Source organism: Electrona antarctica, assembly GCF_951216825.1.
Source record: "Electrona antarctica genome assembly, chromosome: 12".
In the NCBI taxonomy this organism is placed as follows: domain Eukaryota; kingdom Metazoa; phylum Chordata; class Actinopteri; order Myctophiformes; family Myctophidae; genus Electrona; species Electrona antarctica.
This window is the reverse complement of record NC_136793.1, coordinates 19,236,248-19,524,605: the sequence shown is the minus strand read 5'-3', so window position 1 is coordinate 19,524,605 and position 288,358 is coordinate 19,236,248. Positions and strand designations below refer to the sequence as shown.

Sequence of the window (288,358 nt, the reverse complement as noted above, 5' to 3'; positions counted from 1 at the left end):
CTATGTCTAAAAGCGTCAAGTAAGACATTATTTAACAACAATACTTCCGTAAGCAAACGTCAAAGTAAAGGTAAGATCTTATGGGGATCATCCAGACTTAAAAAATAATAAATAATAGATTATTATAAATAATAGGGTCATCCCTGACCCTAAGGTTCCCCAGGTTCTTACTTAGGGTTTAGTTTAGGGTTATTGTAAGCAGGGAACAAAGACCCTTTTTGCGGGGTGGGGAACATAGAACCTTAGGAACATGTCCCTACTAAAAGGTCCCTTGGCGAAATGAGCAGCATCACAACTCACAAGCTTACAAGAAAGTAATTGACAACTTGTGATGACTGACATTGGTCAGCTGGTTCTGAAGCTGTTAAAAAAAAAGATAAAAAATTATGATGAAAAATTGATAAGATAAGTGCAGTGAGTGCTACCTTAGAGACTGTCGCCACGGAGCAAGGGTTGAGTGACCAGGATGTAGAGCAGAGACAGTGCATCGTCTCCACCATGCAAGAGCTCCTCCAGTCTGTCATGCCTGGTAAACTGCCTCAAAAGTATTTATGTGTCTGTTATATTCTTTCAATTCAAGAATATCAGACATAAGGTGGCCTTTTAAAAGATTACTTTATGAATTGTATTGGTCTTATATATTGTGTCAGACTCATGGACCAAGTTTTGGATTTCATGAAAATATAATGAATCCTAACTATTCTAGGAGCAGTGGTTGCTCATCCACTGTAGGTTAGGTATAGGGCCGGCTAGGCCGCCTACAGCCACTGCTTCTATTAAGTTGGGATAGATAAAGGGGTCAAATTCTACATTTGCAAACATACTGTAGCAAATACCCCAACAACAGGTGACACTGACACATTTATTTCTGTATTTATGTAGGCCTATTAATATGACATTGTTGGTTGATTAATTTACTTTAATATAGGACTTTTAAAAATATTTTTTTACCAGCTCCAGAACTTTGCCCATGACAATATGTTGACTTTGATGTTCAGGAATGTTTTAATTTTGGATTTGAATATAGGGAAGTCTGGAGCACTCTGGTGGAGCTGTTGCCCCCGTGACCCGACTACGGATAAGCGGTTGAAGATGGATGGATGGATGGATTTGAATATATTTAATATTGCAAGAGAACTAACCTACTTTATTCTGTTTGTTTTGAAGGTATCCCTCAAACGCTGCTCCTCAGAGAATCTTCATACAAAGGTTAATTTGCTTTATAGGCCTACTTCAACTATTAATTGTTATAGCCTATCCTATACGTTTAATAAAAACAAATCAGATAAAATCTAGCTTTTACTTTGAAAGTGGAATCAACCCATTTCCAGTGGAACTGTAGTTTTTTTCAGCTTATTCTACATGACTTGACACAGCTATCTGTCTGTCTGTCCCTGATTCCCCCTTGTTGGCTCCAAGTCTGTCTCTCTGTCCTCAATAATAACCCCTCCTTGTCCCCAATTCCCCCTAAACTGTTTGAGCAGTGAGCCCTTTTACTCATGTCGTGAATATGATCTGATAGTAGGCTACATTGAATTGATTTACTCAAGCACTAGTACAATTTTATGGTACCTGTAATTTACTTGAGCATTTCTATTTTTCAATTATTCTACACCACTACACCTCAGACTCAGAAGCATTGTACTTTTTACTCCACTACAATTAATAGCTGATTTAGAAAACCTTTCATGCGGTATGTATATGTATATTGTATATGTAGGCCAATGTATGTATGTGTAGGCCTACCGTATGTATAACAGCAAAGCAAATCCGGTGTCCCAGAAGTGTTCTATTTTGTTGAGGTCATGTCAGGACTGTTGGCAACTTAGCAGGCCATTCCAATCTATAAACTCTGGAGGTATAGTCTCTGATAAACCCTGCATGTTCTATTCCTGCTGAAAGACATCAATCCCACAAATGCATGTTCCAATCTGGGCACCATCTAAAAGGGAAATAAATAGGCTTTCCAAATATAAAAGTTATTGCCAATAGTATTGTTACAACAGAGACATAGTTGTCTAGCCTGCTGCCTATATCCTGTTTATAACCAACTAGGCCTATGTCTAACATAGCTGCATAGATTGCTGCAAGATTTATATGCATATTATTTTAAATAGGTAATGGGTTAATCATGACAGAATATCGGTATATCTTCTCATTTATGGGGACATGCCCATTATCAATGACTGATTGATAATCCTATGTTTTATTATTTAAAAGTCACAGAACAAAGAATGGTTTGGTCACCATGGCAGTCAATTAGGCATTTTACAACTTGGGTACTTAGGGACGCTATTGGGGGGCTAAGAGCGGGGAAGTCCCCGGGAAAACAGACCATGACTCACAACACGGAACTCCCATACCGTCCAATGACAAGTGAGTGTACGATGAGTGACTGCTACAGAACTGGTGTACTAGTGGTAGCCAACACAATCATAGGTCGAGCCAGCATGTATCTGAATGGTGTCATTCACGAAACAATGCCGGTGGCTCAGACAGGGTTTGCAAACGAAGACGAATGTTGAACAGCGCATCATGGAAGGAGACGCAGCGATGGAGGCGTTCACGTCTGCGGTTCCACAACTGCACACAGCGAGGTACAGAAAACAAAAAATCACGTCCATGCTGAGTGATTCCGGTTTCGAGGAGGATTTGTCCTCAACTCCGTCCCCAGTTCGGTGTGCCGTGTCTCCACTTCGTGCACACACGCCAGTGACTTGTATGAGAGACCTTGCAAACTGGCATCACCACTACGCGGATATAGGGTACAAGATACAGAAGGGAAAAGAGACGCACTTTCATTCTTTTAAGTGCTTAGCACGCCAGACACAGGTAAGGAAATCCACAGGGGAATCATATTGCCTATAATAAACTTTACAGGAATAATATTTCATATTCTAAACTTAACTTTATTCTGTTTTGTTCCAAAGTATAGACTACACACACACACACACACACACACACACACACACACACACACACACACACACACACACACACACACAACACAGTTATATGTTATTCATTGTTGTAGTTTTCTCATGCAGGTGACGCCAGAGGCACGCTGCAAGTTGGTCAGCTGGCTCATCCCTGTGCACAAATATTTTCACCTGTCCTTTGAGTGTTGCTGTCTCGCTGTAAACATCATGGACAGGTTCCTGGCATCTACACCTGTCGCCTCCGACTGCTTCCAGCTACTGGGTGTTACTGCACTTCTTCTCGCTAGTAAACAGGTGTGTGTGTGTGTGTGTGTGTGTGTGTGTGTGTGTGTGTGTGTGTGTGTGTGTGTGTGTGTGTGTGTGTGTGTGTGTGTGTGTGTGTGGGTGTGTGTGTGTGTGTGTGTGTGTGTGCATGTTCTGCCTTTGAATAATTATATAATACAGTTCTTCTCTCTTTGGCAGGTGGAGGTGTTTTCACCGGGTATCAGCCAGCTGCTGTCAATGTGCTGCAATGCTTTCACTAAGGAACAGCTCTGTAACCTGGAGTGCCTCGTCCTCCTCCGTCTCAACTACCGGCTAGCTGCCCCCACCCACGCCTTCTTCCTGGACTTCTACACCCACTGCAGCATGGCTGCCCACACCACCACCACCGAGGGGTCAGTGTGGGGGGAGCACCAGGATGCAAAGAAACCATGGCAATGCAGCAGCCTCGCGCAAATCATATGTGAGTTGACTCTAGCAGACTACGCGTTCAACAAGTACCCTCCCTCCCTCACCACCAGCTGTGCACTGAGCATGGCCGAAGAGCTACTGAGTCAACCACCAGAAACGACTGTACATTCAGAGAGAGTCCTGCGCTCTCAAGAAGATGAGGAAGGCCATAAGTGTATTGAACTCTCCAGCAATAAGCGGTCATTGCCGGCCAGTGCTTCGCCCCAAGTGGTTGATAGGCACAGACTGCAGATTGGTTCTGTGTCAGTGGAGCATCACTCCCTGCAGGCTGTGGTCCAGGATAGCCATAGCCACAGTCTGGCTCAGGAATGCAGGGAGAACTTGAAGCTGCTGGTGTCTCTCAACCAGGAGATGCTGCAAGTTACAGAAATGACGTGATTGCTATAATAGCAATTGAAATTGGGAACTGCAGTTAAAGTATTTAAATGTGATTGTGAATATCCAGCTCTGATGTTTGTTCTTTGGTTGTTTTCAGAGGTGCATGGTGGGAGTAGATCTACCTCTGGGACATCTTATATCTGAGATGTATGTGTCCCTCTGGAGAGCAATTTGATATTGTTCGATTCAATATAGTCTAGAAGTGCAATTATTTACCTCATAAAACAAGGATTTCAAATGCTGATTGCGGAATTGTGTTTTAGCGTTATTTTGTGTTTCACAACGAGATTTCATTGGATATGCATGTACTGTAGCCTATTAGCATTCTCTTGTATCTCATCAATGTGATCTGTAAAAGCTTTGTTCTATAAATAATCAAATGCATCCACTGAATGCACTGGCTTGAGACTTCTCTGACATTTCTGATGATGGTAGTTACTGTTGTAACATGTTTACAATATAAAGGTCATGAAAAATATGCAATGAATAAAAAAAGTAAAGGAACATGAATGGTCTGATGCTCCTCTTTGAATGAGTGATGAATGATGAACTCTTTCATTCTATAAACTTGCCCATAATTATGGCAGATAAAATGATTTATGTAAGGCTTCAATAACATTTTGACATTTATTCCATGAAAATGTTTCTGTTTTTTCATTGCAATTAGGAAACTGATTGGTTTGTAATTGTGCTACAGAGCTTTCTTTCACTGTTGCTTATAGCACTGTGTTTGTTTTCCTTAAACAGCTATAGTGAGAAGTAAAACATGCTGCAATAAACAATTAGACAACAAAGAAACCCCAAGCCGTATAGTTCGTTTTAATGCAGGGGCTTAAAATATCATAAGAATTTTAAACTGAAATAATAATAATAAATGTAGGCTTTCAGGCCTAAATGTCTTTAAACTAAAGTAAACACTTGTTTTCACGCCCCTATGCGTGCTGATAATCCATCGCGCGTGGCAGTTTGACCTGCTGACACGCTGCAGACCACACAGGTGCATTCAGCGTTAAGGGCCAAGCATACACACTCGTGTTTGTTTACAAATAGAGACATTTGTTATGGGTGTTTGCAGTGCTGTCTCCTTTAATTGCCCTTTTCCTATTCCATTTCCTTTTAAATGGGGACACGATCGAGCCTTGACCTTTTAGACATTTTACGCACGGTGTTGCGCTTTACTGGAACGAATCACATAAATAAATATCGGGGAAATGCAACTGCATGATTCTATATCTATCTAATTATAATAAAACAATAAATATTATATCAGTCATACTCAGAACGCATCATATAGAATTTCATTCATAAAAGTGTGCACAGAACGCGACAATTTGGCACGGGGACTCTGCTGGTCCCTTGGTGACGAATTCAGTTTGGCGCAAAGCACCTGCTGTATGGCGCCGTTATGCGCGGTACCACTTGATCCACTTCGGACCAGAAAACCGTTAAGGCTACACCAATTTAATCTCCGAGGACGCCGGCACTCCCTGGAGACCAATAATGCATGCATGCTTTTGATTGGGCCAAAAGCACGGGACCGCGGCATGGAGTGACATAAACCGGGAGAATGTTTTCTATATCAACCTTAAAAGCCAACTATGGCTTCCTTGATTGCATTTCACATTTCGTCAGACAGACCTCAGCTGGTAAAGATGCAGAAGGATAGAAGAGTATTTGGTGCAATCTGTCCCAACAAAATGGGCCAACAGTGCATAAGACTGAGAGCTGCAAACAAAAAGGTAACATTGCATTTTACACTCATATGGGCTATTATTAGTATACGTTCGGCTTCGTTTACGTTTCCGATTAAAAAATAAAATGTTTTGCAGGGCAAAGTGATGATGCCAAGGAGCAGCAGTCCAATCACGGAATATGTCGACAAGATGCCCTGCATCGTTGAACAGGGTATATGCATGGATTGTCATCGTGATGGCATTTAGAATTTATTAAATAGGCTACTATATAGAAACTGTTATGGCTGAGAAACTCAAACAGTTGCCAACACAATGTGTTTCTTATTATTACAGCCTTTGCAACAATTGCATGGGATGATTTGGACGACTGCGCATCCGTGATGAGAAGGGAGAGTGACTCCCTTGACTCGCAGGTGAGACAACTCTGACACACGCCGTTCCCATGGAACGCCAAAAAATGTATAGTATTGACATTTTATACAGCATGCGACTTTTCTGCATACTTTACAGCGAACAATGTTTGAAAGAGAAAGTAGGCTAAGTCATTGTTCTTTTCTTCGATGGAGTGACAGAGCGCTACATCACTCCTATAGGACAGTTAATGTTTTACAGGGTGGAGTGTGTGTTGGAATTCTGCACGAATGGCAATGCAGTTTGCTCTTGCCACGTGAGCTACCTATAGTCTATAAAGCCTTTCCATAATTGGTTCGACCTCAGCTGAAGTCATGCCAGACTGCCTTTTAGACGCAACTAAAGCACATCTGCACTCGTGCGCCTTTACGCGACCACACACCGAACCTGCAAAAATGACCACACTTTTCTCAATGGACCCACCCCACTGTACTTGGTTAAGTTGGGATTTACAGGTAGAGCTGACCCATTTTTTTTGGAAAATATGCATCTCCTGGACCATATATTATCTTTTACAATCTTATTTAATCTAACAGTTTATTCTTTTATAACAGGTAAATGATTCTGATGGAGATGACCAAGACTTTGGGGAATATGCATTGGACTTCATTGCAGGTGATAAAGGCTTTTATATTGTGATGATGAATGATTATGATTATGATTATGATTATGGTTATGGTTATGGTTATGGTTATGATTATTGTTATTATTATTATGGTTGTTGTTGTTATCGTATAGTCATTGTTGTCAACGTAATTCTTTGAGCTTATCACTAAACTGCATGATCATTCCATTTCCAGATTCCCCTGCCACATTAGAGAGCAGTCTGTCTCCTACTGGACTGGTGCCATTTCAGGGCTGCATCATACCTCCCCTCACCCCTCACCCTGACATCTCTTCAGAACACAGTCTCAACAATCCACCAGTGGCAGATAAACCCCATGTCCAAGATGCCACTCTCTGGAAGGACATAGCCCAACATCAAGGAAGGATGCTGGAAGGTACCATGGAAACCAACAACCAGGTATAACATTGTGACCAATGACCAGACCCGAAAAACAATACATTTCCCCATGGCCTTTGATGAGGCAACGATTATTTTAGTATGTTTTTTTTGTTTTTAACTGGAACCTCCATATTGGAAGCCCTATTTTACTGAGCTGTGTCAGCGTGATGTGACAGATGTGCTTCTGTGTTGTTCTGTAGCTTTGTGAGGCTGTGTGCAGAAGGAATCAAGAGATCAACTCACTGCAGGAGAGGAATGTTCACCTCAGGGAACTGGCCAGCCGGGCCAAGGACTTGGCTTCAGTACTTGATGTAAGTACAGTATAATAACGTGAGTCATAGTTGATGGCGGTGTCAAGCAAGGAAATGATCTGATCTACCAGCTCACAACGCAGATCAGTTCCATTCTGCATTCAGCTTCAATGCCATGATCTATAAGCTCCATACCCTGGCTATGCCCTATGTATGCATTGCCTAAGCTTTTCTCTGCAATTCCCTCTTAGAAGCTGATGAGAACTGTCAAAGAGCCATATGTAACAGAACCAGTGTTACTGTCAAGTGATACCACCTGCAATCCAACAAGCCCTTGTAAGAGGCAGCGACTGGATGAGGAATGTGAGTCAGTGACCTCTGGCTGCTCCGTGGAGGACATTCTGAGGGACATCAGCACACGCTGCAATGCTGTCCTGCAGGGTCCAAGACCGCAGCAGGAGTGCGACAGCATACGCATGTATGGCGCATTCTCAGGCCTACAGACTTCTATCTCCAAAGGCAGTAGTGTAAGCGCGGTTGGAGCAGAGGCAGGGGAATATGCATCTTTCAGGACTTCTATCAGAGAGCACTGCACCATAAGGACCCAGGTGTTTCCTCAGGGACATTCCTTTACCTCAAGGACTCAACATGGAGGGTACAGATTCCGCTGGGTGCCCAACCACAGCTGAAACAGCCCAGATGAAATAGCCTGCAGTGATTTTAAGCTATCATTCCAACCTGCCAAGAATTAACGTGTGCCACCTCGGAAGAAAGCCTGGTCTGTGTTCCAAAATCGCAATGTGATCTGGTCTGGAGCGGATGGTAATTTACCCTATTCATAATACTGATTCCGCCTTGTGGTTCCCTGGCAGATGACTACAAATCATTGACTACATACAACATGACGAAAGTTACCATCCGCTCCCGACCGAATCATAAACCCGAAATGGAATGCTGCCCAGGCTAGCCAAGAATAGCTCTGGCAGCTATTTGAATATGTCCAATGGCCCATTTGGAGGCACTGGAGTAGCCTACACATAGGTTTGAGTGTGGGTGGGCAACTACTATTGATGCTTCGCTGATACCCTGTAGTGGTGTCTGTAAATTATTACAGTATCTTCCTCAGGTAGCATGCTAAGCTAATCAGCCAGAGCTGATTGCTCAGCAAAGTAAATAATACTGCCTATGATTTTGTTTACATTGTGTCCCTGTTTACATGGCCCGAATCCAGTGATCCCTCAACCAATGACACATGCAGCAATGTCATGTTTACTTTCACACCTCACAATGGTTCCCATGTTTTTCTAAAACATTTTCATATAATAAAAAGTGATTATCTATTAAGTTGCCTGAATGACTGACAGTGATTTGATGCCTTGATGGTGTTTTAAGTGATATGATATCTATTCCAATGTAGAGTAACAGATTTTATTGATAGCTTCCCTTGTTTGAACAGCAAAACAAATGTAACCCAATGACCTTCTGAAGTAATGCTTTCACATTATTTTGTCACAGTCTGAGTGGCTATGCAGATTGCAGAGTGTCAGACTGAGAGGGGAGTTGAAGTCATTATGGATCTCATTCAGCATCTTTGTTATCTTTCATGTATTTCCTAATATTGTTGTCTAAATTTCTCAATGGGGAAACCACCTTTACCAGTTATGGTATTAACATAAAAAAAGGTTTTATTTATCAAATAAAAATAAATAAATACATCTGGATTGCCACTTACAATTTGGTTTGATTCAGATGCATTAAATGAAAGTTTTGAGGCAACTTACATTGGGAATGAATACATCTGCAATTCCCAATTTTGTTAACAAAATTATTCAGCTTCGGTAAGAGGAAAAATATTTGAGGCAACTTACTTTGAGAACACTGACGGGCTTAATAATAATCAAGATGAGATGAATATGTCAGGCTGTGACCCTCTGACCTTTGATATGACCCTAACCTCCCCCTTCCCTCACTGCTTTAGGCTTTAGCTGTAAAGAATGGGTTCATGTGAGGCAGACTGAGCCAAAGGTGAACATCAAATCTCTGCCGAGACACCTGTTCAAACTCCCCAGTCTTGGTCTGTTTGCCTCCACTGTATCCTGAATGTTCATTTAACTCTGAGACTGCATGTGCAAATGGACCCTTACAGGTCCATTTGGTTACTTACGGCAACGCACCAGTCCAATATAATTTTACAGAGCTGCTGTCATGATTGATGAATCTGTTAGTTTGAGGAGGATTTAACAACCGTAATAGAGATAAGATCACACTGATAATGAGTGCATTCACACAGGACTGTATCATGGAAACAACTCACAAGAAAAGAGGCACATTGTATTGCCTTAATAACAATAATAATAATAATGCATTTTATTTATAAAGCGCTTTACATTCTTGCGAATCTCAAAGTGCTACAAGGTTAAAAGCATGGCAATAAAATAAAAAAACAATAAAAGCGTAAGCAACATCATAATCAGGAAGGAAAAGCTTTCTTAAAAAGGTGGGTCTTAAGTCCATTTTTAAAAGAGTCGGTGGACTATGTGGTGCTCTCAGGTGAATGGGGAGAGAGTTCCACAGACATGGGGCTGTGTGGCAGAGATTCTAGATTATAAACCTGCATAGAAATATGAATGCATATCAATTCCCCATTCCCTATCACTATTATAACTCTAACTGCAATTTTAAGAGCTTGCACTTGCAAAGAATTTCACCCACTCTTTTACACCTGCATGTTCATGTGATGACATAAAGTTGTTGTTGTTGTTGTGGATGTATAGGCCAATAAAATTTTAATTCAGGCAGAACACCAGCTATTTCCATTTTTCTACTTTTTAGAAATCAGTGCTATTGAACACCCTTTATGTCAGTGTGTGGGTTGTACAAAATATCGAACCAATGAAAAGTATAAAACACGCTATATAAACTGCCTAACTCCATTAGATCCTCAAAACTGTCGGTCAACTCCAACTTTGGAGTTGTTTTTTCCATCATTGATTAGAATGATGAAGTCATTCATTCATTCTGTGTGTGTGTGTGTGTGTGTGTGTGTGTGTGTGTGTGTGTGTGTGTGTGTGTGTGTGTGTGTGTGTGTGTGTGTGTGTGTGTGTGTGTGTGTGTGTGTGAGAGAGAGAGAGAGAGAGAGAGAGAGAGAGAGGAAGTTCATGCAGTTATGTGACAGATGTAGTATAGCCTATATTATAGTATTAATGTTATTAATCTTCAAACTTCTTCAAACTTCAATAGATGTGTGATAACATTGAGAAAGTAGTAGCCTAATCCCCTTTTGTTTTCCATTCTTGAGAGAAATTATGTGTAAAATCTTTTGCATAACATCTGTTTTCAGCCCATAAGCTCATTAAATCATATGGATCGACCTATAGGCATATCGCATTTCTGTTCCAGCACATTCATTTGGAATCACAATTCAATAAAGATCATTATAATGTTATATGCACGTCTGTGCATATTGAAATAATACAAAAACATATACGAATATTAAAATATTGTCAATCAATTATCAATAAGAGGTATATAGGCCCAATATTGGCATGCAAAAAATGTGATAGCCTAATTAATTCCAGACTATATCGGTATAGGCCTATTCCATATGGCTCCGACCGTTTGACAACCGTTTAGATTTTGTTGCCAACCTATTAAGTAAACACAAGTTACACAACCCGCCATAATGGAACGTCAGCCTGCCCTCTTGGCTCGCCTTCAGCGACTTTTGCTGCAAACAAATCCGTTTGTCATTGACCAGCATTGACTAATAAGAGCATGAGGCATGATGGGGTAACGCTTTGTTCAAGCATCTTGTGTGCTCCTGCCACATTTGACCGGTTAAGCTACCGCCAAACCGCAGGGGAGAATGCGGGAAGGAAAGGAAAACATTGAAACAATACGTTTCTAAGGTAACTAAAATAAAACCGAGTTTCCACTTGCGGTAAAGACAACAGTGCGCACGTCTAGGGACATTTTATTATTTGGATATAGCTTTGCTGCCCTGCATGTTGACAAGTCTTTATTAGGCTATAGCCTATAATGACATTTTGAAGATAAAGCCAAGGTGACACTTGTGGTTTCTCAATGTATCTTCCGGCCAGGGGCCACAGTCAGAACTCAGAAGAAGATTATTATTGGGTCACCACAAAATGTTCATCCCTCGTCCAAGATGTGTGTAAATTTGCGACAGACGCACCTATGCCTTAATGCCTAATCTATATGGGCCTGCCTGCCCTATAATATTTTCAGATGGGAGTCCGTGGCCAAATATACGGGGGTCCTTGACGATTGAACAGTTTACTTTGAACAACCACTGACCTACAGGCCTACAACCTACTCGTAGGCCTACTCCATTGCGAGCGAGCATCTGTTGAGTCATTGTCATTGAGAGCAGTCAGAGCACCTGTCATGGAGGGCCGGGGCCGGGCTCATGGCTCAGGGTGTGTGGAGCGCATATGGAAGTGGCAGGTGGTGAGAGCAGCTCCGTCCTCTCCCTCTCGCGCCCTTCAGCTCTATTAGCGCCATGCAGCTCATTAGATGGCTGAGCAGCCCGCGTTAATATTAGGCTATAGCCTACATGGTGCATGTGCATATAAGCCACAAACTATTATTTGTTGTGTTGTCGTCGTGACTTGTCGAAAGGGGAAAATAAGGACGCTGTCAGTGTCAATTAAAATTAATTTAATTGCAATAATGATAATATCATGCAGGCCTAATACTACTAATAATAATAGTCTAATAAAAGGCCTAATTTTTTATAATGGGCCTATATGATTATTGAAATAAGTTAGTTTTCTTTTCTTTTTTTAATATTTACGCCACATTTTGGGGTCCATGCACATTACAGACAATGTAGCCTAATGTAGAACCTATACAATATAAACGCAACATCATGCACCAAATAGGCCTACCATCGAAATTGTTTTTCCATGTGCAATTTAGTAGGCTATAGGCCTAGCCTATACAGTTAACATGATCCTCGTAATGTTTAATGTACGTGCACTTTTATAAATGTATGTGCAATCTCAGATTTTCTATATTTAATCACTAATCAGATATAGCCTAGGCCTATACAGTTTAGAATCTATGCCTAAATTGTTCATTCCTTTATGCCATCAATGAATGACGCAGCCAAATGTCCTTTCCATGACAATGCCTGATGTGACGTGCCCTTGGTTGGTTCTCAACTGATAAGAAGGTGCTGCCGCCACATTGCCGCGTCGTCACTTTTACAGCAGTCAGTTTGTTTTCATGTGTTTCTAGGGGAACCCACAACGCGAAGGGAATCCCAAACCACCCGCAGAAGCTTCCCGCCCCAGCATCCGCCATGGGAGTATATTTAGGACCATGGGTTCCTCGAGTAGCCTAGAGAGGAGTCAGGACAGCAGGTGCGCTGCGCAAGGCATATGGGTTCAGGCCCAGGGTTTCATCAGCATTTGCGCTAGGAAAGATTTTGTTACCTTTTTGTATGAAACTGAAGAAAATATTGGAGATGAATTCATTTGGGTCAATGGGGTTTAGGCGAAAAACAGCAGTAGGCGGCAGGCCTATATGTTTTCAGTGAGAATTGGAAAGCCTGTTCGGTGACCAGGATAATGCTGAGAGGACGCAACCCATTAACATCTTCAGGGCAGAAGGTAAGGAACTAATCAAATATGCGACTGTCAAGTGGCCCATATAGCAGTTGTTCTGGGATCTGTTCGGGAACCCCCAGGCCTGGGGTCCTTGGGGTTCCAGGGGGATAGGAATGACAGCATAAAAATCAGTTTAACCATTTTAACCCCGGTTATTTTAAAATAGCCAATCTACAGCTCAAACAATTTTACAACCCAAATCTTGTATGGGATTTTTTTTTTAAATCACACTTGTGTGAAGTGAGGGGTGCCTGGTAATGTTTGTTTAAAGTGCTTCAACAGTCCAGACCTGGCTGCCATATGACGTCACATTTAGTGCTCTAAACAAACGTTAAAAGTCCATAGACTTGACTACCATTCTATGTTCGTAAAAGTGCTCTAAACAAACATTAAAAGCCCATAGACATGGTTGCCATATGACGTAATTCCGAAAGCGGGCTGGTGCCCCTCAAAAATATATTCAAATGGGGGTGGCCTTGCATGAAAATGTTTGGGAATCACTGTTTTATTCCAAGTTGATGGTGACAGTGTGGCAGTGTACCGCCGCTGGCTGTGTGATCTGATTGACAGCTGTCAGCTACACTCCTCACTGCTGCTATCTGTTTGCTTCAGGCACCAATGTTGCTGCCAGTACATTTTTTTATTCCACGTTACATCACATACAGCAAAACTGTCAATATCACATTTGAAAGTGAGGTAAGTGCATTGTGTCAATAAATTAATATTTAATACATAAACACCTAAGCTTGTGACTGTTTGGGAGGCAGTGTAATGTTAGCTGACGTCACCACTTGCCAGCTCGCATTGCTCTGCAGCCTAACTAGTTGCCTATCTGAAGTCTTCACCCTTCGTACGTATACTCGCAAGCTATTCTCACGGCCAGAACTCACACCCACGCAACAACAAAGTAGCCTATATATGAAGAAGATCATATGGTTCAGATTTGTCACTTATAGCACAATTCACAGTGGCTCTGGTTAGTGTCTGCCCTGAGACTGCATGGGAGGTCTGGGTTCATGCCTGAGACTTACCAAAGTTTAAAAATGGTACCCAACACCTCCATTCTTGGCAATGAGCATGCATGGCTGAAGGTCATACAAGCATCATGTCCAAGGGGTGAGCTGCCTCACGCTATATGGAAACAGGACCACATGGCTATAGCAAACCATTGGTACCCAATGCTACTTAATGTGCAATGCAACCTGTATGTTTCAGACCCAGCTTCAAAATCTTTGAGAAGAGGCTTCCTTTCTGATGCTCCTAACGCTGGTGATGTCCAAACAGAAGGCTGTTATCTTGAAGCAGCCCACCATGAAATGGTTAGTTTTAACAATAAATAGTTTCCTTCATTTAAATACCTGTAATGTAACATTTCAGGCTTGTAACATACCTGGCCTAATATCAGCCTTTCCTCTTGGGTGGCTGGAAGGCAGTGTCTCGTTAGCTGGTGGTTTGTGTTTACCAGCTTACCTGCTGCTGCTCCTCCAGCTGTTCATAATAAGTCCACCTCAACAATTTGATTGATTTCAAACGAAAGTTTTAAACTTTGGCTATCCTCAGTAATAGTATCTTGTCATGATGAGGCAGTAATATGTTAGCTGGCTGTTATTACTAGTTCAGCAGCTAGCTACATACTTCCATATCAAGGCATCTGATCTGACATTTTGCTAATATTCTGAAGATTCATTCACATTTGAACAGAGTAACTGTGATTATAATAATAATAATATTTGAAAATACTTTTATTACAGAATAGTTGTTCAAAACTCTGAGATCAAATCAACTATTCTATAGTGATTCACCTCATGAGGGTTACTGTGTCAAAATGCATGGTATACGACATGTAATTAAATGTAAACAGTGGTTGTAGAAACACAGGTTTTGGCAGTGTATAAAACTTCGTAAGGACCACTTCACAGTGGTCACCATCTTTATCCTTTTGGTCATTTTTTCTTCATCTGGTCCATTTTATACACCTTACAACTAAGGGTAGGGTCACTTTGATTCTTGTCGTTTGTTGCCGCACATCTTTCTGTGTATTGTGCACCCCTTGCGTTTGTGTTCTATCTATGCGACAGGGTGCCTCCAATAAAAAAGTCTGTTTGAAGCAGATAAATGCTCGAGACAGTTGCTGCTTTCCCCCTCTGTCCAAACGGATGAGTCGAAGACGGACCGGCCTGGCAATGCCAAGACAGAAAACACTGCAAGCTGCTCCTTTTTTTTGGCTGCTCTGGCTGCACAAAACAGGCGGCCGCACACAACCTGCATTTATCAACCTGCGGCCATAGTTCGGTGTGAGCGTACCCTAAGCACGCATATCCAAAAGATAAAATCTTTAGAGATCTTTAGATAAAATAGAAAATTAAGAGTCTGCACACTGACTCATGCTTCCATATTTCATTTATTCTTTTACGTTTAAGTGTCTTTACTCTTCCTCAGCTCAGTGCTAAAACGCTCAAAATGTCACTAGTAAATCAATAAATAATTAATTAATGAGCATGAATTAATGAGCATGATCCAGAGCCAGTGTGCAGACTCTAGTCTACTGTAACCTTTCTATTTCCATCTTATACATAGGACAGACAGTCAGACAGCCAGACACACACACACACACACACGCGCGCGCGCGTACACACACACACACACACACACACACACACACACACACACACACACACACACACACACACACACACACACACACACACACACACACACACTTCTTTTTTTCTCTTCCTGGTCATAAGCCAACTGAAGTCTTTACCACGCAATCCACTGAGCAGGAAACATCTCACTGTAATAGCCCAGTTCAAATTCTATAGTGTCCGTACTGTAAATGGAGGTGAGTCCAATCCTTCCAAATAGCTCCACATCAGGGAGGAGATGCATCAAAACTCCTCCCCTCTTCTCTTTAAAATTATTTCACGGACGAGCATCGAGGCTTCTTGACGCACACTCTCAATTGGCTCGTCAGCTCGCCAGAACCGTACCACATTACCCTCCGGATTAACTAGAAACTTCCAGAAGTTCCACTTCGGGATTTTCCGCACGGAATCTGCAAAACAATGGCAACACAGGACATTCATTCATTACACTCCACTTCACCTCTTAAAACCTCATTCAAAATAGTTGATATATTTTACAAACTTGTAGACCTTCACCAAATCTTTGCCTATTTTCTGATGAATTGGAGGACCCTGATGTAAACAAGTCTTAGTGCTTTTCAAGGTTTCGTCCTCGAAGTAGCAGTTTTTGTATTGACATGTGCTTTTGTTTGAAATGTACCCATTCTACATATTGTGAAATAAAAATTTCAATCAATCAATCAATCAATCAATTCACCTATTATGACCAAATAGGGACGCTAGGGTGCATGTGGTTAAAGTTGGCTGGTGCTTTGTGATTGTAGTGTGGTTTGGCCCAAATATTCACATATTCATATCTGGGATCAATAACTCAAACAAAACAAGTGTAAATAAAAAAGACATGCACCTCCGGAAACCAAAATGGATGTGACCTAGTGACATAACAATAGAAGGATCGACAGTACACACACCAAAAAGCTCCAGTTAAAATCAATGCCCCTCGCTCTATACTTCCTTTCCCACATTCTCTTTGCCGAAAATAGCTGATTTACAAGCTCACAATCTGTTTTCACCCAAAGATTGGGTGTATTATGTCTGAAGACTTTTTTTTATTAGACAAAATATTCAAAAACGTCACAACTAAAAGGTGGAGGGCTATCAAACTTATTCCAGACATCAAGGGTCTCCTTAATTTTGGTGAATCTTTATTAGACAAAATATTCAATAATATTACAATTGATGTTGGTGGAGACGTGCTACTACCCTGGTGTTTGGTGCAAATGTAACACCCAGGAATCAAACCTGGGTCTCCCGCATGGAAAGCCAACATCTTAATCACAAGCCGAAGCCCGAAGGGATATCTCTGACTTGGAGGAGATATTAGACTTTTAGGCCATCAGGCTGAGGTTGTGACCCGATCCGGGTCACAACCACTAACATCTTAACCACTAATCCAAAGGGATAGCCCTATGATTTAGGGGAGATATTTGACTTTTAGGCCATCAGGCTGAGTTTGTTAGCCACTCTGCTACACAGTCTTTGACATATCCACTGCACCTTAGTGATCTTATTGAATTTGTTCCAATGCCCCCCACCACAATTTTACCAAAATGCTAATGGTAAGCTGTAGTAGGAATCTGGAATGTGGTAACCAGACAACCTGCCTGGGGCAATTTGCATTGCAAAGGCAGTAGGCAGATAAATCTGGCTAAGCAAGGCTAGGAATTTGGTGTGACAGTTTTAATTGTAACTATTAACTAATAACTTAACTATTTGCAAATTTCACTTAAAGTGACATTTGCAAATAGTTGTTGTTATAAACTTGTGTTGTGACTCGTGACAATACTGAATATGAAATATTAGGCCTAACTGTGATGGTCAAGTCTCACATTCTGGCCTGTAGATTCATCTTCAGTTAAACAACCTATGGCTACACAAAATTTACAAATCTATGTTTTTTTAATAATCCATAAACTGTGTACAAATAGTACCTTTTCATAGTTAAATTAACACTCATGTGAGATAGATAGGCCTACTCATGTCAGTGAGACTAATGTGAGATAAGAAGAACTTAAGGATGAATGACAACTGACCTGTGAGGAATTTAAAGGCAGGGTCAGCTTCAGAGCCCATTATTTTGATCTTGCTGAAGAAGGGGAACGTGATGCCATACGTGGACTTGGCGAACGCTTCGATGTGAGGACTGCTCCCTGGTTCGGTTTCTCCAAACTGGCCGCAGGGAAACGCCAGGACGTTGAAGTGAGACGTTCCCAACTCCCTGTGCAGCTCCTGCAGAGAGCGGTAGTTCATCTCTGAGTGCTCGCTGTAACTCGCCACGTTTACAACCAAAGACGCCTGTGTGAGAGGAAAAACACAGGAACTTTATTTATAGCAAATACAAGTAATCAGACTATTGCATCTGCGCAGATAAACGTGGCTGCCTGTCAGTAGGCCTATTCATGATTTTTAAAAAGATACGTTTGGGCTAAGCCTCCTCCTACGAAGTTGCTGATGATGTGGACTTACTTTACCGCGATACCTCTCCAAGGAAACCGTTCTCCCCTTTGCGTCTTTCACCTCAAAGGAATAAAAATCCTTTTGCTTTGTTGGCTTAAAGAGCTGGGTATGCAGAATAAATAAACAACCCATGCCTACTGTCATACTCAAAAGAACCGTGAACACTTTTTCTTTTCGTTTCGAGGGCTTGGTGGGATAACCCCCTAAAGACTCCATCTTGGAGGGGGAAGAATGAAGGTTTACTTGGCACTTTGGGGGACGGAGCTGCTCAAGTGATGGGCGGATCAGACTGCTCCGGCCCATCAGGGTCAAATTTCACAACAGACAAAATCTAAATGATGTACTGTACTGTATAAGTTATACAATTCACCTACACCTACAAAACCTATAGTGTTGTTTCCCCATTTATTTTTCTCCTCATCTTTCTCAGGCATATTATATTGACACGCCTCAGACATCATACAGGCGCTTCAAGAGTCGGATCGTGCGCAGGGGGCTCAGCAGCAGACAGTGGCCCGTTGCAAGTACCCCATTGGCCACTGAGCGGCAGCATTTCCCCTGCCGTGAATATGACGCTGTATGTCAGAGGCTGGCGTTAGATTCACCACCAGAGGGCGCTCCAACGTCGAATGCACTGCAAGGTGTAACCCTAACAGAAGGAAGTATTCAAGGTATCTTCACATCATTGATTCACTCACACACCCGTTCTTAAAAGAGACTGAACTGAACTGTTTTTTTGTCCTTCTCTCTCTCTCTCTCTCTCTCTCTCTCTCTCTTTCTCTCTCTCTCTCTCTCTCTCTCTCTCTCGCTCGCTCTCTCTCTCTCGTCACCCTTCCTTTCCCCCTTAAACACAAAAAACAAGCATAGCCTATATTGAAAGTGGTGTAGCCTAAGTGATTATTATTTTGTGTTAATTGCTTTTATTCATCACATAAACAATACAATCACAATTAACAATATATTGTAGTATGGCATTATGAATACAAATAAAATAATAAACATTTTTATTATTATTAATTTTTTCGTATATTCTCCAGCTCGTTAACACATTGTGTAATAACTAACAATTTGCAAAACTATTTGAAAACTGTACACTTTGATAGAGTTCATGTGTTCAGATTATAACAGGCTTCGTGTCATTCTGGCATATCAGAAACACCGCTAGAGGCTGGAGACACTGTCGCACGAACAAACATTTCATCCTGCATCACCAGAAGCCTACCTGAAACAGGGACTTCCCGAGAACAGGTTGGTAAAGCTCCCATATGAAAGTGACTGCAAACCGGCCACTGTAGTTACATTTAGTTCACATGTATAAGTATTTTATTTTAATTTTATTTACAACATATTTTCATCTGCCGACTGCCGTCCATTTGTCAGGACGACAGCTAATGATAAATGTAAAGGGAGGGACTACTAACACAAATTCATGGGGTCAGGTAAGGTCTTTCTCTCTTTCACAGAGAAAGCTTATTGCTTGAACGCAATGCGATGAAAAGGTGCAGTACAAACAGAAACAGAGATAATCCGCAGAGGATTCATTTTAGCACTTTCATAGAATAAGGAAAACTAAGATTAAGACTAATTTGTATTGTAGTCTACATCAGAACGTATTCGTCATTTAGATCTGAATAATCAGTCCATGTGTGTTTGACACCACACACGTTGTGCTGTTTTAGTAGCTCATGTGGTGTAACACCCTGTACCCCACCTTTCCAGATCTGAAGAAATATGAACATTTAGAAAAAAGACAGAAATCTCATGCTGAACAGAATGATATGTTGCAGGAATGGGTGTGGACAGCTGCAGAGCAGCAAAACAGAACTTCATCAAGCACTGGTACAATAATTTATGACGTTTCTCTCTGCTCTTCAGCCCAAATGATGATGATATTTTTGTATACATGAACACAAACAAAAACATTACATGCAGGCACGCATGCACACATATATAGATATACAATATTGACCTGATGGCAGATGAATAAAACACAGATTAATAAAACAAACTGATTTATGCAGTTACGGTCATATCCAATGTATCACCTGATTCTGACCCAGTTAGAAGATTGAGTTTGTAATGGTGTGTGCGTGTGTGTGTGTGTGTGTGTGTGTGTGTGTGTGTGTGCGTGCGTGCGTTCGTGCGCGTGTGGATGTGCACGTGTGCTTGCATGTGTATGTGTTCATGATGTTTAACTGCAGGCTGTGATGACATTGAAAGTAACGATGTGCGACCATTTGATGTGCTGAGTCGCGATGGTGTGAACCCACGGCAGACAGTGATGAAGATGGCTGCACCAACATTGCTGAATGACTATTGTATGAGAACAAGTGCAATAGCATACAAAGATCTTAATTTGAAACTGATTTTACTGTGTATATGCATACAGTACACACATGTCTAGTTTACAAGTTTACACATCACGTATTAATACCGTTGGTTAATTTCATGCACAACATGATACAGCATTATTAGATAACCAGCTAAATTAATCAGGGCCTTTCAGTTAAGTCAGACATAGTGTTTTAGTGTATGATGTCATTCAAACAAACTGTGAACAAAAACTAGATTGAATAGAAATCCTAGCTATAGTTTTAATGTCTGACACTACCGCATATTATGCATGTATTCGTTTCTTTACTGGCCATCTAAGCAAGGGTTTCATGCTGATACCCTCTAGTCTCACTGCATGTGCAGCAGGAACTCCCTCTAAATTCCCTCTCAAATTAAGGTGACAGAAACACTCCTCTATATGGATACTGATTTCTTGGTCTCATTTTCCCATCTCTTCCATTACAGACACTAACCTATTAAGCTGCAGTGCTAATGGTATGATAGCATTAGCTCTGGGGTCCTCTGTTTACCTTTGGAATTCAGAAGCCTGCTCCCTGGAGGGATATTTGCATCCAAGACCACCACTGCTCACCTTGGCACAACCAGGCCGCTCATGTCATCAGAGGCAACTCATCTCATCTCTTTGCTGGAGTGGAGATGGGAGAGTTCTCAGCATTGGAACCAGGCAAGGGGAGATTCAGGTAATGGATTATGGGGGTTTAACCATTTACGCTATAGTTCATGTTTAAATTAAAAAAATTGGTGGTATCTTAGTCATATCAAAGATGCAACATGAATATACTTTTGTAGTTTATGGTTCTCACAAGCATAAAAGGTTATGGTAAATGTGTTTGAATCTATCGAACAATGGTCTGTGGTTTGTGTCTTTCCTTTTGACCTTTCAGTTATGGGACGTGGAACAAAAGAGCAAAGTGAGATGTCTGCAGTCACATGTGGCTGTGGTCGGCTCTCTTTCCTGGAAACAACACTTACTGAGCAGGTGTGTGTGTGTGTGTGTGTGTGTGTGTTTGCGTGCATGCGTGTGTGTGTGTGTGTCTGTGTTTGCGTGCATGCGTGTGTGTGTGTGTGTGTGTGTGTGTGTGTGTGTGTGTGTGTGTGTGTGTGTGTGTGTGTGTGTGTGCGTGCGTGCGTGCGTGTGTGTGTGTGATATCAAGAATTAAAGAGATCAATTTTTAAATGAAGATGATGGGCCTGGTCGGGCCTGGCAGCATGTTGCTGGGCCTGGCAGTGTGTCGTGGGTTCGAGTCCCAATCCCGACGACCTTGCTGCGTGTCTTCCCCCCATCATCCCCCCATCTCTCTCCCCGTTTCCTGTCAACCTGTCATCTATCAATAAAGCAAAAAGCCCCAAAAATATCAAGATGCAATTATTAATTGGCTCAATTTGGGAGGTGTTTATTTAACTCTGGGAGTGATGTTGATTAATTCCTATTGTTAAATGGAGTTGGTACAACATAATGTTCAGGAGGATGACTATGTCTTCAAATATAAAGATTGTTTTACCCTGCTTCCCCTCCCTCTATCCCCGTGCTCCATTCTTGGTTAACTCCTTGGGAAACACGCCTTGATCAATCACCATATGGTAACCTAAATCAAGTCCTCAAAAAAAGAAGTGACAATATAGTTTTGAAAATGTTTGAAAATGTTATAATCTTTGTTTCCCAATGTGATAGTGGCTCTGTTCTTGGACATATCCACCACCACGACTCCCGGGCCCCTAAAGCTTTGGTAGGTATGGCTGTTCAGGAGGGGGGGGGTGTGCAGTCTGGAGTGGTCACCAGGAGACCAGTGGCTGGCCAGTGGCTCCACAGATGGCCTCCTCAGCATATGGGACAGCGACATCGCAGGACACACAAGGAAACCTCAGCCAGTCGCCACAATGAAACAACCCAGTGCTGTTAAGGTCAGTTATTATAGTGTTTCATAATGGAATGTGATGATGAAATGAGTCTTTTGCACACCTACAAAGGGACAGGAGAAGACCAAGCGTTGATCCAAACTTCAAATCTCATTAAATACTTTAATGGGAATATAACAACGTTTCGGTCCATTAAGACCTTCATCAGGTTATCTCTCTCTGTGTGTGTAGGCAATGGGATGGTGTCCATGGCAGAGAGAGCTGGTTGCTACAGGAGGCGGATGGAGAGATGGAGACCTGAGGATCTGGGACATCCAATCAGGGACCTGCATGACATCAGCCCACACAAATTCACAGGTGCCTAAATACCATATTACTAGGAAAATTAAATGATGATGATAATTATAAGGATTTGTCTTTCTTCACCTAGCTCATACATGGGCAACTGGCGGCCCCCCCTGGCCGCCAGTTGCCCCCACCTTCACTTAATGTGGCCCGCAGGTTAATATCCAAATATTGATATAGTATTTATTTTATTATAGAATATTTATAGAATTTTATTGTCTTATTTATGTCCATTGTATTTGTATTTAGTTCATAAAGTTAACATAACTAGGCCTATAATTAAAGGCATTAGAAAAGCGTTTGGAAATTATAAAAAAATGTAACTTTTCAAAAATAGCAAAAATAGCCGATCTACACGCTCAAAACGTGTCGCAATGCGGCGCGTTTTGAGCTCGTAGATCGGCTATTTTTGCTATATGTAATGTGGTCCTCTGGAGTGAGTGTGGAAATATAGTGGCCCTCTACATCGTCAAAGTTGCCCACCCCTGATATAGCTCATTATAATACACATAGTCTGACCCAACTGACCAACTTATTTGCAAGAACTGATAATAAACATGAGCACATTGAGAAAATACAAGTAACTAACATACTATTATTATTACACGGCTGGGTTGAATGCTTGATTCTGATTGGTCAATCGCCAAATTCAGCGGTGTGTTATTTCTGGATAATGACGGACCACTGCCTAATCAAAGGCTCAGAGCACCTGGCTGCAGCCGCTGAGCTGCTTGGATTTTATGCTGTACCCAACATGACACAGCCATGTAAACTAACACACAATGTCATTTAACAAAACAACATGCTTTAAAGGTATATTCAGTGATTTGACTTAATTCAAATATCACTTATTTTTTCTTTTTTTCTGGATAATCCTCCCTACTATAGAGTGTGTTGACCATATAAGGAGTTCCTCCCTGTCCCCAGTGAGCCCCTGGGGTCAAAAAACCCTAGTTTCAGTTTTGGTAGCGGGTGGCAAAACCTTCATCCAATCAGGATGAGAGGGGCCTTCCTCCAATCATGATCGAGTGGGGGCGGGCCTTGGTGCACATGCTGTTGGCCTGTTGCACTTCCCCCCCACTGTAGCATGTGCACATTTTACCGGGGTGGTTTTCCAAATCACCCAAATCACTGAATGTTCCTTTAAAGAATGTTTTTTGCTCTACCCGAAAATTGATTCCATTTGATCAACACTCACTTAATTGTTTCCGAGGCGACTCGTTGCCTCTGCGGGGCCAACTTGGAATACTTTCATTACCGTAAGCAAGGCAATACTTTGTTTTGTTGTCACTTTTGGGTCAATTTATTAATTTGTGTTAAGTAGCCATGTAATAAGCAGGATAATGTCTGGCTAGGTGGTCATTGTTGGGAGATAATTCACCTTCAGGGTGATCAACCACCTCCGCTTCACGTCGGTGGTTAATCACCCTGAATTATCTCCCAAATCTAGCCAGACATTATCCCTTATGTAATTGCAGATCTGTTCCCTACTGTGGGCTGAGAAGAAGAGGGCCCTGTTTACAGGCCATGGTATACCCCATCATGATATCACCTGCTGGACCTGGGACTTCCCTTCCCTCAGCCAGAGCTACCAGTTGTCAGGTTAGAGACAGAAATACCTACCAACTGACACTTTTCTTGCCTACATATTATGTCATAAACACACAAGTTCTCATTTTCAAACCACTGTAACAGCGCTCACAGAAGTAGGACAATAAACATAGTAGGGAATCTCAATAAGTCTCAGTTCTTATCTTATCTTATCTCTTATCTTCTTATGGGGGGTTTTATTGTATATCTATCTCCCTGCTCTTAATGTTTTATGATGGTGTTTAATCGTGCCGAGCAGGGAGAAAATGCAGCAGAGCCGAACGCCAAGATAAATATCAAATACACACTTGTATTCTCATTCAATACATATTGGTTAAATCTATTCGTGAGTTGTCTGACTGAACCCCTTTTAACTTCTTTCACTGGGAAATACAACATCTGAATGTCACCTAACCAAAACTATATTGTTGTGGTTTTGCAGGTCACTCACAGCGTGTGCTGCACTTGGCCTTGAGTCCCTGTGGAACTAAGATCATCTCTGCAGGAGCTGACTGCTGTGTCCACATATGGGACTTTCTCCACTGGGCCCCTGAATACAAATACTGAATAATTTTATCGAGTCAAACCTTTGTTATTAAACTGTTGTCTGTGCACCCTCCCGCAACTGGAGGGTGTTTATTTATTGAACACATGCTGCTCTCCAGTCCACTGCCCATACACACACATCTCAACTCCTCTCTCACCTGATCTCAGTGATTTGAACTGGCAGCAGCCTTTTATACCCAGGTGACCCATTGGAATGGGGGTGTTTCTACAAACGACAACCATAAGCAACACTAAAACACACCACAAGACTCCCCTCTGCCATTCTGACTTGGTCCAGCCCAATTATACTGGACAGAATAGCACCACTTGAACAGTAACTGTTAAGATTCCAATATACTCACTCAACATTAACAATACCTACAGTATCTTACACTTCTATACAGTCTCTGTTTTGCACTCATTCCTATTATACACATTGCACTATATAGCTCTGCCCAGAGCCAAGGCTCTGGCTCTGCCTATCCTGATTACCACCAAACATTTCTGTCCCCAGGTGGAACTAATTAGCTGTTGAGTGAGGAAACAATTAAAAATGTTTAGTAGTTATGTATGCAATCAACAATAAAATACAACTGTGCAAATTATTAAAGTGCCAATACTTAAAGTGCCCATATGCTCTGCAAATATTGTTCAATTGAAAAAGGTTACATTTCATTTGCAAGCATAGTAAGTCTTCTCTGTTACAGTATATAGGCTATGTACTGTATGTGGTTACACTTCTCACGGTCTTAACACAGATGACTTGAATTGCATGTGGTCATGACAGGAACCCCCCCCCCCCCCCCAACTCTACAGGAAAGGTTAACTATGACAACTTCATTCTGTCTATAATAATGCCGGTGCCTTGATGAATGTCTGGCGCTTTGGCATGGGGCGTCAGATGGGGGGGTCAGATCAGAATCAGAATCAGAATCAGAATCAGTTTTATTGTCACATCACAGGTTTACAAGGTAAAGAAGTGGGTGAAATTCGTTTTTGTACATCGTTCCCATCGCAACGTTAATTTCCATAGAAAGAAGAGGGGGGGGGGGGAGAAGAGGGGTGGGGGGCAGGTGGGAAGGAGATCAAAACAAGAGAGCAACAGAATCTACATATTTACAAAAACCTGAGATAATAATAAAAAAAACTAACTAAGGTGCCTGAGCATAGCAGCAATGTATGTATACTGTGCATGTTATACTTATACTGTGCATATACATATGGACGTTAAGGTGCTTAGAGAAAAAAAAGCAATAACAACACAACAAGAGCAACAATAGAAAAACAAAAAGTCAGTGCGTTGTACATGGGATTAAGGTGCAAAAGGTCAGTGCGTGTCCACCTAGGGTGGACTGACCCTAGTATAATCCGCAGGTAGCTCCATGAGGGAGTGCAACAAAAAGTTTGGTGTGTCCGAGGGGGAGCTAAGTCCAAGTCCAAGTCCAAGTCATTGTCCCTGGTATAATCCACAGGTGTGTTCAGGAAGAGCCAGAAAAGTTTTTGCACTGCCTGCTGTCAGGCTGCTGAACAAGGCTTATGCCTCATTCAGCATCCTGACAGCAGCCGGATTAAAACTGCACCAGAGCCTGGTGGTGGAACTCTTGATACTGCGGTAGAGCCCCTTGCCCGGTCGCGGTCGTTGTAGGGGTTTGAACAGTCTGTGACTTGGGTGGTGCTTGTCCTTGATGATGCGCTTGGCTTTGACCACGCACCGCCTTTTGTACAGTTCCTGGAGCGCTGGGAGCTCGATTCCCATTATCCGCTCTGCCGATCGCACTACTCGTTGTAGGCTGATCTTTTCTCGGGCAGTGCAGTTCCCGTACCAGGCCGTGACACAGCCTGTTAGGATGCCTTCAACAGAACTGTTGTAGTACAGCCTGAGGATGCGGTTTCCTACTCCGAGCTTCTTCAGGCGGCGGAGCCAGTACAGTCGCTGCTGAGCCTTTTTCCTCACGTGTGTGGAGTGCGTCTCCCATTTGAGGTCTTCCTCGATGTGTACTCCGAGGAACTTTAACTCGCTGACCCTTTCCACTGCAGCACCGTCGATGAGGATGGGCGCATGGTCTCTCCGCGGCCTCCTGAAGTCCACGATCAGTTCTTTGGTCTTGTCGACATTAAGAGAGAGGTTGTTCTCCCGGCACCAGAGTGCCAGTGATTTGATCTCCTCTCTGTAGTCAGACTCGTCGTTGTTGACGATTCGGCCTATCACTGTCGTGTCGTCCGCGTACTTTATGATGGTGTTGGAGACATGTGTGGCTATGCAGTCATACGTGTACAGGGAGTAGAGGAGAGGGCTCAGCACGCATCCCTGGGGTGCTCCGGTGTTGAGGGTCAGGGGGTCGGATGTGATGCTGCCCATTCTCACCACCTGATGTCGGTTGGACAAGAAGTCCTGTATCCAGTCGCACATGCTTGGGTGTAGCCCTAGGTCTCTGAGCTTTTTGTCAAGTATTGCTGGGACAATTGTGTTGAATGCTGAGCTGTAGTCCACGAACAGCATACGTACATATTTGTCCTTCAGCAGCTTGTTGTCCATGTGCGAGAGGACGGTGTGGAGAGCCATGGCAATAGCGTCGTCGGTGGATCTGTTTTTGCGGTATGCATACTGCCACGGATCCAGCGAGGCAGGTAGCGTGGAGCTGATGTATTCCCTCACCAGTTTCTCGAAGCACTTGCTGACGATCGGGGTGAGAGCGACAGGTCTCCAGTCGTTCAGGCATGTCACTTTGGCCTTTTTGGGAATGGGCACAATGGTTGACATTTTGAACCCTGCAGGGACCACAGCCTGGGAGAGGGAGAGGTTAAAAATGTCAGCGAAGACACCCGCCAGCTGGTCTGCACATGCCTTAAGGACCCGGCCTGGAATCCCATCAGGTCCGGCTGCCTTGTGGATGTTGACCCGTGCGAAGGCTGTACGCACTTCTCTCTCCGAGATGGTTAGAGGGTTCTCCTCTGCTGGTGCTGCTGATGGCCCCGCTTGGCTGCCGCGGTTGGGGCTGATCTCAAACCGGCCGTAGAAAGTGTTCAGTTCGTTGGGGAGGGAGGCAGGCGGGTTCACCTCGCTTCTGGTTCTTGTTTTGCAGTCTGTCAAGGTGTGTACCGCCTGCCATGTGCTCCTGATGTCGCCATTGCTGAGTTTGTCCTGCATCTTTTTTGTGTAGGCCTTTTTCGCCTTCCTGATGGCGCTGTTTAGGGCCGCGCGCGTCGTGTTGCGCGTTTCCACGTCGCCAGATTTGAAACCAGCATCCCGTTCATGCAGATGTGCACGTACTCCGCTGTCCATCCATGGTTTCTGATTGGGATAGATCCGAACTGTCTTTTTTGGGACTATGTCATCTATGCACTTACTGATAAAGCCAGTGACTGAGTCTGAGAGTTCGTTGATGTTATTCCCAGCGGCGTTCTTAAACATCCCCCAGTCAGTCTGGTAGAAGCAGGATTGTAGCATAGCGTCTGTGTCCTCAGACCAGATTCGGATTTCCTTCTCAACGACCGGCTCCCTTTTTAGCCTCTGTTTGTAGGCATATGGAATGAATTCTGTACTGGCCATATATGGAGCGTGTCTTGAGTGTACAGGGTTTGATGAGGTCAGATCAACATATGGAATGTCAGAACAGGTCAGCTCCATATATGGAGATGGTGGCAGCGGGGGCAGTGTCTTGAGTGTACAGGGTTTGATGAGGGCCCAGGTGGGGCCGAGCCTTAATCTTGGGCCTGTTGAATGGACAGGTATCAGTCAAAAGGGAGACATCGAAGAGGAAGGACAGGTGGGGGAGGATCAACAAAATGATAAACATTTTGTTTGATAGTAGCAATTGGCATTGCCCTCTGGGATTTTCCATGTTAATTCCTTCCTTTTTTAGTGATTTAATTTCTCACCTTTATTTATACTCGGAAATACAGTTGAGGGCAAGCCCTCATTTTCAACGTAGACAAGGTATACAATACACAATACAGTCACAAAACAATACATCAAACACAACATTATAAATCAGGGTAATCAGAAAAAGCTGTCTTGCCCAACTCTGTCTGGGTCTGAGGAACCTTGAGCCTTAAGAAATCACTAGAGCGGGTCTGATAGGTGCTATTGTTCAGTTCCATCATGGAGCAAATATAGTCAGGGAGCATCCCAGCAATGGCTTTATATAAAAATAGGTGCCAATCTCGCCTTTCAGTCAGAGAGGAAAAACCTGAGTTCTCATAAAGTGCACAGTGGTGGGTACCATAACTATCACCTATAGTCCACCGCAAGGCAGAGTGGTAGACAGTGTCTAGCCGCTTTAAAAGTGAAGGAGCAGCAGACCTATAAATAATGTCCCCGTAGTCCAGGACCGAGAGGAAAGTGGACTCAATAATAGCTTTTTTACTGGAATCAGGGCGGCACAATGTTTTCTCTCATCTAAGGCGGAGATGATATTGTTAGTTACAAGAGTGACAGCGGTAACTGTACTGTGATTGGATCGAAAGCCGGACTGATAGACAGTTAGATTTAAAACAGAGAAATTGGAAAGAAATACTTTTAACTTGGGAGTTTATGAGTGTTTCCAGGATTTTATTTTGTACCTTCTCCTCTGTCTCCACTTTAAACTCAATAATTAAAGTTTAATGAATAATCATAATGCAATGATATTGGCACTTGCCCAGGGGAGCAGGTGTAAAGAGAAGTTACTGTACACTGTTCTTTTTCTATCGCTGCATATAAAAGCTCAACATGTTGTAAACGCTTATTCACAGCTTCAAATGTTGACATGTGTGTCATTAATGCACAAATGTGTCACCACACGTGCTCAGACTGAGACCACATCCTGTGAACTCAAGATATAAAGAAGCGTGTGTGCATCAAAGCATCTTTCAGTCTGTCCAACACGTTGACGTGGTTTCACTTCACAGAGGGAGATATGACCTACACAGTTATCAGTGCCATGACCTATTTTATGGTCCTTCTCTACCTCCAATCCTGTAAATATTGAAGTTATTTATTGTGTGATTTATTTGCTTTATTTGCTTTGTCCATGTTACTGCTCTTTTTCAGCCATGCTTTTGCAAAAATGAATAAGCAGCTGGCAACTTCAAATTCAGTTGTGATTGATTAGTAGTTGATCTGTATATTTTATTGTTCAACAGATAATCACAATATTTTGTCCTAGGTTATTGTGCAGAGATAATTAGGGGCAGAGAGGTAAAGCCTCACTCCTTGCCTCACCTGGCCCTTCTGGAGGACAGCAACGGACCTGTTTGTGGAGGAACCTTGATCAATTCAAAATGGGTCTTGACTGCTGCTCACTGTAGTAATAAGTAAGTCTCTTATGTCATTTGCTAAGATTACTGATGCCCCAAATTTACTTTTTGTATTTTGTTAAAAAGTGAGCACATATAGACAAGGTATTTGTGTGATGATATGTGTGGTGTTGGTAATGTTTGACGTGAGTAGTTGTAGAACTTCTGCATGTTGTTCGTTTGTTGCAATGTAGCCTATCTTATAAAATGCTGTGCGGCATAACTTTACAGAACTGAAAAAATAAGAATTGAGAAGGTGATTCTGGGGGTGCATTCCATCAAAAATCAGGAAAAGGATTCCAGGCAAACACGAAAGGTCAAACTCCATGTTCCTCACCCCCGCTTTGATATCACAACAATGGAAAATGACCTCTTGCTGCTGAAGGTAAAGTGATGATAAATTGCTGAGATGACTTAAAATGAAAATCTACAAACAGATGGAGACCTTCATCAGTCTATCTTGGTAATAACCTGATGAAGGTCTCTGGACAATAATGTGTCCCCTATCAAGACGTATAAGTTATGTTGGGGCGGTGGTGGCTCAGGGGTAGAGTGCCTGGATGGCAACTGCAAGTTCGAACCCGGGCTCCTCCAGAGTTACTGTCGAAGTGTCCTTGAGCAAGACACTGAACCCCTAATTGCTCCCGATGTGCTAGTTGGTGCCTTGCATGGTTTCCGCTGCCATCGGTGTATGAATCATTTGAATGTGTGTGTGAATGGGTGAATGTAATGCACAATCTATGTAAAGCGCCTTGGATAAAGGCGCTATATAAATTTACCATTTATGTTCATGCAGTAAAGAATCCAGAATTCCAAGTACTTTTCTTTTTCAGCTTGATAAACCGGTAAAGAAGACGAAGACAGTCAAATATCTAGCAGTATCTAAAAAATCTGCCCCGGACCCTTCAGCGGGCTCCACCTGTCTGGTGGCTGGATGGGGGAGGACAATCGGATACACAAAGAAACAATCCAAGATGTCTGATGTTTTGATGTCTGTCAATGTGACTGTCATTGACAGAGTGAAGTGTAACTCACCTGCATATTACAACTCTAAGCCTATCATCACGCACAACATGATATGTGCTGGTGGCGACAGTGGCGACACATGTGAGGTATATATCACTGAGAATTATTATTATTTATTTATAGGATGCAAATGTGATGAGGGTTCAACATAGGGATGGGTGTCGTTTGGACTTTTGCGAGTCCGGTACCGATTCCGGTTCTGCTTATCGATTCCGGTTCTTAACGGTTCCCTATTTCGGTTCCAAAATGGTATAAAATAACTTAAATAAGAGGTCAAATGTTTATTTAACAAAAAAACTCAATGTATAGTATAACAACATGTATATTCGTTGCTGTCGGGAAGAAACCACCTAACTCCATTGGACCCTGGACTGTCTGCTAAAACAGCTAACTCCACCACCTCTCCCCCTCTCATGCAAGTAATTGACAAATGACAATATATAGTCACAACACCAACTTTGATGAGGCAGTATTGCTTTTGTTTTTTGAAAAATGTATACAGATTTTTTTCATTTTCTGAAAAATGAACATTTTGGAGTTAGGTGGTTTCTTCCCGACAGCAGAGATATAGATATTCTCTTTCTCCGAGCGTCACAGTTAAGTTAAATCAAGGTGAATTTGAATTTGACTTATTACTGGTCTGGCACTACTCTGCTCAGCACCTATTATTTAACGTTTGGATGTTATTTAATAATTGCGCTGTCTTCTTCCCTATAGGGTGATTCTGGTGGTCCGCTGCAGTGCAATGGTGTGTTAGTAGCAGTTACTTCTTTTGGCCCCCCAAAATGTGGTCAGAAGAACAAACCAGGAGTGTATTCCTTTCTTTCAAAAAAACACATCAACTGGATCAAAACAACTATAAAAAAATGATTGACTCATGATTGAGCAGTTAAGAATTTCACTAGGGTATGCACGTGACATCATCATACCCAGAAGTTATGCGGGAACGCCTACTGAGTGGCAAAAAAATACTTTCTGGCCTTGACAGCCCATACAGTACATCCAAACAGAAAAGTCATGATTGCATTAAACAACGTTAAACGACGTTAAACTCACTTTGCGACTCACTTTATGCATGCGCATACCCTCTATTCTGCAATGTTGAGAGTAAAATTCACAGTATTCATTTTATTTTGTAAATATAAACAAATGTACCCATGTTTACACTCTCAGAGATAGAAATGTCTAAATAAACAATTTTACTGTGAGCCACTGCGACAGCTCTAAGTGCATGATGATATATATTTAAGTTATTCTGAAAACACAGTTTTACATTCCACGTACTACTTCAAATGGTTAAATAAATATATTGTGGTATAATTTACTAATAAAGAAAATCTTCCTGGATTGTAAGGCAACAGCTTTATTGTACATGAGTCATGAGTTTGACTCACAGGTTAAAAAGTGGGTGAAATTCGAAAAAAAAAATTGTGTGCATTCTGTGATTTTAGAGTTTATTTCGAACATTATTTGAAATCAAATACATTAAAACAAAACTGAAACAAAAAGAAAGAAGAAGAAAGGGGTAAGGAGATCAAGGAGGAAAATAAATTAAGTTTTAAAGCACTTTTACCACAAAAAGTACAGGTAAAGGGTTTTCTTCTTTGTGGGTCTATTCACAAGCTTTTGCTTGAAATAAATACATAATAAAAATAAAATAAAACATATTTATACATAGTACCTGAGAGATACTGTAAGATGATATAAACCACTTCACTTGGTACACTATTGTGTCAGACACCAAGAACTGATGGTGAGCCCACTCTGATGCTGCATGTGGGAGCCAACCCTATAGGCACAGCTAGGAGGGGAAGGGGGCACATCAGCTATGTGGAGTCTGTGGACACAGACTCCACAGCGTGACAGCAGAGCCGACAACACTGATCTACATCAGCTTCGGAAAGAAATGCTCGATAAAGTGGTCTGCTAATGATTAATTGGCTTGCTGTGGAATCGTTTTGTGGGATTGGCTGAGCCGCAAATGCGGCATCCTGCCTGAAAAACTTTGGTTGTTAGGCCTACAGTATGTCTTGGAAAGCATCTTTGTGATGGAGCTGTCAACTAAGTGTATTGAGGGTCAAGCTATTGTTAATGTTTACCTTGACTGCATCACCTACTGTACGTAGGTGTCGGTGATACTGTATGTGTTTGATGGCTGTTGGGCTGATCTATGCGGCCTCGCCTTTTCCACATTCACTAGCCACATAACACCACACTCCTTTAACCACACTCATACGTCTATCTACCAACAATTGCAGCAATGTTTATTGAAGAACTAAAAATAGCTGTAGCATAACAGCTTAAAGGTTAAAATAAGTATCAGCTTTATTTACAAGATACATGCACATGTACCAATAATGAACACACCTTCTTCATGGTGCAGCCATCTCACTTGCTAGTGAGCTAAATGTGATACTTGAAGATATCTGTCACACCAATGCCAACGCTTTGAGTTCAAAGCTGTTGTAAAATTAGGGCAAATGATTATAGATATTAACAGATCAGAACTAAATAGAAATGTATGCTATTTTAACTAAAAAAACAAACAAATAGCCTAACAATCTAAGTGGAATGGCAGTAGCAAGGTGACTTAGAGAAGACCATACAGAATTAAGCAATGAATGTACAAATTGTCTATGTTAACTTATAATATAGCCAAAGCTGGGACTATGTTTAAATCGATATGGTCCTGCATTTTCTGAATGCAGAATAGATTTTCCCTGAGTGAGTCTGTGCCAGCGCACTAGTGCTCTCACAAGTAGAGTCAACTGGTAGACTTTGAGGTCTGTGGAGGTATAGGATATAGGATTGGCAAAGATAGAAAGGAACCGTACCGGTAATCTAGAATTGTATTGTCTTTACAGTACGTGTCAACTTTAATTATAATATAACTTTTTACATCATTAGAGTAGTGGCTCGTTAGAATAGAGTTATTTTTGAAGATCAAATGATGGCACATCACTATTCCAAGCTGTTTGCTACTCATTCATTAATGTGAAGGTCATATACTGTACATTCAAAATAGTTCAATTCAAAATGTGTGATTATGCCTTTATGTAAATTAATGACATCTCCTAAAAATAAGTTAGTATTCTGTAGCTTTTTTGAAGGAGTCAGTCACATTATCCTAGAGGCCGACCATTTTCTTTGAATTATTTTCATTTGTTAAAACCGGCTAAGTTAGCATTTATCAGGCGAATATAAAGCCACTTTCATGTGAACCACAACCACGTATGCAACTGGATCTTTTGTGTCGAACTATGCAGTGATATAATGGAGGTAATATTTGTTTGCTTGCATTCCTCTGTGCCTTTTATGTGTTCTATTCCACACTGTTGGCATGAGCTTTCTAATTATGAGTAGGTGTGTGTGCGTGCGTGCGCGCGTGCGTGCGTGCGCGCGCGCGTGCGTGCGTGTGTGTGTGCGTGTGTGTGTGTGTGTGTGTGTGTGTGTGTGTGTGTGTGTGTGTGTGTGTGTGTGTGTGTGTGTGTGTGTGTGTGTGTGTGTGTGTGTGTGCGTGCGTGTGTGTGTGTGTGTGTGTGCGTGTGCGTGTGTGTGTGTGTGAGAAAGAGAGAGAGAATCCACCTTTCTCCCAGTTCAAATACCTCTCTATTTGTAGTATTACCCATTCATACAGACTAGGTAGGATGTCACTCCTCCATTCAAAACACTTCAGCACCATGGCAACACATAACTACACTAGATGTCTGTGTTTACATATACAGCAGACAGAAGATAAGAACTGAGAGATTATAATGTTCTAAATGTCATGTTTTGTTTTATTTTAATTGCATGTACTGTATCTAGACAGTCCTAATGTTAGCAATAATCAAGAGATATCTTTCCCGATAATTTATGGTGTAACTGTAACACTAAATATGAACAAATCATTATTCCATTGATTTGATTGACGTCAATAGCCTCTGTACCCATGTTTGGGAAGTGCCATATCCGTATCCTGTTCCAGTTAATTTTCCCGTATCTTTCCTATATGAACCAGAAATACATGATATGTCTCCTTCATGTGTTTCCAGTTTAAATCGGCTGTCGAGCATGAGACAATTAACTGGAACAGGAAACGAGTATGACACCTTCTGGAAATCCGGGACTATACGGTTATACACAGACTATTCTGCCCTACAAAGCCAAAGTGCAGTAACTACGTTTTTGAACCCACCAAATTATTTGTGTATCCCAAAGGTCAATTTAGTGTTGGTGATTTTGATTTTGTTGGGCACTGGCCTACTTGGAACGATGCAAGTTGGAAATGCATGCCCCACTCAGATATTATGTCTGTGTCCCATTTCTGCTCATATATGGAGTTCTTTGTCAGGCATGCCCGGCATGCCCAAATATGGAGTCTATGCAGATATCAGAATGACGTCAGAACAATCCAGCTCCATATATGGACACTAGGCAGGGGCCCTGTCCAGAGCCCGAGCAGAGAGAGGCCTTACTGGACAACTGTTTGAAGTCGGTGGGGCGAACGGTTCTCGAGTTACGTGGATTACAGACGTATACGTACATTTATAGTTAGACTAGAGCGGAGTTCTGTGTCAGGCATGCCCACATATGGAGCCTGGCCCGGGCAGAGGCCTTTTGTGGCCTGGTAGAGGCCTTTTGTGGCAGTTCGGCAGTTCTGGACAACCGTAGGTCCGATCAACTCGACACCGGGCACTGCACTCCCTGTGGGGGTGTGGTGGAACGCGTGTGTCGAATTTGAAGTCGGTGGGGCGAACGGTTCTCGAGTTACGTGGATTACAGACGTACAGAGACTTGGTGCATTTATAGTTAGATATCACTTATTTGTCAATATCTCATTTGGCTGACCGGTTGAAACACTTTTAAACCCAATATCAGCCACCCCCCCACAACCACCCCCCCCCCCCCCCCCCCCCCCCCCCTCGTAATTACTTCACTTTGGCTTTATAGGGCAAGTATTATTGTCTGCACTTTCTATTTGAGTCTTTATCAGTGAGAAAGATCTTATCAGATCTTATTTGTCTTTGGCTATTAGAACATTTCTCTCGATACTGTATTTATTAGTTTAAGAGGGTGCAGTTCTTAGTTTAGACTCGTCATTGGTTAGACCATGCAGTCATTAGTCCTACAACCTATCTCAAACCCTCACCCTAACCCTAACCTCCCACGGGGCAGCACACCTAAAACTAACCTTAACCCTCTCCCAACCCTTAACGCAACCTCACCAACCTTAATCCGGTCGTTTTAACGCACCCCTCACCAACCTTAATCCGGTCGTTTTAACGCACCCCTCACCAACCTTATGTCTACAAACAGCACTCAGTTGCTGCAATGGAAATCTTTGCAGATAATAAAGTTAAAAAAAAAGTTCCATACACCAATAGCATGTTTCGATGTTTACATCTGCAATTTGGGACGTGCGATAGATACACCATTTGGTGTCTAAAGAGCTTCATTCCATTGTGTCAATGTGTTACATTTCTTGCGTAATGTCACCAAGAGTTCTGTGAAGTTATCTCACTGCAAAGTTATTCTTGGCCTCTACACAGTAAAAGTCAGAGTAGTCATTTAACTCTACATAAGGAAGTGTCGATTTGGTTGTATTTGGACTGTCTCACTCAGGGTTAGGGTAATGCTCAGGATTGCACAGTGTACTCTGCATTTTACATCTGTGTTTGGCCACAATGCTGCTGTGTTTGTATGAGCATCCAACAGTGGTATAAGATGCGTCTACAGAAAAGAATGTAAACACATAACCCATGAGGTGGCAGCATGACACACAAACACACACACACACACACACACACACACACACACACACACACACACACACACACACACACACACACACACACACACACACACACACACACACACACACACACACACACACACACACACACACACACACACACACACACACACACACACACACACACACACACACACACATTCAAAGTACAAAAGACACCGACGGCAATCACATGCTTTATCTAACACTGAGAGACTTTAATGATGATCAAATTCCATCGTCCTCCTTTTCCAGCGTGACATAATGAGAGTAAAACTCTGACCTATAACAACGACAACAGCAGTGAAATAAATAAAACCTAGCCATAATAGAGACGTATAAAGGAGACGCTCAACGTCTCCACTGAAATCTTCACAAACATGACAATGGTCCGACATGCATACAGTACATACACTATATCATACACACATTACTCCGCAATAAATAATATGGCACTCAAATAAATTACATTCTATGCGAGTTCTGGGCAGCGTTTCTGCACAGCGTCTAGAGCAGTGGCGAGTGGGCTGGTCATTCTTCTTGCAGGGCTGGACTTCATCCCATCTTTAGGCCTGGGTGAGGAGAGACAGGGAAGCGTGTCATTTAAGCACTTAAACCCCCTATTCTAACCTGAGTTACAACTGTACTTGGACCGCTTTTCTTTTGTCAACACCAAATTTCTTTGCCCAAAATAGCCGCGCTACAAGCTCACAACTCGTCCCACTCCCAAGTCCCAACACAACAGTTTTTTTCCTTCAAATGTTCCCCCCAGAATAGGCAAGTGGTTAAGCAATTAAGCCACATGTAGTTTTTCACAAGTAATGAAAAAAGCCGTTTTACAATCTCACACTATGTTGCAGTTGTGAACTTGTAGATATGCTATTTTTGTATAAAAATAAACTTTACAACGGTTAATGTTTTACAAAATTGCGTGCTAAATAAGCATAAGGAAACATACAGTCACATCATAGATATAATAAAAGTATTATAGATAGGTCATAAGCACTTTGTTTATAGGTGCCTTGGTGTTGCTATGGACCTACCATAAAACAAAAATATCATGGAGGTCTCCATGGATTGATTATCGCAATAAGCTTCTGGTAAGAAGTAAAGGTAAAGGATACATTTGCTTTGTGATTGAATGGAGTGAAAAACATACTATGCTCAGGTAACAGAGCTGAATAAGGCTGACCCCAAGATACTTGACAAAAGTAAAAGTATACAATTAAAGTACTTAGAGCTTTAGAGGACTTCAGTTACTTTACTTAATTTTATCACAGAGATTTTGAAGAAATCCTGAAATCCAGCCAATATTGTTGACTAAAGTGCTGCCTTCATTCAGGCTTTGTTTTATAGCCAGCGGAAAAACAAGTGGAAAAAGTTGAAAAGTTGTTTTTGAGTAAATTACTCACAATGATGAAATATTGTCTATATTTTTTCACATTCAAGTGTTGTAATATTTACGTGGGTAACCAGACAGGCTTTCTTAAGGGCGGAACCTATAATTTAGTGACAGGTATGCTATGAAGAGAATGTTGAGTAGCCACATTGTTTTGCTTAAGCCTTAAGGCTATAGGTTTTTGTCTGTGGGCTACATTGACTGGAGTGTATACACGTGATGTCTGAGCGTACGCCTGTTTGTGTGTATGCCTGTTTGTGTGTGTGTGTGTGTGTGTGTGTGTGTGTGTGTGTGTGTGTGTGTGTGTGTGTGTGTGTGTGTGTGTGTGTGTGTGTGTGTGTGTGTGTGTGTGTGTGTGTGTGAGTGTGTGTGTGAGTGTGTGTGTGTGTTGCGTGCAAGAGAGAGTGTGAGGCCTGACCACATACTGTATGTTCAGCTCCTTACTATAAGTGGAATAATTGGGTGCCTGAGGGTGCACACGTTAGTATTTAAGAGCTGTTATTGTGCAGCATTATGTCCGTAGATACATGGGTGAATCACCCTGAATGTTCAGTGTGCACCAGCATGGTGTAGATGAGACTAATTCAGTCTAATCCATCTTGAAGGGACTTCCTCTTCATGTGGCGCAATCCTGTCCATTCAATAACAAAAACACAACGTGCGCTTTTACTCTAGTGCCCCCCCTTCCCCCTCGCTCCTGTCTGGCTGGCATCACACTCATGTCTAGTGACTGACACCCAACATCTATTTGTAGGAGATTGTAATGACCTAATTTGAATTGTTTCATCATGTACAGTGTTTAAAAACAGATTACCCGTCTATTTTTACCCAGCCGTCTAACAGCATCCTGTGCGTGTTCCGTGAGCACATGTACAGTCTTTGTACAGTTTAAAGAGGCTAAAGAGCGTAACTACTGTATGACACGCACCGTTCACACCATGACATCACTGACGGCTTTCTGGAGCTTCTCCTCTTCCGTTCCTGTTCCCAGGTAGGCTGCCATGAAGTTCTTATGTGTCCTGTAACTGAAAGCAGAGACAATAACCATCATTCAAATTTCAAATGAACATGTATCTTGATCATGTTTACAGATGGTGTGTGTGTGTGTGTGTGTGTGTGTGTGTGTGTGTGTGTGTGTGTGTGTGTGTGTGTGTGTGTGTGTGTGTGTGTGTGTGTGTGTGTGTATGTATATATATATATATATATATATATATATATATATATCATAAATATCATAAATTGTGTGACTGAAAGTACAAATATTACAAGCTGTGTGCTGTTTCACTGTTGCAATACCTTGAAACAATACTTACACTGTCCAAGCCCCAGATTTTTTTACTGATCATTCCATATCTCTTGATTATATTTGCTTCCACCTGGACTATTGACTTTGTTCGGTATTCAGACATTACTTATGATGCAATGTGGTTACTGATTGATTTAGAATTGAGAATATGACCTGTATCTACGTTAAGCCCTTTCCAGTTAACATAGAATACAGACTGTTGTTAGAAAGGTAACATTTAAGTAAACATGATAAAATACACACATACTAGACTAAATAGAGTATTATTATTTTACATTTATATTAAACCTACTGAGTTTTCTAAGCCACTAATAACAACATCAGCAGGGCAAAATAAACATTGATCAGAGATTGATCATTCCGATGAGATATATTTGAGGTATTTGTGTTAAAGAAGTATTTGTGTACTGTTAAGCACATCAAAGTACCGAATGTTCGGTCAACCACTGGGAAATGTAAAGCTTTAACAGTTCATTAACTCTTCCCAGTGAAGTCAGTGAGCAATCGTGGAGTACAGGGTGTGTTTGGGTGTGTTATATGCTTTAGGATGTGTCAGTGTGTCCGGATGCCAAGAAGTGTTTGAGGGCAGGATGTTGGCTTTTCATGTGGAGCGTGTGTTGGGGGGAGTGGAGGGTATCACCGTCATGCACACACATCCATAACCACATGAACCCTGTCATCCCAGTTCTGGGCACGTTATATACTGTAGACGCGGCAAATAGGCAAAACGTTTGGTGAAAATAGGTGAACATCCGATGAAAATGCGTCAAGTTCATGCACACAGGTACTTACTTTTATGCACCTGGCACGAGTAGTCACCTCAAAGTTGCAATTGTCTGTTTCGACCAAAAATAGACCTAAATAAACGATAGGTAATTCTTTATACCAAGCCAAGCTCTAAATCTGGTCTCAGCATACCACCATGTGCTGTGTGGTTTGGTTTGGTTTGGTTTGGTTTGGTTTGGTTTGGTGCGTGCGTGCGTGCGTGCGTGCGTGCGTGCGTGCGTGCGTGCGTGCGTGCGTGCGTGCGTGCGTGCATGCGTGTTAAACACTCACTGTGCACATGTCATGAGTAGGATGGCAGTGCAGCTGATAATCGACAGGACTACAGCAATGACCACCAAGATTGTCTGCACCACCTCGGATCCGCCTCCTTCCTCTTCATCGTTCTTCGTCTCCAACAGCTGGATCCCACAGCGCTCGCCGTCATAACCCTTCATGCAGCTGGAGTGGAAACAGGTAGATAAGACCAATAAGTTGATCATAGTTAATTACTTTATCATATTTATCACGAAGGAAGGGTCAATCTGAAAAACAAACATCTACCACTTATCCAAAGTAGATTTCTCCCCTGGTCAATGGAGATATTAGGCTTCTGTACTTCAGGCAGTGCTACTCTGCTACAGTATATTCACTCACCCCTCTGACCTGCACCCCTAACTATGATCCCAGACAGTCGAGCACCCAATGTTGGGTCGCCCGCATGAGAACCCAAATACGTACCGCTCATCCAAGGCGAACCCTCCCTGGCATGGCTAATGTACAGTACAATTTCAGGTTGAGAAAGCAATGGACAATAGCATACTCTATGAAAAACAAAAGTTACTATAAATGAAAATAAAATCCACTGATAATATTAACACTGAATACGACTCATGCTGTGGCCCGTACTCACACACACACTGGTTCCTGCAGGCCTTCCATGTATTTACAGAAGCCATGGATACAGTAGCTCAGATGGGTGGTGCCACAAGGATCCTCTGTGGTGGTGTGGACCGACGTGAGGCCAGTGGTGTGGCCGCTGGTGTGTCCGCCGGTGTAGTATGTGTGCTCCGGGTTGAAGGCAGTGGTGGCTTGGCTCCCGAGTCTGTGCCTCCTCTTGCCCTTGCCTTTTCCCTGCCTCCTCTTCTTCTTCTCATCTCTACTGTGGTGCGTCCCTGTCAAAGGAGAAGCGGTTAGTGGAGGTGTTCGCAGCTAAATCTGGACTACCACTCGATTTATAACAACATTGATTTTATTATAGGAGGTTGTTGGGAGGGTTTACATAATTATGTTACTGTTGGGTTCCTTCAATGATAAAAGAGATGTTGAGTATAGTCGATTAATAAGGCAGAATAGGGAAATACCAAACTCCCATGAGAGAGTGGAGCTGTTTGAGTTGAAATTGTCAGTGACAATTAGGGTTGGGTTAACTGCCCACAATGACGAGTCCGCCAAAATACAGAAATTGTTTGATGGATCGTTTTAATTTGGCATTTAATTTAGTTTTGTTCTGATTACTTTTGTGCATATGATCTCCCAGAATAAAAAGATGGAAGGAATGGAAGATTCAAAGAAATATGAAAAAGTTGAAGTGGAAAAGAGTTTGCTTCAGTGCTATTTACCGTGAGATGAGGAGATGTCGGCTCCTCCTGAAAGGTCGTCGTCCACTTCCAGCTCCTCATCGTCACTCAGAGAACTCTGGAGGCCCTCTCCAGAGGCCGGACCTCCAGTCACACGGCTCAGTCCGTTGGAGAATGTGACCTCAGATCCCAAGACTCCTACAGCACTGAAAGCTAAAACCACACCAACCACAAATCACACATAGTACATACATGTCTAATACGAAATGAACTATAGAATCAGAAAATCCGAGAAGATAAAGAATCTAATCTTTCTCCGTGGCCATGCATACGATATCACCAAAACACAGAAACCTGAAGCATGGCCCGAGGACCTCATCAAGGAGTCAAATCCTGAGCTTTAACGGGAACAGAGCATTTTGTTGCCATTGCGTGGCTTTCTGTGTGAAAACGCTTCGTTCCCATTGAAAAACATTGCAAAAAGGCACAGAAATTAGGTGTGACCATAGCCTAAGCCCCAAGGCATGAATTTGCTGGCAATTACCGGTAATTCAGATACTTGTACAGACCTACAAACCCTTTTACAGCTGTAGGACAGTATATTGTTTTAAACAGTAATTGTCTGCCTTTTATTTGCAAGTCAAATGCTATTCATTTTATCAGGTTGAACTGTATAATATCTATAAATCAGACATAGGATAATGTAGAATTTGTCCCCCAGGCCTTCTATGCTAGTATTTTGCCTTACACCAAATCTCTTCACCGAAAATAGCCGATGTACAAGCTCACAACAACGTGTTGTGGGCTTGTACATTGGCTATTCTCAGTGAATGTTCGCCCCTCTCCGGATCAATTTCAAGTGGTTATTGTAGAAACCAGTAACAGCTCGGCTACTATATTGATTATCCAGTCACATGTGTGTGACAATAGATTTGGCACATAATTCAAAACAATTGGCACCATTTAGTTGGTGAAAACCACCAATATTTTCTTTGAAATGCCTCAATAGTCTGTTTGTTTGACATGCCCTTGTGGTAAAACTTCTTTCTCCACCTTCATCCGGTGCCCTATCATTTTACTATCGCTGTATTTGCCCGGTTCATCCCTGCCACACAAACACACACGCACACGCGCACACACACACACACACACACACGCACACACACACACACACACACACACACACACACACACACACACACACACACACACACACACACACACACACACACACACACACACACACACACACACACACACACTCAGCATCTACATGTCCAGACTTACCAAAACACAGGAGACAGGCAAGGACGAGAGTGTTCATATCCCAGGAGAGTGTTCTGTGTACGAGAGAGCTCACAGCTGATCTGTTTCCACGGGTGCCTGTGTGTGTGATGTGGGAGATTGTGCTATGCTGTGTCTATACCTCCACTGGGGTTGACTGCAGCTTTTATAGACAACGCCTGCTTGACAGTTCTCCGGGGACGGAAGGGCGTGTAGGTGTGCGTGTGTGCCTGTATGCCTGTGTGTGTGTGTGTGTGTGTGTGTGTGTGTGTGTGTGTGTGTGTGTGTGTGTGTGTGTGTGTGTGTGTGTGTGTGTGTGTGTGTGTGTGTTCTACATGTAGGTGTGTGCAAGAGGGATGCAGTGTGTGTGTGTGTGTGTGTGTGTGTGTGTGTGTGTGTGTGTGTGTGTGTGTGTGTGTGTGTGTGTGTGTGTGTGTGACAGGGAGAGAGTGAGAAATAGTGGTTTAGTATTTGACCAAGCATGTCTGTGTGTGTGTGTGTGTGTGTGTGTGTGTGTGTGTGTGTGTGTGTGTGTGTGTGTGTGTGTGTGTGTGTGTGTGTGTGTGTGTGTGTGTGTGTGTGTGTGTGTGTGTGTGTGTGTGTGTGTAATGATTAATCTGCCTCAAGGCGATACTTTTTGCATTTGACTTCTGGCGGGGAATGACAATAAAAGTCACCAACACGGGTTCACAGTAGTAACTAATATATTCTTCCTTTGTTACCACATATTAAGATGCCAGGAACGATCCCACTTATCCCCTTATTGCTTCCGGTTGGTCACATATTAGGCTGTATCACAGCTTTAAAGCCATGACTAAGGGACAGCTGCCCAGATTTGTATCACAAACACAAACACAGGTACTCATGCACACACACACACACACACACACACACACACACACCCACACATGTATGACAGTACATCTCAAGATTATTCTAGCCTGGTTGTAAAATAATGTTCACATAAATCTAGATGTGAAATCTTTTTGGGGTTAAATGAAATAAAAATTAAGAACTGGTCTGGAAGAACTAACTGAAACGATATTGTGTGCTTACAAAAGTAAAAGAAAGTGTTTCTTTTGGTCAAACACCTGTGGATGCGCCGCATTGGTGCATGATAATTGAGACTCATGGGATGTCAAACAGTCAAAGAATCAAAGTCAAAAATTCAAATTGAATTCTGTGAATATGTGATTACAAAACACAGGATAAGATAAGCAAGCACTTGTCTTAGCCCTTTTTGAGTGAAGTAAGATGCTGTTACTTTGTATCTCAAGGCACTATGGATACTAACATCTAATGAGTCATGAACATACCTGTTCAAGACATTTAGATATAATGATTTTAACCACCTGACGTTTGACAGTGGGTGATCCAAGGAGGAAGCCGGGTTCTTCCCATGTTAGAAAAACTCCCTTTTCATATTGTGCACTCACAACAGGAAACACCTTACAAGAGGTTCCCCATGAGTTGAAGTGCTGGTACCACTAGACCAAGACCCTGTTTGCCAATTATGTCCTTAAGGTGGAATGTAGACATTTCCCATAGACTGCAGGCTTCTTTACCACTTAAAAAACGTAGCCTATAGCATCTCTCTTCTGGGGGAACATTCACAGAATTCTACAAATTCACAACGCATAGCGTTGACCCCAGTCAAGAGATTATACACACCCCCCCCGGGGCCCCCCCCCCCCCCTTCCAATCCGGTTAAATAAAGCCTACCAATATATTAAGTTGAAAAACGAAAATTGCAGGACACATGTTTTGTTCGCATATTGTATTAAACAATATAAGAAAACTCTAACATAAATGTCCTTGTATTTGTGTTCCGCAGTTAAATTTACAATTCTAGTGTTTTGATTTGGTGAGGATCAGGATGACTTCAACCGTAGAAATTGTGCCTTGTTTGATTGATGACGCCCAGTGTTACAGTGCATCAATAGACCGTAACCAAGCGGAAACCTTGGGGCATGGGTTGGGGTGCGCTTCGCTGTGACATAGCAGCTGCTGTGACCTGCAGAGAGAGAGAGGGTGTGTTTGTTTGTTATTTTGTTGTGTCTTCAGGTTTTTTGGCATCCCATTGGAAAGCTGCTCGGAATGCCACAGATATCTCTGTGGCAGTTGCCCCTGACACATTTTGTTTATAGATACCTGAAATGAAATGTTTAGAATATGCGGAATGGCGTTGGGGAATGCGTCCAAAGATGCCACACTGTGGAAACTCTGACAGGAGCCTGGACAGAACACATCATAACAGAAACGCATTTGTAAACACAGTGAAGGTAGCTGCAGACGTATGTGCATCCAATAAAGACCCATTTTTATTGCAGTTGGCGTTTAAAAGTTACTTCAAGATAGAATTAGGCACACCACACACACACACACACACACACACACACACACACACACACACACACACACACACACACACACACACACACACACACACACACACACACACACACACGTCACACACACACACACACACACACACACACACACACACACACACACACACACACACACACACACACACACGCACACACACACACACACACACACACACACACACACACACACACACACACACACAAGAAGGGAGAGAGGCTCATCCTTAAATACACTGTAAAGGTGACCCATATATGGACACAATATATAGTTTGTTGTGTATGAAGACAAATACATGTATATTCACATGAAAGCACAAGGCTGAAGGCTGTGGCATTCTACAGCTAACAGGCTGCTCGTCTAACCTGTTGCACTTATTAATTTAGGAGATTTCTGTGGTTCAGCTAGCTTTGTGCTCAATGTAAGCCAAAACGGCTAATTGTTTCCAACCGCACCCACAGGACTGAACTGCTTTAACCACTTAAACGTGGCCTATACAGTATACTTTGTTGATCGGTGTCCCCCACAGCTCTATACTTGGCCCCCTCATTTTCCCTCTACATCAAATCTCCCTGCATCAAATAGCCGATCTACCAGCTCACACGATAAGAGCTTTATTGATCCCGCGGGGTACACTCAGGAAATTACATGCCCAGAAAATTGACGCTTGGGTTCAAGTGAACAATGCTGAATGCAGAACACATACGGTATCCAAGATGAAGATACGCACGCTTGACCTGCATACATATTACTCAAGCACTGATTCAAACTAGAAAAAGTGCTCCTTGGAGCACAGGTCTGCCAGGTCAGGTAGGTTATTGTGGGCCAGAAATGTTGGGAATTCTCCAATCACGATGGAATAGAAAAAAATCGGATGGATCCGTCTTGATTACTTGACTATAGAGATCATGTGTATCGATTTTTAGGAGAAGGGCCTAATGTAAAAAAAGGTGACAAAATCGGCCTCCTGGTGGTGTTAAAATAGGGCAATGTTAAAACCACTCCTATACAAACTTTATTTGTGAATCTTAGCCAATCATGATGGAATATTAAAAATCAATTGATCACATGACTATAGAGATTATGTGTACCGATTGAAGTGCAATTTGGATAAAATCTGAAGGAGTAATATAAAAAAATGTGTTAAAACGGACAACTCCAAACTTTAAAAGCCAATCTTAGCAAATCAGTATGGAATATGAAAAATGACAAGACAAGTTTCGTTGAATGACTATAGAGATCTACTCGGCCTCCTGGTGGCACTATAACAGGCCCATGTGAAAATTTGGGCCGAGGTTCTGCTTTGGCATCCTGCAGGGATTGTTTGTGCACAGTTTCACTGCGTTAAGGCCAGGAGATAAGCTGTTCACAGACGGAAGGATGGACGGACACACGGACAGGTTGCAAAAAATAGTTTGTGCCCTGCATGCCTTTCAGCCTGGCGGAGACAACAATGCTAATTATAGCTTGTAACTCAACATATACAGAAAAAGGAAATGTTATTCAAATAAAAAGATTAACTACGGTATACTGTATGTGTGAGAAATGTTACTGTCTGTCTGTCTGTCTGTCTGTCTGTCTGTCTGTCTGTCTGATTGTGTGTACGTCGTGCACACACACACACACACACACACACACACACACACACACACACACACACACACACACACACACACATGTGCGCGCACAAACACACGCACACATGCATGTGTGTGTGTGTGTGTGTGTGTGTGTGTGTGTGTGTGTGTGTGAGTGAGTGAGAGAGAGAGAGAGAGAGAGAGAGAGAGCGTGTATGTGCATATCTGTCTTTGTAAAGAATCCCTAAGCAGAGCTACAATAACAGGGTGTTTATGTATGATCAGGTCCATTCATTTACATGGTGAATGGCTCATTGACTACATCTCTAATGTGGCTGCAGAGGGACGCTATGTTATCTATTAACTACTTGAACGCTAGTGTCCTCGTTCTTGGTATGCCATTATAGGTGTACCTTTGGTGAAAATACTTTCCACGAAAATAGCCGATCTACAAGGTCTCAACGCATTCCGATATGCATGAGACGTTGAGAGGGTGCAGGAGAAAATGAGGTTGCCATGGGTAGACCCCTGAGGGACCCCAGTCAACAAAGTATAGGGTTAAGTGGTTAACTCCAGCTCACTAGAACACACTGTGCTCATTAGTATTCCCCCCAAAGGGACCAGAGCACGAGAAGTCTGGAGTGTCTTGATGTTTCATTTGTACTTTCATTTATGGTGATAGAATTGCTCAGAGGGGAAGAAACAATGTTTCGGATTAAATCCATTACACAGTCAATCACAGTATGAACATTCACGAATGGTAATCCATAAATTCAGTAAGGAAATACAGCATTCTGCATACAATACTGAGATTACATGTTACTGGGCACAGTGTGCAGTGTCCTACCCTACAGCTTTACGTTGGTTTGGCAGCTGCAAGACACAAGAGAAACATCAGCTGAAGACAGCTGGGGGGGATCACTGGTCTCGTCCTTGTTGGAGCTGTTAAGGAAATTATGAGGTCCCATCATTGGCACTCAGCAGAGGGAGGTGAAGGCATGACACAGCACAAGGAGTATGGCATATGGTCAGCATCGTTCTTTATTCGTTCCAATCATCTCAGTACAGCAGAATCGTAGCATGGTTGCTCATCGTCGTACAGTCAAGAGTGAAGCATCACCCCGTCCCTCCCCCAGTTGTCCCTTTCCCTCCCCTTTATTTCCCAACCACACACCCCCAAATTGACAGTCAGTGACAGGTGTTTTATTCAAATACAACAGGACATGGACAGATAATAACAGGTGGTGTTACAACATCTCCGTTCATGGTGTTGTTCATGGTGTTTGCTGACAGACAGGAAACTACTCTAAATGGGATAGCAGAGATGCTATACAAAATGTTCATATAAGGATCTGCGCTAAAGATAAGGGTGACACACAAATAAGTATACCTTTGCTGACAGTATGGAGGAGTCAAGTCAGCTGTTAGATTGACAGGAAGACTGCTCTAAATGGGAGATAGTTAGAGGCAAGCAGGAAACAAACTAATTTGAGAACACACCCAAGTAGGTAGAGGTAATAGTGACAGCTGTCAGATTGACAGCTGTTGGTTGGTTTGACTGCGTAGTGAATGATTGTCTCATCCTATTTGACCGAATGGAATACAATTATAAGTCTTATTGAATAGTAGAATTGGCATTCTAAAACTGCCATTACAGAGCTAATACAGAACAATGTGCCCAAAGAGCCACCATGTGCACCAGCATCATAACAAGGGTCCTCCATCAGACCATCACCCTTCGGCCCTTTTTGAAACCAGTCCCTTGACTTGAAGTGCTCTCGGGAGGTTCCCTCGTCAGGAAGTGCCCCTCTAGCTGAATCAAGTTCCCTTGATTAGGGTGCTGTGTATAAAAAACAGTTTGGAAATGCACTCGCCCTCCTTGTGCAGAAACAGGAAACAGACACCATTCGTTGCCATGGTTACCATCATGCCATTGTGTTACCTGTTATTTTGTTTGTACAGTTATATTGCATTGCATCGTGTATATGTTTGTGTGACATGTGGATTTCATTAATATGGACATTTAAAAGGAAATACAGCGTGACTGTCAAAAAGGACATGTCATATACATCCATGGTGTTTTTCACGGTGGGGTAAATAAAGAGCCCTTGTGAACATCAGTTGGAGCGTTGTCTATTCTGCATCAGATGAAGATTGTTTAGGAGCAGTTTATTTATAATTTATTTGTGGTGGTACTTACATTTGTAGGTTGCGGTTTCCATGCGGCACAGACTCGCTCTTGAGGGCTTTATAAGCCACTTCCACTCAAGGCTGCTTGGTTTCGGACGACACTTAATATGGCACAAACTTGCGTGAACGCGCATATCGAGGGCAAGTGTGTAGGGCGAGTGGCGAGGAGTTGGTTTCAGAAAGGGGGTTCCCAGGCATGGCCTGTTTGCCCTCCTGCCCTCAGGGAAGAGGCCAGAGCATGTGAGGCCTGTAACTGAACTGCGCCCCCTGTCAATCCTTGCACAACAGCACGTTACTAAACTGTACTGGAAACTTTTTAAAGGATTTCACCATGGCACTTTACCTATGTGCTGTGCTGGTAACTTTTAGATGAATTTCACATCATACATTTCTTAGATTTGTGAGGGCCGCTAGCCCCTCCTATATTCAGCTATAGTGTAGATTTTTGTCCTAACAGAAACATTAAGCGCCATTGACAAGGAATGGAAAATTTACGTCATATGTAAACGAGCAAATCTGTATTTTTGTTAAATTCCCATTGACAATGAATGGAGAATTTACATCATATGTGGACGAGCAAATCGACATGTTATGTCATGATGATGTACAATGATAAGAGAGCCCCTCACTTCACACGGGTGTGATTTTTATATTTACTATAGTTATGTTTTAGATTTGCTCTTTTTATGATGTTTTTTTAGATGGTTTGATGTTGCACTGAAAGTGGTTGAGGGGGAACGGTAATAATTGATATGGTAGCCATGATAGTCTATATTGATAGTTGTAGTTAGTGTTTATTGGTCCATTGTGTAATGATGTTTACGTTATATTTAGAGTATGTCTAAGCCTTTATTTGACAGTGATAGTGAAGAGAAAGACAGGAGGGCAAAAATACAAAAAGTGAATCAAATGCGGTCAACAAAATATGTCTCTCCCAGCTCACCCATCCTCCATGGTCAAACCAGCCTTAAGGTGAGCCAGTGAGGACCATTACTTAAACCTGCTGGAGGCCACCCGCGGAGGCACTCCCACCAATGCACCAATGCTGTGCCTACATCCATCACCAATTAAGCAATATATAAACACTATTTTGGCTCCTATACATATTCTATTACTAAATGGAAAAGCAGATTACTTCAAAGTACTGATTTTAGTATTTGGGAGACATTTTCACACGGCTGAATTGGCTTCATGACAGAAGAATGTAAAACATTTTTCATGCAAGATTTTTGAAAATCTGACGACAGCTCTATACCCAAAACATTATCCCTGTGAAATGTGTCCTTCAAATATTTTGCACTATGAACCAAAAAATGAGACACAAGCTGGAGTTAGTGAAAAATGTGTTTATATAAATTAAATTCATTATTTCCTTTTGAAATAGACCATGGAATAAATCCACAAACTGATTTGTTCCTAACCACTTTAACCCTGGTGCATTGTGAGCTCATTTGCTCAGCTATTAGAAAAACATTCAAACATTTTCAAAACATTTTAAGAATAGGCCTTAAGTGGTTAATGCTATAAATTATATTCTAGACAAACAAAGAAGATACAAATAAGAATACTGCAGGCCCCTATATTACACGGATAGGCTCGGTGGGAGCCCAATAATAATAAAAACTATTTGAACAGCATTTTGCTATACAAAGCAACAGTAAATAAGACATGAAATAAATGTTAAATAATACACTAGATAAATACAATGACGTATAAATAAGAAAAGAAAATATCAAGTACATCCCATAACAACCTGTCTGGAGAGGTAATTTGTTCAAGATAATGACTGATATTGCAAGCCAATCTACACTAAATTGATTAAAACTCCAAACAGAGGCACATAATTGCTCAGGGCTGTCCAAAAGGCAGAATTCGGGCATTTATTGCAACATAGGGGCATGATGCAGTGTGTGTGTGTGCGTGCGTGCGTGCGTGCGTGCGTGCGTGCGTGCGTGCGTGCGTGCGTGCACATGTGTGTGTGTGTGTGTGTGTGTGTGTTTTTTCTCACCTGGAGAAATAGGAGAACAAATAAAAAAAGGGGAATAAGATATGTGGAGCTGATACAGAATTTACATGGAATTCTCGTACAGAATATCACGTTCCTGTTTAATGTGCGTCATCCTGGCACCAAAGTGCAGCACAATATGCTTCTGCAAGCCGATGCTTGTCACAGTAGACATGCATGTATTTTAGGTGCATCAATGATTCAATCCATAGTTTACCAGTTTGAATGTTTTAAGGGACATTTGAAACTGAATTGTTTCATAATCTGTCTTCCTATATACGTAGTGTTCTGTGATTAATCTGCATGTCTGTGGGCCAAGTGGTGTAACTATTAAAGTACTGTACTTTCTGAGTGTACTACCCGGTAACATTATGTTCAGAAGGACTTTTGGGAAAAGAGGAAATGTTGGTTCTCTTTGCTTAGATTACAAAAGGCCAGACAGACAGTATCACATACTGTATACTGTATCACGCCCACATGAGCAACTATAAATTGGGCATACTGTAACACTAACCCTAAGCCCTAAACATTACCTCTAAATGCCTAATTGTAACATTAACCCCAACCTGAAGTAAATGTGTCCTCACAAATGTCTATTTCTCAAATTCTAATACAGGTACACTGTACACACACGCACACACACACACACACACACACACACACACACACACACACACACACACACACACACACACACACACACACACACACACACACACACACACACACACACACACACACACACACACACACACACACACACACACACCACACACACACACACACACACACACACCAGGGGCGCCTAACTTTGTTTCCAGGTGGGGGAGCACAGATTTGGACTCATGCGTGCAGCGCGCGCGCAAAATTTGGGCGCGCATGAAGCGCGCACCCGGGAAAAAAATGACGTTTTTTCGGGCCGAGTCGGGTGTCTTAACACGATTCTAACTTTGTTAAAAGCATGACAGCCACTACTAAGAAGTCACTACTGACCTTGTTTAAAAATACCCACATGGTTAACTGCAGGGCTAACAAGCATTGGTAGGCTACTGCACATTCATGTCTGTGTGTGTGTGTGTGTGTCAGGGCCGCTTTTTGGGTAGTGCGAATGGCCACTGCCGCCGCACAGGGCCTCGCGCATGCGAGGCCTCGCGCTAGGCAGTGGGTTTTTTTGGACTACCGTTTGCATCGCAGCCCGTTCCGTCGCAGTTGATTTTTCACCTATTTAAGCTGCGGTCGGTTGTGAACAAAAAAGGTTTTATTTCAAATAATTAGTCACGCATGGACCGACGACCTCTCTCTCTCTCTCGCTGTCCAACAGGCTGTCGGTGCGCTTCGAGCGTGGCGGCCGGGGATATTTTTGGGGGTGCAGTGCGACGGTTCATTTTAATCTGCTGGAGCAGCTGCTCCGTTTTCTCAATGGCTCAGGCGCCTCTGACACACACACACACACACACACACACACACACACACACACACACACACACACACATACACATACACACATACACACACTAAGCATTCTGCACTCCCTGGTATCCCTGATGCTTTGGTCGGAAGGAGCATCTGCTTCTCTTCTTACACCTAGAAAATTACAAAAAAAGAGAAAAAAGCCTTAAATGTGGATTTTTAGCTCCAAAACTGGCCTTAAGACTGCCCTCTCTGTGAAAGCAGGTTTGGTGACTCAGATATAGTCTTCAATTATATTCAAAATGTTGAGCCCTGATAAGGCATAATTGGTATTTTCTTAATAGCGGTTTGTTTGTTTATTTCTTTGTTTATTTCTTTTGCGAGAGAGGGGGTTCGCATGTTGATTCCTGGGACATCACACATTAGCATATTCATGAGATTGTTCCTGCAGGTGTGGCATAATGGCATAATTAATAGATCCTGGAATTGTTAATGAGGACACAGACAGAGCAAAGTTCAACTAATGTACTATAAGACACCTTTATAGGCAAGAAAAATACTTGACAGGGCATAATTGATCAAACATTTATATTGCTCACCAAGTTGGGATGTGTGAACTGCAACTTAAAAGGGTTTAACTGCCTCAATCAGTCATCAAACATTGCACTGTACACAGACACAAGCTCAAGACATCAGCCTTACCATTTCCAGTAGAAGTAGAAGGCTCCAGCTAGCCCTATAATCAGCAGAGCCACACACACAATGATGAGGACCACCTGCTCCTCTCCTACTGGCTGCTTGACCAGCTCCATGTGAGTACATCTGGGGCCATAGTAGCCCTGTTCACAGCTGCAACACAAAGACAAGTCAGCACACATGCAAATAGGTTTGTATATTTTACAGATTAAAGGAATATGTTTCTCAACATTATCCCTGTGTCTTTATCGGTCTAACTGTATCACTAGATCAGCAAACCAGGAACAGGAACAGATTGTCTGAGCGGAGACATACAGTAGTTGTACGAACATGCAAGACTACAGCCATTCTCCTTGAGATCTTTTCAAGAGCCATGCCTTTACAGTGATGTGATGTGAACGCAATGCGTTATCTTCAGAGTCTGAGCTACAAATTGCACTTTGTAAGCCAAAAGTTTATATACAGTAATACAAAAATCACACCCGTGTGAAGTGAGGGGCGCTCTTATCATCATACATTATCATACATCATCTAATTTTGCGTCCTCCTTTTGTCTTAATGTTTGTGTTTACACACTTTTGTCTTCAATGTTTGTGTTTACACAAACACTCAAAGCTGGGCGTGTGGATCGACACGGTTAACCACCTTTAACCTGACATCCTTATTTTTGCAGGTCATTATACTTTTCCTAACTAAAATAATAAAAAAATCACACCCGTGAGGGGCGCTCTTATCATCATACATCATCATACATTATCATATGTCACATTCCATGCTCAGCCAATCAAATCATCACAAATGTGGTACACACAAACACACAAAGCTGGGTACGAGTGGCTGACGCCCCTAAAAAAACATACACATACTTGACAGTGGCACATTACTTAACACTGACACAGTGCACACACTATCTTACTTGCAGTGATATTCATTGACTTCCAGAAGAAGCATACACTGGCCATTGTTGAAGCAGTAGTGCTCTAAGCCAGAGCCACAGCCAGCTGTCATCGACCTCGCCACTCGAGGGTGCTCTTCCACTAGATATAAACCAGTAATGAGATGAGTTATGGCAAGTCTTTAGGCAATGAGGAAAGCATAATCACATACCCCTGTCAGGCCGTGCTGCCAGCCATCTTCCTACCCAACCCCGACACTGACATCTTTCCCCTGGGCGATGGAACAGGTTTTTCCTCAGATCAGTAGCGCTTTGGCAGCCCTCTTATATAATCTCCAATCTCTCACAGAATCACTGTAATTTTCCTCACCATCAAACAGAACTGTTAATAAAGTACCGCTGTGTACCACTATATCCTTATTATACCATTATACACAATGTTAATATCTGCATATGATTTTGGACTTTGACACTTTCTAATAATAAAAGGCACATAAGTTATGTTCCACAGTGAGTTTCCTCCCTGTATTCTATACACTTACAACCACGTGTACCTCCTGATACAGTGGACTAGCGCAGGCACTGGCAGTAATGTCAACATAACGTCCCGTCACAGCTGCAACCACAGAATAACTATAAGCAGATAACACATTTATGTTGATATATGTGCTGCCTGTCACACATCTTGAACATCCTTTTCATGCTGCCCTGTTGTCTGTGTATGTCGAATCTTGTCAATGTGTGCTGTGAAACACAACAGTTCTAACAACACCAGTCATCAGAGTAGGCTACATACCTGTAGATGGGGAGTTGCTTACTGTGGTTTGCCGTAATGAGGAGACACCCTTTGTGAATGCATAAGGCCAGAACAGCATGACGCCTGTTTAACAGAAAATGTTACCCATGTCAAGAATATTGTGGTTCTCAGGCTGTGGATTTGATTTATGATTGGGTTTGAAATAAAAATTATATAGATGATTATTTTTGTTGTTGAAATGTATTCTTGCACCGCAGTGTGTGATATGAGTGTGATATGTGATATAATATCCTGGCTCTTTTCAATACAAAATGTACATGTAAGAAAAGCATGATATATATGTTATTCAGGACACAGTTCAAGCTACAGGAGGAATGGTGTTCTGTACTAGGTCCTATTGTCCCCAATATAGGTCTATGTGAGAATGTGATACTGTCCAAGACAAATTCCTATACATTTTGGCCTATTGCATGCTGCAAATGAGGCTTAATGTATGTGATTATTCAATCAATATCAAAGTGTCAAAGTGTTGCTTGACAACCCGTGTAGATATTGTTGTGTAAACAATGCAGTGAAAAGGACGTGATGTGATGTTGGTCTTGTTAATTGCTTCACATTCCTGTACCAGTCTGAACGGCTTGGGTGATGGTGGCATGTTTAGGCGCTAACGTCCTCCAGGCTTGGCAAAGAATAACATGCTTCGTCAAGTATGTTATCGCAGGCATAAAACCAACCAAGACCTGGCTGCCTTGGTCTCCCTATGATGTGCTTGTTGTTTATTGTCATAAATAATGTATTCACTCGGTCATCCCTTTTCTCACAATAATTTCCATTCTCTTGAGGGGAACATTAAATATTTTAAGGATTTCAGGCCTGCATGAGGAAGAATTTACTTTATTATATACCACAAATGATTTATTGTCAAACGTATTGTTTGTTGGGTACAATCTAACTATAAATGCACCAAGTCTCTCTGTGTGTGTACGTCTGACTCTGGAATCCACGTAACTCGAGAACCGTTCGCCCCACGACTCGGTCGGACCCACGGTTGTCCAGAACCACCCCAAAAAAGGCTCTGCCCGGGCTCTGGACAGGGCCCCTGCCCAGTGTCCATATATGGAGCTGGCCTGTTCTGACATCATTCTGCCATCTGCATAGACTCCATATTTGGGTATGCCTGACTAAGAACTCCATACAATTACAATTTACAATTTAGGCATTTAGCAGACGCTCGTAATCCAGAGCGACTTACATTAAGCAAGAAAGAACAAAAACATGGCAATACATCATATACATAAAGAATAGTTATCATGAATCATACATAATCTAAGAACGTAACAGTGATATATCCTACTATAAATGCGCCACGTCTCTGTGGACGTAACTCGAGAACCGTTTGCCCCACCGACTTCAAATTCGACACATGCGTTCCAAACCACCACAGGGAGTGCAGTGCCCGGCCTCGAGTCTGTGGGACACACCGTTGTCCAGAAAGACCACAAAAGGCTCTGGTCAGGCTCTGCCAGTGGAGCTAATCAGCCAAAGTCCCCTCACCTGTGCAATTTCCCATGGCAACCTCACACCTGCCTATTCATTACTTAACCAGTCCACTTTTCACAGTCAGTTTGCACTTCAGACACAGGCAGACAGACAGATACAGAGATCTCCATATACACTTTAACAGTATGGGCACAAAAGGGACACAGACAGATAGTTAAAACGGGTGCTATGACAAGTTGACAACGGGTATTATTAGGTTCCCAAGTTGCATCGTTCTCAAGTAGGCCGGTGGACGACGGGCACGTAGCTACAGGTCTAGTCTATATAATGAACTATGCATACTATAACTATATAGTGCTATGTCTACAGAAAATGCTATCTTATTACATAAGTTGAGCCATGCATACGGCTGTTGTAAGGTCGCCGCGGCTAGGGCAAGTGCTACGGGCCAAGATGGATATGGGCATAAAAGGGACACAGACAGATAATATGTGGGTGTGGGCACTGCGGCTCCAATGGGCACCGCTCTAGTTATAATGAATTGACCAACAATATAAATCAGATGCTCAACTAGTTTAGGGGTAGAGATGAATGAAACCCTATATATTATAGTATAGGGTTAATGACACAGTCACAGAATAACAGAATGTTTTATTACACTTACACATCCCAATGTTTTAGCCTAGCCTATAGGCTGGACAGGACAACTAGTCTATTTAATTATATTTGGTGTAGGACTATTAAACCGTGTGTGAAGCAAAAATAAATACAGTTAGCCATGAAAGTGAGATGATTTGGTAAAAAGAAATCACGCAAATATCTTTAAAATATGATATTGTCATTACTTTTGCAGTTGCCCAACACCACATATCTGACATGGTGGAATGGATCAACATTCAACATTGAATTTAAACAGTCAAAGTAGACGCCGGTAGACATGCATCTATCCCTGCCTAAACAACATACCGAAAAGTGGCAGGAGAGCTGAGGGCTTGGTGTTCTTCATGGTCGAGTGACTCGAGTAGACACAGCGGCTGCGGAACGAACGATGAACCGTCCTTTTCAATGGTGCTTTCGTGGGAAGACAGACAGAGACGCGACAGAGAGTAGACTATACCTTGTTGTGGGCATTTCCTGTCAGAAGCCTATAATTTAGTTATTCAGGAGCTGACGAAAACCTTTTTTTGTCGGAGAACACCTGAAAACTACATTTTATAGTTTGGGCGTGGTGGTCGACTCATTCCTTTTTCGTTGGGGAGGGGGTAGAAGAAAGGAAAGAAAATAACAGAACACAGACCCATCCTGCACTGCAGATCAAACAATTTGTAAAGGTGCCCGGCCCCGGATTAGTCATATATAATTATATGTCTTAATGGTTATATAATAATGGGGAAGGGGGGAAATAAAAGAAAATACATGCAGCAGCACGATCAACTAATTTGGGCCAATTCAATGGTCTCTAATGGTTAATAATGTTGTGATTAATGAAAGGACTACAGCAGCAGGCCTAAACTAAAATCTCATTGTGATTGATTCATTAAAAAAAATCCGTCACCTCATCGGTTTTATTGTTGTTTGTCAAAGCAATATAGCAGCCAAGATATTTTGTACAATTGAGAAATAATACAGGAAGGTTCTTTCTTAATAGCAATTTTGGGACTATTTCAAGTGACACTGAATTATCTTCTTCCTAGGAAAGCTATAGCCTCAGGCTATTGAATTCTCTTTCATGAACACCTTCCTACAAATACTCACCCTATCATGCATGAAAAAAGGCTATTAATATTTCCATGGTTAGACAGTAGGCCTAAACACATTACATACTATTCATCTGCATTAATCATGCTGTGTAGACTGTTCTGTTTTTTCCAAAACATTCAAGGAACAAAACAAACCATATTTTTATGCCTTTATTAGAAAACATCTTTTTGAAAGATCAAATTAATAAATTAATTCATATATCACAATAAATAAACCCAGCAGCATAAACACAATTTCTCAAGGCCCTTTTAACAGACCTTGTTAAAGGGGAATTCCACTAATTTTACTATGTTATTAATATACCTTAGAGCTGTTGTGTGGAAATAATAAAAATTGGAGGTCTGGAAAAAAACATGGTGAAACACATCTTGATGATGTCATCAAGATGTGTTACCATGTTAATGATTTTTTTTCAGACCTCCAGTTCTAGGAAACACAGAATGGCACAGTGGAGGACAAGATTTCAGTCTTACAGGCGAAGAAAAAGGAGCTGGCCCAGAAAGTGCTCTCTGGAACGGGAAGTTCCGTCACCAAGCTCTCCCTGGCTGACCTCAGGGTCATCTTTGGGATTTGAGGCAACGGTGGTAGAAACGACTTCCACGTAGCTTTCCACCGATCCAGCCATCATCACCAAGTTCATATATCTTCACTGCATGATTAAATGCAAGCCTAAAAAAGTGCTGCACTTATTTGTTCAAATTTCTGTTTTTAACACTGTCATGATGTTTTGTTAATTATGTTTTAAATGTTTATTCTAATAAAACGTTTGATATGGCTTTAAAAAAAAAAGGAAAAGATAATGATAAAGTGACAAGTGTTTAGCTCTCATAAAGAAGGGCGGGTCGGCCCGTGCACACAGTAAAACTAACTCAATAAAATGGGGAAAGAAAGGGGACAGGCCTAGCACCAAACTAATTCAAATCAATCAAACAATAAAATCAATACAAAACATGCAGTGCAGGGGGTTAACAAATACACACCAATAAAAACCCAAAGGTCCCGCAGTGCAGTCCCAAAGGAGGAGAAAGTGTCGTGTGCAGCAGGGCGGACCCGGCCTTTAACAGGGTTACACTGTAACAGACAATAGAGGAAACAATTAACACATGCCAATAGGAAAGCGAACCAAACATACAGTGCCCTAACTATAAACTAAATACAAACTTCAAATAAACAAAACAAAAGGGTAAAATATCTTCCACCGGGAATGAAGGTAAAGAAGAGAGTTTCGAATGAGGAGAGAAGCGTCTCCGGATCTGACGGTGAGAAAAACGTAGTTGCTGAAGTGAAAGAGAAAACTAGAGATGGCCATAGAGAGAGAAGCCAAGAAGTGAAGAACTCTAGTACCTCTAGTGTCGACGCCCCACACGCTGACGGAGCGTGCACAATCCCACCGAGTCCTGACGGGGCCTCCACCCAACAACCAAACGGTGCTATCAAAACCACCGAAACTCAGGAAGAAACCGGTCGCAAGACTAAGGAGAGTGCTTCCGGCTCCTCTCCTGTTGGCATCACTCAGGCAGGCCCTAAAGAAGAGACCTCCCTGTCTTCTGGCAAACCCACAAAACCGCATGCCACTCACTCCAAAGAACAAGATGAATCCAGATCTGACAATGCAAGCACTCCTGTTGATGATGATGATGACGATGACGTACTGTTGGTGTCAGTGAAGCCCGCCACTGGGAGGACTCCTCCGGTGACTTCCGTGCAGAAGACCCTGACCGCCTTCTCAGGGTTCCGGCAGTCTTCCCTGGTCAAAGGTCAACAGGAAGATCCCAGAGAGCTACACAGTCTGCTCTCCGCCCAGCTCAAACAGAAAAAAGCCACCCTGTCTGTAGTGAACGTGTCTGCTTTGCCGGATAAGGGGGAGAGGCTGAAGAACCAGGTCCAAGATCTGGAGGATGCGCTGGAGTCTCTGAGCATCACCCTTCTAGAGACCTCGAGCGGAGACGGTGGTGGTCATCATGCCAAGCCAGCGGCAGCTCCCTGCCAGAGTAACCCGTTCAGTCGACAGGGGGGCACCGTGCTCCTGCCGTGCTCGCCAGCCCCCCCAGGTCCTCTCCACCTGGAGGCCTCGGGCGGCTCCAGCCAGGGCTACAGCCACTATGGAGCAGTCCCAGGAAGCAGCATTCTACGGAGGAAGGATGACCGACCACCGCCTGCTGGCTGTGAAGAACGCCACCTCGGAGGCCATCGACCACCTCCACAAGTCCATGGAGTCCTGCCCTGGTCCCGACACGGAGGTCCCAGACCCCAAGGGAATCAAGGTGACTCTCTTGGCCCATCAGAGGAAAGCTTTGGCCTGGTTGCTATGGAGAGAGAACCAGAAAACCTGTGGAGGAATTCTGGCGGATGACATGGGTCTAGGGAAGACCCTGACCGTCATTGCTCTCATCCTGGCCCAGAAGAAGAAAACCAAAGAGGATCACAAGGACAACGCCGAACAGCTGGACAGCTGGATATCCAATAACGACTCCGGCCTGGTGGTCTCCAAGGGCACCCTGATCATCTGTCCTGCCTCCTTGATTCACCACTGGAAGAACGAGATTGACAGACACGTCAAGACAGGAAAGCTGAGTGTGTATTTGTACCATGGGGCCAACCGGCAGAGGAACGCCAGAGTGCTGGCTAACCATGACGTGGTGGTGACCACATACAGCCTGGTGTCCAAGGAGATCCCTGTGCAGAAGGAGGACGCCGAGCGACCCAGCACAGATTCAGACAAAGTGCCCTCAAACTCGGGTGCTCTGCTGCGCGTGGCCTGGGCGGTCCTGGACGAAGCGCACAACATCAAGAACCCCAAGGTCCAACAGTCACAGGCCGCGTGCAGGCTCCGAGCCCAGGCCCGCTGGGCCGTCACCGGAACCCCCATTCAGAACAATCTGCTGGACATGTACTCCCTGCTCAAGTTCCTGCGTTGTGCTCCTTTTGACGAGTACAAGCTGTGGAAGGCTCAGGTAGACAACGGCTCTAAGAGAGGAGGAGAGAGACTCAACCTCCTGACCAAGAGTCTCCTGCTCAGACGCACCAAAGACCAACGGGACTCTGCAGGAAACCCCCTGGTATACCTTCCCGACCGGACCTGCGAGGTCCACCGGGTCAAGCTGTCAGAGGATGAGATGGCTGTTTACAATGTGGTCTTCGCTCAGTCAAGGTCTACTCTACAAAACTACACGTAGCTTTCCACCGATCCAGCCATCATCACCAAGTTCATATATCTTCACTGCATGATTAAATGCAAGCCTAAAAAAGTGCTGCACTTATTTGTTCAAATTTCTGTTTTTAACACTGTCAATGACAGATGTTTTGTTAATTATGTTTTAAATGTTTATTCTAATAAAACATTTGATATGGCTTTCAAAAAAAAAGGAAAAGATAATGATAAAGTGACAAGTGTTTAGCTCTCATAAAGAAGGGCGGGTCGGCCCGTGCACACAGTAAAACTAACTCAATAAAATGGGGAAAGAAAGGGGACAGGCCTAGCACCAAACTAATTCAAATCAATCAAACAATAAAATCAATACAAAACATGCAGTGCAGGGGGTTAACAAATACACACCAATAAAAACCCAAAGGTCCCGCAGTGCAGTCCCAAAGGAGGAGAAAGTGTCGTGTGCAGCAGGGCGGACCCGGCCTTTAACAGGGTTACACTGTAACAGACAATAGAGAAAACAATTAACACATGCCAATAGGAAAGCGAACCAAACATACAGTGACCTAACTATAAACTAAATACAAACTTCAAATAAACAAAACAAAAGGGTAAAATAACAGTGGAAAACAGTGGCTGGACTGGTCCCTTTAAGGAAACATAAAAACACATTAGTGCCAGCCCTAGTAGTACACAAACACTGTATTCAAATCATTAAAAGAACAAACAATAAAACCTACTTTGATTTGCAGTGAATTAACAGTGCAATCAATGTGAGGGCAAGGGGGACATCAACATCATCACAGCTACAAGAGAAGACAGTGAGGTGATTAGAAAGCTGCATTTAAATACACAAATACAAACACATGCAGTGCATAGAAATGTGTACTGTTTTACCAGTCTCTCAGTCTGAGCACAGCAGCAGGTCACTTCACTTGTGTATGATGAATGTCAGTTGAAGACTGAAATACAAATAAATACATTTAAATAAGGTCAAATAAAACAATATCGATACAGACTAAAATGCTAAAACAATGGCCAAACGTGGCATGTGCCGCAACAAACAGCTTTGGCCTACCATGCTTCCTCCATGAGAAGGAACACCAGTTTCTGCAGGAGAGTCAAAATGTCTCTCTACTAGGAGGAACCAGGCTTTTGTACTTCCTGCTGGTCATGTGACTAGGTCACATGAATGGTGCAGTAGGTCGCAAGTTATGCATATAACTATGGTTCTATGAATACCGGATGACCGCCAGAGGGGCGGTGTTTTCAACACCTGGATATGCATCACGCGCTCGCGCATTGGTCGAATATTAATACCAACACTGTCACTCGTGACCCCCTGTGGGCGTGAGCCACCTATATAGGTGCCCAGTTCACAGGGTTCATCCTCATGAAATCTTTTCGTCGGGATTCCGAGTGACAATGAACTCTGGCGGTCATCCGGTATTCATAGAACCATAGTTATATGCATAACTTGCGTTCTATTTCATACCTACTGACCGCCAGAGGGGCGGTGTTTTCAACACCTGGATGACTCATACCAACATGGTCACGAGGAACCTGCACTCACCGAACCTCAGTTGCAGGTCGAATAAGCGGACAGCACTGCCGTCGCCACAGGATGAGGGGCGGCCACATTCACCCTGTAGAAGCGGGCAAATGTGCACGAAGAGGCCCACGTCGCTGCAGCACAGATATCGGCCAGCGGGACACCCCTCAGTGCGGCCCAGGAGGTGGAGACACTCCGAGTTGAGTGACACCTCACAGGGGGAGCCGGCAACCCCCGGCGCTCGTAGGTCTGTAAAACGGCGTCCACCACCCAGTGAGAAAGTCGTTGTTTGGAGACGGCATACCCCTTTCTGTGCCCTCCATAGCACAGGAAGAGGGCGTCTGACTTCCGGAAGTCTATCGTCATGGCGATGTACTGCCTCAGGGCCCGGATGGGACACAACCCAGCGGCAGGGAGTAGCCCCTCCGCTCCCGGCTGCGGGGTGAAAGCTGCCAACCTGACTGGCTGGTTGACATGAAAGGTTGAGATCCTCTTGGGGAGAAAAGAGGGGTTGGGCCACAGTGTGACCCCAGACCCGTCCGCAGCCCACCTAACACACTCGTTAGCTACAGACAGGGCGTGGAGCTCCCCCACCCGCTTGGCGGATGTGATGGCAAGGAGGAAGGCAGTCTTGACTGATAACCACTTGAGGTCAGCCCGCTCCAGCGGCTCGAAAGGTGCCGAGCACAGGGCTTCCAGCACCATAGGTAAATCCCATGAAGGCACTCGGGTGACGTGTGGGGGGTGCAACCTAACGGCCCCTTTCAGGAAGCTACCCACCCATGGGTGAGACCACAGGGTACGCCCGTCGACTGGCACATGCCGGGCTGAAATGGCGGCCAGATACACCTTCACTGTATTGGGCTGAAGACTCTTGTCCAGCAGCATCTGCAGGTAGCGGAGCAGCACCGGCACAGAGCACGTGGCTGGGTCCACACATTGTTCTTCACACCAGCCACAGAACAGCCTCCATCTGTTCGCATACAGCGCCCTAGTGGAGGGCGCCCTAGCGTTGAGCATGGTGCGGACAACTGCCTGGTCACAGGAGTTCAGTAGGAGGTCCGGCCCTTCAGGGGCCAAACATGGAGCCGAAGTTGGTCCGGGCGGGGGTGCCAGATGCGGCCCCCTACCTGAGAGAGGAGATCCTGCCTCGATGGCAGAGGCCAAGGCGTCCCGTCGAGAAGTTGCTGGACCATGGGGAACCAAACCCTCCCAGGCCAGTACGGCGCCACCAGCAGCACCTTGTGCCCGTCTGTGGCTATCCTGTGCAGTATGAGCTTGAGTAGTGGGAGTGGAGGGAATGCATACAGCAGACAGTCCCGAGGCCAGGGGTGAGCCAGTGCGTCCTGCCCCAACGGGCTGGACGGTTCGTACTGGGAGAACCACTGAGGACAGTGCGTCGACGCACTCGAAGCGAACAGGTCCACTCCAGCTCTCCCGAACCTCTCCCATACCTCCCGAACTACTGAGGGATTCAGCCTCCATTCCCCCGGAGGAGGGCATCCCCGTGAAAGCAGGTCTGCAGCCTGGTTGTCCAGCCCTGGGAGATGCACCGCTCTGAGACTCGCAAAGCGAGGGAACGCCCACCGAAGGAGTCTCTGGGCCTCCTGCAGGGATTGCTTGGATCTGACGCCTCCCTGATGGTTTACGTGGTAGACCGTTGATGTATTGTCTGTCCGGACAAGGACATGTTTCCCTTCCAGGGCAGGAAGGAAATGCCTGAGGGCAAGAAACACTGTATGGAGCTCCAGTACATTTATGTGCTGATGTCTCTGCCGAGGGCCCCAGGCCCCTCTGACAGTTCTGTGATTCCACACGGCCCCCCAGCCTGAGAGGGACGCATCCGTCACAACAACCTCCCGGCGGGAGGGTATTGAGCCCAAGACGACACCCCGGCAAAGGTCTTGCCGTTTCTTCCAAGGTTCCAGCAACCGCCGGCACTGGCTGGATGTCCTCACAAGCCTCTTCTGGTGCCTCTTGGGGTCGAGGCCCAAGGCGTTGGTCCACCTCTGCAGGGGGCGCAAAGAAAGGAGTCCCAGGGGCACGATTGTGGATGCAGCAACCAGCATGCCTAGCAACCGGAGGAGCAGGCCATACGTCAACCTTGTACCCCCTTGGACACGGGAGACAAGCTCCAGAATGTCGTCCACCCGCCGCGGGGAGGGGCAAGCTCTCATTGAGACCGAGTTGATGGCAATGCCGATGAACACCACGTCCTGACGGGGAGTCAGAGAACTCTTGGTGAAATTCACCGTGAGTCCCAGCTGTGCAACATGGTCCAGAAGGGCAGACGTGTCGCAGAGCACCCTCTCTCGACTCGAGGCGCACAGAAGCCAATCGTCCAGATATGGGAGGATCCGCATGCCCCTGGCTTGCAGCGGGGCAAGTGCCGCTGCCACGCATCTGGTGAAGACCCGGGGGGAGAGAGAGAGACCGAACGGGAGCACCCGGAATTGATATGCCTGCCCCATGAAGGCAAAGCGGAGGAACTCTTTGTGATGTGGTGCCACTGGCACATGGAAATAAGCATCCTTCAAATCGATGCTGGTGAACCAATCGTTGGCTGACACGGACTGGAGAACGTCCACCGTGCGCAGCATCCGAAAACGAAACACCTTCAGGTACTGGTTCAACTGCCTGAGGTCGAGGATCGGCCGAAGCCCGCCATCCTTCTTTGGAACAAGAAAGTAAAAGGAGTAGTACCCTCTTAGCTGAGCTGCACCAGGTACACTCTCTATGGCTCCCTTCTGTAGGAGCTCTGCGATTTCGTGACTGAGGGCCCGAGACCTCAGTGGGTCGTCGACCACGGTCATTCTTACCCCGTTGAATGGTGGGGGCCGACGCCTGAATTGAACCCTGTAACCCTCGGATAGCGTTGCTAGCACCCAAGGGTCTGGGGTTAAGGCTTCCCAGCGGCTGAGATGTTGTGGGGTGAACCTGCTGGGGCCTGGGTCCGGGGGGTCAAGCCCGACTCCCCCGGGCCGTAGATGGTCCGGAGGAACGCCTGTTAGAGGCCCCACGCCTAGGCGCCCTGCCTGTGGGTGCCCGAAAGGAAGGCTGCAGGGGATTCTGTTGGGGTTGGACCTGCCGAGGGAAGGAACGCCTGCCTCCCGAGGAACCTCGAGCACCTCGAGCACCAGCTGCTGGGTAGGAAGGACCCGAGTATCTGCCAGCCCGGGAGGCAGACCTGCCAGACCCCTGACGCAGGTCTGAATATTGCTTCCGGGACTTCCTTGCCTGAACACCCCGTTCCAGAGCCTCTTGAGCTGCGGGCCCAAACACCGCCCCTGGAACAACGGGCAGCTTGAGGAGCGCCTCTCTGCATCTGCTCGACAATGGGGCCTGGGCGAGCCATATCTGGCGACGGGCCATGGTCAGAGTGGACATCAGTCTGCCAAGTTCCCTGGACATATAAGCAAAGGCCCTGAGGGAACAGTCGCTCAGGCTCTGTGTCTGGGCATCAGCCCCCGCCATCTGGAGGGACTGGGATAGGGCCAGGACAAGATGGGAAAGAGAGTTGCCGAGACGCGCCATCCGAGCTGCTGTGTCGTAGCTCTTAGTCAGGTAGTCGTCCGTAACTCTACACTGCGCTCGTGGACAACGAGCATCCGGCCTGAGGGCCTCGTCCGGGGACACTACCAGGGACGCAACGGTCTCACCAATTGGAGGCATGCGGTTCAAACCCAATGTGGCCGCATCCTCCATGGCCGACAAGGCCCTGCAGTCCTGTGAGAAGTGGAGATTAGACTTTGGGTCCCCCCAACACGACTGGAGCTCCTTTATGAAATCCGCAGAGGGCGGCACATTGAAGGACGTAGGCCGTTCAGTGCCCTTAAAGAAGGCATTTTGAGTTGGGGCCGTATTAACAGGGGTGTCAAGCCCCTGTCGTGACAAGGCCACCAGGATGGCCTGCTTGGTCACAGAGAGGTCGTGCCCAGGCATCTGAGGAGCATCCACCTCCGGCCCCAGAGAGCTCGTCTCTGAGCGGTTGGGCGAGTGTGCCTCGTCCTCGTCCTCTTCCGGGTCATCACGATCTGCATCAGTGCCAGTGAAGAGGGAGTTCGAGGCTGCAATGGACATGGCATCCTCCTCCCGCTCTCCGTTCTCACTGGCATGACCATTGTGGTCATCTCCGCCCTGGTGCCGAGGCACTGGAGCCAGAGTATCGGCGGTAGGAGCACAAGGCTGCAGGTTGAGCAGGAGGGCCTTAATCTGGGCAAACTCAGAGGCCAACGTATCCACCTTGTGAGCCATGGGGTCAACCACGGTGACAGTGGCTTCTTTGACCACAGTGGCTACTTTGGGCTTCTTTGAGCCCGCGGCCGTTGCCCCCGTAACCTTGCGTTTACGGCGATCCCTCACCGGGCATTCAGGCAACAGGGTGGGCATTCCTGAGCAAGGTAGGTCGATAAGCGGACTCTCCATTGCAGCCAGCCTTGCAACCCTCGCCGCATAGGGCATGCTGCCACAGTTGGTACAAGCCTCCTCCGTCAGCGCTTGTTTCAGATGGGCGATGCCGAGACAGCTCGGGCACATATCATGGCCATCGTTCGGACTCAGCGAGGCCGAGCATTTACAGATGCTGTTCATGATGGCAAGAGATAAAGCAGTGGAGCGACACACACTCCCAGTGCCTATCACAAAAAATATATATATATATTCACACCGTAGCAGTCCTCGCTGAAATACGGTGGCAAGCAGCAGAGCGTAAAGCACCCTCAGAGCCTATATTAATACCCAATAGAACAGGGCAATTAATAAGAAATAAGTTAACTCAGCACTTGGCCTTGAGTGAGTTAACCGAATACCACAAAGTATTCACACCGTAGCAGCCTTCACGGTGGAATACGGTGGGCGCTGAAATACGGTGGCAGGCAGCAGAGCGTAACGCACTCTCAGAGCCTATATTAATGCCAATTAATAAGGAATAAGTTAGATCAACACTTGGCGTTGGATGAGGTAATCAAATACACAAGACAAAAATCTCCACACCGTAGCAGCCCTCGCTGAAATACGGTGGCAGGCAGCAGAGTGTAACGCACTCTTAAAGCCTATATTAATACCCAATAGAACGGGCAATTAATAAAAAAATAAGTTAACTCAGCACTTGGCATTGAATGAGTTTAACCGAGTACCACAAAGTATTCACACCTTAGCAGCCTTCACGGTGGAATACGGTGGGAGGCAGCAGAGTGTAAAGCACTCTGTCTATATTGACACCCAATACAATGGGGCAATTAATAAGAAATAAGTTAACTCAGCACTTGGCCTTGAGTGAGTTAACCGAATACCACAAAGTATTCACACCGTAGCAGCCTTCACGGTGGAATACGGTGGGAGGCAGCAGAGCGTAAGGCACTCTGTCTATAAATCAAATCAGCCCTTGGCATTGAATGAGTACCACAAAAGTATTCACACCGTAGCAGCCCTCGCTGAAATACGGTGGCAGGCAGCAGAGCGTAACGCACTCTCAGAGCCTATATTAATGCCAATTAATAAGGAATAAGTTAGATCAACACTTGGCGTTGGATGAGGTAATCAAATACACAAGACAAAAATCTCCACACCGTAGCAGCCCTCGCTGAAATACGGTGGCAGGCAGCAGAGTGTAACGCACTCTTAAAGCCTATATTAATACCCAATAGAACGGGCAATTAATAAAAAAATAAGTTAACTCAGCACTTGGCATTGAATGAGTTTAACCGAGTACCACAAAGTATTCACACCTTAGCAGCCTTCACGGTGGAATACGGTGGGAGGCAGCAGAGTGTAAAGCACTCTGTGTCTATATTGACACCCAATACAATGGGGCAATTAATAAGGAATAAATCAAATCAGCCCTTGGCGTTGAATGAATTAACCAAATACAACAAAAAATAACCACACTGTAGCAGCCTTACTGCGAAATACGGTGGTACTGGCAGGCAGCAGAACAAAAGCACTGCCAATGCCTATGCTAATGCAAACTACGAGAGCAATTAGCCAAACAGAAATACAATACTCACACCGTAGCAGTCCTCACACTGCAATACGGTGGTAAACGACAGAGCGCAAATCACTCTGTACGCATCAGGATCGTAACTTTTTAGTAAACGGGACAGTTTGTCATATCACCACCAGTAAACCCAGTAGTATCCAGCTACAACGATAGCGGTGAAGCGAAGAACACTCTCGTTGCTAACGTTAGCACAAACACAGCGCGCAGACGTGCGGCGCTGGTTCTAAACACACGCGTTGTCAAACAACAGTAGAAAGTAATAAGTATACTCACGTGCGAGCTGGCTCACAGAAACACTCCGTTGCTACAGAACGCACGCCAGCAGCAGCGGCGGGGCGAAAATCACCCTAAATGCTGCAGTCTGTGACTGTCTGTCACTTCAAACTTACCTCACAATGACAATATTGTCGAACGTCCGTATCGAACGCACGGGGGGGAACCCCAGCCGTGAAAACAAACCACGCGTGTCTCTGGAGGACACAAGGTAGCTCCAACCATATATATATGGCTCCAACCGCGTTGGTTTCGAGACACAGTAGCGTAGCTGTTTAGTTTCAACGACCTGCGCTTTTCGAGGCGAAAAGATGAAAGAGGATGAACCCTGTGAACTGGGCACCTATATAGGTGGCTCACGCCCACAGGGGGTCACGAGTGACAGTGTTGGTATTAATATTCGACCAATGCGCGAGCGCGTGATGCATATCCAGGTGTTGAAAACACCGCCCCTCTGGCGGTCAGTAGGTATGAAATAGAAGCACCATTTACCTTGATTCCCACATTTAAGGCCCACCTGGTTCAGTATAGTTTGGGCGTGGTGGTCGACTCATTCCTTTTTCGTTGGGGAGGGGGTAGAAGAAAGGAAAGAAAATAACAGAACACAGGCCCATCCTGCACTGCAGGATCAAACAATTTGTAAAGGTGCCCGGCCCCGGATTAGTCATATATAATTATATGTCTTAATGGTTATATAATAATGGGGAAGGGGGGAAATAAAAGAAAATACATGCAGCAGCACGATCAACTAATTTGGGCCAATTCAATGGTCTCTAATGGTTAATAGTGTTGTAAATAATGAAAGGACTACAGCAGCAGGCCTAAACTAAAATACATAGCTCATTGTGATTGATTAATTAAAAAAATCCGTCACCTCATCGGTTTTATTGTTGTTTGTCAAAGCAATATAGCAGCCAAGATATTTTCTACAATTGAGAAATAATACAGGAAGGTTCTTTCTTAATAGCAATTTTGGGACTATTTCAAGTGACACTGAATTATCTTCTTCCTAGGAAAGCTATAGCCTCAGGCTATTGAATTCTCTTTCATGAACACCTTCCTACAAATACTCACTCTATCATGCTATTAATATTTCCTTGGTTAGACAGTAGGCCTAAACACATTATTACATACTATTCATCTGCATTAATCATGCTGTGTAGACTATGTGTGTATAGTTCAGTTTTTTTCCAAAACATTCAAGGAACAAAACAAACCATATTTTTATGCCTTTATTAGAAAACATCTTTTTGAAAGATCAAATTAATAAATTAATTCATATATCACAATAAATAAACCCAGCAGCATAAACACAATTTCTCAAGGCCCTTTTAACAGACCTTGTTAAAGGGGAATTCCACTCATTTTACTATGTTATTAATATACCTTAGAGCTGTTGTGTGGAAATAATAAAAATTGGAGGTCTGGAAAAAAACATGGTGAAACACATCTTGATGATGTCATCAAGATGTGTTTCACCATGTTAATGATTTTTTTTCAGACTTCCAGTTCTAGGAAACACAGAATGGACTTTTTATTATTTCCACACAACAGCTCTAAGGTATATTAATGACATAGTAAAATGTTGAAAATGAGTGGAAAGCCCTTTTAATTGAGCCTGTTTATTCTCATGGCTGTCATCTGAACTGACAGTGACAACCATTGAATCTTCTGTCGTTCACAATCACAGCAAGACATGTCTGCATTTTCGTCTGGCAAATAAAATAAATGCAACAATGCACTTGGTTACTCAACACTGACTGGTACAGTCAATCAGTTGTTCACTGTAACTGTCCACTTATCACAGCTGTCTGAGTGCAGTAAAATCTCAGTGCTAATTTGACTTGGAGAGTGAACAAACATCAAACGGAACCTCTGAGTTACATTTGACAGTATAGTTTCAGTGCAACAGATGTAATATTAAAATTTAAAATGCATCTGTAGGACTGTAGGCCTACAGAGTGGTGATGAGGCGATGATGATGTGGTGGTGGTGGTGATGAGAACAAAGAAAGTAACAGCAAGTTACAGAGCTTATACAGAGTTCTTAGATTCATGTTTAATTAACCCTTCTGAGTTGGCAGACCTGGCACACCTGGAAAAGAAAAAATATATTACAATGAGGATTTGCAGGAGGTTTACATACAGTAACTGGTCTGGTGTAACGGACAAAATATTACTTGATCGGATCCTATTATAGTAAAATAATGCAGAATCATTCTCTCCACTGATGATAATGGGCAATTTGCCCAGCTAAAATAAATAAGATAGGTACATACATTTCAATGAAACCTACATTTCATTACACCAATCCAACTAACAAAACACACCTGACAATGTGATGCATTTCACACTAATAGGCCTATCCTTCATTCTCTCAATCATTCATTTAAGGGACCCAGGGTTAACAGGTGGAGGTTGCCGATATGTTTCTAGCCCAAAATCTCATGTCCAAGACGACATATACTGTATCTTGAAATGTCAACTTAAATCGCTTTTTTAAACAGGTACTTATTAAAATCATATTGAAAGACAGCTGTATATGCATGTGTTGTGACTCGTGAGCACTGTGCAGTCAGTGTGCATCTCTCTTTTATGTTCTCTCTCAGAGAGAAGACTCTCACCCAGAGCTAAAGGTGTCTGCACAGTGCACACTGCTGCGTTTTACAGATTTTTTGCTGAGTTCTTCTGCCGTTTTCCAGCAAGGACCTTAATTCTTACTTGCATCATAGTTGGACAAGCCATCCCCATGTATCTCTTAATCTAAACATGATGGCTCGATCCAAAGTGAGGGTCACTCTTTGTTGAAACCAATGCTTGCCCGACCACATCCTGACCAGTAGAGCGCTGTCTCACTCTACGCTATCTCTTTCTACACCATCACGCTATCACTTTGATTTCTAGTGTTTTCACCAAATGGAATTTTTTATTCTACCAGTACATTCCAAAAATTGTTGGAAAATTACATGAAAGCTTGCCACAGCTTGCTCGAACACCAAAACTGGCGCCACACAAGATGAGTGCCCGTTTTCACAGGAGATGGATTTCAAAATTTCCACTATACTTCCTGGACTTGGCTATGTGAAAACTGGGTATGATGTATCAAGTAATGCCATGTAGCACTATGTCATCAAGCACTAAATCAGAATGTACTGAATCATCTAAATACCCAAAATGACCACATGATAGAGGAGGGGAAGACTGGATCTAATTTCATTGGTATATTCCAAAAGAAGTTAAAGAACTAATAAAAAACAGAAAGCTGACAAACGTGAGCCAACATGTTTTGACCAGAGGTCTTCATCAGGCCAACTATGGCACAATACAATAGAGCGTCGCAGTCCCGCCCCCTACCAGGGCCCAGGAAATGATTCCCCGTTCATTTTCCTCATAGACATTTCAAAAAGTATTTATTTAAGACCTTTTAAGCCTTGTACAAAGCCAACTCGAGTTGTGACAAATCATGACAACAAACACAATTTTTTGGGCCGAACAAATGATTAGAAAGAAGAATAAAAACGGCAGGTTTCAACAGTTTTTGTTGTTTTTCTTCTTTGTAATTATTAGTTTGGTCCAAAATATTGTGTTTGTTGTCATGATTTGTCACAGCTCGAGTTGGCTTTGTACGACGCTTAAAAGGTCTTTAAATAAATACTTTTTGAAATGTCTATGGGAAAAATGCATTGGGAATTATTTCCTGGGCCGGACGTTGTCATGAAAGGGGGCGGGACTGCGACGCTCTATAGAGGGTATGCGCATAAAATGAGTGGCAAAGTGAACTTAACGTTGTTTAATGGAATCAGATAGGACTTTTCTTTGTGGATGTATGAGCCGTCAAGGCCAGAAAGTAGTCTTTTGCCACTTCGTAGGTGTTGCCGCACAACTTACGGGTATATATATATATTGTAACGACTCTGCAAAAGACCCGGCCGTAACTTGCTCCTCCAAGGGAGCTAGCTCTCTTGGCGCAGCTTGTTGCTTGCCTTGTCTACTGAGTTGGAGGCCGGGGTTCGACTCCAGCTCAGGGTGCTAAACGTTACATTGGTGTCAGAAGGGAACGAGGACCCCTGGAGCGTGCCCTTGCGCGAGGGACTCGAGGAGTGAAGCGAGAAGCGCGCTTCAGAAAGGAGTGGGGGTAGTGTAACGACCCTGCAAAAAACCCGGCCGTAACTTGCTCCTCCAAGGGAGCTAGCTCTCTTGGTGCAGCTTGTTGCTTGCCTTGTCTACTGAGTTGGAGGCCGGGGTGCTAAACGTTACAATATATAGCAGTAGTGTTCAACACTTACCTCCGGTGGAGACAGAAGAAATATATTAATCCAATGGCAAGAATGAGCAGGGCCACTCCCACAATGATTATGATCACTCCCTCATAGTTGGAGCTCGTCCGAGTTTCCGATACCAGATACATACACCTCACACCACTGTATGAAGACGTGCACCTGCAGACACAGTGAGAAACGTGTTAATACATCTCCGCTTTAACACCTATAGACCTGAGGCTGATTCTATACAAATGCCTTCTAAATCAGTAGTTCTCACACCTTCAACATTTTTCAAAAGTGTTCAAAAATCGCAGAAGTAGACTTGCTGTGCCTGTGACTGAGCTTGTATATCTGCTATTTTTGAATAGCCAACAATGCTAAAATCTAAAATGACACATATGCTTTCCCAGTTAAATGAGAGGGACAGAGAGAAAGGGAGGGAGTGGGAGAAATTGCTTCATATCTTACTCGCAATAAGGCATGTTGGCGTCTTGTGGGTATATGCACCGGCCATCATTGAAACAATAGTGGAGATGTTCCTCCCTGCATGGACTGTGCATTTGCAGCACTCGAGGTTCCTCCATACTTCCTACAAAGAGAGATAAACAAAGCAGGTATCTCTGAGTCTAATAATTTTGGTTCCCCACACAATGCATAATGGAAATTGGTAATGCATGTTCTAGTTAACAATGCTTTGTATTCTCTGAAGTCACTTACCATTGTTAAGTTCAGTTGTCAGCATGTGTTCTGAAATGGGAGGGTCATGTGTTGTAAAGTTATCTGGTAGGGATTCACTCTGGACCACTGTGATCAATATGAACAGTGCTGCAACCACCAATGAGACAGCTGGAGCAAAGAGCCAGAGGACAGAGATGCAACAATTAAACACTATACATCCTTGACATTGTGTGTACGTAAGAAACACATTATAAAATGTCACTGACAGTGACAGCATCATATAACTATTGGCCACAAATTAAAATCCAGACAGAACTTGTGTCACAACTTCACAAGTCCAATGTACATCTGTATTTGTATGGTTCTTTGTTGTATTCATATTTTTTTTATTTGTACCGTGTATAGGCTATCTATTTTAGTTATTTTTCCTATCTATACTTGTTCAACCTGTGGGCCATTTGGGGTGGGGGTAGCCTAGCTAAAGCAAAGTGGTCCATAGCTCTAATGCGTCTAAATGCAACACATTAGAGCTATGGACCAGAGCTAGGGGTATAGCCTATGGATGTAGGGGAATACAAATTGACAAATTTGGGCAGTTGACAAACATGAAATGTGTATTGGAATTGTCAAATGGTTGTATGCAACTCAGCTGACATGCTTGTCCAAACCTCTATGTAAACAAAATAAAATAAAAACTTACCTTCAGGCTTCAGGTACATCCTGCTAACTATTCTCAGAAATAAGAATGTCTCAAATCCAATGTAAATATGTAAAATACTTATAGCCTGTAGTGTAGTAAGCCTACCATGTGCCGTTTACATTCAATCATGTTTACAACATTACACTGGGTGTGTGTGGGTGCGCATGAGGCATGATTATAGAATCAGCTCAGCTGTGCGGTCAGGTAGGTTCATTCTGTCATCAGCATTTCAAACTAATGACGAAAGATCATCAAAGACGCATTCAATCCAGATCAGGCTGTAAAGCGTTCTACGTCGTGGATCCTAGTTGGGCATAAACCCCAGGCTCTAGACAGTGCGCTCGGTAGCCTACTATAGTTGAGAGAAACCCATATACCTACAGCTAGCTCTGGTCCTGAGCTAAGCATAGCATACTTTAAAACAGTTGTGACAGTTATTATTTCAATATCACAGTCAAACAAAAGTTTCCATGTTGATCAGTAGGCGCTAATATTGTTCAACGTTTAGCTAAACTGAGAAAGGAGTGAGTAATTTTAATAACATACCTTTGTCCAAATCTGTTTGTCTTTTTGTAAGCATCTTGTCCTCAGACTGTGAGTTATCAGGTAACTCTTCTTCCCTGGAGTGGAGTGTGTGTGTGTAAATTCAGATCTATGCTGCTGCCTGCTGAGCCTTATATAGCGTTGCAACATGCAAGCACACGACAACACCCTGGCTATATATCATACACCTACTTTTTGCTGAAATGTTTAAGTCTAGAAAGCCTGCCCTGTAACCTCCACCATTGTCCACGGCAACCTGCATGCAGACATTGCAGAGACAACTATGACGTGACGGACAGATAAGGCTCTGAGGTATTTTACGCATGGAGGCGCCGGGGGCTGTCATCATATCATGTGTGTCCCAGCCACCACCAGCATAGACCACTAAACCCTAAAATGTCTCCGTTGTTATTACAAATACTTCCCAGGCCACTGAGGCCAGCCACTCAGCCCAGGGCTGTGTGCGTGTGTGATCTGTTTAAGTTTAAAACTGGAAGAGTGGGAACCTATAGCTATACCTGCATGTTAAATTGGCTATTTTTTTCAGAATTTAAAAATAATTTGGAAAATGGTCTGAAGTAATGTAGTATGATAATGATTACATGTCTTGATTTGTTTACACTATACATTTTTTGATATTATATATCTGGTTTCCCCACTATAGGAGTTCTCATTGTTATAGGCTTTTGTTGCAAATATCGACTACAGTAGGCTATATTTTTCTGCATGAAATAAAATGTGTTATTATTTATTGTAAACTATATTCCCATAGCCTGACACTCAGTCTTTCATTTCATTTTTGTTTAGTTTATTTCGGACCTTTCTTAACAAGCATGTATAACAATACATAATACATTATACAAGACACTTGAGTGGCCCGAAAAGGTGTAGGCTGAAGCTAAAAGCTTATGCCTACCCTATTTGTTTACAGAATCAAATATCAAAACAATTCAATAGAGCTAACAAAACTGTCAAACAGTTTATACTATTTCTCCAAAACATTCAAATCACAAAAGCAAAATCTTATTTTATGACTTTATTATAAAACATTAAATAAATTGCACAAATTGAATAAATTAATTTATATATTACAATAAATATATACCAAGCAGAAACTGCATACATTTCTCAGGCCCTAATAACAGACCTAGATAAGAGAGCCTATTTATTCTCATGGCTGCCTCTGAACTGGCAACCATTGAATCTTTTGTCCTTCACAGTCACGTTGTCTGCCTTACTGTCCGGCAAAGGTGGATGCACTGCCATGTTCGACACCGTACAGTGTCAGACTTGAGGTCAGACCTGAAATACTTTATGTACTCCAGAGGTTCTCAACCTTTTCTTGATCAGGGTCCACCGATCTGACCATCTTCAAAGCATGTTCATTTGAATCAATCAGTCTATTTTGTTCCACCTAGGATCAATGGAACTAACGTAGTATACTTTAAGTTCTTCTTTATTGGTATCATTTTTTTATGTTATCATTAGAATTATTAATTTAGGGGGCCTACTTGCAGTATCCTTGCAGCCCCGGCCGGACCACAGGTTGAGAATCACTGACGTACTCTTTGTACTGGACAATCCAATCAAAACAAAAGTCAATTTTTCACAGCTCTCATTCTCACAAATCTGTGTTCAGAGAGTGTACGAAAAGAAGAAAATTGACTCTAGTCACAAGGGTCCATTAGGTTCCATTTGTACACTCTTGAGTTGGATAAATTAGTTTGCTACAGATTATAGTGAAATTGTAGGACTGTACAGAAATGCTTAACTGACAGCAGTGAATGTGATGAAGCGATGATGATGATGAGGATGAAGAAGATGATGGCGGTGGTGATGACAACAAAAGTAACAGCAAGTTGCAGGGGTTACACTGAGTTCTCAGATCCATGTTTAATTAATTGATAGTTGACACACCTGGAAAAGAAAAACGTTGGAATGAGGAGGATGTGCATGAGATGGACATAACTGGTCTGGTGTAACAGGCAAAATATGACTTGTTGGTCATACAGTGTAACTCAGAATTATTCTCTCAATCAATTTGTCAATTTGTCCAGGTGAAGAGGCATAGATAAAACCTCAATTTCACTGACTACACCAATCTAACAAAACAACTGACACTATGATGCATTTGACGTAGAGAAGCCCCTGATAAAGGGCTCTCAAAGGGCACCTATGTTTTGATCAGCACAGTAACACTGAATGTTACTGTGCAGTGAGCAGATATCTAAACAAACAGCCATCAAGTAAAGCACTTACCTCTTGTGAAAACAGAAGAAATATATTAATCCAATGGCAAGAATGAACGGAACCACTGCCACAATGATGATGATCACTCCCTCATAGTTGTTAGCCACCTGAGTTTTGGCTACAAGATGCATGCATCGAGGGCCAATGTGTGAAGATGTGCACCTGCAGACACGAGAAACATGTTACATGTCTGCTTGAACACCAATCAAGTGCATATGTGCACAACTAGAAAAAGTGCCCCTCGGGGCACAGGTCTCCACCAGGTCAGGCCTCCTGGTGGCGCTATAATAGGCCAATGTGAAAAGGGTGCCATTTTCTTCCATTGATGGCAATTGGATGATTTGAGGCATTTTGTTCCAAAAATGTGTTTTGCAATAATCCACCTGTTGGTGGTGCTATAACAGGCCAATGTGAAAAGAGTTGGATATATTCCTCAGCCTAGTAGGAAAGTCTGTGAAAGATTTCACGTAAATTGCACGCTGCGTTCATGATTTGAGGCTCTTTGTTTCAAAAGGGCCAATCCTGCAAACTTTGAAAGCCAATGTTAGCCAATTAGGATGGAATATGAAATATCGGACAGATCCGTCTTGAACACATGACTATAGAGATAGTGTGTAATGATTTGCGGGATTTTTGGACAGAATCTGGAAGAGTAATATCAAAAAATGTGTTTTTCAAAAGTCGGCCCCCAGGTCGTTCTGGAAATTTTGGGGCAGAGGTTCATCGTTGGCATCCAGAGAGTGTGTGCAAAATTTGGCATCGACCGGGTTAATGGTGCCGGAGATTAGCTGTTCACAGACGGACGGACGGACGGACGGACGGAGTGCAAAACATACTCTCTCCCCATGCCTTCGGCCTGGTGGAGACAATAACTTGGTGTGTGGTTCATAATTCATGGTTCATAACTTACTCGCAAGAAGGATTGTTGGTGTCTTGTGGGTACATGCACCGGCCACCATTTAAACAGAAGTCGACATGTTCCTCCCTGCATGGACTGTGCATTTGCAGCACTCGAGGTTCCTCCATACTTCCTACAAGAGAGATGGAATGGGGAAAAATGGTTAATCACAAATAGTGTAAAATGCAATGATAATGAATCCTGTGTTTGCAGGAATCATCATATTGGTTAGTTAAGTATTCCCCAGTCCCACAGACTCCCACTGTGTCCAACCTATGCATGCATGTATAGTGCAAGGTAATTAATGCATGATCCAGTTGACACTACTTTGTATTCTCTGAAGCCTCACCATTGTAAAGTTCAGTTGTCATCATGTTTTCTGAATGAGGAGGGTTGTGTGTTGGATAGGTATCTGACAAGGATTCACTCTGGACCACTGTGATCAATATGAACAGTGCTGCAACCACCAATGAGCCTGCTGGAGCAGAGGCAAAGAATAGAAGAAAATGAAACACGACATTATTGACAAGGAGTATTTTACTGAAGCTTCACCATTTTTGCTTCATTACTTACATAACCGACAACACCACCAATTAAAATCAGTCACACAACTTGCATTTCACACAATTATTAAACATTTCCACCATGGAAAGATGTTCAGAAATCCACTCTCTATATAATATACTCAAAATATATTGTTTGCATCTAAAACTCTATAAACACTGTGCAATTGATATACTTAAGTTGTATAGAAAATTGAGACATGGCCTCGGTCTTGCAATGGTTTACAAAATATCTGTAATTTAAAACAGCTGGAGTTTTGCAAAGCACAGAATAATTCAATCAAAATGTCAACATCAAAGAATAGTTTTTATGTAATCTTAAAGCTTAAACTGAGAAAGGAGCCAGCAACTTACCCATGTCCAAATGTGTTTGTCTTTTTGCAATCATCCTGTTCCCCGATTGTGAGTGGTTAGATAAGTCTTTGCTGGAGTGTGTAAGTTCAGACCTACAGCATGCTGAGCCTTATATAGCCATTCAAAGCATTGCAAGCACACAAACAGCCAATCATACACCTAGATTTTGCTGAAATATGAAAAGCATTTCGTTTTCTTATACCACGTAGAGCCTGGAGCGCATCACTTCCTGCCCCATTGTCCAAGCCAGCATGCATGCAGAGACAACTCAAGAATGGTGGTGGTGGAGTTGGACAGGTATTTTACCGGAGGCACCCAGTCGCCCACATTATTAAACCTTATTCTTTGGAACTAGCTGAACCTACGCAATCATTGGCACATCTAGGTAGTTTTCATGATGCTTGTCAACTCTCATTTTTTATGAATTGCCTCACTGTAGGTATTGTGAAAGCTTTTCACTGAAGTGGCGCTCACTGAAGGGAAATTAAAGTACTGTAATATGAACTGACACAGGCAAAGAAATATAAACAGAAAGGGAAGGTATTACCGTATTATGGATTGACAACCAAATATTTTGTGAAATGAGAAAATCTATAATATAACAACAGTATTAGGAAAATATAAAGATTTTTCTTCAGGTTGAAAATCCAAATAATTGAATTCAAAACTTTTCAGATTCAAGAGTAATGACACATTGGTAGAGGTTTGGGACCGGGTTGTTTGGTTACCTTGCCACAATGTGACTCCAAATATTGGTGAGATGTCTTAAATCGTTAGAAATTGATATTCCAAAGACAGCTCCTTGCATTGCAGTGAACAAGCTCTCAAAGTCACTCTTTTAGCACATAAACCAATACAAACATAGCTGATCCTACCAAGCTACATAAAACCTCTACCAAAGTGGCATTGTGCTTTAAAGGACAAGTTAGAGACCAAGCTGGTGAATAGCAGGCACATTACAGGCCAAGTTTGAGCCAATAGTAGCATCGAATTTGAGTAAGAAAAAAGATGGCATTTGTGGGTGAACGGTTTGAGCTGCACAGCCTGCCCATCATGTTGTGGTTGGATCCATGTGCTTTATCAGTGAGTCAAACCTATTCTAATTGGGGATTAGAATGCAGACAAGATTGGATTCATCTCTCTAGATAATTGCATTAGCTCAGCAATAGCAACATTAGGGGTTCATTATGGCCCTAGATAGGCAAATAAACTAGCAAACATTAATCACATGAACCCTATTCTTTAGAGCGAACTTTCTGCAAAATAGATCTACAAGCTCAAAACATGTCAGCGCTGTAAACACATTGTGTGCACACGATGCGTTATGCCATTTGATGTTGCAGAGGGGAAACAATGAGGGGCCTAGTATGGTCTATACTCCCCCCTCTGTGAGGGGCCTAGTATGGTCTATACTCCCCCCTCTGGGGGTCTTCAATTAACAAAGTATAGGGTTTAAGATGTGTTTCATGTGCTCAATTTATACTCCATCGCATGATGGTGTCACATCCCAAAAGAACAGCTCCAATGGTCAATGTGTCGTGACATCTTGAAGATGTCGGCAAGCAACACTGTCAAGTGATATATCATAAATTAGATTGTGGGCTTGTAGATAATCTATATTTGCTATTTGTCATATTAAATCGTATAGGGCTAATGTGGTTAAGAAAATATCCCCCCTGTTAATTTCCTTAAAATAATTGAAGCCATGCCTCTGCTCAGAACTACTACTGTTTGACAGCTGTGTGTATTTCAAGCTTTAGATATTGGACTGACACAAGTTAAAGTATAAGTATATTCATCGGAATAAAGAGAAACCAATATACATGCCACAAAACCTTTTATTTAATGATTACTCTTTCCAGTAAATCTGGATACTCAAAAATGATCATAACCAGCTTCAGTAGAAAAGATATGAATCTCAAATCTCAAAAAGGTGAACTCTGAAAATAAATATTACAATATTTAAATGAGTATAGTGTGTGTGTGTGTGTGTGTGTGTGTGTCTGTGTGTGTGTGTGTGTGTGTGCGTGCGTGGTGAGAAAGTCTACTGTTTTCTGTTTTGATTGGTGGTATTGTTGAGGTTTTCTGAGTTTAGTCCTACAGTAGCATACTTGTTGTGGTTGATGTCATATTTCCTTAAGGCAAGATCTGCACATTTTCCATAGGTGAGCAGTAGTGGATATACCTGTTGTGTGCGCACGCGCGCCTGCCTGCGTGTGTGTGTGTGTGTATGTGTGTGTGTGCGTGCGTCTGTGTTAATGCATCAGCGCATTCCTGGCAGCAGTCACAGTGTTCTTCATCAACATGGCGACCGTCATCGGCCCCACTCCTCCTGGGACTGGAGTAATGAAACCTGCCTTCTCCTTCACACCTGCGAGGAGCCAAAGATGGGTATTATTAAGTTAGTCTTTTACTGCAGTGATTGGAAAAGTGTTGGGGACAAGGAATTTGTGTACTCATGCTAAGAGATGATGTTTGCATGGAGGCTAAAGGTGAAATGGTGGCAGGAAACCAAATGTTGCAAAAACAATTTGCAAACTCTGTTGATTGATTGATTGATTGAAGAATTTATTAACAGTTTGCAGAATTACAGTACATTTCAAGCACAAACTCAATACAAAGGCTGTTAACTGTGAGTGGACGACCCAATTAAGCATTACACTTGTTTCCAATAGGGTCCACCATGTTCAAATCATCAAAACATTTAGAGACGTACAAATAGACACTTCTATAGACAGAACAGGCATTCCAAATCTAAAGAAACTAATTTTTGCTTTTTGGCACTACAGCAAGAGTTGTTTTACTGTCCTCTATGCATGCAGAATTGCATTAATACACAGTAAAGTCCTCAGTGTTCATTTATCCATTTATACCTGTAAGTGAGTGTAACAAATGTAACCAAATGCTCCGGTAACTAGACTGGGTGCCCAGTGTGGCCTGGGTCATTGCGTTGGTAGCCTCGGGGACTGCAGGCGTTTTGTAACAAAAAACAAAAAAAACCCTGGGTGATGTTGTGGAATTCTGGATCAATCAATAATCGATGAGGCAATTTATAGTAGTCGAGATAATATTCTCAGGTGGTGATGTATGCTTTATGTAACATCACTCAGGTAGTGTTAAGGTAGTTCTGCTGAGTGTCAAGAGCACAGGGCAGAATCACAGTTGTACTGTATCTGCTCCAAGGACAAGGTAAACCATAACAAGATAGGCTATAACACTTACACAACAACGGCCACTGGGCCACAGTGGAGACACCCAAGGCCTCCAGAGCCTAATCAAATAGCGCATGTATTATAAGTATCATAAGTGATGGTAAATAATATAAAAGGTTAGATATAAGCAGTCATATAAATTCTTCCTCAGTTTAAAACGCACCAGGAAATGTGGCATAGGAGCGCTAACCAATAAGTGCAGAGGGGTATCGCCCCAAATTTGTGTTCTACAGGGGAGGGGCGAGTGGAGGCAGGCACCTAGGTTTGTGAACCAATAGGGAGCCGGCGTCCGTTTCCAGTGCTAGTTTGATCCGCCCCTCTATGCCAAGAAAAGCTTTTTTCAGGCTATTGCGTTGGTAACATAGGTACCAAGTACTTGGTGTAAGTACTTGGTCTATGACGTCAGTCATGTCCGTACTGTGACATTGAATGTGGACTTTACTGCATTTCATAAAATTGCATTTAGTGAAATATGGTGATATAACCACTTTCCACCTGGCTTCCTTATTTTGGGTGTCATTGTAGGAATTTATTTATATTTTTGTCATGAGACAGCGGAAATGAAAATTCTGCTGGCTTATGGTGTGGCTTATGGGAACGCAGTTTTTGGAATCGAAATATCTCGGATTCTTCTTTTTGGCTCAAAACAAGCTTGATTTGCGACTCATTTCTGTAAACGATATGATCCCTGGTTACAAAATGTATGTTTTGGGTAACAATTGCGGCACCCGTTACATAGCGATACTTCACTTCCTGACTCTCGGCTTCTGAGTGAAACGGCTTTCAAACTTAAGGTCTCGCGTATCAAATGCTGGTGGCCCTGGAGTACACAATTCAGACACCAGATGGGGGTGTCGGCGGTACATGAGTTAATATGAGATTACACACAAAAAGTGGGAATAGCATTGGACAATAAAGTACACAAACAAAAACAGAGAGATTTTATCTTACAGTATGTGGTTAAAGTTACTTACCTTCAAAGTCCACATCACCAATGAGTCGGAGCTTTCCTGTCCTTGAGTCCTTAATACGGTTGATTCCAACGTCAATGACTGCTGCCCCCTCTTTCACCATGTCTGCTGTGATCAGCCCAGGAATTCCTAATAGCACAAAGGACTACACGTTAAAAACACATTACTGTACACAGCACACTGTACATATTATATTCCTTCCCTGTGCTGAACTACAGTCAACGAGCCTGACACACTTCGTGTTTCAGCAACATCACATTTACATTTGTACAATCTCAGAGTTAAACTAGATAAAGTGCCCCTCAGGGCACAGGTCTCCACCAGGGCAGGTCAGGTTGTGGCCTCCTGGTGGCGCTATAATATGCCAATGTGAAAAGGGTGCCATTTCTTCTTACAGATGGCAATTGGATGATTTGAGGCATTTTGTTCCAAAGATGTGTTTTGCAAAAATCCACCTGTTGGTGGTGCTATAACAGGCCAATGTGAAAAGGGTGGGATATATTCCTCAGCCTAGTAGGAAAGTCTGTGAAAGATTTCACGAAAATTGCACGCTGCGTTCATGATTTGAGGCATTTTGTTCAAAAATGTGTTTTGCAAAAATCCACCTGTTGGTGGCGCTATAACATGCCAATGTGAAAAGTGTGGGATATATTCCTCAGCCTAGTAGGAAAGTCTGTGAATGATTTCACACAAATTGGATTTTTGGATAGAATCTGGAGGAGTAATATAAAAAAAATGTTTTTCAAAAGTCGGCCTCCTGGTGGCGCTATAACAGGCCGTTCTGGAAAATTTGGGGCAGAGGTTCATCGTTGGCAGAGTGCATACCGGGGGAATTGTGCCGGGGGGGAGGGGAGGGGGAGAACAAGCCGGGGGGGAAAAAAAGGAGGAGGCCAGTGGCATCTACCACCCGGTTTTGTCTTTTACACGATGGGACGGAGTAGATGGTTAGTCCAATGTGACCGTGAGTTGATAATGTTGTTTTTCTTAACCAATAAGGCAGTGAGGGTGAGACAATACTATAGTAAAAGTTGTACAGTGAAACAAATCTGTTGTGTTGCCTTTACCGACAAGGCAGGGGCAGTGGGGTGAGATAGTTTTCTAATGAGTCAGTGAGTTGATACTGTTGTGTTCTCTTTTCCTCTTCCTTCCCAATAAGGTGACGGCAGCAGGGGTGAGATAGTCCCCTAGTATCAGTGCGTTAACACAATATATTATCCTCTTTTCCTCTTCCACGAGGTGAGATAGTTGCTACAGTAAATACTGTAACAGTGAGATGATACTCCTGTATTTGTCTATGCACTGAGATGAAGGTAGTAAGGGTGAAATAGTTTTATAATACTGCGGTTGTTAAAACCATCGTATCTTGTGACACCTGGCCCAATAGATGTGACGGGAAGGGATATCCTAAATGGGTGATGGAACTGATTATGGGGGAGGAGGTGTGTGTACATATAGGGAGGATGTCGGTTGTTACATTGTATTATGTCCAGGCCTTCGGCCTGGTGGAGACAATTATTGTGCAGAGACTGCCATCTCCACACTCGATTTCTCCACTGATTCACATTCACAATTCTAAAACTTGAAAAAGTCTGAAAACTTGCAATTGAACGCAACAATGTAAACAATGTAATGAGTGGAATTGGAATGTATGCAATTTCACAACAGAGTATAATTACAATAAATACCTCTGTAAAAACTAAAATTATGAATTGTTTTATTGTGTGGGCATTGGATGGCTCGGTTTTGGTATCTATGGGAGCATGTAATGTATATGTGGTAAATTTACTGAAATTGTCATGTGATTGACCCGGAAGAGCAAACCGATGAACTTTAATCATATTTATGCATGGTGGAAATAATACATTATTTTATTCTCCAAGCTTCAGTCTACATAGTATGTTTTTGAACACAACACAGTGAACAGTATTTGGGCAGTAAAGGTAAAAAAAAAAAAAACGTGTCAGCCAACCTCAAAGTATTAGACATATATGCATATGGCTAAATCATGTTTTGTTGAAGCAGAAGACAGCAGAACATTCCACTCCAACTGAATGGAAACAAGTCTTAAACAAATTGATATTAAGATTTAATTGATTTGAATCAAAACACTGCACAGTATATAGCATGCAGACAATGGAAGTCAATGACACGCTAACACAAACTACACCCTAAGTTTAATTGTCTGCTAACCACAATTACTTGTTTGGCAACAACTTAATCCTTAACACAAACAGGATTTCCAACCACACTAATCCCAGACATGTGCTAATTCCCATATGACACGAAAACAGTTGATTCTTCAATAGCACGAAAATAACCAGGATTGAATTAATCACAATTAAACTTGTATACAAAAAGTTCAATAAGGAAGCGCCTTTCTCTCACTGAGCTCTCTTTCATTCACTTTTTGTTGATTTCTACATCACTTCTGCTTTTCCTTGCTGTCAAAACGTTTCATTCATTCTAAGCATGAGCATACCTAGCCAATCAGACTCTTCCAATTTGAAGTTAGCCAATTAGGTGATGGTATCCAACTCTCCGTACAAATTTATACCACTTCCACTGAACTTGTGATACTCTTTCAGACTGAGCATTGTGCAACACGCTACCTACCTCCATCATGTTATGGCCTCCATTTTGCTAGGAGTTCACCAAGGAGGAGGTTTTATCTGGTTCTGAATTTGGGGTCCACTGATTCTCAATGTGGTTCAGGGAACCCCAGGGATCCTTGAGGAGGAACCAAATTGACCCTTATGGGTCTGCAACTGCAATAGTTAAATTAACACTGAGGATTTTATAGTGTAGATTTGGTTTTGTTCGTTCGTTGGTGTGGGGCTACACAGGCAATTGGGCAAATCAGCCAAGAACTGGTATCGTCAATCCAGTTCAATGAGTCCGATGACTCCATGTGGTAATTTGGGCTTTCACCAATGATGTGTTCAACACAGTCTGTATTTTACCACATTCACAGAGTCAGAGATCAGTGGCAGACACTCAAATTACATGAGCAAAATCTGTTGAGGTCGACGCAGGCATTCCGTGCTTTAATGTTATTATTTTATCTGTTATGTCCTATTAAAACCATTAAGAATTTATATATAAATTTCCGCCCCCAAAAAAGAAAGCGTTATTCTTTTCAAAATGGTCTCTGGACTCTCTCCTATGTGAGACTGGGTGCCTGGTTGCTCAGCCAATAGTGCAAAGACCATATTCCTTGTGAGCAAGATGGCCTGAGTTCGAATCGGACTCCCTCTTGTCTGCATATTGCTCCTCTCTCCCTTGGTTTCCTGTATTTCTACACCGATTTATCTTAAATAAAATCATGAGAAATACAAAAGGGGGGGGAAGAGTACTGCAACAATAACATAATTTACCTGTAACAGTAAACAGTGACAGGCAAAAGTGTTCAGAAATGCCTGGACTTAGTGTGCATAAATACTTCCATTCCATAATGTATATACTGGTATAGGCTAGATATGATTTTGGAAAATTCAACTTCAAACATCCAATACTCAATGCAGAGGATACATTAAAAAAACAAAACAAAAAAACAACACACATTTTGTAAACTGTCTTGATTTTCATATGATCCTATACGGACATATCATTTGCTTTAAGGTGCTATAAATTACATTTTAAGGTTAGTGGTCACCGTGGTCAAATGGTGGCTTTAATATTTTGGAACAAAACCTTTCAAAAGTAAAGAACGGGCATATACTCCATATTTGTATGGAGTATGATGTATAGTACAGTAAGCATCTGGATTGAAAAGGTGGACAAACCCCCCAGAGGGGGAAATCAGGAGCGTCGTCTGCTACAAAGAGAAACGTTCCACAAATGAAGAGTTCGATATCAAACCATTCCTGTAAATATTTTTGGTCTTTTTTAAGTGTCTTTTTTAACTGTGTGTTTTAACTACGTTATTACATAGAACAGTGCATGTGTAGGCTACTCTCTGTATAGCTCAGGGAGCTTTTTCTACACTTGGATCGGGTTATGATATGGGTTCTTGATATTTGTATATGTGTGTATGATTTCTTCCCCTGGTGGCCACACAGGGATAGCCTAATGGCTTCATTCTCTGTCCTGAGTGTCATAGCCAAGTTCAATCCCAAATAGGGACTGTGTCCACAGGTGTGATTGCTTATCATTGATTTGTTTCTGCCCACTTATACCATACCTGTCCTATATGCGCTGCTATCCAATATACTTGACGAAGGCTATAGCCTTGGTAAATAAAGTTTTTGGGGAGCTTTCAAAACAGTGTGCAGACTTATTCTTTCTTTTGCAGTCTGTTCTTTTTGTTCGAGCACCCATTGAATTAGCCTGGGATGTGCAGTAAACAGTGAATCAATTGATTACCTGCAGCTGCAATAACGATATCAGCCAGGCTTGTTAGCTCCTTCAGTCTCTCTCTAGGGGTACACCTGTGGGCGATGGTCACTGTGGCGTCACCTGAGGGGCAATGGAATTTAAAATGAAGGAAAGATAAAGAGTATGAATCAACAATGCAATGTCGTGCTCAAAGCTAGTGTCAAGCTGTGTCTCATTTGCAAGGAATATCCCTGACTATACGTACAGGTACCAGATTATTATCTGGAACTTTCCCGTCCAAAAAGTGCCCATGAATTGAGACAACATAAGGGTCATGTGTCAATTAAACGTAACATTTGACAAAGCTGTGTCTTTATTTCATGACATATGCCTTATGGGATATTCATAGCTAAAGCTAACAGTCATCCTAATTAGTACTTTGTATAAAAGTTAACACGCAGCAGCAGGTGCACATCAGCCCAGCCAGGGTGCTTTCGCCCACTCAGAGAATTTTAATGATTCAGAGGATATTGGAATGGAGGGGGTGGGGTGAGGTGGGGTATGAAGGGAGACAAAGACAGTGGGAAGGGCTCTAGCATAAGAGGAATGGAGGGCAAGTCACAGCACATCAGACCTCCATGTGTGTCAAGGGAGGGATACTGTATGTGGGGACGGAGGGGGGAGATAGAAATATGCGAGACCCTTCAGCTCGACTTCCGAGTTCAACAGGTGAAACGACCCGAAGGGGCCCATAAACGTAGTGTTGTAAAAGGCTATTTCTGTTTAGTGTCTCTCTTTTGGAGAATCCTGGAGGCAACCCGGGTTAAAGATTATCAGAGATGTTGCTAGGTTACATTCTGAGGGAACAGAGTGGCATGTATAACCACATTCTGACAAGGGTTAGCTGGTTTCAGTTCTCCTGGGTTTATCCTACCAGACAAAATACTAGAACATGTGTCGTCATGGAAAATTTATTTTCTTTTAAATCTCTCTTTCCAGGAAAATATTTCTTTATCATTCCATACTTTTGTAGAAAGCAAGAAAGCTTCTGGATGTTCTCCAATATATGCATAATAGATACAGTGGACCGCTAAAGCCAATGTCATATACAGTAGGCTAACATGTATAAATGACCCTGACTGAGAGTTGAGACCATTACTTTATATGCATGACACACTAGTCTTACAAGATGATACAATAATGCTTTTTCATGTGCGAAACTTCACTCAAAAAAACTGAATGGAAATGTACAACAGATCTTGATGCAAGCTTCCGAGAAGACAACAAAAACAATCTTGTAACGTAATTTTCTCCAAATTAGGCTCAACACTGACACCTTCACTGAGATGGCTTACTCACCTCCCTATAACCATGAGCTTGAGCACACTTGCCTTGGAATTTCTCAGCAGTGCACCTCGGTCAATTATTGCCAAAGTATGTGTTCATATTAATATCTCTGGGATGGGTGATAATAGTCCCTGCATGTACTTATACGGGCTGGGGCGACACCTGTCAGCAGGAAGTGTTGGGCGGGACGAGTAGGACAAAGGCCCTACGTCCTCCCGGTGGGGGCTCCTCACTGGCATGTGAGTCAGTAAGATACAACAGCAGTGATAACACAGAAATGTGTGCGGAGAAGAATTAATTGGCATAACGACTACATTGGGAGAAACGGGGTAAAAAATAATTGGCTACTCTACATTTTAATAAATAAATAAAAAAAGAAGAAGAAAATACTAGGAGTAGTAAAAGTATATTTACAGAAAAACAGTGGGTGCTGGCAAGCTAGTAGACAGGTGCTCTTTTCTGTGAAGGAGGGTATACTAGTGTGATTCATAGTCTAGCAGTGAGTCAGAGGATGTTCAGAATCTAAGGAATTGAGATATGGGGAAAGCCGGAAATGTTTGAAAATGGTTCCCATCAGAACCCTATTACGTGGTCATGACATTTATCAAGGCCTGATAACCAGTGGTTCGGTGGCTGACAACCAGTGCAGTTATACAATGCAAAATAGTTTCTATATAATTAATGTAGTACACGTTCTAGTAGTGAGTCTACATCTTTCTACAGTCAGAATGGTTATACTACGTCACAGGACATCAGTCATCAACGATCAAACTCTTCTACAGCAATTTTGTTTGCAATTTTGCACTTATTTAGACACGTTTATTCAGATCTACGTGTTGCTTTGATCAAGATTGTTCCGGTTCATGCCCAGTGCTCTTGCCCCATATTAACGTTAAATTCCATCCTGCATTTCCCCAAAACCACTCCCGCCTTCTTCCTGTAGCCATACAATACGTGGGATTGCCAGCCCACATTGCCAAACAATCAGTTCCTGCACGGCCCTAGAAAGACGTGTAGCAGCAGCTATTGTTTGATAACGAGGCGGAGGGTAATTGTGCTCTCCCCTTTCATCAGTCTCACCGTGATGAACACTTTGAATTTATGGTCATCAGATTTGTGCCAGGGAAAGTCAAGATGGCGCAACAGCTTTTGATTACACAGCAACCCAATACACTGGTATTGCTCATGTGAGGTAATACCAGTGTTTCATTATGACCCCAACTATATGCAATACCCACACAGAGACAAGCAGGTCCCTGTGTCTCTAAGTGGGTATTGAATATTGTCTGGATCATAATGAAACACAGGTAGGGGCGGCAGTGGCTTAGGGGAGTGGCCGGTAGATAGAGCGGCTGGACCGCGAGGTTCCCAGTTCGAACCCGGTATCTTTGAGCAAGACACTGAACCCCGGCTAATTGCTCCTGATGTGCAGGTTGGTGCCTTGCATGTTTTCGTATGCCAAGCGCTTTGGATAAAAGCACTATATAATAGCTAGCGCACACACACACACACACACACACACACACACACACACACACACACACACACACACACACACACACACACACACACACACACACACACACACACACACACACACACACACACACACACACACACACACACACACACACACACACACACACACACACACACACACACACACACACACACACACACACACACACACACACCTCCAGGACGTTCATGGTTCTGGTCAGTATGCAGCAACATGGCGATAGGCATCCCCACATTTTTGGAACGCCCAGCCACCAGCACATTCTTTCCCACTGTCTCTATACCTGCACAGATAAAAATGCACACTGATTGGTTGATTGGTTGCAATAGAGGTTCAATGTTGTACTTTATTGTTACATCTTGTACAGGTACATAAGAGTAAAACTTATTTTGGTTTGGCAGCACATGATCACTGAGACCCATCATGTGAAGCCCATCAAAGGACAAAGCTTATAGATTTTCATCATAAGATCGAGTGTAAATTGGGAATATGCGGCAATGAGCACTATAAATAAACTTATCTCTGGATGTCTGAGTGAAGTGAATAGTAAAGGAAACAAATGAGACACACACACTGCCAGTAGTAATATTTAATCTATGTGCCTGATCAAAGACAAACTATGTTGTGGTAGTCTGTCATACTAAATCGTGCACCGCACTCTGGCACCACAATGTCGTAGCAGTTGCGCCCATCCCAGTTAACACATCTTTTGTCGGCAAAGACAAAAGTGATTGATGCAAGAAAGGGAGGATAGGTATGCATGTGTTTGGTGCGGCTGAATCGAAACCGGGATCATTTAATCTTAGGTGGATAGACTGGGTACTTTCGGACCATTCTAAAGAACTTGTTAAAGTCCTGACGGGGGGAAATATCAATCATTTTCATTTAACTCTTTAATTCTTAACTTTCACTCAAAACATGGCATGGACAAGTATTCAAAATATCTCAAAATCGAAATTCCTTATTCCACCAGCAACAGGGGCTTGGGAACTATGAGTTGATTTGTGATAAATAGTTACTACAGTTATTAGACTGGTCATAAGAATAATAGTGCCCTAAACACATTCAGGACAAGCATTATAGTATCATGCGTCAAACAATCTAGCCAAACAATGTTTGGTTTGAAATTCTGCCAATATGGCACATATATATTTAACTAAATTAATAATATGGGAGGGAAATATTGAGAGGAAATCCTATAAATAATATCTGTGCTGCTGTGTCTCGTTTCAGCAGACATGAGACATCAGAAGAAGAAGTCATCTTGCTCAGCTCTAGTTTAAATAGTTAAAATTAAATTGATTTAGTCTGTGCTTCACTCCCTTGCCAATGATGACTCTGTAAAAGAAAATGATCATGTGGCGCCATCTAAAGGCAATAGAAAGCTAGGAGCACATATAGATAAGCTATCTCTGTTTACAACTGACATTACATACACATACATCCTGTAGTGATTGTGTTCAGAACTGGGAGCTGATGGTGATGATAGTAATCCATCTCCCAGGGGTCTAGGTATGTTCTTGGCTGATAACTCTACAATAAACGTCTCTCACCTATTTACTGTACTTACCTCACATTTCATGTGACTTAATCGTATGTGGATGCAATTTATCCTCATTAAATATATAAATAAAATTATGTTTAAAAAAAAGAATCTTTTCTAGTCAGATATACTTCAGATTGCACTCCCTCTGGGGGAGCGTTAATTTAAATAAGGGCAAAACCTGACCTGTAAAGTTATATATCCGTAACTCACTCTCTTTACTGCTGATTCGGCCTTACAAAAAACTATGACTACTAGTGATGCACGGGCCGACACGTTGCCCGCAGGTCCCGGGCGGACGGGTCAAGGTTTTCAGCGCAATTATCGTGCGGCGGGTCACTGTCACTGTTCAAAAGGGTTTACCTGCTCTTTTAATGATCTCCCAGACAGCAGCGGGTGTGGCAGGCACCATTGACCTCTGGTCCAGACACAGCTTGCCGATATTTACAATGTGGAATCCATCCACATCCTTCTCTGGTGCGATGGCATTACACACAGCCCGCTCATTGATGTGCTCTACACAAGGTGGAAGATGCACAAACGTTCAATGATTATGTTCCGTTTTAATTCCCATTTCTTCTATACTAAGTAATCATTCAAGCGTTTAAGCTTGACCAGGGTCCACCAGGGGTCTGTCCTTGGCCCATATTCCTTTTTTCCCTGTACACAAAATATTTTCGACAAACATAATAAATAATAATCTACAAGCTCCCAACGTGTCACGTTGCAACAAGGCTGTGATCTTGTAGATCTCCTATATTTGCTGAACGTTCTACTGATTTCACCGAATGTTTGGCTAGCCGCTATAAGAATAGGGATGCTAGGGTAGATGCTAGGGTAGAAATGTCAGGCCTGAGTAAAAACGGTAAAACGGGTAAATCTTTGACTACAGACAAATCAAATGTCTGCCTTTTGAATTGTGCAGGAGGATGCTATACGCACACCAGTCTTAATAGTGATGCCAGCTCACGGCAGAAACATCTAAAAAGATAAGTCTTAAAAAGACAAAAGAGTGGCCGCACACACTGATAGCCAAAGTGCTGAAATGTTGGTTTCTCACTCTGCGTCCTAATAAATAATCGGCACTTTGGCTATCAGTGTGTGCGGCCACTCTTTTGTTTTATTTTTTTTTAGAATGGGCTGTATAGAATTATTTTATTTACCAGGGAGTGGCAGCTGTACTAGCAGACCGCTGACCTTCCAGTCACGGTTCATTTGGTCAATCAACTCTAGAAGTTCCTCTTGGGACACCGAGCTGGGATATACCACTGTATCACTGGAGATACCTAGAAGCACATAGCGGAAAACAAAGCAATGGTAAATGGTGCATTTATATGGTGCCTTTCTCAAAAGCGCTTTACAATGGGCATAACATTCACACACAGTTGTGCACACACACACACACACACACACACACACACACACACACACACACACACACACACACACACACACACACACACACACACACACACACACACACACACACACACACACACACACACATCTGTAAGGTAGAGTATGTTCATAATATAACTGTGGTAACTTGTGTACACCACTGTCCCTGTAAATGTGTGGTGAATGATGATGTCTGACCTAGTATGCTGGCTGCCTTGGTCTTGTTCCTAACATAGGTGCGACTGGCCGGATCGTCCCCCACCAAGACCACTCTGAGGTGGGGTCTCATGTTGCCCTGGGCCATCAGCTCCTCCACATCATCCTGGATCTCTCTGTGTAGCTGACGAGCCAGCTCCGTTCCAGAAATCACCACAGCCGCATGTCTGGTCCATACCACCATGGAAGACAGAAATCCATGCACACCATCACACAATGAATAATGTTGTGAAATTGCTAAATAAAAGAGAATAAAATAAATAAAATATAATACCGTATATGAGATTTTCTATTTTTTTGTTGTTTACTTTATTTGGAAGAAGCAAAACAATAAATATTTTCACAAAATTTCACAAAATCTTTAGTGCGAATCCCAAGATTTTCTTCCCCCACCTCCTTGTCCAATGATGCACTCACTCCAAGTGCTCCCATTCTTGTTAAGAACAAGACTTATGGAACATCCCAGTTATAGATCATAGGTTGTAGGTCAACACATTACCATGTGTTGTTCTTACTTACTGTAAATCGCTCTGGATTAAGAACGTCTGCTAAATGCCTAAATTGTAAATTATAGTCCAATGAAAAATGGTGAAGGATTCCGGTATTCTCACTACACTGATACAAATCCTTCAGAAGAAAACATTTCAAGGGAGAGGAGAGTATGAGATTTTTCTAATAAAAAAAATCATATTAGAGGCCTACAAATTCCATATAGTGCTTTGGCTTTGGTGTTTTGTTTTTATTGAATACTTTATAGTCAAAAATGTAAACACCTGGTAGCCTATACATTCAGGCTAAAGAGAGGATAACAAGGGTTTCCATTGTGGCACACAAAAGTCCTGGGGACTGGGGTTTCCATTGTGGTACGTCCACAATGGAAACCCCAGTCCCCAGGACTTTGTTGTGTTATCCTCACAGTGGTACGTCCTATGTAATACAATAATTCATCAGAATAACACAATAATACATGTCATCAACAAATACAAAACATTATATCTACAAAGGATAAAGGGGCAGTGAATGGCCCTCCTTTGGTGTGTGTGTGTGTGTGTGTGTGTGTGTGTGTGTGTGTGTGTGTGTGTGTGTGTGTGTGTGTGTGTGTGTGTGTGTGTGTGTGTGTACAAGTATACACACACGTGTGTCCAAACATTTCTACAACATGTTTGGGCTTGGGGGTCAGGTCTGGCCTGGGTTCCTGGAAACAGCTGACTGACGTGCCAGGACAAACATGAAACAGGTGCTCATGATAGATGATATACTGCGACGCATGAAGCATGATGATGACCCTCTCACCCTACTGTCCCACGGATAACCTTGACAATCTATCTCACTCACACTCTGTCACTCTCCCCCCCTTGTTTGCTCACCGCAGCCAACATTACTCCAAATGCGTGCAATGTTCTTCACGCAAGGCAACACAGGACTTATGTAATACGAACACATTTGTTGACAGTAGGCTATATTCAGTTTTTATCAGGTCGAAAATCTAACCTCGTGGCATTCTGCTAAAGCTGCACCTGCACTGCTGTCACTCACATCCTCTCTCACACGTGACGACAGACATTCCATGCACCGGCAAAAGCACAGGACATCCATCCTTCTGCGAGAGGACTGCAGTGCAGTTACTTACATTATTATTATTATTCATTGTTTACCTTATCACTGATTGGCACAGATGTCTTCTCTGATTCTCGCATTTTCTGTGCGTCCGCAATTTCGCACGGCAGCAGTGATGGTGTAACGCTATTAATCCGCTACAGATTCTGAAGGAGGAGCGTGGCGGTGGAACACAAGCCGCCATGTTTGCGTGTCAGAGCTATTGTTGTGCACGTGACGTGTGTGTGTGTGTGTGTGTGTGTGTGTGTGTGCGGCCGTGCGTGCGTGCATGCGTGTGCACGCGCGCGCGTAAAAGGGGCAGGGCAGTGAGGAGTGTATTACTGTCTGGTCCCTGGAGATTACATTCTGGGCTGTAGTAGATAGCTCCATCATATTATGAGGTATCATAATCACTACCTTATAGGTCTATAAATTAAATATGATAAATGACAAGCTATGTAGGCTATTAGGCTATATAAAAAGCACAGTGACATAGGTGGCAGTGGGTTTGTTTGGTGAGAGCAGGAGAGGACCTGTTGAGAGTAGGAGGTGCCCAGCCAGCTGTCAACCCACAGTGCCCTCCACGTGCCGGATGGCCCGCCCGGTACCCACCGGATGGCCCGCCCAGTACCGGCAGAGTAGTTCTGGAGCAGCGGATTGTGTGTCCCTGGTTTTTCCCTAAGGGACTGATCGAGGGTAGCTACTGGGACGTAAGTCGGGACTTGATCACCCCACCCCAGTTGCATCCTATAGCGATGTTTTTTAGTTCTATAGCCTGTATCTGATATTTTTGAATAGCCAAAGTATAAAATATGGATGGTGGTTAAACCGATTGTGATACTGTATTGACAAATTTAGCTGGGGACCCCCTGGAACTTCCCCAAGGACCCTCGGGGTTCCCCAGACCCCACTTTGAAGAACCAATGCTATATGCTGCACAAGGATGCAGCATGTCGGGTGGAAACCTATTATGTCCAAAACTGTTTCACTTTTCAGGATTCAAATTCCAACATAGCAAAAGCAGCAGATGCCTTAAACTCGTTTCAAGCTTATTATGGATCTGCTACTTTAGATGCTTTTGTGTGACACAAAACGTTAAAATATGGTGATAAGAGGTTTCTACCCGACAGCAACGATATGCTGGTGTCCAAGCCAAACATCCTCAGCCTGCAGTGGAAGAAGAGAAGAGCCATGTGAAGAAATACCATATGGTGAGACCAGCCCAGTTCTCACGGAACCCTGGGGAACTTAAAGTTGCTCACTCTTTCCATAACAAACGTTGATGTGAACGGGAGCCTGTCCTTCATTTTTGCATTATGTTGAGATAGAGGTTTTTCTCATACCATGACTCACTTTGTCTCATTGTTGTCTGAAACCCTAGGCTGATTTTTGAGGGGCGCTAGCCCCTCCTATACACAGGTACACCCTGAACGCCCAGGGTTATTTAATCCATTAAATCAGAGCACCCAGCTATTTATAGCAGCGGAGCACATTTAGCGGCCAGGCGCTATCCCGGATGTAGCTGAAGTAGCTTGATGGGTCACCAGAGATTTCGACCCAGGACAACTCGCCCAACCGCAAATTCGAGTCCGTTCGACCCGTTTTTACCGGGTCGAATTATCTTTACTTTACTTTACTTTATTTGTTTATTTAGACAGGACAGAGCATATTAATGAACGTCACATGAACGTAAATACACCGGGATTAGCAAAGATGCTAATTTTCATCCGCAGTCCTCACACAAAACATAAAAACAGAAAACAGACAAACGGTGTAACCCCTCTTCAGGCATGTCGTCTCTCAGTACAGACTCCACAATGCCTCCAGCGGACCGGAACGGGTTTTCCTTAGCCATTTTAATGGTGTTTTTGTATATTTTCACCTTTGTTTCCTTTCCAGGCTCCCCGTAATGAATGTGTTTGTGTATCCCAGGCGTAAATCAATGTACATATTATTATTATTATGTCTCTGTCTCTCTCTCTCTATGTCTCTCTCTGTCTCTCTCTCTCGCGGTCCGGGTCGAAAAGTCAGGTCCAAGCGGGTCGAGAGCGGGTCGAATGGTCCGGGTCGAATCGTCCTGGGTCGAAATCTCTGGTGACCGCTTGATGTAGCCAAAACACTCCCGAGGCAATCGACAACAACGGGAGGTATGGCTGTAGCGTTGGCCGAGTGGCCTAGGCTCCAAAAATTAACAAGTTCAGGATTACCCGTTTTGGGTTCTTTATTTCTCTTTGCTTAGAATTGGACAGAATTATTTAGATCAATAGTTGTTCACGTTTTAAGATTTCCAGTCTCATCGGCTAAAATGGGGGGGAACATTTCCGATGACGTCCCACCGGAAAATAACATCGAATGTTGCGCAACAGACGCTCCCAGCCTGCGGAGTGATGCGATCGGTTTTGATATCAATAAATCTCCGTCCTTTTATTAATCTCCGTCCTGGGCGACGAGCGTTACTAATTGATTGAACGGAGAACTCCGTCCTTGCCGCTCAGCGTTGTCTTTAGTTCAATGTTTGTTTTGTAAACGCATTGACAATGAAGGGAACATTTACGTCATAATGTGTCATTTACGTCATATTGTCTCTTTATTGCTAATGGCGTTTAATGTCTGTGTTTGTTTTACATCACCATTATTATTACCCGGCTAATACCCTGCGGTGAGCACATCACCAGCTGCTCTGAAGCTCCCCAAGCAGACTGTGATGGAGATTTGGTCAACATTTTTATCACCGATGGGGATATGTTTTATTTCTGCTTCTGGTCAGACTGAATATATAAAATGCATTTATCATGAAACATGCGTAAGCTAAGAACGTAACTAGAACATAAGTCTAAAAAGTGCTATCTAAGGGGGTAGGGTAAGTATTAATAACTCAAAAACTAGAAATACAAACGAAAAGACACACTAGGTGTCAAGACAAGAGACACGTAACAAAACATACCACAATGTAAAATTAACACACAAGGACACAGGTGAACTCAACTGAAAATCAACACTGGGATAGGCTGGGGAACTAACAGGACAAGGTGGAAACACTAGGAACAATACTACAAAATAAAAGCACACAGGTAAAGCAAAACTCAAACTGTAACTAGGAAACCAAGAACACTTAAAGTATAACACCAACCATTACTAGAAAACATGAAAACCAGCACATGTCACGGATCGTGACAATTGGTGATTGAGGCTCAAACCATTAGAAATAAGTTTGAGGGACATAGACAATATGATATTAAATATTAAAAACTGTTTTAAAATTCATGTTATAGCTGCTTTAGGACTACTAACTTCATATAGTCCCAAAATAATAATTCAGTCTGTCTGCAAAAGCCATAGATTTATTTTTTCATTTTTCATTAAATAATGATGACAGTTCTTTATTACATCTTATCTTTCGGCCGGTCTGCTTATAAAGAGGTTAATGAATGTGCATACTCATAGTAGGCCTACTGTACTGTAAAATGACCATTTCCCCTGTAAATGACAAAAACTGAATGTCAAGGCAATTATAATGGTGCCCTATTTTTTCAACAAGCACATGGAAGATGCTGATGTTGAAAAGGCCATCACCGACAGCATTAATGAGTTCAATTATATTTGCCTCTTGAAGATGGGGAACGGAGACATTGCTTTTGAAACGTGGTCATACTAAAATGATTTAGCAACTAACCATCAACTTGGCAGACTACAGCCTGAAGCCTTCTCTCTCTCTCTCTGCAGTGAATTGGTACCATATATCTCTGCTGTCGGGAAGAAACCACCTAACTAAATGAAGAAAACCATATATTTTTATAACGAAGCAATACTGCCTCATCAAAGTTAGTAGTGTGATTTTATATATTGTCAATTACTTGCACAAGAAGGGGAGAAGTGGTGGAGTTAGCTGCTTTAGCAGACAGTTTGAGGGTCCAATTAGCTCTGGTCCATAGCTCAAATGCCTTCATTAGAGCTATGTTACTCTTCTCTTCCTGCGCTCGCATGAAATGCAGACCATCCTCTCGTCTGTAGCAAAAATATAAAGAACGTTTTTGCTACTCACCAATACAAAGGCAGGTTGTGTTATTAGAAAGCCTACTTTCCTTAGTGGACGCACTCTGAGCCCCCCACCACACGTATAAAATGCACCTTTTGGCCAGAAAGGGTTTTCTTTTTCACTGGAAGGTCCTCATAGAAAACCGAGAGGATATAGGTCAGGTTTCACCTGACAAAAAAGCCATACGCAATATATAATATACACAATGAGCTATATAAACATTGATGACTGAAATGATTTGACAAATAATAAATAAAAAGTCACACTCGTGTGAAGTGAGGGGCGCTCTTATCATCATACCATGATTCATCACATTCTGTGCTCAGTCAATCGTCTGTCAACGCTGTACGCCAAAACCAGAGTCCAGACTCCATTCGCATGAATGGAAATGCGATTTCAAGGGGAGTGGTTATTCTTTGACGTGGCCCAAAAAAGGCTGAAAAGTGGATTGAGCAAATCATAACAATTTTTCTCATCGGGAGATCTAAAGGTCTATTGACGAATGAGTGTGAGCTTCAGTTCCTGAGGGATTCTCATGGCCCTCTACCATATTGAATTATGTGAAGAACGATAGCTCAGAACTGCTAAAACGGTGGAATTTTCACAGTACCAAATGGGGTCTACGCCCTTTGAGCTTGACCCCTAATAATAATGATAATGGATTACATTTTTATAGCACTTTCATATGCACAGAGTGCAAGCGCTTTACAATGATCTATGAATTCATACATTGGGAGGTGAAGCAGCAAACAGTCAACGCCACTAAAGTATATATTGTTTTTTGTTAGCACTGAGTATACAATACTGGGACGGCATTACATATTCATTTGATAACAAAATAATGCATGCGCGCGCGCGCACACGCACGCACGCACGCACACACACACACGCACGCACACACACACACACACACACACACACACACACACACACACACACACACACACACACACACACACACACACACACACACACACACACACGTGTAGTGAATAGAAGTATTCATAGAAATGATAAAGGATGGAGAAGCTGATAATTACCTACACAGCATGTGAAACTGAGGTTTCGATTCAATTCAATGTCAGTTGGTTTCATGTCATCGGTTGTCAGTGTCACATGATCTGTAATTATGTAAAAATATGAATGAAATTATTACCACCTGTTGGCACAAATTATAACAAGAGTGAAGAGATTAAGTGTAGGGGAGAAAATGAAGGGAACACGTACAGTATGGTTTGAGTGGTTAACTCCAGCAATGAAATTTACATATTTTGTCAATAAATATATTGGTCAACTGTAAAATACAATGCTGCTGTTGAATCTTATAGCATATATTGAAAAACAAAAGAAACAAACTACAACCTATATGACTCTATTAGTGATCTAAATGATGCACCCATTTAGATGGGGCGGCGGAAGTTCCAGACCCAGGGTGCCGGCACGATTCCGGCGAGCCGCCCCGTGTCCGAAACGGTTGAGAAATAACAGAGTTACTGTGTAGGGGTCCCTCTACTGTACCCTCTACTGTATTGTACTGTACTGTCACTGTACTGTACTGTACTGTACTGGCACACCCAAAATCTCCATATATACAGTTAATATGTGCGTGTGTGTTAGGTTGTGTGTTAGGTTGCGCACAGGTGGTGAAAAACAACCATGCTGTTTTCGTGCTCAGACCCACCCAGCCACCCAGCCAGCCACCCACCCACACACATAGCTCCGTAAGGGAGTGGTTGCACCACTCAAAAAGAGAACAAAGGAGATTACATTTCCTGTAACTATGAGAGAGCTGTGATATTTGTTAGGTGGCTGTCAGAGCAGAGATTGCACTTGTGACACCACATGGTGACTGCATGCCCACTGACTGGTTGAAGGAATGGTTGTATAGGATCCACCTTTAATGATAGTCTATTCAATGGAAAGTGCTTTTTCAATGCTTTTTAGCAATGCGTAAACTCCTTTCAAAAACATTATTTTATTAAAGAATGATCCTGTGTAAGACTTGAGGGTATCGCCGTTGTAAATCTGTGTTCTCAGACAATAACAAGCTTTCACTGGATTATGAGCACAGAAAACGCTGTGTTGGTCACGTAGGATTAAGATTTAGCTTGTGAGCAGGGGTAGTTGAGTCTAATAGATTAGTCATGGTTTGGTTATTACTAGTAATATATAATGGGTGTCTGGAGTTGGTTGGGTCTGTGTGTGAGCCATTTAAAGTAACCCTATTTGGGTAAATCTGAGCATGCAGGCATGGAACAAAGTTCAGTAACAAAGCTATTTCTAGAATACTACTGATCAAAAAAGAAAAAATCACACCTGTGTGAAGTAAGTGGTGCAACTCCGTGGGGGGGGGGGGGGGTTCCAGACCCACAGGAACGCACCCAGGGTGCCGGCCCGATTCCGGCGAGCCGCCCTGCGTCCGAAAAGGTTGAGAAATTACAGCGTTACCATGTGGGGGTCCCTCTACTCTACCCTCCACTGTACTGTACTGTACTGTACTGTACTGTACTGTACTGTACTGTACTGTACTGTACTGTCACTGTACTGTACTGTACTGTACTGTACTGGCACACCCGAAATCACCATATATACAGTTAATATGTGCGTGTGTTTGTGTGTGTGTTAGGTTGCACACAGGTGGTGAAAAACAACCATGCTGTTTTCGTGCTCAGACGCACCCAGCCACCCACCCTGCAGCCACCCAGCCACCCACCCACCCACACACACACACACATAGTCACTTAAGGAAGTGGTTGCAAACAAGCAATAGGCAAAATTATTTCACAGCTCAGATGCATGAGTTGGATATTGGCCCGCTCCTAACAATCTACTCCCCCTGACAGGTTAGGCTTGTTATGTAACTCCTTTATGCCTTCCACACGTGGCCATGGCCATAATAGCAAGCAATATTTAGACTTGAAAATACAGCAGCACCCATGACATGACCCATAGCCTAGTAGTGGTGTCGAAAAATGAAGCAGAGCAAATAGTGAAATGTTTTCTTTCATACGTTCACAAAATAGACATGTTCATAATATGAACATGTATGTCTGTCTATTGACTATATTATAGTCAATAGACAGACATACTTGTGGGAGACAAAAAAATGATTTTTTTTGCCTAAACTGTAATTCTGGGTGCTACTCTCCCTCTGCCAACCTACGGAGCCCCGACCTAAGCCCATGTTTCCTTCAATGTATGAGGAGTGAGCAGGCCGCTTCTTATCACCTGACAGTCGGGAGTTTCCCCAGTAGGACCTAGTAGGACCTAGGAAGGAACATGTTATTCGATGAGATCGATGCCAGTGGAAGAGATTAGCTGGTGCATCCCATGTGTTAAAATTAAATCGTCAAATCACTTCATATTTGGTTCTCCTGCCACTCACCTTGTTCAGTGTTTTCACAGACCATCTTCAAAGTCTCTATAGGCACTGTCTCAGGGTTATCTAAAACGACTGCACAACATTGCGATCTATTTTTGTGGCAACAGGCAATGGGTAAAGCCTACGCAGAACTACAGGTCTAAATCACTCATTACAACGTAGCTACAACATCACCTCAACATACAAGCATACAGCCTCTAGGGGTTAACGCATTCACCATTCACTAACCCTATAACACTTAGCTGTTATTGTACACTATTGTGAGAGCAATATAGATTATCTGCAGGATGTGCACAATAGGCTGAATGTCAAGCCTTTACAATGGGGATAACACACCCCTCGAGCACAGTTATTGATACTTTTGTTAATGACTTGAGTGCACTGAAATTGAAGTCACACCTAAGTATCACCTTGAACAACTATGAAACTTTCTTTCATTTCAAGCATTATACTACAGTTTAATTTGGAACAGAATGTAAAAGTTTCTCCTGGCTGTCAGTATACTGTCTATTATCAGTATACTGTGTGCAATGTGCACATTACACTTATCGTTTTATCGTTTTTGCCAAATGTTGATATTGATATTTATTAACAGTTTGCAGAATTACAGTACTACATTTCAAGCACAAACTCAAAGACTGTTAACTGTGAGTGGACGACCCAATTAAGCATTACACTGGTTTACAAGAGGGTCCACCTTGTTCAATTCATCAAAACATGTAGGGCGTTCCACATTTTGGTTGCATAGGAGCGGGAAAAAAATAGTCCCTTGTTTGTGCCGAATCTGGGTTGTACATGGTTCATTGCACTCCCTCTGGTGTTGTGGGTGTGGACTTTGTTAACATTAAGGAAGTATCTAGACAGGTAGGCCTACATGGGTATCTTGGTGGTGTATCGAATCTTGTGGACCAGACCCATTGCAAGATGCTGTACTCTGTCGTGGACCCTAAGCCATACCAGCCTGTCAAAGTGGGCAGGGGTGAGGTGGGTTCAGGGGTGAGGTCAAGTAGGAGCCTGACCAGTTTGTTTTGGGAAGTCTGGAGCCTAGTTTTAAGGGCCTTTGTGGTGCTGTGGTACCAGGAGGTGCATGCATAGTCAAAGAAACCTTGTACGAGGGCTCCTGTTAAGGTCTTCAAGGTGTTTTTGTTGACCAGTGAGTAGATCCTGTAAAGGAATCTTGTTCTTTGGTTGACTTTTTTGATTACGTTGGTGGCCATTTTATCACAGGAAAGATTAGCCTCCAGGATGGAACCTAGGTAGGTAATTTCATCTTTACGTGTGATAATATTGTCAGTCACCCACTCTAACCAAGAAGCCATCTGCCTTGCTGAGATTACTATTAGATCCAAAGAGAATGGATTCAGTTTTTCCCTGGTGTAAAGATAGTTTCCAAAATTGTGGAATGCACTCCCCGTTGCAATCAGAACTGCAACATCACTCCCAATCTTCCGCCATAGTCTGAAAACCCACCTTTTCAGACTCCATCATGGTCCATAGCACTTATCCTACCCCCTTAGATAGCACTTTTTAGACTTAGATAGCATTTGAAACAGACTTATAGCATGTCATGTAGACAGCACAATAATTGCATTGTATGTAGTCATAGCACTTCATAGTACATATGTATAGCATAGTATAGTATATATGTATAGTGTCATTATATAGATATGTTCTAGTTACGTTCTTAGCTTACGCATGTTTCATGATAAATGCATTTTATATATGTGATGTATTCCCATGCTTTTGTTCTTGCCTAATGTAAATCGCTCTGGATTAAGAGCGTCTGCTAAACGCCTAAATTGTAAATAAACTGTAACTCGCTTTTTCTGTTACATTTCTTGACCTCCAGTCAGTAAATGATTACATATGGACGGTCATCATAGGTCACCGCAGGTCATTCAGTTCACGGTTTCTCAACTAGTGGAAAGAAAATGTTAAAAATCAACAAATCCCATATTACAGCCTCACTGCTGGATTACTACAATTACCATAATGCTTTACTGGACTCACACCACCTTGTGGAGAGGGAGAGGTCTGTCTTACTCAGACAACATGAGATGGGTAGTTCTGGAAGAAAGTGAGACCAGTGCCCATGACACCACTGGCACTTTTAAATACTAAAATATATAAAAACACATATTACACACGTAAAAAAACCCAGGAAAGTGTTTCTTGTGTCCCAAACATCATTAAAATAAGATATGGTTGCAAATGTAAGATGTACAAGCTTGCAGTGTGGTACAAATTTATGTGCTGCAAGCTTGTAGATCTGTTATTTTTGAATAGCCAACATATCAATGCATGAAGTGGTTAAATGATTGCTACCTTAACTGTGGACCCCTGGAACCCCCCCAAGGACCGCTGGGGGTTCCCGGACCCCACTTTAGAACCAATGGTCTAGTAACAGAAGTATACCTAGGTCTTTCTCTCCTATTGCGTACGCCTTGAGAGTCAGTTTCATCATAGCATGTGATGGTTTTTGCGACTACTAGTACAGACTACAGTCTACACTTGACAAAACTTTCAAACTTCTTCAACATTTCCAGACTTGGTTGACCATGTCTTAAACGAATGGACTGAAATTTGCTTAGATGGGCTGTACAGGGACAATGGTGGTCTTTTTTGAAGAATACAGGCAGGGAAAGGTTGAAAATGTCTGCGATTAAATGATCTGTCAGCTGGTTTGCACACACACACAAACACACACCTTTTGGGGACCTGACTGGTAATATATCTGGGCCAGATGCCTTGTGTGGATTAATCCCCTGTTGAAGGATTTACACAGTCTGAGATGTTTCCAATGGGCAGTGGTCCGTCCTGGTACATGTACAGTTGTATATCCATAGACAGTGTTCAGTTGATCTGGAAGAGAATGATCTGCAGACACTATAGTTTCACCACATTTTGTATTTCTTGTAGTCTGTATGGTGTTCCTGGTGTTGACTCAACGTACTGTAGGCTATTTGGCCCTGTAGCCTATGCCTTTCGTCAAAAACAATAACCATGAAGTTTTGATTTTTTTACGTCTTTATATTTATATTGGGGCAAACAGGGCTTAATCACAAATAGACAGTATCTGCCTTGTATGTGGTTCTGAAGCTTGTAGACCAAGGCCAACTGACTGCACAAATGTTCTTGTTTTAGGCAGGACATATTGAAGATTATAAGGTAACAGTTACGAATTAAGTTATGTAAGTTCTGTAGGCCTATACTTTTCCTCATTTTGGAAAAAATAATTGTACAAATAAAATAAAGATAAATAATATTATGTGTGTTTTAACAAACCGTTAAGACAAGTTAAAACTAGTAAAAATTCTTATAAACTTGGACTTATATTGAAGTCCACTGACCGGAAGTCAAATGTTTAATTCAGCCCACTTGACGACGTGGGCTTCCAGTTTGTATGATTGTATCCAGTGGGTTGACGCTGGTGAATCGTTCGAGGCGAGCTCTCGGGAGGGGAGTGTTGGAATCTTCTTGACATTTTCGACAGACCCATTGAAGTCCACGAGGCGACGACCACGGGAAGGAAGCGTTCCGACGGGAAGCCAGACAGTGTTGTGAGCGTGGGCACACGGAGGGAGCGACGGGCACGTTTTCTGCTCTCCAAATTTCACTGGTAAGTGAAAAGCCTTTAACCATTTCCCTCGGTGAGAAAAGCTTAATTTATGTACTCCGTCGCTTGGCAAAAGGAACGGATCTACAAGCTAATATGCGAATGCGACGCTTCGTCGTCAGCTGGTAGATCTGCTCTTTTTTTGACAAGCGACACCGTCGGTACTGCAGCTCTGTACACAGTGTACAGTGAATTAAGAATCACAGCGGACAACATGCGTCAACATACATGCATCATGGTTTACGCTGCGCTGCGCACATCAAAGTAACATGATGACAATTTGATGTGAAACAATGTTGCGAGTGCTCATACATACACACACACACCCACACGAGTGACACGACACATTAATACACACAGTCACACACACACGAAGGGGTCGTGTTTTACACGTGCGTGACTAGTAGTGGGATACATTTGTCCCCCGGGTGACCCACCATTCTGAATGGTTTGTTGTCATCTTGTCCTTACTATGTCCTTAGTTACGAGCCAACGCTTGAGCGACCATTGGGGGGGGGGGGGGGGGGGTACAATGATGGTCGCGTAAGAATACCTAAAAAAATCACGCGAGTCCATTTCTGTTGTGCTTTCCTTGCGTCCGATTACTCCGATATTCTGTAGTAGCCTAGCAGACGGAGTCGACGGACTGGGCCTGCGCAGTGGTACACAGCACGACCACCCATCACACAATGTGCCTCAGTTCATCACCCATCATGTCTGTTAACTAAAGACCCCCAGGGAGGGCTTTTAATGTCCAGAGTAGACTGTGGGCTTAACTCCCGCCATTGTCACAATATTGAGTACTTGGTAGTAGTTATATTAAACACATTAACCCCAGCATACCAAAAGTCTTAAAAAAAAAAATACAATAAAAATCTATAAACTTTTCGATTTTTTTTGAATAGCCTTTAATTATAGTAAAAAAAGGAAGCCTGAGTCTCCATATAGTATACATTTGCAGAATTTACCAGACAAACAGACACAGTGGGGAAGTTGGGTTAATTGATAATAAATAGAAGAACACTAATGTCTTTAACTGCTATGTACAGTATTTAATTTTATTTCCATCATATTGTATGAGTTTTTTGTATAATAGCTATTATAGGGCCCCCAAGTACAGAATAGGACTGGGGATGTCTGTCTAGTCTCGCCAAACAAAGGCTATATAGATATGACATGCTTATTATAAGATAAGCAATCTAAATACTTCCGTCTTTTAATCAACCTTTTATGCTTTGATTGCCCCAGAAAGGGGATCAATCTCTTGATTCTCTTCGCATTCTGTATATATTACCTACATAATTACTTGAGGGAGACATTATATAACCTGACTAGTGTTGCCGTTGGCATTCTATTCATCAGTTCTGCAGTTTGCACAGGAGCTTCACAGGAGAAGCTCACTGAGCCATGTATGTTGGGTAACGCAATGGCACTTGTGCCTTAACAAGCAGGTTTTAGAAGTAATTAAATGTATTGGGATTAGCGTGCATGTCATCTCAATATTTTAGAATTATTTACACATGCACAACTTGTAGAAACTAAAAACAAACCGGACGGTACAGTAGTTATTGCATGGATTAAAGTTCTCAGTCGGAAATAGCAGATCTACAAGCTCACAACGATGTAGGCTTGTAGATTGGCTATTTTCGGTTATCAGTTATTTTCATCAGAAGCATCTTCCATAAACATGAATGGTCTCAGATATTTCATAAAAGCAATGGTTCAAGCTTCAATCTGTGATTTCTTCATGTGGTTGGCTGTATGTAGAACATCAGCAACATGGGTTTAGAATATTGCCTCTTTTTACAACAAGTGTGTTAATTGTTTAGGACAAAACAGGCTCCTGTTTCACAAATCACAGATTAGGTCCTGGCCTAACAAAATAGTTCAGTCATAAGATTGTATTTTGCTTTTATTCCATTCCATAGTCATTGAGAAAAACATCTCTTTAGTGTCATTGTCTACTTGCATTGTATGCAGTTGTTTGCTTTGCAGAACACATGACAGACGGAATCTGTTTGCGTCCAGCAAGACACTCTTGTGATGCTACTATGTCTGAGCACAGAAAAATGTGACAAAATATTTTTTTTGTTTCTTCCTATTTTGCGTTTGGTTGTACCGATTCATTTGAGCTTTTGACTGTACTTTGACCTGTCCCTACTGACTTGTAATCTCTCTGAAAAACAATCAAGTTTTTCAGAGAGATCAAGCATTTTATGCTATTTTTCCAGGCCTAACTAATCGGATGTAGTCTCAGTGAAGCCAGTGTAACAAAAAAGGGTTTGAAAATGACACCTTAAAAAGCATTGTGCAGATAGTGATTTAAGTCTTGGCTAATGAATACTGTGCTAAACTCTCAGGTGTTTTGCTCGATTAGGTCATTGTGTTGGCAATTGACAGTTTTCATGAAGTGAGACCTCAACTGATGCTTTCCAACAAGTGAGATGGAATGCCTGCATTTCTGTTTGGGCACAGCTGCACATACACAACATTTCCTATGCAGTGCCACTTGGCATCCAATTAGAATTGTTTTGATGACTGCTCAAAACAGGACCTCTCCTAAACCACCAGAATCTGTATTGCTTTGGGCCAGCTTTGCTTTAGGTCTGAACAGGCAACTTTGAACTCTGTTACAAGAAAATTGGACATTTGCAGGGGAATTTAATCAGACATTTATCCTCCCTAAAAATATTACACCCGTTAAACTTTTGGCCTGCTATGAGTCAGTACAGTGGACATTAATAATGATTTAAGTATCCCCATCAGAAGAAAGTGACTCGTGTTGGAAAGACACAGCAAAGCGACTTTCTTTATGCGCTCAAAGCACCTTATATTGACCAAATGGTTCAAGTCAGATTTTGTCAGCATAAGCTTGATGTGCCCCTTTTCACTCCTGAACTCTGATATAAAAGAAAGTTTACAAATGGGGCATCAACTTTTAAAGGGATATTTCAACTTTCCAAAAATGTTTTGTTCATATACTCATTTTATCGTCCACCCAGGCTTTTGTGAACAGTACACCCCGGACAGTTTTTAAATTGCTCAATTTTGTATTTTGATATACATTTTAGAAGCCTATACAAACCCATTGTACCTTGAAACTCCATTTGAATCCTGATAGATTCATTGAAAACACCCATCGTGGGTTTGTGTGACTGATATTGTGCTTCTAATACGTGAGGGTCCGTGTTTATTTTAATTACCTTTTTCATATATTTATTTCCCCCCTAAAAATATAAAAAATAATTAGACTAATTTGAAAAAAGTTAAAAACACTATCAGTCATTTTGAAGTTACAATGGGTTTGTATAGGAAGGGGGTGGGCGGCTAAAACGAATATAAAATAGTAAATACTAAATCAAGCAACTTAAAAACGCTCTGGGGTGTTCACAAAAGCTTGAGTAGACCCCCGCATTTAGCGTCTGCTAAATGCCTGAATTGTAATGTAGAGGTGGACATAGTTGAGCTGCAGCACCCTCTGGTGGACACATTTCCAGACAGATTGATATACAGACATAGTGTCTGGCTCATCATTATGTTGTTTTCCAGTCACTGTTTAGTGGTGGCTCAGCTAATAATCATAAGATGGAGGATGAATATGCTCAACACCTAGAAGCAAAAATGACCTTGATCTTGCTGATGTAGAAAAATAAAGAAGCCAATATGGAAACGCACTAGAGCCTGTACTGGTTTCCATGACGGTAGCTAGGGCCCCTGTGCAGGCTGGCCTGTCTGCCAGTGGGTGTGTCTGTCTCTCTGTGGGAGGCAGGGCAGTTTGGCACCAGGGTTGGCAGTGCCACAGTCAGAACAGTCTGTCGCCGATCGGCCCACCTCACCCTCGGAACACAATCACACTGTTGTCTGAGGCCTTCTCCGCCATGGCAACATCACATGATAGGTCACAGACGGACAGCAGGGATCTTCATGCTTGTGTGTGTGTGTGAGTGAGTGAGTGAAACTGTTTCTCATGTCTGCTCCGTCCAGAGTTCCTTAATCCATGTTTTTGCTGCAAACCCGAGCTATGTTGATTATCACATTCCCACACACAGATCTTGTGTTTAACCACCAATCTGTCACTCAAGAATTGAGGCAAACAGAATGGAGCAAACAAATGGAATGTAAAGAGGAGTGGAAGGTTACAGGCATCCCTTTGAGTGATTCTAGGTGTTGTAGTTACCGTGCCATGATGTAGGCTTAGGCTAACTAATATTGGGCAAATATATATCTTCAGTAGGTACTCCGTAGATAAAAAAAAAAAAAATGTTTTAATCTTGCGTGGGGAAAAAACAATAACTGGTGATTCGGTATTGGAAGCATATCTGCGAAAGAAAATTTACTTATTTCCAAATAACCCTGGGTTGAGTTTGTTCACGTTCATTTGTGTGCTAAAAGTCGGAATATTAATGACTTGCATTTGCATTATCATGTGCCGTTGAGAGGAGAGTACAAACTGCGCTTTGTCTGCTGTTGACATACATTATATACGTTTTAATAGCAATCTATTGTCTGCGATTATACATAATTTTATATCGCTTTATATGGATCTGAAACGGCACCTTTAAAAACCAACCTTTAGCCCTGAGTCGGTTGCCAGGCAACGCCATGCTCACCCCCGCAGGCCCTGCATGCACGGAACGCGCTCGCGCATGCGTAGACTACTGTTATAATTACGATCTTCTCTGGCTCTTTTCTCAAAGATGACATCGCTGTCCGTTGTGCTGATCAGACATCCAAGGTCCATTCAACTTTAGATGGGGCTGCCCCAAAGTTATTAGTGCAGCCGGCGAAAACTAGAGTTCTCAACAGGCCCGAAAATTAAGGCCCTACCTGGGCCCTCATCAAACCCTGTACACTCAAGAGAATGTCCCCGCTACCACCCTTAGATCTCCATATACTGTATGGAGCTGACCTGTTCTGACATTCCATATGTTGATCTGACCTCATCAAACCCTGTACACTCAAGACATGCTCCTTATATGGCCAGTACAGAATTCATTCCATGTTGATCTGACCCCCATGCCAAAGCGCCAGCGCTCGCCCAGCAGTCAGGGCTAAGTTAAGACCTCCATAATATTATGGTCAATGCCTGTGTGAAAAGTCGGAGTGATTAGTGCAGCCGGTGAGGAGCTGCGACAGTGTTTCAGACATTCATTCAGACAGACAGACATTAATTTATTCAGACATTGACAGACATTGAGTGAATTATAGTATGATGATGATGATGCCTTCTTATAATGAAAAGCATATCTGCAAACGGTGTAATCGGATCCCGTTACTGAATGCATTGCGTTCTCTACATTAATTATGGATATCGGCCTTCCAGATATCCAAAATATCAGAACTGGTATCTGCAGTAACAAATCCATTTTAGACGACCTCTAGTTATCACTCTCTGCCTCTCTCTCTGTCTCTCACACTATCTCTCACTGTCGACTAGATTGCTTTAGGGAGAGACTTGCCTTTTGCCTCTTAATATTATTGACTCATTATTCTGCTTTGACCTGGGGTTGCATTGGGGTTTTGGAAAATTCCTGAGGGTAAAGTGCTATTAAAGGGAAAGACTGAGGCATGGTGAGCTTTTGGGATCATCCACTCAGACCATGGAAATTGTGTCTCTGTTAGTTTGTGTTGGGGGGGGGGGGGGGGGGAAACAAAACCACCCTGCTGCCAACTGTAAATCTCCCCCTATAAGGACCTACAAACTGTAGATCTTTTTGTTCGTAGGGAGAGAATAGCAAATCAGTGAACATTAGATAAGCCTGTTTCTTCTGTGATTAAACATGCAGGCAACTATAGGAGTGCTGCTAACTGGATAAGGATTTGTTAAGCATGTATACGATTTTATCTTATCATTTATACCAACCATATTTTATGATTCATTTACTGTTTGATTTTGTTTGATTTCAAAGATTAGGAAAAGGTGGGATGCCTTTTTTGCCCTTTTTTATTGACAAAGGTGGGAAGAAGTGTTTCTAAGCTAGTGTAGGTTGGGTTGTTTGAACAGGTGTGTGTGCACGTGTGCTTGTAGATCTCATGTCACAGCACCATGCAGCATGGGACTGAAGGGTGTGTGAACAGTCTGATGAATGAAGATCCCATGGAGTTTTGCGTAGGCCAATAGGTGTTCACTCTACGGGTGGCGTTTGGTCTGGGAGTGTGTGAAAGGGGCTGGGTTCCATGTAAGGACGAGCAACTGGCTGGCTACTAGTCACTGGACAGCCTCATGTGACACTGCTATTTCTATCCCAATCATTCCACATCCCCTCGGCCTTTAGCAACGGAGCGAGTGGTGGATATGTGACACCTCACAAGAGGGGATTGTGGGTTGTCACTCAGGGAATGTATCTAGTGGGGTCTGACAGTACTAGCAGGTAGCGGGGGGTGATCAAGATGACATGAATTTAAGGTATAAGCTATTATAGGGGTGCATTGGCAGTTTGGCACTGCCCTCACAATTCAATTACATTACGATTCACCAGGATTCGATTCTACTATGCATTGCAAGGCATCACACTTTTCTATATTACTGTACAACATGGCAAATTATTTGATCAGTCAATACAAGCAGTAGGATATACTGAACAACATATTGTATTTAGAATTATATTATACAGTATATAGTTGCGAACGCAGTGAGCACTAACTATAGAAGCTGGCCTAAACTGTCTGTGTGTCTGTGTGTGTGTCACGCTGTAACACCACCGGCCCGCCAACAGAGGGCGCAGCTGTATCACACACAAAACACACACACACACATACACACACACACACACACACACACACAACTTAAACTTTAAAAAAAACGTTTAAAAAAAACACATACACACACACTAAAAAAAAAGAACTTAAAAAAACACTTAAACTTTAAAAAAAACCTTAAAGTACGTAATTTATTCTAATTGTTGTTGTTGTTATTGCAATTTACGAGCTGCGTTCGATTCCCGCGTTTGCGCGTCTTACTTGTATTATAATTATATATTATATACAGGTATAATTATATTTAGGCATCGATTATGTCATATTGCTGCATTGCACAGCCGAATCGCTTTTCACCGATTTAAATAAATCATGTTATTGCCTTTCACTTCAAACTATTCATTCTCTACCGTGGATTGTCCTGTCAGACTTTAGTGAGTTGAACAGCCTATCGATTTATTTCTTTATTCATTCAAATTTTATGTGGTGATGCCACATTTTTGCTGTGTTTCAGTGCTCATGAGGGTCAGTTTTGAGGGTCAGTTTTTTTTATTCAGGAAGCCAAAATCAGGCTGGTCCGGTGTATCTCAGGATAAAAAGAAAGCACTGGAGCAACTCGGACAATTGGAGCCTTTTCTTGAATAGAGCAGGGTGCAAGCCAGGCGGGAATGACAACGTTTCAATGTGATTGTCAGTTATATCTTCAGGTCATTGCTTACGTAGATGTAACTGACATCGAAACATTTAGTCAGGGCTGAACATGTAAAGATTCTGAGTTTGTTTTGCTGACTTGTGGAATAAGGCAACCATCTGTTTTCTCACCATTTCTGAAATCAGACCTGATGACACACAACGGTTGTACTGTAACCATACTCCAATCATAACTACAGTCGGTGCTGTCATTAAACCATGAATACGTCTATATAACACTATTGGCAGCCATCTTTGTTTTCAATGACCATCCGATGAGCTTTGTTTTAGACCAATTTTACATTCCGTCTAATCTTCCACTGGTATATTTTTCACAATTACTATTCGACACCACAGACCTTGGGGAAATGATGGGGCAAGTGTAGAATAAACTCTCATATTCCCAAGAAGAGGTAATATACCAGGGCAAATGCCAGGCAAAGAAGTTATGGAAGCCAATAATTCTATTTATTTTAAAATCCCCAGGGTACCAGGCACTGACCAGGTGTTGACATCTTCATAGAACTTGCCACGTGTTCACAGAGTGACAGTGCACGCCCACGCACACTCACAGAGCTTGAGAGGCGGGTCTGAGCTAAAGTCAACAAAATGTACATTGACACAAACTGATATTTTCTGACCTTCAAATACTTCAAAACACAGCACCATTCATCTAGCCTACATCAAAAAATTCTCATAATGCCATTATCTGCCCATGAAGTATGGAAGAAGCATATTAGATAGTGTCACAAATTACAATTCCCTAAATCCAGAATTTAGATTTGAAACTTTTTAACACTTTCCTCCCCATTCACGAGTTACACAAGTTAATTGATTGCAGAACAGCTTCTCTCCCCGTTTTAAGACTTGCATGGTTTCCATCGTACAGAGTGGGATAGGTGGCGTGTTTTGATGACGTCATCGGAAAAACGACCGTCGTTCTGGGAAACGACGTTCCTCCTCCGCTCTATCCGCTCTGTTGTTGTGATCGCTACTTTGGATTATTTTTCAACACTACGACAAGCGATTACACCGGTTTTAAAGCGGTTTTCATGAAAAGAAACAATGATGTCGGCGCGGTCGTTCTTCAAAGGTTAGTGAAATCCAGGCAGTGAACGTGGCATTGCAGCCTAGGGTGCCGAAGATTGGTTGTCATTTAACAAACTCCCTTTAGTTCTGCTAAATAAAGCATGGAATGCTTTATTTGCTAGACCCTGCATACATGGATAGAGCCCCTCAGGGCACTTGGTGCCAAATGTGGCTGAATAAGTATAATAAAAGACTAATAATTCATACTCTGTCGTGTGCAGAGCCTAAAATAGCAGATCTACAAGCTGCTTGTGTGAGCTACATTGGCTATTTTGGGCGTGGGACACTGTCATACGACTACGTACAGTATAAATCAGGCTTACGGCCCTGTGAAGGGGGTCACTGGCTGCACCCCTATGTGATTCTTCTGCCGTGGCACCATGCTGTTGTGACTGGAAGTGATGGGTGGAAAACTCATAATGAAATGATTTGGTCTCACACGATTAAAGATGACTTGCTCGTAAAACTCCCCGTCCCTTCGCAGCAGTACCCGGAACACAAGCAGACCACCTGTCACAGTGGGTTTCCCTCAGAGCGCAGCATGCTGCCACAGCAGCACTTGGACACTATAGCCTCAACAACGATGACTGTGATTGAAATGGATGTCCATAATATCGGCTTCAAGAATACCTCTTAATGCAAAGTAGTCAGTGGATACTATTTTATATCAAAGTTGTCTTTCATTTTCATAGACTACTTTACACCTGGAAAATCAAATGTCTTGTTCATGCTACGTTCATGCTGAGAAAACTTGCACAGATTTATTTAATGCCTAGACTGTTTTAAAGCCCCCTTTGACAAACATGAATGGTTCCAAACTGAGAGCTTCTGTAATAGTCCATTCATAGACTTAAGTGCCATCTAGAGTGAAGAACATTTATATATTAACATTTTTAGCGTCATTGTCTCCACCAGGCCGAAGGCATGGGGAGAGAGTATGTTTTGCACTCCGTGTGTGTGTCCGTGTGTGTGTCCGTCCGTCCTTCCGTCCGTCTGTTACCAGCTAATCTCCGGCACCGTTAACCCGGTCGATGCCAAACTTTGCACACACACTCCCTGGATGCCAACGATGAACCTCTGCCCCACATTTTACAGAACAGCCTGTTATAGCGCCACCATGAGGCAGCTTTTCAAATTTTTTACCTAAAACTGCACCACCAACAGGTTGATTTTTGCAAAACACATTTTTGGAACAAAATGCCTCAAAAACATGTTTATATTAATCCTAAACATTTTGCCAAACATCTCACACAGTCCTATCCTCCTGGTGGAGACCTGTGCCCAGAAGGGCACTTTTTCTAGTTTTAGTCTAAGATCCCCCTTTTTAAAAAAAAAACATATCCCTTCTCTTAAAGGGATATAACCACTGATATGGTTGACTGTACGCCATTTTCTTTTCAGATGTTTTCCATGAGCATTTCATCATCTTACTATTTTATTCTATAGTATGCGGTGTCACTGAGCAGTATGGGTGGGAGGGTTGAGGGTTCTTTCTTTTTTGTCTAACTTTTTTCTTTTTGTTTTCTATAAAAGAAAAATGTATTTCATACCATGTTTGTGTAACAATTTATAATCTGTTCTCAATAAAAACCTATTTGACAAAAAAAAGGGGCCAGCTTCGAATTGCAGTCGTCCGTAGGTGCTCTTTGAGAGCGGTTTTGAAGGAGTCAAGGGATTCACATGTCTTAATGGCTGTTGGTAGGACGTTCTACATTTTAGTGGCATAGGAGCAAAATTAATTTATTTTAATCCCTTCTTGTTTGAGCCGAATCTGGGTTGCACGTGGTTTGTTGAACTCCCTCTGGTGTTGTGAGTGTGGACTTCGTTGACATAAAGTATTTAGACGGTACATGGGTATCTTTTTGTTAACCAGAGTTGTTGCTGTGTTTGTAAAGAGGTAAGTAGTTGGCCACATCAAGCTTGTCAGTGATGAGAGTGTCGTTCGATTTTATGTTGATGTTTGCAAACCTTGTTTTCAGTTTCTGGCTGCAGCCTAGTTGGTGGTTGAGTAGCTTCCAGAGCTCCCGAGGATTGTTTTTGTTTTCCTCTGCTTCATCATTGATAAAGTTTCTTTTTGCAGATTTGGTCATGGCAATTACAATACAGTTTTAGTTTGTTTCGTTGGGCTTTTAGGTTGCCCAGCTGAGCTTGGAGATCACTGTCGAAGCGCTTGGCAAGCTTTGACTTGCATTTTAGAAATTCAGAGCATTTCTTGTCTCTGGCTTTCATTGCAGTCAGTCTGTCCGGATGTATCCATGGCTCCGAGCGGGTTTTGACCCTGATGGTTCTCAAGGGGAGCCATGTTGTTTAGTACTGGTGTAAATTCAGTGATTCTTCGACTAGTGAGCTCCTGAGCTCATCGGACCAATCAGACACTCCAGTTCAAGGTTCAAGGCCTCGCTAGAGTAGGTTTTGAGGTTCCTAGATATGACTGTTTTGTGACAGCCGGTCTTTAGTTTTAGTTTTTTGCGGGTACAGAATATTATAAAATGATCGCTAAGCCTGCATGCAATAATGCCTTTCTTGGAGATCTTGGGTTTGTCTGAGGTCAGAATGAGATCAATGATAGTTTGAGTAGACTCACACACCCTTGTGGGTTGGGTAATTAGCTGACTAACACAAAACCTGCTGCATGCATCTTCCATGGTTGTCCCATTAGGCCGAACAAAATAATACTTTTGTCTCCGGTTGCCGACCGACTCTATTAAATGTGCGCGACCCAGATGATTTTATTGGCATTTGGTAAAAAAAAGAAAAAGTCAAAATCCGACCGAGTCAGACCAAAAAGGTCTTTATATATGCCTGGCTGGGCCGGGTCTCTCGGAATGTCGGAAATAATCGGATCTCGGTTGGACTCGGTGAAAGAAATCTCGGAACGGGTCGGAATCGGTGAAATGTCACACATTAATTTCGGAACCATTTTTTTTTTTTTACCTGTGAAGAGCTCTACTGTGGTGTGTGTGTGAGCTAGCTAGCTAACGTTAGATATGTTTTTTGTCTTTTAACCTGTAGCACTAGCTAGCTATACTCAAAATACTGAAGTTATTAAAAAAGAAGCCTATCCATCATTGCCGTAGGGAAAAATAAAAAATAATAAAATAAATTCCTTGCTACCCATCCTTCCCGCAAAAAAATAAATATATATAATAAAATAAATTCCCTACCGACTCAGCCCAAAAATGACAGCCAACCGGAGACCAAACTATTATTTTGTTAGGCCTTATACCCCTGTTTTTTAATTCATTCATTGTTATACGAACATTTGTATGAACATTTCTGAAATATCTTTCCTGGAGGGAAGATCTGAAATATCTGCGCAGAAGTCTTAGAAGACTGACTGAGATTTTTTTGGCTGCAGATACACTTACATTTGTATATCTGTCACCGCACAACCCTCCCCAATATCCACTGCACACACAAGTTCCATTCAAAATAAAGGTGCTTATCCTCAAGCCACAAATGTTACCTGTTGTGTCAGGCCAGCTTGTGTTCTAATATATTCCAAATTGTTCAGTAAAGAGTTGTTTGATTCCTGTCTGTGCCTGAATGTCAGCTTCCACCTGCTCCAACAGCCCCACTACACTCATTGAGGATGAGATGTATAAAATACAGTGAAATTCAGGCTCAAATAGGATTGATTAATACGGCTCTTTATTGAACAATACGGAATATTATGGATCACAAGTGGCCTGACTTGATGAGTAATATCTGTGGCTTGTACTTTATATATTATATTATATTTTGAATTAGACTGGAGTAGTAGGACCGTTAACCTATTGAGACCTGAGGCCGATTCTACAAAAGCCTTCTTAATCTGTAGTTCTCAAATTTTCGGCAGATATCTATCTGCTATTCTATATCTGCTCATTTTGAATAGCCAACACAAATCTAAAATTACACGGATGCTTTCCCAGTTTTAATGGGTTAAACATGGCGTGTGTGTGTGTGTGTGTCTTACTTGTGTTCACTTTAAATGTTAACATATTTTTGTATTAAAAAGAATAATTCCCTTGTGGGAATTGGAAACAAACCTAGGATGACAGACTCTTAAAACTATTGACATTATCACTATACCACAAGGACCAATGAAAGAATTTGGGTGTGGAATCTTTCCTAAGCTAAAACTATTTAATTGATTGGGGGCTCACACAGAATGCTTGACCGATTGTCGATAAGGCTCAGGCTCATAACGGCCAATCAGAGCGCCCAATTGCTGAATAACATTTCCTCCACCAGTGCTAGCTGAGGGCTGAATATTCACTTCTTTACAGTTGGAGTGCCATGATTTTTGTACTTTTTCAGTTTTTTAGGTGTTTATGGAGTTAACATTGCTCTAATAGACTCCCAGGTGTGGTTAGAATATTGAAATATGTCTTCCCTGTGTATTTTTAGTTTCTTTCTGAAAGCTGAAAGCCTTTGAGTCAAAAGGCCCAATCGAAATACACCACGTTAGTGACATCACAATATCATCCCCTCCCCTAACGGCTGCAGGGTACAGTACTTAGTTAGAGAGGTAGTCCGACCGTTGTTCCCGCATGTCTGACTAATGCTCCGTCGGAATTGCATTCGGATCCCTACAACAACAGCTGTGGGTGCGGCTTCAGTTCAGGTGGATCCCCACCCACCTGAAAACCAGGCATACTTAATGAACTGGTGTGTGTGTGGCGGCTGGCCACATAAAAACATAACACTTTCTGCACACTTTTTTTTGTTTTTTTCCCCCCTAGTATAATCATAGTACCTGATCATGTTTTAGGGGGGGGGGGGGGAATTCACAGGATTCCATATTAAATGTATCTTGAAGATGTCATATCTTTCCATTGTATGCAAATTAAATTGACTCTGCTCTCATAATGTTATATTATTTATAAGAAATACATGTGCACGAGCCACCCTTGTTACAGTATGATTAATAATGAGTCGCATTTGCAAGCTGCTGTAGTTGTCGTGTGAAATTCCCTCCTATATTGTGACTGCTCTAGTCAGTCCCTCTGTGGACCCTTAGCCACAGCTAATGCTAGCTGACACATTTTTGAGCATTAATCTGCATTTTCACCTAGAATAACAGTCTGAAGGTAATCCGCTGACTCAGTGACTCGTAGGCATAATCCGACAGGCCTCATCCCTCTATTGAGCGACGTGTGCACTACGGTACACTATAGGCAGCAAGCTCGTGGACAGTGCTAAGCCTGTGTGTGAGTGTGTACTGTATGTGCCTCAGATGGTTTTCTTGCCCTGGCATTCCAGCAAAGTGGTGGTCGCATACATAGGCTCCCATATGACCATTGTCCCCCAATAGGGGTGCACAACAGCAACCCTAATCAAAGGCAGTCCGTAATGCTGTTAGCCGGTCATGTGCTAGAAGCCAGGATTAGAAACGGGAGCGGGCCGCTAGATCCAGCTTAGATAGCTTTCTCACTCTCTATTTCACTCACTAACTCAAGCCACAAAAATACTCAAACACACATAACATGTAATAACAGAGATGTTCCCTTTATTGTGGTTCAACTGAAACAAATCCATGCATTGTCTCACACAAACTAAACATCTTAACCACCACAGTGAACCAATGAATCACCTCTCTTATCAGGAAACGCCAAACTACAATTAATTTTCCCACAACTTCTCTTTTGACCCTCATTCTAATAGACTCTGCGGCTTGTTTTGTTTTTAATGCACTCTCCAATAACTGCACCCACATTACCCAATAAATGATTATGGTGAGGCCAGCCAACCCACCAGATGATTGCTATCCAGAATGGCGAAACGGAGGTAGGGATATTTGAGGTTCCTTTTCCAGTACTTTTGTTAACATTAACCCTGGTGTGCGTCCCTATTTTGGGCAAGTTTAAAAATAATTACTGTGATCCAGTAGCCTACGTAGATTGGCTGTTTTAGCCATTTGTCATACAATTAATAATTATATGGGGCATAATTATATGGGTCATAATTGGTTAAAAAAGTAGACTTGTATAGTTGTATATACATGTATAGTTGTATATACATGTATGTCGTTAAATGTTCTGATGAATTGAAAATGGGGCCGGGGACCCTGATTTAATGTAAACAAGTCTTAGTGCTTTTTTCTGGTTTTATCCTCATCAGTTTTTGTATTGACCTGTACTTTCGTTTGAAATTTATTTTCACAGTTTGTAGAATGGGTACAGTTCAATCAATCAACTCAGACCTTCCACTTACATGTCCACGTCCAATCTTTCAACTTGACTAACTGGATGAAAGTTTTTCCCCATCCTCAATCAATACATTATCATTATTTAAATGGACACATAGCATGGAGTAGCAGGGCAAGAATGTGCCCAAGACGAAAGAGCAAATGCTACTTGCAAAACACTCCACACAAACACATATTTTCTACAATCTACGGAATGCAATGCACTCATTTCTTTGGTTTCAGTCACTCTGTATTATCTACTGGCATGACCAAATCTTGAAATCTATGGGGATGACACAAAAACCTGAATGATGTTCAGGTTTTTTGGTTATGGGATTAAGCTATGCTAAAGCAAAGTTACAAGTGTCTGCATTTACTTTATCCATCATTGTCTCCACCAGGCCGACGGCATGGGGAGAGTATGTTTTGCACTCCGTCTGTGTGTCTGTCCGTCCGTTACCAGCTAATCTCCGGCACCGTTAACACGGTCAATGCCAAACTTTGCACACACACTCCCTGGATGCCAACGACCAACCTCTGCCCCAAATGTTCCACAACGGCCTGTTATAGCTCTACCATGAGGCTGATTTTCATATTTTTACCTGTAAATGCACCGATCTGCGTGAAACGTTGCATGCGCGTGGAGTGGCAGCGGTGGCCGAACGGTTTGCGGAGCGGTCTTGATACCGGAAGGTCGCCAGTTCGTATCCCCGGACCGGCACGTTCAAATTACCACCGCTGAAGTGCCCTTGAGCAAGGCATTGAACCACTACCATGAAATGTTCTATGAGCAGGGCCTGGCTGTAAACAAGTATCTGATGCTTAGTCCAGTTACCCTGGGTAAATATAGTAACTTTGCTTTTTTGCTTTGCTTTGCACACTCCCTAGAGACCAAGGAAAAACCATTGAACTGCATTTTTCACATGTGCTTATCCGTAGTCTAGTTGCGGGGGCAACAGCTCCACCAGAGTGTTCCAGACGTCCCTCTCCATAGCAACAGGCCACCAGGAGGCCGACTTTTGTAAACGTATTTTTTTATATTACTCCTCCAGATTCTGTCCAAAAAACCCTGACATCGTTACACAGTATTTCTATAGTCATGTGCTCAAGACGGATCTGTCCGATATTTCATATTCCATCCCAATTGGCTAACATTGGCTGCCAAAGTTTGCAGGATTGGCCCGTTTTGAACAAAAAAAACTCAAATCATGAACGTAGCGTGCAATTTATGTTTTCACACACTTTCCTACTAGGCTGAGGAATAAATCCCACCCTTTTCACATTGGCCTGTTATAGCTCAATGGATTGGATTTTTGCTAAACACATACCGGTATTTGGAACAAAATGCTTCAAATCATCCAATTGCCATCAAAGGCGTAAGAAGAAATGGCACCCTTTTCACATTGGCCTTCATAGCGTCACCAGGAGGCCACAATAACTTGACCTGGCCTGGAGACCTTTGCCAAGACTGGCACTTTTTGTAGTTTATAAATGAAAAGCCCACCAATGTTTCACAAATGGCCCAGCTGTATCGGGTCTGTCCTAGTCTTGTTGGCATCATTGGATGTTTTTATCAGAATTCCCGATCTCATATGTATACTTACTGATTATCATCTGTTTCTGATTAATAACCCTATACATAAGTACACTATTTGGGAATAATCTACCTACCACACACATCCACAAATGCAAGTCACATGTACCCGTTTCTCAAGACACTTCAATAGATGTCCACGCCACTGTCATACCAATAGGTACACGTTGTTTTATTGACACTTCAACACTTCTGGAAGGAGCTGAAAGCTTGCCAATCTCACATGAGAGATGACCTTAAGAGTATTAATTAGTAGTATTTAAATATAATGCTTACCCAACAACACCAAAATGCCAGAGGGGGTTCAATAGTTTGTTGTTGTTGTAATGTGGCTTCTTTGTTTGCAACTTTGCACTAGCTAAAGTCTAAGCCACTAGGGACATTCAAGCAGCAGACTGTGCATGACTGTAATTTGTCCATTCTTGTTATCATTGCCTTTTACTGAAGATTGGGTATGACTGGCTGAATGCTTGAGGTGAAACTGAACCAGTTAGTTTAAAGGTTATTTCGTGTTCAGTGTCTGGTCTACTGACTTGTAGCCTTTTTTAAAGGTAGTGTAAGTGATTTTGTTTTAATTTTTTTAAGATTTTTATTGATAGTATGCAGTATATAGACGGGGAATGGGGACAGAGAGATGGGGAGTGACATGCAGAAAATGTCATCAATGTCATGCGTGACGCATGACATTGATGAAATTTTCTGCACTTAGGTTCCAATGCCATTGGCATTGGAACCTAAGTGCACAGACGGCAAGGCCAAAAAAACCCTCTATATTCTGATACTAGTAATTGCTATTCAGTTACAACTTGCAGGGGTCTCCCCCCGCCGGTCTAGCTCTTTGATGAACAGAAAATGGGTGAAATAGGTGGGTTGCCAAACTTGCCAATTTCATCCAATCAAGAGAGTGCCCATTCATCGGCTGCAATTTTATGTTCCAATTTTGTCTGCTCATTTCATTGTCATCACTACCAATTTCACTTGTTAATGCAGTATGTTGTATGAGTTCACTCTCCTGATTGGATAAAATTGGCATCCTGGCACACTTTTTCTGTTTACTGAAGAGCCGGAGAGAAGGGGAGAGCCCTTTTACTGAACAAACACTCTATAGCAAATGATTACTATCACAATATAGAGCTGTATAACACTAATTTTAACAAAATAATATCACTTACTGCACCTTTAATAACTGACCATTGTTTGTATTTGTACAATTTACTATTGTAATATAATATGGCTTGTGCTTATCGGAAGTGCACTCGTAAATCCTGATTCTTTGACTGCCTAAATTGATATTATCGTTGCAAAACGGCATGCTTTTTGCTGTGCAATTTCATAATTTGATACGTTTTGAGGCTTAGAACAACACAATATTTTGTTGACTTCCCTGCCTAATCTTTTATCACAGACAATTTGACTTCAAGGTCTCTTCTTCTAGGTAAAAACACAATGCCATAAGGATTGTCTGGGAAGTTGCATTGTCCTAATTGAATTAGAGCTAAGTTCCAGTTTTGTGTCTTGTGTTCCAGCTGTTACTTTCTGGTAATTCATTTTATTTCTATAATGAGAAGAGAGTTCTACTAAGTTTATCTTTTTATTGTCTCCACCGAAGGCATGGGGAGAGAGTATGTTTTGCACTCCGTCCGTGAACAGCTAATCTCCGGCACCGTTAACCCAGTCGATGCCAAATTTTGCACACAAACTCCCTGGATGCCAACAATGAACCTCTGCCCCAAAATTTCCAGAACGGCCTGTTATAGCGCCACCAGGAGGCCGCTTTGTGCAAAACAAGTTTTTGGACAGTACACCTACAGATTTTGTCCAAACATCACGCAAATTGGTACACAGTCTCTCTAGAGCCATTCAACGAAATGTGTCTTTCAGATTTCTCAGACTCCATCCTGATTGGCTAAGATTGGCTTCCAAAGTTTGCAGGAGTGCTCAATTTCCCAAGTGCCAGTGCCCAAAAGTGTTTTACCTCTAACTGCACGGATCTGTGGATAACTTTGTATGCCAACTCCCTAGAGGCCAAGGAAAAACCTTTGCCTGGAAGTTTATATTGCTCCTAAACATTTTGCCAAACATCACACACACACTCCTATCTTCCTGGTGGAAACCTGTGCCCAGAAGGGCACTTTTTCTAGTTCTCTCTGCAAATGAAATGCCTACATTAGTAAACAAATTAGTAACAGTCCCAAATTTCATTTATAGTATTTGTTGATTGTCTGTATGCTTGAATAAAATAGACCTTTGACTGAATTGAAGCCATCGATCAGGAATCAGTAATGTAAAGCCTGTGTGAAGGATTTATAAGGCTCACTGCCTGATAAGCTGACTTAGTGCAGCAGGGCAGGCTCGTGGCTAGAGATGACAGGATACTAGAACGTATGAGAGGGTTTATGGAAATGGCGTGCATCTGCTTATGCATGCATAGTGTGTCTTATAAAGCCTGCTTATACTTGCTTGCGTATAAGGTCTCAATGAATCACAATGTGACACGTTGTGAGCTTGTAGATCTATTTCCCATGCACAACACCGCATGCAGCGAAATATAACAAACCCTTATAAACTATGAGCAACACATTAGTGCTGAGTGACATGCTCTTTGAACACTGTTGTCATTCTTCAGGGACCCCCTGTGTGTGTGTGTGTGTGTGTGTGTGTGTGTGTGTGTGTGTGTGTGTGTGTGTGTGTGTGTGTGTGTGTGTGTGTGTGTGTGTGTGTGTGTGTGTGTGTGTGTGTGTGTGTGTGTGTGTGTGTGTGTGTGTGTGTGTGTGTGTGTGTGTGTGTGTGTGTGTGTGTGTGTGTGTGTGTGTGTGTGTGTGTGGTGCCCCGCCCCCCTGCTGTGTAAAATAGTTGGAAGCAGCAGGTGCAGTTGACGCAGATAGGATGTTTAGAGCAGGCATGGCAGGGAGAGAGGGGCGAGAGAGTGAAAGAAAACAGGAGAAAGCCACAGGCATTCAACAAATGCAAACTGAGACCTCTGTCCATTGTGATTTGTGAATTTTCAAATCCCCCCCTCCTTCTCAGAATCAAGCGTGAGCCTCCGTAATGCACCTATGAGTGATGTTATTGTTAAAAGCGTGTTTGTCTTAACCTGACACGAGAATTTGCAGAATTTGTGAGGTAGAATGTGGTGTTAGCTTTCCATATGTTTTTTTTTGGGGGGGGGGATACTAGTTAATTTTCTTTCTTTTTTGCATCATACACACGCAAATGCATAATGTTTTACATCAAAAACTTTCTTTCTTCTTTTTGTTTATCCAACTCATTTAAGGAAAGCCCATTCTGTGTTATAGTAAGTCAATAATACTGCAGCATAGTCCTCTACCCGTGGCTAAAGCATCGTTGCCTGTTGTTAAGCAGATGTGAACAACTGCTGTAAGAGAAATGGAGAGAGAGAGCCTGCACTCTTGCCTTGCATGTGTATTTTCTCAGAGATGAGCTTGCTGAGAGATACCAGCGTCTTCTACTCCATTGTGTTGTTGAGAGAGCCACCGTCAGTGCCTGTCTGTCTGCTCAGACCAAGCTGGATAAAGGCACACTGTTCATGTTCTCTTTGAAAGAGGGGCAATTGTAACTGAGGGAGAAACTAAAGAGGTGGCCTCAAGCCAAGTAATGGATATTGCACTGATGTGCAACAGTCCTGTGTGTTGGTAATAATGGGAAATGAATGACACCAACATTTTCACTGTTTTAATACCTCGTAGTAACCTTGCATCACAAAGGGTTGTGCAATCCAGACCTTTCCCCAAGGACTCTCCGCTTATTCTGTTGGCGTTGCGCTTAACAGGTGCATCAACATGTAAGCTCTCCAAATGTGCTTATTTTATCCATCCACCAATAACTCCTAAGTGTTTAACGCAGTTGCACACTGAAATAATAAGTTGACGGCAGAGTGCTCTGAATGCCCTTGGTCTCACTGCATGCCTTTTCTTGCTGTGATGCGTACATACGCACAAACACTGACACTGGTACACCTCTGTGCCTGATTTCCCCCCACTCCCTTGGCTATCTTCCTCGGCAGCTATTGGCTGCCACCCCTCCTGTATGCCCATCCTCCCTGCACACAGCCAACCAGTCAGTGGTACACCCCAGCCATCTGACGCTTTGTCATTGGCCGCCATGTGCTGTGATGCAGATGCGGACTGCTTTTCTTTAAGAGGCAGTCTAGACTTGGATGGCTGTGCTGCGCTCTCTCTCTCGCTCTCTCTCTATCTCTCGCTCTCTCTCTCTCTCTCTCTCTCGCTCTCTCTCTCTCTCTCTCTCTCTCTCTCTCTCTCTCTCTCTCTCTCTCTCTCTCTCTCTCTCACACACACAACACCACCACAACCTGCTGATTCCATTTGCTGCGCACCCCCACTCCACCTCTTCTCTCACTCTGCCGCGGTCTCCTAACTCCCCTCTCCCCTCCTCATCTCGTCTCCTGTCAATCACGTGCTCGTCCCCGTTTTATTGCTGTGTCCATCTTTCCCGTTTTCCAACATTCGTCTGTGCGACCTACGTGTGTGTGTGTTTCCTCTCATCACACACATCATCTTCCCACCTTCTGCCTTGAGAGCGAGGTGGCACACTACATGACACCAAGGTGAGTAGAACTGACTGGCAAGCTCGTTTGTATTCCCGTCTGGCTGCCTCTGCAGTTCTTTCGTCGGTTCTTTTTGCCTCGCGCTACCTGTCTCTGACTTAAGTTGGAAAGCGTGTTTTAACAAGATATGTGCAGTCACAGCCTGTGTCCTTGGTACACACGTGTGTGTGTGTAATGTGTGCATACGTGCATATACATGGGTTACATTTGAACCTTACCTTAAAGGTCCATTTGTTTACATTTGTAGGATTTTACTGTGTGCCTCGGCTGTCAAAATTGTCTCATGAGTCATCAAATGACTGCATGTTGCCACTTCTGAATGTGTCTGCTTGACAAGAGGTGGGCACTGGGCAGTGATGACACAGAGCAGGCGGTATTTGAGAGGGGAGTTGGGATGGGGGTTGACAAAGATGATGATGGTCTGTATCGTTCATCAGGGCCCCCCATCAGTGGGTGGAAAGCGCAGCAGCATGTCCAATGCAGACTGTTGCTTGTGACGCGGCAGTTCACACCACTGATGCAGTGGCATTTCAGGCAGATTAATAAGTAGGTCTGGTCTACGGCAACTCAAACAAGTAATTTTATCAGGGATAGAAGTGCCCATGTTAAATAAATGTCTATGGAAGGGCTTTCCTGTTTGGTATAGTATGTTGGTCACCCTTTCACGAAAGATTAACGTTGTAATATGACAAATATAAGCTTCCTGTTGATATATTGCCAAACCAAATGGTGGCTTTCCATGAGGTAGAATTTACAGTTCTTTCTTTCATTCTTTCTTTCTTGTAAAATCATGCTTTTGGCATCATTATTACATCATTTCAAAGTTACACAAGTGGATTCTTTAAGATTATGAATGATCCATTTCAAACTTACACATCATTATTTGATGGAGTTGTGTTAAAAGAAAGGGACGACGACATGTGTTTACTCTGATACAGGTGACATCACCAGTGTCAAGAACCTCTACTTCCTAGATTGGCTCCAATGTTGGAGCCAATGGCCCAATTCCTCAAGCCCCGCACCCTCACTAACGTAAGTGACGTCAGCTGGTAAGTGCTTGAAAGCGAGAAGCTGCAAGGGCTCCACATTGTAGTAAAAGCAATGGGACAGCACTTAAAACTCTTATTGTCCTTATTTACATACAGTCAGTGCTTTAAACATACAGAAGTGACCGAAAAGGTGTAGGCTGAAGCCGAGGCTTTAGTATGCCTAACGGTTACCTATTTGAAGAGTAACTTTCTTAGTTACAAACAAAACAAAACAAAAACTAATTTACAGAGCTTAGTTTGACAACAATAAAAATAATAATTATGCCAGCGGATTTTAGCATGAGACAAACCAAGAATCCAGAAATATTCAATCATGCATATAATTGATATGCATAATTTCCTTAAGTACATACTACGCAGTTTATGTACCTACATGTTTTCATGTGCATATTGTTGGAAATGCATGCCCCACTCAGTTATTATGTCTGTCCCTTTTATGCCCATATATGGAGTTATTTTTCAGGCATGCCCAAATATGGAGTCTATGCCGATGTCAGAACTTCATTGTGATGTCAGAACAGGCCAGCTCCATATATGGAGATCTAATTTAGGTCCTGTCCAGAGCCTGCACAAAGGCTTTTGTGTCAGTGTTATGTCAGAACAGGCCAGGTCCATATATGGAGATATAATTTGGGCCCTGTCCAGTGCACTCCCTGTGGTGGTGTGGAACGCATGTGTCAAATTTGAAGTCGGTGGGGCGAACGGGTCCCGAGTTACATAGATTACAGACATACAGTACGTACGTACGTACGTACGTACGTACGTACGTACGTACGTACGTACGTACACACAGAGACTTGGCGCATTTATAGATAGAAGATATATCTTCCATTCCGTCTACCTTTTCAGAACCGTGATAACGCATTATTGTTGACATTCTGAAATTTCTGACCAAGATTCATGACTAATTTGCATACTTAAATGGTGTTTGGAGGATTCCCCTCATTCCAGGGTAACGCTATGAACTGTGGGTAATTATTTTAACCCACAGTGGTGGACACTGGACAGGAACTATACCACTGCACCACCTGGACGCCCCCCTGGCATTTATTTGAAAGTCTTTTGCAATCTCTTCTCATGGAAAGGGCATGGTGCAAACCTAGTAGCCTATCCATTTTCCGAGAAATGAACTTGACAGCGATTGCAAGCTTAAAGTGGATTCATTATTTGTGGAGTGGGGGTATGAGGTGTCAAGTGAGGAGTTCAAAGGCACAAAAAGTGTTTCTGTGTACTTGGACACAGAAACACTTGGACAACAATTCTAGGATTTCACAATGACATGAAGAGGTTACCTCAATATTTTTCACTGGGTATCATGGGAAGGAGCTTTTCACGTGTGCTTGTCTGATCCAGTAATATTCTATAAACTCCTTTTGTAATGGCTGTCTTTGGCCTGTAGACCTATAGAATAGTTTGATGCACTATGCTGTTAAAGGACATTTTGATTACAGTACACTTCATGATAATCGTGTCAACTTCAAGTTTAAATATATCTGTGATTCATATAATTGCACTGCACATAATTTGTAGGGATGGATATTTGGATGGATAGTTCAAATAGGGCCTAAAACATGTATTGTAATGTATGTTACAACTATCCACACATACAGTAGACCTAATAGTCTGTATCTCATTCTGTAAGGTTGTTTACTTCTCTTAAAATGTGTTTTCTTTATTTTCGGTATTGGGTATTGCAAAACAATTCTTTAACAAATATAGAATATTTAAGTGATTTGTTCCATTCATATTATGTTAATATTTGATTTACTTTTATATGACTTAATTCCAGGCAAACTGTTAATGACACACATTCCGGTTAAATGGTTAACCGTTTAACTGTCCCGTCCTTATAGTATTAATATTGGTATTAATATTTTCCCAAAGTTGAGAAATGGACTTTCCATTGAACTTTGTGGCTTATTTCAGTAAAAACTGTTGAATGTGTGGTACACTATAGCCTATAACCATCAAGGTTAGAATTGGTTAAACTTTAAAAGTACATTTCCTGTGCTCACAAGTACATACAATTTCAAATAAATTCCTCAGTAATTTCTGAAATATAAAGACTGGAATATTTTTCAGCATCTTACATTTTTCCCTCCGATTTCACTCTCAATGTTCACCCTCCTCACTACATAAGTTATATAATGTACCTTCAAATCTTCATTGGATATTGGGGGACATTCCGAAGTTAAAGGAGCATTCAGTGATTTGGGTGATTTGGAAAACCACCCAGTCCGCCCCGGTAACAAAATGTGAACATGCACACGCTCTACAGTGGGGGGAGGTGCAACAGCATGTGCACCAAGGCCCGCCCCCACACATGATTGGAGGAAGGCCCCTCTCATCCTGATTGGATGAAGGCTTTGCCACCCGCCACCAAAACTGAAACTAGGGTTTTTTGACCCCAGGGGCTCACTGGGGACAGGGAGGAACTCCTTATATGGTCAGCACACTCTATAGTAGGGAGGATTATCCAAATAAAAAGAAAAAATAAGTGATATTTGAATGAAGCGAAATCACTGAATATACCTTTAATTGAGACATACTCATCCTTTCTGACTGTGATGACGTCAATGGTGCGTGTCAAAATGAGCCTGTGTGAATCCCATCTGAAGCAGGTCACAGTGAGGGATAACTGACAGTGTGAATCCCATCTGAAGCAGGTCACAGTGAGGGATAACTGACAGTGTGAATCCCATCTGAAGCAGGTCACAGTGAGGGATAACTGACAGTGTGTGAATCCCATCTGAAGCAGGTCACAGTGAGGGATAACTGACAGTGTGTGAATCCCATCTGAAGCAGGTCACAGTGAGGGATAACTGACACAGTAACCACTGAACAATGCAGAGGCTCCGGTCGTGACACGTTGCTACAAATACAGTTTAATGTGCACAGCTTGGAGTGGCTTTGTGTGACCTTTCTCAGTTTAGAACAGTCATGCTGTCAGTTGCGGCTGCCATGTTTAGTTTCTTTCCTATTTAGGGAAATTGATTGTACACCAACCAGTGATTCTCAACCATTTTAATTTCAAGGGCCCCAGTTTGATATACATTAGGCCACAAACTCCCATTTGACATAATTTATATATCTTGGACCCTAAGATCATTTAGCTATGAGAGTGTAAAATGGAAACAAATTGAGTTCCATTTGAAGTGAGTGACTTGTAAGGGAGTTACAGAACTGATTTGTGTTTATTTCTTTGTATTTGTCAAATAGAAACTTAAATAAAATATGTTTTACATTGAATAGAAACATCAGATAAACTACTTTAGAGGCAAGGTGCTTGGTTGGGTTCTGGCTACTTGGATCTCTTCTGCACCAAATATTTTAGCTGGCTTCAACATTCATCTGGTTATTATGGTTGGCAATAAGCCAAAAGCACAGGGGTTAGAGAGTATGTGACCTCAAGTGTTCCAGATGGTTCTTCTGTATCGGCGGGAGATGGAACTAGATTGGCCAGAGGCTGGTTACAAAGGAACTGGTTCTCTTCTCACGTGATGCAGAGCATGCAGTTGGTTAATTCCCAGAGAATGTGTTAGTCCGGTTTCCAAGCAGTTTATATAATACTTCCCCCATTAACAATAGGCTTACCGTACAACAAAAAAACAATGTGGAGCCATTGACCCTCGGTTAATTGACTTGGATAACATGGCATAAGAAGAGGTAAATGGCTTTGTAGACCCAAGTCAGGGTTTGTGACTGCAGGTTTTTTAAGGTCTGTTTATAAGGCTGTGTGTCAACAGCCTAGACCCTAGCATGAAAGTGTACTGTATTATTGCTAGTTACGCTAACGAGCCGTTTTGAACATGTCTTTGGGGCTGAAGGCTGTAATAGCAGATGTATAAGCGCAACATGTCGTGATGTGATGCATTGTGAGCTGGTAGCTTGCTATGTAAAATGCAACAAAACAGAAATCCATCTAGTTGAATGCTGTATAGGCCTAATCTCATAATTATTTGCCTATTGCTTCCTTCAAATGCACTCATATCTCAATGTGACCATTAAAAGGATTCTACTCAGGATGGAAGTGGAGACAATCGGATGATAATAATCAGATAATGGAGATAATCACAACTAAATCACCACAAACTACCAGTTATCTGTAGCAATGTCGTAGGCTAGTAATGTTGGGTAATGCTGTCAAAATGAGTATCAGAAAAAAGTGTAGTCCAAATTGGGTTCAATTTAAAAAAAATCATAATCTTGGAGCAAGTGTCTCTTGTGGCATACAGTATCTATGTGATTTGTGTGAACTGTTCAGCCAGTGTAGCAGTAGGCCTATAGAAAACATCACTGCTGGGTTTGTATTTTTCTTTTTACTGCAATGCAGTGTTAACTTTAATCAAGGCACTTTTTTGCCAGAGAAAAGCACCCTGCCTAGATTAGACTTGTACTTCCAAGGTAGCAAGTAAAAACTTGGATGTGACAGTAGAAACATGATTAGTAAAGATACTGTGTCGTGTCCTCCATCTGCGATCAGTTCAGGTTTACCGGTAATACGGTTTGACATCAGACATAAGATTGTTGGTTGATCTTGCTTGCTTAAATGGGACACAATTTTCCACATTATCTTTACAATTGTTTTAAGTCTTATGTTCCATTCCAGCCAGCCAGTCTTCTGTGTCTTTTGACACAGCACAGAGGTTGTGTTGAAAACAACTCCATTGATGTCACTGGAATCATTATCTGTGAGTGTGAAAACGGTGTCTGTAAAACCTTATGCTTGTTCACTGTGTTTATGGCTGAATTGTGACCTTGACTTCAGAATATGAATCGGGCTTATGTAATGGCTGCCACAGTTAAGCATGCCAGGCTGATGCCTTTTCAGCGAAAGCGTTCATGGGAATTGTAGGACAAACGTACATAAGTATGGATATTTCTCTGTCAATATGGATTGTATAGTAAATGTTGTTTCTATAGACTGACTAGAGTGTGATAGTGGTGCCATCAGACAGCACATTTTTGCCATTGCCATTTTCTTGGATGGGGGGTCTTTCTCGCTGCACTGTGTTCTTATATCGGTGATGGGATTTGCTGCTTGTTTTAGTTTTTCTTTATATCCAGTAATACTTTTTTATGATTTTTTTCCCCCGCAATTATGTACTTACTGTATTTTACCATTTTATGTCTAAATGTGTCATTGGAGAAATCTCAAAAGAAATCTCAAAAGTAAATAATTGTAAAATGTGTGATGGTGTCCCTTTTTAAATGTCTGTAGTATTACACATATTGGATGCTATTTGACGGGGACAAAAATGCGATCTGGTCTCGTGGAGATCTGAGCTGCCCCTTTGTGTGTGCGGTGTGGGCGGTTGTGGTTGACTCTGATGTCAGATGCATAGTTCACATCTTACTCAGAGTATAACAGGTCTCTTTATAGTCTCAGTGTTGACAGAAAAACCTTCCTAAGACTCAGATTAACCTGCCCAAGAGTCAGATTTGATTTCTTTGAAGTGCAGACACTGATTTACTATTGTGGCTATCTGAGCTGTCCTCTCTGGAGGGCTCTCTGTTTTCATCAAACACCCGACTAGACTACAACATAGAGGTTAAAATGGGCTGAATCAAATATGATATATCAGTATTGTGACATTGTTGTGGGGAGGACTATTGTTTTTCTCATACAAAATATTTACACAGCAAGATGTTTGAATTCATCAGTGCTGCTGCGATATCGGATAGTTTCCAAAATTATATCACTTTACTGTATTGCAGCCTTTAAAATCAGGAAATCACAACATGAGGATATCTCAAATCTTTCAAGACGATATTCAGCTGTATTTAAACATCATGCCTCTGAATAGTTTAATAATTATTTATCTGAGTTGTCTTATGTTCTCATTCGGTCAGTCTTCCTTGTCCAGTTGTTTGTATTTCATGTCTAACCTTTACATTTTTCTTTTGGCAGAAAGAAAAGTATAATGGTGACTTTGTATGACACTGATCAGTTTGTTTTTCCTCTTGTTTCCCGACAGGTGAAGGAACGTGCAGACGGACTGTCTCGGTCAGAACTAAGCTATGGAATGCCCCCTGCACCCACCAACACTGGTCTCCACTCATTGGACTGAGCTCCAAACACTTAGTTAGCGCTAGTGCTTCTCCCCTCAGACTGTTCACAACCAGGGGACGAAGAAAAGGAGCGAGTTACGGACAATTAACTCTGTTTGCCAAACGCACAGAGCACCTCATTTTAGGTCAGCTTAGCTGGGTTTATTTTCTTATTCTTTTGTGGAATTAGTTTTGACCTCGAAATCAAATCAATATGGCTGTGGATCTGGAGCCGTATCTGTGGATGGTCATCCTTGGCTTCATCATTGCCTTCATACTAGCATTTTCGGTGGGAGCTAATGATGTGGCCAACTCGTTCGGAACAGCAGTAGGCTCTGGCGTGGTCACGCTGAAGCAGGCCTGCATCCTGGCATCCATCTTTGAGACCCTAGGGTCAATGCTACTGGGGGCCAAGGTGGGCGAGACGATTCGTAAGGGCATCATAGATGTCACTCTCTACAATGAAACGGTGCCGGTGCTCATGGCTGGGGAGGTCAGCGCCATGGTCGGTATGTTTGATTTAATACTGTCAAAGTTTGAACTGATAGTCACTGAGAAATAATGAATGTCATAACAAGGTAAAGAATGTAGTTGATATTTTGACCATTGTTTTGATCTGTGTTCAGTGCAAGTTTTACAGACCTGAGACTATACCGTCTCAGGTCAAAGCAGATTGCAAATGTTCTCTCTCTCACATATATACACATGTATATATATCATCATTACTAAATGGACCGATCGCTGTCTGTCTGTCCACTTCCGGGTCACCAGTGAAAGGGTCACCAGTGAAATGCATGTTGGGACGGACACAGATTAATACTGGGACACACTTTTCCGTGTAACAGTCTAGACCCACACGGGGAAAACAACTCAGACCCTGATACTATTAGCTACTCTTGCGTCAGTCGACAGAACTTCTTCTTTGGGGAAGCATCGTGGACACAGATTAATACCGGGACACACTTTTCCGTGTAACAGTCTAGACCCACACAGGGAAAACAACTCGGACCCTGATACTACTAGCTACTCTTGCGTCAGTCGACAGAACTTCTTCTTTGGGGAAGCATCGCGGACACAGATTAATACAGGGACACACTTTTCCGTGTAACAGTCTAGACCCACACAGGGAAAACAACTCGGACCCTGATACTACTAGCTACTCTTGCGTCAGTCGACAGAACTTCTTCTTTGGGGAAGCATCGCGGGCAACGCGGGGGTTGCGTGGCACAGGCACCTGAAAGCCAGCTCTGAGTTGGACGGGGGCATGTTAACGTGAACACACAACTTCACAGTACACTGTGTGTGTGTGTGTGTGTGTGTGTGTGTGTGTGTGTGTGTGTGTGTGTGTGTGTGTGTGTGTGTGTGTGTGTGTGTGTGTGTGTGTGTGTGTGTGTGTGTGTGTGTGTGTGTGTGTGTGTAATCCGTTACCATATATTCAGAACGGGTAAGGACTAGTATATGTATGTGTGTGTATATATATGAGAGAGAGAAAAATTGCAATCTGCTTTGACCTGAGACGGTATATGCACTTACAATGACTCAGGACTAAATTGGTGCTCGAATTAAACCAGCAGGAGGGCACCTTCATGTTTTCCTTCACTGGTTGGGGATGGGGCTGTGAGCACCAACAGAGGCCCAAAGAGTGTAAACGCATATCCGATAATCAAGCCCGACTTGAGTGCTCTCACAGTATAGTATGTCCTGTCGGCCCCATTCGGCCCTACTTTCAAATGAAATCAAGTTCAACAGGAAAATAATGATTCCCTGCTTCCCCTGTTTTTCTTTTTCATATTTATTTTGAAAGTGCAGTAAAGGCACAGTCTCTTCTATTGACGGCGTGAGAGAGAAAAGTCTGATCTGATGTATTAAACTCACCAATATTATACCCTAACGGTTAGGGTATAATATTGGTAACCTCTAGCTTGGGTTATCTATTTTGGCTCTGTAAAGACTTTGTTTCACAGAAATCCACCATAGACATTATGAACAACCCAATAAACGCCATCTGTTTTTTTGTTTGTGTTTTGCATCTGCAATACAGTTGTGTTTTGGCATGGGAGCGAAGTTGTTTTCTAGAGCACTAATTTTAAATCACTCATTGTCCTGCCTACCAGCTGTTTCAAAAATGCACATACATTATGCAGAAATTTGAAACAAAGTCTTTACAGAGACAAAGAGGATGCAGTAACCAAGGCCGTCTTTGATAACTAATATTGGTGAGCTTACAGTCGTTGAACACAATCAGACAGGCTTTTCTGTCTCATAGGAAGGTCTGTCAAGGAAAGGACCTTTCCTTTCCTTGACTATGAGACAGAAAAGCCTGTCTGATTGTGTTCCAACGACTGTATGCTCATCAATAGAAGCACTGCATGCAGTAGGGCCAGCAGATGAAATAGTTTTGTGTCTGTCTGTCTGTCTGTCTCTGAATGGAGTAGAGGAGATTGGTCACAGTGTGCATTTGGTGGTTGTAAATACAGTCTGCATTTTTCATACATGGCATGCACGTGTTGTCATTTGCTACATATTCGTTGAGAAAAAAAAGACACTGACATCAGAGAATCGTGTCGATGCTCTGCTTCAACTGTGTGAGAGCATGACACGGACCACCTACTTTTTCTAATATGTCAGAATTCATCCGATCGACTGATGGGCTAATTATAGGTCCTCGCAACCTGCTGTACACTAGGGGTGTGGGAAAAATCAATTTGTATTGAAATTCTCATTATAAACTATTCACAATCACGAAAATATATAGGCTATTTTCATGTGTGCAACAGCGGTGTGAAACTAACTCGAGCCTGGTATAAAAGTGAAGCAAATGTACTCTACACACACCTTGGCATAAATCCAAGCTAGACTCGTTCCTATGCTTGTATATGCAGTGTAACGTGGAGGCTTCACAGCCTCTCATTCTAATAAGATGAATGCCTGTTCTCCTGACAGGGTCAGCCGTGTGGCAGCTCATCGCCTCGTTCCTCAGACTGCCCATCTCTGGAACCCACTGCATTGTGGGCTCCACCATAGGCTTCTCATTGGTGGCCATCGGCACCAAAGGCGTACAGTGGATGCAGCTCGTTAAGATTGGTGATTACTGTGTGCCTTTCCTTGACGACACCCACATTCAGTATCATATTGTTCTACCCAGACATGTCCTTACATGTACAGATGCAAATTGATGTTTTTTGAAAGGTGTGTGTGTGTGTGTGTGTGTGTGTGTGTGTGTGTGTGTGTGTGTGTGTGTGTGTGTGTGTGTGTGTGTGTGTGTGTGTGTGTGTGTGTGTGTGTGTGTGTGTGTGTGTGTGTGTGTGTGTGTGTGTGTGTGTGTGTGTGTGTGTGTGTGTGTGAGAGAGATATATGAGGCTGATCTGATACGTTATTTGTGTTCTGCTGCAGTGGCATCATGGTTCATCTCACCACTGCTCTCTGGAATCATGTCTGGATGTCTGTTTCTCGCCATTAGACACTTCATCCTCGACAAGGTGGGTTCAGCCCTGCACCAAGGCACTTCCATTTGTCAAATTACTGTATATAAATGCTTTATATCCTCTGTTCCACGTTAGATTTACATGGCTTTCTTTATCACTGTAGTTCCAATATAGGAATTAATTGGTTCAACAAAAAAGTTTTTATTTTGAATGTAAATCTCTGGGGCAAAGCTAGTTTTCAGGCTTTTGGCCGTGCGGCTTCATACCAATTATACCAACCAACAACAGCAGTGCAAAAGAAACAAGGGCCTAACCAGACAAGATTCCTTCAAGAGCCTTCTTTCGAAAGTTGCTCAAGCACAAAAAAATAAATCAATGCCTTTTGAGGTAGCGTACTTGTTAAAACAGTTTAGCCAAAAGCCACATTTCTCATGCTTATTTTCATTTCCTACACTACACCTGTTTTATTTACTACATTGTTGACATTTTATATGTTGACATCCTGCACATTGTTACAAATGGAAAACACACCTCTTGAATAAGCATAAAGTGCAATATTGGGACATGGGTTGATGGGCATTTGCATATAAGACATAGACAACGGTAAAAAAGAAAAAAAAATATAGCTATAGTGATAAAGAAAACTTTATTGTCCATTACATTTGACATAAAATTAAAATTTGTCTTTGGCACATTGGCAGTCAGTTTACGACAATAAAAACATTACATAAAATACACAATGCATTAAAATACTATATAAAATGCATTACCATAACGCTGGAACAGTGATCATGGGCTGTGGGGATTAGGTGGTGGAACTATTTAAACATTTCCTAATTTAATAAGAAAATATGATATTGGTGATTAGCCCTAAAACATCAGGTAGTGCTTAACATTTTTAACAGACTTCTAACAGCATTTGACAATATTCCTTTTCTGTCTTATGATGGAGTGGTAGGTGTAGTAGATGGACAGTACTTGTGTCTCGTACTAGTGCTCTGGGTCACATCTTTCACGAGACTACTATTTGAACATTCTAGATTTTCGGACTGACCAGAGCACATTGTGCATACTGACAGCTCCCTCCCATTATAATCTTCCAGTACATAAGTATAATTCGCCTTAATGGTCTTACTGGAACCGAGCAATAAATGTTTGACCCGTAATCAATTCTCCACAAATGGACTGTCTTGGATTCAGCACTTGACATGTTGCCTTATTTAAGATGCACACAGTGGAGATTTATGTCTCAGCCACACCCACTCAACATTGTTTTTGTAAATCATCCGCAATTTATAGAACTTGCCAACAGATTTTCATGCAAGTCTGTTTTAAGAGATTACTGGACTGCAGTCCACCGCAAACACTTCTTAATTTAGGGTATAATAGTAATATTATATAAGTTCAGCATCTTAATGATTGTAATGATCCAGCTCCGACAATGTGATGTCTGCACATGTAGAAATGTTAGAAACACATATTCAAACACATTCAGAGTTTGGGTTGCATTGTGAGCATCTTGCAAATGCTGTACTATTATACACGTACACAGAATTATCCAAATGATTTCATTGAGCACCATAATCCATTTGATTTGGCAACACCAGTGGTTCTTGCGTAACATGCAATCACTGACTAGACTAGGAAGAGAAGAGTGTAAATAATCCTAAAGTCATATCCATGGGATTATGAGAGGGTGAGTCTTATGGTAAAACGGGTTATAATTTTAGACTCAGACGACTTTCTTTGTACCGGGGTCAATTTCAGGGTGGATTCATAGTCAATTCCAGCCACTTGTGTCTGTGAGGCTAAAGGACTTAACACTCTAGTCAATAATATTTTCCAAACTTGTATACAGTCAATAAAATCTTGCAAATCAGAGATGAGATTTCAGTTTCACTGAATGAAATTGCTATGATTGGGGGGTGGCAAGGTTGATTATTTATTTATGAATTGATGTTTTGCCACAATATATATGTCTGAACAAAATAGCCAATACTGTGACGAGATTTTAAATCTGCCAATTATTAAATTAGACCAAAAGACTCGTGGCCCTGTCTTACCCTTTATCCCTAAACTTCTTTGCCATATTTTACTATCTTGAAAAACATTTTAAAATAGTTCAACTAGCCGATCTACATTATCCCATTTAGAATCCATTGAAAAAACTGTTTCTATGTCAGTCGTTCTCAACATTTTTCATGTCGAGGACCCCCAGGATTATCTGTATTTGGCTGCGGACCCCCATCTGAAAATATGATGTTCCAGTGACCCCCCAGAAGCAAAGATTTGAGTTAAAAACATTCGCTCTGAAAGAATATATATTCAAAGATTTGCGCCACATTTTCACGACTTTTCAAAAATAGAACTACAAGCTCGTAGCGCCACTCAGTGGTGCGCTATGAGCTTGTAGATCTGCTATTTTTCAACAGCTAAAGCATAACCTAATGCTTAAAACATCAAAAGGGGTTCCCGCCCAGAATGGGTTAACATGTTGTGACCCTGTAGATCGGCTATTTGAACTATTTTAAAATGTTTTTCAAAATAGTAAAAAATTTCAAAGTTTAGGGATAAGAGTAAGACGTAAGGATATAACTCATCTTTCTTTATAGCAATTTTACTTTTTGATTTGGCATCGATCTTGATGTACCTAAAAAATGTATGGAAATTATGTATTATTCCATTTAATCTAATAGTCCATAATGTGTGGTAGGCCAGCGTACCGTGTACTTAAAAGAACCTCACATGCAGCTTGTCATTTGATCACAGGCTCATTATTATGATAGCAGCGTGAGCAAAATCCCCTTTTTCCCGCCACGATCAGATGATTAAGCACTTGTGATTACAATTGGACAAAGCCTAAAGACTGGACAAAGCTTAAAGATTTAAAACAAATACAAGAACAGTAGATGCAAAACATCCACGAGTGGACGGATCTCAGGACCTGGGGTTTGTTTGTTGTTTTATATCAATAGGATGACTCTGTTCCCAATGGGCTGCGAGCCTTGCCCCTCTTCTATGCCACAACCATAGGGATCAACACATTCTCCATCATGTACACTGGAGCGCCACGTAAGCACTCTCTTGAAATGGATATCATCTACACCTTTTTTTTAACCAGTGATTCATTGTCTGATTAATGTACAGTAACTAATTGCAAGCCATTGTTTCTTGTGCATATTTTTCTGTTCCTGCTGTGTGTTCATTTTAGTGCTGGGATTGGAGATGATGCCGGTATGGGGCATCGTTCTCATCACTCTGGCTGGCTCTCTGGTCTGTGCTGCTGTGGTCTGGTTTTTTGTCTGTCCCTGGATGAGGAGGAAAATAGCAAGTAGGTACTTGTATGTTTGTGTGTTTGGTAAAATGAGTTAAAAAAAACCTTGAAAATGTCACCAACATTCTTCTGGTTCCCATGAGGTCGGGTCATGGTTAAAGAGTTTTATGGTTGGTAACAATGGTAAAAGTTTCATGTTAGGATTAGGCATTTAGGATTTTTACATTACGGTTAGGATTGGGATATGTGTGGTTGTGGTTAGCAGCATTAGGTTGGGCCAGCAAGTCCCCACAAAGATAGTAAGACAAACGGGTGTATTGTTGGACATTATGTATGTGGGGGGTCATGTGCAGAGCTTTTTTGTAATGTATCTGTGTGTGTGTATGTGTGTGTGCATTCTTTGTCATGCTGTTCCAATACCAAGCGCTCTGAACCAGGCCCGGATGAGCCAGGCTTGGGCATAGCACACACTGTGCTCTGACACCAAAGAGCAACTGCCAGCGGATGTGTTCTCTCCATGGCCACTGCCAAGGCCTCGAAAACCTCCTCCAAAGAACTCTGTGAATGTGGTTTGGTTTTTTGTGCCAAGTGCTTTTGAGGCTCGAGTTGTTTCCCATCTGTGTACCGCAAAGGAGGAGGGGGGGTCGGGGGGGGGGGGGGGGGGGGGGGGGATCACAGGCCACACTGCTGAAGGCAATCAGTTGTGACAATGAATCCTACGTATGCAACATGGCCTTGTTCTGCTGGGTATACCTGTGGTTTGTTAAAAAAGCACGGGACAACATTATACGGTGTGCGGATGGACATTACCTTTCTATACCTGTGATTCACATATGTGCGGTGACAATTGTATTTATCAGATGAAAGAACATAATGCAACAAATGCTTTCTTTACTCGGGTACATTATTTTACTGTTGCAAAATCCATCATGGTGCTATTTTACATAAAGGTAATACATGTATGTAGTCATCATTCACATGTATCCTGCAGTCACAGCACTATGCTACTGTAGGTGCTCATATTCACTGCTATTGTGACAATTCCTCTGCTAAAGATCTTACGCTGGTACAACAGAAACGCTACACTACTTGAAACACTTGTGTGACTGAGACCAAATTGACTCTTTTGCATATTGTGGTGTGACCTCTGAATACCAGCAAGGATTGTGAGTGATATTATTGATTCTAATCGTTACTGAATCCGTCAAAGTGAAATGTCTGGTGACTGAGTGTGTGTTTGTGTTGGGAAAAGCAGTCTGTCGGTGTGTAAGTGGGATTAGTTTGTTTTGTATGATCAGCTGATGTGCCTATATTCCAGTTTGTTCTGTGCGGAATGTTCGGAGTAGTCGCAGGCTTCTGTTCTGTATTTATCTCTTGTTCTAGGCCTTTCATCATTCTAATTTAATCTTGGTGCATTCAAAAAAGCATGCATAATGAAATCCAAGCCTCCGGTGTTTCTAAAATCACATTCTGGGTCGGCGGGCCCCCCCACACACACACAACTCTCCCTGTAAATCAAACAATATACTGTTGGACCTCCTACTGACTTGAATTCATTAGCCATTTTACTGTGAACAATATTCATACCTTGAAAGTCTGCTTTGGAAACTAACCATACGTACCATAGATATACTTCATGTAAAACCTGACGCATGATCATTCATAGTGTTTATTTGAGTGTTTAATGCAAACATCAACAGTGACGATGGGCACTGGGTGCACATTTCTCCTAACTGTGCTTGTTGTGGTACCATATCCATCTTGTACCCCTCCTGCTGCTCTTGCCTACTACAGGTCGTCTGAAAAAGGAGCAGCAGGCTCTCTCAAGGATCTCCTCTGAGAGTCTGGACAAGATTCCAGAGGAGGAAGAGGAGAGCCCCGTCTTCAAGGAGCTACCAGGAGCCAAGGGAGCGGACGAGTCTGTGCAGCCGCTTACCGGAGGCACCGGAGGAACACGTGACTTCTCTGGAGAGCTCGGCTTGGCGAATGGGGGCACCATCCTTCCCAACGGCAGGGTCTATGGTGAGATTTTGTCCAGTGATTAAATAAGATGTTATATTAAGAAATGTCAAACTGTGATCGAGCAAATCTCTTATATCATTGAATGGAAATGTTATGTTTGAGTTCACAAGCATGTTCTGTTCAACATGTTACAAGATAAAAGAAAAGTAAATTATGTTTTGTCCTGCACCAGCGCTAAAAAGGAAGTGCATAACATTTGTATGTCTAGGCCTGTATACGGGATATTATGATATCTCCATCATAAATGGTAATATGTTTTCTATTATAGATCATATTAAAATGTTATTTCCATTCCTTTTCCATCATCCAGGTCGCACAAACTCAATGACCAATGGTACCCTGGTGAAGTCGGCCATGTCCAACGGCAGCGTCTTCGACGGTCACATGCGCAGCGACGGCCAGGTGTACCACACTGTGCACAAGGACTCGGGCCTGTACAAAGACCTGCTCCACAAGATCCACCTGGGCCGTGGGACGACCATGGACGACACCAACGCCGGTGGCCCCCAGCCCGACAACAACTACCGCCTGCTGCGGCGCAACAACAGCTACACCTGCTACACAGCGGCCATCTGCGGCATGCCTGTGCAGCCGCTCGCACGCACCCAGTCCCGCGAGGACAGCGAGAAGCTGGTCGCCGAGGGCGGCGGCGGCGGCAGCGGCAGGAGCAACAGCGTGTCGTACACCAAGAAGCGCGTGCGCTATGACAGCTACTCGTCGTACTGCAACGCGGTGGCGGAGGCTGAGATCGAGGCGGAGGAGGGCGGGATCGAGATGAAGCTGGCCACGGAGCTTGAAGCGGCAGAGGAGGATGGCGGCGGAGCCCCGTGCCCCATGCCCCTGGACGACCTGGTGGAGGAGGAGCACGAGGAGAAGGACAAGCCCGAGGTGTTCCTGCTCTTCCACTTCCTGCAGATCCTCACGGCCTGCTTCGGCTCCTTCGCCCATGGAGGCAACGACGTCAGGTGCTGCTCAATTGAAATTACTTTTTCAGGATTCTAAATCAAAGATAGCCTAAAACTATTCAGTATTTCAATGCCCATATGGCAATATAATCACTAAAGTGCTACAGGACAGTAATTTGTGTACAATATTTTTGTAAATATTTGTCTGAAAATTGTATTTCCGATCTCAACACTTTGTGATGTACACTGTTTCAGCCATGTTGGATTCAATTTAATTAGGTAACGCAAAAGTGGACCAAAGAAATGTGTCAATTCGGCAAACTGACCTTCCCACAGATGGATTTAAATCTTGTTTGCCAAATCTTGTTGCCAACATCCATTTGTCTTTCTTCGTCCATTTCGTTGATTTTGGTGGTTTTTTCCCCCGTATATTTCTCACTGTATGACTCCTTGTTTGTCTCCTCTCGTTCATTCCAAAAGGAAAATGGCAATTAATACTTTCAGCGCCATTGCCGACAATTAAAGTCAATTGAAGCCTAATTTTGATACTGACGCTTAACGCCATTGCCGACGGCCTTCGGCAATTGCGCTTTTATGGCGCGTTCGATTGCTCGAGCCATAATGCTACTCACGTTAGCCGGTTAGCTAGCTGTGTTGTCGCCCATCTTAGATCGTCGTCGCCATAATAATCCATTCTATCCATTTCTTTCAATCGCCTGTATCTCCTATTCCTTGTCCCAGATGGCATTTTGGTCAAAACAGCGTTTCTTTGACGGCACAGATATGACGATCTGGAGCTCTGCAGAGCTCCGGTCTGGCTTCAGATGGTAAACAAGGCCTGTCCGCTCCGTGTAGTTTCCTAGGTTATGACTACTGCTCATGGACCGGAAATGGCGGCTTTTCAAAATAAGAGCTCAAATTAAAAAAATGCTGGAGTGAATTAGATCCTAATTTTTCAATAAATGATAGCGGCCTAAGTGTTAAAACATTTAAATTCGAGTTTAGAGAGGTTTATTGTATTTTACCGGCGAGAGCTGAAAACTCAAGCAGCCATGTGCTTAGCCACTCCTACCGGAACGTCCAGATGGATTTAAATCTAATATGCTCTTTTACTCGCCACCCCTCCTCCCCTGTAGTAATGCCATTGGGCCCCTGGTGGCCCTGTGGATGATCTACGAGCAGGGTGGAGTGATGCAGGACGCTGCCACCCCCATCTGGCTGCTTTTCTACGGTGGTGTGGGCATCTGCTTAGGGCTGTGGGTGTGGGGTCGCCGTGTCATCCAGACCATGGGAAAGGACCTGACTCCCATCACTCCTTCCAGGTGTGTGTGTGTGTGTGTGTGTATGTGTGGGTGTGTGTGGGTGTGTGTGTGGGTGTGTGTGTGTCGCTGGTATGCTCAAAAGACCTGATCTTGCTGACGTACACAATTTCCAAATATCTCCAGTAGTATACAGTACCTAGCTGGGAAGGTTTTTATGTGCATGCAGGTACATTAGAATGCAAATAATGCACATGCCTGGTGCTTTTTGACTGTTATCTAACGACATTCACATGACATTCAATAGTGCGTAAAGATAAATGTGCCCATGCTGGTAGTAAACATGTTGCTGTTGCTGTGAAATGTGTGTGTGTGAAATTGCTTGTCTGTCTTGTGTTTGTTGCTTCTTTTTCAGATGTATACCAAATCGTTGCTGTATGTCCGTTACATTTCAGAGAATGGAGAAAATGTGGAATTTTGCGCTATGAACATTTACAGAAATATCACGGTGATTAAACGTGATATTTGAACAAAAACCCCAAACCAAAAAAATAGGCAATTATCAACATGATCGTAGCTTGTATGTAGATCTGATTTGTTGCTAATTTTTTTGACTTTCCCAACATGGGTACATGGCCCCGGTGGAAGTGTCTAAATTGACACAATAATCTGGCATAGGGTATGAAGTAGCATTATGATGTATTCTAAACTGATGATTCCTTATTTAACAGCTATGAATAAATGAGTAGCCTTTTACTCTACAACACACAAAGCCCAAGAGCTCACTTTAGCCAACGCTGTTCTCCACGGACAAATGAGACCAGTAAACCACTTGCATCTGTCAGGTCAATGTCTTATATTTTACTGTCCTGGTGTCCCCCACACAGGAGAATGTGCACCTGGAGAGAGAGAGAGTGAGTGAGTGTGTCAGTCAAGTTGAGGCATACATGTATAGTGGTGGTGGTGATGGTTAAAGCTGCAATCCATGCCATTTATGTCCTTCCTGGGATCCAAACCCAGGTCTTCATGCAAGAGACAGGCATTCTACCAGTGAGCTAAGACGAAACGAGCGCTTGGGAAGGGGACATAGTGTATTGTGCTCTGAGCTTCAGGCGATAACCACCTGTCAACCAGGAGTGTTCCTACCTAGTCACAGGGCCTACATTTCACAATATAGTCACAGGACCTACATTTCACAATATAGTCACAGGGCCTACATTTCACAATAGAAACCGGTTCCCAACTACTGCAGATGTGCTCGTTATATTGTACTAACAAACTTTACCATACAGACCGATTGGGTAAAGTAACATTATAGAGGGTATGCACATGCATAAAGTGAGTGGCAAAGTGAGTTTAACGTTGTTTAAAGTTGTTTAATGCAATCAGATGGGACTTTTCTGTTTTGGTGTATGGGCTGTCAAGGCCAGAAAGTAGTTTTTTGCCACTCAGTAGGCGTTCCTGCATAACTTCCGGGTATGATGATGATACCACGTGCATACCCTCTATTATCACAAAAAAGTTCAGAATTGCAGTGTTAAGGTAGGGTTTAGAGGTTAAGGAATGAATGTAGACAATGGAAATCAGTTGAAGGTACAAGCGTGCATGCGTGCGTGTGTTCACTGTATGAGTCAGGCACATGGGTAAAATGCTGCCTGGCATTAACTTCAAACCAGGCTACAGGAAGTTTGGTGACTTTGGGCGTTCCAAGTAGAGAAAGAGCAGTGGTGGAAAGTAACTAAGTACTTTTACTTAAGTACTGTACTTAAGTACAATTTTGAGGTATTTGTACTTTACTTGAGTATTTCCAATTTCCAGTACTTTTACTTCTATTCCACTACATCTCGGAGCCAAAATTTTTACTTTTACTCCACTACAATTATTTGAAAACTTTAGTTACTAGTTACTTCGGAGATTTTAATTTTGATTAGAAAACATACATTAACCACTTCAACCCTATACATTTTGGCCATTTGAAAATAGCCGATCTACAAGCTCACAATGCGTCGCGTCGCAACACATTGTGAGCTTGTAGATCTGCTATTTTCAATACATTTTGTACACATTTTTAACTTGTGAAATGGCACATTCTGCACAATGAGTACTTTTACTTTTAGTACTTTAAGTACATTTTGATGCCGATACTTTGTACTTTTACTCAAGTACATTTTCAATTCCGTACTTTTACTTGTAACAAAGTAGTTCTAAATTGCAGTATTGGTACTTTTACTTAAGTAAAACAATTGAGTACTTTTTCCACCACTGAGAAAGAGTTGCAGAGAGAAAAGGAAGGATGGATGGGGAGGCGGTGAAGCCACAGTGGGAAATGTGGCCTTTAGTCCCCAACCACAGGGAGGGACGCCAGGCAGACTCTCTCTCTCTCCCTCCCTCTGTTTTCTCTCTCTTTCGTTTTCTACTTTCTCTTCAATAACTCTTCCCGGGCCTGATTCCTGCACTCCTCTCCATTCATTTCCTTTTTATCCTCTCTGTTACCACATTCTCTCTCACTCTCTTTCGCCTCTCACTGCATCACTTGTTGTCTTTCTGTGGCGCTCTTGTATGTAAATCTGTCTCGTCCTCTAGCCTCACTCACACTTCTCTGCTATTGCCGTATTTATAGTTGTCTCCACCAGGCCAAAGGCATGGGGAGAGAGTATGTTTTGAACATCATGTTTTACACACTATCTCTATAGTCATGTGTTCAAGACTGATCTGTCCGATATTTCATATTCCATCCTAATTGGCTAATATTGGCTTTCAAAGTTTGCAGGTTTGGCCCGTTTTTAACAAAAAGCCTCAAATCATGACGAGCGTGCAATTTACGTGAAATCTTTCACAGACTTTCCTACTAGGCTGAGGAATATAATCCACCCTTTTCACATTGGCCTGTTATAGCGCCACCAACAGGTGGATTTTTGCAAAACACATTTTTGGGGAAAAATGCCTCAAATCATCCAATTTCCATCCAAGGCGTAAGAACCCTTTTCACCCTTTTCACATTGGCCTATTCTAGCGCCACCAGGAGGCCACAACCTGATCTGCCCAGGTGGAGACCTGTGCCCAGAGGGGCACTTTTTCTAGTTAGTTGTGCACCACTGTCGCACAACGGAAAATAGCAGATCTACAAGTTCACAACATGTCGCGCAGTGATGTGTTGTAAAGCTTGTCTATTTGCTATTTTGCAATGTCACTGCACGTATATTAAGCCCTTTTGTCTCTGCCTTTCTCACGCTTGCTTACTATTACCTCAGCTTTACAGCTCTCTAACCCCCTCCCTCCCTCTTTCATTCTCTCTCTCTGTCTCTCTCTCTCTCTCTCTCACACACACACCATGGTTCTTTTTCTTTACAAAGAGGAATTTGCTCTGTTTTTTCTTCAAGTGTCTGTTTCCACTCGTCATCCTGACACTAGAGGTTGTTTAAGAGCGAGAGTTCTGACAGACGGTCGGGCACGAACAACAATGCATGCATGTGTGCTCGCTGGCATGCTGACAGTGGCGGCATGGTGCAGCTGAGCATGCACTGTACCACGCGGAACTCTATGATGGTATGTGTGTCGCAGTATTATATAAAATAAATAGATTGTGATATCAGTTACCCCCCTTAAAATCCCAGTGTTCATTTAACTCGGAAGAGTGTACAAATGGAACTGGTCCAATTCTTGGAAGTTAAATTAACACTAACAATTTGACTGTGCAGGGACAGATAGGCTGCTGAGCAAACAGGCCAACTGGCCCTGGGGGTCGCTCTCACAAACCTAGATACTCACTCTTGTCTTTTGGGGATGACCTTAATCAGTGGCACAGTTATATAATTGACCCTGCTTCACAAATAATCCAAGTTATCCAAAAAGTGTAGCTACTGCAGGACTTATCTGGCTCTTTTTTTTTTGGTAAAGGGGAACAGTGGTTGTTGTCAACATGCCCTGCTGTTAAAGCAGTTGGCGTAATAGGCTGCTTTCTATATGTTCTGTAAGGGGTGTGCAGACAGTCTTGTTGGTGGCTGTATGATCCTCTGACGTTCAGGACCTGACGACCTTTGCAGATTGGATATTCCACTCTCACTACAAGTTGGTGTCTGTGTGTGTGTGTGTGTGTGTGTATTGGTGTGCACGCAAGAGAGCTGTTGTCCATGAATGTATGTTTAGTGGAAGGTGGGTCGTGGTCGGCCCATGCCTTCAACCACATGTCCCTGGCATTACAATGATGTCTCTTTCCACCCCCTTCCCCATCCTCCTTCCTCCGCAGCGGATTCACTATAGAGCTGGCTTCCGCTCTCACTGTCGTGTTCGCTTCCAATATCGGAATCCCTGTCAGTACCACACACTGCAAGGTATGACCGAGCGGAGAGCATCATTGGCCCTCGCTCATGACCTTTTCAACCCCTCCCCTGCCAGGGCATGTCCAGGGGACAGGGAGCTCACACTGCCCCCTAGAGCACAGGAGAGGTACTGACACAAAGACCAGTTTCCCCTTCCTCCAGTCAGCCTTGCAAACATTTGTCTTTTATTTCTGTCTGTCTGTTCTTGTTTTCAGTTTGCAAGTGCTTTCTGATAGTTTACGGCATCATTTGCCTACTTACAAAACCACAAATATTTCAACATTGATTCAGTGGCATAATTTGCCTACTTACAAAACCACAAATATTTCAATATTGATTCCATGCCCATGCTTGATAATTGCCCTATTGGCAAAAATCTGACTCTGCATAAAGAGATGAGCATACTGGTCCAAAGCACCGTGTCACAGGTTTGAGTGTCTGCCTCCACGTGGCTCTAGGGTGCTAGTGAGTAGCCCCTCTCCCCCCTGTCTTTCCAGGATGAAGGGATCCAGGCTGGGAGAAGTGGCAGAATATCACCCCAAGCACCCCCCCTTCCCTTCCATCCCTTTCCCTTCCCTGTCCATAAATGGTGTCTCATTCTCTGTCCCATCCCGACCCAACCTCTCAGCACTCACAGCATGGTTTGATATGTGGGCCCTCTACCCTGCTGAAGCTTGGACCTTGGCCCCGAACAGCAACCTCCTGCCCCCTCTCCCCTTACCCTCTCCACTCACAACACCCCATCTCAACTTGTTTTTTCACTGTTTCACCCCACCCCCCCACCCCCACCCCTTCCGTTTCTCTGCTTTCCTCTCCTCTGTCTCCATCTGTTTTCACAGCGGATTTTGCATTGAAGTAATGAGTGCTATAACAGTGCTTGTTGCATCCAATGTGGGCATCCCAATAAGCTCCACCCACTGCAAGGTATCAGAGTCGTGGTAGTGAAGCTGTGATAGAGAGCCCTTCCATTGAGTTCCACTCCATCACTTCACTTCCTTAGCTGTCAAATCAGCAAACCAGAGCCAATCACAACTCTGGGAAGTTGCAGCTTTGGACCTCTGTGCACTTTTTCTTGAGGCAGCAATGTCGACAAGCCTGTTTGGCGCTTTTGTGAGATTGAATAAAAGACAATAAATAGGATAAGTGGAGGCTTGTCCACAAGTTGAGCGCTATAACCATTCCTAACAAATGTAAACCATGACAATGACATCCAAATGTAGACATTTCTTAAATAAATGAATGGAAAGATATTTTTCTTACTGAGATGTACAATAATATAAACCTGAGAAGCCCAACAGAGGCACAGGAAGAATGATTCAATCATACTATGGACCACCAGGGGTACGTATGGTTCCATATAGCTAATCATCTTAGCAGATATGTAATGAAGGTGCACAGGCAGATTCCCTTTTAAAATGAAGGAGAAGCTATGCTGTTACAGCCTTGACCTCAGGCTCCCTGTCCCACAACCATCACTCAATTCACTCTTAGGTCAGACAGTTTACAAGACTCGACTTAAACACATATACATAGACATGGTTGGTTAGTTTGACAGTACATAAGCCCAAACGAAAAAGGCACAAGAACCAAAACTGATTTTTAATTTGATTACCATTTTCTCAAGATCAACATTATCATCCTTTTTCTTTTTTTTAATCACTCCCATTTCCTCTAAACCCTGAAATAGAAATAATCAACTGCTCTGCCGATATGCTAATTCTACTGATTTTGTTGTGTTATTTTAACGATCTATGGTGGTGATTTGAGTGATTTACTGAGTGATTGCTTGACTTGATCGATTGATTGATATGATTGCTTTTGTCCAGGGGATCGATAGAGGTTGTTGGACTAAAACTTTGAATATAATATCTAATTCATATATATATATATATAAATGTTATGCATGCCAGTTCATTTGTCATTAAGACATTTGTAATTTTATTTTGAAAAGATGGAATTATAAGACGTAACAACGAAAATTGCATAGATTTTCTGAAGTAACTGACAACCTCTGTCGGTGCTCTTGCTAAGCTGTGTATGTGAGCAGGACGGCTATCAATTCAGTTTATGCTCATTTAACTGAAATGCAAAATAGCCGTTTTCAGGTAAAACCTTTGCATTTGTGTTCCTTAATTTCAGAGTGACAACTGAATTGATGGCGTACCGTGAGGTGGCACTCTGGGGGTGATAATGTGCAGTGACTGGCTCTTTCATAAGCTCTATAATGCATAGTCATAAACATACAGTAGAGAATAGTCTTACGTAGCCAGACTACTATTCCACAATCTCCGAATGCTATAGAGTCTGGAAATACACCCGAAATCTGAGTCATCTGTAATTTCCGTTCACGAAAGCATATTTTAAAATATCTTTAGATCTTATTTTTTTAATTTCCATTTCTGCTAATGAGCAAGCTATATATACAGTGTATGCTTTGATTATTTTGACTTATATTAGGATATATTTGCGCGACTGTAAACGGAAGTGGCGAGCAGGCTTCACTTCCATTTTACCGCATAATCATCAAAAGAGCTTCTGTGTTCCAGACTAAGTGCGGAAGTTTTTGAAAAATGTAGGAGGCAACAGTCTGGCCACGCAAGACTAAGTAGAGAAAGCTATTCAACAACCACATACGTTTAGAAGTAGCCATAACAAATAGCTATTTTAAAGAAAAGAGGACACAAAATAGGATCATACAGTTTATATAACTTTGATTAGAATTATGTCTTGTGTGTGTCCTAAAACATTCAGAAAAAGGTCAGAAAAAGGTCAATTTAACCTTCATGGTCCTCGACAGAAAATGGGATAAATTAAATACAAATCTTTAGTTGGTGTAGGGCAAAGGTTAACATACTGTAGGTCCGAGTGTGAGTGAGTGGAGAACTACACATGACTGCTCTTGATTTGGCCTGACAGATTTAGCCATCGGCATGACTGAAGGTATCTCGGGTTACGCTTGCCGTATAAGAGCAGGCAGATGGAGGCACTCTCTCTAGTTCCACCCACCTGTGGTTTCATTAACAGAGCACAGTAGAGTCACTCACTGTACATATTGATCATGTGAACATGGAGCTGAGCTCCTGAACTTAGAAATATCTATTGTTATTGATAAAATTGCCATTCTGAGTGCCTTGCATACTTAAAAATAAATAAATAAAAAAGGTGAGTGAAAAGATATTGTTGATTTGAAGTTTGAAATACGCAGAAGTATTTATACAGCTGGAAGGAAAGTAATTAATAGTATTTTGAAGCTACTTCTAAATAAAACTACATAAACTGTAAAGAAATATATACATTTGCCTTGACTTAAAGAAAAATGAATGTCTTTGTCCAAAAAAGAAGGGTTCTGACTTTTTTTTTTTAGACTTTGACATCAACATTTAACACAAATTACTGTTGAGTGCTTTGTTCAGCTTTCTCTAACTAACCAACAAGTGGTTTTGTTCGGTGGATTTTGCACAGGCTTTTCTTTTCCAGTTGTATCCTCCAAAACATCCAGCCAGGCCAATTAAGTGTATTGATCCTTTGCTGAATCTCAATCATTGATCAGTTTGCTCGGACACCTGTGGTGGTCCTTTATCTTGTGTCAAAATATATCAGGGGACAGAGCCAGAGGTTACATTTCTTCATCTCCCTATGTCATCAATGGCAATGTCACAACCTTTCTGGTGAAGGAAAAGCCTGGGCGACCTGTTGCTCTATAAAGTGTCTCGAGTGACTATAATGGATAAAAGATTTTGTGCTGTGCTGCTGTTGATTGTTCTCTCTTCTGTGGACCTCAGGTGGGCTCGGTGGTGGCAGTGGGCCGGATCCGCTCAAAAACAGCGGTGGACTGGCGCCTCTTCCGCAACATCTTCCTGGCCTGGTTTGTGACAGTGCCCGTGGCTGGCCTGTTCAGCGCTGCCGTCATGGCCCTGTTTGTCTATGGCATCCTACCCTACGTCCCTAGCAGCTAGGCAGTGAGGGCAAACTGAGGAGAGAGGAAAGAACGAAAGAGAGAGAGACTAGGGAGACAGAGCGCTGAGATCCAGGGAAAGGAATGAGTTGTAACCGGAGGGAATGAAGGGAGAGCGAGACAAAAGGATAAATGGTTTGGGTTGTTGTACTGTGAGGAGGGTTGGTTCCCATGCTGCTTGGCTCAACAGTCCACTTATCTCTGACTCGTATGAATTTCTGATCTGTTCTTTTTAAATTGTATTTATTCCTTTCCTTGTCTTTGTGTCAAGAACGTCTGTAACCCACGTGTTACTATCAACCTGCTGTACATAAAGACAACACTAAGGGTTCCCTGATCACTTTAAAACATGATCCAGCGGAGAAACGAGTGCGCTCATTTTTCTGTTTCCTCATTCGGTGACATGAACGTAGAACCGCATAAACGAAAAGAAAAACCTAATTGCTGATTAATTTTGCACAAATGTATGTTACATGCCTGCAGATCTATAAAAGTATTTACTTTTTTTTTTTGCATTCTTGCCACTTCCAAGATGGCACAGACGGAAAAGAGAGTTATTCTTCTGAAATGCCGTTTAAAAAAAAAAGAGGAAAAAAAAGAAACACTGTAAATATTGTAATATTTGATTATTTGAGTGTGATTAGTTGTTCTGCGGCTTGCTCTATGGTAAAAAGAAAACAAAAAACCAATATGTGCGTGTGGTCAACCAACCCATCCTTCATCTCACCCCAACATGTTATCCTGGAAGGTACGACCTGGTCAAATAGAGAAGAGGCCTCAGAGAGGGTGGCGGGACTGTCATTTTGTTTTCATATCCTACATGAGACCATAGCAAACCCTGATTTGCAAAAAAAAAGTGGTAATTTTAACAAGAGGTCCTGTATGTTTTGAAGATGGATATCATATTTTTTAATGATGTACTATACTGTAATTTGTACTGTAAATACTCTATAGGTTTTGGGGACTTTTTTTTAAGAGGAAGGGGGCTCTATGTGATGTCATATACAAGGTATTACCAAATGTCGGTGGACTCCATTTCTGATTCATGTTTCTAATTGTTCTTTGTTCCAGTGAAAGGATATCTTAATGCTATAGTTACAACTACATGCTAGACAACTGTGTGCTTCCTATTTAAAAATGTTTAGGCCCCTTTTTAGTTGTTGGGGTATTTGTCACTGACTACAATTGCACAAATGTCCTCTGGATTACCCATTTTAACTAAGAAGTGGCAATAGTTCAGTATCTGAATTCATTAATGGTCTAGTGGCTGAATGGGAGCAAATAACGAGCAGTAACGAGTTGAGTGGTTAGAGGGGCCGCCTGGGCACGGGGGGTGGGTCACGGGTTAGATCCTTGGCTTGCCCAAGTGTCTACGCGTCTAAAGTCTCTGAGCAAGTCACTTAACCCCCTAATAGCCTCCCCACACATGCTCATCCGAGCCATCTGAGCAACCATCTGCTGGGTAATAAAGTATTTCCCTTCCCCCGGCCAGGGACCAGTAAATTGATATGGAGTGGGTCCCCCCATTTGACTATAACTTTATCTACTATTCTGGGATTGCCAATTGCCATCACTCACTGTCACTATTGGAAATAAAGCAGAAATTCCCCTGAAAATATTCAAGCACACAGTTGTCTAGCATGTCATTGTAGCTGTTACATTTCACTTAACTGGAACAAAGGGCACTACTTATTAGAAAGGGTTTCCATTGACTTTTGGCCGTATAGTGTAGGCGTGCATCACCCCATTGACAGAGATAAGAGCAGACACACACTTAAAGCAATGCTTTACTCTTGAGGTTTACGGAGTATGAGCAGTCTCTTTAGTTTGGTCTATGTGCTGCTTTCACATCCAATTTAAACCTCATGGGGGGTGGGGGGGGTGTCAAATGCTCTGCTCTGCTCTGCTACTGTATCAGTAATTATTAGGGAAACTTGCCATTTCCCTCTCATTTCAACACTTTGTGTCTAACAACTATACCAGATGGATTTTACGGTATCAATAGAGAAATTTACTGTGAGTCTCCACATGCTAACGCATGTGTGTGTTTTGGGATGTGGATTATTACAGCATCACATCTCCTGCCAAAGTAAGCCTCAGTAAAAACGATGTTTATATATTTTGTAGCAGGCGGGTGTCGCACACCGAAAATACATCTGTACAAGCTTAACAATGCGTCGAGCTGTGACGGGTTGTGAGCTCGTAGATCCGGTCATTTTGGTGTGTGCGACATCGGCATGCAACCACGTATAAATTGGTTTATCTGTCACCATATCAACATGCCAATTACAAGAGGTCTTATACATATATGCCTTGTCAGTCACATGCACATAAACAAATACAGAGGCCATTTCCAGGGGTCCTTTCATATTTCCTAATATCAAAGGCTCCGTGCCCTTTAGTAAACTTCTGTATTGCCCTTTTTAAGGGCTTTTTCCCTCTGCCATCCTTTTTTTTCCTGATGAATGTTGGTCCTTTGGTTGAAGGGTCTTTGAATCTCATATCCCTTATGTACTGTAGGCTACAATAAAATATTCCCCCTACCAGTTCTATAGCCAGAGGTTCTCAAACAGTTTCATGTTGAGGACCCCCAAATTAATATACATTTGGCCGCGGAATCCCATCTGAAAATATGTTGTGCCTGGGGCCCCAATACAATATTTGTGTTATTAAAAGTTTTCCCCCCTTTTTTTGAAAATAGCTGATTATAAACTCATTGGTTAAAAAACTGATTTTGATGCTATATTAACTAATTTAGCTGGGGACCACCTGGAACCCCTTCAGGGACCCCTGGCAGGGGCCCCAGATGCACTTTGAGAACCACTGCTATCATGTCAGTCATTCATCAGACCTTTGGTCATCACAGCCTCAAACACACTACTGCAGAAAAGAGGATGGTGGGGTGTCTAGATTAGAACACCTGTAGCCATTAACCACTTAAACCCCAGACTCCGCATTGTGGGGAAAGCTTTTACAGAAAATGGCAGTTTGAGCTTGTCTTATCTGCTATTTTCAGCAAAAGCTTTCTCCACATACACTAGTATAAGACTTAGTATAGAGCCCTGAGGGACTGCGCTCTAATATGCGGTTGAAGTGCTGAAAGGCTAAAGCTAATCTATATGGTGTCGTATAGTCGTGGCGCTCGAGAAAACACGATTTTCAACTGAGGAACATGAACCAATCACGCGTCACCTTAAAACAATTGGGCGGTTTGTTATGCTGCTTTTCTGTTATTGTAAATGCTACTATGAAAAGGCTGGCGATTGCAAACACAAGGTGGCTAGATGTGTAAAGTCAAGACGAGGTCAAGTTGAGCGCTAGAACTAGGTTTAATGATTGTCATTGTGAGGATTCATTTTCAATGAGCTGTTCTCAGAGGGACAGCTCTGATCATCACCAGCTTCAACAGAGTCTCTGACCTGTAAATGAACAAAAGACTACAGCTTTTTCTTTTTGTCGTTATCTTGAACAAACCTGACACATAATGTGGCAGAGTTTTATTTCTTGTGGTGTGTTCATTTCTTATCTTTTTTTGTTTCCTTCATTTTCTCATGAACAAATCTATGCTTAAGTGGCCACTTGCCTTGTTGTAACTTTGTGTTTTTACTGTGTGCAGATACAACAGAATGATTAAGTATTGTGGTGTTTACATCTTAACCATATTGTAGCGTATCTGGAGAAAATAAATAAATAATATTTGCCTAATGATGCCAATGAAAGACAAACTATTAACCATGAATTATCGAGTGCAAGAAGAAAAAAAATAACCTGAAGTGTCTAGAAAGTAAGAGTGAGTGTGCACGATACTCATTTTCCTCATGTTTTGTTTTTGGGGTTTAGTGTTGTAGTAGTAGTGCTAATCAAGATCCCAGTCACTTTACACTGCTACTACTACGCATTAACATGCATGTATGGGTGCAATTCAATAATGAAGAGAATAAATAGAGAAATTTCATCAAGACTATATATTTTTCTACCATATCTGAGTTTTAACCTTGGGAGTGAGCTACCAGACACTTTGGAGAACACATGACGGGTTGAGTAGAAATCTGGCATAGTGACGGAGGATTCGGTCATAAGGGGAAATTCAGACAGTTTCTTTCTCCGCAACATTCTAAAGCTTCAATTACTGCTCTGTATGATGATGTCCTGTGCTGAAAATAGCAAATCTACAAGCTCAACACGTTGCATTTGCAACGCATTGTGAGCTTGTAGATCTGATATTTCCGGCACATGACGCCATCGCACGATGAGGAATAAATTATCAGGCCTAATGGTTTCTCCCCTTGTAAATCTTCAATCTGAACTAGGCTTAGGACTGTCATAATGGCAGAAATACAGGGAAGTGGCCCTATGTCACAGAAGTGCACCCTCCTCACAGGTGCCACAGTTCTGCTTAACTAGTTGGCGTGTTCTCTCAAGATGGAGATTAATGTGTCTGTTGCCAATAGATCCGATTTTTAGATGACCATTTTTATTTTTTGAATATTAGACAAAAATACTTTGTAATTTTGTTTCCCTACCGCTTTCATTATGAGCTGTGAGATTGGAGCCTTGTTCGCTGACGACCAAGGAAACAAACTACACTGTAAAGTCTTCAGTGCTCATTTAATTCCTGAGTGTAACCAATGTTATGGCGCCATCCAGACCCCTACGGGTCCATTTGGTTCCATTTGTACATTCAGTTACTCAGGATTTTACTGCGTAAATTGTTACAATAATGCAAGTCGTATGACCAGCAACGTTATAAATTGGAAACGGGTAGATTTGGGGTCTTTAAGAAACTGAAAGTATGGACTTCATCAGGATGGTCTGGATTTGTTTACTCTTGAACAGATGGCATCCACCCTTGAAGCTCATACCATTCACCTCTTCAACATGCAGTGGGCCATATAGGGGTCTGCACTGAGCTGGTGTCTTTTTTTTACGGTCTAAACAGACCGTGCAGATTTAAAGAAATCAGACATTATTCATTTATAATTGGTAGAAATAAGTTAACTGCAGTCAATGGGATTCAGTAACATAGTAAAAGCTTTACTGCTTCGATGTGTAAAAATAAATATTACTTTAAACGCCCCACATGGACGAATAAAGGGTAAATGGTAATGACATGTCCGGGTTCTGGAGTTTCAGTCCAATCTCTTGAGAGATTTAACTTCAGTGGTAGGTGTGCAGCAAACACATGACATTACATGCTCTACAGACCCCCTTTGGAGCTCACATGATCATATTTTGTTCTCCATGCCTTCTCAGTCCTGATAGGCCGACAAGAGATGCACTGCTCGAGGAAGAGGGATAGCATTTTTGATAAATCAATATTAAATCATGAGTATGGATCAATGAGTGTTGACGGTGCCATTGAGGGAGTTGCTGTGATTTTATTGCAACTGATCATACCTTTTACAGTTCACTGGAAAAACAAAACGTGCCATTTATCTCCCTGAATGTGCAATAAAAAGCTGTTTTAACAGTATTGTGTAGCAGGTCCACCTATGGTTGTAACAGCATTGTATACTGTAGGTAAACCTATGGTTGTAACAGCATTGTATAGGTCCACCTATGGTGTAATGGCGCCCTCTCCCTTTTGTGTGGCCGTACCACTTCATTGGAAAAAGTTCAAAGGGTGTCAATTCTGACTTGCATCTTAGGTGGCAAGGAAGGATGTGGTGTGTCTCTAGCTAGTGTTCTGGTTAGTTTTGTAATAGAATGTGCTCCTTGGCTGGCCTGCAGACTTTACTACTCTGTGTTGTCTTTATAATGTTTGCTATTTAACTGTCCAGTCCTTCAGAGTTCAAAAGAAAACACAAAAGGAAAACAAATCCTGGGCTACAAGATCTTAAAGCCCTTCTGATTTGCATATATTGTACTGTAATGTTTTATTTAAAGATCTTTGTGAGAAATGCATTTAAACTAATTTATGGGAATTAAAATTACAAAGAACCAGAATGCCTGTGTGTTGTGTGTTATTTATGGGATGATGTAGGGCAGACTACAGTCCTAAATCCTTATTTCTGACACCTTTTGATTGGTTTATTGTTGAGACACATACCTAGTGGTATAGAGTTGGTCTCCCAGAGGAGTCAACTTCCAGTAGTACATTACTCTTCTGGCAAATATGCACGTCAACGTCCTTTTTAGGTTATTAGGTAAATGTTTCCAAATCTTATGAACTTCCTCAGTATCTCTCAGTATCAGTATCTCTGGCTGTGCTGGTCTCACATTCATGAAGTCCACACACAACAGGACAAACTTTGCTGTTTTTTCCCCTCAAATTACTTAAACCTTTGATTCTTATTCTCAAATCATGTAAAACCCCCAGAACCCATTTGCCCATAACACACCATTTCTGATGTCTCACAAAATGAAAAATGTGCACCGCGGTACTCTGATTGGCTGGCAGGTTTAATCCTTGACAGAACAGATTTTATTATGATAATGCATGCACTCAGCCAGTGGCCATCTATAAAATGCACTTACAGGCTTTATTAGATAAGTCAGATGCTGACCTGAATTATGTTCTTTGATGTCCTTGGCTATGTTGTCTAAAAAAAATAGAAAGGAATTCTGGGAAATCACACCCTGGACCCTGCAGTCCACTTGGGAATTAACAATGGCATTCACCATGTGCAGTTGGTCGTGATTAACATTAAATGAAAACTATGGCCAATGTTGTTGTTTTTTGGTCATATGGCAAAACATGAGATTGGGAATGGTACATAGGCGTAGGTTATACCTAATTGTTATCTAAGCACAAGCGTTTTCTTAGGAGTCCCCAGATTTTATGGACTGGTAGTTCAACCATTTAATGGAGCAACTAATTGCTATACGTATATCGGACCACCATTTGAAATAGTTGGCGCCACAGATCCCTCATTTTTGTTGTTAGATACAACTGTGGGTGGGGAGATAAAAGTGGATACAGTAAAATCTATGATCTGAAATAGTCATTATAGTTAACATTTTTTGACAATTTGGCCAATGTTAATTTGACCATTTGTTGATTACTTTCGATGCAGTAAATGGTCTTATTTCTACTTCTTCTTCTTCTTTATCCTTTGTGGTATCACGTCACTGTCATCTGGGTAAGCACCGACAGAACGCTGTGCCCAAAAGCCACCAGCATCATAAGGCACCTCCTTCACCATGGCCTGTTTGCCCTCCGGCCCTCTGGGAAGGAGGACAAACAGGCCCTCGGGAAGACGCATCCTTCTTCGGGAAGAAGCATCCTTCTTCGGGAAGAAGCATCCTTCTTCCCGAATGCAGTGAGGATTAAATTAACTGCACCCCCTGTCCTAGCCTGGTTAATAAACCAGACCGAATCAGCCGTTGGCAAAAAAAAATTGCCTATACCGCGACAGTGTTGTGTGATATTAGTCTGGCTTATTAGCCAGGCTACCCCTGTCCTGCATGTCTTCACAGTAGCCAATCATTAATAGAAATATTTATTCTGATAATTGTATTACAAATTAGCATTGAGCACATTTCCATACTTATTTAGCATTTACTTAGGATTCAACCAGTGACTGAGGGTCTGTATTTATTTTACAGTGATATTTATTTAGGATATTTATTTTACAGTGATCCCAGAGGGGAAATTACTTCTCCCAACAGTGGCTTGCTCCAAGTGAGCGCACAGGGGAGCATTTGGGAGTTAAGCGTCTTGCTCAGCAATAATTAGGTGACACGAAGCCTGGAGGAGCAGAGTATTGAAACCGGGGATCTTGCATTTCCAAGACAGCTGCTCAATGAGCCACCTTTAGTGAAGCACTCAATTTATCCTCAAAGACGTCCTGGAGCCTAGGCTATAGGGCCTAGATGCCAGAAATGAAATGATAGGCTATGGTAAATGCTGCATTTATATAGTGCTTTTATGCAAGGCACTTTACATAGATGGTGCATTACATTCACACACATTCATACATCGATGGCAGAGGAAACCATGCAAGTGTCATGTCAAATCTACATTATTTTGGTCAGTCTAAAACAACTCACGCTGGGATTGCTGGCCAATAAATCAGGACACAAACCAGACAGCAGGATTGGGTTAGTTATTTCCATCCAAAACATTTTTTATTGTCCTCCAAATTGAAAGGTTTACCCTGTCTTTTGACTCGTTTCCATCAAGCCAAAAACATACATTGCATTCTTAAGGTAGCAGTGGAGGCATACAAAGATCTTTGAACGCAGAGAAATGAATGGAAAGAGCATACGTGATGATTCTCTCCTTCAAGTCACATGTTGAATCATCTTTGCATTCATGAGCAATGGAGAGGATGAAATTCAGATCACGGGAAGCGGGAGAGAGTAACATCTGGTCTTCCGAGAAAAGGAGGGGGGAAAAAAACTACCATATCAAGACCAGGGTTATATTTCTTCCATATTACAAAAGGCCAGAAAATGGACACATTGAAGAGATAGTTACCATGATTCATCTCCTTTTGCCTCCATGTTGCATACTGCCTTAATGTAGCACAACTGTAGTGTACACCGATGGACACTTCTCTGGATATGCAATTGAGAAACCAAAGTGCCCATAGCTCATATAAAGCGAGGTCGCATGACCAATACATGTGATGTCACATGGGGGAGGGGGTTTGAACCAAACTCCATCAACAGTCTGTCTTGTGTGTGTGTGTGTGGCGCGCTAATGTCCGACTCCCTAAATGTACAGCTCAGGTGTCAGAACAACTGAGAGAAACAAGTCCTCGTTTAGTGACTGTGCAGTTAAAAATGGGCACATGGTGATTTAAGCTCATGCTTAAGTTGTGGTAAACCATCCAAGCACTTTTTTTTTCTTTTTAATTAATAACTATAAATACACAGCAGCGTTGTTTTTTCGTTTTTTATTTATTTTTTTTCTCCATTTTTTTCTCCTTTTTGTCTGGGGAGGATTCTGTCTGCGTCCTCTCCCTTTGCGAGTGTGTGATGTGTGTTTGTGAGGACATGTTTGTCTCTCAACGGCTACCTAGGAACGCTTCGTCTGCTATAGAGGAAACATGGGTTATGTGGCATTGATTATCAACTTTCATATAGATTTTCTATAATATATTCATAAAAGTTATTTTCTCTCTCACGCACCCACATCGTTTTTGCTCACTTTCACATTCTCTCGTCTCGCTACTTTTAGTCAATGTACACAACGTAATAAACGCAGGGGGAGTGGGTGGGGCGGCGGCAGAGCTTAAATGACAATCACTGGGAGGGGGTAGGGGGGGTAAAACAAAAAACAAAAAAAATAAATGAAGCCGGAAAGAGCCGCAGTCTTTTTTTTGTGTGTGTTTCATCCATTGGCAGTTGGACAGACAGTAGTCAGCCAGTTACAACAACGGGTGGTTTGGGCGCAGTCGGCGGCCATGTCATCAAAGGGGTGGAGCGGGAGGCTCTTTCTTCGTTGCTGCCGGCATCGTCGTCGTCGTCATTTTCGTCGACGTCTTGGCGCTGGGGGTTGTCTCTTTGAGGTTGAGGTTCTCCAGCGCCACGTCCAGGGTCATGACCTCCACGCAGCCCATGGACTCGAAGTCGGCGAAGCTCCGCAGTGGCCGGTGAAGGTCATCCTCGTCGTCCTCGTCGGAGGCCGAGGCGTCCAGGTCGGGCAGCAGTGTGGACAGCAGGAGCTCCGTGACAAATAGGCTCCGGTCGGCCCACTGGGCCTCGCACGCCTGCCGCTCTGCCTCCGACAGCCGCGGCTCGCTCAGCCTGACGTGGGAACACACACACACACACACACACGTTGGCATTACTGTACTTGGGAGGAGCACGTCACAATTTTATGACAGCCTGAGTTATACTTTGAGCCTGGGGTGCACACAATATCCATTTCTCAAATTCTACTACACGTACAAACACACACAAGCAGGTTACACTTTGCAATAAAATAAGATCGGGCCGACGGGACCACAGGTAAACGGACCTGCTGAGTAGAAACTGGGAGCTATGTGCCGTGTGCTGAGTGTTGGACTCGCTGGGACCCAGGCTGGGACTGGGGTTGGTATTGTGATTGGCGCTGGGGCTGGGGTTGGCGGCTGCCGAGTTGGTGTTGAGGATGGCGTTGGCACGGCCACTGCCCCGGGTGGCGTTGCGGGCCGTCTCCAGCTGCTGCCGTGCCGCCTGGGCCTGCTGGCGCTCCAGCTGGAGCTGCATCTGAAGCTGCTGGAGCTGGGAGGCCGACGGACCCGAGCTTAGCTGACCGCCGGCCGAACGCCGCACCCCCGACAACTGAGACAACAGCTCTGAAACCACACACACCAGAAAATGAACTATTAGTGCTTGTGTACGTACATATGTATGCATGTATAATATGCTTGTTTTTGTGTTGTATTAACTGCTAAATGAATGCTGCTCTATGATTATCTGATGCATGTTCTGTTGTTACTTACAGTAGTATGTGTCATGTTAATCAATAAAAAAAAATAAAGAAAATGAATTGCACCCCTAGTTTTTGTAGTAGTAAGCACTGAGCAGCAGAGGTGTTTGCAACATCAGTTCTAATACCAGTTGCACTAGTAGTTCACCCAAAAACAATACTTATTTCTATTAATTACACACCCCATGAAGCCTTGAATTCATGGAGATTTGTTTTTTTCGCATTCCTAAGTGATTTGATGTCCAGCGATGACCCGGTAAAAAATTCCAAGGCTTCATGACGGGTTGTATAATTGATAGAAAATAAGTCATTTTTGGGGGTGAACTACTCCTTTAAACTAGATATTTAAAAGCCATCATATTTACATGAAACTTTATGGAGAATTTGGTCATGGGGAAACAATACCTACCTTTTCAGTTTTTGCAATGATTAGCCAATATAGCCATGCTGTCCCATCAATGCATTTAGCTAATTAAATTCAACTTTAGGGACCTCCCCCCGGAGCCTTTGTGTTTCACAGGTTCTCTCCTGTGGGTTTGTGTGCAGCCAATAGTCTGCAGTTGTCCATGGAATACAACTACAGTTATTATAGCTGCCATTATAGTTAATAAGGTCCATTATAGTTGTTGCCATTGTTGTTGCCGTTGTCCATCTCGTCTTTCCCATCCCCTCTCCCCCCCCCCCCCCCCCCCCCCCTTTCTTTCCCCAGACACGTTGAAGGCAGATGGCCCCTCACGTGGCACTACTTGGCACAGTGAATGTGTGTGCGACAGCAAGGGACGGGCTACACTGGGGACAGAATTGGCTCTGCAACGGTACGCTCCACTATAATCAAGGAACCCGGCTGCGGTGCATAAGCTCTGTGCGTGATTTTTCTCCTTTTTTTATGAAAGTGCTCTATTTTTCCACATGTCCACGGCGGTTACACAGCCCTTAGCCTCGCCTTCAGAGGAGAAAAAAACAACAGTAAATACAGAACTCCCCGCGGGACGGACGAATTGTCGGTGCAGCCACCTAGCTGCGTACGGTTCCATTCCGTCTCCAGTGTAGCCAGTCAGGCAACAGTACAGCATGCTATTAGCAAGGCTATGCTTGTATGGTTTGAGAGACAGACTGGCAAAGGGCCACTCATTATGGCACAGCTGGAGTTGACATGGCTGTGCACTCAACTGGATTCAAATTAGTAACTGGATAAACAGGCAAGAAGTGCTTTACAGAGTAGACTCCCAGCAAATACTGGCACTGGCTGTGTACCACCACCCAACATAGTTGTATTTAAATTTGAACATGACAACTATGATGGCATGCGTTATACACAATGTGCATGCACGTGCAAAGTGTTTTGAGCGAGTTGGACCTCCTGTAGTTACAGCTGTGAACGCATATCAAGTTTCTATTTTTTTGTATTAGGTGTTTTGGTTTGTCTTAGCCCCTAAACAATCCACATCTCATGTAGTTCAACAGAATACAGAGCCTCAGGCTGCTTGTCCTGCATTACACTCCAAATTCTCTGTTATAGCAGCTGCAGGCCTGAGGCGCTATAATGTTATTAGTGAGTTTCACAGCCCTGGACTCATCTTTGTGCGTGTGTGGCGTGCGCGTGTGTCTGACCTGCTATGGGGTCCATGGCCTCTCTGCTGTAGTTGGAGCTCTGTGAAGCGCTCTGGCTAGCGGAGAGCCCCCCTGTGGTGCTGCTGGTGAAGTGCATGTTTGAGCGGCGGGCCCGAGGACCCCCAAGACCACGTCCAGGATGGAACATCCTCCTAACATGCCGCACCCCACTTGACTCGTCGTTAAGATTGCAGTTAAAGAATAAAGCATATATCTATCATGACAAATAACTGCACAGCCACTTCTCTTCCATAACCACTGTCGACACAATGCACTATATTTAAAAGATGGGGACTTAATCTGGGTGGAATCGCAGGAATATCAATGAAAGATATTAAACAAGAGTGTTACTTCCATGTAGTCCAATGCAGAAATTGGTGAGGTTCACACATATATATATATATATCTCTTCTCTCCAGTAGGTGGCATTGTGGATTTGTGTCAGGTAAGGTAGGGCTTTTACATTATATTGGGATTCCTCCTTCAGTCACAGTGTAATACATTATGCATACCATACATAGATTTAGTTTAGGTCTGATAGTTTAGTTATTCTTGACAACATACATAGCTTAGGTCTACCGATTCATTCAACAGACTATGCTTTCTGACATATTTGCATATTGCCCAGGAATGTCAATTGTCTATTACCATTTTATTATTATTAAGGCAGAGGTATGGGCTTATTGTATACTGTGACATAAATGCATCATTGGAACATTGAGGTGGTAGTCTCCGTAGCACATCGCATGGAACATTCGCTGCAGTCCATTTGGAGGTCAATTGGTACATGTTGCATTGTGCCAGATTTGGATTCATTTTAAATCCAATCAAAAAGACATCTATTGAACTACAACTGTATCATCTCTCATTGAATTCCAAAAATTCCACCACGCCCCCATATTGTCAACGAAGCGTTTACTTTGCTCCCCAAATGGAAGTGAACCTTCTGATTTTCTCTCTACCTCTCAAATGTTATTTTATTTATTTTAATCTCCATATCTATAGGGTTTCAGAAGGAGCCAGATTCCGCTCAAAATATAATTGCTTTGATGAGTCACATTCAGTGGTGATCGTGCTTTCAAATCTCGATAGGAACACAATAAGACTATGACATTGTTCTCCACACAGCCTATAGACATCCCTGTTGACTGACACAAAGTCCCAGCAAAGGAAGAATATGGAGTGTGTTTAAAACATACTTCAAAGATTTGAAGTACTGAATTGAAGTTCAGTAGGACTGTTGTGATCAAATAAGAAAAGTGCAAAGACATAAGGACATTTGCTGAATCAACTGTGATATTCCATTAAATGTGCCCACACTCAGACTGTTCAATATGTTACTACTTGTTGCATTCTTTCCATTGATGAACTGGCTATGTTGCACTTTGCCCGTTTATAAATATGTATGTATATATAAATAATCGATTTTCTTTTTTGGGGGTTGGCCTCTCCTTCTGCAATGTACTCCTTGTTGATTCACGCATGCACTGCATGCAGTCCAAAATAATAGCTTGTATCTCCTAATCTAGGGAACTCTCCATGGTTTTGACCAAAAGTGCAATGTTCCATCTTCATTTCTGACATTTATGCCTCTCGTTTGGAATATTAACACTTCTAGAGAGACTTTAGCGTGACCAACGCGAGGTAAGAATGGATAATGCCTCCCGGTTTTGGGGGGGAACGTAAGGGGGGACCTTTCAGAGTAAAATCTGCCATATCTGCTGGCACTCTAATATCAGACATCAAACACATACTTAATTACATCTGAATTCTAATGCTATTTGCAAAGAAGCTCAGATAACATCTGTGAAGGATATCAAGTCTCTGGGTGCTCTGTGTTCAAGTGTGAGATGAGCAGCAAAGTCATCGGTCACATGATTAGGGTCACCACCCGGCAATGCTGCACATATAGGACAGATCTGGGAGACAGGGGAGAGATGTTACTTCAACTCAAAACCTCTTATAGGAGTTCAAAGGAATGTGTCATTGCAGAGCGTTCACAGAGGACAAACATTGATATTCTAGGGTACATTAGTTCAGTGGTTCTCACTCTTTTTAGACTTTTAAGACCTTGTTAATACCTCATACTATACTATAAAAACCAAACATTGGTCAAAAGCTTGTAGATTCGCATGTCAGGGTGGGGGGTCCAAGTTTCAACTAATGCAGTGGTTGGGAACCACTGCATTAGTTGAAACATCCTCCATGATGGGTGGGGACTGGGACCAACTCACCACCTCTGTGGAGGTCTCTGTGTGCTCAGCAGCTACATGCTCCTGCAGGGAGATCTCGGTGTAGCCCATTCTGCCACAGTAGGGACATGTGAAGGCCTGGGGCTGCTCAACTGAGAAGGCTTCTCCCCCATAATATAAGTCTGGAAAGGAACACAAACAGCACGCATTGGACAGTCAGATTATTTGATTTGCATCAAAAATAAGAGCAGCAAAATATATACAGTACATATAACAGCACACAGACAGACAGACAGACAGACAGACATATAGTAGGCATTTGTCAACAGTACTGTGGAAGGAATTAAGGACTTTGTGTAGCGGTTTGTTCTACAATCTACAGTAAACACAGCCTGAAGGCATTTCAGTGAATTCACTGGACAGAACAGTCAGGTTTGCTAATAATTCCTTTTGTTTTCTGGGCCACCCGTTTTTCCCAAAGGATGCACAAGTCTCTTTGCCGTCTTATCTTAGCAAACTTTCACAATTCCGTTTGGGTTGTTCTTGTCCTTCACAGACAACCCATGGTAAATGGTGCATTTACAGTATATAGCGCTTTTATAAAATTAAAATAAATAAACTCACCAAAGTCAACCCGGGTCAATATACACTGCATGGGATGCTCTGTGGTGTGTCTGGTTGTGGTTGCTCCGCTCTCATAGCATGATGCGCATAGGTCGTAGTCGTAACAAATTAAACATTTGTATCGTCGCCCTCGGAAGTTGCCTTTCAAACATGCGTCACAGCTCACACCTGGAATGAAGAAAATCATAGTTGTCAGGTGATGTTAATGTCTTGCTCAAGGACACACATCGACACAGATCTTCCGACCTCCAGAACTTAATGAACTTTGACAGGTGTACTACAATATGAAAGTTTCATTGAGACATAATTCTAGCTGACCAGCATGCACACTGCAGTCTGTCGTTTCTCCCACCTTCCTAAAGCATACAGTCCTAGCTAACGCCCAAGACTTTAGGCTCCCCTCCCTGAGCTCCAGTCTGACATGTTTGTAGTTCAAACACCATGGCTCTTTTACCTCTTACATTCTTCTCATCCCCTCCCATAGCCATGCTATCCACTGTGGCAGATTCACCAACACAGGTGACTTCTAAAGTGTACTTCAGATAAATGGCTGTTAGGAAGATATGCATCGCGTACACATTTAATTGTGAGACACATTTAAAGCTGCAGTCCTGCAAAACTGCAGGACTGCAAAACAAACGAGAAAGAACACACATCCGCTCTATAAGCACCAGGTGCAGGGCAGAAGTAAATCTAACAAATAAGAGTCCACACAGTCGCACGCTACAAACGGTTTCAAATGTATTCACCATATATAGTATGTGAAGTTGTAACCTAAGCCACACACTACCTGGGATTCAAACCTGAGGTTCCTGAAGGACACCCCAACAAGAGGGACTCCCCTCTTGACTCCAGGGGAGATGATATTGCGCTTATAAGCTTTAGGCAATCCTACTTCTCAACCAGGGTCTAAATTTCAGTGGAAGAAGAGTCCAACCGCTGCAGATGTACTAGTTACATTGTATTAATACACTTGTACATAATAAGTATAACATCTTATTCGCTGAAATAGCTTCCGGATTACAGGTTTAAACTCAACTTGACCTGATGACAAACCTGAGACAGGCTGCCAGTAGAAGCTAAGTTTGTCTCACTTGGGCTGCTAGAATCTGTTGTTGGATCATGTGCAAAGTTTTTTTGATAGACAGGCCGGGATGGGAGGCCAAGGGGGTGGGTTCTGCAGGGGAGGGGGAGTTACCTTGTTGTTTTGAAACACAGTGGGCAGTGGCAGGTAGTTATATTATTAATTATTATTAGGAGCCACACTGCCACACTACAAAGTGATATCATTGCTTCATGGACAAAAGTAATATGACTCAATTACCCAGATAAATGTATCAATATCAAACCTAGGCCGATATCAATTACTGCAGACATTTATTGTAAAAGAAAACATATTTGACCATGAGGAAATACATTTTTGGCCATACCGACTGCAGCACAATTTTAACTGCAATGTGACAAGTGGTTTCCTATGACTAGGTCATAGGAAAACCTACGGTAAAATGCAGAGAAACATACAGTAAATAAAAGTGAAGTGTCCATGTGACATTTTTCTTATTTCTATCATTCTCAGATGGCAGAAGTGAGTCAAACAATAAAAGGCTAGTTGATGAATGCAAATATCCTAAATTTCCTCTTTTTGCATTTTCATCATTTCCATGTTTACAGTTAGTAGCCTACCTGCCAATATCCAATGTCTTTAGAGCATGGGTTCTCAACCTGGGGGTCGCGGAATTATATTTGGAGGGTCCGCATATTATTATTATTATTATTAAAAAATAAATTAAAACTGAATGGCTGGAAAATGGAAATTAAGAGTTTGCATAGTACACATAGTACATGATTTCCTTAATGATTATATTTGGTTTCAGTAGGCCTATTTATTTATTATGTATTTTCTCTATTATTAAGGTTATTGTAGTGGTCAATTTGTATAGGGCGTGGGGAGGGGCGGGGGTCGCGAGACATGGCCAAAGCATTTCCGGGTGTCCCCAGCCAAAAACGTTGAGAACCCCGCCTTAGAATTGTCAACATGGCTTGTTTTTGTTACAATAGCTACTCACTTTCCTTACTCGCCTTGCCCTTGACACAATTACAAACTCTTTTTTAAAATAACAATAGCTAGCTATACACTTAATGAAAACATAATCAAATCATGTGGATCTCATGATCCACATGGGATGGGTGTGACAATGTAGATCTTGGACTACATGTGGCTACCCTAGTCTATGTTGTATAGATTCCAAATGTGTCCATGGTTTGAGCCTAATATGAGACACACTGACTTGACCTCCATTATAAAAGTTAAAGTTGCGTTTTTCTAAAAGTATTACAAATAAGGGGTCATAGTCTACTAGTACTAAGCCTACTGTAAGTGTGCACAACAAGACATTCAGCTTTCAGCACCGATCAGATCTTCAGTTTGATAAATTAACACACAAACTGACAAACCAACCCCAATATACAGGTATATATGGCTAGCCTCTCAAAGACAGTGTAAACATGTATTAACCAAGGTTTAACATGATGCTTCCAAGGTAAACAAGGTGCACAACATTTGAAAGCAGGCAATTCTATTCTTGATTGACTACGACAGTCGTGCTGTCAGGGGTGTATTGTATGACACCAGCCAGCCATTCTAAACTCGCTCATATCTGCATTCATTGCTACACACAGTCAAATCCTCAATATCAATTTATCCATTTGTAACCCAAATGTACCTTTACATTGTCTACTTGGTCTGTACAATTTGTCCACTCAGAATTAAATTAACAGTCACTGTCAACTTGATCCGACCGTGCTGGCTGCGTTTCAGTGGTACTGTCAACAACGTTATAAAAGGTCTATTTCACCTTGTACTTGTGCACCACAACTGACAGTGTAAAATCGGAGCCTAATCGGGCCCCATGTTTACGCTATCTGAGAAACGGACTCCTGGTGTTGCCGTGGAGCTAAACCGGTTCGATCCCACGGCACAGCCTAGCGTCAATAAGTCAACGTGACAACAACACAGACGAGCCGGGGGAACCAGAGGCCGGTCGGCCGGGGCCTAACCAACCAACCAACCTTGCCATCGGCGTCTGCTTGTTGGCTAGAGCGACTTAACAGTTAGCAAAGCAAGCATTCTCTTTTAGCCAATTAAAGCTAGCTGGCTTCGGCCGAGGTTTAACTTTGAAGCTCAGGCTACTTTGTCCTGCAGTTGAGCGTCTCTGATGTTAGTTTGTCATTAGTAATCATCACTTCACTTACCAGCACCGTCGCTGCTCATAATGACAGTTATTATGTGACGTTAGCCGCTAGCTTCACAGACTGAACTCAGCCTAGTAGTGATACAAAGGACGAGAGAGTGGCGTCATAAACAATCGGAAGTGGACAAGACTGGTCACTCGACAAAAATGACGTAATATCAACAGACCGGTGGCGACAAAGTCGCGATTTAAGCCTTTAAAGAGACGTCGGCGCGATGTTGCGGTGCAACGCACGACGCCCTGAGCATAGCCCGTGAGTCGGAGGCACTATGGCCAGGCGACGCTTACTTCTCACGTCACTGACGAATCCCTGGCGTCTCCACTCCATCCCCGCCCCCTCCTCCTCCTCCTCCTCCTCCCAGCTGCTAACTAGCCTGCTGCTAACGCTGACACAGTTAACCCACTTACAGTTTAGCTTGCAGGCTAGCTAGCTCAGCAACATGGCTACTTAACGTCAGCCCTTCTTCCGCTTATGTGCCAGTGCTGTGGCATTCTACCGTCCCGTATGTACCACCTCAGTGTGGCGACTGCAAGGACCTCTGAGTGGCACAGACGCGGTGGCCGCCATAATGTGTCCCCTGCTCCCATTGTATTGCAACAGGCGTCCTGCTCCATAGACGGAGGTGCAAAACACCGAAAAGAACGCCTCACTAGCTGGGTCTGCTCTGCTGCTAACGCTGCAACCCTACGTACATCACCGACTCCGTTTGCATTCCGTTATGCTCGTTTATCCTTACCTTCATGGCGGGACATCCTACGAGCATTAACACGGCCCCCTGTTCGGGCTCCCTGGCTCGTTGCAAGGAATAATATCGCGGGTTAAAGAGAGGAGAAGCCGGGGCTGACAGCCTGGTCCCTGGCCTCTTCCCTCATGAAGGATCCGGTCTGGCTCACTCCGCCTCCTGCTGTGTCACTGTCCAACGCACTCACACCGACGACCACTGGAGGCCGCTGCGGTCTTTTGTTTGGGTGAGTATTTGCCATGCAACGCAAGACATTTTGGGCTTTTCTCCTTCAAGAGTTGATAACAGACAGCTCCGCCTCCGTGTTAGAAATGCTGTTCAGGTTAAAAAAATAAATAAAAAAATACAACAATGATGATGATGATATAATAATAAATATAGCAATAAGACGGGGCAAGCAATAAGAAAAATCACACCCGTGTGAACTGAGCGGTCCAGGCTGCTCAACCACACTGCTGGCTGGCTGCAGTTATAGTTATAGTGCTCAGTGTGAATGGCCCTATTAGGCTGCTCAGCAATGCCACTTTAGGTCACCCAGCGGTATTGCAGCTCTTTGTACCCCAAACAGACCTGCTAATTGTGCATGTTGCATATACCTGTTTCTCAATGCTACATTCCTTGGCCCCTCTTATCGCTGCTTGCAGCTATATATATATATTTTTTTTTACAACGTGAATTTCTTCACGTACAAAGTGACAGATGTGTTCCGCATGAGTCAAGGGCAATTAAAGGGGCATTCCACTCATTTTCAACATTTTACTATGTCATTAATATACCTTAGAGCTGTTGTGTGGAAATAATAAAAAAGTCCCCCCATGCTGTGTTTCCTAGAACTGGAGGTCTGAAAAAAATCATTAACATGGTGAAACACATCTTGATGACATCATCAAGATGTGTTTCACCATGTTAATGATTTTTTTCATACTTTTCACACTAGGAAACACAGCATGGGGGGACTTTTTTATTATTTCCACACAACAGCTCTAAGGTATATTAATGACATAGTAAAATGTTGAAAATGAGTGGAATGCCCCTTTAAGGCACATGTGTAAACAAGTTCAATGACTTTTGACCAAACAAGGCATGAGTTATGCCTGTTCAAAGTGCCCTTTATTACTGCTTGCAGCTATATTTATTTTTACAAATGTTCACTTACAAACTTCTCTTCAACTGGGATTTTAGATAATGGTCTATAGATTGTGTAGAACGAACAAATTGCTCAAAAATCCGGTTCAAGCGTTTTTCAAACTGCTCAAAATGGCGGATATTTGTTATGTGTATTGAAGTTTTATTGCTGGCAGTCAAACGGTTCATGAGCTATGTCTGTTTAAAGTTTGCATTTTATATTGATCTCTGTAGCGCCAATGGTTGTAGGCTTCATGTCTAAGCAGGGTGACATAGCCTTCTACCATATTACCGCATTTCGTAAAAAAACGACTGCACGGTTTGGCCTGGAGTGCAGACAGAAGTAATATTATTTAATAAAAAAATAATAATATTTAATAATAAATATAGCTGCAAGCAGCTATAAGACGGGGTCATGCCCAAAAAGAAAAAAGCTATCCCGTAACCAGAGTCCAGACTCCACTCGCATGAATGGAAATGCGATTTCAACGGGAGTGGTTACCCCGGCCACGAAGTTCTTTGACGTCGCTTTTTTGACGTCCGAAAAAGTGGATCGAGCAAATCATAAGATTTACTCATTGGGAGATGTAAAGGTCAAAGGTCTTTTGACAAAATCAGTCATTTAATGATTGTGAGCTCCAGTTTCTGAGGAATTCTCACAGCCCTCTAACATTTTCCCAAAATAAAAATGATAACATTTTTGTTATTGCTTAATGTAAATCGCTCATGTAAAATGCCTAAATTGTAATTGTAAATTGATGATGTATGATGATAAGAGCGCCCCTCACTTCACACAAGTATGATTTTTTTTGATAGTCCCTCCTATGTCCAGCTTTTGGTGTATGTGCACAAACTTTCCTACACAAACACCAGTAAGATGCCCTGAGGGCGTGCACGCATCCACCTGGGCGACGGCAGACTGCTGGGCGAGCCACTAAACTCTGTTACACTGGCATGGGGGGTCAGATCAACATATAGAATGAATTCTGTACTGGCCATATATGGAGCGTGTCTTGAATATACATGAGGTCAGATATGGAATGTCAGAACAGGAAGGACGGGTGGGGAAGGATCAACATATGGAATGTAAAGACAGGTCAGCTCCATATATGGAGATCTAAGGGTTTGAGGTCAGATGATCCAGTCTTCTCCATGTTATGGTTATCCAGTAGAGGGTTTGATGATGTCAGATTGACATATGGAGCGTGTCACGAGGCACGATGTCACGAAGCGTGATGGACTAACAACCATGTATGGAAATCTAAGGGTCTTCATGATGTCACGTCATATCACCAGGCGTGACCATATATGGAGACGTGATGTCATGAGGCGTGACCATATATGGAGACATGATGTCACGAGGCGTGACCATATGGAGGCATGGGTGACTAACTAACTAACGGACGGACAGACGGGAGATGCAGGTTTTCATAGTAAATTCCCATTGACAATGAATGGAAAATTTTACATCATAGTGTCTGTCCCCACACGTCTCAATTTGCCATTGACAATGAAAGGAGAAATTCGGTCAAATGTCCGCCAAATACGACGTAAATTAAACATTAAAACATGAAACATGAAAGATCCTGTGCTTCTATCATGTAGCCATAGCTTTTGCAAAGCCTGTCTGCAGGAATGGTGGACGCACAAGAGAAGAAACGAATGTCCACTTTGCAAGACAAAAAACAATCGCATAAATGTATGATGATGTATAATCATAAGAGCGCCCCTCACTTCACACAGGTGTGACTTTCCATTTGAAAGTTCTGCCAGAAAATGTGTGTTTAGTGAAATTTCTCCACTTTTCCACGTGAGGGGGCGCGAGCCCCTCCTATACACAGGTTTAATGTTTGTCTTTAGTTCAATGTTGGTTTTGTAAACGCCATTGACAATGAAGGGAAAATTTACGTCATAATGTGCCCATTATGTCATATGTCTCTTTATTGTTAATGGCGTTTAATGTTTGTTTGTTTTACATCACCATTACATCACCTAATCAACATGAGTTAGGCTTTAATATATTAGCGCCCCTCACTTCACACGGGTGTGATTTTTGTTCCCTATACTCAGATGTTTGTGTTTTGTAGTTTTTGAGGGGCACTAGTCCCTCCTATGTCCAGCTTTTAGTGTGTGTGCACTGTGCACAAACTTTGTCCTACACAAACATTAAATTCCCATTGACAATGGATGGAGAATTTTACGTCATCATAACCCTCACTTATCACGGGTGAGATTTGTTTATATTATTGTACTTTAGTTTTTTCTCATTTATGACGTTATTTCAAAAGCCAGGCATTGGAGGGGCTAGCTCCCCTCAACAAATAGCATGTGTGGCACCCACTTGGCAGCTGTTGTCCTGTGAACGGAACTGAGGAAACATCATCATAAACCTCTTATAATGCATCATTTCCATCTCCATATGATTCTACCAAATGTATCCTTTGCTTGCCTGTTGTAAAAAAAGTTTATTTTATTAAATGAATTTCTCGCCTGTTCAGGGGAGGGAGGAGGTGGGGGGGATATCGTGTACCTCCATATGCGTTACGCCCCCCTAGTGAGACCTTTCACTGTCGGGTGTAAAGAAGATGTTCCCCTCCCAATGACTGATTGTGGGGGTTAGCAGATATGGAGTACTTGTAGAGAGGCTGGGGAATTGGGAATTGGCTATACTAAATTGGGACTTGAAGGGGAGAAAATGTTTTTATTTTGTCTTGAAGGGGCATGTTTTGCACAATAACAGTCTTTTCATTATGTCTGCCCATGATCTCTGATTCATACAGTAGGCTACGTTTGTTGTCACTGATACTAAAATCTGATATTTTATTTTTATTTTTTCTATGAACGTGTGACTTGACACCCATACTGTTATAAAACGGAAATAAAAAGATTTTGAAAAGAAATAAATTTCTTATTTTTAATTTTAATTTGTTGTTGTTCGTTTTTGTTATTATTTGAACTAATTGCGAACGAAGTGAGCACTAACTATAGAAGATGGCCAAAACTGTCTGTCTGTCTGGTTGTCAGTCTGTCTGTCTGTGTGTCACGCTGTAACACCACCCGCCCGCCACCAGAGGGCAACTACGAACTGAAATTGGAACGATACAGAGGTGTGTGTGTGTGTGTGTGTGTGTGTGTGTGTGTGTGTGTGTGTGTGTGTGTGTGTGTGTGTGTGTGTGTGTGTGTGTGTGTGTGTGTGTGTGTGTGTGTGTGTGTGTGTGTGTGTGTGTGTGTGTGTGTGTCAGACTGCCACAACAGCTTCGTTCGCTTCCCGCGTTTACACGTCTTACTTGTATAAGTAAGTCAAAAAGGGTAGGCACTATATAAGCTATGGATTCAGCCTACACCTTTTTGGTCCAAACATGTCCTGTAATAAAAATTATTAAGACCGAAATAAACTATTCATTCTGGTATCTGGTAAAGATGCCTCTCGAGCGCCTCCCTAGGGAGGTCCTCGATGCACGTCCCACTGGAAGAAGACCCCGGGCAGACCAAGGATCAGATGGAGGGATCATATCTCCAAAATGATCCATCCCACAGAAACAGAATGAAGTTACTAATATTGCTCTGGAGAGGGAAGTTTGGAGCTCTCTGGGGGAGCTGTTGCCCCCGCGACTTGACTATGGATAAGCGGTTGAAGATGGATGGATGGATGGTTGGATAAAAATGCATTCAGGACATCCCAAAAAAACATTTATTGATGTGTTTTTGGTGTGAGATGAGATGCACACACACACACACACACACACACACACACACACACACACACACACACACACACACACACTTGCTTAAAGTTAAAGGCCAGTCTCACATGTGGCAGCGGTGGCCGAACGGATTGCGGAGCGGTCTTGATACCGGAAGGTCGCCAGTTCGAATCAGCGGTCCGACACGTTAAAATTACCACCGCTGAAGTGCCCTTGAGCAAGGCATTGAACCACTACCATGAAATGTTCTATGAGCAGGGCCTGGCTGGAAACAAGTTCTTGAGCTTAGCCCAGATACCCTGGGTAAATATAGTAACTTTGCTTTGCTTTGCTTTACATAGCCAGACGATTGGAGATCTCCGCCTACTGATGCACAAAGTAACATCATATCGGGATGGATGTCACATTTGTGATCAAAATGTGACCCAATTCTGCCAATCAAACCGTCGGGATCTCACGTTTCTGGGTGTTATAAACGTGACACGCACACCACCCTTTTATTATAGGATAAGAAGACATGAGTGTGGGGTAAACCTTCCAGCACAACTTCTGCAAACAACTGGTGTTGTTTCAGAGAAACACATACTGTAAGTCTGCTCAGTGTTCTGGCTGATGGAACACTAGCCTAACACCAGTGTATTTCCATGTAAAACATGATCAAGTGCAGTTAGTTTGGGCAATGTTAAGATTCATTGTATAACTAGAAAAAGTGCCCTTCTGGGCACAGGTCTCCACCAGGAGGATAGGACTGTGTGAGATGTTTGGCAAAATGTTTAGGATTAATATAAACATGTTTTTGAAGCATTTTGTTCCAAAAATGTGTTTTGCAAAAATCAACCTGTTGGTGGCGCTATAACAGGCCAATGTGAAAAGGGTGGGATATATTCCTCAGCCTAGTAAGAAAATGTGTGAAAGATTTCACGTAAATTGCATGCTGCGTTCATGATTTGAGGCTTTTGTTCAAAACGGGGCAATCTTGCAAACTGTGAAAGCCAATTAGGATGGAATATGAAATATCGGACAGATCCGACTTGAGCACATGACCATAGAGATACTGTGTAACGATTTGTGAGATTTTTGGACAGAATCTGGAGGAGTAATATCAAAAAATGTGTTTTACAAAAGTCGGCCTCCTGGTGGCGCTATAAAAGGCAGATGCGGCAAATGCAGGTCAAAGGTTTGTCCTTGGCCTCTAGGGAGTGTGCATGCAACGTATCACGCAGATCGGTGCAGTTTTAGGTAAAGAATGTGAAAAGCTGCCTCATGGTGGCGCTATAACAGGCCGTTCTGGAAAATGTGGGGCAGAGGTTCATCGTTGGCATCCAGGGAGTGTGTGTGCAAAGTTTGGCATTGATCGGGCCAACGGTGCCGGAGATTAGCTGATAACGGACGGACGGAAGGACGGACGGACGGACGGAAGGACACACACACACACGGACGGAGTGCAAAACATACTCTCTCCCCATGCCTTCGGCCTGGTGGAGACAAAAAAGGAATATTGTCGGGCACCTTACCCTCTCCTACGCACCTGTCGCCTGTAGGTGTGCAAAATCTTTGCTACAAGATTCATTGTATAAAATGATCTACTCTGCGTGATCTCAAATGTACTCTGCCTATTGAGTTGCCTGAATCCCTACACGGCGCGATTGTTCCCCTGTTAAACAATGGCATATTGTTGTGCCTTGCCTGGCAGACCTTCTCGGGCTAAATTAGGACAAGTTGACACTGCAGAATCATTCTGCCACCCAGACTAACTGACTGACTGAGTTATTCACTGCCACTGACCACGACTAGAAAATTGCTAACCTCATTACGTTAGACCCACAAATCCAACACACCAAATTGATTATCTGCTCTTTTCAGTGGCGGTGGTGGCTCAGGGGTAGAGTGGCTGGATGGTAACCGTGAGGTTGCCAGTTCAAACCCGGGCTCCCCCAGAGTTACTGTCGAAGTTTCCTTGAGCAAGACACTGAACCCCAAATTGCTCCCGATGTGCTAGTTGGTGCCTTGCATGGTTTCCGCTGCCATCGGTGTATGAATGGGTGAATGTAATGCACAATCTCTGTAAAGCGCCTTGGATAAAGGCACTATATAAATGCACCATTTCAGTCTTATTTGTGACATAATTGTGTACAGATATGTTTTACACTCAGCTTCCTGAAGAAAAGTTTAGCATTAGTCAATTATTCCACTTTTGTCACAATTCTATTTTGATTTTGATAATGTACAGTTTCACACAAGCAATCTGACGCTGAGGAAAGTCCAACATGGACAGAAACTTTTGCATTCTATGCAAAGTCAGTAGTCTACAGCCCTGTATCAAATAGCATAATTTACGTATAATTCAGATTTTTTTGTTCTCTGTGTGTGAGTCCTCCCTTGCTGCATGTAACCTTTTCCCTGACTACTATACCAATGAAGAAAACAAATTACAGTTTTTATACTGTGAGCAAAAGTCATATTCTGTCAACAAAAATACTTAGAAAGGTTTACAGGGGAAAAGGCGGGGACAGAGTATAGAAGAGTATAGAGTATAATGTTCTCCACCAACTTTATTATACACCTCAAAAGTTGCATAGATACAAATTTGAGATTTCAGATTTATGTTTTAGGTATGGTAGCCTACAGAAGAAGAAATAGAGTCCGCAACACTGGTATGAAAAACTCAGCTCCACTGGTTTATTGATTCAACGTTTCGATCACTGGGATCTTCTTCTACAGAAGGCGGCTCGTTTTTGCACTGTACAGTACATGGCAATGTATAAACGTTGAAACATTCTGTTATGATATCTGTGATACACTGGCTAAAATTATAGATGGTGATGGACCCTATCCGTTGGACCCTGGACTTTGCCTCTTAGGAAACTTCACTGCTATCAGTGCAAATCTAAGAAGAGACAAAATCTTATGTATAGAGGTCGCACTCTGTGTTGCTAGGAAATGTATTGCAATAAAGTCTGACACCTCCCCCTTATTGCAAGATGGTTCACTGCTTTTTGCAGATGATGTGGTCCTGATGGCACCATGGGTCGAGACCTTCAGCTCTCACTGGACCGGTTTGCAGTCGAGTGTACGGCGGCTGGGATGAGGATGAGCATCTCCAAATCTGGGGCCATGGTTCTCAGCAGGAAACCGATGGATTGTGCAGTCCAAGTAGGGAACGAGACATTACCCCAGATGAAGGAGTTTAAGTATCTCGGGGTCTTGTTCACGAGTGAGGGGAGGACGGAGATGGAGATCAGCCGGAGAATCGGAGTGGCGGAGGTCCTCGATGCACGTCCCACTGGGAGGAGACCCTGGGGCAGACCAAGGATCAGACGGAGGGATTATATCAACTCACTGCCCTTGGAATGCCTCGAGATCCCCCAAAAGGAAGTTACTAATGTTGCTCTGGAGAGGGAAGTCTGGAGTTCTCTGGTGGAGCTGTTGCCCTCGCAACCCAACTATACGCGGTTGAAGATGGATGGATGTACCAAAAATCAACAGGAGGAACAGCATAATTTCAAAGATGTTCATGTTTTAAATACTAAATGTGTTTTGAACAAGGCGATGATCTTCAGTGTGGGAATAATGATTCCTAATTAAATTAAAAATATACATTGTTTTCAAATTAATTGATAGAAATATGCCCTTATTTACAGCAGTGTCATATATAGGAACTTAGGAATCCTCTAATATTTTCTTTGGTAGAGTGTAATATAGTTTTCAGGATGGGTTCAGGATGACAGGGCCCCATCTACTGTTGTCTTTGTTCCCAGTATATCCTACTAATCAATTTACTCTCTTACTGTGGTATTGTACCTACATTGCTCCTTGTGCTGCTGCCATTCTGTCAGTTAACTCCTGTAACTACACCTGCATCCAAAAAATAGAATAAATAAAAACCCTGCCCCATTGATTGATTGAATGAATAGTTTATTGAACATAAATGTAAAAACAGGAACATAGTACATAAATGTCCTTGCGGTCTTGTTACCAGCTCGGTCCTATGCAATCAATTCATAGACATGACATGAAGAATAACAACAAAATTCAATATCATCAATAACACCAAAAACAAAAATCTAAATCATTTCAGGAAAAAATATAAACTATGTACAGAGTGGGGGTAAGGAAGGGGGGGTGATCACCTGTTTTAGGGGGAAGATACCTCTCCCTTTCAGGCCTGTTTTAAAAGATGTAAGTGATCTGCATTTTTTGAGGGAGCGAGTCAGGGCATTCCACGCCTGGGTGGCCGTGTTGTAGAAGGAGAATTTACCCATATTTGTTTTGAAAATGGGTGGACAGCAGCAACTGCCAAGAGCTTCAACTAATTTCACAGATTTGGCATATTGGACTTCATGCCGTCTGTTACAACCTGTCATGCCAACCACCAGTGCTGTTCCTGCACATGTAACCGTCGCTGATGAGACCAGTGGCTCCAAGCCTATATACACCTGTGTTTCCCAAACTTTTTAGCTTGAGACCCAAAAATGAAATGTGATGTGTCCGTAGTACCCAAACTAGTGAATATATCAATATAGATACAAGCTCCTAATGTGTCACTTTAGATTATCACTCGTGACCCATACAAATTTGTCTTTGACCCACTGTTTGAAACAGTACTTTTTTACACCACACCAATGACACCAGGGGGCAGCCTGGAGTCAACTGATGCAAGTGGCCTTCCTTCAGAACTTTCTATGTTCCATCCTTTTCCTTCATCATCTTATTCACAGTTTCCAGGGACCTCATCACTTGTTCCTGGGTTTTCTCTGTTGATTGAAGAGACATAGGATTTTGATTAGGCTATACCTTTTACAGACATGTGGAGGTGGTTTACCCATCTACCTTATTAGTAAATAACATAAGGCTCACATTGGGCAAAGTGCAATGTGTCCAGATGTCAGTATTTGTAGATTATACGCATTGGTTTAGTGAATGGTCCAGGAAGAACATGCATGAATGCCCTGCTCATGCGTACATCTGTCCACCTACTCTTGCTTCTATCTCTGGGCTTGGTTCATGCTCTATCAGTGTTATCCAACCTGGGGTATAGGGTTGGGTGGCAAAGCTCACAGGAGGGGCATGCGTTCTTGTGTGTTTGCTGTTTGGAGGTAGTAGACATTTTGCAAAAAATCATTCATTGCACTTTTGAGTCATTGTATTGTCAGAAATAGTCAAAAAAGAAAAGAAAAGAAATCAACATTTTTCAAGAAGCAGAAAAGATTTTTCAAAGAAAATGCAAAAATAGCCAATCCATAAGCTGAGCTTGCAACACCTCTGCCATCCGCTATTTTTGCAATCGTAAGAAGGCTTAAGTGGCTTAACATCTTTGAAAAACACAACTGTTTGTCACTGTGTGGTGCACGTGCGCACACGTGTGGGGGGGGTCTCAGCTTTTGTCAGATGTAAGCAGGAAAAGAGGTCATTACAGTACAGTACATCATGTGGACTGTGCAGGCCTACTACCCATGGATGATGCACAACTACTACACAGTACACACCCTCTCCTGTGTCCAGGAGGTTATTAATGCATGCTTGTTTGACACTGCTAAAAATAGAAAAGTTTTTCCTGACCTCAGCAAACATTTGCATGATGCAAATTGCATCTATTCTTGTTACACACACAACCTCATTCGAAAAGTAGCCTATAATTTCCATTTCAGTGAACATTGGCTACACTAATATCTTTATATATATATATATATATATATATATATATATATATATAATGTATATAGAAGTAGTGAAAATAGCAGATTGGCTACTTTCAATAGGCCTCGACTCTCGGGACAAAGGTTTGGGAACCATGCACTGACCTATATTCTCAATAGTATCTGCTCTGATGGCAGGAGAGGCATTTGTACTGTTGGCCAGTGCTGTGATGCTGATCTGGCAGGAGCAGGTGTATTCAAGACAGTCTTCAGTGGTATTTCCTACTGAGTGGGCGCTCATGTATGTACACAAACAAACAGTGGTGTTATTGTAGCCAAGAAGACCTTGCGTGAGTGAGCCTATTCTTCCCCTCATCAATTGAAACTGGTCCGTGCGTGAGCTAAGCTGATGGCTTGGCACAGCGCCAGACAGTGCGAGGGGATAGTGAGATGGAATGAGGTAACCCACGCCCCCCTCCATCCTCCCCTTAACACGGGTCGGAGCCTTTTAAATATTCCCACCATGCTTGGGGGGGGCCTTGCGGGTTTCCCATGATGATAATGGTCAAATAGAAACTTCTGCTCCCAACAGACTACAAAGCGAGGAATGTTGCCGAGCCTTGGCTCTGTCTGTCTATGTTACTATAGTAGCCTATTCCCTTCCTCCAACACAGTAGTAGCCTAAACTCCCAACCCCTCTGAGTGCACAAAATAGCCTATTTATGGATAGATTAGATGCAAATGCAATGCATGGAGGACGGCAAAATAACTAAAAATAATTGTTTAAATGTTGAGCAACTTGAGCCTAAATGATTTTCTGGATATGTATATATATTTTTTTGAATTTGTTTTACATTTGACCCGACTGACTTCTAATGTTTATTCTAGGCTACATAACATGTGATGGCTACTGCTACTTGAGTTGAGACGTTGCGCTGTGTGATGGAAAGCGCACGACGATGTGCGTCAGCAGTCGGCACCCCTGACCCACACCCCAGGCAGACAGGCATCCATAAATGTAAGGGTTAAAAAATGCGCAACGCGAGACGCCTACTACTACCGTAGTTCATTCAACTCCGCCACGCCTTTAAACGTAAACAAATGGGGGCTTGACCAATAGAATCACAGATAGATCAGCCGATGATCAGATGACTGAAAAGGAGAAACTATTTAAAACTCTAATGAGACACTTGATGCAACTTCATACATTTCACTCAGTACCGGTTCCAAGCTCGCACGTAACGCACCACCCGCCCGGCTCGCTCCTTCTCTCGTTCGTCCTGTTGGTGGATCTAAGCTCTCAATATAATAGGCCTACTACACACCGGCACTGTGGACGTTCAGAGTTAATATTTTCACAAAAGACGTTTTCTCCTCATTCCTTTGTGGGTGAGAAATGAATAATATTACTCTCTCATTGTGGATTTTCCTACACTGTGTAGTTGTCCTATTTGCATCTCAACCCGAGGGGAATGCAGTTCTTAAAGGTAAGAACAGACTTTTTCATTCATCCATCCATTCATTCATTCATTCATGTATTTTGTTTACCGTGCCTAAATGTAGGTGTTCATATAAGTATCTAGGCTACCACCACCGCAAATCTTAAAGACATGCGCGTTATTTCATTTTATTTAGACTCTTAGTAAGTAAGCCTAATCGAAAACTCTGACATGATACTATACTAGCCTGTTGTTAATTAGGTATACATTGTTAATCGAGTTGATTGCATTGTAGTTTTACAAGTGTGTGTAGGGTAATAAGTGAGAGTGAGACTGAAAAGCGGGGATGGATTTGAAGAGATTACGTGTCCTTGGGAGAAGGCAGGGACAAAGCCACGGTTTGTGTTCCACTTGGAACGTGCTCTGCTCAGTCCGCGTTTTGCCAGGCACCGCTTAATTCATTACACTGGCCAAGCCTGTTTGGTCTTTAGAATGTAGCCTATAATCAAATTAACACATCTTGCGGTATTGGGTTTGTTGTACCCAACTACCCACACGCATGGGTCGTGGCGATACCTGGCGACCAACTTTCATTCATGTTTTAAACTCGCAGCAAACCATACGACCGATTACCCCGAAAGGAAAAAAAAAAGGCTAGATGCTTGATTGGGTCAAGTGAATCAGCCTAGTAAAAAGTAGCCTACAACATATTAATTTAGCCATAAACCCCTTTTGGCCCGAGGACTATAAAGTTATGTCACTGACTGCACTGTGCAGCTGTGTCAGAAGCTGAGCAAATTAAAGAAAGAGGTATAGATGACATTTTGGCTGCAGGCCCTGTACAGAGTGCAGCCGCACACTGAACATTATTGTAGCAGATGTTCAAGAAGTGTCTTCTTTACGAAGTTCAATGGGGTCCACTCATAATTCTGACCTCTGAAAGATCTCTAAACTGACCTGTGACTGAAAGTTGAAACATTGAATGGGACATTGTCACATTAACATTCCACAGGAATCACATAAGCTGATTTTATAACCTGTGTGGTGTTTTGATCCATTGTATCAGGTGCAGAGAACGGATTGGATCAGTTAAGAGATGACAGTTATCTTAATGACCTCGTCAAGTTCAACATGCGCAAGAGTCTAGATCTGGAACAGGATGGCTGTTACCTTCAGCCTGGCAACAAGGAGCGTCTAGAGGAGTGTGGTTTTAATGCCACAGCCAAGACCATCCTCATTATCCACGGCTGGACGGTAAGTTCACCAATTGAAAAATGTATTAACAGTTTGTAGAATGGGTACAATTCATCAAATTGAAAACATAAATTTAAGAATAGAGCACACTCATGGGCTTACTTTCTGAGATCTAAGCATCTCTTGCAGTGTGGGTATTGCTGAGAAGCAGGTCTTTGATGCGTGTGTCATTGGGGCAGAAATGTTGGTTCTTGGTCTGGATCTCTTGACTTTGGCTGGAATGTATCATGTAGATGTCATGGTGCTGGAGAGAGGTCACTGTACTGTAAATTCTACTTTGTTCATGTAACTGAGTCGTGAGTGTACACATCAACAATTGGGACCCTTATGGGTCAATTAGATTACATGTGTACACTCAGAATACGTCTCTAAATGTTCTGATGGATTGAAAATGGTGGACCCTGTTGTAAACAAGTGAGTGCTTAATCATGGTGTGTCCACACGGTAACAGTTTTTGTATTGACTTGTGCCGCCTTTGAAATGTATCCATTCTGCATACTGTCAGTTACAAATGGATATGTTTAATTTTACACTTGAGTTTATACCGTGGTCCATTTATGGAGTTTTAAAGAAAGGTGAGTGATGCTCCTGTCCCTTCTTTTCAGATGAGCGGGATGTTTGAGAGTTGGATGAAAACTCTGGTGTCTGCGGTGATGCAGCGGGAACACGAGGCCAATGTGATTGTCGTGGATTGGATTTCACTGGCTCATCAGTTGTACCCAGACGCAGTCAACCACACTCTTCGTGTGGGCCTCAACATCGCCAAAATGATCGACTGGCTTCAGGTATGTGCAGGGTTTTATTTGCTGGGCTTAAAGTTATCAGTCCTCAGTGGGGACCTATTTCAGTCCTGAGGATTTCATAGCGGTCATTTATTTTAATGAGATCAGTGCAGATTTGCAAAAAAAACATTTTCAGTCTTGGGAATCTTTTTTTTTGCTTTAGTTTAAGCCCTGTATTTGGGTTAATGAGCCTTGACCAGAGCATTATACAGTGTTATAGGTGCACACATAAATCCAATGTGTTTCAATGAAAATGTTTCGAGACTGACTAAAATGATAGCTCAGTTTGTAGACATGGACACACTAATTGGTGGTGTATATAGTCTATATACTAGGGGTTTTCAACAGGTGGTCTGTGGAAGTACTGCATGTGGTCCCTGACCATTCATTTAGTAATGTAGGATTTGTTGATTTTTTAAAATGTCTTGCCACTAGTTGAGAAACAGTGAACTGAATGACTTGGTGACCTATGATGACTGTTCATAGTAGTAGTCATTTACTGAGAAATTGCAGGTCAAGAAATTCAATAGAAAATGGGAGTTGGAAGCTTAAGAGGGGGAAGTGCACCGGATTGTCTGAGTCATTATTAGTCAATGGACCATTTCACCTGGGATGCATTGCATAGCAAGTGTTACAAAAGCACTAATCCCAGCCCATATCCCCACCCAGCACAACAGTGGTCCCCAGGTTGATTCTAAGTCAGGGTAGTGTAGTAAGTAGCCTACAGCTATATTAATTAATTCATATAAAGTGTTTTCTATAACACTTCTCTCGCAAATAATTTTATATAACACTTCTCCCACCTTGTGCGCTCTTAGAACAACAGAGGAACCACATGCCAAAAGTTCCATGTGTGCACATATTCAAAGTGGTCATTTAAGCATCAGGAACTTTCAAAAGCTGGGAGTTCCATTAAGTCCTGGCGATATTGTTATATAAAGACAGACATCTACATCTTTAATGTCGGGGAGAGATTAGCTGGATTCTTATTCTGTCTTTTATATATATTTTGCAGATGTTGGAATGACCTGTTATTGTGCCACTGCATATTCCTTTAGTTGAGTGCCCACTGGAGTGTGGAAAGGTGGCTATTTATCAGTATTGGGACAAAGCCAACTATCTCATTCAGGGGTGCTCGTGAATTCAAGCAAGGGCATGAATTGCTAGAGAAGAGTAACTCGGGCATACTGCCACATAGTTCTAGACATGGACAAAAACTGTATTTCATGGAGATGAACTGGGGCAGATGGCGGAGGTGCCAGTGCATGGAAAGGACTGTGAATGTATTCTCTACTCATTACCAGAGTGAGAATTGGCGCATTTAGCATGCACTACTGATTGGCAGAAATCCAGAACTTGTTGGGGTTGGGTGTTTGTGGTGGCAGCTGCTGATGTTTCTTGGGAAGTTACATGTTTGGTTTTTTTTGATCACTTCTTTCGAAACAGGATGAGCAGCAGCTGCCGTTGGAGAAGGTGCACTTGATTGGCTACAGTTTGGGGGCTCATGTTGCAGGCTATGCAGGAAAACATGTACGAGGGACCGTTGGCAGAATCACTGGTAAGTGGGTGGGAATTGACATGACTTGAACTTTTGCTCCCCGGAGGAAATCTCACAATGGTGTTGACGTGTTGCCATGAGGGTGATTATCAGTTCAGTCACCCTAATGACTCGTTTCTGGCACTTGCAGGTCTTGACCCTGCAGGGCCTATGTTTGAAGGTGTCGAGGAGGAGAAGCGCCTCTCTCCAGACGATGCTGATTTTGTTGATGTCCTGCACACCTACACCCGAGAGGCTTTGGGCGTGAGCATTGGGATCCAGCAACCAATAGGAGACATAGATATCTACCCCAATGGAGGCGAGGTTCAGCCAGGCTGTGCACTAGGGGATGTGCTGGCTATTGCTGGAAGTAAGTACTTAAAACTAGTTTGAATTGACTATAGCTGTACAGTAATTGATTAGCCTGTTTTGGGGGGGTAGCCTATTGTTTTTGAATTTACATAAGCAACAAATTGAGAACTTTTACTTTATTTAAAGTGCGTGTGTGATTACACTGCCTTAATGCAGAATCAGATTGTGGTACATTATGCTTGGTTGAGCTGAACTACAGTTTGCCTACAATTCTAAATTTCTCTCAATCCCCTCAAGATTTCATGGAGGTAATGAAGTGTGAGCATGAGCGTGCTGTGCACTTGTTCGTGGACTCCCTGATGAACAAGGACCACATGAGCTTTGCCTACCAGTGCACTGGGCCTGACCGCTTCAAGAAAGGCATCTGCCTCAGCTGCCGCAAAAACCGCTGCAACAACATTGGCTACAATGCCAAGAAGATGCGCAAGAGACGTAGCAATAGCAAGATGTACCTGAAGACGCGTGCCGACACACCCTTTGGAGGTGAGAGACACGTCTTATCTTTCTTCCTGTGGTGACAAACGGACTGAAACAGATAAGCCATTGTCGGTCAAGTTTGTCACGACTCAAGCTTATCTTTATGTAATTGCAGTAGTAATATCTGTCTATGATTTAATGCTTCTGGTTGCAAACTATTTGTAATGGACACTGGGCTAGCCCCTGTTCCCAGTGGCAGATGACTGAGTAATTTTACATTAGTTTTCAAGGTTGCCGCTGTTGAATGTGGCATTTCTTTCTGTTTTAAAGGATACCACTACCAGATGAAGATGCACGTGTTCAACAGGAAACAGTTTGACAACGCCGACCCCACCTTCCACGTCACGTTGCATGGAGAACACAATGACACTGAAAACAAGTTTGTTGACGTGTAAGTACTTGATCTGGATTCCAAATTGACTCAAAATGTACTCAAAGGGACCTCCATACATTGCAGGTCCATTTGGTCCAATGCATGCTAACTATTGCATTTGGTAGCCTTGGGTGAATTAAATTACTCTTTGTAGATGGGCAGTATGGATTTTTAGTTACCACGGTTATTTTCCGATGGTATGGCGGTATCCCTGATACAAAGTTGTTTTAAAGAAATGCAAAATAATATAATTGCGGTAATGTACTCTACACTGCGTTATGCATTACACAACTATGTTGGGTCAAGTCGATCCATGACCATGATGTGGCTTTAATCATCTTCCTCTCAATGCTCAGGCCTGATAGTATTGCCTTGAACATGACCAACACGTTCCTGGTGTTTACTGAGGACGAAATCGGGGATCTGCTGAAGATCGGCTTGAGCTGGGAGGGAGCTGCTGACTCCTGGAATGCCGTCTGGAAGAACATCAAGTCGAGTTTCTGGTCCTGGAAAAGTGAGCCTACCAAACCGGTGCTAGAAGTACGGCGGATTCGCGTGAAAGCTGGAGAAACTCAAAAAAAGTAAGCGATGGCACCCCAACAGATAACGGCACATAACTAGGCATAATGTGTTCAAGGTTAATCTTCAATGTTAACCTATTGGTCTGTTTTGATTGTATTGCTCATCTTGTCATAGGTTTACATTCTGTGCCGAAGACCCTTTAAAGACTGAGATATCACCAGGAGAGTCTCTGACTTATGTAAAATGCCGTGATGGATGGGAAGTGAAACCAAGAAAAAGGTATGGAATATCAGCTGTTGGCTTGTAAAGTAATGCAGAATGGATGTACTGTACGTGACAACAGAATTATATTTATTCTAGAATAGTTAACTGGGATAAATCTAGCCTACCGGTAATTTATGCTCCATCATTCAACAGTGTCACAAAAATTAGGCTTGCTAGTGCAGGGGTGCCCACACTTTTTTGACTAGAGAGCTACTTTCAAAATGACCAGCTCAACAAGATCTACACACCCAGCAAAAGTATTATCCCATTGCTGAAAATAGCAGCACTGGTGTTGCATACTATAAGACAAACACTCTTGGAATAATTATTCGTAGTCATTTGTATATGACTTTGTAATGGTACTGATGTTTGTGTGCAACACTATTGAAAGCTAATTATTGCATTGTGTGTTTGAGCTGACAGATTATTTTTGATGTCCCCTTAATTCAAGTGACAGATGGCAATAAAAGGGCATTTTAGGCGCATGTCATGTGGTCTACCTGCCCTACTGGTAGATTGCGATCTACCTTCTGGGCACCCCTGCTCTAGTGTCTTCTAACAACTGTATTTGCTTGTTTTGCTTGACAGAATACCCATGTAAGGATACCTCAAACGAGCACAGCACTGTCACTATGGGGACCCCAACACGGTATAGTGAGGAGTACTGCCTTTTCTTCATTCGAGCACTTTTCATAGGAGGTGGATTGGTCAGCACATGATGGGAGAGGCTTGAACGAGGTCTCACAACACTGAATACATGTGGATGTTTCCATTGGTCTCTGGTCAGAATGGCCCTGGACTCTGAGCAATAGAACAGCTGCTGGACTGTGCGCGGGCTGGCAGCGGAGGCAGGCCTAAGCGTGTTACACATTTTCCTTATGTGGACTAGTGAAGTAGTATACAGTCATGTGTCGTTTGGATGTTCACCAGCAAGTCTAGTCGCTTTACTGTAAATTTGTGTTTTGTATTTTATTTATGAAGAACTGAAGCACTGCAAGACCAAGCTTATTTATCGACCTGAAGCACACCTTGCTGCAGTATTGTGTGTGTGTGTGTATGTGTGTGTGTATGTGAGAGACCAAGAAGTGTGCCTTTCTGCTGTGTGAGATTATTGTGATACACTGTATAACAGAAGGAGATGAGTGAGCTTTGCACATGATCTTTCAGAGGCTCAGTGCAAAATGTCATTGTTACTGTACCTAGTAAATGTAAATGTGTTTTATGTACATAATGTAAATAACTTTTTGGAAAATAATAAAATTCACCTGTCATTTGTAAAATCTTGTTTGTGTCCAAGTATATTGAAGCATTTCCACATTGGTCTGATTAAATGCTAGCATGCAAAAAATAAGGTTATGATCAAACTAGCTCAACTCAGAATTTGTTTCTCTGATGCCACCGTGTCCCATCATGGGCTACAAAATAAGGAAGTTGATTTGACGACAGTGCCACATCAAACCTAGCTCTAAAATCATGCAATCATACCCATCCACACTATTGACCAATGTTTCACAGTTATCCTATGCATAAGCTTATAGTATGCCTTTTCTCAAGACAGAAAAAACTACGCTGATGCACCAGTAAATGTGTTAAGAAACCGGAATCCAATAAACATTCCTGAGTTGATGACACATTTCCTTCATGAAGTAGCATGACTATAAAGAATGTTCCCTGGATTCATTTTGGCTGTAGGGGGGCCAGCCCTACATACTGTGTGTATATGTACAGATTACAGTATAGCCAGATCATGATACTCATTTTGCCTGCTTTGTTAAACAAATGCCATTGATTGGATTTTTGAGCCCTGCCATGCTGAAGGACGGAGGAGGCAAGAAGGAAGAAATATGATTATTGGGATCTGGTTACTGACTGAAGTTGCATCTTGGTTCAGTTGGTTGCGTGATGGCAAAACTAGTCAATTACAGATCAATCATCCCTCCAGGCTTTGGGATGCAGTGGGCTTTGTCTTGTGAATGCACAGGTTCGTTGTCTATGGACAGCTACAAGAGAATCGGGGAGATTTTTGTCTGGAAACAGTTTCTTCTCTGTTAGCACCGGCTGTGTTGTTGGGATGGGTAAATGCAGAGGACAAATATATTTGTATGTACCCTAATTAAAGAAGAGGAGTATATTATTTTGTCTGAGAATGTGTTTAGGAAAATAAAAGAAGACAATGCACGGTTCTATCTGAGCTCTTTATTCAATATGCACAATACTATATCATTTTGTTGAGGTATATCTAAAGAGCACAGAGTACGTTTCTCACTGGGCAGTATGTCTCACAATGACAGCTAATTACTGCACAGAAACATACTTAAACTTATTTTACAAAGGTTAAAATCTTTCAATGACTTAATTCATATCTCTGCTGTTGGACAGAAACCAACTATCTCCAAAATGTTAAAGATGGAGTGCCATGATTTCTTTCCACCCTAAAACATGATCATCAGGTATTGTTATATAAGGAGGAAGATTTTTTTCAAAAAGGTGTACAGTATTTGTTAAAATGTCGTTTTTATGTGGGCACCCCCACCAGTTCATTAAGTATGCCTTGTTTACCTGGTGGGTGGTGATCCACCTGAACTGAAGCCGCACCCACAGCTATAGTTGTATGATAAATGGGGGGGGGGGAGGGGCTGATAGTGTGATGTCACCATATTACAGTTTTTTTCTGTACAGTTTGACTGTCAAGGTTTCAGCCTCCAGGAAGAAACCCTAAATACAAAGGGAAGACATCATTGCACATAACCACACCAAGGGGTCTAATGAAGTACTGTCACCTCATAAACACATGCAAAATTGGAAAAAGTACAAAAATCACGCCACTCCATCTTTAATTCTTCAAGAAATTAAGAAAACCTTATATATTCTTTTAAAACAAAGCAATATTTCCTCATCAAAGTTGGTATTGTGACTTTTAGATACTTGCACGAGAGGGGGTGGTCTGCGTTAGCAGACAGTCTAATGGAGTTAGCTGGTTTTACGTCAGAAGCACCTTTTAATATTGTCCATGTCCAGCCCCAGTTTTCCTCCCAGTGCGACTAATCTGCCAACTGAAATTGCCAGATCAAGAAATTGACCTTTATGTCCCTTCCTCCTTTTACAGTAGGGCCTACATAGCCTTGCTACATATTGTGAAAAACAATGTATTTTCTTTCATCAAAGTTTTTTAATCGTTTTAAAAAATATATATATATACAAAATGCACATGACTTACAAAAAGGAAAAAGACATGGAAAAAAGGCCTCCTTCCATGTTCTCAATTCTAAAGAGCTACACCCATTTCAAGAAATCATTCGAGGACCTTCTTTGGGAAATGGGTGATGAAATGTCAGAAAATGGATTATATTTGATCAACTCACCTTGTTTTCCGACTGTGCTGCAGCTGGGAAGACGCGGCCAGCGCGACACTTATGGGAATACTTTCATTACCAAGCAAGGAAATACAAGTAGTTTTGTTGTGCTTTGGGTCAATTTATTAATTTATGTATTAACTGGTTCAGCGCCGTCCCCGAGAGAATGCGATTAATTTACTGTTGCAATCGATGCCATGCCCGGCATCCCAAGATTTGTTTTATTCCCGATAATCCACGGAAGAAAAATAAATAAATTAGCACGGTCGCGTCCACCAAAAACTGGCCAAAATACTCGCAGTCTTTATGTGCATTATGGCTCATAATCTGCTCAAAATGCGATATTCGGGGCTTGATAAGAGCTTAATTTGATTTAGAACTAGCGGATGTTTACTAGTGTTTGAACCGTAACTGATTGTCGGCCATTTTAGGTTTTCGCCTGAAACTGGCGAGCTAGCGGTCACTACAGCACTGGCGCTGATCCAGTAGCCATGTAGCCTGGGGTCCACCTATGCTTTCTATGGCATAGGCAGCTCCCGGCAGTATCCGCCGGGAGAATCTAGACGCAGCTGCGCGACATGAAACTAATTAATTAGAGCGACAGAGAGAGAGAGGAGTGTGTGTGTGTACGTGTGTACGTGTGCGTCAATTTAACAAAGGTGCAGACGATCAGAAATCAGCAGAGAGTGATCGACGTCCGCACTACTCTATGCCGAATTGAAGTGGACTCTGTCCCAGACTTTTCTTTTTCTCCCTGGAAATAAAAACGTTTGGGTTTCCGAGGCTAGTAGCCATGTAATAAGCGGGATAAACGGAAAAACAAATGCATGCACTTACGTAAATTCTCAAGAGCATTTTAGAGCAACATTGAGAATTTATCCAGACAGTGGTGTTTACCAGGAATAACAACCTGCAAGATATTTCTCCTACATAAAGGAAAAGGAAAATAATAAAGACTTTTGTAGTATTTTCTAAAAACAATATTTTGTAAATACTAAGGTGAAATTTATTCTAAATCGATGAACTGTACACAAGACAAAACATGCAAACGTGAAACGTATAAGCACAAAGGAATGCCTGCTGATCTAATCGTAGGCGGTGCCATTGTAAAGGTTTAAATGGGGCTTGTGACCGGTCTGGATTGGGAAAGTCTTCCCTCAGCAACTCCCGTCAAAATGCTCTTGAATTATGAACTTAATCTCTAAATGCCTCCGGAGAATTATTATGTGACCTTTAAAAGAACACTGGTTGTACTGGTATATACTGGTTCTACTTGTTATCCTGGTATAAGGGAATGAATATTTGCCTGTATGAGTGTGAAGCAAAGTGAAAAAACCTTTATGATTTATGGTTATTCATCATAGCAAATATATTCACTCAATGACAAAAAAATATGACTTCATGTGTAAATATTAAAAGGGGATCATTTCTAAAGCTTTAGAATTAAAATAGAACATCAACGTCACTCAGAACAAGAATGAAATAATTCAAGAGAAATAAAATAAAACTAACAAAATTAAAATAACTATTTTATATATATATATATATTAAAGATTGAGTGCCGTGATTTTTTTCCACCCTAAAACATGATCATCAGGTCTTATTGTTATATAAGGAGGTATAATCTTTTCAAAAAAGTGTACAGTATTTATACAAAAATTGTGGCACTCCATCTTTAATATAGAGCATACATTATTAACATTGTATGCATAATGCTACTCTAGTTGACTATCTATTAGTCCTAGTTTCTGTGATTCTGGATTCTGGATGATATGGTGTCATCCAATGGATAAGAAAGAGGCACAGGTCAGTGCACGTGGCTGGGCTGTTCTGGGCTGTTCTAGATGCTTCATCCACATGGTCAGTGAGCGTGGCTGGGCTGTTCTGGGCTGTTCTAGATGCTTCATCCACATGGTCAGTGAGCGTGGCTGGGCTGTTCTAGATGCTTCATCCACATGGTCAGTGAGCGTGAGGCCATGTGTGAAAATAAGCAAGACACAGGTGGCACAATGAACATACAATAATTACATAACATGAAGAGGCCAAAAAACAACCACCCCAGACCCCACTTTGACATCTTTACTGTATGTTCATTATTATGATTGATAGCACGCTGTCTTTGTTCACTGCCGGCTGTCACTTAGTTCTGATCTGTGGTAGCGTGAGGGTGGTTGTGGGTCGCAGTGGGTGCACGGAATTTTCCACAGACACACACACACACTGAAACTGGGAACAGTTGCATTGTCACCTTTGACTACTCTGCTGCGTTGTCCCTCCTCTCTGACCATGCTTTCCTGTTCCTCTACTCATCTAAGACCAGCAAAGAAAAACAAAATGACTACCAGCTTGAGAGATGTCTCAGTGTTAACTGTTTACTCATTGGTTTGCGCTTCATGGCCGCAAATGTCTGGCTCAAAAGCAGAGGCGTCATTTCAGACAAAATTATAGAGGGTGGCAAAAAAGTGACATAACCCCTATTTACAAAAAATGCAAAAATGTCAGATGTACAAGCTATATAAATGCAATGTATTGTGAGCTTGTAGATTGCTATTTCCACTCTCTCCCCCCCCCCCCCCCCCTCTCTCTCTCTCTCTCTCTCTCTCTCTCTCTCTCTCTCTCTCTCTCTATATATATATATATATATATATATATATATATTAGGGGTGCACCGATGTATCGTCCGATATTCGCCTTTTTAACAGCCAAATCCGGTAATACACCCTTGTACGGAGATGTATAGAGCGGCTGCGTGTCGCTCAGTGCACTGAGTCTGAGTGCAGTGAAAAGTGATATTCCTTTTATTAAGGAAAGATTGACATGTCAACGTGTTACTGTTCGGGTGTAATCAAATCAACTGCGTGAGTGAGTCGGACTGTCTCGGACATCTCCCGCTGTTAAAAAAAAGATTTGACATAATTTCTGACCAACTTGAGCGTCTTTTTCCTGAGATCCCATTCACTGACACAACAACAACAGACACCATTTAGAGGTGGGGTCTGGGTTGGAGTAGCATAATTTAAAACATTCTCCGACTTTGTTTTGAGACAATAAAATGCTACGCGTTATTGTAACAGCCAGGTGCATTGCTCAGAGTCAGGGAGAGAGAGAGAAAAGGAGAGAGCAGAGACATCACATCAGTTCCACTGGTCGCTCGGCGAAAAGTTTACAGACAGAGGAGGACGGACAGATTAGAACTGTTATCTTTTGACTGACAAAACATTTAGAGGTTAGGTACAGTAGGTCTATCGGCACGCAAACTCGCTCCAAGGAAAGGAAATGTGACATGTCAGTCGGGTCAAACCGACCATTCAATAACGTCCCTCGGGCCTCATCAGGGATAATAATCATTGTATTCCTATTCCTATTATCTTATCAACATATTAAACAAATTCCAAGTTAACCAGCCAAACATATGATAAATTAAAAGGCCTGATGAACCAAGCCTTTGTAATAAGATAAAATATTATATGCACACTTGTATTCTTCGTCCTACTCCTCCTGCCCAACATTCCCTGTGAACAGGTGCCACCCCAGCCTGTGGGAGTATGTGCAATGACCAATATCATGCTCCCCGGGTCCCCGTCACATAGACGCCCAACAAGGCTGCATGCACCCAGGTGAATTCGAACCCACAACATCCGTGGTAGTGGGCAGAAACGTTACCACTGAGCCACCCGAGTGCCTAATAAATAAATACTGTTTCTGACAACTTGTTGCATTCCAAAATATCCATGGGCGCTTTGGCCCTGCAGCATTCCTTTTTTGAGTGTTCCTTCCGTAAAGACAAACGCTGTAATGACAACAGAGCTACGAGAGGAGTGGCCAAAGACAATGGATGTTACACAGTATATGTTTTTATGATTTCCAGCAGAGCCCTTTTATCAAAATGATGTTTGAAGGGCAAGTAGGCCTACCTGTGTCACAATTATAGTGCTTTAGTGAGAGGTAAATTGGGTCTGAATGTCCCTCCCTGCACTATTGGGGGATGCCTGGTCTATGTATTTATTTTCCCAAAAGGCGCTGGTGCATGCAATGGTCTAGCACCGTTTACATTTTGCGTGTTGTTGTTGGCTGCATAGTCTCAACTCGATAAAGGTGTCAGACGGGCTAATACACAACAACTTGAGTCATGACGCACTTTTTACGCCCTGACGGCGCCACTGAGTGAGAGCCATTAGATAGTCCATGTGATTTGTCTAATCTAGCTAGAATACATGGGAATACGAGAAGGATGGAGCAAGCTGGAGTATTTGTCCTCCAACAGAGAATCAGCACAGTTCCCACACATTCTGGACCACTGACTATGTCATGTTCTCTCCCCATATGGCCTCACACCCTTTTAGCCCCCTGAGGCTAATTCCTCCTATCAGACCACATCCAGCCATGACCGCACCCCCAGAGGTCATCAGAGGCCTTGCCTCTTGATCACAAGCACAACTGGAGAGAGGTGGGAGCCAATGGCAGGAGAGCAGCCCATCCACCCGATCCTATTGAGGTGCTGCAGATTGTGTTCTGACGAATGTGATACATCAGCAGGTGTTGTGAGACGTTATCCTAATGTCCTTCTTTCAGAGAGTTCCCAGAAACCAGGAGGTGATCGCAAGTTTTGGAGCGTTTTCTTTTTGAATATTTTGTTTTTATTTTCAATTTTCCACAAAAATACACAACCCTTCCCCCTCCACACATACATAGAAGACAGCACAGTTAAAGCACAATACAAATAAAGTTTAATAATAATAATAATAATAAAGTGTACAAAAAAGGAAGAGACAAATCTACTGTAGTTTAAAGTAGTAGTAGATCTAGAGATAGCTGTAAATAAATAATAACCTATAACATATCTGATACAGGTAAGGGCAATGCTTCCATATAAAACCAAATAAGGTCTTCAAAAATGTTTCAAACTCATTTCTCAAAAGATAAGTAATCTTCTCAAGAGGAACACAACTGTTCATGAGAACCATCTCGTAATAAGGTCAGACCATGTTATTGCAATTTCCTATAGCAACCCGAGTGCAACCTCTATAAATTATAAAACACCACAGTATGACTGTGTGATGTGTTATTACACTTAATGCAGATAACAAGTGATTACTTGTGTGTTGGTGTAGATGTAGAAAACATAAGCTTAGTTGTTAACAAGAATGTCTTTATAGTGAAAGAAATCCAATCCTACCACTGACAGAATTCTTCTCAAGCGGTTGTTATTAAGGAATTCTGAATCCGTCCAATTCAGAAACACCTTATTTCAAGGTGTGCATGGTCGTGTTTTACATGATATCATTGGGGAGAAGTAGGTTAGACACACAGATCGGTGATATCATGGGGAGAATAGTAATCGATGGTGAAGTAGTTGTGCCTCAAATACAGTGATCAGACCATAGTTATATACTCAAAATAAGAGAGAAGCTACTTGTGTCATCAGGTCCAAGCTGTTCCCAAAACAATAGATACCAGGGCTGAGCCATGGCTTCTTGACACTAATAATAATTATGCAGATCGAACATATCATAAGGCAAGGGTGAACAACATGATAACAATATAAGATGCAATTCCTCCTCATCGTCCGACAGAGGTTGGACAATGAGCCACCATACATTCTGTCTTTCTCAGTAACATTGGATCTTGTCACCTTTATGGAGTCTATTCGAGTCATTCACTGAAACTCCATGCAAAATCAGCTGAGTTCGTTTTTTTGCAATTAGTTAGAGGTTGATCCTGTATTTTCCATAGATTTCCTGTACTATATGGGCGTTTGAGGGGTGAGGCCATATGGATCTATGTGAGAAGCACCTCTTGTCTTATTTGTTTGCACCTCCAACACGCACACATGGTGCTGATTCCCTTCCACTCTTTGCACACGCTAGCGTGACGTCACTGTAGCTAAAAGAATACATAGCATGTTCAACCCAGACTGTAATGAGAAACACATCACATCACATGACAGCTGTCTTCATACCACAGTTACCAAAACAGTAACATACTTTTATATCCTCACAAAGCTAGCCATTGAGTAGAAAGGAAACAATGACACAACTTGAGCTCTGACAATTAAGTAGTTCCCTGTTACAAGATGTCAACGGCTAGCAGGAAAAATGTAATATAGATCTCCTATTAGCAAAGTTTGTGAGCTATCAGGTTTTAGCATTGTTAGCGATGTTGGATCTTCTATGGTAGAGTACATGCTCTACCATAGAAGATGGTAGAGCATGATTTAGACACTTATTACTCTTTAAAAGGGAATATCCCATTTAAAAATGTGTCTATAAGTCAAAACACGTTATCTTAACATGCTTTACCTTCTATATCCTATTCACAAACACAAGCACACGCACACACTCACAGACACACACCAACACCATACTTCCCATCAGCACACATTCAAAAGGGCACTCCCACAGTATCACACTGATGGTCACTGTTAACAGAACAATATTACTCTCTCAAACACTCCACTGTGTCATTCACTCCACACCAGTACAGTGTAGTACACACACACACACACACACACACACACACACACACACACACACACACACACACACACACACACACACACACACACACACACACACACACACACACACACACACACACACACACACACACACACACACACACACACACACACACACACACACACACACACACACACACACACACACACACACACACACACACACACTTCAGCTGATGGCTTGCCTTTTCTTCTACAGCCATTATAACCTTCTCATGGGAAAGGGCAAGAAATATTAGGAATGTGAGAGAAAATGCCGTTGTTGGCTGAATGTGAGTGAAAAAAAATCATAATCTGCTAGGGATAGGATTAATGTAATTCTCACACGTTATAAAAGCATGCATAAATCTTTCCATCCAATGCGATGCCTCGGATTAAAGGGAATTTCTTATAGCAGGCGTGCGGATGGGGCTTATTTTCTATTTTGCCATGCTGGTGAAATCAGCTTACATTACAGTTCTGTCTGGCTGGCAGAAAATGGGTCAGCTACCAGTTCGGAGGGCTGTATGTATAATATAGGCAATATACAGTAATATGTATCATACTGTACGTACTGTATCATACTGTATCATACTGTACGTGTATACTGGATGGTATGTTAGTACTTTTTTATGGCATGGCCATCAGCCAAGTTGCCTAGAAAAGGTTAGGTGTGTGTGTGTGTGTGTGTGTGTGTGTGTGTGTGTGTGTGTGTGTGTGTGTGTGTGTGTGTGTGTGAATCGCTCTGGATTAAGAGCGTCTGCTAAATGCCTAAATTGCAAATTGTGTGTGTGTGTGTGTGTGTGTGTGTGTGAGTGTGAGTGAGTGTGAGTGTGAGTGTGTGTGTGTGTGTGTGTGTGTGTGTGTGTGTGTGTGTGTGTGTGTGTGTGTGTGTGTGTGCGTGTGTGCGTGTGTGCGTGCGTGCATGCGTGCGTGCGTGCGTGCGTGCGTGCTTGCTTGCTGTGATTAAACGAAAGAAGTAAAAATAAATACAATTACAGTGCAGAAGAGAAACTAAAACAAAAATAACTCAGTCAAAGGCAGCGGCAAACAGAAAGGTCTTTATTTTTTATTTAAAAGAAATAAGAGTGGCAGCAGACCTGCAGTTTTCTGGGCGTTTGTTCCAGATATGCAGGTGCATAAAAACGTAATGCTGCTTCCTCACAAAAAGGTGAGGAAGCAGGCCGGGTTGCCTATACCCAGGGCCGGTGAATTAGAAAACATAGTCTCTGGTCTTCAGCCATACATGCCCGGCACCACGGAGGTGCCACCTGGCACCCTCAGTTGCAAATTCTGCCCCCTCAGTTTAAGTTTTATGTACGTATTGTTAACTTTTACTCTTTAAAAAAGATTTTCAACTGCCCCCTCAGTCAGGTAGCTATAGTATAACCCAATAATAACGCATTACAAATGAGTCAGAATCAGACATCTGAGCGGATTAATGCCTTGCCATTTCTTTTAGCCTAGACTAGATATACATGACAGAATTCCAACTGCTGCTTCACACTGTCCCTGTCAAAACCTACGTATTTTATTGCCCTAATGATCATGGTGCCTATCATGCCAGCATAATAAAATAAGCAGCTTAACCTGACGTTTTCATGGCAAAACGATATGTATTTGGCTGCAAACCCCCATCTCAAAATATTTCGTTACAGGGACCCCAGAAGCAAAGATTTGAGTTAAACATGTTCGCTTATTTTAACATTGTCTCTAATCTATCGTGAATCTGTGCTAGCCCTTTGCTTGGTCTATTGCAGACAACTTGGTTAGACAAAATGTGATTTGACACAGTTAATAAAAATGTATCCAAATGGCAATGTTAAAGGCATTTGGATCAATGCCACAGCATGCTAGAACCAAGCGAAATGAGTCAACGGAATACTGCATTATTCTCCTTTGAAGTCACATGGTTTGACTCATATGATTCCAAGACTGTAACTCGTTGGGACAGATCAAACATGGTGGGATCTCTCTGTATCCCTATGGTCCTCCACTCCTGCAGCAGACACAGATCTCACCTCAAAGGGAACTTCACTTTCCATCAGACCTACAGTGGTATAGAATGGGGATTTACTGTTAATCTTTTAATACCACCACGTTTTTCCTAGAAATATGTTTCATAGAGGTTGGTGATTGAGGCCATGAGCAGGCCACACAAGTGTTTTCACAGCAACAACAACCCAACCACTATAAATTGTGGTGGTGACCAAGGCTCTTCAGGCCTTTAGAAGGCTTGTTAACTGTCCCCTGGGTGCAGTGATCTTGATTATTCGTTGGTGCGATGACATTACATCAGTCGTTCCCAAACGATGTGTCAATGCAAACTGGTGTGCTGTAAAACAAGTCCACGTGTGCCTTGCGATTTTGTGACAACCACGTATTATTATTGCAATATATGCAAATTCTATAACCTAAATATATATTTTGACCACTTTCAAACTGGCACCACTGTTCTTATAAGCTAAAATGATAAAAGAAAATGTATATGTATTATTTTTCCGAAATCACAATGCATTGCATAGTGATGCTTTGTGAGCTTGTAGATCGACTATTTTTGCTATGAAAACACCTGTGTGCCTTGAGATGTTGTGGACTTGCCCTGATGTGCTTTGGGCAAAAAAAAGAGTGCTGAGACAGGAATACCCCAGTGCACATGTGCTTGATAATCTGGAAATCCTTTGAAATCGCATTGCACATTCCAAGTAGCTTTCTTGATTTGTCACAGATATATTTTTGACATATAGATCGTGACATTTCTGGCCTATTTCCGCATACTGCCTTTGGCATTATTATATTCAGTTTGGCCTAAGGAGCCAGCTGTTCTGCACTAGCACACGTGTTACATATGCATATATCTTGGTTGCATTTGTTTATGTAACTGAGCAGTTAGTTGAAGAATCAGATAATATACACTCACCCTCTGGCATGGGTGTATAGAAACCATGCAAAAATGTGGGTTCACTTGTTCGATCAAGCGTGAGGAGGAGCAGGGCCTGTACAGGCCCACGGCAGAGCGCTTTGCATATGTCCTAATCACTAATCACACCGACCACTAATCACACCGACCACTTAAATGTACAGTCAGTAATAGTGAACAAGAACACCTCTTTTGAAATGCCAGCGTCCAGAGGACGAAGACAAAATTCACGTCAATTGGTGTGATTTTCTCACGCTGTTATTAGGTGGGGTGACTGACTGAAGAGTCAGCACTCAGCTATTTCAATATAGCTCTATGGAATTATGAACCTGCGCCTGAACAATTACCCAGGAATTATTATAGTGTCCACCCACAAAGTAATTGTCCTATGTGAAGCTCATCTAACAGCTAAAACCCATTATTATTTCCATTTTATTTCCCCCATGCTTTTATGAATTCCATGGAAGTTCAAAGATATGGTATATAGTATTGTTTTGCCACCATCGGCCATTCTCTCTCATCATAAGTAAGCCTTTCTTCCCATCAGTACATTCAGCCTCTATAGGCCTTGTTCCTAGAACGCCTCCCTCCATGTTCAGCTAAAACAGCTGGGTGCAGCTCTTCTCTCGAGTATCCTGGTAAAACAACTGTTTTGCTCTCAACAGGTGTTAACCACTCGACCCTCCCGTCTCCCCTGATAGAAATGTATGGGAACGGACTCTTTAGCAGCTTAAGGAGCCAAATGAGCTTTACTGTATGTTGTGAAGTTCTGTAGGAATCTGTGTTGGGTAAGCAGCAGTGCGAATCGTGTCTCGGCCTGATGCAGCTTATGCAAGCCCTGAGGACAGATGACAACATTCCTCAAATTGTGTCAACAGCAGGACGCCCGCTGCACAGATACTATCAGACACACACACATGTACAGTAGCGCTCCTAAATACATCACAGGTGAGATGATCAAAGGCGTGTCTGTTATCAGGTGACAATCGCTAATACAGAGCAAAGTTAAATAACGGTTGTGATGGCATGACAGCTCCATGTCTACGTGGAAGATAGGGGATTTCCCCCTCCAGTGTGTTTTGTGAATGAGTGAGCGCTGCACAATGGCACGGCAGTCAAGCCCAGGAGATACGAACTGGGATAAAAGTACCAGACAAAAGCCCTGGTTTGGTGCACTCTGAGAGGATGTTAACCACTTCCGCCTCTGGGGGTGGAGAGTTACTGACATCAAATAGTATTTCAGAGGGGATGAAAGGGGGAGGGAGAGAGAGAGGGAGAGGGAGAGAGAGAGAGACGGAGAGAGAGGGGGGAAAAAGAACACAAATGTGTTGATTGGCTCAGGGCACAGTGCCTGATTCTGGGCCAATTGTGATTGGCTGAGAGGTATGGCCTCACCTTAAAAGAGGGTTACTCGGGTTCAATGACATTCTGAGATTCCCATGCATGAGTTTCACATGTGTTGGCGTGGCTCAGGACCTACATTCATTGTGGGTTGTGGAACTTGTGGTGGCCAGCTCTGGGCAACAGATGCGCTTCTCTCGTCATCAGAGGCAGTTAGAAGGCTGTGGCAAAGACAGAGATTACACGATCTGCACACATCGCTCTGTGCAATCCCTGATTCCTTCACTAGACTGCTGAGAAGCTTTTACTTTTTCACTCCAAATCCAGTCCCTATTTTTCTAAACTTTTCAAAAATGTAACAATTTTCTCCACATGCACGACACTCTCGCAAGTAGCCAATAAAGTAGGGCTTACGCTGTAAATACTCTCTTTTATTTGAGCCAAGCAGTCCCTGTGTGATTGATCGGACCACAATAGCCCTGTGTCTTATTTGCACCAGAATTGTGTGGAAGCCAATTGTAGTGCTTTGAGTGGTTGCTCAAAGAGCCATGGTTGGTCTACGGCAAATTTACTCATCACATCAATGTGAATCACAAAACAACTTCCGGTGCACGGCTGCACGCGCATCATTCAGGCACTGAATGGCAAGAGGCCGCCCTAACCAGTGATGGTGTTGAAACTGATCCAGTTTAATAGCTTGGCAAACATCACCAAAGGACCATAAAAAGCAATTCATTCACAGGCACATTCTGCAGAGTGGTGCCATCCCTCCCCCACGACGATTCTAACCGGTCCGTAACCCCAACCCCTTGCCACTTTCCTCCTCCTCCAAACCTTTAAGTTGACCCTAATCCCTAGACCGCGACCCTTGTGCTCTGTTTGAATGTTCTGTGCTCGGTTTGAATGTTAGCCATTGAATATGTCACAACTTGCCAAACAAAGGGACTTTGTGTCAAATCCAACTCTGACACTTGGTGGGAAAGGCTGTGAGGGACACCTATCCCAGTTTTGATCCCAAAAGTATTGTGCTGCAAAACAGCACTATAAATGTGATTACAACTGCATTTCCCATAATAAATAAATGGGAATAAATAAAAACACTTTATCCTAATAAAACACTTTACTATTTTGGTTTTATCTATTTTATCTATCCACATTTTGAACATTATACATTCTTTCCACACTTCTTTCCACTTTGAACATGATACACTGTATTAGAGAGCGTTGACAGACTGTGTGTCAGAAATGAAGATGATATTGACTTGTCCTGTATGATTAGTTTATATTGAAGATTTTACAAATATTTACTTTAGTAGTAGACTATCTCCAGAGACAGCACCAGGGAGAGACAGCATGTGAGATTCCTTCTTTTTTCCCTTAAAGCATCATCATTACAGTAACAGTATGCTCGTAAAGACGTAAACTGAGCCTGAAATTATATGTTTTACTTGGAGATTGAAGACAAGTTGGACGTTGCCAAAATAAACTGTCACAAGATCAATTTACTCCGCCCCATTCCTGAGCTCGACCGTTTCAGTATAAAGACACAAAACAGACCGAAAGTCAGCCTAGGGCAACCTCTCATGCCGAGATCACCCAAGAGCATTTATTATGTTGTCTGATACATTTGGGTTTGTTTTTTAAGTTTAAACCACCACTCTGGTTATTTGCCTGAAAACGGGCATTGTCAAACCATTGGTTTATTTCAATTTTATTTTAATTGTTTCATATTGTGGTTATGCTTCCTTTTGTGCTGTAGAGTCCGTTTTCATTTTCTACAGGTACAAATTAATTACTTACTGTTGATATTTGCCTAATTGCTTTACAGTGACAGCTCATTATTTGCATTTTGGGATGATCTGGGCAAAGCAGACATCTGTTTGAGAAGATCTTGCTTCAAGGTGGAACATCTATGTGTTATTATATTGAAAATAAAATGCAGCGGGGCCAGCAAAAGTGTGTAGGCCAGTGCAGCATGTGAACACGCGTAACCTTGTTGCTCTCAGACAGAACTTACGACAAGAAATGGACGCTGATAAAGCAAATATAACAAACCTTCATGTGTTTGTATGTGTCTGGGAGTTGTCCATTCCAAGACTCCTATGGGCCATAGAAATGACCTGCAGCAGCGTCACAGTGTGCAAGTGAGCTATCTGGGTTCCATTGTTTATAATACTCTTTCACTGTTTAATCGACATACAACATATTTTCCCCTCAGTTTAGCTGTCTGTCCAAACACCCAGGAGCCCACAGTTACTCTGTCATGTAACCATCTGAATGCAGTGGTGGAAAAAGCACTCACATTTTGTACTTGAGTGAAAGTATCAATGCTGCAATATAGAAATACTGTGCAGAGTTCAACATTTACAAAACAAAAAGTAAAGTACCAAAAGTAGAAAGTACTCATTATGCAGAATGTATCATTTCAAGTTTTCAAATGTATACAAATATTTTGAAAATAGCCAATCTACAAGCTCACAATGCGTCGCTCGACGCATTGTGTGCTTTTGGGCTGAAGTGGGTTTGTGTGTTTTGTAATAATAATCCAAATCTACAAAATAACTAGTAACTAGCTGCCAAATAAATGTAGTGGAGTAAAAATACAATATTTGGATCTGAGATGTAGTGGAGTATTAGTATTGGAAATACTCAAGTAAAGTACAAATGCCTCAAAACTTACTTTATTACAGTACTTAGGAAATGTACTTACAGTTCCACCACTGTCTGAATGTAATATATCACGTTTAAAACCATTTAAAACACATTGTTGTATTTTTCTCCTCAATTAATTTCGAAACATAATTGCGAAACATGATATTTCCTCAGAAACATTTTGAGGAACATGAACTGAATGACTAACTGATAACTAAAGACCTCATTGTTTGCATCTGTGTCCAATGAGCTCTTTGGAAATTTAAATATTTCTCAGCTGACAGCTAAAGGTGGCATTTCATTGGCTCAGCTGATAGATAATCCTATTAAGGATGCAATGTGGTTTCTGATTCAGCAGGCATCTTTGGCATGTAATCAGCCATCTGTATTTAAGTCCCATCCTTTCAGTTGCTGTGCTCTGTGGGTGTCAGCTGTATATGCTCAGATTTCATTGTGATATTTTCCCACCAAAATAATGCATATGCAATGGCATTTTAGTTGTAGTTAGGTGTCGCTACACAAGTACACAGTGACACCTAACTACCTTTAGAAGTTTTAAATGATGAACTTGAGGTAGCTCTTCTAGGCATACGTTGAACTCAGTTTTTGGTTTCAGTTCGTAAAAGAAAAATTACATGACAAATACTGAGACCATTAACGCATTGTACTACGTATGTGAGGAAAGGAAATTTCCTTTCCTCACATACAATTTACAATTTAGGCATTTAGCAGACGCTCTTAATCCAGAGTGATTTACAGTAACACATGGTAATACATCAAATACATACTATAAGTAAACACTACCAGTAAGACGCCTGAGGGCGAGAAGCTTGCACGCATCCGCTTGGGTGACAGCAGACTGCTGGGCGAGCGCTGGCGCTTTGGCATGGGGGGTTGGATCAACATATGGAATGAATTCTGTACTGGCCATATATGGAGCGTGTCTTGAGTGTACATTTGATGAGGTCAGATCAATATATGGAATGTCAGAACAGGTCAGCTCCATATATGGAGATCTAAGGGTGGCAGCGGGGGCAGTGTCTTGAGTGTACAGGGTTTGATGAGGGCCCAGGTAGGGCCGGGCCTTAATTTCCGGGCCTGTTGAGAACTCTAGTTTTCGCCAGCTGCTGGGTGCGGCTGCACTAATAACTTTGGGGCAATGCCCGTCTAGAGTTTAATGGACAGGTCAGGTATCAGTCGAAGAGGAAGGATGGCTGGGGGAGGATCAACATATGGAATGTCAGAACAGGTCAGCTCCATATATGCAGATCTAAGGGTTTGAGGTGAGATCTAGAGTTGCTGGCCAATATTGATGACACCAGGGATCTCCATATATGGGCTTAATATTGATTACATCACGTAATGTCGCGAGGCATGACCATATATGGGGTGTGACCAACTGACTGACTGATGGGAAATGCACAATTTCATAGTTAACTGCGACCTGCGGTCGCAATAAAAGCTATGTCTACATAATATTCTATCTAAATGACATATTTTAGCTACGGCTAAGGTAGCTGCGGGCTACGGTGGAGTCTGAAGAGGTGAGTTTTTCAGACGGCGGAAGATTGGGAGTGAGTTTGCCGTTCTAATGGCAATGGGGAGTTCATTCCAAAGTTTGGGAGCCAGAAGGGAGAAGAGTACAAGGTGTTAAAAAGGTGACCAGGAAATAAGTACTTTCAACATACTTGATGTTGGCAGTGATAATCAGACATTTCTGTGCCTAAGGGCTGAGATTTTGCGAATGGATAAGGCAAATAACAGCAGAGGGGATAGAGAGTTCAGTGTGTTTATTGGAGCATCATAAACCTACACCTATACATCATAAACACATATAACCAAAGTGCCAGTGGCCAATTTGTATATGATTGCAATCTGGGAACTCATTTGGCAAAATATCTTTTTTTTCAATGCTTGAATAACAGGATATCAGCTTAAATGTCTGACTGTACCTTGTGCTGTTCACATTTCGGACTAATAAAGTAGTCAATGAACAAATGTTTATAGATATATGTCTTTTACAAGCTAAAAGAGTGATAGCCTTGACCTGGAAGAGGCCAGACAAACCAAGTATTACACAGTGGTTCAGGGAATTGTCTTCATGTTTACCTTTGGAAAAGATTACACTCCTGTTTCAGGAGGTGTGGGGTCGTTTTATACGATATATTAAGAACAATAATTTGTCGGAATAATTTAATGGAAGAAGCTGAAGAGGAGTAGTGCTGTTGTTTTTTCTTTTTTTTCCTTTTTCCTTTTTTGGGGTTGTTGTTTTGCTAACTTTGTATGAGTAATTGTCTTGTAATGATTCATTGTTGTTTTTGTTTTTTTTGTACATTTGTATCTGTATTGTATTGTCATTTGTGTGGGAAAAGAAAAATCTATAAATAGCCCTACATTGTTTAAAAAAAAAGAAAAGAAAGTAGTCAATGGCCAGATTTTCATTTAGCTTCCTCCTGCCCCATAGAACTTCTATCCAACTATCCATCAATTGTACTGAGATTAACTAGCCTGTGACCACACTCGTTGCAACGCTCATTGCGGGATATGTGCCGACAACCGCTGATGTGGTCTGGGCTGCCCCAGATCAAAAAGTGGGAGCCATGGCTATGATGGCTTCACTGATCAGGCGCCAGTGGCAATGCGAGCTGAGCTGTGATTGGTACTTTTGTGGGGACAGAGATGATATACAGTAGATACAAAAATAGAGACAGACAGAGACACACTGTCAGAGATACAGACAAAAACCTTGTTCTGGACAGTTCCTTCGCTACTACACCAAAATACAAAATAACACATCCAGTCAATTCAAACTGTGTCTAACTTGATTGGTAGGTTGGTAGGTAACAAAAGAAGAAGAAACACTAAGATAGTTCTTCTGGTAGCAATTATTTTAAAGCCTTCATTATTAAGCTAGTTCATTGTTAACCAACATTCATCTGCCACACTAACCTTTTTTGTTTGATTGAATACTATTAACACGATTATTAACAGTACAGGTAGTACAGTCAAAGGTTATGCTAAAAGGATAACCTAAAATACCCCAAGGGCATGTTTACTGTACATTGTGGTCTATTGTAGGCCTACTCAATTCATCAGTAATGCACATAATACATACCTACAATATAAATACAATTATAGGAATTATTTTAGGTACATATTCTTTGGGTAGGGAGTCGAGAACCTATATGTCTTTTGGTATGTCATTCCGCATTTTGGTGGCAGCATAGTAGAATGCATTTTTACCTATGTTTGATCCGAACTTTGGGGAAACAAAAGGTCAGATTATCCCCTCCTGGTGGGATAACAAAAAGTCAGATTATCCCCTCCTGGTGGGATAATGCCCATGGGCATCACTCACTGTAGAGAAGTAATTTGACAGGTATCTGGGCACTGATCCGAGTATCTTAAAGACCAGACCCATTGAGAGATGTTGCACTCTGTCTACCTTGAGTCTTCTGTAAAAAATACACTTTTCTGTTCATTCTGAGCAAAGAAGCAAAGATTCCTCTACAGGATCTCCTCACTGGTCAACAAAAACACCTTGAAGACCTTAACAGGAGCCCTTGTACAGGGTTTCTTTGACTATGCATGCACCTCCTGGTACCACAGCACCTCAAAGGCCCTTAAAACCAGGCTCCAGACTTCCCAAAACAAACTGGTCAGGCTCCTACTTGATCTAGCCCCCCGAACCCACCTAACCCCTGCCCACTTCGACAGGCTGGAATGGCTTAGGGTCGACGACAGAGTACAGCATCTTGCAATGGGTCTGGTCCACAAGATTCGATACACCACCAAGATACCCATGTACCTGTCTAGATACTTCCTTAATGTTAACGAAGTCCACACCCACAACACCAGAGGGAGTGCAACGAACCATGTACAACCCAGATTCGGCACAAACAAGGGACTAAATTCTTTTCGCTCCTATGCCACCAAAATGTGGAACGCCCTACCAACTGTCATTAAGACATGCGAATCCCTTGACTCCTTCAAAACCGCTCTCAAAGGGCACCTACGGATGGCTGCAATTCGAAACTGGCCCCCCCCCCTTTTTCCCCCTCACTGTATATATTTCTTTTCCCTTTTTACCTCCTTTATGATGAATTCCTGTTCTGTCTATAGAAGTGTCTATTTGTACGTCTCTAAATGTTTTGATGATTTGAACATGGTGGACCCTATTGGAAACAAGTGTAATGCTTAATTGGGTCGTCCACTCACAGTTAACAGCCTTTGTATTGAGTTTGTGCTTGAAATGTACTGTAATTCTGCAAACTGTTAATAAATTCTTCAATCAATCAATCAATCAAAACATTTTATGAGAGCAGAAATTACACTTTGGGCTTATATTTTTTACTATTTAAAAAAACCTTTTCAAATAGTTCAAATAGCCGATCTACAAGCTCACAATGTTTCGATGTAGATCGGCTAGTTGAACTATTTTTTTAAATAGTAAAAAATGGCAAATTAGTTTAGGGATAAGGGATAAGGATGGCGCAAGATGGAGCCCTTTATGTTTTATACAGTCACATGGCCGCATTACAAAACTTTTAAAAGAAGGCCAATGCACACTGCAAAGGTTAGTGACAGTGCGTAAATGTTCAGAAAAGGGATATTTGATATCAAATATCAAAGAAAGAGGTCCCGAACTTGCAAAAAAAAGAAGAAGGAAAAAATATATTTTGATATTTGATGTCAAAGATCCCTTTCTGAACAAAACAAAACAAAAGAATTATAATAAATTAGCCCAGAGTCCCTTAGAGTTCAGTCAGGTGTAATTGCAGGGTGAAATGCGTCTGGAATTGCACCATTATATGTACTTTGGTCAAAGGGAGAAAGTGAAGAGTTGGACTTAATCGGAAAGTATTTGATTTCCTTTGACTAAAATCTTTTAAATTTGCTTATTGCAGAGTTTTCAGTTTCGGGGATACTCATACCAGGTATTGCCGGATGCAGAACATATTTTATTTGAAACTATTATACTGTGAACAGTAGTAATTCAACCATATGAACCCTATCGTCCCTATTCTGGGGGAACATTCGTCCAAAATAGCAGATCTACAAGCTCACAAACAATTTTTGTCAAAGATATTTTGTGTACTTTAGAGGGACAAAAGCACTGCATGGGCCTAGTAGACACCTGGACCTGGAGGGCTCCGGTCAACACAGCTATAGGTTTTAACTTTAAGGTTAAGGGACACTTTGGCATTTGAATTTCTGTTGGGTGGCTGTTGGGTGGCCAGGAGCCAGTTGCTGAGTTGCACTACCCCACACTAAGTTCAAACTTAGCCTAGTTGTAACTTAAATGGCTTTTAAGTCAAGACTTAAAAGCTAGGCTAAGTTTGAAATTAGTCTCAGTGTGAGGTGGTGCAACTGGCTCCAGAGATCTGCCGTATGGTGTCGCTGATAAATGATAAAGGTTAGCAGCCATTTTAAAGAAACTCAAGGACAAATGAAAAACTTTCCACAAAGAAAACACAATTTGTGTTTGTAATACTAAACATTGATTCATCGACATCCACAAGTTATCTGTTTGGAAGGGATATGGACTTGATGGACTCTTCCTTCTCATGCTGTATGATCCACACTGGGGTGTATGTTGCTGCACCACACAAATGCAAACTATGCAACCAGAAACAACAAATAACCACAAGTTAAGTAAGCTTACAGGCCACGTGTTGACAGCTGTGTGTGTGTGTGTGTGTGTGTGTGTGTGTGTGTGTGTGTGCATGCGTGCGTGCGTGCGTGCGTGCGTGTCTGCATGAGGTGGCTTGTTCTAGATTACATAATAAAGGCAATAACAACAGCGTAAAGGAATGTACATCCCCAGATAAAACTTTCCAGGGAAGACCATTTGACACCACTACTGTTGTCCAAAACAAAACTGGCCACTGGGCTTTCATCTGTCAGGTGTTCACAGCGCATATGCCCCTATAGCCATCTGGAATATGGATGTGATCAGAGCACACCCCCTGTGCCTGTCTGTTAGCGAGCCGTGACCCTGACTCTTCTCTGCGCACGTCTGTACATACAGTACATGACCCTCGAACCACACACTTAATCATGAACCAACACCACCCCTTGTCCACGCGGCCACGCCTACCCTAACCTTACATCACATATGGGCCAGATACCCCCTTTCTCACTTGCGCTCATCTACTTCATTTTGCCATACACAGCCACATGCAGACACAGTGCACTGCACACATGCACGCACATAGACACAGTTGAATCCACCCTCCCTAAAACCACATCACACCACTGCTCACCAGCTTGGTATCAAGATGTCTAAAGTAACAGGTGTATGTACTGTATGTGTGTGCGTGTGTTGGGGTTGATCCTGCCATCTGGGTGTAGGGTTTCCAATCTGTGCGTGTGTGTGTGCGTGCGTGCGTGCGTGCGTGCGTGCGTTAGGTAGGTTCAATGACCTCTGTTGAACATACAGTACCATTACCTTGCCTTCGTCCCAGTTGCCATTATTCAGTGGAAATGACATAATACATAACATATAGACCTTTTCTGCAACCAACCACTCACATGAATAAGAGTGTCTCCATAGTTCTCAACTTGCCCTAGCAATGTAACTATGCTACTGTACAGTTAAAACTGATATGAGGGTGGATCTCGTAATCACAAAACCTCATGTGTGATATGTTTGACATACATTACTATTGCATTTTAAATTGAGTAAATAATTTGAATTAGTTTCTTAGTAAGCCTGAGTCATGTTGTCTTTTTCAATACAATACGTTTTGTTATAATGACACAGTTTCACCAAGGCATAACGAGCTGTTTCTGAAGATTCAATGCCTTGAAGGTCTCGTGCATAAAATCTGTGATCGCTATTGCAATTCTGTTCAGCATCATGTTTATTTTTACTTCAGGACTAGTGAATGGTTTGAACCATGACTTCAAATTTTGCTGCTATTCATAACTTTTTGAGCAGAAGTGGAATTTTTCCACTATCTGGTTTCAGTCACCTCACCACCACATAATCTCAAGTGGTTAAAATAAACCTGGTGCTCTCTAACTTACGACTCCTCCTGAGTCCCCCTGGAGAGTACCATTCTGGTACATGATATGTATTCTGACACTGCTTCACTGCTATTTGACACCAATGCTGGACCACACAGTAAAACCGCCACTGTTCACTTAAGTTGGCCAAATGGACCCATTTGGTACCTTTCGTACACTCTTGGAGTTAGATTGACACTGTGGATTTTACTTTGCCCTAGTTCCCATTTCCCAGTGGTGGAACTTTTGTTTTCAAATATGTATGTGCTGTGTTTGTGTCAGGTTTGTTTTCACCCCTCAATTGTCAGTGTTTGGCTGCGGGTTGGAATAGATACTGTTGGTGTGGTCCCAAGAGGAAGCGTGGAGTTATTATAGGTGAACTCTGTTGAGTCATCCAACAGACACAGCAAAATCCTGAAATTCTTTAAATTCTACAGCTAAATTAATCTCGACTTTCCGCATCCAAAAGAACATTTCCTCTGTTCATTCTTCCTGTTGTCCCTCTGAGAGCAAGGTGTACATTTTAAGTTTTATGAACTGTATTCTCAGCACCTTTCAGCACCTCGTCAATGGAGGTCCTCGTTGTGCTATTCCAAGACGTCATGACGTCATGCCTTTCAGATGACCACAGGGAAGATGATCCCTGATCTCTGCACTAAAGGACAGCTTGTACTAACTAGATAGTTCAGACCGTCAGTATGACGTTTTGTACAGTAGGCTATTATGAAAGACATTTTCCACAGATGCTCTACATTGCCTGCCAGTTCTGAGTAGACATGCTTTCATCACGAGATCACACAGTGAGTGAAACCATAACATGGGTCAGTTAGTTGGCCAGAGCATGTGGGCACGTGCCCCCATCAGTGTGTGGGTATACACAGTATATGATAGGTGTCTGTATGAGAGTTACAAGAATGCTTCAAAGGACAATCAGTGTTGTTGATGATATAATTACGCTAGTCCAATGATGTTTCTGTTGACAATCATACAGTACTCATCATGTTAGTCACACACAAGATGTTCTCTTCTTCCGAAATGATACAGCAGCGACTCACACGTCAAATATGTGGTTATTAATAACATCCTCTTTCAGGGGAGTACACACAGTGACTCTCCAGTGACGTGGCTAAGGAGAGATTATATGAATGCACAATGATACTCTGTTTGGCCTTGTGTGCATGTGTTTGTATATCCTGGGGAAAATGCCAAACCCTGAGAAATCTTGAAAAAATGTATTGTTTTGCAATAAACGTTGGCTTACTCACCTGTACAGTAGCTATGCCTTTTTTTTCCTGTCAGCAAGGCTTTGCAATGGCATTTATTTTAGGGGTGGTGGAGTGTGTTGTCATCTCTGCCCCCAACCACATTGTGATCACCATCTTTCCATAACAACATGCTTCACATACTGACTGGGACTGTGTCACCTGAGTATCATGCTTTTCAGAGCTATAAAACACTCAGTAGAGGGCAGACCTCTACCAGAGCACCACAATTAAATGTGCACAGAGACAAACACAAAAAGAAAGTTGAAAGATTATATTTAGGATTAAGGTTTTCTCCCTAATAATAAAAGGCATTGGTCCAAGTCAAGTATCAAGTCAAACTTTTCATGACTTAATGCAATGGATAATTTTGGTAGGCTGCTTGGCCATGAATTAACACCAAAATAATGTTGATCATATCTGTGGCTGTGTTATGTGAACGAGAAAATTCCATTCACTCTCATTCTGTGGCAAAGCAGCTCTCAAAATCACCAATGAATAAAAAATCACACCCATGTGAACTGAGTGGTGCAACTCTGTGTGGGGGTTCCCGGGGGGTCCGTGGAACTTCCAGACCGCGCCCAGGGTGCCGGCCCGGTTCCGGCGAGCTGCCCCACGTCCGAAACGGTCAAGAAATGACAGAGTTACTGTTTGGGGAAATTAGCAGACAACACAATCTCTGTCTCTCTCTCTCTCTCTCTCTCTCTCTCTCTCATGCACGCTCCACATTGTAATTAGCAGGCAACAGTGCAACACTATCTCTCTCTCTGTTTCTAGCACAACAGCGCCACTTTTGCCCCTATTGGTACCCTAAACATAGGGACATACGGACGGACGGTCATAGGGATGGACATAGGGAGGGACGGACATTGCTGTTCCTTGGAGTGGTTGCACCACTCAAAAGAAAATGTCCAGGTACTTTAACGAATGTTCCACCTACTAGGGTTGCATTCATTACACTGGTGATATATCAATTCATGTTTTCGTGTATTACTTCTGTCCGTAGAAAGTACTAAATATGAGAAGCCACCAGACCAAAATGTAATATTTACGTTGAGCGCAGTTCAGGTGGCCAAGTCATAGACCATGACATATGCGGGGTATGTGGAAGTGCCGCTCACACGTGTGTGTGTGTGTGTGTGTGTGTGTGTGTGCGTGCGTGTGTTTATTATGAATTACTGTAATATGAGAAACAATACAGCAGACACATTTACACAACGCACGCACGCACGCACGCAGCACGCACGCACGCACGCACGCACGCACGCACGCACGCACGCACGCACGCACGCACGCACGCACGCACGCACGCACGCACGCACGCACGCACGCACGCACGCACACACACACACACACACACACACACACACACACACACACACACACACACACACACACACACACACACACACACACACACACACACACACACACACACACACACACACACACACACACACACACACACACACACACACACACACACAATTCAATTCAAAGGGCTTTATTGGCATGAGAAAACATATGTTTACATTGCCAAAGCAGAAAGCACAATACAACAATACAGCAATACAATCAAAACAAAAATGATGTACATTTGAAAGTCAGAATCTTCAATAGATCAATTTCTATATGTACCAAGATCACTGGATGCAGGTATAGTGCAGGAATATACACAATGATTAGTCTTTAGGGTGGTTGTGTTCCGTTTGATATCCTTCTCCTATCACAGCAACTCACTAATCTTGCTGCTGTGTTTGCACATTGTTGTACTTCGCCCAGCAGATATGGGAGTTTTTTGTCATTGGTCATGTTTTCAAAATCTCCGTGTGTGGTTGTAATCTGTGGGAAGTATGTGTCTCTGATGTCTTGGTACAATGGACAGATGGTCGGTTTCCACTTAATTTTGTGTGCAGTGGGTGCATAGTCTGTCTTCTCTCGGGATACAGGTCTGCCTATGACGGCCTTTCTCGATCGCAAGACTGTGCTCACTGAGTCTGTATACCTAGTTAAGATTTTTCTTTGTTTTGGGTCGGTCACGGTGCTCAGGTATTCTGCCACTGCATATTCTCTGTTTAGGGCCAGATAGCATTCTAGTTTACTCTGCTTTTGTGTTGCTTCTTTTCAATGTGTCAGGTAGTTTTTACTTTTGCTGTTTTATAATTTGGTTTAGTCCAAAGGGTTTTCTATCTCGTGGCTCTGTTTGTGTTTGTGCCCGGAGTTCCAGGGCCAGCTGGTTGAGGGGGCATCTCTCTAGAGTTTCGCTGTGTGTGAGTGCCTTGTTATGGAGTGCATCTTTTAGGTGGTTGTAGAACTTAAGTGCTCTCTTTTTTATTTTGATTATGAGTGGGTATCGTCCTAATTCTGCCCTGCATGCATTATTTGGTGTTTTTCACTGGGTACGGAGAATGTATTTGCAGAATTCCGTGTGTAGGGTCTCGGTTTGGTGTTTATCCCATTTTCCAAGGTCATGGCTTGCTAATGGTCCCCAGATCTCACAACCAGAGGGAAATTGGTTCTATCACAGAGTCCAGTATTTTAAGCCAGGTTTTAATTGGGATGTCTATTTTGATGTTTCTTTTGATAGCATAGAATGCCCTTCTTGCCTTGTCTCTCAGGTCCTTTACAGCTTGGTTGTAGTTCCCTGTGCTGCTGATGCTTAGGCCAAGTTTAGGAAAAATGTATGGTTTTGGCGGCTGGATCTTTTTTGAAATATCATGATTTTAGTCTTAGTTGAGTAAGCATTTGATTTCTGTGTTTGCCAAGGGGATGCCTGGAGCTGTAGACTGTTCTAACGTTTTTGCTAATTCGTTGATATATATGTTGAAGAGTGTTGGACTCAGGCTGCATCCCTGTCTAACTCCTCGGCTTTGGGGGGAAAAGTCTGTGTGCTTTTCGCCTATATTTTAACTGCGCATTTGTTGTTAGTGTACATTGATTTTATGATGTCATAGGTTTTCCCCCCCAATGCCGCTTTCCAACAGTTTGTACATCAGACCCTCATGCCAAATTGAATCGAATGCTTTTTTGAAGTCGACAAAGCAGGAGAATAATTTGCTTTTGTTTTTGTTTATTTGGTTGTCAATTAGGGTGTTGAGTGTGTAAATGTGGTCTGTTGTGTGATATTTTGGTAGAAAGCCAATTTGTGATTTGCTCAGGACATTGCTTTCTGTGAGGAAATTTAGAATTCTGTGGTTGAGGATCATGCAGAGGATCTTTCCAAGGTTGCTATTTACACAAATCCTGCGGTAGTTATTTGGGTCATATTTGTCTCCACTTTTGTGGAGTGGCGTTATCAGCCCTTGATTCCATGTGCTGGGGAAAATCCCAGAGCTGAGCACGATATTTAGGAGTTTTAATATGGCCAGTTGGAATTTCAGGTTGGTGAATTTTATCATTTCATTTAGAATACCGTCTGCCCCACAGGCCTTCTTGGTTTTAAGTGTTTTTATTTTGACTTGTAGTTCTTTTAAGTTGATTTGGGAATCTAGTGGATTCTGGTAGTCTTTTATGGTTGACTCTAGCTTTTATTTGTTTTTGCTCTTTGTTCTTCTCGATTGGGCCAATCAAAAAATGGTTCACCCATATATCACCATTGTGGATGGGTAGTTCGTCCTGTTTTAGCTTATTTAGTCTGTTCCAGTTTTCCCAGAAGCTGTTTGTCTGTATGGAATCCTAAATATCTTGCAGTTGGTTTCTAACATGTTGACCTCTTTTTTCTCTTACTGTATTCTTGTATTGTTTCAGTGTTTCCCCATATTGGAGACGTGTGTTGTGGTTGTCTGGGTCTCTGTGTTTTTGGTTTGATAGTTTCCTTATTTTTTTCCTGGGATTCTTGCAGTCAACATTTTTTCTGGCTTTCCTGTTTGATACTTTTAGGTTTGCTAGTGAGGCTGTAAGTTCAAATATATTATTAAGGCCTTCTACTGCCATGTTTACACTTTCACTGTTTTCTCTAGGAACTGGTCCAGTTGTGATTGTACTTGTTTTTGCCTAATAGCATTTTGGAAAGCTTCTGCACTATGTTCCTTCCATTTGTAATGTTTTCTTATAGTGTGTAGTTTGTTTGGCGTTTGTTCTTTGTGTCTGTGTGTTGATCTGTTTAAGTAGGCTGTGGTTCTGTTGTGGTCTGACAGGGGTGTTTGCGGGCTGACACCACACACACACACACACACACGCAGGGAACCGCGCGGAATATGTGACAAAAGCTATAGCTATATTATATGTTGTGTTTATAGCAGACTCCTCACTCAAACGTGCACTTGCAAGTTTGGGCAACTCGAAAGCAAACTCCACATGCATCAACATTTTATTTACCTGCCATAGTGTCAACCCCTTACGCCTGTGTAGGATCGGTGGTTAGAATGGCATATTCGCCGATACCGATATGACCCGATATGACCAAATAAGGCAGTGTTCCGATACCGATACAGTATCGGGACATCTCTCTAATACATACATACATACATACATACATACATACATACATACATACATACATACATACATACATACATACATACATACATTCTCACTCATATCCATGCATACATGCATGCATGTATGCATATATACGTATATGCATAAACCGTATGTATGTAGGCCTATGTATATGCCTCAGAGTATGCATGTTTCTGCAGTGCATATACCGATATAATGTATGTGCAAGTGAAGTATAGATCTATTTGCGAATGCAGTATTCAATTTATGCTTTTTCTCGGTTTCTCTTTCTGTTTGTTTGTTTTTTACATATTGCCAGCATCTGCTTCAACTCTGTGACCTATCGTTACCCACTTTTACACACTGAAATCTATCAGACAAATAGTACTGAAACCAGCTGCAAGCTAAGCTAAAACCAATATTATGTAGTCTTCGCAGAAGAAGCGAATGATCAACAGTGTGTTTGATGATGCTTTAGAGACAAAAGTACAAACAGGGCTGTTTGTATCTTGCTTGATTTACCGTCATCATTATTGATTGATTCATGTTTACAGAACTCGCTGAAGTGTCTTGCTCATGAGAGTGACGCCACAGTTGTGTCAACATGATGGTAGAATTACACCCTCTTGTGTCAATAATGACAGTGCAATTATACCATCTTGTTTAAAATTGATGGTATAGTGGTAGAAGAAGTACTCTGTTAATTCAAATTAGTAAGTAGTAAAAGTAGCAATACCACATAAAAATACTCCTTTCACTGTTGTGTATTAAGGACTGCATTGAAAATGTTATTTGAGTAAAATTACAAAAGTATGATTCTCATTATATTAGTAAACCTTTGAACAATAACAGATCTACAAGCTCAACGTGTCACATCGCAGCACATTATAGAGTTTCTTGTAGATCAAAAAGGATTTAAATGGTTAAAGCTGTGCCTGCATTATGTACAGTAGCTTTCCTCTTCTACTCCGGTTTTCCTGCACAAGTGCTGACATTTTTACCATTGAGCTAATAGAGCCTGCCTGCTTGCTCAGGGGATTAATTTAAGATCCTGTGTCTAGATGAGACATGACCTTTAACACAACCTAAGAAGAGCAGGGAGACAACATACTACCACCCCATACAGATTGGACAATATTACATTATATTCATTAAAAAAGGTTACATAGTGCCGCTATAATTGTGTAATAATAATTTAAATCTAAAAGTAACTTGTAACTAAAGTTTTCAAATATTTGTGTGGAGTCAAAAGTACAACATTTGCCTCTGAGATGTCATGGAGTAGAAGTAAAATTATTCAAAAATTTACATACTCAAGTAAAGTAAACATACCTAAAAAATGCTTAAAGGTAGACTACTATAGAGTGTGCTGACCATATAAGGAGTTCCTCCCTGTCCCCAGTTAACCCCTGGGGTAGGTTTCGTTTTTGGCTATAGGTGGCCCAGCTTTCATCCAATCAGGATAGAGAGGGGCCTTCCGCCAATCATGATCGGGCGGAAGCGGGCCTTGGTGTGTGTGCTGTTGGCCTGTCGCGTGTCTCCCCACTGTAGTGCGTGCATGTGCACATCTTGTTACCGGGGCGGACCGGAGGGTTTTCCAAATCACCCAATTAAATGGTAAAATGGTAAATGGTGCATTTATATAGCGCCTTTATCCAAGGCGCTTTACATAGATTGTGCATTACATTCACCCATTCACACACACATTCATACACCGATTGCAGCGGAAGCCATGCAAGGTACCAACCAGCACATAGGGAGCAATTTGGGGTTCAGTGTCTTGCCCAAGGACACTTTGACATGTAGACAGGAGGAGCCGGGATTCGAACCGCCGACCCATGGATCATTGGACGACCTGCTCTACCTCCTGAGCCACAGCCGCCCTCACAAATCACTGAATGCTTCTTTAAATAGGCCAACAGTACTTGGGCAAATGTACTTCAAAATGTTTGGAAGTGCATTTTGAACTACATGGAAGTACAGACTGTTTTTCTACAGTCCAGACAAACAGCCACAGGTTAATAAAGGACAGCTTGTCAAAGCAACAATGCAATGAGGCCACAACACTACTGCATGTGAGTGACACAATGTTATTGTAGTAGGCTATTGCATTTTAATCTCCGGTACTGTTGGACCGATCTGTTTGAAACTTTGCAAGCACTTTATTTTTAAACATCCCTATGCTCTTATACAATATAAGTCAGTGCATGTGAATCACATGCACTCCTGCAATCACATGATGTGATTGCAGGACAACGGACAGTTCCTCACACCTAATTGCCTAATAAACAACTAAAATACAACAGACCTACGTTTGTTTTATTTCACTCATCATTAGTAGAGGTGAAGGTGGCAATTGTGGCCTCGAAACTTCCTAAGAGCAGCGTTCAGTTCATTTTGGCACATTACGCTTGCTGAAAGCAACCTCTGTCTCTCCCAGAATGGCATCAAAACAAATCTGATGTTGCACTAATTGTAGACCTGTATTTGTAACCTATGAACTAATTAGGAAATGTATATATTTATAATATTTCTGAATAATATTTATATTTAACATTAATGTAAAACATATTCAAATTTTGGTGGGGACGCACAGTCCCCACAGAGATGCTTCACAGAATTCACCTGCTCATGATTAGTAGGAGGGGGACCTATGTGATTAATATAAACTACATGATTTTGGAGGGTCCCCAGATGACAGTGAGGTGGCAATTTAAGGACTTTTAAGACCTGTTTAATACCTAAAAAAGAAAGAAAGTTGTGAGCTTGTAGATTTTCACAATATCTATCTGTGGAATCAGGTAAAAAAAATGGAATGCCTGAACCTCTACAATTCCCAGTGCTTATCAGGGTGGGGGGGTCCCCAGTTCAAATATGATTTAGGGGGTCGCGGTCTGAAAAGTTTGAGAACCACCGTATTAAAGAACAGACATCTCTTTCCGCTCAGATAGAACACAATCATTTAATTTGACATGTGTATAGGCTTTTACAATTTAATAGGATCTCAGTAAGAGCTAGTGATCTAGTCCAGATAGGAACTTGACCAGGCTCTGTTCCTTTCCATAAATAGCTAAAATAACAGATGAAATGGGTTGAAACGGTTTGGGTTGACCAATCAGGGAAACCGATGCATACAATCTCTCAAACACAGAGAATTTGTGCATTCTCCTCAGACCCACAGGCTGACAGATTCGATATTTGTGATATTTGTGGTCTTCTCTGAAATTGGTCCGTCCCAATTTGGCATTTGACACTGCACACCTCGCTTTCCGAGTTACTCCTGGGTCAGTGTGACACACAGAGAGATTTGGTAATGATAGTATTCACCTTTTTCCTAGGCTGTGTGTGCTGTCGATTTGATCCAATGAAATCCAATGAAACTGGTCAGATGACCAATGATGTCCAATGAAATCGACAGGAAGTGGAGCACACACAGCCTAGGAAAAAGGTGAATAGATGATACCCAAGTCCAAGGGATCACCGGCTAAAGGTTGTAAGCAGGATGGATTAACCACTTAAAGGACGACTTCACCCATCTTCATATAATTGGTCCTCGCTGATGCTAATTATAATTTGGCACCATTTTTGTCTAGTCAGTCTGTCTCAGAGGAGGGTGATGGACAGTTCAGAAACCCATCTACCAGTGACATCATCGCTGGGGAATCTGTCTACTCAGTCTGTGTCTCAGAGGAGGGTGGTGGACAGTTCAGAAACCCGCCTACCAGTGACATCATCGCTGGGGAATCCAAGCTAATAGAAACTGCTTTCTATTCGGCTTTCTATTCCTGGAAGCTATATTGCCCTCGTGTTAATAAAAAAAAGTTGAAAAAACTAAAATGTTAAATCTTGTTTGAAAAATAAAAAAGGAAAAAACTGTGCCATTTTACGATCAACATTTGTGAGGACCAATTATATGAAGAAGTTTAAAATGGGTGTAGTCGTCCTTTAAGCCTTATTTTATACAAGCTCACATCAGATGGTGACACATTGTGAGCTTGTAGATAAGCACATTTTTGCTATTTTTTAATGTTGTTTAAAAAATAAATAAGTGGTCTCACTTAAAGAAAGAAATGTTCACAACTTAACCGGCATGCAGTTTGTTGTATCCTGTGTGTGTAGTATTATGGACAGTATTATGCATTATGGACAGTTTCTTTTCTACCTCCTGTTGGGGGAATTTCATCTGCGTAAAAGGCCACTATCCTGAGGAATGAGATCCGGCTCTGAAGTGTCTTTGCTGTCTCCCCGGGTTAGCCGTTAACAGCAAGCATTCCACAGTGATGTAGATCAAAGAGAGAAATGCTGGAGTCATTAGTTGTCCGCCTTGTTATCCACTGACAAGATGTCTGTTCCCATGGGGTTGCATTGGGAATCCTGGAACTGGACCGGTCAGCCAGACACTCGGGTCCAGAGTCTGTCTGAAGCACAAAAGGGTTTCGTCTGAGGGATGTATCTGGTTATTTGTTGACTGTAGCAACACCTTTTCGAACAGAATTTGAAAATGCACATGAATGGTTTTTTAATGTTTAATTTTAATAATGAGAAAAGAAAAGAACTGATAAGATCAGACTCAGCAGCCAATGGATGGTCTCAGGAATAGAATTGTTACGGCAAATTTGTTTTTATTTGAAACATGGATTAGAACCTTTTTGAATGATGCCGGGCTTGAGTGTGTGTTCACCTTTATCCTGAAAGGATTTGGAAATCCCTGATTGTGAAAACGTGGATATGTACAAAAGACAAAATATAAGACAAATATTGCAGTTACAGTAGCCATTTTGCACATACACTCTTTTTAGTGTGTGGTTCAGTGCTGTTGCTATTTTTTTTAAAACCCTCTAATGCAGTATTATTTAAACAGTGCATGGCTGCATGCTCATAATAATAACATTCCTGCCTGGTGCAGTGCTACATTGCGTGCTTAGGTTGTTAAGACAAGTGCACAAGAGGTGAGAGCCGCAAAAAGGTATGACGCACTGAAACGAGACTCCTCGCACTCCTTTAGCCCCCTGAAAAAGCTGGGACTAAATAAAGAAGAAACTGTTGCTGCGACAGACACCTCTGAACCTTCTGAACCTGTGCACGCACCCGCAGCAACACAGATGCAGGCACGCACACATGCACGATTGCACGCACAACACACACACACACACACACACACACACACACACACACACTTGTCACTTCCACTAATCACCTTATCTTGTCTCTATCCCCCTCGACTATCTTACCTCAAGAAACCCTTCTACTTATTTCTTTCTCTATACAGCGTGCTTGGGAGCATCTTCACTGGGCTCTTAGCATTCCCCACGGTGTGTCTGACAATAATGGCCACTCTGTTCCCCACCAATCAATCAGAGGGCCCCCCTGAAAAACCACCTCGCCCTCGGAACGCCGACATCTCTATCTTTGCGGCTCCTCTGGCGTCCCTGCGACTCCAGATGCAATTCCGGTCACCGGGATACCTAGAAACTGAGCCTTGTGGTCATTGCCAGTTTCCATGACTCCCGCCTGTCAAAAGAGCAAAAGAGGGTTCTTTCTGGACCGTATATGTTTGCAAAGTCCCCGTGAAAAGATGGCTCTGTGTCTTGAGGACCAGAGCCCACCGGGGGCAGAATTCCACTGTGACTCTGGCTAAGATGGGTTTGTGCAGAGTAGTGGATGGAGGGGGTCAAAATGCACAGAAGCTGCATGTTTGGGTCCTGGCACACTGCCATGGATCAGTTAGAGGCTCCGGCGACTGGGGGCTCTCAGGAGGGAAGTAAACAGGCCAGCAAATGTTCATTTAGCTTTTTTGCACCAGCAAACACACTTTCAGGTGCGCAAATGCAGACACATGCGTGCGTGCGTGTGTGCGTATGTGCATGCGCGCACACATGCACACAGGCGTGGCCAAGTAGCCAGTAGTCAAACAGACTTGCAGTTGCCACACCCACCTGCCGCACGCCCACACACACACACACACACACACACACACACACACACACACACACACACACACACACACACACACACACACACACACACACACACACACACACACACACACACACACACACACACACACACACACACACACACACACACACACACACACACACACACACACACGGAGCGACTGACTTCAAACAAGTTAGAACACCTGGGCCCAGCCTACAGAGTGACTCACCGGAAGCAAAACAGGGAAAGCCCTTCTAAAACAGACAGATATGAAGATAGGAGGTTGTGTAATACCCAGTGTGGGTAGTGTTTACATTCTAACTTTCGGGACACCTACAACAGTGTCTTGAAAGCATATTCATGACAAACTTTATTTTGTTCTTTTGAAACATTTTCTTTAACAATAGGCCATTGTACTGATGGCAATAACCCACCTATCTCCCAGACTCCCTCCAAAGTCAGAGTTTGAATGAATGTAGAATGAATGCAGGATCTAATTTGCACACTGATAATTATGAGGGGACTTAATTTTATTCTAAAAGAACATTCCTCTCTCACACTTATGCCACGTGTGCCAGTGATCACCCTCCCAGAGCTGTGCCAATGTTGGCACCTGCACATGTGCCTAAGGTTGCCTACCCCCGCTCTATATGATTCCTGTCCTAGGATTGAATGTACAGTAAAGAGAAGTGATCTCTCTCCTTTGGAACATCTTGTAACCATCTGCCCTTTGAGACTGACAGCTAGCCTACATACAGTAGAAGTATGACATTGGTCTCAGGTAGCCCTAAGTGGCCATATAGGGTTTCTAAGTACGTAACACAGACATCTATGCAAAATAAACCTACAAATATTTCTCTTTTCAAACCCTTTCTTTGTATTATTTCTGACCTTTTCTTTAAAATAGAAACGTTTACACTTGCATTCACTTTCTGGTTTGTCTTGTTGCAGTGTCTCGAACATTTACAATGGAGTAATCCTAAGTAGGATAGTCCGAAATTCTTTTGATATTGAAGGGATATATTAAGTAATGATGCATTGCAAATGTAAATCATTGTGGCCGTAATAACTTGACTCTGAGCCATTTTTCACCTTGTCAGCAATGGCTGCCATGGTATTATAATTGTTCTTGTCTGTGTCAGTTGACAAATTAAATAATAAAAGTGAAAGGTCAAGATCAAAATGAAGGTCATTGTCAATGATCAGTAGGTGGTGCCAAAGAGATTATTAACTTTTAGCTCCAAAAGAACAAAGGTCAAGGAGGTCAAAATCAAATTCAGTTCAAAACATTATATAAATAAGACTCTGTAAATTGTATTTATTATGAATAATTGATTGCATAGGGCCTAAATGGAAACAAGACCGCAATAACTTTTGTTTAGTGCTATTAGCACTATTGAGATTCACTAGATTCTCAATAGTAATGTAATGAAAACTATTCTGCAACATGATTAATGAGGCAGGGCAGGCGTCCCTAAATCCTGAACAATCCAAACAAAAAAAACTCTCGAAGAGTTAACACTCAAACAACTTGAGCATGATTGAGCAGAAAGATTTCAATCAACTAATACTACTACTAATAATAATAATAATATTAAACATCTTGATTCACTTCATAAAGCAAAGGGATTTTGATCTTTTCTTTATTGTTTTTGTCTCAGTGGAAAGTGAGTTTTCCACAGTCATTTTCACTTCTTTCTAGAATGCAGAACTACACACGTCAATCGTTATTATCTTAATACCACTATGCATACACTAATTCACTGAAGGATAGTTTCATTCTTAAAGGTGCACTCTGAGAAACACAGGGAACCTTTACCACTCTAGCCAAAACGGGCTGACACTGCTCAAACTGCCAACAGAAAGCCTGACTTTGCACTCCTCGAGAAGTAGCGTTTCCATTGTGGCTTGTAGAAAAAGCACCTGGGACTCCCCACATCGCAGCAGATGGGTGAACAACCACACTCCCACCCAGGGCTGGAACCTTGCTCTGAGGGGCCAACCATAACAAGAACTGTACAACTGACCAGAGCTCACATGCTGCTCCCCCTTACATGAATGTGCAATGCTGCATTATTGTTGAATCCAAGCCTTTCCACACTGTTCATTTAACTCTGAGAGTACAAATGTAACTGAATGGTCCAATGGATAGATTTTAGAGGATTTTAGTGTTCGTGTAGCATCTTTACTATTTACTACATTCCATATTTTTGCAGAAAGACTGAAAAACGTAAATAAATAGCCTATATGCATAGACATAGATCTTTCTATGCAGACACCTATACAACTTAAAACCTAGTCCTTTTGTCTTACAATATAGTTTCTGATTAAATGAAATTACATTAATATGACTTTATGTTAACATCTTCATTTAACATTTAGTTCATATAATTATGATTGTCTCCTAAGATAGATAGAGAGAGAGAGAGAGAGAGAGAGAGAGAGAGAGAGAGAGAGAGAGAGAGAGAGAGAGAGAGAGAGAGAGAGAGAGAGTTAAAAAATGAGAGAAACTCATGGAACATCTTTAAAGCATCCATCACAGAATGCTACCTCCCTCTGGTGGAATTACATGGTAGCATCAGAAAATACTGTATGTCCCAGACAGAGAAAGCCAGGGGAATTATAATTTATGTATGATCTCTCCCTTTGATGGACAGTGGGGGTGTACATGCATAATGTTGATGCTTTGATTTTTTACTACGTACAGCACTTTGGTCAATCTGGATTGTGCTCTATAAAATAAAGCTTGATTTGACAGCCGGAAAAACGTCACTGCGCATTGTACCACTAACTAACCGGAAACGGTCACAGTGTAAAGCAAAGAGCAGATATACAAGCTCACGCGCGTCGCGTCCGCCATCCGCTGTGAGCTTGTAGATCGGCTGATTTCCGCCGGCCGCTCATGCGCCGTACAGTCCGGGTACAGTGTACTACAGTAGGATAGGATACTGCACGACACCAGATCTGGCGACAACAAAATCCAACCAACCTGTCGAATAAATAAAGATTCGCCTTCAACGCATTGCCTTGGTCGACTGTAAAATTAGAGACGTCTAAACACAAGTGATAGATGTAGAGTGAGTGATCCGCATTGGGTAAGCAAAGACACATTTTCTCTCGCATCCTTTCTGCCTGGGTCATTAGCCATGATGATCAAAATGTCAACAGTGTATTAATGTATCGTTTGAATTTGAAATAATAGTAATAAAAAACACAAACCTCTTACGTATTGCATGCTATATTGTTTACCTTGACCAGTCTTCCTTATTCAGGATTCAGGAAACGAATGGATGGATGAAAATGCTGTCATAATTGATGGAATTGGAATCGACCACCAACGCGTACATGAAAACAGGTGAAAGGAAGCTGTTAAACAACTTAACAAGACGTATTTAACTCGTATCACTTAGCTTATAATTATTGTTAATAACATTGTGATTCTGAAAAGATCAACAAAGCAGCACAGAATCACAGATACATAACGTAACTACTTCCCAATGGTTCGCATGACGCTTGTCCTTCATGAGCAGTCGTTTTAGCCAGGGCAATGCAACCGTGCAGTCACTACAGCAATAACATTGGGTCCCAGAAGAGGGCGCTCGCCTTAACACAGTTGTGAACCAGACTCATTTTCTATGGAATTTGTTCATGCAATCCTCATGTACTGTACACAAAGATCACAGACTGACTCACATGTTGTCTATTGTTTTACAGAACCAAATCCCAAAGAGAAAGCACTGCAACAGAATTAAAACATGTAAGCATATGTATTCGTGAAATTATTTAACAGGCTATTTCCTGCCTTTCAAGAATAATTATGACTTTAGACCATAGACTGTATCTTTAGACACTTTTTAACATTTTGAGCTTACGACTTCTCCTTTAAATTCTTTAAGGAGTGGCCTGAAAAGTCACGTTTCACTCCCCATGGCAGCAGGTGCACTACTGGTGGGCCTCCCATATTCCATTTCACTAGTTGCCCAGTGGATATACGGTTGGCCCAATAAGCCTGGCTATAAAAAGTACATTGAAGCCCTGAAACCAAGGTAACTATATTAGAGGCATTGCTTTCTTTCTTTCTTTTTGTTTTTGCAATAAAATACTAAAGGGCGATCCACACAAATACATGTGTAGCAAAGGGTATACAATACTGTACATTAGTTCATTTTAGTTACAGAAAAGGTGATGAAGGCATTCTTTCTGATGTAGAGTAAAGATCTTTTTAATATCATGCATTCACAATAAATTCCTGTGTTAATTTATCCTTTTGTAACTACCCTAACCAAATGGACCCATCATGGGACAATTTGTTACATTTGTACAATTAAATGATAAATCCCAGGTTTTTACAGTGTTCCTCTTTCAAATGAATATATTACATGACCTCTTAATCTTGTGTTTGAATTCTCCGTCAGGCGAATATATTGTTTGACCAGAGCTGTGCTGGAAACATTGAAATACCTACAGTATGGCAAGTTGTACTTCCAATGGAAGTCATGGTATAAGGATGTTGGAAACCGTAAGCATTATACAAAGGTGTGTCACTTGCAGTAACGCTACAACAGATTAAGTATACAAACAATACTGTATGTATTCAAATGTATACACTACAGGACTTATTTTGTTTGCATCTTTGGCCAAGTGAAGACAAACACTAATACATCCTAGGACCGTCCTAGACCATCTATATTGCCCAGTGCACCCGTGTAAAAACTAACAATTTTGTTTTCTTGAACTCTTCAAAAGGGCATCACGTTTGGGCGTCGAAGCAACAACCTGGATTTGTACTACTCTGGAACTGGAACTGGAACTGGGCCTGTGCCCGTGGTGGTGTTTATCTATGGAGGTGCATGGGGCTCAGGAGACAGGTCCATATACTGTCTGTTGGCCAGGCAGATGGCTGAAGAGCTGAGTGCAGCGGTCATTTGTCCTGATTACTGCCACTATCCAGAGGTAAGATGTTCTCAGCAACATACAGTACAGTTCATTGTTCCTGCCTAAATATCGTAGCTGTCGGTGAAAACCTGGTACCGTACTTTTCAGCAAAAAGTAACTTGCATGTCTTTCAATGTATTCAAAATAGTTATTATTTAGTCACAAGCTCTTGTTAATACTTTTCATTGGTTCAATATTTATAAAACCCACAGACACAGAGACAGACGTAACCACTTTCACTAATAATTCTCACTAATAATTATCTACCCAGCATTATTGGATAAAATTAGCAGTTTTACTAGGTACTACCTAACTAAGTTTTGTTTTTTTGTTTTTTAACTCACATTTCATTTATATTTCTAGTCAAATGTTTTAGGTATGGTCCAAGATATTGCGGATTGTCTGGTCTGGGCACGAGAGAATGGAGCAAAGTTCAACCTTGACAAAGTAAGTGATTTTTCTGTACAGCATTGTACAAATAAAGTGCAGGCCTATTACTATTATTATTTCATTTGTTGTATACACCACATACAACATCATTTGATACAAAGCGCCAGCAATAAAATATGCATTCTATTCTGATGCAGAAATGGAAGTTATCTGGCTCTGGTCCATAGCCTTACTGCTCTTGCTGCCGTTGCATTAAGGCTCTGCCACTCTTTGCTTCTAGCCCTCGCATGAAATGCAGACTAGCCTCTCCTCTGTAACAGAAATATAAAAATCACACCCGTGTGAAGTAAGTGGTGCAACTCTGTGTGGCGGTCCACATCTTTCGCCCGAAACGGTCGGAAAATGACAGAGTTACTGTGTGGGGGTCCCTCTACTGTACTCTACTGTACTGTCACTGTACTGTACTGTCACACCCGAAATCGCTATAAAATAAAATCCCTTTCTGGCCAAAAAGTGCATTTATACGTGTGGTGGGGGGCTCAAAGTGCGTCCAGCCGTCCACTAAGGAAAGTAGGCGTTCTAATTACACAACCCGTCTTTGTATTGGTGAGTAGGTAAAACATTATCTTTATTTTCGCTACAGAGAAGAGGCTGGTCTGCATCTATGCGAGCCCCGGAAGTCGACAGTAACATAGCTCTAAATGCGACGGCATTATGGACCAGAGCTAGAAGTTATCCTGTTCATAGTGTTACATAAAACCTATGTTACCATTGTGGTACATACTGTACCACATACTGTACCACAATGCACACAGGTTCTCATGGGTGGTGACATTCATTTACAGTCAATGATACAGCTGCACATCACATAACATAATTATGAAAAGAAAGTTGAACATCCAATCCAATATGGTTCATGTCTAGACTTTAATGTAACCAAAGTAATGGTGCCTAATCTGACCCAACTGCAAGCTATTACGCCAGACCAATCACATACTGTAGCACAGATCGCTGAGTGTCCAATGACAAATTGAAATGATAAATGAATGTAACAAATGCATCATCACACAGCACAACACTTTGATATGCATTTATGATTGTGTCTTGCGATGCATTTTTGTGGCATTAATTTCTCCACAGAATAACATAGTGCTGATAGGCCACTCAGCAGGTGCACATCTGTCCGCGCTGGCCGTCCTTTTTCTTATTGAAGCTAGAGATGAGCTCTTCATAGAGGCAACCAAGCAGCAGGAGACTGCAAGGGCAGTAAGAGGAATCATTGGTAAGCCGGCTCTTTTCCCCCGCAAACGTTCTAGTCTATCTATACTATAGATACAAAGAGTTACAATCATCAATGTAGTTGACTCATTGCATTTCTTTGTCATGCTTCCTTTTCTGAATAGGTTTGAGTGGTGTGTACGACATCATGGACCATTACGAGCATGAACAGATGCGAGCTGTTGAGTATGTCTCCACCATGCACAAAGCCATGAACGGAGTGGAGAACTTCCCTTACTATTCACCCACACATCTATTGAAAACATTCAGCGAGGACAAACTAAAAAGGTGAAAGATTTACCTGTCGACTATGCACGCACGCACGCACGCACGCACGCACGCACGCACGCACAGTCGCACACACACACACGCACACTCACACTCGCACTCACTCACTATGGTTTTTGGTCGTACAAAATATAATTATCTGTTCTTCTATTGTCCCTGATTCTGCCAGAGTGCCACCATTTGTCTTGCTCCATGGAACCACTGACATAATTGTTCCTGTGGAATCTTCAACGAAGTTCTCAGAGCTCCTCATCTCACTATCTGTGAAAGTGTCTTTGTACCTGCTCCCCAAAGTTGACCACACTGAGATGGTCACTGACCTCATGATGCCAGAAAGGCACTTCTACCATTCGATCTACAGCATTATCAAACAAGAGTATATAAAACTAATTGTGAAATGTTGACATCCTGTTCATAGTGTTACATAACCACCAGCACAATATTAGTGGTTTCATGCCTCCATTATGCCTCCATTATGTACTGTATAGTTCTCTTATCTGTTACCTGAAACAGAATCATATTTATGGATTTAAACTCCGGTTCCATCACTTCCATGATGATCATTCCATGGTTTTAAAGATTCTCCGGTCCAATTCCTCGGGAATGCGAGTAGAGCTAAATGTTGCTTCTGTTTCATTGAATTAATCAGTTGATTTAACTGAAATAACTTCTAAATAATCTTAAAGAGGGGGCATGATCATAAGCCTTTATAAATTAAATGAATTACTAACTGATTGTTATTTTTTAAAGTACTGTATAACATTGGACTCAAGATGTTAGCAAAAAATGTTACCAGCTATTGTCTTTTTACATTAAGTTAAGTTGTAGGTACAGTTACAGGTGCATTTTGAGACTTTGACGTTATCTACATGCAATGAAAATGTTGATTTATACTAACATCTTGTTCTTAGTATCTATTTATTGTTTCAAATATTAAATCCACTATAATGTTCTGGATTGATTGGCTTGTATGGTCTCATTTCATTAGCTGTGTGAAACATACTAAGTACTGTAGGCTATGTACAGGAATGATATCTAAACACTCTAAATGTAATTTTATTCTTACTAATCACTTTTCATTTGCCTTTACATCTTTCAATTTGGTTACTATGCTTGACAACTGTTAAGATCTTGGTTTTGTCTGTCTCCTTGTTTCTGGCTGGTTAGATGGGATCTGTCCATTCCCCAGCATTGGCAGGTAGAGGTAGTTGTACACTGAGAACAGGAGACATTAGTCTGGGAGTCCGGGAGTGGCGGCTTACAGTCAATGCTGCTGCTGCTGTACATGGACTGTGATGGGGATGGAGGGATTGTTGGGTCTTATTTTATATTTTTTATGGAGGGACAGACAGTAGGCTGACAGGAAATGGGGAGATGGGGGGATGACATGCAGTAAAGGCCGTCGGGATCGGGAGTCGAACCCGTGGCACACTGCCAAACTGGATTACCAGCCAAGGTGCCTGGACCGCTGAGCCACGGCCCAGGCCTATCAAAGACATTTTACATTACATCATTTGCTCTCTCACTTCACTCTGTTATCTCTTAATCGCAGCTCTCTACCTCTGTCTCTGAGTCTCTGTATCTCAGGACACTAAGGATACTATGGTTTTACATCAAACTAATTTGCGCTGGCACTACAGCTACATGTAGCAACATCAATGGTACATCACTGCGGTTCTGTTCTGACCTGGAGGATTTATCTGCCATTCTCTTTTCCATTCAAATAAAATCAGTTTGGACTTTGGATTCATTCAACCAAAATGGGCCATATAAATCTTTAGGTGCATACACTATGTAAGATATGTGCATTCTGCAGCACAATAGACCTTCACATCCTGGAACGAATAGCATTGAGACAGGTATTGATGATGTGATGTGATGTTATGTATTTAACGAATGCATACTTGAGCATCTAAGTGTCACACTGCATTAAGTTTAAGGCTTTTGGAAGTTTGCTAGACAATTAAAGCATTATGTTAGTGCTTTTCATGTTACATTTTGTGATAAATTGAGTACAGTGATATTACCCCCTCACCTCTTCACATTAGGGCCTGTTGCAGCGACGCAAACATGTTCTCCATATATTGGACAGGGCAGAGTTGGCCTGTAGACAAATGCAGGGAAACGGGAGCTGTGATTTCAATTGCTTTTTCACTACTATTTCTCAAATGATTTCATTGAGTAGTTTTCATACAAGTCTTGTGATCTACATGGAGTGCAAGAAAGGTTTTGTCTCCAGTTACTAATTTTGAAAGGGATGCTCAGTGGAGTGCATAACTCCACCAGGAGGCATGACCCTGCCAAGCTCCATCATTGTCTGTGTGGTGCGTGACAATGTCTTGGCATTGCGTGTGACTGTGCGTGTATGAAAAGGCAGGGGGGCTATGAAAAAGGATGCTGATCGTTAATATCCCATGTCAATTATGTTTGTACAGGGACAAACTGGGGAAACAAATCAGGGTGGGAATGTAAATGACAGCTGTCTCTGTGTCACTCTGTCCTGGGTATAACTCGAAAAGTGTCTGAGAGAGGCCTCAAACTTGGTGCGTGTGTCTCATGACCCTGACCCATCGGCTTAACTGATTGGCAGAGCGCCGTGTAACATTTGTGCTGCATAGCCAATATAACTTACATGTATTATGACTGAAATATATAAAAAATAAATTACATACAATGACCGGTACCAATAATCAAAATAAATGTGCCAAAAATAAATGTGCCAAAATACACCATTTTGGATATGTTTAGGATAAAACTAAAAATATGTTCTTACATCATAGACTGGTCCACTGAAAACGTTGTCCCTTCAACGCTGGCCCTGTTGCCTTCACTATTTTGATGTTGTTTGATGTTTTTAGCATTTTCTGTAGGCCTATATTTATGTTGTTTTAGCTTTCTTGAACTTTTTGTAACGCACTTTGCACTGCACTCATGTCATGAAAGGTGCTCTATATTTATTATCATTATTATTATTATTATTATTATTATTATTATTATTGAGTGGTGTAAACCACTCCTACAACTGGCTTTGTTAGTTTACGTGTCTGTCTGTCTGTTCGTACCAAAAAATGAGCATGGTTGCTATGGTCACCCAGTTCAAACGGGTGTGATTTCATTACGTCAGACATTACGTCAGACCACAGCTGATCAGTCTATATAAGACCTTACACCACTCAGTTCACACGGGTGTGATTATTATTATTCACCTAGGATATACCCTTCTGTATCCTACTGGTGAATAGTTCAGAAGTTATTGATGTACATTTATTAATTCATAATTGACCTTCTTGACCTTGACCAATTTAATGAACAAATTGAAATTGACTGGTAATGTTGTATGAAGTTTCAAGGTTCGAATTTGATGATGATAAAACCCTCATTACAAATACAAACAAATAGGTAAACCATCAACACAATGATTGGCCCTTGCTACACACACGCACGCACACACGTATGTATACACACACGCATGCGCGCGCGCACGCACACACGCACACAATTCAATTTTCAATTCAAAGGGCTTTATTGGCATGAGAAAACATACGTTTACATTGCCAAAGCAGAAAGCACAATACAACAATACAGCAATACAATCAAAACAAAAATATGTACATTTGAACGCACACACACACACGAGGCGGAGTTACGATGGATTTGCAGCTGTGTGTGTGGGTCTCCTTCTCTCTCTGCAGTGCATAGCTGAGCACACTCAAGTAGGAGAGGAGGAGGGCAACTTCTACCTGAAATAAATAGACGATTAATGACCGGAATCTAAAGTCAAACACATCTGTAAATATGTAACTACTGGACTACAGTCTACAGACTACAGATTTTGACACGTAAAATATGGAATCGCTTTTGAAAAGCAGAAAGAAGTTGTTTTTGTACGGTCTGCTTTGGTGGTCGCTAAGCGAACTGGCATTAGCAGGTAAGAATACTTTTTGTTTATCTGAAAAGTTATCTGCCAGTGACGATTATGCCGATAGCAAAAACATCGTACAGAATTGATAATGCTACGACGTTTCTTGTCTGTTCTTTGAGTAGTCTGCACAGCTTTAAATAAGCTCCTTCTACCACTGTATTAGTGCCCTGTATCCCCCCAGGCTACGGCTACAATGTATAACTCAAATACGCGGCTAGAAGAACCATGCTATTTTAGGTTTTTGGTTAGTTAATAGTTAGGCTGTGTGGCTGTTTTATTACTGATTAAAATAAATGCATCTGTTTTAATAATTATATTAAAAAGATTAGTTGTTATTACCGCTACATTATTACTGAATTACTGTATCTTTATTATTAAATAACACCAGCTTAATGTGTTTTAAATGCATGTAACATTTCAATGATTGAAAATCACTATACAGGATAACTGCAAAAAAGTTTGTCAGTTATCCTGTATAGTGACCTGTAGATTAGATGTAATCTACTCGGCTAGCCATCTGCAAACATTCTATGATGCTCAGTGCACTGTAAAAACTATCTGGCCAACAGCAGGACATTTTTAATTCAACAAATTGAGTTGAGTGAATAAGATGTATTTTTAAAGTGACATAAAACCTTATGTTGTAATTTCCTTGTATGTAAATATTCATAAAGTTGTCTCCTGGGTTTGATACTGGGATCTAGGCTGCATTTATTGTTCGCTTCATATAGCTGTTTCTGGGGGTTGTGGATAATTGAAAGCACATACAAATATTTCATATGGTCTCATCTATAGCATGTTCTTTCATTCCAAGTAACTGCAGTATTAGAATTAGTTTGTACATGGCTGTTAATTTGATGTACCTGTCTGGCTGCCTATGGCTTGAACGGTTCTGTCATTTGTTGTACCAACCACCCATTTTGTCCCTCAAATTAACCCTATAACTGTCAGTTTACTAAAAGGTCACAAGCTTTGTTCTTTGACAGAGTTTGTGGAATCTCTCTAGCAAGGTCTTTATCACAGAGACACTGTTTACTTTGTACCGTCCAACATGTAAATGCAGGGCCCAGGTTCAAATACCACCCTGTTTCTGTGTCAGAACACAGGTCACAGGTGTATGGGTATACTTAGGTGAGGGTGTTCTTTTATGTATATTGCTGCCACAGAATTGTGGAGTCACAGACCTGAGAAACAAGTTGAGATATTCTTGTACCACTTAAACCTTAAGTAAAAATAAACCACAGTCCTTAGAATTGTTTAATCGGTTGTTGTTTAATCAGACCTGAGAAACAAGTTGAGATATTCTTGTACCACTTAAACCTTAAGTAAAAATAAACCACAGTCCTTAGAATTGTTTAATCGGTTGTTGTTTAATCCTCTGGCGTCTGGTATTTTGTTTTATAATGGAATTGTGGTCATGGGTGGGATGGCTGACTTTTAAACTCTGTACAGTGCAGTCCATTGCATACTATTTTTAGAGCCTGACCTATTCTGGATCTTTGGTCTGATACTGATATTAGAGACTAAGGATTAATCCGGGAGTAATCTGCCTAACAGACGCACGTGCATAAACTTTATTGTCCAAAATGACATCGGTGCACTGAAATGTACAATTTTAAATACAATAGGACAATTTCTAAGTTATCTCATTCTCAAGTTCTCAACCATTGTTTTCTGCATAATGTTCTATAGAAAAGGTTTCATATGACATCAGTACATGTCGGACAACATATGCCGATACATATATAATATCTGTGATAGGACATTATCGGCCAATTTGTATATTGGGTATAGTAGGGTGCACTCTTGATTGTTTTATGAAAAAACAAATGACAATCATCCATATTCTTATAACTCTATCTGTCTCACACAAGTTTTTCCAACACGTAACATTACCTTAGGGCAAATCCCTCAACATGTCCTGATTGATTGCTATTTTTAAACTGCTCTCGAAGAACACGGTCACAGGCAAATGCACAACACAGGAAAGACTGTGGTTGAAGCCAGCCATGAGACGGCAATTGATATGAAAGGCAGTGGGTGTCATGCCAAAATACAGCTGGTTGCCACAAACATTTGTATATCAGTGTGCAAACAACATTTGCGATAAGCTTGCTTTGATAGTTGCTAATGGTGTACATACTGATCAACCAAAAAGTCTATGATTTCACTTCGATATTATCAATATTGCTATGCATAAACAAAATCGCTTTAGCTAAATGGCCAGCTTAAGTTTGACCTGTATTGATCACTCTGCAGTCAGGTATTGATGGATGACCATACAGTTGATGTTGAAGATTTAAATGACATGGTATGGGGGTTTAATTAAAATGTTTGTAGTAAATACTGTATGTAGCCCCTTTGTAAGGAAAGAAGTGATTGTGTCGCTCTCAGAAAAGAAAGCATGTTACTCTAAATCTCATTAGAAACATTGGAGTGGTGGTGCCCAGGTTTTTAGGCTCCACATTCCAGATTACAGGGTAATGTGAAATGGCAGGGACTAGCGGTAGAAGCAACAGCTGGGTCCAGCCACCACAGTGTTTCTGGAACACGCGGCTGCAGACAATGTGAGGATGTCAGAGCCTTTCATGTTCAGGTTGAAGGTTCCTGTCAGGGCAGGGCAGGTCCCAACGTGTCTGACTCCTTCTCGTCACCTTCTCATCCTCTACCTTTGTATGCTCCAATTGTGCCATTACAGGGACCTCTCCATTTAAAAATTCAAACCTGGTGTTTTGTTTCTACAGTCAACGTGAACACAAACGTGTTTGCCTATTTACAGTACATGTATACATCTAACTATAAGCAAGATGTGAAGGGTGAAGCATTTTTAGAAAATAAACAGTATACAGTTGGACATAATAGCCAACAAACGTGGCTATTCTGGCTGATATGAATTAATTTGTTATGCATACAGGTATATCTGCACACATAAAGATGTGTGCGAGCCGAGCAGCCTTTCAAATCTGGAGGTGGTACAGTATGGCTTTCAAAATGTTGACCTATCCTCACAGAACTATAGGCATCCTGCCTCAACCAATATATTATGGAGCCTGTTTCAGTAGTAAAGAGCAACCAGGCTGATAATGAGTTCAGCCTCTAGATGTAAATGTCACATGTTGGCTATTGGCTAATGGCTATATTAAGACCACAATGAGTTGCTCACCCAGCGCAGCGTGATTATGAATCCCATCAATGTTCTGGGATAGACCCGCCTTACCATGTGTCTGTACTCTGTACAGTACAAAAATGTGCAAACACAGCAGCAAGATTTGTGAGCTGCTGTGATAGGAGAAGGATATCAAATGGAACACAACCACCCTAAAGACTAAATATTGTGTGTATTCCTGCACTGCATCGAGTGATCTTGGTACAATTAATTTGTTGAAGACTGACTTTCAAATGTACATACATTTTGTTTTGATTGTGTTACTGTATTGTTGTATTGTGCCTTTTGCTTTGGCAATGTAAAAATGTTTTCTCATGCCAATAAAGCTCTTTGAATTGAATTGAATTGCTTGGTTCGACTTGTTCTGTAGGCCTATGTAACTGTAAATCTATTTGTATTTCTTGTTCATAATGTTTTTATCCACCTACCTATCCTTAACGGAAATGAACCGAAGGTTTAAGTCCGATTCACACATCGCCATATGATGGTATTGAGTGCGGAAAATGTTTGATCTACAATCTCACTCTGTGCATCACAATCCGCTTTGTGAGCTTGTAGTCCGGCTATTTACATATGACGGGGCATACATTAATTGTGATGTGTCCACAAAACACAGTAAATGCCAAATGTGTACGTCATTTCTCTTATCTCTCTCTCCCCTGTTTTCTGATCCCACCCCACCCCCCTTTCTCCAGCTTCCTTCTACGGTGATGGCTTCGTACAGCTCAAGGCAACGGAGGCGTCCGACCGTAACTCGCTCCGCATTCGCTTCCGAACCTCAAGCGATGATGGCCTGCTGTTCCTCGCTGCTGGTCAGACCGACCACCTCATGGTGGAACTTCATGCGGGTCGCCTGCAGGTTGGTACACCCGTAGCCTCGGCACACAAACGTGTGTGCGTGCGTGCGTGCGTGTGTGCGTGCGTGCGTGCGTTTGGTAGCATGTACCCACACATACAGACGGATACATACTACATACCCAAAGGCACATACTATGGTGTACACGTGCAGTGATAATTGCACCTTAAGCTATATCTGTATCTCAGCTGTCACTCAACAGAACAGAACCATCTGACAGACCAGCTCACTTGATGTGATTGAACTCCAGGACAGCTGTGTTTTGTCACACTAGGGCATTTTAAAAAGAAGTTAAATGGAAATAGACAAGTAGACAGATCATCATTCAACTGTAACACATCTGGGGCCTCATGCATAGAACATGAGCGATACCAGAGTTTTGGGTCCCCATTTTGTTTTGTGAGAGTACCCATGCAAACTAGTCTCCATACAGAAAGGCCTTTTCGCCATCCCCACCTAGGGTATGGGCGCTGACGACGCGGAGGAGAGAACACGCCCCCAGGGTCCCCCGGCAGGATTCACTCCTAGCTGTGAGGCGACAGCGCTTACCGACGCTTACCACAGTGCCCCCTATATTCTGATATCTTTAACAGGTTGTGTTTAACAATATATTTTCAAGTGGGTTGCACATTTCTTCCAATCAGGAGAGAGTGCATTTTATCAGCTTCAAATTTTCAGTGTTCCAGCTCAAACGTTTTATGCTTATCCTGTATCCTGTATGAGTTCTCTCTCCTGATTGGATAACAGTGGTATCCCGACCTGAAAATATCTTTTATAATTAAAGAGCTGTTGAGACAGGGAGACTCCTGTTACTGAACAAACAACTGAATAAACACTAATGATTACTATCAGAATACTATCAGAATATAGAGCCAAATGCAGAGAGTATTTTTGCTTCGCATTGTAGATAGGTTTTAGATGATTAAATGGCCATAACTAGATAAATTGACAACTAAAAACATGAACATAAGCTGTCTTTATAAGACAGCTTAAGAATTAGAAGAATAAGAATTATGCCTTTGACTGTATGTAGATTCACAACGATAAATAAAGAAGGTTCCGTTTATGATTCTTAATTCTGGCCTAAGATCCAAAGGCTGTTATGTTGTAATTTCTTCACCTAGGAAGACTGACCTTGTTTAGGAAGGGTTTATGTTCCAAGCAGGATGCCTGCACTATTTAGGGCATAGCAGAGGAGCTTTTCTGACAGGGTTCCTTCAAGACTGCTACGAAAGCCTTCTGCAAGCAGCTTTGTCAGGCTAAATAAGCACACAAAATGGACAAATGTTGTAATGCACATATGACACATTGAGTAGAAACATTTCAGAACATCTTGACATATGTATATACTTTTAGTTCAGTTACACTCAGCATCACACTGGAGAAACATTTGCCGTTAGTCCTTTGCTTTGCATTGTTTTACTTCAGTGAGCATGATGAATCCCTTGTATCGCTATTTGACACCTTTAATCGATATGCTAGTTTACTATGCAGATGTTGGTCACTTGTTCTCATGTTTTTGTTACTTTAGTTAGTTTTATCTTGACCAAAGAATGTTATTGAGATAGCATGTTGTTTTAGACAGATTCTAGGTTCATTGTGTTTACCTGGATTCCTGGGATCCTAGTTTCTTTGAGCCACTACATTGTTCTCTCTGCATTCTACTAAAATTACTTTTTACCTTGTTTATTGGCTAGAGTTCATGCTTACTCTTCTTATTCCGATCTCACACTTCTAAGTTGCTATGGAGAAGAGCTTCTGCCAAATGCCTAAATTGTAACTCTATTTGTAATTGCCCAGCCCCCTCCCACCATAAACTGGCATACTGTAGGTCACCAAATAAACTTCCCCACTAAAGTTTGTCCTCAGGCTTTGTATCTCATTCCAAGTGAGTTAGAGTGTGTGCACTATTGCCCTGAAAGCCTTGCTTGAAATGCCGAGACACAACAGCAAGCCTTGACAAGCGTGTCGTCTAAATGCCGGATTACCCAGAGATGGTGACATGATGCTCCAAGAATATAGCTAAAGGCTAAAAGATACATAATAGCGGTCTTCCTGCTGGGAGACGCACACAAAGATCACTGTTCTAAACATCAGGTGACATAGTGGAATGTAAGCATAGCACTCTGGATTATAGCCACTTTTTTCAGAGTTTGCAAATAATCACATCGTCATTGTCAGGTGGAAACCTTCAACGGTTAAATATTTTTAAACCCACAGACAGACTCATCCACTTCCAACCTGGTGTTCGTATTTTGAGCATGTGTAGTGTAGGTGAAAGTTTTAAAAAAGATTAAAAATGTATCAACTTGTAGATGAGTTATTTTCACTACTTTTGCACAACATTATCATTATCATATAGTATAAGTATAAGTAAGTATAAAGTAGGGTATTAATTTATGAAAAAGTAAATATGGAGTTACAAGGTTAATGCCTGACAGCGGCGATATACTATGTCAAACAATTAATTGGCATGGCTAGTGGATTATTGCAGTTTAGAGCTTTGATTATTCGTATTTTTCAAGTTGAGTTCTGAGTATTGCAAAAAAAACATCATGTTGATATAACAATAACACCAATCTTTAGCAAAGCACAAGAGTTCTTGTTGAGTCAATGTCACTGTGGAAGGAGATATAAGGTGGCGAACTTAAAAGAGGGTCCAAGGCAGCTCTGTCCAGTAGAAGTAGAAAAATACTTTATTTAATTAATTAATTAAATATTAAAAACAAGGGTTAAAAACACGACCAACGCGTTTCGGCCTGCATGGGCCTTCATCAGGGTCAACTGAAGATGACTGTTTGACACGTCATTAAGTAGTGCCAGTAATCAGCATCTCATTAGATCACATGACTATACACCATCATCGGAATAATGCAGAAACAACGACAAACACCTGGGTGTGCACACCTAACTATTACAGCTCATTAGCAAACTGAAAAATACGTACAAAAACAAAAGAATATATTCTATTTATGGTATCACTCAACATTAAAACATGGCAAAAACTGTGGGGAAAACAAAAGCACATATCTAAATAGACACAGGTGACTGGCTACATTGCGATGTATGACAGATGAACAGTGTTGTGAGCTCAGGGCTGTTACTCGATCAGGAAGAGGACTGCATGTTTTTCTGTTGTATTAATAAATGTGGCAAGACTTTATATGAAGGTCAAGTCTATTAATGCATTTGCACTTTTTTGAAAGCAAGGAATATGTATAAAACTTTGCTCTAGTCTTTAGTGAGTGGACATTTTTCAGTTAGTGACACCATTTCCCTATGAAAAATACAAAAGGTTGTAATTACATGTAGTTGTTGCCTTGCATTGTACCCCTATTCACATGCAATTTGTAATCTATTGGTTTTCTTTCTACCCTCAGGTGAAATTGGAACTTGGATCAGGGGAGCAACTATTGCAATCCGAGAGAAGCACCCAGCTCAATGACCTGGCCTGGCATGCTGTGGAGGTCCACCATGAGAAATACAATGTCACTCTAACTGTGGACAAGAATTCCCAAACAAGTTTGGAGGTGCCAGGGCACCATTTTGATCTCAACATAGCAGATGGTCTCTATGTTGGGGGCTCAGGTGGTCTAGACAAACTCTACCTGCCAAGTGACCTGACTGGCTTCCGTGGCTGTATGGATGAAGTGACCTTCAATGATCATGACATCTTGTCATCTTTGAGGCCTTACACAGGATTCAAGAACATCCATGAAGTCTCTCTAGGCTGTAGTCCACAGTTCTTTGCCAATGAGGAGGACCCCATTAGCTTCTTCAGTTCTAGGGCCTATATTTCTCTACCACCTTGGAGTGCACAGCAAGAGGGAGTGTTTGAGTGTGTTGTGCACACTTCAGCAAAAGAGGGGATTATCCTGTACAACTCTGCCAGAGAAGGGGATTTTGTGGCCGTGGAGATCCAGGAAGGTTTGCCGGTGGCATTGGTGGGAAAAGGCGGAACCAAAACAGAGCTTCGGTCACTCACATTCATCAATGATAAGAAATGGCACACTGTCAAATTGTACTTCAATTCAAAAAGCCTCCAGCTGGCTGTGGATGAAGAGATGGTGAAAACAAATATTGGCTCTCGCTCCAAGGGCATTCAGCTTAGAGGTCCTCTTTTTATTGGAGGCATTGATGATAGCACAAGGTCAGAGGTCAGAAAGATGGGGCTACTCTCTGTGTCTGGAAAGCGTGTGCGAGGAGGGTCGCTGAAGGGGTGTTTAAGGAACATCAGAGTCAATGGTGTTATGATGGGTCTCCCCGCTACTGTAGTCACCAAGGATATCTCAGTTGGCTGTGAACCAGAGAAAGATCCAGAGCCATCAACCACCATGAGTCCAACCGCTCTTCCGGGATTCCAGTTCCATCCAGTGACCCCAACACCAGCACTTTACACTTCCACACTGGCAAGGGGCTTGGACAAGAGGTATGGGTCTAACTTTGTGCATCTTAGGAATCTTGTTGTCCCAGAAGGTGGTCGAGCATCCCTTGAGTCTAAACATATCAAGGTTCTCTTAGATTTCAAGAAACTTGGCATTCGGCAGTCTCAAATTATGTTCAGAATTAATGAACAGCCACTGCATGGTCAGATTAGACTTGATGTTGACCAGGATCAGGAAGAGAACACCTTCAGCATGTTGGACCTCTGGCATGGCCGGGTCATGTATATCCATGGAGGCTCGGAAGACCCAGATGATGCCTTCATGTTTTCAATATATTCAAGTAGTAGGAAGCAAGTTCCGGATTACTTAAAGGGGAATGCATTGTACTGCTTCAACATTACTGTAACCCCCACCAACGATGCACCAGAGTTGAGTCTCCCCGAAGGTAATCTCTTTGTACTGATGGAGAACTCAAGGAAACACCTAACCACAGACGTTCTGAAGGCCACAGACATTGACAGCAACCAGACCAAACTCATCTTCTCTGTGTTGGGGAACTTGAATGCGGATGCAGGATATCTGGAGGTTGAAAAAAACCCTGGCTCTGCAGTGTCAATGTTCTCTTATTCAGAGTTAGAGGAAATGAAGGTATACTATGTTCACACTGGTGTGAGAAACTCAAGGATTGTGCTAAGGGTTAGTGATGGGGAAAGGGTTAGCAATACTGTGGTTCTTCGGGTCATGGCCATAGCTTTGGAATATAAGATCTCCAACAATACAGGCATTGAGGTCACTCAAGGAGAGTATACTGTTATTAGTTCAAAGCAATTGGCTGTGCAAGCAAATGCAGTGAAACAGGTCATAGATGTCCGTTATGATGTAATCGAACCCCCTCAGTATGGAGAACTTCAGAGGCTTCACTCAAGTGGTGAATGGAGGCCCACTGACTCATTTTCTCAAAGGCTTCTTGACAAAGAGCGTCTAAGGTATATTAGCACTTTCCAAGAAATCCAGACATCCAATACAACTGATTACTTTAAGTGCAAGGTTACTGTGGCTAACAGAGCAACCACTGAACTGTTTTTCCTAATCACTGTGAAGTGGGTGAAGTACAACCTAGAGCGGAATGTAATGGCAGATATGGACAAAGAGAGGGAAATGACACTGGACTCCGAGCATCTTCATGTCACAGCTGAAGGGGCATCTCTCTCAGAGGATGAGCTCTTCTTCAGGGTTCTCACTATACCAAAGAAAGGAAAACTCCTGCTTGATACCAAAGTATTATCGAAGAACTCTACCTTCAGCCAAAGAAATGTAACAGACCGACACATACACTATGTGCTAGTTGACAGGCCTCATGAAGATACGAGTGACAAGTTCAAATTTAACATGTTTTCCAAACATGTTCAGTCACAAAACTATGACTTCCAAATCTCCATAAAAGCTGACATCAATAGCGCTTTCATGACAAGTAACGGACTCTCAATTCTGGAGGGGGAAAGTAAGTTGATTACAAAGGATGAATTATTTGCAGAGACTTTGAGTACAAAGGATATGTTTTACACTGTCATAAGCAGTCCGAAACATGGAAAACTAGCCCGAATTAGTCAATCAAACTCTAATGCTAGTTATAGCAACATCCTCACATTCAATAACAAGGACATATTAGATGAACGTATCATGTACATTCATGATGACAGTGAATCGACCCAAGATGAATTCACGTTCATAGCCTCCACCAGTCAAGAGTTCAAAACGTCAATAGCTGAGGATGAAATTGGGTCCAAAGAAGGAATGTTCAACATATCCATCCAGCTAGTCAATGACCAAAAGCCAGTACGTGTTATTGACAAAGTTTTCCATGTAGTAAGAGATGGACAGAGATTACTTACAAGAGAGGACCTGTGTTACCATGACGCAGACACTGATTTTGATGATGGCCAATTAATTTACACCCGTCGCGGAATCCCGATGGGAGACCTGGTTCTGGTTAATGACACTTCTCAACGGCTGTTCCAGTTTCACCAGAAGGACTTGGATGAGAAACGAGTGTTGTTTGTCCACAATGGCGTGAGCACTGGAAGGTTTGTGCTCTTTGTCTCAGATGGGAAACATTTCGTCTCAAGTCTCTTGGATGTCAGCGCTCATGACCCATTCTTGAAAGTTGGCAACAACACCGGCTTGTTGGTTCAGAAGGGCAGATCGTTCAACCTTTCCACCAGTAACTTCAGTGTAATTTCAAACTTGGACATCAGAGATGATCATGAGGTGGTCTTCAAAGTGTATGAAGCCCCAAAGCATGGGGGACTGTATCTCCAAGACACACATGTGGAATCATTCTCACAGTCTGACTTAAAGAAGAGTTTGATTTCCTATCAGCATGATGACAGCAAATACTTGTCAGACTCCTTCAATTTGACAGTGACAGCCAAAGGCGTTGACCTTTCTGCAAGAGTCAGTGTGAAGGTTTACTTGGAAAGCCACCAGAGACCACCCATTGTGCAGCACAGCAATACTCTATTGGTAGAGGAGGGGAAACCAGTTAAGATCGATGAAACTAAACTGGAGGTAAGTGTTTGTCAAAGACACTGAAAAAGAGTTATATACAGTACAAATAAGGTTCTTGACAAGTAAAAATTGTTTGTTCCTTTTCCAGGTCACTCATGAGGACAACCTGCCTTCTGAGATCATATTCACAGTTCAGGCAGCCCCTTCTCACGGCTTTCTCAGGAGGTTTGTCGAGGCGGAAGAGCGATACGCAGCAAGCAAACAGTCTCCCATTCGGACATTTTCGCAAGCCGACATAAATGCTGGAAACATTCAGTACATGCAGCTGGATCCCAATGAGGTCAACGACACCTTTACCCTGGACGCCTCCAACGGGGTGACAAATGTCAACAGCATCAAGATTTCAGTTGATATCATCCCACGCCTCATACCACTACAGGTGTCCAATTTCACAGTAAACGAGGGTGCCTCCAAAGCATTAACACAGGAAGTGCTAAAGGTCACCAACCGACACTTTGCTGGAGTCAATTTCCTGTATAGTTTGACCGGGCTCCCTCAGCATGGTCACATTGAGCACTCTCGTTACCCAGGTGTGGGCATAACCTCTTTCTCCAGGAGGCAGGTAAGATATTTGTAATGCATCAGAGATCTATCATGACAACATTTTCATTGATGTTTTTTCCTCCTTTCTTTTTAAATTATAATAATTAAAAAAATATTTAGGCTTTTAATTATGTTTAATTTTGGTCTTTAAATATGACTTTTTGAAATCATACAGTACTATAGAAAAATATTTGTGAATGCATTGTTTTTGGCTATTTATTTTGTTAAGTAGTTTTTCGCCAAACGGCTTATGTGATTGCAGCCTATTGTGTACCGGACATGAAAAAAAGAACAGATCTGCAAGCTCACAACATGCTGCAGCGTGATCCTATGCCCTAGGATAGGTGGTGTGGCAAAGATTTGGCCCGAAATTTGGAATGGAATTATTATTTTATTCTTGCTACACTGCCTGTCTTTGGGCATTGCACATAGAAGTAAGAGAGTCAGTATTGCTCTGAATTATTGTTATATAGGTCTGGAAATTGGTTTAAATATTCTGGAAAGGTTTTGGAAAAGTTTTAGAAATACATTGGTAAAAATGTGTGGGAACAGGGGAACAGGGGAATTTCTGATCTGCAATACATTACTTCAATGTCAGGTCCTAATCATTTTCACCTAATTTCACAATCACAGGTGGAGCATGAGTTTATTTACTATGTCCACGACAGTAGTGAGACCTTGAATGACAACTTCACTGTTGTGGCCAATGACACCGGCCTGAGAAAGCAGAGCATGACGCGGACATTGTTCATCCAAGTTACAGCCGTCAATGATGAACCTCCTGTTATTATAGCCAACAGGGTCCTCAGGGTGAGTATGCAATGCTGGCCTATATTTAAACCACAGGCTATTTTGCTTCTGGCCCCATGGCTTCGTGTCAGACTAGCTTCATGTGGGTAGATCTCTAAATTGCCACGGCTCACTAGCTGGGGTAAAGTATGTTAGCTATGCAGAGTAGGATTCAGTGGGTCTGGCAATGCAGAACAGACATGAAAATAATTGTGAGAGGCCCCAGCCTGCTTCACATAATCACAGGGAGGAGACAAAGCATTAATGGTTAATGGTTTAATGTATACTGGTTTGTTTGGGGTTGTCTGGAAGTTACTTAGTTACAGTGTCATGCTTCTTATGGAACAAAAAAGGGTTCAAATACATTTCTATATATGGACACTTAAGTTGATACTACTGAAAATATAGACCCATTTGCTTGAATTCCATATACTCATAGATGTCCTGGTGTTGAGTGACCTGCTTATATATCTTGGAAATAGCAGAGAGAGAGAGAACTGAACTATTAGTTGCTGAAGTACAGAGCACTACTTTGAAGCATGTTTTACCAAAGGCAATACATTTCTTTGGGCATCCACATACCATAGGCTGTTCTGAAGAGGAGAACCGTGTACACTTAACTTGACTGTAATACTAAATCCTAACTTGGTTTGATACATCTAGAAGTGGAGCAGGTGCGCTTCCTCTGCTTGCCTTATTTGGCCACGGGTGCTCAGCGAACAATTTATACTCTGATAAGAAAACCAACTCCAAAGCGTATATGTTTGCCATGCAAGCATTTTCTAAATTGAATTATCTGTAAGCATCCTCAATAAGTCTGCTCATAAGAAAAGATGACAGACCAGTGATCATAAGGTAGTTAATCTTATTGTTTTGACTGGGGACACACGTTGACTTGTCCCTAGGAAACTGTCCACAAGGTGGCTCTCTACCACCACACCTTTTGTATTACATCCTTTCTTCTTTGTTATTTCTTTACTTTCTTTTCATTCTCAGTTGCACTTGCAACAAATCACATCTTAATTTACTGTTTGATTACATACAATTGTTTTCATACAATTACATTGATATTCCAAGTGTTAATTGAGAGACACATATCCTTTGCTGTTCTTAGGATAAATTATGAAATATAGACCAGATGGACATATGGCTTCTCTGTGATCGCATTATAGAACAGTGTCCCCTCCAATCATAGTCATGCTGTGATTTGTGGTCACAGGGTGATTCCTCTCCGGCGCACACAACACGATGGAATACACTGAGCATGAAATACATACAATATATTGTAGTCAAGTCAACATATTTTTGTATGTGTATGTACAAATGTAACCAAATGGACCCGTCCACTTGGTTACATTGGTACACTCGAGTTTAATCAAGACTGAGGATTTCACTGTGTATGTGCTATCATATTGAAAGTGCTGACTGCGCTGTGCTCTTCATTTCTGTGCACATATATATCACCCTGTACCGGATGACCAGTATAGGGCCCTGCAGTGTTATGAGAGTCTTAATGAGCTGTGGAAATGGATCTTATGTGTTTTTACTTGGATGAGTCACCCTGTTGTTTGTCATACTTATTGTTAGTTGTTAGTTATACTGCTGGGATGTCCTGTGAAGAGACTGATTACCAGAGGTGTAGTCATATAGGAACCCAGACAGAACACCCAGACAGAACACACACACACACACACACACACACACACACACACACACACACACACACACACACACACACACACACACACACACACACACACACACACACACACACACACACACACACACACAATACAATCCACAGTGTTACTGTTACTCTAACTCTGGTTGAGTAAGAATGTAAGCCCAATGGACCCTCAATTGGTCCATGTGAGTTACAAGTGGTTTTATTAACACTGAGGGTTTTACTGTGTATGCTTACAAGCTGACACACAGACACAGCTGACACACAGCTTTGACCATCGTGCGATGCCTGCATTTGTTGTACACACACAACCACACAAACATTTAAAGATGTTTGTTCTCCCATGTGCACGGTGGATGATTGTGGGTGGCCGACTGGCCGAGGCCGGGTGCTAATGGATGAAGGACGCCATGCAGTGAAGTCATAGGAAGTCAATGCTAATTACTTTTACTTGTGATGCATTCAGAAGAAAGCGTGTTGCTTGAGGTTTGATATAATTGTGTAATGTAAGGAATGTAAAGGAAATAGAGATACAGGCACAGCAGATAACTTCATCATTCATCTTAATCACTTAAACCATAATACTTTATTGACTGGCGTCTCCCAAGGGCCGGTTCTTTTTTTCCCTCTACAACAAATGTATTTGCGGAAATTAGCCTATCTACCAGCTCACAACACCTTGCATCACGAGGCGTTGTGAACTTGTAGATCTGATATTTGTGCAGAATGATTGCCTATTATGTCATGCCCAGAATAGTGACGCTAGTGTTCCAAGAGGTTAATATGTCTATGTGACCGTCCTGTGACCGACTACAGGAGCGTGTCATTTGATGTCTACTACTTTACGATTCAGTGCTCCTGTGTTCTGTGTGTCGATTCCACTGGACAAGCTAGACAGACGTGCTCGCCTCGAGGCTTTTGGATATACTTGGGAGGAAGCCATAATTGTCTCAGCGTTGCTGCGTCCGCATCTTGTTGTTTACAGTGCACAGCATCTTGTCATGTACAGTGTGGTGTGTCCGCGTCTTGTTTGCAATGCACAGCTATATTTAGTCATGTCATGTCATAGTCATGTCATGTACAGTGCATGTGTCCATGTTTTTGAGTATGATGCCTAAAGAGAGATGGAGCCAGATGCATTTCCTCTAGGTTAACCTTTTGATGTAGATGAGTGAGCATTTATCTGCATCTTTTCTAGTTATGTTTGTGGTATTTATTTTGTTGAGGCCAGGCTGTCCTATTACGCTTTGCATTTAAATGTATTTTCATCAAGAAAGATAATTCATGTAGAGCTGTGCGGGAGTCTATGGGAAGGATTATTGAGGGGCATCTGTTTCTGTCACTACTCTGTTCCATCCATACAAACCATATAAAAACAGTGATTCACAGTTTCGAAATATGTGTGAAACTGTTGAATAAAAATGTGAAAATAAGGGAAGGGCACAACTTACTTGATGAGGTGCCAGACAACAAGTGTATAAAATGAGTTCCTGCTAAATTGCAACAATTTAGTGAGATATAAACTCAGACACCTCCCTTTGTCAGGGTTAAACACTCAAATACATACTATCAATATCGGGCCATACATAAACCCTCCAGACCAGGAGACTTTTAGTTTGTTTATAATATAATGTATAATCCATAATCCACTTTACTGTATAAACTTTATATGGTGGATTATGGATTATGAATTGTCCCTTTTTGTGTTCAGGTATGGGTGGCTTCTGTGACGGAGATCAGACCTGAGGATCTGAGTGTTCAGGACTTGGACACTCCACCAGAGGAGCTGTACTTCATGGTGACTCCACCCAGTAATGGCCACCTGGCCCTGAAGAGTGCCCCGATGAAGCCACTGCTCAACTTCACACAGGCTCATATAGACCAGGGACAGCTGCTGTTTGTTCACAAAGGTAACAACTGTCTCCCGTTTGCTGGTTCGCGCGCGCGCACGCACTCACGCGCGCACACACACACACACACACACACACACACACACACACACACACACACACACACACACACACACACACACACACACACACACACACACACACACACACACACACACACACACACACACACACACACACACACACACACACACGTGATTGGGGAAAATATTGTACATCTGTTGTGATTAGTTGTTATTCCTCTTGACTCCACTAGAGCGTGCTGTTTAGATTTGCAAAGAAGTGTTGGCCTTGCACAAGCGTGTCCATTTCTGAACTTGATAAGACTATGATGTATTGAATAACTATGTCTAGCAATGCGCCTAAATTACTTGTTGATCCCAGTAGGAATAAATGTTAGGTTGAGGTGTTTAATAGCCTGGCGCTGTTGAGTTATTATGCCAGATAGGCTCTGCAAACATTTGATGGTGTTGGCCTTAAATAGACTTCTGCTTACTGTTCTGATGTTAATCTGCTTCAGCTTTGCCTCAACATGTACCATCATCAATGGTTCCCTTACGGTAAAGGATATGTCTTTCACACATTGCTTTCTGCCATTACACACGCCCAAGCCTAGCACCACTTCACACATAATCTTCACAAAACGTAACATTCGGATTTGATTGTTCAAGCTTTATGTGACTGATTGCTCTGATCGTCTCGTCTTGATTTAGAAAATCTAGATTGTATTAATCAATGTTAAACTCAAGTTTGAATGATCCTCTTTCAATCTGCAAAGCGTTTATTTCATAAAAATCATGTTATGAGCATCATTTTCATTAACGCATCGCCTTCTGCCTCCTGCAAACTGGTGGTACGCAGTGCCGTTCAGTGACTTCGACGAGCACTACCAAACTCCAACACAGTCTTCCGGGTCCTTCAAAACACCACTGAGCAACTTCCATTGAATTGAATAGCGGGGGGCGTGGCTGTCGCTCCTCATCCGGTCTCTAGCTATATTATAACTCTATGGACGGAACATAAATTATACTTGATAGGCTGCAGCTGCGCGTGCACCAGCAGGCTCTGCTGCCGTGATCATGAGTGCTCCCTGCGTTCTTATGACAGCAACTGCAGGTGTGGTTTTGAGGACAACTGCTTTGAATTGCTATTATTGTTCACACACAACAGAAATCAAGGATTATATATTTCAAGGGCGAGAGATCACAATAAAAATCCTAATCATTCTTCCTCCACACTGGGAGAAAAACAGCATCTGAAAGTTTGATGGTGCATTTTTACACTTGAGTGCAGTTAGAATTTTTCCATTGCATCTTATGAGAGGTGGGGTTCCTGTGTGCGTGCTTATCAGTGTGACGTTGTCTGATAAGGCTTCTAATGCAACTCTAGATTCAACCCAAAATAGCCACAAATTGCGGCTATGAAGTAACTAGTATAGCCGGTAGAATTAACCTACAGTTTTAATATGCTTACAAGGGAAGGATATCCTTTTGTTTGTTTGTTTTTCTCACAAAGGAGCCATGTCTGGAGGGTTCAACTTCCAGGTTAACGATGGGATCAACTTTACCCCCAGGCAGATCTTCAGCATCACTGCCAGTGCATTGGTCCTCAGCCTGGAGAGCAATCATCCTCTAAAAGTGTTTCCAGGTAAAACCTCTTTTTTCTTTTTTTTTATCAACTGTTGGGGCATCAGATGTGATACGCGCCTTAACTATGGCGAGAGACGGGAAAGAGACGGTGGTTTTTGTTTTCTCCAAGATTACACCACATACAGGAACTTATAAGTTCCTCTTTAATCCATTCTCTTCCTTTTCAGGTCAGAGATGTGTGTGTGTGTGTGTGTGTGTGTGTGTGTGTGTGTGTGTGTGTGTGTGTGTGTGTGTGTGTGTGTGTGTGTGTGTGTGTGTGTGTGTGTGTGTGTGTGTGTGTGTGTGTGTGTGTGTGTGTGTGTGTGTGTGTGTGTGTGTGTGTGTGTGTGTGTGTGTGTGTGTGTGTGAGCCAAAAGTAATAAAAAGGACATATTAGCGTTCACCTTAGGGCCGGTGAATACCACAAATGCCAGGGATGATTTTCTGTGCCAGTCCGTGCCTGGGTAGGCAATTATAAGCTTTTAGCTTTAGCCTATACCTTTTCGGGCCACTCAAGTGTCTTGTATTATGTATTGTTATACATGCTTGTTAAGAAAGGTATGAAATAAACTAAACTATGTCTAGCTTTTTCTTTCCCTGTGCTAGTCTGACAAATGCATTTGCTGCATGCTGCAAGGAAACATAACCTGATTATTAAGGCTGGAAAAATAATTTGGAACTTTTAACTGGAACACTTAGTTCCAAAATATGACTTCACCCAACTGCCAGACTAGTGCATCACAAGCTGCAGTCATTGCTTTATTTAGGGAACTTAGTCATTTCCCCTTTTAAAATACTTGGGGTCTAAAAATAACCTGAACATTTTTTTTGGTCAGTCTTCATGTTGGCTAAGTCGACTGGTTTGTGAGTTAGATAGCGAGGCCTGCAAACAGCCAACTGGCACGATCCACTGTTTCCAGTCACTGGGTGAGTGTGTGCTTGAAGACTTGCAACTGAGTGGCAGCTTTATTTTCCCTCTGCACCAGTGTGCCTGGCAGGGAACAGAGGTTGGTGGCACGGGAGGCTTTTGACAATGAGTGGCTTTGATGCTAGAGAGGAGAAGGGTGAAAAAGGGAAGGGGAATGCTTTCACATTTTCACAGGGATAGAAGCATTTCCTATTTACTACAGATTTTAATTCACTGTAAATGGCTGCGTTAGCACAAACGAGGAAGCACAAATGAGGAAGCTTGTTTATTCCAATACAAATTCTGATAGCATATACTTACTTAAAATAAACAAACTGTCTCTGCGATATTGTCGGGGAGGTGTCTCTGTATCGTTTAAGATACAGATTTAGCTAAGTCCTGCCCCATGCGGGAGCTAACTATCTCCATAGACAACACCTTGGTAACTTCGGCCCCAACAGCAAAAAACCTTGGTGTTGTCCTAGACAACACCAAGGTCAGCTATTGTTCAAAGCACACATTACAGCTTTCACTCGATCCTGTTGGTTTACACTCTATAACATACAACGAATGTTCAGCCAGGAGTCAACCCAGCACCTTATCCAGATAACAGTCATGTCAAAACTTGACTATTGTAACTCCCTCCTTACTGGCCTACCAGCATGCACACTCTCCAACTGATCAAAATGCTGCAGCTTGCTTGGTCTTCAAGCGATGACCTTACAGGCGTATGCAAAGGCTCAACTTATGTAACTTAGATAGCATTTTATGTAGACTTACAGTAGATTAATCACAAAATGTGTCATAATTAGTGTTTTCTGTAAACCTTTATTTTGATAAAAGGGCAAGCTGTGACCGACAGAGCGCAGGTAGCCAGAACTTTGCATTTTAAGTAGTTGAGTTCATGCTCTTCCTCTTTGGTGTGTGTATGGTGTGTCACACTCACTACTGCATATGATTGTTATCACATTTCATTGTGTTATTCACTTGTTTTCATTATTACTGTATTACCTGTGACTTGTTTCATGTATGCATTGGCAATGTAAAACATATTTTTAATGTGTGAAGTCAAGTAATAAATTAATCCCTCCCTATCCCCAGTTTCCATCGTTTATCAACACACCCAAATTCATCTTCGGAATAAGACACAACTGCTCCAGGATATCAATCATTTATGATCAGATCTGACTGTGGACTCCAGACTTCAGGAGAAGATGAACTCTATCAACCTCAACTCTGCTATACAGGAGGAACCCAAAGACCATGTGTTGCATCATCAGTCTGGCCTCCCTGTCTTACCAACAGTAAATGAACATAGAAGCTTGGCTAAACCAAAACAGCACGACTGTGACCAGTGTGGACAACGCTTTCATAACAAATCTCACCTTAAAAGCCACCAGAGAATTCACACTGGAGAGAAACCATATGGATGTGATCAGTGTGGACAACACTTCTCTCAAATGTCCAGCCTTAAAAAGCACCAGAGAATTCACACCGGGGAGAAACCCTATGGCTGTGATCAGTGTGGACACCACTTTTCTGAAATGTCCAGCCTTAAAAAGCACAAGAAAATTCACACTGGAGAGAAACCCTATGGATGTGATCAGTGTGGACAACACTTCTCTGAATTGTCCGACCTTAAAAGCCACCAGAGAATTCACACTGGAGAGAAACCCTATGGATGTGATTATTGTGGACAACACTTCTCTAGAACGTCCCACCTTAAAAGCCACCAGAGAATTCACACTGGAGAGAAACCCTATGGATGTGATCAGTGTGGACAACACTTCTCTGGACTGTTCAGCCTTACAAACCACAAGAGAATGCACAATGGAGAGAAACCCTATGGATGTGATCAGTGTGGACAACACTTCTCTCAAATGTCCAACCTTAAAAGGCACGAGAGGATTCACACTGGAGAGAAACCCTATGGATGTGATCAGTGTGGGCAACACTTCACTCAAACGTCCAGTCTTAAAACACACCAGCAAATTCACACTGGAGAGAAACCCTATGGATGTGATCAGTGTGGACAACACTTCTCTGCACTGTCCAGCCTTAAAAACCACAAGAGAATTCACACTGGAGAGAAACCCTATGGATGTGATCAGTGTGGACAACACTTCTCTGCACTGTCCAGCCTTAAAAACCACAAGAGAATTCACACTGGAGAGAACCCCTATGGATGTGATCAGTGTGGACAACACTTCTCTCAAATGTCCAACCTTAAAAGGCACGAGAAAATTCACACCAGAGAGAAACCCTATATGTGAGTAGAAAAGCTTTCAGATGCTCAAATGATGTATACTTTCACAAGGTTGTACACAATGGATTTAAACTGCTCCCATGTGGTCAATGTGTAAATAGTTTTACTACTTCAAGCACTACTTCAAACTGAAAATGTCATGTCGTACAGCTGTATACATACCATGTGGAATGCACTCCCCGTTGCAATCAGAACTGCACCATCACTCCCAATCTTCCGCCGTAGTCTGAAGACCCAGCTTTTCAGACTCCATCATGGCCCATAGCACTTATCCTACCCCCTTAGATAGCACTTTTTAGACTTAGATAGCATTTGAAACAGACTTATAGCATGTCATGTAGACAGCACAATACTTGCATTGTATGTAGTCATAGCACATCATAGTACATATGTATAGCATAGTATAGTATATATGTATAGTTAATATGTATAGTGTCATTATATAGATATGTTCTAGTTACGTTCTTAGCTTACGCATGTTTCTTGATAAATGCATTTTATATATGTGATGTATTCCCATACTTTTGTTCCTGCCTAATGTAAGTCGCTCTGGATTAAGAGCGTCTGCTAAATGCCTAAATTGTAAATTGTAAATTGTAAGAAGCACCTCATTCCTGTTTGCCTTCATTATTCCATGGAGGTGTTTCCCCCTTACTCCCCCCCCCCTCTGTCAATGCATTGTGAGACCAGTGCTCGCAGGGAGCTCATCCATTTTAATGTGTCGTTTGGTTTTTATGCAACACACTCAAATGTAGTTGGGTTTTGTTATAAAAATGTCTGTGTTGTCTGCAGTATAACTTTATTTTCACACATCAAAGGGGTTTTGCCTGCCTATTCCAGACATTGTTTAGCATAATGTGCTGCTGGAAGATGTGAAATGCTTCCAGAGAGAACTTTTTTTTTGCTCAATTCAAAGCAGCCACACACACAAATGTGGCCATAAATAAGCACAATGGCAGACATGCAGCTATGTTGTTGTTTATGTGAAATTATACGTGTGAGACTGACCTCTAATGACTGTTTTATATATTTTACTACACTATTTTAGTGTGTAATGCCATTGCTTTCCTAGTAGAGGAGGAATATTTTCTACAGAAAATTGCTAACAGATATTTTGTGCCCACAGCTAATGTGAAATGACATGGCTGTTACTTTACCATGCTATTAATTTCTCCACCATCAACTTCTTCCCCTTCTTCATGCGCAGGCTCGTCAACACCAATCACAAGGGAAGTTTTGCAAGCCGTGACCAATGACAACAGCGGTACCTCCAACCGCACGATAACATTCAGTGTGATTCGTCGTCCTAAACTGGGGAGGCTGGTGACCATACAGCCTGATAATTCTACTCTGGACATCTCCACCTTTACACAGTCGATGGTAAGGCATGGCATGGACACATCACATTAGAACGGTTAGAATTTCTTGAGTAACTGAAAAGTAATTTCAGACCATACCTATTTACACGCACCTCGACAGTGGGTGCAGGGCCAATAAGGCAATTATGGAGGGAGGTAGGGCCCGCACACCATTCTTTTGGTAAATAATTACTTTATTGAATTAACGACAACCTTTCGATCTTGATCTATCAAGATCGAAACGTTGTCTTTTGTTAATTCAATAAAGTAATTCTTTACCAAAAGAATGGTGTGCGGCCCTACCTCCTTCCATGACTGAAAAGTAATTAAATAAATGATTACATGAAGTCAGCTATAAAAATCATCAAGAATTTGCATTAATTGGGTTTGATTTGAAATGAATCTAATCTAGAAAGTGCACTTCTCTGAGCGCAGATCTCTGCCAGGCTGAGTTGCCAACCCAGGGTTCTTAATCACATGACTCCAGAGATAATGGTTTTTAGCTAAAAGTGTGTCTAGAAAATGCTAAATGACAAAAAATCCAGAAAGGCACAAATGGGCAAAAATGAGTTGCCCATTTTTTTGGAGGAAAACGATATGCACATCCCAGTTTTTTTTAAAACAGTAAATACAATACTTTTATAGTATGTTCAAGAGTTATAGGGCAAAATATGAAGCAACCTTTTATAGCGCCACCATGAGACCGATTTGAAAACTTTGAGGGGGGGGGGGGGGGGGGGGGTTTCACCATGATTAGCGGTTCACAGACATACACACACATAATTAAAATGGAGCTTTTCTAACTAAAGGACTCATGTGAAACTTTCATATGAATTATTTGTGGTGATAGCATGGCAGGAATGCGATGCTTAGTGTTATTTGGCTATTGTTCAACACTGCTAGTTGAAATGATTTATGACCCATTTCTGGCCATTCTCTGACATCCTTTAATTTGTTCTGTGTGTACCTCAGGTGGACAAGAAAGAGGTGATGTACATTCAAAGTCCCATAGAATCAGTGGGATGGGCAGCCATGGACTCTATGACGTTCTCTGTGGCATCACCTCCTGCATCTCTGGACACTCAAACCTTTAAAATAGACATTTCCTATGAGAATGCTGGGCCTGACTGCAAGACACTGCTAATAGCAAACACAGGTGTGGATAACCACTGAATGTTTTCCCTCATATTTAAAGGAATATTAGCTGGTGTTGTCCATGGTGATAATTTTTTTCCCCCCTTTTTTTCTTGATGTTTTGAAAATGTCATCAGGTGCCGTGGTAACAGAAGGGGAGAGTGTTGTGATTGATGAAACAATGCTGGATGCCTCGAACATTATGTCCAAGCTGCCAACGCCTCAGCGGAGCTCCCACGAGGTCTGGTTCCAGGTCAAATCTCTGCCACAGCATGGTGTCATCGTGGTTGGTGAGAGAAACCTCACCAGAGAGAAACCTAACTTCTCCCAGTTCATTGTTAACAAGTACGGTATCACCTACAAGCATGACAATTCAGAGACCACTCTGGATTTCTTTGTCTTTGACACATGGGTGAATTCCAAGGGGAAACCGGCTCAGCGCCCCATTGAGGACAGTGCCGTTGTAGAGGAGCAGTTCAATATCACCATCACTCCTGTAAATGACCAGCCGCCCGTTCTGAAGACCAAATCCCCAAGCTTGCGCGTTGTTCAAGGAGATATGGTGGTCCTTGGGCCTGAGAACCTCAAGGTCGAAGATTTGGACAACCCTCCTGATGACATCACGTTTTCTGTGATTAGCAAGCCCAGCAATGGGTACTTGGCCCTGGAAGGGAATATGAATGAGCCTGTAATGGCCTTCACGCAAGCCCAAATTAATAATGGAAGTGTGCACTTCATACATGATGGAAGTCCTGCCTCTGGTGTTTTTTATTTTAGTGTTACTGATGGACATCACAAGCCAGTTTACAAACTCTTTAATCTAGAGGTGACAGAGATCATTATTTCATTGGTTAACAACACTGGCTTGATAATTGAGCAAGGTGAGACGTCAGTTTCACTAAACCAAAACAACTTGGCTGCGGTTTCCAATGGGAAAAACACTACCATTCACTACCAGATTACAAAGCCTCCAGATTTTGGCAAAATGTTAAGGGATGACAAAGAGGTCACACAGTTTGAACAGGACGATCTACAAACTGGAAGGTTAACCTACCATATGGTGACCCTTTCCTCTGCCGAGGACAGCTTTGAGTTCATTGCACTCACGTCAGAAGCTAACCTATCTGGCCAAGTGCTCAACATTACTGTTAAACCTTTGATACAGTTTGGCAAAGATTTGAGGATTCCCAATGGGATTCCAGTCAAAGTAAACACTGATTTCTTCAATGCCGCCAAACTTGCCAACATAAGTGACAGTAATCCTGTTTTTGATATACTTATCCAGCCAAAGTATGGGAAAGTGGTTTGGACAAAATCGAAAACGACCATGCATGCTGTACCAGTTGAATCATTCTCGTTTCAGGACATGAGGCAGGGAAAAGTCACCTTAGATGTCAATGCCAACATGACAGGAATTCAAGAGCTAAATGATTCACTGGTGTTTGTCCTGAAAGCTGAGAACGTGCAACCCGCAAAAGCGGTGTTCCATTTCACTGTTGTGCCGTATGACCCGATACTTTTCCCCACCACAAAGAGTCCAATCCCACCCACCACACCTTTCCTTCAAACATTGAACCAGACGGGCACAATCGGAACAGCTTCACCAGCCTTGTCATCAACCTTCGTCGTCACACAGAGGCCGAACAAAAGCCAGCAGAAACTTAAAGGACGCAGCCGCTGGGGTAACGCTAACCAGACAGACACTTTCAGTACAACTCTTGGTAGACCGACTATTGGGACGGTGGACATTCCCTACAGGATCACGCCGGTTCGGGTGGAGTCATACCCCCAGAAAAGTTCCAGCCCCCTCCTGGTCATCTTACCTCTGTTGGCACTGCTGCTGCTTGTAATCATCTTTGTCGTCCTGGTCGTCCTGCTTCGACGCCACAGGCAGAGGAAGCAGAAACCTCCAGTCACCCCAAAGCCCCCACTGTCACCAGTTGTACCAAGCAGTCAGCGCTATCAGGGCCAACCACAGAGAAGCACAACAGTTCCTACAGTGACCGTCACCCCACTGAGCCCAAGTTGCCCAAGCAGCCCGCTCCTGGAAAGGCTATTGACACCGAATCAGGGCATGGTTTTCAGCACCCTCGAATCATCCATTCCCACATTGTCGTGGAGCAATGCCGACTCAGTGGCTTCTTCGCAATTTATTAGAACCACCACTCCACCTCTTCAGAAGAATCAGTATTGGGTATGATCTTGAGCAAACATATGTTAAATGTATGAGTTGGGGAATTCTGCTGATCATTGACTACAAATCAAAAAGTGTTTGTATATTATAGATGGATAAATTATTACGTTTATGATGCCCTTAAAGTGCAATAGAACAATCAGCAGTGTTGGGGTAATGTAATGCATTATGTAATATTACTTTCATGAGTAACAGTAATAATATCACTTTCAAGAACTGCTACTTATATCCTAAGCTTCTAATGAAGTCATGCACACTAATATAATGACAATGTCTAAATAGTGAATGGTACTTTCTATTTGGACTTTTATTTTAAAAAAATATCAAAATGCTGGTACCCTTTTCAAATAGTTGATGCTGCAGCTTGAATCATTTGAGTTTCAATATGATATTGATATTTAGGCTGCTAAAATATCATTTTAATATCAGTAAGTAATTATTGTGGCATTCTTCTCTATTCCATTTAATCTACCCTCTTTCATTCAATATTATGGCCTGGCTACTTTTGTAACACAAAAGTTACGTAACATTTTTGAAAGTAAACTTGCCCAACATTGAACATCAATGTAATAATACTACTACGACCAATTTATCTAAGGACTTTAACATAAATAGTATAGTCTAGTCATCCACTGGCTTGGAATAGGGATGGGAATAAGGGATAGTTTTGCAACCGGTTAGCCGACATCATTTTCCAGTTATATACTGGTTATTAAGGCTGACACCGTTATGACCCACATTAGAGAGTATGCGCGTGACATCAACATCATACCCGGAAGTTATGCGGGAATGCCTACCGAGTGGCAAAAAACTACTTTCTGGCCTTGACCACATATGAGCCCATACATCCAAACAGAAAAGTCCTATTTGATTGCATTAAATGACTTTAAACAACATTAAATTAACTTTGCCACTCAATCTGCCATTCAGTTTATGCATGCGCATACCCTCTATAAATATAAATCTATCAGAATGTCCAGGTAGCTCAGTCGGTAGAGCTCTCGCCTTTGAACCACTAGGTCATGGGTTTGATCCCGGGCATCGCCAACTCAGCATATGATTAGCACGGCTTGGGTGCGGCAAGCCATGCGAGAAGTACTGGTAGCTGATGGTAGGTGTGGCGCTCCACCTCAGCAATCCATCTCCCAGGTGTCTAGCGCATTGTAACTGGGACTGACTCTCACGTGTTACCGGCTGATACCGACAATAAGCCACTGCCGACCTACCTACCTATCAGAATGGTATTTATAATGGGCAAGGCTCATTTCAAAATGCAACATTCAACATGGTTGTAGGCCAAATAATAATAATAGCCTAAATTGTGTCATAATCTGTACGGGTCATCAAATCATTAAAAATAATTGAGGCGATTTAACATGTTCACCTGTTCGGTCTGCTGCTGCTGTATTTGAGCATCATTTTTGCAGAATTGACACTCAAGCCCCAAAACAAGATACAGGTTAATTTCTCTGTGGCTAACTTTTTAGTCAAGCCATTCTTTGTGCAGCATTAGACCTACCAGAGATTCAGGACAACCAGCTGTGTGAAACAACTATTCTTGTGCCTGCCCAATTGTACAAATGACATCTCCCCCATTATTTAACCAAATAACATTGTCCACAAAATGTGGAACATTTATCATGAAAAAGTATGCAAATTAACCATAAGCCATTAAGCATGTTCTTATTTTTTATTTTTGCTAACTGTTGACATCCCTTTGAAAACCGTTAACTTTTACAGTAACTTGTTACTATGACTCAAACCTAAAAACAGTTTGATACTCAAGTTTAGTCGAGTTGCTAACCTTGTTACTTGTTCCTCATGCACATTGAAATCTTGCGGGCGATGATAGTCAGTTTGCCTGAGTATAAAAGAAAAGGTAAAGAGGTAAAGACCAACTTGAAACTGTGAATGCTTAAGACTGGTGCATAGATTTATTTTTAAGAATTTCAATTGATTGTGCACATTTTGTATTTTTGTTATGTATTACACTTATATTCTAGCAGCTCATTTTGTAAACTCAGGTATTTTGTTAATTGTATTGCCCTCATGTTACTGTAATTGATTGCACAAGCTGTAATATACTGAGGTCTTTAAGCATCGGTACCTCTTTTAGAGTCATGCTCACTGTTGTTAAGGGTCTTTGAAGTCCCTTCAAATTAATTTAACTACTGTAGCTGGTTTTGTACCAGTATTAACCTGTTGTATATATATTTTTTCTGTATCTCTACTCAAAATCAACCTATTTTTAATATGTTATTTTTTATCATTACCACTTTTTTTATTATCATTTCATTACGCACAGTATTTTATTCTGAAAAGTGTATACGAAAATTCAAACCATTGAGGGTAAATATGTTAATAGCAATAAACGATATTCTGACCTGGTATATCTCAGGCTTAAATTAGCCTGTATTTTTGTTCGTTCATTTATATAATTTCTACGAACAGAGATTTGTCATGTAATAGTCCCACAGATGACTTATGCAGATAATATTCCATGCCAGTAATACCACCATAGAAGTATTACAAAACCATTGAAAAAATAATTGGTGGTCCTTTGAAATCACAAAACTAGGGCTGCAACTATTGATTTTCTTCTTAGCGATTATTCTATTGATTACCTTTTTTTATTACCGGTATTTTGAATAATCGAGAAGCATGTTTTCTTTATATGATATTATACTAGTCATACCCGTGCGAGCTTAAGAACAGCCAAATGCAGGCACGTGAGGCGGCTGTATGCCTCACAGTACTCTTCCCCCTCTCTTTCTCACTGCCACTTATATTGGCTAATGTGGCACATATACGTTATGCGATGATCAGCCAATCAGCCAACGCATTTTGTAATCTTTAAGATTTATTTTTGGCTTTTGTGCCTTTATTGATAGTTACAGTGAAGACTGACAGGAAAAAGGGAGAGAGAGAAGGGGAGAGACACGGTCGTCATAAACGGGACTCGAACACGCGACACGCTGTCGGGCCAGAGCCTATATGTGGCATGTGCCTGGACCACTAGGCCTGCGGGTGCCCCTGTCCACGCATTCAGAGTCTATCTAATTAATTAGTAATTCATTACTAATGAATACCACTTAGTTATAACTTTAAACTGTGCCCTTCTTGAGGACTGTACAGATTATAGTAGTGTATATTGATATCTGTGATATTTACATATAGGCCTATAAGGACAGGCTATTGTAAGGAATAGGCAATGTGCATTCATTACATTACATTACATTACATTACAGTCATTTAGCAGACGCTTTTATCCAAAGCGACTTACAATAAGTGTATTCAACATAGGTAGGGAACAAAAACTACTAATCACCAGAAGTCTTTAGTGCATTTTCTGCAAAAACAAGCAACCAAGAGTATACCTAGTGCTAAGGTAAAAGTGCAATATATCAGCTACCTATTTCCTTAAACAGATGAGACAAAATAGCTAAATCAAATGAGCATGAGCTAAAACAATTAAGTGTATCGACTAAACAAGATCCAATAAACAATACAACAATAGAAAACAAGCGTTCGTACAACTAGTTAACAACAAGTAGGTCAGGCAGAGAGGAAGGGTAGTGTTTCCTGAAGAGGTGGGTTTTCAACCTGCGGCGAAATATGGGCAGTGACTCTGCTGTCCTAACATCAGTGGGAAGTTCATTCCACCACTGTGGGGCCAGAACAGAAAAGAGTCGTGACCGTGTGGATCGGCCAGAAGGACCCTTGAGTGACGAGGCAATCAGTCGTCCCGAGGTGGCAGACCGAAGTCAACAATATGAACATGTTCATGACTAAATACAACCTGAATATCTGGTTACTAACATCAGCTTAATATGGGTATTGTTTACTGTACTAGCTGAGAAATATAATACTCAACGTTGTGCATGCATACACAGTCAAACAAATGACAGTAAATAGCCTGCCCTACTGTACGACAGTACAGGGAATCATTTTCAGGGGCTTGTTCAACTACAGATTGTACTGTTCCAAGCAGTTCCATCTCAGAGAAATAACATATTTCCTCCTCTGTTTTCTATTTCAGACATTTTGTTTATGTTCAATTTCACTGATGGCTCTGCTATAGCTCATAGATTCCTGACAAAAGTGTTGCCACAACCTTTATTCTTTTTGTAATTGACAAGTCTGGCCTGCATCCTCAGGTGCTTGCTATGGTCTCCTGTTGTCCCTGTATGATCATCCTCAGGTGCTTGCTATGGTCTCCTGTTGTCCCTGTATGATCATCCTCAGGTGCTTGCTATGGTCTCCTGTTGTCCCTGTATGATCATCCTCAGGTGCTTGCTATGGTCTCCTGTTGTCCCTGTATGATCATCCTCAGGTGCTTGCTATGGTCTCCTGTTGTCCCTGTATGATCATCCTCAGGTGCTTGCTATGGTCTCCTGTTGTCCCTGTATGATCAGGTGCTTGCTATGGTCTCCTGTTGTCCCTGTATGATCAACAAGTACAGGAGTAGCCTTTACTATACTGTTTGCAGGTTCTGACACTAAAAAGTCTGTATGCTGTAAATCAAAGGTACTACTTAAATGAGTTATGTATACGTTCTTTCTTTTTTTGTATAGGGTTGGTGATTGCTGATTTTAAGCAGTCACACACAACTGATTCAAACTAATTTGACTAAGTTGGTTGTAACTAAACGCCTGTTAAACAGTACATCGAGCTAATTGATGAATTGATAAACATGGTAAATGGTAGCCTGGCTAATAAGCCAGACTTTGCCAACGGCTGATTCGGTCTGGCTTATTAGCCAGGCTAGGTAAATGGTGCATTGGTGCACAACATGGGACAAAGCATGCCATCCCCCACACAGCCTCTATCAGGATGGCATGATTCAACTGCTCTATGATAACTGTCCAGTAAGGTGGCTCTGGCCTTGGGCTGTCACAGTGCTGCTAGTGTAGCAGCACCCGGTCCATAGGGATATCCCTTTGGTCTAGTGGTTAAGATATGGGATTTTAACGTGGGAGTCCTGAGTTTGAAACCCGGGTGTTACGTTGGTGCTCATGGTTTCCCCGTGGGAGGATGTCAAAAGGGGGGTGAGTGTAGCAGACTGGCTCAGAGCCTCAGCCTGATGGCTAGCCCCTTTCGGAACCCTAGTTTACCGTTTCTGAAGTTTGGACGAAGGTAACCCTAGGGTCCCTAATTGGTTATTCCACTCTCCATGGGATGCAGATGTACATACCATCCGTTCACGGAGAGCGGCGCGCCGCTTGAGTGTTGGTGAGATGTTTCAAAGATAAATAACGCGGCTATAGGAGACAACGGAAACGTGGGCGAAATCGCATTAACCGCCGATGCCGTTAATTATTTTTAATCTTTTTTTTAAGTTTTGGCTTCTCCGAAATTCTCTCTTCCTCACTTCCTTGACTTCCTTGTTGACTTCCCATTGTACCGCCTCCCGAGCGGCGACTGGCTAGCTGCACGTCCTAGTTACTGCCTCTGATTGGCCGACCGAGTACATGCAGCATGTTTATAATGCTGTTGTGTCGTGGGAGGCGGGACATGGGAAGTGAGGAAGAGAGAATTTCGGAGAAGCCAAAACTTCAAAAAAGGATTAAAAATACTTAACGGCATCGGCGGTTAATGCGATTTCGCCCACGTTTCCGTTGTCTCCTATAGCTCCTATAGGGGCTACCTGATGGCCTGATTTACCCTGCATAACATCGATTAACTTGATGCACAACCTGTATGCAGTCACACTGTCACACCCAGTTCAAGTCTAATTATTTTGCTTCAGGCCAGGTGTAACTGCTTAAATCAGTCTACAGTGTACATCCTGCATATTTTGTCAATATGATGTAACCTATGTCACTGAAGTGTCATATTTATTAATACCATAGATTTGTAATAAATCACTATTAACTGTGTTTTATTATTTGTGGACCACATAACCGTATTCTTTCCACTCCTGCCAACTGATTGTTTTTCTGTCATTGTACAGTAGAGTAGTTGGCTTAGAAACTGCCTATCTAAAAATCTTTGCAATGCACTGGGAAGATGCACTGTTGTAATTGTAGCCTGTTCTTACGGCAACAAAAGAAGCAGTGGAGGATAGGTCCAATTGGCAAAGAAATAATTACCATTATCACATTCTTTTTGTTTCCCTTAATACAATGATTTCTTTATCTTTGTGTCTTGGGGAGGGGGAAAAAACATTTGCAAGATTTTATTTAGTGTAATTTTTTTAATAAGCCTACTAGTTTGGCTTTGCACAAAACAATCTTTGAACATCTCACAGCTGTTGAAGTAAAAATCAGATAAACAAGTAATTTTATTACGGGGAAAAAACTGAATTACCCTTTTCTTCTTTTTAAAGAGATGAGTGATGACTCATGACTCATGACTATGATGGACAAAATCAAGCCTATCACAGTTACTGGAATCTGACACACCAGTAGACGGGATGTGTCGGCATTTTGTACACATGCTGTTTCTTAAAGCTTACTTCATTCATTGTATGAGTGACATAAACTTGCTGATCTATAAGCTTTTTTTTTTTAAATGTGTCGCAATGCTATTTTAGAAAAGGGAATCGAAAATGGGAAAGATTTTGGATGCCAGGGTAAATGTATAAATATTAAATCGATTAAAATATAGAAGTCTACCAGGGGTGGCTGGTTGTGGACTAGCTCTGGTCCATATCCCTAATGTCGGCATTAGAGCTATGGACCAGAGCTAGTTATGGGCTAATGGGGCTAGTTTTCTGACTGTGTGTGAGAGAGAGACAGACCGACAGACTCTGCGTGCGTGCGTGCGAGCGTGTGCGTGCGTGTGTGTGATAGAAGGAGAGAGGCTGTGTGTGTGTTTTGGTCTTATTTTGTTTCCATGCTATTCTTGTGTGAGATCTGCAACATGGGATTTGATGAATCCGGACTCAATGTATTAGTATTGCCACCACCACCAATAATCATGACAGTAAGAAGAATCTGAAGAATCTGCACATAAGCGGCACTGGAGCAGTTGAACCCATGTTTTGTTGTTGGTACTTATGTTGTTGTGGAGCATTTGTATCTGGTATCCCCCCCCCCCCCCCCCCCCCCCCCCCAACATCACCACGAGCCCCCACTTTAACTAAAATAGAAAAGCATCTTTCGAGAGCACAAACAGCCACACGTGGTGAGCTGAAGGCTCCCCTTCACAGTAAATATTGGGCTAATTGGAATAGTACGTAATTGTGTCACAGCTGAACTGCAAACCAAGCACACTGGTGTTAAGCCACAGGGACCAGAAGAGCTTCATGGGGTTACACAAGTTCATCTTATCAACATTCTTTCAGTATAAAGAGGAAACAGCTGGACAACTTAAGTACATTATCAATTTCCACAATTATCCTGACTTCTGAGTTTGAGCTACATGGATTTTATTTGAACGTGTATTTCACATTTTTTTTACTCTACCCGATGTCATGCGAGTTGCTGTGCCATATCTTGTGAGGATGTTACTTCCATATAGTAGCCAATGGTTTTTATAGCACCGTTAGAAGAATGCAACTCAAAGTGCTTTACATTTGCTGTAGCACTTCATTTGCTGATACCAGTGCCAGAAGCCGCACAGAGAACAGCATGTGACCTGGTATAATAAGAGTAATTACACCAATTGGCCTCCACAATCGACACGTTGAATATCTGTCCTAAGGCACAGTGAGATGAACTTCTCGCTATAATAACCTGCATTTTTCTCCTGACGTCTGTTCAGTTCAGCAGACCCTTTCAGCAGCTCTACTAGGAAGATGAAATGATAATGATAATGATAGTGGTATCAGGTTGAGGCAGCGCTGGAATTTCACTGATGGCGTACAATACTCTGAACTATGGAAAGGGGCCTGTGGGAGATGGTCTGAAGATAATCTGTTTTTAGGGGATCAAAGAGACTAGCTCTCTCACACAGTTCATGAAAATCATAACCGATCTGATGTTATGTAGTTATTTTGAGCAAATGACACTGTCATACATCACAATACAAATTACACTTTGTCATACTAAACTAAAGGTCCTTAGACAAAGATACAAGGTTAGGAACACATACTGTACATATTTGTCTGAGTTCTTATTTATGAAGGCTGAACTGTAAATCACAGTACAGTAAGTCTGATGACATGCACCAATTTCAACAAGCCACTTCACATTCTAGGAAATGTCTGAAAACAATATGTTGCCTGGGGCACATGGCCTGTTTGACCTGTTTGGCACAATGTGAGATTTACTGTCTTTGTGTAGTGTAAAAAAGGATTAGATCCCATCAACATACTTACATTTACAGGTGTTCAATGTCACAGTGTAGTTCAAATGTCCCCTACCAACCAACAGAGTACTGGGGACATGAAACCCTATACCGATAGGGTAGGCTGATTGTGGCCCCAGGGGTGTCCAAAGTGCGGCCCATGGGCCAAATGCAGCCCTGGGACGAATTGTATACGGCCCACAGCTTCATACCTGAATTGTATTATGAACGGCCCGCCCAACATTATGGGACATTTTTACATTAAAGTTAAATAGAATGCTTGTTCGTTTAAATGCGATGCATATGTATGTGACTTTGTTATAGTCCAAAGGTACAATGTCAGGAGATGTAGTTGGCACTAATATGGCCCCCTTTGAAAAAGGACACCCCTAGGCCCTGTTTCTGATCTTCTGTCGTTTTTAACGTGAACTTGAAAACAAATACCATCGTCTCACACCATGGCTGAAAATGTTTTTCAAGCTACTCAGAACGTCACTGACGTCAAAGAATTTAAACAAGCTTCTGTAAAGTCTTTCAGTACAATGCCAAAATGTGACGTCATTCATTCAGGAATGCTGTGTTAGATTACCATAGGCTTGGATAGTCTGGCGTGGAACTGAATGCAGGGAATGCAAAGCATGAAGTATCTGGGCCTTCCAAGACTCTGTGGTCTACTGGCCCAAAAACCCAGGGTCACAAAATAGTTAAAGGTTCATCATTTAGGTGCAATCTAAAAAAAGAAAAAACATAGTATGCCTCCATCACTGTGCTTGGTTTGAAGTCACATTGCAAAACATTTTGTCTTGTGATTTATCATTATCACAACTGCTGAATCACCATATATTATATTGAAACATCATTCCTGAACTAGCCACTGACATTATACTTAACACACAAAGCTCAGTTATGTCCTGTAGAGGAAACTGAGGAAGGGAGAAACTGCTGACATCAGGGTTGTGAAGTTCCTAAATGTGGTTGTCTGGAGATAGTCACACACTCTGACACTGCTTGATGACACTAGCAGTCTGGAATGTTGCGCATGAACAATGACAACCCTTCACATTAAAATTTATTTTTAATTACATTACAGAGAGGCAGGGTTTTGGCCACAAACGGACAGGGTAAACAGACAGGGTAAACAGGACAAACTGGTCAAATTATACAGTATGATACGGTTCCACATGTTACACCCTAAGTTACAGTAGATTCTTGGAACAGTCATTGCACCCTAATACATGTATAATATATGTTTTTGTTGGTTTAATTTACAGTGACTTTTAGACAATGTTATGTGCAGTGACTAGGTTGTACTTTGTTGTACATTGATTGTCTACTCTACATGCAAAACATTTAGAAACTTGATGTTATATTGCAAGGCTTAACTTGAAACAAAGATTCGAGCACACTTCACATTTATCGGGTTCACACTGCACGGTTCCGGCAGGAACAATATCTTTAAAAAGATGACCTGCCCTCTGGTCCTTTTGGGAGCTCTTCTTCCCAGCAGCCATTCAAACACGGGCGTTTCGACCCAAATACGGCCTTTTCAGCGTGATTGCAAAGCTGAACTACAGTAGATATAACATGAGTGTCAAGCCATCTTCTTTCTCCTTTTGAGAAATTCCTGCTGAATTTAGCATAACATACAGAAATATCTCAAAGGCTTACAATAACATAATTACAACTTAATTATCTTTTTGTATAAAACTAAACATGAGCATATTGCCCTTGAATCGCCTTTTGGATATAATCATAATGCAGATGTTTCAGTACCGGGCATTTCAAAGGGCCCTGCATGTTCAGTCAGATAACTCAAGAATAGATTTAACAAATATTTATTATAGAATGAGAATAAGTGTCATAGTGAGCATATAATATTTTATCTTGGTGTTGCTACATTTTCTCCCTGCTCGGCACAATTATACAACCATCATTAAACATTAAGAGCAGAGAGATAGAACCAGTAAGACGCCTGAGGGCGAGAAGCGACCTCACCCTAAAGGGCGAGGTCACGTGCATGCATCCGCCTGGGTGACAGCAGACTGCTGGGTGAGTGCTGGCGCTTTGGAATGGGGGGTCAGATCAACATATCCGCCTGGGTGACAGCAGACTGCTGGGCGAGCGCTGGCGCTTTGGAATGGGGGGTCAGATCAACATATCCGCCTGGGTGACAGCAGACTGCTGGGCGAGTGCTGGCGCTTTGGAATGGGGGGTCAGATCAACATATCCGCCTGGGTGACAGCAGACTGCTAGGCGAGCGCTGGCGCTTTGGCATGGGGGGTCAGATCAACATATGGAATGAATTCTGTACTGGTCATATATGGAGCGTGTCTGGAGAGAGTGTACAGGGTTTGATGAGGTCAGATCAACATATGGAATGTCAGAACACAACAGCTCCATATATGGACATATGTGACTCTTTGATACAGAGAAAGTCATGGCGGCAAGACTAACTTTTTTTTTTTAAATCCAAAATGAGTTCAGACTCTTCACATACGGTACTAGAGCATGTCTAAAATAAATGTCAGAGCTGAGATCAACATGTAAATATGAAATAAATGCTTAAACATGTAGCTAGGTGTAAAGAGACCACAGAAGTGAACCTTTCAAGTCTGTTTTCTCAACTCGCTGTTTTCCGAATTTCCGCAAGACGTTACTCTATAAGCCATATCTCCAAAACTGGTGGGTCAAACTGAACAACCAATATGTCAATTTGAAGCAATGATTCCCTGCTTTCATATGACATGAACAAACTAAAAATAATAATCCAATGACTGTCTCCCATTCACGGTGGGCCACATATATTTACTGTGTTGGAAATACATTATGTTTTTGTATGCTGTCCTCTCATGTCTTATGTCAGTTTTGTTTAGTGTTCAATGTCCAGGGACTACGGATGACATTTAGCATTGCTAATTCTGGTGTATTTACGTTGCATTTATTTGTAACGTTCACTAATATGCTTGTCCCGTCAAAATAAACAAATAAAGTAAAGTAAGAGATCTAAGGGTGGCAGCGGGGCAGTGTCTTGAGTGTACAGGGTTTGATGCCTTAATTTTCGGGCCTTCTGAGAACTCGGCCAGCTGCCGGGCGCTGCTGCACTAATAACTTTGGGGCAGGCCCATCTAGAGTTTAAATGGACAGGTATCAGTCAAAAAGGAGACATCGAAGAGGAAGGATAGATCTGGAAGGATCAACATGTAATGTCAGAACAGGTCAGCTCCATATATGGAGCTGAGATCTAAGGGTTTGAGGTTTGAGGTGAGATGTAGAGTTGCTCAAGTCTTGCTCAAGTCTTGCTCAAGTGTCCTTGCTCAAGTCTTGCTCAAGTGTCCTTGAGCAAGACTCTGAACCCCTAATTGCTCCTGATGTGCTGGTTGGTGCCTTGCATGGTTTCCGCCGCCAATGTGTGTGTGAATGGGTGAATGTAATGCACAATCTATGTAAAGCGCCTTGGATAAAGGCGTTATATAAAATGCACCATTTACCATTTTAGGCTTAAACATTTTCAGTGGGTCCAGAAAACCACTCCCACTGCAATGCTCTATACACCAAATGCAGCTTTTAACCCCTCAAGTATATCTGACTGAACTAACTGCAAGCTACGTATCATTTAATTATAAGCACACATAAACCATCTGATGGAATTTGGAATCTCGCTTAGCAGTTCCAAAGGTAATGATGGTCTTTCATTCCAGGAGATGGAGAAACAACAAAGTATGGCAGCATGCAATCCAATACACTCTTTCTTTCACAAGCAATGCATTTAATCTGACAATGTGATGCAGCCTTGTACATTTATGATCTGCTGGGGAAAGGATTAGCTAAATGTGATTCATGGACAGAGCTTTCCTTGGCAGTTGACAGTGAGTGCATGGAACATGATTTATTTTCTTTATTTTTTGCAGACCATTCCACGGGAATTCAGGAAATTCTGTCTTCAGCCTTACCCAGTTCAGTCAGATAACCCACGAAGGCCTGGGCCATGGCTCAGTGGTCCAGGCATAGGTCCACGAATATATTTAGACCAATAATAGCTTGAGAACGTTTTATTTATAAAATGTAAATAAAAGTTTACAAAAAATATATATCTTGGCGTTCGGGCTATGCTTATATTTATTATTATTAATTATTATTATTATTATTATTATAATTTTGTATTATTATTATTATATAACTCCCTGCTCAGCACATTAGAAGATAACCATTTACGAGCAGGGAGATGTATACTGGGCCCACTAGCCACTGGGCCCCACAGAGGAAACAAAACCCTTTAGGCCCAAACCACACCAAATGCAACTAGTCACAACTCCTTGCAACACAACAGATTTAAGGAAATGGCACACCAATGCAACTCCTTGCAAGTTGCAACTGCCATCCATTGGGGATCATGGTTGCATGCAACTACATGCGAATACTCACAACCGTTTGGTTGGAAGGAGTTGGCGAATCATTGGTGTGGTTTGGGCCTTAGGGGAAAGCAGATTCTACTGGTGGTGCTGGGGTGGTGGTGGGAGCTTATGAAAGATGAAATATAAAAATAAAGACTTGGGATGATTTAGCTGCACTGTATATATTCTTAGCTGCAAACAAAAGACAATGGTATCGCTGCAAGATACTTCATTCGTTGTTCAGCATACAGCATAATTTCTTTTGTTTTAGCTTAACTTTTATTTTCAGGTTCTGATGCTTAATTTGTTGTGAAAGTGGTCCACCCACAAACCACTGCCTTTCACATATAGTTGTTCTGACTGGTATACACATACGCTTTGACAACTGAGATATACAGTACTTATCGTGGTTACTTTGTTTGAGAGGCCTGAGTGAGAAGACATCTGGTGCATCGACATGAAAGCCTGGGTACCGAGGCTATCTGGTGCATGACATCATGTTTATGAGTCCACTGTGGATGAATGTATTGACAGCCTCTGTCATAGGGTTGACAATCAATGGACAGTTAGACACGTTGAAGTATCCCTGTGTGTGTGTGTGTGTGCGTGCGTGCGTGCGTGCGTGCGTGCGTGTGTTGGGTTTGCTCAGGGTGGTCTTAATGACTAATACTGCAGGCTCACCCATTGACCAGAGCTAGGGTCTTATGTGAGCTTTACACAAGTGCACAAACATACAGTAACAGTCTATACAGCAACACCTGAGCCACGGCGACCAACAAGGCCTGGACAAGTGCCCAGTCCATGAGCGCTTGACTCACTGCTGAGGAAATGACAGCAGGTTCACATGAGTTTACAGTCAGCTCTTTGCAATGTTAAAAAAAACACCAGAGATCTGCAAGTCATGTGACTGAGCCGGTGAAGCAGATGTTTAGGCTCCTGTATCTGGCCACAGTATTTCTACAAAGAAATGACAAACAAACACATTTTATAGGCAAGACAGTTATGTTGTTTTGACCCGTTTAATTTCTGTTTTATGAGTTTAAGCCCTAAATCCTAAGTAGACATGTATCATGAATGTTCAATTCAAGTTAATGACAAGTATGCATCTGACTTTCTTGAAGAGATGTTCTTCAGTCCATAATCTCCACATATTGTGAAATGTCTTTCAAACTGGCTAGAAAATATAACTTGCCAGTTTAGATGAGTTTGATAGTTTAGCCATTCTTTACCTTCTGACCACAACGTTTATTTCTAAAACAAGAAACGGTCACAAAATGGACATAACTATTATGACTAATGTCATTAAGGGAATGTCAACCACACTGTGATAATATCATTATGTTACAAAGAGGGAAGTGGCCTCTTCCCTGGTTGTTCCTGGTTGTTTATTGTAATCAGAGCTGTACACAAAACTGTCCCAAAGCTGGTAGGGGGATGGGAGAACCCACACACGCTCCCGAATACAAAGACAAAAAAATGTGTGTTTGTGTGTGGGTATGTGTGTCTTGGAAAGCAGCCAGTGGACGCGGAGGGGAGGGGGGCAGTCAGCATTTTTCAGGCAACATGAATGAGGCCCTGCCAGAGAGTTTCCTGTGTGAGGGCTATAAAAACAAAAACCCAGGCTACAGAATGCTTCGTGCTCCCACATTCCAGAACCAGAACCTGCTGCCAGGTACAGCCACAGACGCTGACCCCCTATACCCACCCCCCACACTACCAGAGAGGGAGAATACACACAAGTCCCTAGAATTAACTAGTTGAATAAAAACCACAGCATCACTGGAAGGTTTACTTTTTGTAAATAAAAGAGGAAACAACAAACAGAAGATTGTGTACAAACATTCTGTTCATAATCAATGATCTGGATCTGGACCTTTAATGTATGTACTGTATAATCAAGAAAGAGAACAGAAATTGGCTTTTGAGTGAGGTTCTTCCAGGAAGAGTGCATCATCTTTATTTGTCCTTTTGACAGCACCACACACAAATGTTAATCCATTAGTCACTCGATCAGTAAAATCATCAATAGGTTGTTCCCCCAATCCAGTTGATATTTAAAAAAGGAAATAGTTCAGTTATGAAGACAATCATTTGCAAAGTGCAGTCCTGCTCAGATAACATAACCCAGTGGCTGTAGATGTGTCAACTAGATAAAACATTTATAAGTAAGCGTAGCGGGACGAACAGGGTAGATCATTCTATTATGATTCCAAAAACACTGACTCTGGGGTGTAGCAGGATGTTGCTCTCAACCCACCCATACCGTTCAAACCCAATGACAACATCCTCGCAGCATGCAATTCTGCTATTTCAACTCTTACTAATAAACTAACAAACTCCCACGTAATTTCTTAAATTAAACCCAAGCCAAATGTGTGTTAACTAATAGACTCACTTGGTGATTACACCAAGTACTTGTTTTATAACCTAGGGTGTGGCATTAAACTCTTCCGCGTCTTGTTCTGGGTGGTGGCACTCTGGGATGTGGTCAATACTGCCGCTTCCATCATTTTGAACCACTCTGCATGCTTGGGTCAACAGATGACCTCATGGGAGCTGCCGCCGACCCACTTGTTTTGGCTTGTGGACCGTGGCACTTGTCAAGCTTCCAAGAACTGTTTGTGAGAACAGTAGGTTTGGGAGAACAAATTCATACAATGGAACAAGGATTGGACGCACATTAAATGTGGGGGAAGAGGCCAGTTAAACACTGGGCTGGGTTGGTAAGGCAATCTGGTGGTTAGGTGACACATAACTGTTGTAATCTAAGTACGGGACCCTCGTCTGGGTTGACAGACAGGTAGTGTGTGCAGGCTGGGTGGTGTGTGACAATCCTGTTGAAGTATTACTTTGGTACGGCGACTGCGGCGGCGGCCGGCGGGTACCCGGGAGAACAAATTAACGAGACACGAGACAGTATCACGCTAAGGTTCACAAAGTTTATTACACAAACATGAAACATATATAGTGCTGGATCATAATGACGTAACAATAAGATATGAGACAGAAGAACGTGCCTACTGCAGCAAGGCTGACCTTGCTGTCGCCTAGATGTCTCTCGTAGCCTATCTAAAGTATGCTACAGTACCGGCAGTACACAATACATATCAAGTACACTGTATCTCAAGTTCAAGTACATAGACTAAGATGTACTGTGCATGGGCTAATATCACAACAATAACTATTATCAAATCATCTACCTGTTCCACAAGCACTGGTTCTGGCTGCTGTGATTGATACAACTTTGTCATACAACGGAGTCGAATGCAGAGAATAGGCGGTCTCCATGCTCACGTCATGATTAGTCACTTTATTTACACCTGGGTGTAAATTTCCTTAGTGAATCGGACGTGAGCTTGTAGACCGCAATTGTGAGGGGCATCCAAAGTGGATGCCAGGATATACACTGTCTCTTTGTCACTATATTTTAATGAGGTTTCTGTTTAATTTAGTCAAGCCTCTGGCAAAGTCGTTGAGGCCACTTTTCCACCGCGCTTGAACCGGTTCTGTTATTTTTTCCCAGCCTAATTTTGAACCAAATGAATCCCTAAAAGTTTATTCGGAAACTGGAACTAAAAAAATACTTATTTTTGCCCTGAAGTGGGAACCAAAGAGAAGAACGGAACCAGTTCTAGAACAAAAGTTATTTTGGTTGTAAAAGGGGCCTGATAGGCACAGACAGAGATTAAACAGTCATTTAATATCAGCATTGCTAACAAGTGGAACAGTGGTAGCAGTAATGGGAAGAGTCCTTTGTGGCAAGGGTGAGGAGGGTGGTTCCCATTACACAGTACATGGATTTAAACGCCGGAATTGAGGATGGAGGGTGGGGGCTGTCTGCGGTCTTGTGCAGGATGAACAAAGGACAGCACGGTATTTTCAGTTTGAGAGGCAACATTGCGATATAAAAATGAAATCAACCTAAAAAAGAAAAATCACATAGCTACTGAAAAAACAGGACATACTGTATACATACACATAGACAGACAGACAGACAGACATGTACGTCAAACAGACAGACATGTACGTTAGACAGACAGACAGACAGACAACACACAGACAGACAGACAGACAGACAGACAGACAGACAGACAGACAGACAGACAGCACAACACAACACAACACAACACAACACAACACAACACAACACAACACAACACAGCACAACACTGCACAACACAACACAACACAACACACACACACACACACACACACACACACACACACACACACACACACACACACACACAAAGGGATTTGTATACCCTCGTGCCACTTGAACTGTAATGCGAATCCCGGGGGTGTGGTTCTGGGATTTTCCCCAAAAGAATGAAAGTTCATTCACCCGGAAGCCTCTGTAGTTCATAGCTCTATGTAGCTGAAGCTCTATGTGCTGTACCTCTGTATCAGCTCTTTAGTTGTGTAGCTGTACCTGTGTAGCTCTAGCTCTGTAGCTCTACCTCTGTAGCTCATACCTATATGTAGTTCTTTAGCTGTGTAGCTCTGTACCTGTGTAGTTCTATACCTCTGTAGCTCATACCTATATGTAGTTCTTTAGCTGTGTAGCTCTGTACCTGTGTAGTTCTAGCTCATACCTATATGTAGTTCTTTAGCTGTGTAGCTCTGTACCTGTGTAGTTCTATACCTCTGTAGCTCATACCTATATGTAGTTCTTTAGCTGTGTAGCTCTATACCTCTCATACCTATATGTAGTTCTTTAGCTGTGTAGCTCTGTACCTGTGTAGCTCTATACCTCTGTAGCTCATACCTATATGTAGCTCTTTAGCTGTGTAGCTGTACCTGTGTAGCTCTATACCTGTACCTCTGTAGCTCATACATCTACAGTATGTAGCTCTTTAGCTGTGTAGCTGTGTGCTCTACGAGTAGCTCTGTAGTTTTGCTCAATTGACATTTTCCACCAAAACCCCAGAAATGTTCAGACATTCTCTAAAATAGTGAAAATAGCAAAAAACTCACAAGCTCACGCATTGTGAGTTTCAAGATTGGCTATTTTGACTATTCTCGAAATGGTAACAGGACAACTCACCCCTTTTCTGTTTTCCTCCCAGAATCTTCCCCAGTGAGGGGTGGGAGAGGCTGGACGGCAGACAGCTGGACTTTGAATATCTCTAACTATAAACTTTCACGACAGCAGACAGCCTAAGTACAAATATAATTTATGAAAAGGCTACTACAGTGAAGTCGGTTCACGGACGTTGTTGTAGGCTGTAGGCCTATGAGGTACCATTTGAGTAGGCAAAACCTTACATTATACTAAATTGTTTATATGGTCAATATAAGTAAAATGATAAAGCATAGGAGTATCGTTTTATATTTTTCCAAAAAGAATACAAACAGCCAATAGCATATTACAAGTTATCCCCCTCACTGGGGACAATTCCGTGAGGAAAAACGGGCAAGCACCGGGGTGAGTTGTCCAGTATGTATTCCTTGAAATAGGCTGTGGTTTATTAATTCATAGTGTATTTTTTTGTCATTTTGGGTCTCTTCCTAAATGTAGGGGCGTCAAAAGTACAATATTTGTCTTTGAAATGGAGCAGAGTGGAAGTACAGATACTCAAATACAGTGCTCAAGTAAATGTAAATGTACTTAGTTAATGTCCACGATCAAAGGCCAGCAGTGGCCCGGCTGTAATTGGGAACAGATCTAACTGAAATTCCTCTCTGGGATATGCTGAATATAGGCAAACACATTCCATGAGCATGAACTTGTGAGACAGTTTGATCCCCCTCCCTTAAAGGTAGTATAAATTAGATTTTTTTGTTTGTGTAAACACAAACATTGAAGACGAAGGTGAGGACAGAAATTCTGATTGGCTGATAAGAGCACCCGGCCCTCACTTCACATGGGTGTGATTTTCTTATTTAAAACATGTTTTCTTGTTAAAAGGTTAAAACTCTATATTCTGATATTGTCTCGCCAGCTCTTTAGTAAACAGAAAATAATACCATATTTGGCACATCTTGCTTCTCAAGATGTGGGAACTGACATGTTACAGCACTGACATGCCATGTGGTTGACTGCACTTGGTTTAACACCTCAGTCTGCTATATGGTATTGCCATTTAAAACAAACCACTTCCTTTCAACAGAAATCCTGTGTTTGGCTTTACACTTCCCTTTTCAATATAGGAATAATACATGAAGAAATACGAGAGATGAAATCTTTTGTGTGCTCCCTGAGGACATTTCCTGCCATTATAACGTGAGATTTGGGAGGCCTTAATCGACTGGGGGTCAATAACAGGAAACGGGGTCGAGCTATCACAATGGCAGTTCAGTGCAAGCCCTCTTGACAGGGAAATGATACTGATTTATGGTTACTGGTTTATTTTGTGGGCAAAATGATTGCAGCAGCACTTATATATTTACACATATACAGGTGTCAAGCAGTCAACACAACAAAAGGTTGAGCGATTGTAAATGGAGAAAAACAGGTTACTTCAAGAGTTCCTGCTATGAGCGACAAGCTTGCGCCTTGCGTGTCAGGCAGGAGTTATAAAGATGAATAATGACCTCCTAACACAGCGAGATACAAAAAGTCACATTTACGTACGCAAAGAGGAGTCAGTCAGAGTCCCACATGTAGTTTTTCCCCCTCGAATGTTATTCACAGAGGGACCACTGTGGGATGTTGGAGGGTGGAGCAGAAATTTAGCTTAATCTAGAAGGATCTCGAGACATTGATTCAGCCATTATGGAAGTTATGCAGTACAATGAATTCTCAGTGTCAATGTAATGCCTCATTTATGCTCTGTCGTACGGCGGTCTCATGCTCAGGGAATACTGTAGCTGATCTACAAGCTCATAACGTGTTGTGGATGCAACGCGTTGTGAGCCTGTAGATCGGCAATTTTGGGCACACAATCTAATCGCATGACTAAGTATTCAGGCTTAAGGTTGCAAAGCAAATCATTCTCACAACAACAACCACCACATTTTGCCTGAGCCATCAGCAATAAATGACGGTGATGAACAGATAAGCTTTGATAATGGAAGAGAAAACGTACCGGAAGGGCAAAGACATGGAGTGAAAATAAATGTGCTTTGGTCAGATTTGGCATGGTGACCCCGCAAACTGCCAGATCAGTTAATGAAAATACCAGCTGTTGAGGAGGGGGGGAGTGGGAGTTGTATTTATGGCACAAGGAGGACCAGGCTACGATATGGGCCTATGGTGCAGGGCCTAGAATCTGTAAAGCCTAAAATACAAAGGCGGTTCTCTCTCCTGCCCCTTGCTGTCATCTTGCTCACTGGCCACATCTGGAAGGAATTACTGTCAGACTCATAACGCACTCGTAGGTCTTCCCTCTGACTTGGAGTGTTTCTTCACTATCACTACAAAGTATTCAAGCCCGGATCAATAGAAATTATTTCCCATGTGTCACTCCATTATGACTAACTCCATTAGTACTGTAATCTTGCTTGCATGTTTACATACATTAAAATACGGTACGGACCACCTGGAACCGCCCCAGGGGCCCCTGGGGGACAGTGTCCCCACTGTCCCCCAGGGGCCCTTGGGGCGGTTCCAGGTGGTCAGCAGTGCCTGCACAATCAGTTAATAAAGCATCAAAATCTGTTTTTAAACACTTTAATTCTATTTTAAAATAGCCAATCTACTGTCACGGTCCGCAGACGTTGACTGTCCTTATTTAGGTTTTGGACGTATAAGATATGTTTTTCTCATTTCATATTCTGTATTTGTCATGTGTTCCTGTTCTGTTTGGTTTTCTGTTACTCTGTTGTTGCCTCGGTTTTTTATAACAAAAAACATCGCATGGATGCACCTGGGACGTATCCTCAGTGATGTATCCCAAGGTCATCGGGGTTTCGGGTCTCTCGAACACCATACCCCTCGCTCAGGCAACCCAGCCGGGGTGATCAAGTCCCGACTTACGTCCCAGTAGCTACCCTCTATCAGTCCCACTAGGGCAAAACCAGGGCCACACAATCCGTTGGAACTACTCCAGAACAACTTTGCCAGGGCTGGGAGGTACGCTTCTGACGCATGGAAGGACTAGGCTATGTGGGTTGACTCCTGTCCGGGCCCCTCCTACGTCTCACCAGTCACCAGGTCCACTCCTGCTCTCACCAGGCCCAGGACCTGTGCGTTGCACCAGAGTCCCAGCACCAGACACTTCATTCAGGAGTGGTGGGCAATGGTTCCGCAGAGTAGACTCCACCCGAGCGAGAAGGTGGTGCTGCGGGCTCCGCTTGCTGCTTGAATGGCCCTCCTAAAGGCCTCACAGAGGGTTTGTTGGGCTTCCTTCTCACGGAGGACACAGGCTGGGGCGCTAACCCATACTGCTCACCCGGGTGCCGTCTACATTTCGGCTGTCACCCGTCTCTCCGGTGGTCACCAGACTATACCTGGTTGTCACATAGTCTATTCCTATGAGTCACTATAAATAGAAGAACTATAACAAAAAAATATAGTATTGTTCCTAGTGTTTCCTGTTTGCCTAGTTACTGTTTACCTGCCTTGTCTAACCTTGTGATTTGTCAGTGTTTCCACCTGTGTCCTCTTAGTCCCTCAGCCTATCCTAGTGTTGCTTGTCAGTTGAGTTCACTCGTGCCTTATTATCCTGTGTCTATTTAAGCCCTGTGTTTGCAGTGTCATCTTGTTAGTTCGTAAATGTCAAGTGAGTCTGTGCCTTATGCATGTATTTATCTGACAGTTTTCTGACTATGTTTTGAAATTTGATTAATTACTTATAAATCCTTACTAATTACTTATACACTTTGATGAGGCAGTATTGCTTTGTTTTCAAAATTTAAGGATTTCTTCATTTTCTGATTTTAATTTTTTAATTTATTTTCCATTTCCTGGAAAATGAACATTTTGGAGTAAGGTGGTTTCTTCCCAACAGCAGAGATATGTTAATTTGGGGGTCCTTGACATACAAAGTTTGAGAACCACTGCATTATAAGACTACTTGTAAATGACCTGGAGTTCCTGGTGTGTATGTGTGTGTACAAGAATTCTCCACCAATGGCACCGGATGTCAAGCCGTTGCGCCACATGTATCAATTTTATTCATTTAAAAGGACCAAGCTGTGAGGCCTGGAAGTGCAACAGTGTAAGAACAGGGGCACCCATTTCCTGAGGCATCGACAGCACTTCATGTCAACACTGACATGAGGCCTGAGGGGACATGTCTTTGACTGCTGAGCTAATGTAAAGAATAAACTGTCAGGAGAGAGAAGAAGAAAACGAGATAGAGGAATAGAGTCCACACTGCAAAGGCGGCTCAGTTTCAACATGACAAGAAAGTGTAGGAATTAAACGGAATTTGCAGTCCTTAGGCGAACAACTCATTAACCAATTCATAAATCATTTAGACTAGAGTGCTTACACGTTCATGGATGTATTTAGTTTACATCTATGTAAGAGCGTCTCACAATCCGCCTTTCGATATATATATATTTTTTTATCCTTTATTTACCCAGGGAAGTAGCTGAGCACAGGTGCTCATTTTCAGCAACGCCCTGCACACACACACACACACACACACACACACACACACACACACACACACACACACACACACACACACACACACACACACACACACACACACACACACACACACACACACACACACACACACACACACACACACACACACACACACACACACACACACACACACACACACACACACACAAAAACCTGGGAGCTGACCAGTACAACCAGTCTTATATTGTTGGCCACTAAGCAGCTCCAGGGGGAGCAGTTGGGGGTTCAGTGCCTTGCTCAAGGGCACTTCAGCGGTGTTGGGTGAGTGATGACAATCACTTCTCCACCCAGAATTATCCTGCCCGTCCGGGGAATCAAACCGGCAACCTTTCGGCAACAAGGGTGCTCCTCTAACCCTTAGGCCACCGCTGCCCAATATATATGCCCGATATCTGTCTTTCAGTATTCATCTCTCTTGTTTAAATGAGTATCAGTAGTTGAGCTAAAGGAAATAGGTACCCGAATAGGCTACCTCAACAGAATTTAAACCCTGCACTCTCTGCACCATTTGCTGTTTTGACGATTACACTGTCTTTTAAAATAGATTTTTGCTGATTTAATGCTGTTTTACCTTTTTGCTTTTCTTTATTTGTTTTGTAAAGCACTTTGCACTGCATTTTTATGTCATGAAAGGTGCCCTATAAATAGTTTATTATCTATTATTACCGTATTAGACACTTGCACTATAAACAATGTCAAGTGATGGAAACAATTTAGTGAAAATACATTGGTTACCTTACATGTGTCCGCTAGTAGAGGTTAGCAACTAAGAACAACAACCCCAAAACAAGTACTTTCCTAACCATCAGTGACCATGTCCTGTTCAGTGCATGTATGATGTTGTCATCCAACTTTAACGGTGGCCAGATGTCCCAGCTGGCTCTCCAGACTGGGCCGTCAGCAGTTCTGTGGGACTGGCGTCTAGGAGGAAGGAGTGAACCACTGACGCAGCACAGTAATTCACTGAGGATGTGCAGCAGTGGAACCAGGGAACCCTGTGGAGTCAAACAGCTCGCTCTCTTCGCTCTCCTCAGCCTAACTACTTATTTAACGATATACTGGAGGCCTACTTGGTTTACCGGCATCCCCCATGGCTCTATACATGGTTCGTTCCTTTTTTCACTCTTTGCCATATACTCTTTGTCAAGAATAGGCGATAGACAAGCTTCCAAGGCATTGTGAACTTGTAGATCTGGTATTGTTACAGAATGTTCTCCCCCCAGGTTAGGGACACTAGAGTTTGTTTGCTTATATGTACACCACATCATATCAGTCTCTGAGAAGCTTTTGAAGGGGGTTTCAAACAAATCTGGAGACAATGCCTATTGAATTAGAATGCTAGCCTAAACACTAAGTTCCTGTCCAATGTTTAAATATTCCTACCAGTTTACTTGACAGAAATTACCTGTCTAAAAACAAATCATCTATGTAGCCTACAGTACCTGCAGACCTTTAGCTTTGGAACTTTCTCATCAAGTGACATATCGTGTGACGAGGTTTACAGTAAATAGGCGTTACTGATGGAAAATACTGTATGATTTTCAGATCCACCATAATACAATTTGAAACCAGACCTTTGTCTTCAATCTAATTAAACGCTTACGGCACCAGTAGAAGAGCAATGATGGCGCCACTGTTTTATCTAGGATCTACAATCAGACTGGGCCTTTTACAAAGATTTGATCATTAATTAAATATTCAAATATAGGACAATGAAACACAACCAACCGCGTTCTGTGAAGGAGGGTTTTTATTACTCTAATCCCAAGCCACCAGCACAAAGGTTAAAATCAGCAGTGCAGTTTGACTTAACTGTCTGTCACTGTGCTATTAAAATAGATACGACTGCATGAAAGCAGCCACAAAAACTAAACCTGATAACTGAAGATTTGTCACTTGACCTTTTTGTTTGTGTTAAAGTTTCTGTCTGGAAGTGGCAGTAATGTGTCCTACTGTCAAAGCAGGTGAGGCTTGATTTATACTTGGTTGCGCGGCAGTGTTGCACACTGAAAATAGTCAATCTCACAACGCATCGTGCTGTGACGCTTTGTGAGCTCCTAGATCGCATATCTTCAGTGGTACCGGCAAGCAATCATGTATAAATAAGGCTTAAGCCTTATTTCGTGACCTCTGTTGAACTTGAGAAAATCAATCGGTGATTGGGATCAATAAAACAAAACTGATCTGAGCAACTCTATCAGAGTAAATAAGAGAATGTGTGTATATATGTATATAATCTATATACATAAACACAAAATGACCAGAGAGACATTATCAGAAGGCACAACATGACAATGGCTGCTCGGCTAGGAGACTGTAAACATGTTCTTCTTTCTTGTCTGGAGAGAGCGACTAGGGAAGCGTCAAGTGTTTCCAGAAGGCAGTGGGTCCAGTGGCGCTGGAAGTGACTTAGAAAATAAAGTCTGTTAAAAAAAAGAAAAAAATACATCAAAGTGATAACGGCACAATAAGGCTAAAGAACACAATATACCTTCTGTGAATATCTTACATTGGAAGTAGAAGCAGCATTGGATGGATAATTCTCTCGCTGGTTGTGACACTGATTCAGCTACTCATTAGACCATGTGAGGAACAGTGTTTCGTCACCATACATTCCCCGCCATTGACCAGTGAAAAGTTGAAGCCGTACAATCCTTTCCATCGCCTCAGCGTTAAGTATTCATAAATTGGCTTATGTTGAGAGTAAGAACAAAGCCTCTTCGTATTACCATTCTCTTCAACAAACACAACCCTGGGTTTTGGTTAAAATTGTCAACGTTATTAGAGTGTTATCTCCCTGTGTCTCTCTCACAGCAGGTCAGGTGGTGGCAGCCATCAGCGATGTGCAACGTTGGCTATTATAGTCTGCCAAAGCTCCGCTGGCTGGCTGAGGGAGGTGCACAGCCATTGGTCACCAAAGTCCAATCCAAACAGATTGCTGTCGTGTCGGCATCCATTAAGCATCGTCGTATTTCTGCAGGGCCTCCTCCAGCTTGCCTGTGATGTTTTGGAAGAAGCAGATCTGCTGCTGTAGGTATTGCTGCATCTGGGTCTTGAAGTCGCGCACACGGACCTGGTGGAAGTGCTGGATCTCGGCCAGCGTGGCGAACGAGATGATGTTGCAGCGCTCGTTGATGCCTTCAGCCTGAGGTGCGTCCATCTTGCCCTCCTCCACGTGCTTCTGGCTCTCTTTCACCTTGGTCAGAGCTCCTGTTGGGGGACAACACAAGTTGCGGGGTTATTTACGTCAGGTGTTCAAAACGTCTCCACGAAATAGCCATAGCCTCTGGATGTGGCCCCCTACTTTGAAATCATTTATTGATTTATTGATCTATTTATTTTCATTTTTCTCTTCTTTCCAATTGTCCCCCATTGGGCTCCACTTTGAACACCTGTGATTTACATCATAACCATCTCCAATTATTGCTTATTTTCTTCCAATTTTTTTCCTTTAACAGCCCACAACTTAAAAAGACTGTCCGATAATATTGCCACATTCAATTCAATATGAATTAACACTTAAAAAAGGTTGTATGAGAGTGGATTTCTTTTTTTAAATGACTAGCCAGTTCTTTGCTGATACAACTCAGGGCATGGCTACAATTAACAGCAAGTTAGCATGGTTTAACCTCTGAACTTGACTAAAATACTGCCAAGGTGCTTGGCATGAGTCGTGAGAACCGCATCTGTGCGCACAGTTAAAGAGTGTGTATGTGTGTGTGTGTGTGTGTGTGTGAGAGAGAGAAAGGGGTGGCGGGATCTAAACATATCCAGAGATAGATTAGATTACATAAACGATAAAAGAACAAAGACGTCACCATTTAAGGGGATTTTGCCTGTGTCTACCAAATTCATTGGAATTAAAAAAAGGAAACTACTCTTAGGTGTCTTTAATTGCTATTTTCAGCCCGCCAGTTTGTTTTTGGAAATTATAGCTTTGTGATCAGGTTCATCTAGGGAAAAAACAATATTACATTTTGTTTTTTTACAAGCGCATGACTACCTGACCCTCTATAGGGGAACCTTTTCCAATAGAAATGCCTTTGTCTGCTGTTTAAAAGACCTCAGATTGCATGGTTGTCAGTTTGAAACTGGTTTGATACTGGTTTCGAGGTGTCACTGTTGTCACAGGTGTCACTGGTTTCGAATGTCACCAAAGGCATGCCACAAGGCTCCGTTTTAGGCCACAACTAGCGCAGGGGCAGATTTAAATTAGCTGGTCTGTCAGCCTGCAGATGGATATTTGTTTCCGTTTATTCCATAAATCTCCTGTCACTTAAGGAGCCATGAATGACTTTTCCCTGCCTTTGCTGGCAATCTAAGATAATCATTTTTTACCTGGCAACGTTCCAGCAAAAATACAGCTTGAGGCCATAGTCTTACCATGAAGAAGCTGTTTTACCAGCTGTTCTTTCTTTAAATTCTAGG

General features: G+C 42.2%; 16 protein-coding genes and 1 pseudogene across 26 annotated transcripts in view; 9 read left to right on the top strand and 8 right to left on the bottom strand.

The window, feature by feature from the left end:
* The first annotated feature begins 2,520 nt into the window (after positions 1 to 2,520).
* On the top strand, positions 2,521 to 4,559 carry ccno (cyclin O). Its single transcript, XM_079517073.1, has 3 exons — positions 2,521 to 2,832; positions 3,048 to 3,233; positions 3,402 to 4,559. Exons 1-3 carry the CDS (start codon positions 2,536 to 2,538, stop codon positions 4,047 to 4,049), a joined length of 1,131 nt encoding a protein of 376 aa, XP_079373199.1. The 5' UTR covers positions 2,521 to 2,535; the 3' UTR covers positions 4,050 to 4,559.
* Positions 4,560 to 5,701: 1,142 nt separating this feature from the next.
* mcidas (multiciliate differentiation and DNA synthesis associated cell cycle protein) lies at positions 5,702 to 8,100 on the top strand (the record flags this gene model as incomplete). Its single annotated transcript, XM_079516896.1, has 7 exons — positions 5,702 to 5,788; positions 5,879 to 5,954; positions 6,077 to 6,156; positions 6,709 to 6,769; positions 6,955 to 7,178; positions 7,361 to 7,471; positions 7,663 to 8,100. 7 exons carry the CDS (start codon positions 5,702 to 5,704, stop codon positions 8,098 to 8,100), a joined length of 1,077 nt encoding a protein of 358 aa, XP_079373022.1.
* A 6,668-nt stretch (positions 8,101 to 14,768) lies between these two features.
* gpx8 (glutathione peroxidase 8 (putative)) lies at positions 14,769 to 18,362 on the bottom strand (the record flags this gene model as incomplete). Its single annotated transcript, XM_079516118.1, has 3 exons — positions 14,769 to 16,099; positions 17,723 to 17,984; positions 18,156 to 18,362. The coding sequence occupies 3 exons, from the start codon at positions 18,360 to 18,362 to the stop codon at positions 15,933 to 15,935; spliced, it is 636 nt and encodes a 211-aa protein (XP_079372244.1). The 3' UTR covers positions 14,769 to 15,932.
* A 980-nt stretch (positions 18,363 to 19,342) lies between these two features.
* Positions 19,343 to 25,290, top strand: LOC306933979 (cell division cycle protein 20 homolog B-like). Its single transcript, XM_079516368.1, is given in 10 exon segments — positions 19,343 to 19,394; positions 19,934 to 19,985; positions 20,348 to 20,464; positions 20,946 to 21,181; positions 21,386 to 21,480; positions 22,174 to 22,249; positions 22,251 to 22,403; positions 22,590 to 22,715; positions 24,182 to 24,305; positions 24,736 to 25,290. Coding segments are annotated over 8 exon segments (972 nt in total). The 5' UTR covers positions 19,343 to 19,394; positions 19,934 to 19,985; positions 20,348 to 20,427; the 3' UTR covers positions 24,861 to 25,290.
* Positions 25,291 to 29,706: 4,416 nt separating this feature from the next.
* Positions 29,707 to 32,094, top strand: LOC306934324 (granzyme A-like). Its single transcript, XM_079516895.1, has 5 exons — positions 29,707 to 29,798; positions 29,987 to 30,134; positions 30,348 to 30,501; positions 30,950 to 31,228; positions 31,860 to 32,094. Exons 1-5 carry the CDS (start codon positions 29,738 to 29,740, stop codon positions 32,010 to 32,012), a joined length of 795 nt encoding a protein of 264 aa, XP_079373021.1. The 5' UTR covers positions 29,707 to 29,737; the 3' UTR covers positions 32,013 to 32,094.
* A 5,117-nt stretch (positions 32,095 to 37,211) lies between these two features.
* areg (amphiregulin) lies at positions 37,212 to 43,350 on the bottom strand. Its single transcript, XM_079515401.1, has 6 exons — positions 43,250 to 43,350; positions 42,005 to 42,175; positions 41,296 to 41,557; positions 40,677 to 40,844; positions 39,243 to 39,339; positions 37,212 to 37,487 (listed from the first exon to the last, which is right to left on the bottom strand). The coding sequence occupies exons 1-5, from the start codon at positions 43,284 to 43,286 to the stop codon at positions 39,246 to 39,248; spliced, it is 732 nt and encodes a 243-aa protein (XP_079371527.1). The 5' UTR covers positions 43,287 to 43,350; the 3' UTR covers positions 37,212 to 37,487; positions 39,243 to 39,245.
* A 9,510-nt stretch (positions 43,351 to 52,860) lies between these two features.
* Positions 52,861 to 57,822, bottom strand: LOC306933417 (proepiregulin-like). The gene is made up of 5 exons (XM_079515630.1): positions 57,631 to 57,822; positions 55,204 to 55,287; positions 54,429 to 54,549; positions 53,519 to 53,665; positions 52,861 to 52,990 (listed from the first exon to the last, which is right to left on the bottom strand). The coding sequence occupies exons 1-5, from the start codon at positions 57,668 to 57,670 to the stop codon at positions 52,921 to 52,923; spliced, it is 462 nt and encodes a 153-aa protein (XP_079371756.1). The 5' UTR covers positions 57,671 to 57,822; the 3' UTR covers positions 52,861 to 52,920.
* Positions 57,823 to 58,865: 1,043 nt separating this feature from the next.
* Positions 58,866 to 61,879, top strand: LOC306933831 (transcription termination factor 2-like; annotated as a pseudogene). The gene has a single exon. The product of its transcript is annotated as a transcription termination factor 2-like (transcript).
* Positions 61,880 to 70,613: 8,734 nt separating this feature from the next.
* Positions 70,614 to 75,960, bottom strand: LOC306933369 (epigen-like). 3 transcript variants are annotated; one of them, XM_079515574.1, is made up of 5 exons: positions 75,582 to 75,960; positions 74,375 to 74,404; positions 74,126 to 74,246; positions 73,682 to 73,834; positions 70,614 to 71,490 (listed from the first exon to the last, which is right to left on the bottom strand). In XM_079515574.1, the coding sequence occupies exons 1-5, from the start codon at positions 75,613 to 75,615 to the stop codon at positions 71,430 to 71,432; spliced, it is 399 nt and encodes a 132-aa protein (XP_079371700.1). In that variant the 5' UTR covers positions 75,616 to 75,960; the 3' UTR covers positions 70,614 to 71,429. The 3 variants fall into 3 exon arrangements, with proteins under 3 accessions (XP_079371700.1, XP_079371698.1, XP_079371699.1); XM_079515572.1 differs by having other exon boundaries at positions 74,375 to 74,503; positions 75,582 to 75,952; XM_079515573.1 differs by lacking the exon at positions 75,582 to 75,960 and adding an exon at positions 75,036 to 75,185 and having other exon boundaries at positions 74,375 to 74,503.
* A 639-nt stretch (positions 75,961 to 76,599) lies between these two features.
* LOC306933494 (epigen-like) lies at positions 76,600 to 79,714 on the bottom strand. Of its 2 annotated transcripts, none has more exons than XM_079515744.1 (5): positions 79,644 to 79,714; positions 79,076 to 79,204; positions 78,739 to 78,859; positions 77,838 to 77,990; positions 76,600 to 77,495 (listed from the first exon to the last, which is right to left on the bottom strand). In XM_079515744.1, exons 1-5 carry the CDS (start codon positions 79,675 to 79,677, stop codon positions 77,447 to 77,449), a joined length of 486 nt encoding a protein of 161 aa, XP_079371870.1. In that variant the 5' UTR covers positions 79,678 to 79,714; the 3' UTR covers positions 76,600 to 77,446. The 2 variants fall into 2 exon arrangements, with proteins under 2 accessions (XP_079371870.1, XP_079371871.1); XM_079515745.1 differs by having other exon boundaries at positions 79,076 to 79,201; positions 79,644 to 79,712.
* A 1,751-nt stretch (positions 79,715 to 81,465) lies between these two features.
* Positions 81,466 to 95,996, bottom strand: LOC306933224 (bifunctional methylenetetrahydrofolate dehydrogenase/cyclohydrolase 2, mitochondrial-like). 2 transcript variants are annotated; one of them, XM_079515356.1, is made up of 8 exons: positions 95,819 to 95,996; positions 94,146 to 94,330; positions 93,713 to 93,835; positions 92,913 to 93,065; positions 91,182 to 91,289; positions 88,189 to 88,281; positions 83,830 to 83,955; positions 81,466 to 82,014 (listed from the first exon to the last, which is right to left on the bottom strand). In XM_079515356.1, the coding sequence occupies exons 1-8, from the start codon at positions 95,962 to 95,964 to the stop codon at positions 81,899 to 81,901; spliced, it is 1,050 nt and encodes a 349-aa protein (XP_079371482.1). In that variant the 5' UTR covers positions 95,965 to 95,996; the 3' UTR covers positions 81,466 to 81,898. The 2 variants fall into 2 exon arrangements, with proteins under 2 accessions (XP_079371482.1, XP_079371483.1); XM_079515357.1 differs by lacking the exon at positions 91,182 to 91,289.
* Positions 95,997 to 106,561: 10,565 nt separating this feature from the next.
* slc20a2 (solute carrier family 20 member 2) lies at positions 106,562 to 159,824 on the top strand. 2 transcript variants are annotated; one of them, XM_079516739.1, is made up of 11 exons: positions 106,562 to 106,796; positions 134,647 to 135,228; positions 137,663 to 137,803; positions 138,113 to 138,198; positions 141,120 to 141,216; positions 141,356 to 141,475; positions 143,213 to 143,440; positions 143,751 to 144,405; positions 145,482 to 145,667; positions 149,851 to 149,935; positions 153,706 to 159,824. In XM_079516739.1, exons 2-11 carry the CDS (start codon positions 134,934 to 134,936, stop codon positions 153,877 to 153,879), a joined length of 2,067 nt encoding a protein of 688 aa, XP_079372865.1. In that variant the 5' UTR covers positions 106,562 to 106,796; positions 134,647 to 134,933; the 3' UTR covers positions 153,880 to 159,824. The 2 variants fall into 2 exon arrangements, with proteins under 2 accessions (XP_079372865.1, XP_079372866.1); XM_079516740.1 differs by lacking the exon at positions 106,562 to 106,796 and adding an exon at positions 127,444 to 127,619.
* A 2,098-nt stretch (positions 159,825 to 161,922) lies between these two features.
* Positions 161,923 to 172,821, bottom strand: LOC306934043 (E3 ubiquitin-protein ligase KCMF1-like). Of its 2 annotated transcripts, none has more exons than XM_079516476.1 (7): positions 172,657 to 172,821; positions 168,669 to 168,836; positions 168,087 to 168,226; positions 167,670 to 167,771; positions 165,853 to 166,033; positions 163,789 to 164,107; positions 161,923 to 163,574 (listed from the first exon to the last, which is right to left on the bottom strand). In XM_079516476.1, exons 1-7 carry the CDS (start codon positions 172,670 to 172,672, stop codon positions 163,238 to 163,240), a joined length of 1,263 nt encoding a protein of 420 aa, XP_079372602.1. In that variant the 5' UTR covers positions 172,673 to 172,821; the 3' UTR covers positions 161,923 to 163,237. The 2 variants fall into 2 exon arrangements, with proteins under 2 accessions (XP_079372602.1, XP_079372601.1); XM_079516475.1 differs by lacking the exon at positions 172,657 to 172,821 and adding an exon at positions 171,921 to 172,177.
* An 11,493-nt stretch (positions 172,822 to 184,314) lies between these two features.
* lipg (lipase, endothelial) lies at positions 184,315 to 191,427 on the top strand. Of its 2 annotated transcripts, none has more exons than XM_079515246.1 (10): positions 184,315 to 184,614; positions 185,639 to 185,820; positions 186,426 to 186,605; positions 188,049 to 188,160; positions 188,291 to 188,509; positions 188,749 to 188,994; positions 189,259 to 189,379; positions 189,718 to 189,942; positions 190,058 to 190,162; positions 190,736 to 191,427. In XM_079515246.1, the coding sequence occupies exons 1-10, from the start codon at positions 184,524 to 184,526 to the stop codon at positions 190,746 to 190,748; spliced, it is 1,494 nt and encodes a 497-aa protein (XP_079371372.1). In that variant the 5' UTR covers positions 184,315 to 184,523; the 3' UTR covers positions 190,749 to 191,427. The 2 variants fall into 2 exon arrangements, with proteins under 2 accessions (XP_079371372.1, XP_079371371.1); XM_079515245.1 differs by having other exon boundaries at positions 184,316 to 184,614; positions 185,633 to 185,820.
* Positions 191,428 to 228,425: 36,998 nt separating this feature from the next.
* On the top strand, positions 228,426 to 233,414 carry LOC306933793 (uncharacterized protein). The gene is made up of 10 exons (XM_079516117.1): positions 228,426 to 228,657; positions 228,835 to 228,917; positions 229,277 to 229,319; positions 229,459 to 229,608; positions 229,978 to 230,098; positions 230,309 to 230,515; positions 230,861 to 230,944; positions 232,028 to 232,169; positions 232,291 to 232,453; positions 232,623 to 233,414. Coding segments are annotated over exons 3-10 (1,104 nt in total). The 5' UTR covers positions 228,426 to 228,657; positions 228,835 to 228,917; positions 229,277 to 229,317; the 3' UTR covers positions 232,858 to 233,414.
* Positions 233,415 to 236,088: 2,674 nt separating this feature from the next.
* Positions 236,089 to 264,171, top strand: cspg4ba (chondroitin sulfate proteoglycan 4ba). The gene is made up of 10 exons (XM_079516535.1): positions 236,089 to 236,381; positions 240,237 to 240,400; positions 243,778 to 247,350; positions 247,439 to 247,912; positions 248,527 to 248,703; positions 252,078 to 252,276; positions 253,792 to 253,923; positions 258,285 to 258,457; positions 259,408 to 259,591; positions 259,707 to 264,171. The coding sequence occupies exons 1-10, from the start codon at positions 236,300 to 236,302 to the stop codon at positions 261,767 to 261,769; spliced, it is 7,221 nt and encodes a 2,406-aa protein (XP_079372661.1). The 5' UTR covers positions 236,089 to 236,299; the 3' UTR covers positions 261,770 to 264,171.
* Positions 264,172 to 285,662: 21,491 nt separating this feature from the next.
* The window catches only part of snx18a (sorting nexin 18a), a 14,061-nt gene continuing 11,365 nt past the window's right edge, over positions 285,663 to 288,358 (bottom strand). Inside the window, exons 2-3 of one of the 3 annotated variants that reach the window (XR_013791230.1) lie at positions 286,440 to 287,140; positions 285,663 to 286,353 (exon numbers count right to left, since the gene is read on the bottom strand). Coding sequence is in view for 1 of the 3 variants with exons in the window: in XM_079515673.1 (XP_079371799.1) it covers positions 286,887 to 287,140 (254 nt within the window). In the remaining 2 variants the exon portion in view is untranslated. Of the gene's footprint in view, positions 287,141 to 288,358 lie in introns of all 3 variants that reach the window. The other 2 variants (XR_013791231.1, XM_079515673.1) reach the window with 2 other exon arrangements.

Excerpts from the sequence above, each read along its gene's own strand:
- LOC306933793 (XM_079516117.1), top strand. Across the intron at positions 229,609-229,977 it reads ATTGAAGCCCTGAAACCAAG|GCGAATATATTGTTTGACCA; the intron begins GTAACTATATTA and ends ATTCTCCGTCAG. Across the intron at positions 232,170-232,290 it reads GGCAGTAAGAGGAATCATTG|GTTTGAGTGGTGTGTACGAC; the intron begins GTAAGCCGGCTC and ends TTTTCTGAATAG.
- LOC306933494 (XM_079515744.1), bottom strand. The coding sequence starts at position 79,677 with ATGATTGCAAAAAGACAAACACATTTGGACATGG. Across the intron at positions 79,205-79,643 it reads ACAAACACATTTGGACATGG|CAGGCTCATTGGTGGTTGCA; the intron begins GTAAGTTGCTGG and ends CCTCTGCTCCAG. Across the intron at positions 78,860-79,075 it reads GACAACTGAACTTTACAATG|GAAGTATGGAGGAACCTCGA; the intron begins GTGAGGCTTCAG and ends TCTCTCTTGTAG.
- LOC306933224 (XM_079515356.1), bottom strand. The coding sequence starts at position 95,964 with ATGGCGGCTTGTGTTCCACCGCCACGCTCCTCCTTCAGAATCTGTAGC. Across the intron at positions 94,331-95,818 it reads CTGTGCCAATCAGTGATAAG|ACATGCGGCTGTGGTGATTT; the intron begins GTAAACAATGAA and ends GGTATGGACCAG. Across the intron at positions 83,956-88,188 it reads TATCGTTATTGCAGCTGCAG|GAATTCCTGGGCTGATCACA; the intron begins GTAATCAATTGA and ends TTGTGCTATTAG.
- LOC306934324 (XM_079516895.1), top strand. The coding sequence starts at position 29,738 with ATGACCTACACAGTTATCAGTGCCATGACCTATTTTATGGTCCTTCTC. Across the intron at positions 30,135-30,347 it reads GCTGCTCACTGTAGTAATAA|AACTGAAAAAATAAGAATTG; the intron begins GTAAGTCTCTTA and ends ATAACTTTACAG. Across the intron at positions 31,229-31,859 it reads ACAGTGGCGACACATGTGAG|GGTGATTCTGGTGGTCCGCT; the intron begins GTATATATCACT and ends TCTTCCCTATAG.
- LOC306934043 (XM_079516475.1), bottom strand. Across the intron at positions 167,772-168,086 it reads CAGAGACCTCCACAGAGGTG|ATCTGTCCTATATGTGCAGC; the intron begins GTGAGTTGGTCC and ends CCTGTCTCCCAG. Across the intron at positions 163,575-163,788 it reads TCCCAGTTTCTACTCAGCAG|GCTGAGCGAGCCGCGGCTGT; the intron begins GTCCGTTTACCT and ends TTCCCACGTCAG.
- ccno (XM_079517073.1), top strand. The coding sequence starts at position 2,536 with ATGGAAGGAGACGCAGCGATGGAGGCGTTCACGTCTGCGGTTCCACAA. Across the intron at positions 2,833-3,047 it reads GCTTAGCACGCCAGACACAG|GTGACGCCAGAGGCACGCTG; the intron begins GTAAGGAAATCC and ends TTTCTCATGCAG. Across the intron at positions 3,234-3,401 it reads TTCTTCTCGCTAGTAAACAG|GTGGAGGTGTTTTCACCGGG; the intron begins GTGTGTGTGTGT and ends TCTCTTTGGCAG.
- slc20a2 (XM_079516739.1), top strand. The coding sequence starts at position 134,934 with ATGGCTGTGGATCTGGAGCCGTATCTGTGGATGGTCATCCTTGGCTTC. Across the intron at positions 135,229-137,662 it reads GGAGGTCAGCGCCATGGTCG|GGTCAGCCGTGTGGCAGCTC; the intron begins GTATGTTTGATT and ends TTCTCCTGACAG. Across the intron at positions 149,936-153,705 it reads TCAGTACCACACACTGCAAG|GTGGGCTCGGTGGTGGCAGT; the intron begins GTATGACCGAGC and ends TGTGGACCTCAG.
- areg (XM_079515401.1), bottom strand. The coding sequence starts at position 43,286 with ATGAACACTCTCGTCCTTGCCTGTCTCCTGTGTTTTG. Across the intron at positions 41,558-42,004 it reads CGACATCTCCTCATCTCACG|GGACGCACCACAGTAGAGAT; the intron begins GTAAATAGCACT and ends CTCCTTTGACAG. Across the intron at positions 40,845-41,295 it reads CTGCAGGAACCAGTGTGTGT|CTGCATGAAGGGTTATGACG; the intron begins GTGAGTACGGGC and ends TTTCCACTCCAG.
- LOC306933417 (XM_079515630.1), bottom strand. The coding sequence starts at position 57,670 with ATGAAGAACACCAAGCCCTCAGCTCTCCTGCCACTTTTCG. Across the intron at positions 54,550-55,203 it reads AAGCAACTCCCCATCTACAG|TGGAAGAGCACCCTCGAGTG; the intron begins GTATGTAGCCTA and ends GTTTATATCTAG. Across the intron at positions 52,991-53,518 it reads TTCTACTTCTACTGGAAATG|GTGTAAGAAGAGAAGCAGAT; the intron begins GTAAGGCTGATG and ends GTAATTTTCTAG.
- LOC306933369 (XM_079515572.1), bottom strand. The coding sequence starts at position 75,615 with ATGCTTACAAAAAGACAAACAGATTTGGACAAAG. Across the intron at positions 74,504-75,581 it reads ACAAACAGATTTGGACAAAG|CTGTCTCATTGGTGGTTGCA; the intron begins GTATGTTATTAA and ends TCTTTGCTCCAG. Across the intron at positions 73,835-74,125 it reads GCCAACATGCCTTATTGCGA|GTGCACGTCTTCATACAGTG; the intron begins GTAAGATATGAA and ends CTGTGTCTGCAG.
- cspg4ba (XM_079516535.1), top strand. The coding sequence starts at position 236,300 with ATGGAATCGCTTTTGAAAAGCAGAAAGAAGTTGTTTTTGTACGGTCTG. Across the intron at positions 236,382-240,236 it reads AAGCGAACTGGCATTAGCAG|CTTCCTTCTACGGTGATGGC; the intron begins GTAAGAATACTT and ends CCCTTTCTCCAG. Across the intron at positions 258,458-259,407 it reads CCACCTTTACACAGTCGATG|GTGGACAAGAAAGAGGTGAT; the intron begins GTAAGGCATGGC and ends TGTGTACCTCAG.
- lipg (XM_079515245.1), top strand. The coding sequence starts at position 184,524 with ATGAATAATATTACTCTCTCATTGTGGATTTTCCTACACTGTGTAGTT. Across the intron at positions 189,380-189,717 it reads GAAAACAAGTTTGTTGACGT|GCCTGATAGTATTGCCTTGA; the intron begins GTAAGTACTTGA and ends CTCAATGCTCAG. Across the intron at positions 189,943-190,057 it reads GCTGGAGAAACTCAAAAAAA|GTTTACATTCTGTGCCGAAG; the intron begins GTAAGCGATGGC and ends ATCTTGTCATAG.